This window comes from Aquila chrysaetos, chromosome 7 (assembly GCF_900496995.4).
Source record: "Aquila chrysaetos chrysaetos chromosome 7, bAquChr1.4, whole genome shotgun sequence".
Lineage (NCBI taxonomy): Eukaryota > Metazoa > Chordata > Aves > Accipitriformes > Accipitridae > Aquila > Aquila chrysaetos.
In genome coordinates, this window is record NC_044010.1 from 44,817,130 (window position 1) to 45,081,400 (window position 264,271).

General features: G+C 42.2%; 9 protein-coding genes and 3 long non-coding RNA genes across 46 annotated transcripts; 6 read left to right on the plus strand and 6 right to left on the minus strand.

Annotated features, from left to right (window-relative positions):
* Positions 1-27,578: 27,578 nt before the first annotated feature.
* LOC115344038 (organic solute transporter subunit alpha-like) lies at positions 27,579-37,798 on the minus strand. 2 transcript variants are annotated; one of them, XM_030020797.2, is made up of 8 exons: positions 37,486-37,798; positions 36,250-36,401; positions 36,067-36,140; positions 34,386-34,544; positions 31,256-31,367; positions 30,209-30,355; positions 28,709-28,814; positions 27,579-28,222 (listed from the first exon to the last, which is right to left on the minus strand). In XM_030020797.2, the coding sequence occupies exons 1-8, from the start codon at positions 37,565-37,567 to the stop codon at positions 28,035-28,037; spliced, it is 1,020 nt and encodes a 339-aa protein (XP_029876657.1). In that variant the 5' UTR covers positions 37,568-37,798; the 3' UTR covers positions 27,579-28,034. The 2 variants fall into 2 exon arrangements, with proteins under 2 accessions (XP_029876657.1, XP_029876658.1); XM_030020798.2 differs by lacking the exon at positions 30,209-30,355.
* A 21,901-nt stretch (positions 37,799-59,699) lies between these two features.
* Positions 59,700-84,966, minus strand: ZFX (zinc finger protein X-linked). 3 transcript variants are annotated; one of them, XM_030019416.2, is made up of 8 exons: positions 84,325-84,964; positions 78,238-78,326; positions 77,222-77,788; positions 68,274-68,423; positions 67,931-68,074; positions 67,704-67,838; positions 64,989-65,129; positions 59,700-63,516 (listed from the first exon to the last, which is right to left on the minus strand). In XM_030019416.2, exons 2-8 carry the CDS (start codon positions 78,296-78,298, stop codon positions 62,330-62,332), a joined length of 2,385 nt encoding a protein of 794 aa, XP_029875276.1. In that variant the 5' UTR covers positions 78,299-78,326; positions 84,325-84,964; the 3' UTR covers positions 59,700-62,329. The 3 variants fall into 3 exon arrangements, with proteins under 3 accessions (XP_029875276.1, XP_029875278.1, XP_040980869.1); XM_030019418.2 differs by lacking the exons at positions 78,238-78,326; positions 84,325-84,964 and adding an exon at positions 76,029-76,106 and having other exon boundaries at positions 77,222-77,346; XM_041124935.1 differs by lacking the exons at positions 67,704-67,838; positions 67,931-68,074; positions 68,274-68,423 and having other exon boundaries at positions 84,325-84,966.
* On the minus strand, positions 83,197-84,974 carry LOC121233419 (translation initiation factor IF-2-like). Its single transcript, XM_041124745.1, has 3 exons — positions 84,958-84,974; positions 83,610-84,352; positions 83,197-83,420 (listed from the first exon to the last, which is right to left on the minus strand). Exons 1-3 carry the CDS (start codon positions 84,972-84,974, stop codon positions 83,212-83,214), a joined length of 969 nt encoding a protein of 322 aa, XP_040980679.1. The 3' UTR covers positions 83,197-83,211.
* A 121-nt stretch (positions 84,975-85,095) lies between these two features.
* On the plus strand, positions 85,096-112,244 carry LOC115343494. The gene is made up of 3 exons (XR_005932879.1): positions 85,096-85,516; positions 100,243-100,383; positions 111,927-112,244. It is a non-coding gene; the product is annotated as an uncharacterized LOC115343494 (long non-coding RNA).
* Positions 85,523-90,677, plus strand: LOC121233444. The gene is made up of 2 exons (XR_005932880.1): positions 85,523-88,122; positions 88,205-90,677. It is a non-coding gene; the product is annotated as an uncharacterized LOC121233444 (long non-coding RNA).
* LOC121233443 lies at positions 94,144-98,163 on the plus strand. 2 transcript variants are annotated; one of them, XR_005932878.1, is made up of 2 exons: positions 94,144-95,079; positions 95,539-98,163. It is a non-coding gene; the product is annotated as an uncharacterized LOC121233443 (long non-coding RNA). The 2 variants fall into 2 exon arrangements; XR_005932877.1 differs by having other exon boundaries at positions 94,144-94,273.
* EIF2S3 (eukaryotic translation initiation factor 2 subunit gamma) lies at positions 103,576-119,148 on the minus strand. The gene is made up of 12 exons (XM_030019430.1): positions 119,017-119,148; positions 116,619-116,682; positions 115,993-116,120; positions 115,749-115,870; positions 113,661-113,755; positions 112,251-112,409; positions 111,145-111,279; positions 110,092-110,186; positions 109,014-109,158; positions 108,419-108,588; positions 107,256-107,428; positions 103,576-104,329 (listed from the first exon to the last, which is right to left on the minus strand). The coding sequence occupies exons 1-12, from the start codon at positions 119,083-119,085 to the stop codon at positions 104,266-104,268; spliced, it is 1,419 nt and encodes a 472-aa protein (XP_029875290.1). The 5' UTR covers positions 119,086-119,148; the 3' UTR covers positions 103,576-104,265.
* A 27-nt stretch (positions 119,149-119,175) lies between these two features.
* Positions 119,176-154,335, plus strand: KLHL15 (kelch like family member 15). Of its 20 annotated transcripts, none has more exons than XR_005932871.1 (8): positions 123,467-123,562; positions 123,830-123,940; positions 132,593-133,304; positions 142,183-142,939; positions 144,676-144,767; positions 146,193-146,285; positions 149,335-149,464; positions 154,269-154,335. XR_005932871.1 is itself a non-coding variant. In XM_030019424.2 (5 exons), exons 4-5 carry the CDS (start codon positions 132,600-132,602, stop codon positions 143,290-143,292), a joined length of 1,815 nt encoding a protein of 604 aa, XP_029875284.1. In that variant the 5' UTR covers positions 119,176-119,447; positions 120,048-120,368; positions 121,751-121,847; positions 132,593-132,599; the 3' UTR covers positions 143,293-149,100. The 20 variants fall into 20 exon arrangements, 12 of the variants coding, with proteins under 12 accessions (XP_029875284.1, XP_029875281.1, XP_040980871.1 ...); XR_005932872.1 differs by lacking the exon at positions 154,269-154,335 and adding an exon at positions 154,007-154,161; XR_005932870.1 differs by lacking the exon at positions 154,269-154,335 and adding an exon at positions 153,737-153,770.
* Positions 154,153-190,264, plus strand: APOO (apolipoprotein O). Of its 2 annotated transcripts, XM_030019432.2 has the most exons (11): positions 154,153-154,335; positions 155,326-155,469; positions 156,055-156,263; positions 160,649-160,759; positions 163,161-163,280; positions 166,057-166,111; positions 167,172-167,267; positions 170,691-170,782; positions 176,251-176,358; positions 186,621-186,716; positions 189,765-190,264. In XM_030019432.2, exons 1-10 carry the CDS (start codon positions 154,260-154,262, stop codon positions 186,687-186,689), a joined length of 1,080 nt encoding a protein of 359 aa, XP_029875292.2. In that variant the 5' UTR covers positions 154,153-154,259; the 3' UTR covers positions 186,690-186,716; positions 189,765-190,264. The 2 variants fall into 2 exon arrangements, with proteins under 2 accessions (XP_029875292.2, XP_029875291.2); XM_030019431.2 differs by lacking the exons at positions 154,153-154,335; positions 156,055-156,263 and having other exon boundaries at positions 155,389-155,469.
* Positions 190,265-207,501: 17,237 nt separating this feature from the next.
* Positions 207,502-210,591, minus strand: SAT1 (spermidine/spermine N1-acetyltransferase 1). Of its 2 annotated transcripts, XM_030020298.2 has the most exons (6): positions 210,307-210,590; positions 209,950-210,001; positions 209,782-209,865; positions 208,476-208,577; positions 208,337-208,377; positions 207,502-208,016 (listed from the first exon to the last, which is right to left on the minus strand). In XM_030020298.2, the coding sequence occupies exons 1-6, from the start codon at positions 210,370-210,372 to the stop codon at positions 207,846-207,848; spliced, it is 516 nt and encodes a 171-aa protein (XP_029876158.1). In that variant the 5' UTR covers positions 210,373-210,590; the 3' UTR covers positions 207,502-207,845. The 2 variants fall into 2 exon arrangements, with proteins under 2 accessions (XP_029876158.1, XP_029876157.1); XM_030020297.2 differs by having other exon boundaries at positions 209,782-210,001; positions 210,307-210,591.
* Positions 210,592-215,930: 5,339 nt separating this feature from the next.
* Positions 215,931-244,581, plus strand: ACOT9 (acyl-CoA thioesterase 9). Of its 9 annotated transcripts, none has more exons than XM_030019623.1 (16): positions 215,931-216,064; positions 217,558-217,649; positions 219,232-219,258; positions 222,204-222,249; positions 225,942-226,112; positions 226,206-226,243; positions 228,385-228,468; positions 229,064-229,167; positions 230,287-230,360; positions 232,507-232,574; positions 233,549-233,660; positions 234,799-234,889; positions 235,376-235,461; positions 237,356-237,443; positions 237,624-237,774; positions 238,017-241,088. In XM_030019623.1, exons 1-16 carry the CDS (start codon positions 216,051-216,053, stop codon positions 238,073-238,075), a joined length of 1,305 nt encoding a protein of 434 aa, XP_029875483.1. In that variant the 5' UTR covers positions 215,931-216,050; the 3' UTR covers positions 238,076-241,088. The 9 variants fall into 9 exon arrangements, 7 of the variants coding, with proteins under 7 accessions (XP_029875483.1, XP_029875486.1, XP_040980875.1 ...); XM_041124941.1 differs by lacking the exon at positions 215,931-216,064 and adding an exon at positions 216,080-216,174; XM_041124942.1 differs by lacking the exon at positions 215,931-216,064 and adding an exon at positions 216,826-216,844.
* Positions 244,582-245,407: 826 nt separating this feature from the next.
* PRDX4 (peroxiredoxin 4) lies at positions 245,408-253,413 on the minus strand. Of its 2 annotated transcripts, XM_030019633.2 has the most exons (8): positions 252,876-253,413; positions 250,571-250,688; positions 250,047-250,163; positions 249,356-249,478; positions 248,795-248,925; positions 247,123-247,157; positions 245,879-245,925; positions 245,408-245,531 (listed from the first exon to the last, which is right to left on the minus strand). In XM_030019633.2, exons 1-8 carry the CDS (start codon positions 253,081-253,083, stop codon positions 245,528-245,530), a joined length of 783 nt encoding a protein of 260 aa, XP_029875493.1. In that variant the 5' UTR covers positions 253,084-253,413; the 3' UTR covers positions 245,408-245,527. The 2 variants fall into 2 exon arrangements, with proteins under 2 accessions (XP_029875493.1, XP_029875492.1); XM_030019632.2 differs by lacking the exon at positions 245,879-245,925 and having other exon boundaries at positions 252,876-253,124.
* Positions 253,414-264,271: the final 10,858 nt, after the last annotated feature.

Genomic DNA, 264,271 nt, shown 5'->3' on the forward strand with positions numbered 1-264,271 from the left:
GAGTTAAGTAAAGGCGGCCCGTCCACCTGTGTCAAATCCGGTGAGGTGGTCCAAACCGGTAAAAATTCTGACATTTCCAATTAGTATTTTGTCCAAATTTAGATCAGTGTGACGCGTCATGATTACGAGTTCCAATTTACCATCTTGACCTTTCCAGTGCCAGGGTAACAGGGCAGGAGTACCAGGGGTAGTTTTATTAAAGAATTATGTAATAATACAGCAAAGCAATAAGTAGTAATACAGCAAAGACAATATAAAACAGAACAGCAAATACAGCAAAAGCAATAAGTAGTAATACAGCAAAAACGATAGAACAGTAACAGATGACTAAATTCTTACAATAGATCTCAAATGACTCGCAAACATATGTACAATATCAACCGATGTAAATAAAGCTTTTCTTGAAATACATCTCACAATTTTTTCTTGTCAGGGATTTGAGATTCCTAATGCTTTTAACACTCGTAATTGCCGGAACACCATTTACCTCGTGCACCCACAGGGAATCCCTTAAATTTAATATTTTTAGCATTCGTTAATTCCTGACTTTGACTTTTAAGATGACAGTATTTCTTTACTTTTTTCAGGCGCCGCGTCCGCCAATGATGACAGTTTCTTTCATATCGAATTGTTACATCAATAACCATCGCCTGGTCTCCTTTCACAAATACAAGATCAGGCTTGTATATTTCATTTCATTCATCCTTTAGTATAGGCTCTTGGAATACAATCCAGTCCTTCTTTTTAACTTCAGTTATAATTAAATCACACGGTTGTGTCTCTTAATTCTGGCCGCTTGCACCGTGGGGTCCATGGGTGGGAAGGAGGGAGAGTCAGGCTAAACGATAAGGAACGGGGTCTTGTCCCCACGTGGCGGAGTGCCGTCGGCCTCCTCTCGGCACAGGCTGTTTCCACCCTGTGACATTCATTCAGCTGAGGGCGTTGGGATAGCATTTAGAATCAGTTAATCAACCTCAGCCAGCCCATAAAATGGTGTACGCACAACCGGCTTCAGCCTGAAATTCAGCCTTCGCGGTATCGGTATTCAGCTGGCGGCAGGAGAAAGGCCGCCTTCGTTTTACGTGATGAAGCGAGTTTTGAGGAATGGAGAGAACGAGGTTTAAAGGTGGAAGGCTCCACCGTATCGTAAGACGAGGCCTGCCGTGGCTGTAGGGCGGGCCCGATGGAATCTCTTCCAACCCTCTACTCCCTGTCCGTGTCCAGCGTCTGTCAAGGTTCAACTCTTGATGATACTTAACATCTCCTGAAAAGTCCCATCTTTATCTGAGAAAGCACCTGAACACAATTAAAATCAATTTTGATTGCTAAAATCAAAAGTGAAGCCAGGTATTTGAGAGCTAAAATGTACCACTGAACGAAATCAGTGTCTTTACTTTTTCCTGCTTTGCTATGACGTGGCTTAGGTACATTTATGACAAACGCATCTGATGACAAATAACTGGTCACAAATTCCTTTATTTTTTCTCCAATGAATTCAATACAAACTCAGCACGTACAAGATAATTTTATAACTGACTCACAAAAGAAACAGGTACTCTTCAGTTACTGAAAGTCTCTCTTCATCCTTCCTATCATGATTGTCATAGAATTTGAGATTGAGAAATTCTGACCTAATGTACAAAATGACTTCTAATAGCTGGAAAAAATTTTAAAATCACTTCAATTGCAGGTTATAGAAATGACCACCTTGAAGAGGCATGTCATGTAATCAAGGCTGACAACAGGAAACACCTCCTGTAATTCTGAAGCTTTTTTCGAAGATGAGGAAAAGTGTTTTAAAACTTTTGTTATATACTTTTCAGGATTTGATTTTGATTTATCTGTAGCATAACTCTGAAATGAGTTGCAGAATTATCTGGCAGAAAATAATACCGTTTTGTGTTAGACAGAACAATCTTTCCCCAAATTAAGATGAAATTATCAACTTCAAAGGATGATACATTGTCAAAATTTAAGCCACTTGATTTTATATACCTTTCATATTTTTAAATAGTCCTAGCATGATTTCACTTCAGCCTCAAAAAAGAGCAAGACAACGGTTAACTACTGAGTTTTCTTTCTGAACGCAAAGCCTTTTTTTGCAGTATAAACAGTGTCACAGCATCGCTTTGTTGGGAATTTTTTAAACCTATATTGACCAGCCCCTGTGAAAATTGGAATTGTTTTGTCTATGCTGATACAGACTAAAACCATAATGAAGATTGGGCAAAGTCACTGGAAAAGAGAGTTGTGCTCTTCTCATCAAACGGACTCTTGATAGCTTCTCTTGACACTGGAGAAGCTGATTACATAATCAATAGGTAGAATTTTCTGAAAACTGTTCATACACGCACTGAAGACAAATACGAATCCCAGACTCACCCAACAACCCTGCCTAACCTTGTGCATAAGACTGCCAGACTTGCTTGAGAGAACACAAAGTGCACGTAGGTATATCTATGGTCATTTTACCAATGCAAGGCAGCAAAAAGCACACGTGTAAACCTAGTTCTTAAACAATCTGCCTAAATAAAGAGAAGTTATAAACCATGCTAAATAGAAAATGTCACTGGGATCAACAAACTTAAAGCATAAGCTCAGTTTTGCTAAGAGCTGGTTTATGGGACCATTTGGATTTCTCGTACCTCATACCCGCCTCCTTTATGTATTTCAGCACACATCTGGTGCAGAAATGCTTCCTGCAGCCCATCCTGCGAGTGCCTCCCTGAATTTTTGTTTATATGATAAAGAGCCTCTACAGGTGTGAGGGGAAGAAAGGATTTTCCTCTTAGGAAAAGTTAATTTTAACATCAATAACACAGCTGACGCTGCTGAATTTCTTGGGTGCTTAGCATCTCCCTTTTATCAAGGCTATTATTTTCGTATTTTCCAGTTGAATTCAAAGCCGGAATAACTAAAAGTAGGCTAGGCGTCAAAGATGCCCCAGTTTTACATGGCCCTTTAGTAGCCAGAATACCTTAGTCCCCGTTCAGTGAAAAATGCTGGGGGTGCAGGCAATCGGAAACCTCAGCACCTGTAAGTGAATTAGGGTCTTGGTATGGACACTTGCCAGAACCCTACGCTGAGGACGAGACGGCCGTGGTGTCCCGGCCCCGTGGGCACCACCCGGCCCCACGCCCCTGCCTGCCCCCTCCCCGGGGAGCCACAGCCTTTGCGGCACCCTGACACATCAGATCAGTTTTTCTTGGGTCATCACTGTGACAAGGGAGACGGATAATTTAATCTGAGTAGCCAGTCTTGCCTTAATTGTTTTCCCTGGTTTTCTGTATTGGAGTTGTTGTAAAATCAATGCTTATGACTCACAAACCACAGAAACTTTGAGAGGGAAAAGTAGCAACATCAGGTTTTGCTGCAGAGTGATTCCCTAAAACAGGGGAAGTGATGTAGAGCACATTTACATAGCCAAAAGCTTTTTGGTGTTTCCTACCCTCAGAAATTTTAAGTGCTGACTGCTTCCCACTGAATTCAGTGCCAGTGTTTAAAAAGAGCCCTCCCCTAGTTTTGTGTTTTGGCTGGGGGGGAGGCGTGTACCCTAATGGCAGAGTGTACGTGGAAGAGCCTTTGCTGCCCTATGTATGGAACTAGTCTTTATGCATTAATTTAGTGGAGCCACAGGGATAAATAGGGAACACCTATATGACTAGTAGTCAGAAAATTAAGTTACTGGAAAAGAAAGGTCTCCGCAAGTTTGAGTTTTCATAGCGCTTAGTTATGATTAGGGATTGACTCCTACAGAAATTTGTAACAAAACTTCGTCTGGACAATTTAAAAGACACATTTTTTGTTACATTTTTAGACCTTGTTCTTTCCAGACCTTTCTATTACATGCACTTCTGCTTTCAGAGATCAAAGCTTTTGCATTAAATGTTTTGTCCAATTAAGATTTATTCACAGTGAAAATTTCAGATTGTTAAAACACCAGAGCCATAATCTCCTTAACAAAGCTTGTTTTTCTTCACTGCAGAGTACTCGGTAGGTCTATAAACTAGCTGCAGGGGATTCAGCATAATGAACTTCTTTGTATGGATGTCAGAGGAGGGGAAAAGGAATGTTAAAACGTAAACCAAGACAACATGGTTATTAGTGTTTTCTAGACACATTGACTTTCTGGAATTCATAGTAATTTTTTTAACCAAAAAAACCCTTATATTGAAGTTATTGTAACGCCTGTATCTTAAAGTTCAGAAGCACTCGCTGAGAATGGGTATAATACAATTGAAACACTAACAATAACAGTAACCAATAACAGTTATTTGGGGGAAATTCACACAGAGAATTATAGTCCCGAAGTACCTTTTACAAGATGACAGAAAAAAACAGCACAGAACAGGAAAAACTGGTATAGGGTGGTGTGATGTTTCATATAAATTCCTTCTGTTCATAGTACTAATTTTTCTCAATAACACCACTGTATTTTCCCACCTGCCGTTATATGCTTTCAAGGGCAGATTCAAGTAGTGGATTGTGTAAAGCCACCCTGGGAACACATGGAGTTAGAGAGGGGTAAGGTTTCTTAATGAAGCTTTCCTAACCTTCAAACCAGATCTGGGTTTATTTTTAATAATTTATCTCATCCTAGTGTTTATGCACTCAGGTGGGCAAGTTTGGATGGGTTGTTACCCATAATGGTCAGAAGATTGATAGCACTCAAAGGCATGAGTTTGAAGTAAATATGGTCACTATTTGGGAATGCACATGTAGGATTACATTCTGTTACTATCATAGTCTACATTTTCAGCCATTCTTGTCTATTACCCAAGAAAACAAAGCTTCTTTACCAAGTTTTTTCGCCAGCAAAAGCTGGTAGTCATTGCATTTAGTGCTCCTCATCCTAGTTAGCTGACCAGCAAAGTTCAGCAGTCTTTCTCAAGGAACCATCAGGGACTATCAAAAACTATGTTCAGCAAATCTAAGAGTTAGGAAGCTAAAGAAATTCTTGACTTTCTTTGTAAATTAAAATACCATGGCTTGTCAAAGTGTTTATAATTAGCTGGCTTAGATGTGTTAGGGTTTTTTAGAGTATGCACTCCACGACTCCTTCAATTACATAGCTATCCTCAGTAATTGGCTTTAGAGTAAGTAGAGCTGGTGCCACCATGGTGGTGATGTCATCTCTCTATCAGATGACACCACCTGTGTGTCCAATATTAATGGACAGAGCTACGTTATTCTTTAACAGACCATAAAAATTTCATCTCTAAGGAAAAACAAATAGGTGATTTCCTTTTGAAATTGTTAAGGCATGCAGGAAAGAAAATCCTTGCCACTGAGATAACTGAGAGTAAATGCAGAGAAAAAGAGTTTGCCCACTTCTTTCAGCAGTGAGGAAAACTCACTTCAAGTTTATGAGTTTGCCCACTCTTATTTAACACCACACCATTAGCCACGCTTTTTCCTTTTGTTCCGTGCGTGTTCCTCTCTCTTTCTTTCCCCAACAGAGTTTCACATCTGCCCCTTCCTCAAATGCACTTTAGGGGAAGGAGGACAAGTCTTTGTGGCCCCCGGGCAGGAGCCAGTCTTTGTGGTTGTCCAAGTGCCCTGCCAGCGCCCCAAAGGCACGAGCAGAGTTCTGAACCCAACGCTCCTCTGGCAGGAGGCTGTTCTCCTAGCAGGCAGGTAAAAATGTCGGTGAGGTGGAAAGTCCCATTTTAACCTAACAGACAGGGTAAAGCAAAGTAACAGTTGTCAGAAAGAAACAAGGAAACTGTCTGGGAGGAGTATTCTTATTGCCATGGTATTTTGTCCTACTTGTGCCATAAGAGCAACCATTGGAACAAGTGAGTTAGACCTATGACTGGGTGGCACAGAACCATACCAGAACAAGCCCTTCCCTGTAACACTACATCCTGGTGCTCCTTTTACCATTCAAATGTACAAAAAACCCACAGCCAGGTCCTAACTCGCATCTAAAATGTGCAAAACTGAATCTAACCAGCAGTCAGTACACTTATGCCAAGGATTTACTTTTAATCTTCTCTTCCAGAAACAGCTTGCAAGAACACCATCTGAGGAAGAGTCACTAGATATATGTAAGAAATAGATCTTTGGATTTTGTACTAGATCCTTTAAAATGGGATTGTCAGCCTACTTCGAGGAGGAGGAGGATAGCACTAGTTTGGCATTAGTAGCAGGAGAGTGCCCCTGAAAGAAATTCCATCTCTTGAATTTTTTTTCTTCCCTTGCTAGGGAGTCTCCTAGGGGAAAATTCAAAACTTTATTTCAGTTTGAGTTGCTGTAGCCACACGCTGGCATATCTTTATCTTTGGGGAAAATAATCTCAGCACATTTTTGTTTGCAGAATTGAAGCCTGCAGGGGCCTTGTGAGGAAGAAGCTGAAAAGGAGTTAGATCTTGCTACATGGAATTTACCATGCAGCAGGAGAAGTTCTTGTAACCTCAGATAAATGGAATAAAATCTGCCATTTAGGGGAGTAGATTTGAGTCGTCTTGGCTCTGAAAGTTCTCACCTGGAGAGAAATGCACTTTTCGTTCATTTTGTGTAGAACATTTGTTTTCCTTGCACTCAGATCTTCCAGAAGAAAATGACAGTTTTGTCTGAAAATCACCATAATGTCACAGGAAGTTGTTCCCATCTATGCTGGTACTTGACACCCTATCGAGCAGGCTGGAGAGCTGGAGAAGCACGTTTCCCAAGGCTTTCATCCCCCAGCCTCCACAGCTCTGCCGTACGGATTGTCCCGAAACTGCGGATTTTGGGTTTCACTGCAAGCCATGAGGTGAGAACTAAAGATTCCAGGAAACATCATAGTTTTTAATAGAAACATCAAAACATTCTTCTTTGAGAATCCACCCATTTCATGGGATTCTTTAAACAAAATAGAAGTTCAACTCCAGAAACAACTGGGAAGAAGAGCTGTCATGCTTGTCATTGTGGAGCTTTCTGAAAGTTAAAAATCTTTCAGAGAAGAATTCCTGCTCCTGAGCTGCACTTTCCAGAGGTATCTGTGTGCCAAGAGACAAACAAACTAATAAAAAATTCTGAGTCCAAATACACCCTTTGTAATGAATTCTCAGCCATTTTCCTCTCTCAAACAAAAGAAGACATTTTAGGGAAGCACAAATGCATTTTCTGATTGCCTTCTCTCCCAGATCTTGGCAGTAGAAAGTGAGATGAGAGAACAGCCTCTGTTCCAATAGCAGCTCTGCCCTCTGAGGATGCAGTGATAAAACACTTTGTCCCTCCACATCGATCAGTCTCCTTTTCACCCCATTATGATATTTCCTTGTATCTCATGCACCAAATGCTAAAAGTTTTATAATTCAGTATCATATCAAGTGCTTTTCTGAAATCAATAAGCATTACACGCACTAGAATGCCTTTATATAACACACATGCAATTACAGTGGGTTTGGGTATCAAGTTTATCTGGCCTGATATGTTTTATTAACCCGTGGTTCTTACTGTTCATTGGGCTTTTTCACTCTATGAATTTACACATGAATTGATGGGGTTTTGAATCTTAACTTGACCCCATGGAAAGTTTAAACTAATGATTGTAGTTTCTCCAGTTTCTCTGTTAAAAACACTTTTCTTCATTTATTCAACCAATAAGCTTTTATTGTTCCCATTTTCATATATTTACTCAGTTTATTACAGATTTGGAAGCACACAGTAAAGAAACTGAACTGGTTTACATAGCACAAGTTAAACATCATCTTTAACCTTTCTGTGACGTCCTGGACTTCAAATATACTTTTTCACCTTTTGCTGATACTGCTTTTTGCCAGATTCTGGAGCTCCTCTTCACTGTAGAGTAAACAGCAAGACACGTTTTGCTCGATTTTCTGTAATAGTTTGCAAACTGTAGCTTGTAGACTGGTCTAGATGAGAAACTAGGCAAACACAGTGGTGATGTCTATGTACAGTGACTTAACAAATTAGCCCTAAGCATAACTTCCAGCAGATAAAGTTCTGCAAGGAGAAAGAAAAGAACTACTAAAGAAAGACTGTGTCGCCTCACTAATACAAGAAACCTTTGTCGGGGTTATAATAGCACTATTTTTTGGTTAGAGATAAGCTTTTCTGGTAGGTATTGTACGGCCGTTCTTGCATCATGATCTTAGGTTCCAGTTCCTCTTAACAGTGGGGAGTCTCATCAGGATGCAAGCGTGGTTGCTCAGATCCGTGCCTATAACGGGGCTCAAGACCAATGCCAAATAACAATCCCACAACATTTTGATTTGTCTTTATATACGTAGTCCAAGGAGAAGACAATGCATCACGTTCATTTGGCATATCCATGCGTATCATCCTGGTAAATATAGTAGGCCTCAATTCAGGCTTGAAGGCCTGCTGCCAACAGCTGGTGGCTTTTCCAGGAGTAACATTTGGCAAAATATGCTGGGCTCTATACAGAGCCTCCTGGAAGAAGATGACTGGAAAATACTGTAATTTAGCAAGAGAAACAAACAAATATTTTTTGAACTGTTCTGCCTACTAAACATAATATGCAGCTTGTTTTGCAAATTATTCTGATGATCAGTGGGAAAGCATAGCCCAGGAGCTTCATAGGTGGGGAGAAAACTTCTGCTTCAGTGTTTGCTTGTAGAAGTGCGCTTTGAGATAACAGAAGTAATAAAATGCCATTCTTCAGGTGAAAAATGGATTCTGTGCAGAGACCTGGCTACCTGGAAGTCTTACTTTCTCCATGTTGCACCATCACTCAGGTCTACAGGTTTGTTGTAGGATGGATTAGCTTCGAAAGATTAGATATGGATATGGATGTGGACATGGATAAGAATGGAATTACTGATGGTCCAAAGTTATCTTTGCACTTCATTAAGCAACTGAAGACTAAACATGAGGGTGTCACACTCAAATGATTAACAAAGTTTCCCCATCTGTGTAGTTCTAATGCTTTTCTTTTCAGCTGAAGCCAGGAGTGGTGTGTGATAGGCACACCGAAAAGCAGAATGAGGAGCACAGACCGTTTTTATTATTATGGTTGCTGAATGCTTGCTTTTAGAAGCCATTTTCAGTTGTGTTCAGCAGATGTTCACCAACCCTTAACAACAGCGTGAGATCTGTTCAGCCATGTTATAGTATCTCATCTTCAAGCACAGCCTGACTGTAACTATAGCAGTACCTTTCTGATTCTCTGATGCAGGCATCAGGTGGGAGTTCATTGAAATCAGCAAACTGTAAAGCAGATTTAGGAACATGACACCGGTTACTGCTTTCGAAGGACAATCAGGGTGACTTGAACCGAAAAATGGCTTGTTCTCTCCCACCAGCTGCCACCTAAATTACCTTCTCTTGAGAAGATTACAGGTGTCTTATGATAAATCCTTTTGGGAGACAGTACATCTCATTACAAAGCAGCACCAACACCGGTCCTGTACCGATCAAGATTTTCACTGAACTGATTAGAAAACATTTATTGCCCAGCAGGGCAATCAAGACAAGTACACATCCATTTTAAAAACAAACAAAAACAAACCACCTTTGTATTCTTACTATGGTAAACACTTGTTTTACTGAGTGACTTACATTCCCCCTATGAAGCAAAGCAGCTATTGCATCAAAGAGTCAGTCATTTTGTCAGAAAGGCAAACATTGGCATTGCCAGGAGAAAGAAGAGCTTTATAACCTTTAAAGCAGCATAATATAACTGCACGTCCTGCTACCTTTCCAACTGGCAGTGCAGCAGAAGTCGATTTTAGCCACCGCGCTCTGGTATTGCAGTGGGAACATCCAGCTGCTACGGAGCTCAGACTAGTGTTACTTCATAAGAAGTCTACTGCAATTACCCCGAACGAGTAAGAGGACTAAAACTGAAAAATCCCCATGTTATTGTCAAATAAAACGTTGTTTTCAAAACCGTGTGAATGTATTTGCAGATAAAAAGCAGGCTGCACGGGGCAGAGCGCGTCAAGTCGTATTTGCAGGACTCAGCTCGAGGGCAGCCCAGAGCGGCCCAGCTCTGGTGCTGGCAGAGGCAGGAGTAGTCGTGCCACCACAGCAGACTTATCGCAAGCTCCGTTCTCTGCTAAAGCAGGCACTTAAAAACAGCTACAGCGGTTTTGTTTTGCTTTAGTCATTAATCAAAGGCAAATAAAATACGATGAAGGAAAGCAAACACGCACGCCATTGCACAAATGCAAGCGTTTGAAATGCGGGGCAGGTTACCATGGCTAATTCGGGGGAATGGAGGTGGGGCAGAGGGAGGATTGGAGCTCGGAAGGCAAAAATTTGCTTTCATTGGGGAACTGCATTCACAGCAGAGATTCCTGAGTTTTTACTTCACATGAGAAAAGAACGTCATAGTCTCTGCTGAAGGGGGCTTGACACGTTACAGTATGGGACGAGGTTGTTTGAGCTGTGCGGTTTTAGGTATGTGGATGGCCGCTTGTGCTGGAAACATTCCTGAAACTACATCCACAAGTCTTTTCCCTTCAGTAGGCACTAATTCTCCTGTGTCACTGCAATCTAGCTTACTCAGCAACATACTGCTGCAAGCTTGTTTTGTTCGCAAGGAATACATCAGCACTGAAGGCAGAGCTTTCTGGCGAGGCTGACAATGCAGTCCTCTGAAAAAAAAGGATTTGACGAGGAAGGAGGGAGTCCAGGCTGGTCTCCCAGTCGATTCTTACTTTGCAAGTATTTTTGTAACCATCAGTCCTGAAAACCGAAACTGAGATCCAAAAGAAGAATTAGAAAGGACGAGAGAAAACAAGTTGGTTCATTGATCGTTAGATCTGCAGATTATGGCTATTAGTTAAAATGACAGCAGCTGTAGCCTGATGGGGTACAGGCTCAAAGGCTGTTAATGCACTACAAGTAACATGATCTGGGGATATGAAAAGAGAAGAATGACAGTGTGAGATTTAAATCCTAGTTTCTACTTTGAAAGCTGCCTTTTCAAGAGGGAGAAGTCCAATACTCCCCATTCACATGCTAATTCCCTTGTTTCAACAAACTGGTATTCTCCTTCACCTATTCACATTAGCATAAAACAAGGAGCATGAATCTGCATTTTTCATAGGCTTCAAAACACAAAAAATGCAACTACTCAGGGATGGTTCACACATGCTAAATGCCAAAGTATTGTAAATGCAATACTCATTTGCCTCCTGCATCCAGAATGTAATTTCCATTTTTATTTTAATCACTAGTGATGCATTGTTCCAAATTTCTTTAAATAAATGTACCCCACTGCTGCCCATAGCTTCTGCAGAAACAATTTTGAATATTTTGCAGGCAAAAATAGCAGGAGTGTTGAAATTCATGCCATTCCTCTCCAGAGTAGCAGACTGATGAAATGCATATTTCTAAGCCTGTGAAAATATGAGCCAGAAATAAATAGCAAATGAGATTATCCTTATATTGATTTCTCTGCAGTACATTCTGATTAACCAGCAAATCAAAGAGGTTTTTTCCAGCTGCCCCACCAAGATCACATTCTTCATTCTCCATATGTGTGGCTTCTGATAAGTAAGTGCTTCTTTCAGTTATCAGATACCTGGGGGCTTTTCTGCTCTGCTACCCCAAAAGTTTGGTCTTCTTCCTGTATGTCTGAGCTCTCAAAAGTGGATTCTAATATTCTCTTTGTTCTTTACAAAAGACTCTACCACAAAATTTGTTGTTCAGATCTTTTACAGCCTCTTTCAAAACCAGCACGTCTTGCTGAAAACGTTCTGGTGCACTTGGTCCTTCCTATGGTGTTACAGCACCACCTGGACAATCTATCTGAGCCTGTGGGACATTTTCTATCACCAGAAGATTTTTTTCAGAAATCGAAACCAGTGTGTTCATCTGAAAGACTTTCTGTGATATAATCAATGGTTAGTTCAAGGACTCTGTTGCTGGTGTTAGGAGGAGCTGTCTGGTCTGAACTTCATGACGGTACCAAAATATCCAAAGAGCTAGTAGTCTAACCTGCCCTAATCTTAATTAAAAAACCCCAGTGTTAATGATCAGTATGACACCACAGAGAGCAATATTACGCCTTTACCCTTGTTCTGGTGGGAATGTGCAGCTAACTTTCAAACGCTAAACAGCAGCCCACATGTTCAGCTGCCCGTGACCCAAGGCTTGCTTTTGTGGTGGCACAGCTGTGACGCCTTGGCTGAGTTTTGCTTAGAAAGTTGTTGTCCAGCTGCAAGAAAGAACGTAAGCTAAAAGCCACATGAAAGTAAGTACACAGGCAGAAGTGAAATTGTGGAGGCAGTAACAGTTGGCTGGAAAATACTGGGGAGGGGGCAAAAGACGCAACACCCTCAGAAAGAAGGCAGAGACTCAGCAGACAGCAACTTGGCCGGACGAGGGATCACGATCCTCTCCAAAGAGCCATGGAAATTAAAACTTCCCCTCCAGACCAACAGCTGCCTGCCTGCCCGGTAATACTTGTAATACTTACCCGAGTAACCTGTTAGTTGTACCTATGTACTCTATGCATTAGCCGATACAAATAGTTGCTGTATGTTTTTAAACCTTGCAGTCTTTTGGCACAGTAGAAGGTGCCCAAGGAAAAATGACACATTGAGAAAAGGTTGCAGGTGTGAACGCTAGTCCTGGCTCTCTTCCTCCTCTCCCTTTGTCCCTGCTTCATTTCTTCTTGCCGCACAGTAAGACTTCAAGGCCTGAAGTTACCAGATACCACCAACTAAAATGGAGATGGATAACATGCATCGCTAGATAGTATTGCTGTCTAACAGAAGGGGTTGCTGTGAAGAATTTTTTTCCGCTGGTAAGTGGTATCAGCAGGCTTTCCCTAGCTGTATTTAAACAGAGAATAAACTAGGACATTAAATTCTGACAGTGCCTCTTTAACCAGAAGAAGGAAGGAATAAGCTCTCACTAGAGGGCACATTGAGCTTGGATTTTATACAGCCTGTTCCAAACCAGAACGATAAGGTGAAAACTAGCAAGGCTGAAAACAGCCACCCTGTATGACTGTATGACCTCCTAGATGGCAAATCGCAGCATGCCTTTAAAATGCTCCGACCCCCAGGCACCACAGACTGTGGGGTGGGGCGGTGGGTTACGTTACTTCTCTGTGTGAAATGGAATTGTTCCTGTGTCAACAATGACGAAGAACAAATCCTGGGGGTAGTCACGACTGGTACTTCATACAGGGGCAAGGAGAAAGGAGGAAAGAAAAACATCACACAGTAGGCAAGTTCTCACTAATTGATGGTAAAATTCTCTAAAAGCTTTAATTTGAAGGAAACAACATAAAGTATAGAGACTGGCGATGGACAAATTCAAGGATTGCTCCCAAATGAAGTCTGGGGAAACTTCACATAAGTGTCAGGAACAGTATCTCCGCGTATATTTGGCAGGTAGCGTGGCACCACAGGGCTATATCTGTACAGTGCAATGGTTTGTTCTGAGGACTTGGTATCTCCATTATTCACATTTTGGCCTAGCTCTGGGCTGGTCCCGTGGGCCGAAAGCCCGCTGGCAGCTGAGGAGCACTCGTGCACTCCTGAAGCACATCTCCCCCCTTGAGCTTCCCCCAAAAGGTATCCCCCCCCCCCCCCCCCCCCCCCCCCCCCCCCACCCCCCCCCCACCCCCACCCCCCCCCCCCCCCCCCCCCCCCCCCCCCCCCCCCCCCCCCCCGAGCTCAGAGATCAGCCCCATGGGCAGCCCAAGGCATCCTTTGAAACACGATGAGGAGATTTGCTTCACAAATGCTAATCCAATTTAAAACCCTACTGAAGACACATCCAGTCTGGCAAGCTGTAAAACTGCATCTCCGAGGAGTTGTTTGCTTTGTACCAGGCAGGGGGTGGACTTCGACACAAGCTGGAGAACCAGCCCAAGGTCCCCGCACCGGTGCCTCCACTTGGAGGGCAGGGTTCAAGAGCTGTAGGTGTATATAGCTTCAGGTCCCATAAACGGTCTTGTGTTGGCAAGGCTAAAGGTCAGAGCAAAAGGTGCGATAGGAGTAACTTCACTGCATTTGTGATTTTTGCAACACAAAGGCGTACTGTGCGGTAAAGAAGTAATGCCCGCCTGGCAGGACTAATACAGTAGGATCTGAGCAAGAACGACTGAAACTGCCGTCCATCCCTGGTTTGATTTACGTTTTTCATCTACAGGGATGGTTAGAAGGTAAACCAGTTTTGCTTCTTACTGCTTATGCTGTCAGTAGCAGTGATAACAACAGTAACTCCTAGTAAATATTTTGGGGAGTGTAAGTAAAAGGATGGAAGGGATACAAATACTCTGTAAACATTGTTCTTTCAAAACAGTATCCAGGAGGGGCTGCACCACACATTATTTCCCCCCAGATAAATCACAGATCCCCCTAACCTTGCAGCTGTGCGACTGCTGCTGGGGTGACAAGCCAGGTTCCTATCACTTTTTGCAGACACCCCTCAAAACAGCCGAAATGAGCCGTCCTCCCAAATTAAAGATGGCAAGACTAACTTTATAACTGAAGGCAAAGAAACAGAGCTTTGCGTGCTAATAATACATTGTAAGCTTACCGATGAAGGCAGGAAACTGCAGTAAAAACACAATATCCACAGAACGGGACTGTGCATCAAAGAATCCCTTGTCTCCCGTGGGAAAAGCTCTCTGCTGCACCCTAGCACCTGTAGAGCAAGGTAAGAAAGAGCAGTGAGTTGTTTAAGTGTGCCATCTAGTGACTATCATATGCTTGGCTGAGGGCTGCCTATGGATAAGTCACGACTTGCAGCAGCTACATATAGGAATTCCTCGCGTTTCTGTTTTTCAGAACATCTGTATGTCCCAGATGTTACGCTGAATGCTTCAAACTGCAGTTGCTGGTAATCTGGTTACTGGAGAAGGTGAGAGGGAGGGGGTTCAGCCTTTAGAGGCTACTTATTCTTAGGTGTAGTCACTGAGCATTCGACAGAGATAGTCGCTCTGTAATCTGGGAAATAACTGCCTTACCCTGTGGGCACTACATTCAATTCCTCATCTGTGAAGAAATGTGGAAATGGGAAGGGGAGAAGGGGAGGTGACATACAATTATCTTATCATATTCCTTTTTTTTTTTTTTTTTTTCTTCCTTTCTAACCAGAGTGGGGACATTATCTCAAATACAGTGATTTTTGACTTCGTGAGCGGAATGCAGCTCCTTCTCAAGGTGTAGTACTAAAGCCCCTGGAGAGACTGTAGAATAAAAAATAAATTAAATGGGGTTGAACTGTATTTCCCATCATGGCACAAATATAAACTCCAGCCTCTTTTGCTATCCCAGTGATGGTGGGCTGGAACCTCTGAGACTGAGGCTGTTGGGGAATTACAGCTGTTATCCATGGTGACTGGCCCTCCTTCACCGACACTTCTCTGGGTAGCTCCCCTTCTCATGCCCTGTTAGCCACTTCTGCACATGCAAGTTGAAAAGCTAAACATGTTAGCTGCAAAAAATTATCCAGTTAACTTGATTTAGCTCTTACTAATGTATAGAACCAACAAAGAATAGACCAAACAGGCTTTTCTTGGGGACACGCACAATGCCGCATCTGGGAAAAAAAATGAGGCATTTTGCTCATTGAGAGCATCATGGGGGATGCTTAACATTTTTTTGCATGAGAAACATTTTACTTTTCTGATAATTATTTTCACAATTTAAAAAATTCACATCTGTCATAATAACGTCCTTCGATGTGTCTTAGAAAAGCAAAGTGGGTATCAGTTCTCTGCTAAAACATATTTGAAAGACAAGACAGTGTAGAATACAAACCCAGGTGTTCTACCTGCAATACAGGACAAACAGAAAGAGATGCAAGAGGCAGGGGGAACACCACATTGCACATGCTTGCCATTTTCAACCATTACCAATAGCTGGAAAAGACAGAAAACCCTGCAAAAGTACCTCAGGGATGGGGCTAGCTGTTGCACATTGCCAGGCAGTCCGCCTGTAGCTTCCTGGGAATACAGGAATTCAGACAGGGGGAAGATGGTAGGTCAAATTTTTACTAATCATCTCTTGCTGCAAATTTTGCAGTGTGACACAATTACAGGGTTTCTTCACCCAGCTTCAGGTGGCAGAAGATAAGAAAATTTGGAATTAATCACACGATTTTAAAGAAAAAGCAAACAGCCAGCTGGGACTTAGTCACAGCAGTCTCACCACTCCTTAGGAGAGGGTTTCAACAGAGATTGCTTACTCACGTGGAGGGAAAGCACTGGTAGCAAGTCTCGTCTCAGGCAGCTACAACTGTTTACAGAGAGGCTTTGCCTTAGTGTCAGGGAAATCTGTTTAGACTATCGGTGGAAATCCAGCTTGAGGATGGGATAAGGTCAGTAATATTAGCGAAATCCTATTAAACTAATAAAGGATTCAGATTGCTTCTTCGAAAAGAGCCATTTAAAGGGTGGGTTTAAGTCTAGAAAATTGAGAATGATAAATCCAAATTAAATCCTTTTAATCTCTCTCCTTTATCAACATTCTTTTCCTTGAGGGAGAGACAGGCTAAAAATGACGACGAGGGTGTTGATATGATACTAGCATTGTCTCTGCTTTAACGTTACAAAAGCAATTCAAAATCCCATTACGATCGTTACAAGAAAAAATTTAATTCATTCCTTTGCAAGGGATTCACGAACACAGTTTTACTGAAGGAGCCGCAGCGAGGGCACCATATGGCAGAAGCAAGGCTAACCTGAGGCCAGCTGCATGAGGTTCAACGAGGCCAAGTGCCGGGTCCTGCACTTGGGTCACAACAACCCCACGCGGCGCTACGGGCTTGGGGAAGAGCGGCTGGAAAGATGCCCGGCAGAGAAAGACCTGGGGCTGAATATGAGCCAGCAGTGTGCCCAGGTGGCCAAGAAGGCCAACGGCATCCTGGCTTGTATCAGAAATAGTGTGGCCAGCAGGAGCAGGGAGGTGATTGTTCCCCTGAACTCGGCACTGGTGAGGCCGCACCTCGAGTCCTGTGTTCAGTTTTGGGCCCCTCACTACAGGAAAGACCTTGAGGTGCTGGAGCGTGTCCAGAGAAGGGCAACCAAGCTGGTGAGGGGCCTGGAGCACAAGTCTTATGAGGAGCGGCTGAGGGAACTGGGGTTGTTCAGTCTGGAGAAAAGGAGGCTGAGGGGAAACCTCATCGCTCTCTACAACTACCTGGAAGGAGGTTGTAGCCAGGTGGGTGCTGGTCTCTTCTCCCAAGTAACAAGCGATAGGACAAGAGAAAATGGCCTCAAGTTGCGCCAGGGGAGGTTTAGATTGGATGTTAGGAACAATTTCTTCACTGAAAGGGCTGTCAGGCATTGGAACAGGCTGTCCAGGGAAGTGGTGGAGTCACCATCCCTGGGGGTATTTAAAAGCCGCATAGAAATGGCACTTAGGGCCATGGTTTAGTGGTGGACTTGGCAGCGATGGGCTTACGGTTGGACTCGATGATCTGAAAGGTCCCTTCTATCCTAAACGATTCGATGATTCTTACAGCACGCAGCCGCTGCTGGTTGCTGCCTTGTGACATGAGGAGCTGCGGTGGCTCCTCAGGAGTTGGAGGAGCTGAACAAAGCAGGCGCCTGGCTGCTCCCTTCGAAGGGATGCTGTCTGCTGGGCCAATGCTTAACAGATCAATTTACATTAAAAACAGAGAATGGCTTGATGGTCCCGATGGTGATTTGGAAATATAAAGGTGTAAGAATTACAGTCAAATAGTTTTTATGTTGGATCAGACATAAATAACTGCCAAAAGCCTTCATTTGGCACACTCAGCTTAGTGTACTTACATTACTTCATACGGCTTTGATACCAGTTTTGCATGTCACTCAGTTAAATCTGTGCAAGTGGTTAAAAATAGAGAAATTATAGGAGGGATTTGTGTGTGTGTGTGTGCACACTGGGAGGATCACAAAGAGTTAATTTTTTTTTCCCCCCAGTACTCCTGGGTAGCAAAGTAATTTACATTTGACATCCACAATTTGCTGGTAAGAGACCAACTAACATTTAACTCATTACTATTTTTAAAAGACTACTATTAGCTTCCAGAAGCTGGCTGGAATTTTCTGACGCATAATTATACTGACAGCAAAGACCATCGTAACCTCACAGCTGCTTACCTGAGGGCTCAGAGCTGCCTGGGGTCCTCAGCAGGCAGCCAAACAAGGTAGGATCTCACCAGGGGACTCCGTCAGACATCTCCCATTTCGGTGGTAGGGGCCCTGCTCCCCAGGTGGTCTGCGGGTGGGAGGCTGCGATCTTTAGGCCTCCAAGAAGAGAATTTCAAAGGGAGGAGAAAGCACGAAAAAAGAGGTTGCCTAGTAGAAAGCAGCGCAGAACCGAAAGGATATGAGAGGAAGAAAGAAACAGCTGGTTGAGCTTTATCTCCTTAACGTTATCCACAGGCAGACAACAGGCAGGGCTGGGTCTGGCAGATGACCCGACGGCTTTGATCTTCCTTGCTCATGCAGTGTGGGTTCTTCAGCAACTCCCACGGCAGCTGGCACTGCAGAAAAAATTATCCCCCAAGTTGCCAGGTGTGTCTTTTGTAACACGATAGCTGCTCAGTAAGAACCGGAGTGAAACGGCCAATGTATTTTTTGTGAAATAAGGGTTACTTGACCAGAGCTTGAGATATGATCCTTTTGGGAAGTACAAGATAAGGTACATAGGGAAAATAAAATAGCTTCAGAAAAACAAGCAATCATCTCCAATCAAAACCATGAATTTTAATGTATTAGCCCTTCAGACTCACTTGCTCATGCTCTCTTTTTCACATTACATATGAGCTGTGAGGAGGGACGCTCCATACAGGAGAGAGAAAAGAAGATGCTCTCACAGCTCAGGGGATTTGACGTGGGAAATATTGCCTACAACCAAACCAGCCAGTTCAGATGTGAACAATTTCTCCTGAAGCACAGAAGCAGCAGCAGCTGATGTCATGAACAAGAGTAGGCAGGTGAACAGAAACAGAGCAACAGAAAAATGGATATGAGAATTGCAGTCCAGAATTTCAGAAGCAACAGTAATCCATAAGCAACGAGCTATAAAAAGCAAAGCTGACCGAGAAAGGGAGTCGTCGTCAGCTTGCATGAATATGCAAATCCCTACCACCTGTGTGTAGCATTTCTGGCAGCGTGAATGCTACTTGATGGGCATGGACACAAATCACAAACGCTTCTTCTGTGAGAGAAGAAAGGCAAGCTCTATTTACATTCATCCAAAAATGCACTGAGAAGAGAAAGCTCCGAACAATTAAGATACTGTCAGTGTTCAAAACAGGTTACCTAAGTCAGAGATATTAATCCAGTAATAGAATTCCCAAGCGCTGACTCATGTGTACCTGAAACACAATTTCTATTGCAATGCCAACAGTTGCCAGAAATATCCGTGGACATGGGAGAAGACAGGGCTGTGCAGAAAAAGCCCCGTGTCCCTCCCAGGGCTTCGCGGGGTAGCCTTTTTGCCTACGAGATGCTGCTTGACAAAGCCTTGGTAGGTAAGAGGCTGTTTAAAGCTGCCCTACCCTTGCTAGCTTGCTTTTTTGTGGGAGGCTCTTCTCAGAGGTCTTAGGGGTTTAAAGGCAATGCGGTGACAAATGCAATGAAAAGCCCCACGTGCTAATCACGGGCAAGCAGAGCTCGCGGACCGTGCTCTGTATCACTGCACCAAAACTAGACTGCTTCTAGACTAGACGTTAGTCCAGAGACTATACCTGTGCTCTGCTGCATGCTCACGTGGAACCAGCTCTTTTGTCTGTAGCTGTCAAGTCACACCCTTCTTGTCAATAAACCGCAGTATACTTACACCAGCAGGACTAACGACACCCTTGGGTGGAGTTGACTCAGCTGCCGGAGATTAAATCGCTCCTCTCCCTTGCAAGCTTCGTGGTGAGAGGTCGCTAATGCACCGAGCTGTACCAGTGCCATGCTCTAAGGGTAGCATCATTTACCAGAAGTAGTATCTGATTTAGACCAGCTAATATTATCTGATGATACATAGAAATGGTGATCAGGGTTGTATCAATAGCTGAAACTTCAAGGTAGAAAATCCGTTTGTGTTTTCCAACTACATCTGTTTCTCCCATGTACACATCTGCTTTCCTAATTAATTGTCCTACCCGGACATCCTTTCTAAATACTACAGGGCATTCGCATTCTTAGGAATGCCCTTAAGGATCAGAATGTGGCTCTCCTGGGAGCATGCGTTTTAAAGGTTGCAGAACTCAGGCCAAAGCCCTAGTCTAAAATGACAGTTTATGATCTCCTTTTAGAGACGATAGAAGCCAGTAATTCTGGGAAAGTCTGTATTGACAGGAACAAGAAGAAACCAATACAGCACCTTTCAAAAAAAAAAAAAATTACTCATAGCCCTGGAAAGTAATGGTTCAATTTTTCAAAATTAACATTAAGAAGTACAAGTCTGCAGAGAATCAATCTCAATAAATACTAGAACACCCTCCACAGCAGATACCAATACTGAAAGGACAGTAATAGAGCTCTGGAGAAACCAAGCACACCATTTTCATGCCAAGGAAATTAGTCCTTCTACCATTAGCCTTTACATAGGTTTTGATGTTATACCATGTGTTAATTATTTCCAAATCACAAGTGCAAACACTCACCCTGATTGGAAAATTAGCAGATTTTAAACTCAGGTAATTTCCCCCTAATGAGGAACTTGTTGAACTGAATTTAACAATTAGCTCACACCCTTTGCTGGCTGGATATGGCAAGGCTACAAGGAGACACAGAAACTCACTTTTTTCAGTAATTTGCAATAAAGAATGAATATAAATTCAGAAGTTGTTTTCATGTTATTTCTAACTCCTCCTTTGGTTCTTAAGGCAGTGCTTCCCAAAGGGTGATAGAGGAGGAGGTGCTGCCTGTACTGAATAGTTCTCCCTTGTTTTGTAACGTTCCCCCTCTGGGTCTCTTCATTTGGGTGCCTTTTGCTACGTACCAAGCCTCTGAAAAAAGGATTTCACAGCTTAAGAGAGTAAAACTTATGATTTATTGGTCAATATACACAATGTGAAGGTAGAGCTAACAAGCTAACGTGCTCGCCAGCCCTGATAAGGCACCCGAGGAGTCACTGCTGGCTGGCAGCCTTCAGTCAAGAAGGGAAAGGTTGGCTTCTGCTGCCCCTTGGAACAGGCTGATCATTGACATTGCTAAACTGCCATCCTCGGGCTACTTGGCTTTGTTTCTGTAGGATTTTGTACGTTTTTTTGTGTTGTTTTTCCTCTTCAAGAACCCTTGAGTTGCTGATTTATCCCTGTGTCAATACTCCCACCTTTGCCAGCAACATTACCTCTCTTCTCACGGCTCTGCTCTGCACAACATCTTGCAGCACTTTCTCACAGCTTAGCAGTTCTCCAAGAGGTCTGAACCAATTTCAGCCTGTACCAAAACTACGCCTTAGATGCCAGAAGGCATCTGTGATCCAATGCCTGAATCTCTGGAGGGGAAACTGACACTTGTCAGCTGCTAAATTGCGTTAAAGGAAACAAAAGTCATTTTATCCTACCATTAGTTTTCTACATATGCTGTGACCTTATCTGCATAATGGATGCTGGGCAGTCAGGTCTTAAAGAAGGTGGCCTATCTGTAGTTGTGAAGGGAAGAGACATCCACAAATGAAAGGGAAATTGCCTTCGGACAATTCTTCTCTCTTCCTAGAACTGACCAAAAACATCCAAAATATTGCCAAAATGTAAGTCTGATTTCTCACACAAAAATGTAAAAATCATTCAATAAAATCTTCTTCCTGTTTTTCAATGCACTTTCTGCAGTAGGATCTTCTTTGCCTTGTTTGAAGAACAATAAAGAATATTCTGAGACTTCAAGCTGCCTTAGGTATGTTATAAGGCACCTGTGCCTTGAAGTGCTATGCTGGCACACCAACTGCTTGGTTATTTGGCAGTAAGTGCCATCACTATAGGTGTAACAAGCTTTTTTTGAATGTAAAGAAAGGGTAACGAATCGAGAAATGGCAGAAAAAGAATATTCTGCAAAAATAGAGGTCTGAGCTCTTTAAATGTGCTGCTTTCTCTTTATGTAGAGACATTTTAATAGGAACTAGGATTCTGAGAAGTAAAGAATGAAGTTTGTAGATATCTACTAATAAGGCTGCAGAATGATTTGTGGGGAGTTACACTAAGGTGTGACTTAGCAGAGAAAAATAGCCTAAGATATTCTGCCTACCTTCTCTTGCAAGCCAACAATACAAAGGTCTGTTCTTCACACCAATTCCACAACCGACAAAGAGATGCTCTGACCTGTAGCTCTTAGTGGAATGAGGTTATGGAAGCTGAGAGCAACACATTTCATTGTTCTGGTGGACACCTTATCTAACCATGATCTAACTCACCTAACCATTACTTAACTCAGAAACTCTTAGCTGAATTTGTGATCTTACCACATTTAAGAGGCAGTATTTTCAGAGCAGGGAGGTGAGACTGGGTCACTTCTGCAGCCTGATCCTAGCTAATGCAAAATTCCCCTGTGGGGCTTTGGGCAAGTTCTCTAGATTTCTCTGCCTCAGTTCCCCTTTGCTAGAAAAAGATGATCATGCTGAGTTCAGACAACTGTTAGAATCACCTAGTTAACACTTTTAAAGGGATCGAAAGCAGTAAAAAGGTCAGTATGTTATCTAGCCCCCCCCCAAATTGTGTCTTAAAAATAGTGATCCATTTTACCTGGGAGCTCAGGAGATGCGAGCAGATTCAGGAACTGTCCTGAGGGAACACGTGAATGGCTGTCAGTAAAAGCATTAGCATTCCAGCTGTCAGCAGCAGTCAGACCTTGGTTAAAAGGGTAAGGAAGCCAAGTGACAATGTATTGAATAGGTATTGATTATTCTACCATTTTCATTAGCTGTGTAGCATATGGCTGCTATCTCCCTGTTATCCATGAGTCTTCTTCTGGGCTTCTCTACTGCTTACACTAAATCTACCTATTCCCTAACTTGTTCAATTTACCACTGTTTGTATCCTTATTGTGTTACCTAACTTCTTCTCCCGCTCCAGCTCTGGGAACCACGGGATCACAATCCAGCTCTTGTACTGTTTCTTTTTTTTTTTTTTTTTTTCTCTTGGCCTTTCTTTGGAAACAGACGCTGCATAGAAAGTATGCTCTGTCGTCTGGCTGCCCTGGGTCTGGAGGAGTGAGCCTACACCCTTGGCACTCTTCCCTGAGGAGCAATCCATGGTTCTTTTTTCCCTTGGGCAGGGAGAATGAGGCAGGGGCAAGTGCGAGGCTGGGGAACAGGACAATTGGAGGGGGGATGTAGGGCTAGAAAGGCCTATCATCAGCAGAGCACCCTCTTAACGCCTGAAACAAATCCTTTGGGTATCAAGTCATGAGGCCTTTGCTGCCGAGAGAGATGAAACACAAAGGCGTGCACTTAAATACACTCTTTGCTGTCCCCATAGCTAGCCCTGCCTGGGGAACCCCAGCTTGCCACTGCAAGGCTGGGGGGGGGACAGACCTCGTCAAGGTTCCAGCGCTGCCCGTGCCGCAGCCAACAGGAGCCCACACCATGGTCTTGCCGAACAGGAGGCACTCAGTTAGTGTTGTTTTAAAAATAATACCTTGAATGACAGACGGAAAAGAAGAGCGCTGCGCAGCTTTTGTTTGCCAACCCGCTCCTGCAACACGACAAGGTGCTCGCGTTCGTTCTCCCCGTCTCGTGTGTGTGCTGTTCACGCTGCGTACCCCTGGGTCACACTGCAGGAGGCTTTGTGGTCAGGGTCCACCTTCACACCTGCATCTTTAGCACACGGCCACCCAAAATATGTAATGCATCTTTTCCCCTGTGTTCTCATGAATTGCTTCCAAATGCCTAAACTCTCTTAACCTTCGACCACACGTCTCTGTGTATGCTTACCTTTCTATTTAATGATGTTGGTGCCATTTATCATCACAAAAGACACCGATAAAATTACCTTTACCCTTCCTCACACGATAATCCCAAGCAAACATAACATAAAGATTATGCGCTCACCTTAACACTTATTACTTTACAGCAGCTGTATAAAATGAGTTGTGAAATTTATCTGCTAGCTTTCGTTAAATGTTTTCAAATGCTTTAATCACAAACATGTAATTGAAAGCGAATTTTTTTTCACCGACCTGAAAGGGATCCTTATCAGAACTGAAACTGGAGGAATTTCCGGCTTTCTGATTTGTGTTTTCATACTCAGATTGCCTAAAGTCCAACCGGGAGGTTGTGATTTACAATGTTTTAATTTCAAGAGTGCCTGAATGAACACACTGCAATGCAGGGACCTGCTGCCCCTGGCTGCTAGCTCCCAGGCACCTACCTGGACACCGCACCTAGATTAGGCAGGCTACAGCTATTGGTCTGAGGCAGAGGTGGGGAAGAAATTCTTAATTTAAAAAGCTAAAAAAAAAAAAAAAAAAAGGAAATTTGTAACAATAAGACCCATACATTCTGCTGCATTCACATAAGCTGTAACTCAGGAAAGCTCTTACACACATATTTAAGTATGTCCAATTTTGCTCTGAAAAGGGTTTTGTGTAAGCAAGTGGTTTTTGGAATGAGCCCTCCATGACTGTACCTAGTAAAAAGAAATGTCTTCACTCCCAGATCTGAAGTCTGCTTGACAATCACCACAGTACATTTTATTGCTGAAATGTGTCAGATGAAGATCACAACAAATATTAAATATCTATCCAAAAGCATAACAGCTAGCGATACCTGTGGCTAAATCAGGCCCACACTGATGTTTACAAGATATATTTAACAGGCGCTTCAGAGACACGGCAGATACCAGACCAACAGCGATAGGTGAAGACTCTTGCTGTGCCCCAGCAGCTGCCTTTGCTGGACCTAGAGAAACCACCACTTCTCTATACACTCCATCTGTTTTCGAACGCATGTCCATGCATCTGCTCTTCCATGCCACAGATCCCACCCACCAAGGCATGCCCCTCGCAGAACCACTACAGAAAACATTTTCCAGTAATGCTCATTTGTCTCATTTGCTCTAGTAATTAAAGTCTTTTCCACAGCAATTCACAAGATTCCTTACCAACTTAAAATATTTTCTTTTCCAACTCTGAAGCTGCTTGAACTCACAGCCAACCATTCCCAATGCCATTATGGAATAAGTACTGCTCTGCAAGTCTACATATGTATGTGTGGCCTCGACTACGCTGACATAAAGCAACATTAGGAATATGCTAATAGCCATAATGATAAAATACATTAAGACGATTTCTCATGTTAAGAATATATTAGCTGATCCCAGTTAATTCTACTGACACACTCCAATGCAGAGCGAAAATTTTCGCCTAAATTATTTTTCAAGGGAAAAGTGCAGATTCTCTCACATTAATGCAGTTCATGAATCTGTATTAATTTCCCAGACTGCCTGCTTAGAAAAAAGATGAGAAATAAAATTTGTTTCAACCACTTCAAAAGAAAAATACTTCCATTTTTCTACCATAATGGAATCCTTCTATTGTTAAAGAAAATATTATTTCTGATCTCAATCAGAAAGAAGAAAACATTTTGTTTAATTCAGCCTCCTTTTCTACTTCCAGATGGTTCACTAGCTGTTTTCAGAATATTTCATTTTCCACGAACTCCCAAACTGAAAGCATTTTTTAATTCAAGGTATACTAAAAATAAAGCCCTGGTATCTGTTGGAGCGGGTCCAGAGAGGAGCCACAAAAATGATCAGAGAGCAGGAGCACCTCTCCTATGAAGACAGGCTGAGAGTTGGGTTGTTCAGCCTGGAGAAGAGAAGGCTCCGGGGAGACCTTACAGCAGCCTGCCAGTACTTAAAGGGGGCTTATAGGAAAGATGGGGACAAACTTTTTAGCAGGGCCTGTTGCAATAGGACAAGGGGTAATGGTTTTAAACTAAAAGAGGGCAGATTCAGACTAGATCTAAGGAAGAAGTTTTTTACGGTGAGGGTGGTGAAACCCTGGCCCAGGTTCCCCAGAGAGGAGGTCGATGCCCCATCCCTGGAAACATTCAAGGTCAGGCTGGACGGGGCTCTGAGCAACCTGATCTGGTTGGAGATGTCCCTGCTCGTGACAGGGGGGTTGGACTAGATGACCTTTAAAGGTCCCTTCCTTTAAAGGGTCATATTATCCAAACTATTCTATGATTCTACCTGCCTAACTTTGCTCTGATGATAAGTTATATTTGATACAATATAGGTAAAAGATGTTACTAACATCTTTTCCAACATGAAACATTTTCCTAACCTACATATGGAATAAGAAATCTTGCTGCGCGGATTGGGTGTTTACTTCTAGGGATTAGACTAGATGAGGATAGCCAAGTGCTGCACCTCCAGTCCCAGCAGAATATCCAAATGGTTACTAAACACAGTATCATTTAATAAATTATAGTAAGCTAAACCAAAGAGATTAGGTTCATCCAAGAACATCAGGATCATCTGCAAAAAGTGAAAAAAAAGTTTTATGCAAAACAGGACAATGGGTGTGAATTGAAAAGATTCTGTAATACCTGAAGCCCTACTGGACACCTGGGGAGGTTCAGATTTGGGGTGAAGAAGCTGGGGAGGTAAGAATTTTTTGAAAGAGATTCCACAGAATCATAGAATCATAGAATCATTTAGGTAGGAAAAGACCTTTCAGATCATCGAGTCCAACCGTAAGCCCATCACTGCCAAGTCCACCACTAAACCATGGCCCTAAGTGCCACGTCTACATGGCTTTTAAATACCCCCAGGGATGGTGACTCCACCACTTCCCTGGACAGCCTGTTCCAATGCCTGACAGCCCTTTCAGTGAAGAAATTGTTCCTAACATCCAATCTAAACCTCCCCCGGAGCAACTTGAGGCCATTTTCTCTTGTCCTATCGCTTGTTACTTGGGAGAAGAAACCAACCCCCACCTGGCTACAACCTCCTTCCAGGTAGTTGTAGAGAGCGATGAGGTCTCCCCTCAGCCTCCTTTTCTCCAGACTGAACAACCCCAGTTCCCTCAGCCGCTCCTCATAGCACTTGTGCTCCAGGCCCCTCACCAGCTTCGTTGCCCTTCTCTGGACACGCTCCAGCACCTCCATGTCTTTCCTGTAGTGAGGGACCCAAAACTGAACACAGGACTCGAGGTGCAGCCTCACCAGTGCCGAGTACAGGGGGACAGTCACTGCCCTGCTCCTGCTGGCCACACTATTTCTGATACAGGCCAGGATGCCGTTGGCCTTCTTGGCCACCTGGGCACACTGCGGGCTCATGTTCAGCCGGCTGTTGACCAACACCCCCAATATTCCTTTCAATCGCTCTTATCCCCACAGACACCATTAGCGCAAGGATCCTGAGTATCATTATTCCCATTTCCCAAGCAGAGAACCAAAGCACCATGTAACGTCACAGCTCAGTGGCAGAAGACATCTCAGACTCGAACTCCTACTTTCTTTTTCCAGGCCAGTGACAGAATCTGCCGTCCCTAGGAAGAACATCTGCCAGTGCCATATTTACAAACAGCAACTGTGTATTTACCAAGTTAGGAGGTGAATTGCCAAGGAATGTAAAAAGTCTTGCCCTAAAGAGATCATAATTTCTGTAGGTGGAGAGCCCAGACAGGTTTGGGGATTTCAGAACAAACATATGCAAATGTATTTACTGATCAGAATTAGCTATGGTGAGCTCGTGGCACAGAATGAGAGCTGATAAAGTTTAATGGCGGAAGAATGGGAAAATGCTGTGTTGGACATATGACAGCAATCCAGGGTGAAATAAGATTTTTAAAAGTCAAAAGAGATGAACAAGAATGACTCTGCGTTAACTCTAAACCATAGCCATTCTAATAGCTAAAAAATAAAAATAAAATAAAATCACATTGTGAGAGAGCTTGGCTACCATCAAGTGCTCAGTAACAGCAGAAAAGTACATGGTATGAAATCTTACTAAATTACATGGTATGAAAACGCTCACACCATGTATATATCACTGGAGAATAAACAGGGTTATCGTTCCACTAGTGGTCCTTTCAGTACTACAGCTCACAGGCATTTATGTCAGAAATTGTTCTGACATGGACAGTGGCTATTTATGGTGCAAGAATATACACGCTCCTGAAGCTTCCAGCTCCGGCAGAACAGGAGCACAGAGGGCTTCTAAAACCTTGGCAATCCATCTTCATTAACTGCGCCGTTCAGGATAATCTTAGGAGTTTGCTTGTTGGCCTCAGATTCTTCAGCCATACGCTCTGGAGGCTCTAGCTCACGGTACCTTCTCCGATAGACAACCCTTGAGATTAGGGTTATCAAAAACATTTCCATGATGAGGAGCTGCTGGGTCATATCTGCCAAAAAAACCCGGGAGGCAAAGAAAAGCCCCCAAAAGGGGGAAATGACTATCAGACACAAAATGAATACCTGGGTTATCAATTTTCATCTGTGCAAAAGGAACAAGCTTTACCACCCTGTCCCCATAACAGAGCGTCTCTCACACTTGGCAATAAAATCAGTCACAGAATTACAGTATTGCCCATCAATAAGCATGCAATAAGTTATGCATCCAAAACGCAAGAGATTTAACAGTAACTATGCACGTTGGTTTCTTTTCTTCTCATTTCTGATTCCAACTCTTCTCATTATCAAGTTTTTCTCTGCAGCTATGACAACTATGAAACTCTTGTTATTGTTTGTTAAGTAAAAGCTGAGATTCTGCAAAAGCTACGTGATCCCAGGAAATTAGTATTTTGGGAAAACACCAGATATTGCAGTTAGCAACACTGAGCTGGCACCTTTGTAAGTAAATGAAGAAGATCTTTCCCGGAAGAACTTACATGCTCCTCTTGCTGAAGAGGAAAGTGGTGGAGCACAGGGAATGATTCGTTGCATGGCCAAGATATTGATAATAGCTGCCTGCAAGTGGTTCAGGATGAGAATAAACTGCACCAGAAAGAGAAAACAGATGCCTTAGCTACCAGAAAAAGGTTTATAGTTCACACAACAATTCTGCTTTTGTAACGGACCCTTTTTTGCCGCATTCCTCCTTTCTTGCCCTCCCTCTCCTCCCATCTACGAGCAGGCTGCCTGCCATTCTGCAGAATTCATCTTTAGCTCAGGATGATATTGCTCTGAATGTGAGTATCATATCAAACCTCTGCTTGGAAAGTCTTTCTTCTCTGCCCTTCATTTGGTAGGTGCAATATACGTAGACCTCCCAGCCGGGATTTTAAACAGTACTGAGCTCTGAATAATAGGTAATGATGTTTTAAAAACTTCCTGTTAATTTGACCTATGAGCTTACGTTCTCCCTTAGTGGAGGAAGGACTCACAAAGAATGTTTTTTCTGTTGTCTCCTCTCTTTGCCACAGCAGGGAGATGTGGTGCTCCTCAAGTTATATGAGACTGGTTTCTTTGCCAGAAGGGATGAAGGAGTCTTCGCAGCTTGGGTTCAGCAGCAATCACTTATGCACGATATTACGTGCTATTCGCTGAGCTAGGCCTTTGCTACCTCAGAGATATCAAAAGTGTCTCTCTAGCTGCTGGTGCAACTGTTTGAGTATAAACCCTCGCATTAACAGAGTTTGCCATCCTAAACCTGGATTCACCCTAATGCAGCTTTGCAGGTGTGACTATCCTGTTTATTGCATTTGTAAGTGCTTAATAACTTATTTAACAGAAACCTTAGCGCACCGGCCTTTCTACAGGTCCTGTTCAAGAAGGATGCATATCCAAGGGTTCTGCTGTACTCTCTTCAGGTTGATACGGAAGAGGGTGGCCCGGTCCCTGGGCTTTTTTGGTCTAACCTATCTGGTTCTGTTCCTTACTATTTAATGATTCCCAGTCAGTATTTTCATTATTATCTAACTCTGAAGTGCAGAATGGCCAAGAAAAATGTTGTCAAAGGAGAACATTGTGATATGCTGAAACAGTTTGAACAACAGCCACCCACACAATGCTCCACATCCTCTCCTAGTCTGTAAAAGTACACACCAGCATTTTAAGATTGTGTTTCACGATACTGCATCTACAAAGCTTCCTTCAGGCCCCGCAGAAGGTGCTGTTTTGATTTCAGTTGCCTAAAGATAAATGGATTTTACGCAGCTTTCACATCTCCAGCACTCCTGAGAGACCAGAGGTAAATTGGCTCAAGCTGAAACTGAACAGCAGCCAAGGAGAGTGCTTCAAAGGGATGCAGCTTTAATCAGGTAAAAATATGCCTTTGCACAGGGAAAAAAAAAAATACTGTAACTTTTCAACAAAGAACCAAGAACCAGAAAGACGGTGTTATATTAGCCGTTAAGAGAAATTCTTATCAGAAATATTAAACTTCTCACCTGATAAAGAGCAAACTTTGGGATGATCTTCTTACAGTTAAGGAGAGTCCTAACTTGTTGAAACATGATTCCAACTGGCCACAGAGCAATAATGGTGAGGACACCAACGAAGCAGCTAATCCATATTGCAGCTCCTTTGGGAGATAACTAAGAAGCAGATCAAACAAGCGTACCTACAAAACTTTACGGTGCATTTTACTATTTCCAGGAAGAAGTTGTGAACTGGATGATGCAGATGTTAAAATGCTTGTTTCTATCTCCGTGAAAGCTGATGGCAGCAGCAGCTGCTGGGGTTTGCATGGGGAAACTGCACAGTACCAACTGGAGTGTTAGCACAGTGCTCTCACCCAGCAGGCAGGGACATGTAAATCTGTTCATCCTGGGAAGGTAACAAGTGACACAACCCCTCAGTCCGACCCCAGCAGCACCTGGGAACGCTCAGCAGCTCATGAGAGCTTATTCAGCATGACATCTCAGAGGGGTAATTTATTTTATACCATAAAACAACAAAAAAATTTATTAATTTCAATCTGAGTTATCCAGGAGGTGCAAAATTATTAGCAGATACAGACTTCTGCATCATCTTGCAGCATACATGGTACAAAGCAGAAGTACAGTGCTATCTTTTCTACTTTGCACAGATATAAAAATCACCATGATTTGCAGAAAAAACATAGAATTAGGCTTCCTGTTTAGATGCCAGTACATAAACTTGTTTCTTAAGGCTGTACCTTACAAAACACAGGGCCAGTACATCCCCCAGCGCAACTTGCAGTCCCGCTATATTCTAATCATACAAGCTGAGAAACATATTGGAGCATAATCTGATGCCCAACCCACCCTGATGCCCAGTTTCTTTCCAAGGGAAGCCAGGAAATGGAGAGTCTGGGGGAAGGCAGAAATTATATGCTTCAGGGTCTCAAAAGAATACAGTAAGGACTTGGAAGTGCTCCCACATTTCACAGTTTAGCTGTAGGCTAAGATACTAACATCAACCCTAAAACCTATGGATTTTGTGGACCAGGTCTGATTAAAATATTTACTTACATTGTAAAGGGTGTAATTGCCATTAGTCCAAAGCACTATTGATAAAAACATGAGCACGGGTCGAAGGAAAGCAAACTGAAAGGTGCCCAGCTTCAGCCAAAAGAGAGTTCGTCTGGAAAAAAACAAAACAAAACAAAACACATAGGCCAAGATCTTATTAGCAACCTCAATAACAATCTTTGGATACCATCAGCTGCAAAACTTTCCCACTCCTATAGCATGCACCTAAAATCTGGGGAGGAACAGCTTCAAGATAAGAAAATCCTTCCAAGAATTACCCAGTGTTTATTTAGTAAAGTCTCTACAAAGATAGTACTTTTCTTGTTCTGCAGCAATTGCATACTAACCAAAGCTGGGCAAAACGTGATGTCTTTCTCTGCCCTGAAGCTAACCAGAGAGCCAGTAGCAACATAACCGGTTTCTGAACAATAATGCCACTTGCTCTTGCCTTGTTCCCTTACTATTTCAGTTCTCCGATGAAATTGGACAATTCAGCCTTTCTGTTCAGACACTTCCTAGTCCTGTGGCAGATCAAGAAAGGGAATCATACAGACCTAGGTGAAAGGACTGACAGTTTTTCAGTGCATCTTGAATACTACCACATAAGCATCTGGTTTTGCTCCTCTGTACTCCAACAGAAGAAAGGAACTGTCTTTCACTTGGCAAACTGCACGAGGCCAGCAGAACAGCTCAGGATTTCCTCACTTCTGTCAGTATAAACTGGAACCAGAACACAGCCCATACACAGTAAGCTGGCCAGCCAGCATTAAAGGCCGCCAGGAAAGGGGCAGATGCAGTTTCTAACAGAGGGCATGAAAGCTGACTGACCTGAACTCTGCTTCAGCCTTCACAGGACAAGCTGTCACTGCTATGGCTGGCTCACGTTTTAGTCTATTAATGTGTATTATTTCCCATAGTGTCAATGTTGTCTTCACTGTAGCTCCTTGGACCCTTGGGACTGCCATCAGAGATGCCTCAGCAGACAACAGGCTGCCATTTAGCATGCTACAGGATATAGCCATGAATGAGTAATTATAGGAATTGCTCAATGAATATAACTAATAACCACAGGATTATGAGCAGCACAAACACATTTGGAAAGGCCTGCAACTGGCCAGCCATTTAGTGTGTGTGCCTTTTCATAGATTTATTATTCCCAAAGGGCTTTAAAGAATAATATGACAAACAGTGCAGTCACTGCAACACCCCGAGTTGTTTCCCTTGTCAATGCAGGTCTATCTTTCTTGACCATCAGACTTCTTCTGTCACACCTCTCCCCATTGTATGGCTTGTTACTTTGCCTCATCTGTCTACTGTACCTTGTTAGTTTTCTCAGGACTTCTCAATAGTATATGGTTTTTTAAAAGAATGAATCCCTCCCTTGGAGTAGCTCCCTGTTTCCCCATAAGATACCTACGGGAGGAATATGAGACTGACCTTTCTCTGGTATAGATTGCTCATATTTCAAAAAAATTGTACCCTGTAATGGGAAAAGGCTAGAATTCAGAGGCAGAGACAGCAGATGGGCTTCCCAGTGCTACAGACACCAGAGAAGGAGCCCTAAGCCCTCTGTAAAGCAAAAAGCCTTTTTTTTTTTGAACAGGCAGCTGTCCTTCCCCCCAGCAGTAGTAGGCAATATCTAGCTCCTGAAAGGAGTTATGATTAGCTAATATCATTCTGCATAAGCTGTCACCGGACTGACCAACAGGACCGCATAGTAGAGGATCCTCTCCCAAGCTCCCAGCCACCACAACCTATACAGAGGGTGACAGAGACGGAAAGAAAAACAAATATACTGCTGACATGTTAGATCTATAGCACAGCTCTGTCCCATGGCATTTCTTCAGCTCTGACTGCTGAAATGAGCCTGAACCAATGCCCACGAAAATTAGTCGGAGTCATTATCGGTAGTTGCTGATTTTACATCATTGTATTACATCCATTTTTGGAGGTACATTTTTTGGTTGATTTACTACCTATTCTTCTCGGTGCTCCCTCCATGTAAATAACTAGTGTTATTCCATTAAAATAAAATGATGGAAACAAGACTTTAAATTCTAATACCGAATGAGGCAGTTTAAGGAAGAATTATTACAATAAAAAATAAGAATGTTTTTGCAAATGCATCACAAACCGCTATGCTGCTTTCTGTTTGCCGCTTTCATTTAACCAGACAAAGTCCCTAAGGACCCTCTGACACCGATGTCTGGGCCCTCATAGAAAACTCTCTGTCTTGCACATTCAATCCGTCAGCTTTTGCTCTTACTGAGAGAAACATTCTCATACTCTGTGCCAGTAGGAAAGCCCTGGGAAATACATGAGGCTTCCAGGCTGTGGAGCAGCGTGTAAATGACAGGGTGACACTAGCCGGAGGAGGAGCCCCACCAGACAGTGCTCAAAGGAGGCAGAGTTTATGTTACAGTATACAGCCTCCCATCGGTGCAGCTCTCCATCCTCACCCCGCTTCTCAAAGACGCATTAATACTAACTTTAGTAGAAGAAAATATTTGCTTTTGCCTCACAAGACAATGCCACTTCATTGAGATCAAAGCTTTCCAGGAATTACAGCTATTCTTTGTTCTAAAAATTCTTTTAATCTGAAGTAGTTTTAAAGTCAAAATCAGAATGAAACATTTCAATTTCATCGAAGTAAGAGAAATTTTCTTTCCAGACAGCCTCAATTTGACAATTCTGCTTGTGAAAAGTACCCAATTTGGAGACATTTGTTCCCTTCTGGAATGAAAAGAAACTGAAATCTCAATTACTAGGTTTTCTACGGTAGAAATTCCTCCTCCCACACACCACTGCTTACTACAGAAATGGTTTCTTGGAAGAGAATGGGATTAGTTGGGGAGATACCACAGTGCACAACATTACTATGAGTGGGAACACTGCACTGGGTTAAACTGAGAGAGCTCATACTCTCGACTCTTATGCAAAATTCTGCACTATAAAAATGAAATAAATTAGTGGTGGTGTACAGCCCCGAAGCGATGGCACTGTTTAAAAGAGACGGCTTGAGACTGACTTTCGGGAAGCGGGGAGGCCCTTTGCTGTAAACTTGGCCTTGCCAAGTTGGCTCAATCCCAGCAGCCGTTTTGCAGCTGGGAAAACTTAAAGGACAACTCACCTAGTGATGCGCACACGAGGGAGGCAAAGGCAGCAGCAGCAGCAGGGACCGGTGCTGATCTTGAAGTGACCATTTTCAAAACGCTTGAGGAGCAGCTTTTGACCTCCGCACTCTTTAATCATCATCATCAGGAACTTGTGGATAACTATGGCAAAAAATCTAGGAGAGGAAGAAAATGCCAGCTTGAACATGCCTGCGCAGGCCAGTGCTGCCTTCTGTCCAGGGTTTTTACAGCTTATGCTTTGCAATCAACAAAAATTCTAGCACTAGCTGTAAAAAAACTTCTGCTTTCCATCACCTTGGAGGACCAGAACTGCCCTAACCTCACCGAAAGAGGAATAAACTGAGGCACAGAGCAGCTGTGGAATTTCCCAAAGCTGCACTGGTGGCTGGTTGGCAGAGTCAGTATTAAAGCACAGGTTTTTCTGGCCCAAGTCATTACAGCCATATTTTTCCATCAGTTATCTAGTCCTGACTGGTCCAAACTCTTTAGAACAAGTCCTCTTCCTCCTCTAAAATAAAAAACAGCCCAGCAAACATGGCTAGGTTCATGTATATATATATAGCTATCATCAAATGTGCTGGCCCAGTCAGGGTGCGGTTCCTCTGCAGCCAAAGCTGATCCCCACCTCTCCCTCCTTCACCGCCTGCACATTCTCAACCCTTCCCAGGAGCTACAGATTGTGCAACTGCCCTTTCCTCCCTGTCCCTAACCGATTTAGGGAACGGCTTCACTGAAATCCAACCTCACCAAATAAAAGAGGTCCTCTTCAGCTGCACTGCCTCCTTGAAGGAGCTTTCTGTGCAGCTGGAGACTGAGTGGTAGTAGATGCAAGTGAGGGGACAGGAACCTGCAGCTTGGGCAAGGGAGGAGCCGGGGGGGGGGGGTTCAGACAGGCTTGAAGTGCCACAGGACTGGATTCCTGGAAGTTGCTGGCAATCTGCACTCCCTGCACAAATTGCTGCATGCTCCCTGCTACTGTGTTTTCCCTCCTTTTTTACTCTACTCTCTTAGTAAATGCAGTGTGACGCGGGGTGAGGCTATTCATGAGAGTCTGTGACACTGTCCTGCAGTGGGTTCCAAAATCATCCCAAAATCAACTGCGGAGTGCCCAAGGCCACGGCATCCCCCCACCTGGCTCTGCCTACCAGGGCTGCGCCATCACCTCCAGAAAGCAAGGACCACATTTCTCCCTTCTTCTCTGTGCATGTCAGAGCTGTCATGCTCGTACAGAAAGCGCTTTTATCAGGAGAACTGTGGAACATTTTTACATTGATATACTCATCGGAGGTTCACTTGCCACCATTAATAATAGACCTCCATGGCTCATCATTAGTAAAAGCGCAGAGAAGAAGTCACAGGTCAGAATCTCATTCCACATGACACGCAGAGAGAGGAAAGAAAGAGTACTGCTTCAAAGCTACTGTCAATCCGAGGGATCAATTACATGCGAGTCACAGATCTTTCATACTGAGGTTCCCACACTAGGGGACTGTAGCACTGGGAACTGCTTCAGCATTTTCCACCTCAAGAAAAGAGCTGCCAAGAGATTTCAACTCAAACCAAAAATTACTAAATTGTTAAATTTACAAAATGACTGTGTTTACCAAGAGCAGCAGATGTTTAAAGGGAAGAAATTCAGGGTTTGGGGCAACGTCTAGAAACAAGCAGGATACTCACACTGCTGCTGTGAAATCTGTAAACATTGTCGAGCGAGGAATCCACATGCCAATGCATGAAGTAGTAGCAATCACCTACAGAGAAAGGGAGGAGGGTTGTACCAAGGGCAGAGATAAAGCCGGTTCATGTGGATTTTCAGCGAAACCCTACTTTCAATTTCATCACTTTTCCATGGTAACTTACTGGAGCTGCAGCATTAATCCAAATTATGACTGATCTTTTGAAGGAGGGAATTCTCCTGTAGATGTAGACCGCTTCCTCTATAAACACCAGATTGGCAATTAGTGTCATCAGAGTCAAGACTGCAAAGAGAAATCTCCCTGGTAGGTCAAGGCCTGCAGAGAGAGAAAAGAAAACAGACAGTTCTGATTTATTTCGTAAGCATTCCAAACATTTAATGTAAAGACACCATCTCTGAGGGGCTTCTTAGCTCTATTTCTGCAACGACTTGCACTCATCCTTAGCTACATAGACAGACCACTGACTTCACAGGATGATTCAAATACTTAAACTTAAGTTCATGACTAAATCTTTCCAGGATCCACAGACAGCATATGGGAAGAATATGCCTCCGTGTTCTCAAAGCATTATGCAAAAGTCCCCTTCAGAAAGGTGGAGTTCCAGGACAAATGTCCTTAGATGGATGTAAATACGTAACAGAATATAAATAAATACATAATATAAATAAATAAACACATATTCTGGGAACTTTTTCCAGGCAGACAACAAGCAAAAATGTATTTACTCAGTATTAGTGCTTTGCTTCCACTGTATGTTCATAGGCATGTTTGTGCTTAACTTCCTCGGGCACGCAAACTTTTTAGAGGCCCGGTGGAAGTTTCTGAGGCAGAGGAACAATGCGAGGATAAGCCCCTGACGTATCTAGCCTGAAATGACACTTGACGCCTTCGCCAAATTCTTTTTTACTTCTCCCTTAATGCTGGGTGCGGGTATCAACATTTACCCACGGCTGATGGGTTTCACTCTCCGTTGACACCGGGTGTGGGTATCGACTTTTACCCACAGCTGATGGCTGAGGTGTGTTTTCTCCCAAGAAAGCTGCTTCTGGGGACAGAGGAGAGCACTGCTGTGGAGCCACGCTTAATTTAGGAGAAGTCCACGCTCACCTCCGGTACCCACTCCCGCCATGGCCGTAGCCTATCTAAAGGCGCACCGAGCAGCGCCTTGCAAAGCTCAGCCTTTGCCTCAGCCTCTTGAACCCGCTCCAGAAGACCCCAACCCTTCCAGACCACCTCTCCGGGGCCATCTCCCCATCTTGGATCTCCTCACGGGGGGAAGCCTGAGCCCCGGCCGGCGAGCAGCCGGGCTAGCGGGCAGCCCCCCCTCGCCCTCCTCCCCGCCGCCATCTCCCTCACGCCTCCCTCCCTCGCCTCAGCCCGGCCGGGCTGCCGCACTTACTCTGGAGAAGCTCCCGCGAGTAGGGCGGCTGGCCGGAGCCGCAGGACTCCGGGTGGAGGGTCCCGTTCGTCTCACCCTCCATGGCGGCCAGACCGCCGGCTCCCCGCCGCGGTGTGGCCGGTAGCACCGAGGCGGCGGCGGCGGCGGGACGGGGGAGACGGGGAGGGGGGGGGGAGAGGTCGGTGCCCGCCCGCTGGTCCCTAACGAGGGCGGGAGACCGCGGTGCAGGGTCCGGCTGTTCGGGGCTCGGCCGAGGGGACGGTTAATAATTAGCCCGGGAGCCGGGGCCGGGCGGGCGGCGGGCAGGGCCCGGTCTCGGCGCTGTCCTGCCTCTTGGCGCCCGGCGGGGCCCGGCCACCGGCGGGTCGGTGTCTGTGGAGGTTCTCGTGTGGAAAGCACCGAGCCCCCCCCCCGCCCCACGTCCCCTCAGCCCCGTCCCCTCAGCCCCGTCCCCTTCCTTCACAGGCCCGGGGTGTGAGGGAACCTGCGGTCGGGTCTCCACAGGAGCGCGGGCTGCCAGCCGAGGACGGGGGCTGGATTGCCCGGCGCCATGTCCGCCTTCGCCCCGACCCGGTTAGAGCAGCGTGCGAGGGGCTCTGCGGAGGAGGAAGGTTGCTTGGTCAATGTAGGAGACCTTCAAAGGGCTTTCCATGGAGCCCACCGCCAAAGACTCGCTGACCATCTTGGCTGCCGTGAGGTGAAAAGCTGCGCCGTCTTCTCTCCGCCGGCTGAAGGCGAGCACCTCGAGGGGAGGAACGCGCCGAGGGACTCTCCGCTTTCCCGCGTGTTTCACCTGCTGGAAGGATCCTTTGGGCAGCCTGAGCCTTTTCAGGCTGTTTGCAGGAAAAGGGAATGGGCAACGAAATCGTAGAACCGTTTAGGTTGGAAAAGACCTTTAAGAGCATCAAGTCCAACCGTCAACCCAACACCACCATGCCCGCTAATCATGTCCTGAAGTGCCACGTCTACGCATTTTTTGAACGCCTCCAGGGATAGTGACTCCACCGCTTTCCCTGGGCAGCCTGTTCCAACACCTGACAACCCCTTCAGTAAAGAACTTGTTCCTAATATCCAATCTAAACCTCCCCTGGTGCAACTGGAGGCCGTTTCCTCTCGTCCTAAATGATGGAGTTTGGTGACCCACCGAGTTGTTCTGGGTGATCAGACTGAAAGCTGGCTGGAAGAAGCAGCAGAGGGATGGTTTCAGCAGGCGACAGGCTGTATCAATAAACGCGGTGTTCAGGGGGAGGGGGACAGCCCAAACTACCTATGCGATGATGAGCTATTGCCACTCAGGAAAAAGATCTTGGGGCCACGGTGGATAGTCCTCAGAAATGCCAGGTGAGGAATCAGCGTGGGAGAAAATGCAAAGGAATGCCAGGAATTAGTGGATAAAGAAGGGAAGACACAGAACAGCTGAAATACATAGGGAGGCCTCCCTTCATCAAGGTTTACTCATCCGGAAGAAACGGTTGCTAGCAGAGGGGGAGATAGCCCTAATACACCATGCAGTTTCTACCCAGTTTGCTTGACTTTTTATCAAACTGTTTGAAGGTGATCACATATTCCAAAATGTGACTGAAAGCTCAAGTAAGGATTTGCTGAGATGGAAAGATGGCCCAAGGGCTTTGAAGGTTCTTCCTTTGCAGAGACAACAGGATTCCCATCTGCTGCTATTTTGGTTGCCAGCTCCTTGTATTCCCTGAAAGCTAAAAATAAAAATCCCTTTCCTGTGAATCCCTTTTTTGAACGAGGCAGGTTTGTCAATTGCTTTTGTTGAAGAAATTCACACGTTAGGTATAGGAGTGAAGAAATTCACACGTTGGGTATAGGAGGTATATCCGTTTCTTCCAGATGAGTAAACAGACTTCCAAATAGAAAACAAGCTGGAATGACATTTCAGGAATTTTGCCTGTATCTTTCTGCAGCTGGGCAGCAGAAGATGTGCTGGATGGAGGATGCTCTGGGCAGCCTGTGAAGGCTGGGCAGATACCACTATTCTAACAGCCAGTTACTGCCGCATTCCTCCTGGTGAAACTGTAAAGCTCTCCTCTTCACCTTCATGGTGAATTCATGACAATTTTACTGTATTTAAAAGAAACCCAGAGTCTGCTTTGACTTAAGAATTCCTTGAAGAATCCACACAGTAACAACTTTGGAATTGACAGTCTTTCTTCAGTCATTCAGCAATACCAGCTTGGAGCAAACACTGCAGCATACACTGGAAATAGCGTTAGAGAATTTCCTGTCTCAAACCCATAGAAAATTAACAGGTTGAAGTTTAGAGGTTAAGGATTACTTCTCAGCTGCTGTTGTAGAGATCCATCCTACTCTCTCTTCTACTGGAGTCTCTTGCACAGAATAGAGCCTAAAAACAAAGCCACAAACCTACTGCGATTCCTTTTTGTTAGAAGCGCCATTTGCCATCTTTGGGTCAAACCTTGGATCCACTTCCTTAGAAGCTGCCATATGTTTCGGGAAGCATGCATCACCTCTTCCTCACATTCCGGGCTATTTCCTGGCAACAATATTTGCCTGACAGTCCTTAAATTTAATAAATCAAACTGAAGAACACGCCATGACCCCTCAGCTACCACAGTTGGAGGTCTGCTGCTCCGTGCACACTTTCTTAGCCCAGGCTTATCAGCAGTGCCCTCTCCGCACTGGCCTCTAAGCCAAATGCCAGGTCTCTACACCAACAGCAAACCCTTTAAATCCCCAGGAGCCCAAGTACCTTCTCCCACCAGCTTCACTATTACAGTTTTTGGTTTAACCTTTTAGTTTAATACATGGTATTTGCCACCTTCAGCAGTAGAAAAGTATTTATAAATGGATCACCTATCTGTTTAGATGCATCAAGAGATGTTCCTCAGAATAAAACCCACCTGTGAACGCAGTTCCCTGCCTCTGTTTACCAGGGGCTTTCGAGTACTTTGTGGTTTAGCCCCCACCTATCGATGGGCCAAGCCTATAGACAGAAATCCTGATGTCAGCCCTAGCTCAGAAGCTGAACAGCAGGGGATCCTGCAGGCTATCTCACAGGACAAACTCAAAGCTCCATCGCACGGGATATATAAGATAGGCTAACATATTTTGGTTGTAGGCAAGTCTAGCAGACATCATCATCATCAGTGCAGATGGGAAATAACAGTCAAAGACCTTTCCTGGGGGGAAAATTATGTTCAGCTGAGTTCAAGCTAACAAGAAAAGTTTGTATTAGAAAAATAAATCGATTTTCAGTGCCGCAGATTTCTCCCAAGTTCGGATACCCAACCAGCTAAGAAAAGTCAGCTAAAATTGTCCAGCTTCCAAAGGCATGTACAGGTTTAATAATGAAATTAAATCCTGTTTTTCTCAGCTATAGCATATTATACAGATGAACTTAGATGCAATGGCCTTTTCCACTATAAAGCCATTGACTTTTCACCTACTGCCTGCAATAAACTACCCATTTCAGAAAAGGTGGCTCATTAATATAAGAGAGGGAACATCTATATCACTGTTAGAGAAATTAATAATGGAATTTGCTTGTTATTTGGATCCTGGCAGCAACTATAAAAATAAAGAAATACAGTGACAACAATGAAATAAATTAAGATAACAAAACTAAATTGTAATTTCCTTGCCTATTCAGATGGACAAATTTTTACATGAAGAAGAATATCTGGTGTGCCAGAAGCTTTACATCTGTGCTTTTAGGAGGAAAGCTTAGACAAAGACTCTTATCAGTAGAGAAGCAATAAAAGAGAAAAGAGAGAGGCTTTCATTAAATCTGAAGCTAACAAGTTTGATTTTTTCTCACTCCCAAAGTAGCAAATCAGTTTCTGGCAGTCAATATAGGGGAGAAATACAAAGAGGCAGAATCAAACTATTATTTTTGTAATATATTGTTACACTTTCATCCAGATGCAAGTAATTATTTGCCTTGTCTTACCTTTTTAAAGTAACTTACGAGCAATTGGATGCGGCAGTAGAACAACAGAAAGGAAATTCGCAGTACTTCATAGTAGAACAAAGAGCTGAAAGAACTTTATAAAATTAGGACCCCAAATTGGTGGTAAGGGGGGGTAGCCAACAATCAGCATCCTGAGGGAGAATAGGGGCAGGTAGTGCTTTTTCTCTGCCATTGCTGTGATAAAGTACACATATGTGATTGCAGAGCTTTTCAGCAATGGAAGAAGTTTTTCCCCAAAGGGGTGTTGATGAGCGGTAAGACAAATATGTCTTAAGGACCAAGTAAATGCCACTTTGTGAGCATCTCATATGTGTCCAAGGGCACTGATGGGCAAAGACAAACCTCACAGATCTTCAGCATCAAAAAGAATAAATTAGGATTAAGAAGTTCTTTGCCTAGGGTGAATTTCTGTAGATTTTTCCTTCCCAGTCTTGATTCATAATCCCCAACTTCTAGAGGAGGGCTGTCAAGAATTTTGAGAAGTTTTTGTGTCAAAAATGCCAGTTCATCCGAACCGATGCTTCTGCTAAGAGGGGTGATTTTTAAAAGGTTTATTGAAAGGAAACAATTTTTAAAATTTGGTTTATGTGGAAACATTTCAGTTTGACATTTCCTTCATGAACTGTTGTGCATCTGCTGTTCAAAGCAAATTTTGAAATCTGAAACATTTTGAAACTCATTAAAACAAAAAATAAAGGTGATGGAAATCAAAATGCGATATTTCAAAATTAGGAAATTACGCACAAAATTGATTTGTTTATTGTTTGTTTATAGAAGTTTCTGCTTTTCGGCTTAATTCAGGGCACCAGACCTTAAGAAAAGCTAAGGACCTCTTTATGGAATAGGATAAAAAAAAGCCAAGGACTGCTTTATGGAATAGGGTATGTAGAGTCAAGACAACTAACTATGCTTGAGATCATGTTTTACAGCTGTTTCCTGGAGGGGAAAGCAGGAGTCTCTTTAGAAGTTACTGATGTTATTCTGACTGGGAGACGGCATCTCAGGCACACTGCCGTTAGTGTCTAAGTCTGCTTCTTCCACAACAGTCAGGTGCTGGGCAAGACAGATCATGCATTTCTTCCCACAGGTCGTAACATGACAGAAATGTTTTTTGCTCCTTCTGCATTGTTATTACAGGGAAGGGGAAAAAAAAAAAAAAAAAAAACCAAACCAGAACATGCACACACAACAGTAAAACTGTAATATAATAATGTAGTAATATAGTAAAAAACTAAATCAAAACACCCTCCAAAACTAGAGGTATGTTGTTTTGTGTAGCAAGCAGACCACCCGCTAGCAAGCAAGCAGAAAAGAGGATACATGTATGAATGCAAAAAGTTGTCAGCGTGGGTTTTAGTCACCATAGCAGTGAGACTGCCTGCGCCAGCAGCCTGGGCACGGGCGAAATCCTGGACTGTCTACCTACAAAATCAGTGCTACAGCCTGAAACTGTACTTTTTGCCTTTATACAGACACAGCTTGTGAAATTCTGGAGCTCAGCTTGCAAGCAGTGTTACAAGTAAAGGCTGGGGAGGTTAGGTTGTGTGTTTATATTATCTGTTTCTTCTTCCTCCAAAATGAACCTTATTTCTGCCTGGACATGCACTCCTGAGGTTTTTTTCCTGTAAGTATTTAATAGAAATTAGGTTAAGAAAGTAACAGTCAGAAAAAAAAAATGTTGTTTTCAGTTTGGTATTATTTGAAAGCGACCTCAATTCTACAGCTCTCCCTACATGCATGGGAAATCCACGGTTTTAAAAACATATTGAAAAGCCATAGGCAATGTCTGAGTTTGCACTGAGCTGTGAAGATGAAAGAAGAGCACAAACATCCTGCAAAGGGCATTCAATTACTTATTTCTGTTCTGCAGTTTGTACGCAAACAGAGCCAACAGGAGCAGTGAAGAGATTTTGGTAGAGAAGCAAGGCTGGAGCACAGTTTGGCTGGAAAGGAAAAGCAAAACCCTTCAAATGAACATTAGGCACTCATTTGCAATAGCTGAAAGATACATCCTCTGCGGGTGAAAGCTGGAAGTTAGGCTTCAGACAAATACCAAAACAGGGCAGGAATAACTGGATGGTACGAGATGTTATAAAATAATATACAGGGCACAGTAAACCAGAAAAAAAAACCCCCAATGAAACTGTTAGCAAGAGTCAGAGACTGCATGGCTGTCTCTAGCACATCTCCCTTTCTTTGTGCAAATGGGGTTGGTACCCCAGATCTGTGTGTGTGTTGGACAAATGTGCTCCCGACATAAACCTGCTAAGCCAGGCACAGCTCTTCTTTGGAGACCGGGGGTGTCCATCCCCTCCAGGACATACAAACCTTGCTAAAATATCTGTGGTTCTGCAGAACAGAAAAAAATAACCCGAAACGCTAACTTGCAAAAGACCCCATATCTTTCTTCTGTGCACCCCTGGATGTTTTTACAACAGCTGGCAACTTGTTGCAACCCGTGATGGGTTTCACCTTAGGGAGTTGGTGTGTTTGGTGTGCCTGCACTGTCCCCCCCCGGGGGGTTTCCCTGACTCTCCCCCAGCTCGCAGAGACGGGCAGGGGCAGCTCGGGCTGCCAGAAGGAAGGGGACTTCGGAGAAAGCTGTAAGGTCCTTCCCAAGGGGATGGCCACGTTTTGTGTTTTCCAGTACATAACAGCTAAATATTCATTCACATCGTGTTAGTAGTGCCTTGATAATGAATAACCTGGACCATTCTTGGGTTTTATGATATTGTTCCCTTAAAAGTCCCAATGTTTTGTTTCCATCGTATCTGCATTTGGACAGAAATAGGGATCTTGTGACTACAGTGAAGAAGAGTCACAGTAGCTGTGGTATCTTTTTGGTTTTGGCAAGGATTTCGTTCATCCTACTGTGGAAGTCAAGCAGCCTGTCTGAGTCTCAGCTTTTCTGTCTGTGCAATGGCAAAACTGCCCTTGCCGGCAGAGCGGAGCGGCGGAAGCGTCCCTCCGGTGATGGTTGCAGAAGGACAAGAAACATGAAAGTCCTTCTTGATCAGCTGTGGCGGTGCATTTCTTTTCCCCTCTCGAGGCTGATTTACGGATTTGGGAAGGCTCATTAGGCCTTCGCATAAGTGTAACGATTCAGGCAGTTAAGCGACCCTTGGCTGTGCCAAGAACTCTTACGCAGCTAGGACAGGGAGATACGCTCTGCGTCTCAAGGACTCCTGCTGCCCGGCGGAGGTGGGGGGACGGGAGTAGAGATAGCCCGTTCTCATAACAACCTGCAGCCTGTTCTTTCTCATAACAACCTTGAGACACGACAATCCTCCCCTGACAATCTTGGAGCACCCCGTATCTATGTTTTGAGTTATTCTCCAACCGTCGCGGAATTTTCCAGCGCAGCTGGGATTCTAGCAGTTTGTTAATGATGAAAGCCAATCATCTCCTGAACCTATCAACAGCGGTACTGAGTGAGGCTCTTTGAGCTCTCCCGGACCGCAGCGGGCTGCGGCCAGCATCTCCCTCTGCGTGGGACGCCTCTCAGAGCTCGCAAACCAGACGGTTTGCGAAAATCGGAGCTCTGTTGCCGAAAGCCAACGCGACCCGTGCTGATTCTCTCCGCTCCTTGAGGCTCGACCCTTCACCCGTTGAGACAAATGCCGAAGCATTCGACGTGGATATTTTCACTGACCTCGAGGGGAATTTTTAACAGGTATACCTCTTTTCCTCTCTCTTTACTCTCTTCTATTCTCTTTTACTCTCTTTTATGTATTTATCTTAGGGCCTTTATGCATGTGTGTGTACTAACCTGAATAGTCTATAGTAAGTAAGTTATAGCAAGTGTATTATAAGTTAGTATGTTATAACAAGTATATTATAAGATATATTATAAGTTAATACTTTCAAATTTTTACTTAAAGTACTGTCATGATTTTTATTCAACTGTGAATGAATTTTAGGCTGCTGTTGTACTCATAATCCGTTTAGATATAAACCGTTGACCAAGTCTGGGACTAGGAGTCGATCCAGCCGCACCTAGACTCCGACAGGAGTTTAGAAAGCAAGGGGGTCTTCTCTGAACCTCGTGACTCAACGGGAGGATCTTCTTTACCCTTTGCCACATTTCCTTTTACCCTATTACATTTTCGGTCCCTGTATACATAAGTTTAGTTTGATACTGATTTAATTTTCCTGTGTGCATTTTATACGCGTACTAAGTAATAGAGTGAACCTTGTCGACAAATTCTGTGAAGTCACACTTTTACACAAATTTCTATTACATCATTTTTCTATTGCTAACACAGTTGGAGGTGATTCTTGAAGCGATCTGAACCTCTCTGTCTCATTTTTTTAATTCCCCCCCGCGACATCACCATACAAGTAGACAAGTGAATTCTTCTGATACTTTTCATATTTGGGAACGTATCATCTTTCAGTGATTCTGTAAAAAGTCGTCACCAAATTCAATTGTTTAGTTTTGCAGGGCAGAACTGTTATGATTTATTCCAAAGGTCTCATTTCCAGAGAGAGAGAGAGAGGGAGACACTGCGTAATTGTATTAGCTGGTATTTGTATTAGCCAAAATGCAGGTTCAGATCAGCTTACTCCTTGAGCATAATGAACCATGAATGACTATAAATAATCACATGCTATCAGCAGCTGTCCACATCATCTTAGCAGCCGTCAGGGGGTACAGCTAGAAATCTGTGGCCATCCAAAAAGCAAAATGGAGTCTGAAGTAATATAAAAAATCATCACCAAATAATTGAAAGAACAGGTTCATACCAGCCTTAAAAAGTGAACAAACAGCATCACTGTAGTGAGCATATGTTTATATTTAGAAGTTCCATTTTCTGTGCACTTCTGCCCTCTCAAGCCTTTGAATGGAATCTGATAGCCATGATTTCATTTCTGGTGCTTTAAACAAATGTGCTACAAAAATGCCACCTTCTCCTAATGCAGCTCTGCCTAAGCAACACCGACATACTCCTGACAGCTTTAACTCTCGTGATCCACCGACAGGGAAGATAGATTACGCATTAAGCAAATTTGCAAAGACCTGCCAGAGATGAAAAGCGATTTGAAGTGGAATAGGTGTAATGAGTATTGTCATCTGCTATGTACGTATCTGGATTTTATCTGAATGCAGTTTTCTTCCACTCCTCGCACACGTTCATCCTACTTAGCTCAAAGTGTTAATTTGTCATCCTTTACCATCTGGAGTAAATGCACACATAGGACGTAGGCACACACCATAGTCATCCTGAACTGAGACACAGGCTCCTGAGTGATTGTGAGTGAGAGCTCCGGTTTGCGGAGCCAAAAGACCGCAGAGCGGGACTTTCAGGACATCGTACCTGGCTTAACTCAGGAGGGCTTGCTCTGGCAAAGGGTCAGTACCTGTTTTCATTAGGTGAAACTCGGAGCCTGTCTTTCCGCAGGGAAGCAAAAGTAGCATCTGCCAGCAGACAGCTTGGAAGTTCCTGATTGTCTCTTTCAAGCTAAGGTAGAAACTCCTGCTCCAAATGTCAGAGTTTTCCGCATTTCCAGAAGGTCCACCTCTGACCCGGTGGCACAAAACGTACACTGAGGCGACTCACCTTTGGGTAGGGTACACCTTGCACGTTCCACTGCAGCAGCTTGCGTACGGGTGGGCAGATCCTCCCCAGACACAGCCCAGCCCGGTCCCACCGCCCGCGCTACGCGCGGCAGCCGGGACAGCAAAGCGGCATCGGCTGGCCACCGGCGGGCTCGTAACCCGAGGGGAGGACGTCACCCCCACGCCACGCAGCACCCCGTGCTTAGAATTGCGTGAACGGTTACGCTGGCGCTTTGGCAGCAAACTCCGGAGGGATGGGAAGGCCGGGGCTGAAGAGCAGGAGGAGAGATGTGTGCGGTGGTTTTGGTGAGGGCTGGGACCTTGAGGGTGCAGGACTTGCTTTGGGCTCTCACCCAACAGCCAGCGGCTGAGATTTAGTAGAAGACTAGCCACGTCTCTCCACGGTTTCCCCGCCGTCAGGCTGCTCTGAAGTTAGCAAGCTGTTTTCCGTGGCATTTCTGCATGACCGAGGGTAGCTGCAGCAGCGTATCCCAGATGTCCACCTTGTTTTAGTATCAGCAAAGCCTCTTTTAATGCCTGTCCTGGGACACTATCGTCCCAGACAAATCTGTCAATGTAAATGCACACACTTTATCAAGGTGAATTTCATCAGCATCTGTTTCAGGAAGGAAGGAGATGCTTTAGAGCAACTAGGAACTGTACTGCTGGCTGCTTCCTTTTTATTTCTTGAAGCATTTTCAAAACAGCTGTTATATATTCCTCTCCCATTTCATCGTCTCATCTCAGGACATGCGATAGATATATTCCAGAGTTCCTGAGGGGACAGAGATCATTATAAAGAGATTGTTAAAGAAAAAAAATCATAGGAAAGAGAAAGAAAACCAGATGTTTTGCATGCTAGTGAGGCAGATCTGTGGGAAGAGATAATTTTATTAGCCTGACGTGAGTAAGCTGGGAAAAAACAGGACAACTTTCAGATGTGAGCAATCATCAGAGACAGCAGTGTGTCAGTGACATTTTAAAAGATATATTTGCTTCCCAAGAAAATTTGTGTCTCAAATACAGTCACCTCAGGCAGCTTTTTGACTGCAACTATGCTCAAAAGGCAGAAGCAATTTTAACGTACTATGAGCTAGCCCCTAGAGAGACCTTTTCTGCACAGCTTTCTCTTGGGTTGATGAATTCACTAAATATTTTCAGATACTGCTTACATTCCTGATAGCCTCCCTCTCTCTTCCGCTCATCATTTTGTTAGAACAACTTTTTGTTTTACAGGATAAATTGTTCGTGTTAATGTGTAAGTTGCAGGGCGTGTGGTCTATCTGCGACCCAGGCAAGCTTTCCTACTCTTTCTTGGCAGTTCCCATGGCAGCATCTGTTAGCTCTCCCTTAGTCTAACATCTTTCTGATTTCCCTCCACTTGCCTCTTTATTATCTCCTCTTGCCACCAATTTCCTCTTTCCTAGCATCTGACAAGTTGACTAGCACCTTCATATAGCAACTATCACAGCTCCCCCAGCATCTTTCAGCCCTTGCTGACAGCTGAATAATATGGTATCTATCTGTCCTGTTTCAGAACTGTCGTTCCCACACAATAATTTTCAGAGAATAATTTCTCTGATGCCCTTTGTTTCTTTTTCCTGTGTCTCCCAATTCTACATAGTCAGTTTATGGTTTCTCCAATATTTACTCCCCAGCAATTCGTTCTGACTTTGTAAGCAGAAGCAAGAAGCTGAATAAGTTCCACCTGGAACACTGAGCTGTGTATTTTGGGGAGGGGGAGGTGTTCAAGTCTCACAATAGAAAATTATTTTCTTCTCTCACTGACAGGTAATACTTAGGGTCCAATTTCTGCAGTGCAAACATTTGCATGGCCTGAAAGTAATTTATGTAAACATTTGACAAACATTGCTTGGAATTTACTATGGCTGAAAATATTCATGTCAGTAAAACTAATTCGGTGAAATGCTTGCAAAAAGCCACATTGTTATCTCTCTAGAAAGAATGGGAACTTCATAATACTTTTTTTTTCTTGAAGTCTCATTTTCTGCAAGAATCTCAGCTTTTGTTCAAAATAAAAGTCAATTTTTTGGAAGGTATTTTTATCAGAAAAAAATATTGAAAATGTGATCTATATCCTAAAGTTAAAAAAAAAAAACAAAAAACAACAAAAACCAAAACCAAAAACCCCCAACAGAATACAATAAAAGATATATATCTCTTTAAATCTCATCATTCTGTGAACCAGGCTTGTAACAACTTAGTCCAATAAGCTAGAATACTGAAGAAAATGTATTCAAACCAAAAGCATACTTTTAGTGATTCTTGGGCTATTTTTGCAACACTTGACAAACCTGTTCCCTTTTTAAAAGTCACGTATAATGCCTCTGGTGTTTAAAAATAGATAGACATAAAGCACAGCATTATTATATACTCAGTATGGTTCCCAAATGCATTCATGTGCTTCTGGTTCTTGCAGTTTTGGAAGAAGGGGTGTTTCCTTGCCTTTACTTGCTTTCTGCCTGCGCTTCCCACTGCCTGTAGTGGCATATATATATATATATATACACACACACACACGCCACCACCACCATATATAAAGACTATCAGGTATTTGTATACACGGAGAAGATGCCACTGAGTCTTCTCCAGGCTGAACAGCCCCAGCTCTCTCAGGCTCTCCGTGTATATGTGCTTTAATGTGTGCTCACCAACCATTTGATGTGCTCAGCTGCATCCTTGGAATATTCTGGTTTATAGATGCTTGTTTATACTTCTCTGATTTATGAATGTACCTGTGTATGTTCCGTATGCTTAAATAATTTTATAATGCCATTACGTTCTTACCTCTGCATCTGTAGCAGATAGATAGCAGTCAACAAGAAGTAAACTACACGAGCAGGGCCTTCCTATATACCTGAAAAAGTCAGGAAAAACGACTCACCTTATATTTTGTGTATTCGATACAACCTCAGTGGCAAAGCTCTAAAGCAAAAGTGAACCATTACCTCTCCCCACTCCCTGCAAGGGTTTCAGAGGGGAAGGGAAGCCTAAAAAAGGAGGGAAACCCTATTGATATCTCATGGGAAAGAGGGGAGATTGGAAGAAAAGACTGGTGAGCAGGCCTGAAACGTGTGAGTGTGGCTGATGCTGCTTCATTAGTCTAAGAAGTGTTTCTGTTAAGAGTCATCCCTTAAAGTGAAGCAAAGCTTTTGATGGCAGCAGAGCCCAGGAGCTGGGGCTGCTCTGGAGGGCATGGCGATGGTTACCCCACCAGAGGCCAGAAGAGGACAAAAAAGCTGTAGATAAACTTGGCTATCTTATGTTGTCCTTTATGTTGGCCTCGCAAATGTTTTCTTTTTTTATCCTCAGCTAAAATAATGTTGTGAAGGCAATTGATTTATTTCTGAGAATGAGTTGGGAAGATGAACTCCCTGAGCACGAGGATGGTTAGGTGTCATTTTCTCACGGGGGATGAGAAGCGGAGGAAGGGACCCAGGTGACCCCCTTTAAATACAGCCCTTCGTCCTCCCAGCCAAGCCCTGGCAGAAGGGCTAGGCGGGGAAAAGAGGCACCTTTAGATTGCCTATTTGCAGCTATTGACTTGGTTTAATTTTGGCAGGTTCCTTAGGTATTACAGGACAGAACCACTCCCTGCAGTCAGGGTTGTTCTGACAAAAATCATCGTAAAACCATTAATTGTACAATCCTGTCTAGCTGCTTCTTTGGGAGTGTTATTCCACTGCACTAAGAGCCCATGAACAAATATTTCCTCTTGCTTGTGTAACCTGGGTCAAGTCCCAAAACGAAAGGTGCTCCGTAAAGGGCGGAGAGCCTCAAAACCGGAGCGAGCTCCTTGCCAGGGACCTCTGCCTGCCCCAGTGGGATTAAACCTGGGCGAAGGGGAAGCCCCTCCAGAGGAACCTGGCTGAGCCGGGATGGAGTTATGTGGACCCTTAAGCCCGTGGCCAAGCTGTACGGCTCTGCCGTGACCCCGCCGCTGAAGGAGACGTTACACCCGGAGGCCAAGGCCGTGCCGTAGGGAGTTTTGTGCCATAGCAGAGGCAGCACGGGGAAAAACTCCGCGCCGGGGGCCGTACGACGTGCCGGCCACCGCGGGCGTGCAGGCAAGGCTGGTCTGCCTCCCGCAAAATCCGCGGTGGCGATCATCACCCTCGACGCGGGGATCGTCATCCACCGGCAGCAGGAATGGGGTGGGGAGGGACGGAGCCCCCGGGGAGTTCGGCACCCCGCCATTCCCGGCTCGTCGCGTGCACGCACGTGAACCGCCAGGAAGCCCCTTCTCCTCCTCTCCTTCCTAACCGCCGGCATTCGGCTCCGAGGGGTCGACGTCGGGGACCTCGCTGACTTTTTGGCGATGGAATGGCCCCGGGGGCTCTTCTGGGGAGCAGAAATGCGGAGGGAGGAGGCTCTCGCTCCACCTAACCTCAGAGGAGCCCAAGAAATAGCCCCACGCGACTCGTCACTAGAAGATCTCCTTGGGAAACCCGGGTCCAGTTTTCACGTTTACTACCACGTCTGTGAAAACGGGAGCACCCTTCAACCCGCCCCGGGCTTGGGTGAAGCCGTGCTCCCCACTAAAGGGGTAACGCCTGGGGCTGTTGAGGTGCTATCAAAGGTAGCAGCATCCTGCTTTACCATACAGCGTGATCACACGCTGCCTCCGAGTTTCAGAACCCGTGTGGGTATTTGCAGAACGAAGAGGGTAGCTTATTTGTCTGCAAATTTCTTTCATTTCCCCTCACCTGCTTTGACTAGTATTTGAGCGTGTTGGCATCTCGCATCCCCATAGCCGTCCTGCATAGACTATTTGTCCTCGAAGAGTGCTTCTGTCTGATCACATTTCCCGGATCTCTTTCTTTTCTAATCCAGAATCAGACCTGGACAGTAAATGATTTCTTCTGCCTCATAAAAGTATTTTGATATTAAAAAGAAAGAAGTTTTTTTTTTTAAGCTTTGGGAAATGGAGGTCTTTGAAAATAAGGTTGAAGACAGAAAAACTAGCTAGAAGACAAATGTTGGGGAGAGGCAGCGTGCAGGCTATGCACACAGTGAAAGCTCCACTGAAACTGGAAAACAGTGCTGTTCTCATGAAAAGTTTTCATTGCAACAAATATGACACTTTTATGATGACAAAATTATTAAGTAAAAAGTCCTAACCACATGTACCCCTGATTCCCTTCTTCTACAACTATGCGATACCTTTCTTTCATTTCTCCTGAGAATACCCATATATTTTTCATCTTGTTCTCCCTTTCTTATAGAGAAATGAAGCAGAATAATATTCATAATTCTGTAAAGAAAATGACTTTCGATACTATTCCCTTGCATATTATTTTTGTAAGGGTTAGCCATAAATCAATCTCTCTTGCTGCATTTTTTCTTTTCAGTGAAGTGGTAAAAAGTGGAGTGCTCTGTAGCTAGAAATGTAATTGTGTAGACATAAAAATCATATCCATAACTGTCCTATGGATACTTATCTCAAGATGTGTGTCTGTGTCCTTCAGAGCAATAACTGTAGCAACTGAGAATGGGACAGGGAGAGCTTAAATATTATGACTCATTTATTTCCAGCAGATGTAATATACTTCAGAGAAACCATAGTGGTCATAACATAAGGGACACTCTCATGTACTGGAGAAGCTTTAAAGCCATTAAAATAAAATACAAACCATTAAAGCTGTTCAGGTATTTTTCAACTTCTTATTTGAGGCACAGACACCGAAGATTGCAGTTGTGTTATTCTGTCTGATGTCTAGTAACAGTTTTAAAAAACTACAAGGGCCGTGCTGTCAGGCTGCCTCTTCCATAGGAATAAGGAAAATCAACCCAAGTTGAGCAAACATATTTTTGTGATGCTGTGATTTATAATATTCGTGCTAGGTAGTTCAGGTAGGATGTTAAACGCTTTCTACATGTGAAACAGCAGCACATTCCTCCCTCTTGGAGCAAAAGGATTTGTATTTGATGCCAAAAGATAAACAGCGTAAGGTGCGGGGTAGAGTTGAAGATCGGGAGCCCAGGGGTGTTTGCTAAAGGAGGACCAGCCTGCGCCCGGCGCAGGAGGAAAGGGCCAGACCCAGAGGGAAGGCGGCGTTGAGGCAGAGCAGGTGGGGAAGGAGGAGTTGGCCGGCCGGCCTGGCACGGGCACTGCAGCTGCTGCACAGAGCTTGCAAAAAAGTGGGTTTTTTTTCTGAGGAACTGGATGTGATTTTTACAGGTGAGCTACAACACAGATGGGGTCTTTTTTCCCGCAGAACAATACGGTTTATAAATGACTTAAGAGCTGTAGATAAAAGGAACGTGAGATATGCAAAGTGCGCCATACGTGGTACGTTTCTGAAAGATAACTGGTATAGCTAGAGACAAAGAATGAGATGGATGCCCAGTAAAGCGATTTGTTCTTACAAACTGTCTGGAGGAAAGCAAGACTGTAAATCAGAGTCCTTTAGGAGCATGGTGAATATCTTTTCATGGGTGTCTGCTGAGAAATGATGGCTTTTGCTTATGAAGCGCTGCCCGTGTTTATCGTGAAGAGAAGAGGTTTTCAAAGGCTGCTGGACTCCTTTGGCGCATCACTCCTTCAAGTGTCTTACAATGACAATGAAAACTGTCACACAGCATGGAAAAAGTCCCTGCATCAGGTATTATTCTTCACTAGAAAGCTATACTGTAGTTTAAATTAGCAAGGTGCTTCTGAACCCTTATTTAAAATGTGTTTGCGCTGACATCCCAAGAAAAGAGTTTCTTTATTTAATTGCACTGTCAGTGCCGATGCTTTCAGCTAAAACCATTTGGAGTTAGACCTTTTAATAGAAAGTGACAATTTAAATTGCCACGATAGCAGCATAAATGGTGCTTAAAGTCATTACTAACCTGATGCTGCAGTTGGCTCCAGACCAGTTTATTAAAGCAAAAGAAAGGTGGAGAGAGTAGGGGAAGAGGAAATTAAGTGGTGAATCATTAATTCCTTTTGTACTTGCTGGAACAACAATAGCTGCGATGAACGTATTTGCCTGTGTGACGGAGACAGCGTATAATCCCATCCTCGCTTTGCATTAAGCAACGTCCCTCGCTGGCGAATCGGCGGCACTGATTTGAGCTTGCTTTCCCACAGGACGGGGTCCTGGTCTCCTCGCTCCCTGCCATGGCCCTTAGGGTGGGCATCTTTGTTTCATCCCGCTCGTGGGGGCTCGGCAGGGCACCTCTTGCCTGAGCAAGAGGTTTGGGGTAAGGTCCACCTCCCTTCATTGCCAGCGCAGAGCCACGTGTTTGTTTAACTTCTTCCTGGGACTAAAGCAGCCGATGCCCATAGGGTCCGATGCTCCTATGCCCCGCGGGGCGATGCCTCTGCAGGGAGGTCTCTCTCATCCACCGAGATGCCCTCGGGTCTGACACCCCTGGGAAAAACAACTTTGCTGATAGGGTTCCCCAAGCGACTGGGTGAAATCGGATTTAACAACCCCCCTTGCAGCATTCTTCTTGTCCCCCGCGGGGCCGAGAGGGCTCCTGGAGCGGAGCGAGGGCAGGGAGCGTGGCACCGGGCTGAAAGCCGAGGTGGGAAGACCTCGGGACCTCGAGACCCAGCACTGCAACCACAGGGCATCCCAGCGAGACTGCCCTCGTCCCTGGCGATGCAAACGGCCGCTCGTTGTGCCCGGGTGCAGCAGTCCCTCTGCAGATCGTTTTGGCGTTGGCAAGCTGGTGACTGCGGGGCTTTCGCCACGGGAAAGACGGTGCTATCGCAGAGGGGCTGCTGCCCGTAAGTCAGTGAGAGGTGCAGAAGTTAGGGCAAGCTTTCCAGCTCCACCAGAGAAATTCCCGCTTCTCACCCCTTCTGCCTCTTGCTCGTAATGGCTCCAAACAGAAAAGCTCCCAGCAGCGGGACCCTGGCAGGTCAGAAGCAGCACAAGCTCCCACAGGAAAGCTGAAAGTTTGGAGACATCCCTCACCACCTCTCCCCAAAGCTCTCAAAGTGTTGGATTTGCTTTGGTTGTTCAAACCCAATCTCTGCAGCCGGGAGCATCACGCGCTGATGGAGCCTCCTCTGTGGTGACGGAGGAAAACCTGTGCACTCCTGAACCATCATTTGGTCGGTCAGCAGGGTTTAATTTGAACTTGGCCAAGCCAACTGAAAACTCAAAAAAAAACCCCTGTGATTTCTGTCCCTTGGACTGGGCAGCCCCAAGAGGGAACAGGACTCCTACAGGTTCCGATCGCTGGTCCCACTGACGGGATCACTGATTTAAGGCTCACAAGCCTCTTAGGGCTAACGAGCTAAGCACCAGCAGGTCTGATGAGGCTTTGGATATAAGAATTTACTTAATCCTGTGATGGGAAAGAAAAACCCGCCTGCGGGGAAGCAAGGTGCCGGCACAGGGCACACCGTGATGCTCGGGGGTTGAAATGGTGTCCCCAGCACTGCAGGGGTGATCTTGCAGCCCAGGAGCAGCCCTGGGCATCCGAACCATACAAAACCCACCAAGATGACTAAAGGATGAACATGGTACCCTCAGAATTGACCCTCTACAGGTCCTCTTCTAGCGATCCAGCCTGCTGGTTAATGTAGGCAGAGCCTTCGGGACTAGTTCTGTGTTACCTGCCATTTGCATTACAGCTTGTTGTATGTTCTTCCAAAAAATACAAATAAATAAATAGAAAGGCGGGGGGGAAATGCTATTTTTAGGCACTTGAAGCTCAATTCTAAGAGGCTCCTCTGTAATCTGGAATTGCTTTCACGTTTCAGAGTCAAGATCAAGTTACTTCGGTTTTCTTTTAAATAAGACCTGTGACACAGTGAACAGCCATCACTTGCCAAATATTTTTACCTCTCGAGCACTGATGTATTTCACGGGTGGGTGTATGTTCTGGGGGGCATCTCTTACCTTCTCCCACTTGTATTTATTTGAACAGAGATGGTAAATCAAGTCCTTCCCCGCCCCCAAGAAGCTGGGGATGGTCCTTCAAGTACAGGGGGGTTTCTCTTTCCTGGGAATGGGTCTTCTGCACCGGGAAACTGCTGGTGCCCATTTCTCAGCCTCCGTGTCTCCCTGCAGCAGGAAGGAAATCTCTTTTTAGCCAGTCCTTTCTGTAACCGACCCCCCCTCCAGCTGGAGCCAGAGGAGGAGAGGGGGGGTAGCTCCTTCCCGACACGCAGCCCCCACGACCCAGCACAAGCGATTTGGACTCCCGGGAAGGTGGCCAAACAGGGATCGCCGGAGCGGGTGCTTCGCACCCACGTTACGGGGCAGGTTTTGGTCTGCGTTTGCAGGTAAAAGCTACCTGGCCTCAGCGGTACGGCTCCGTCGTCCCTCCTGCAGCGGCAGGAGCCGATCCTGCCCTCCTCCGGTGGTTCTCTTTAGGCTTGCGTGGAAATCCTGGCACGGGGCACTTGGAGCGCAGGCTGTTTGCCTTTCTGCAGCGGCCAGCTTTTCCTGACGCTTCCCAGGCTGTGTGCCTGCACGAAGGGGTGAGAATTTGTGGTAGCAGCCCCAGAACTGCTCTAAAAAGAGGAGGGACGGGGCTCCCCTTGCTCTGCAGCTACCATGAGGCGGTATCGCCATCCTTGCTTGCTGGTGTCTTTTTGCAAGGTGTATGTTGTGCTATAGAAAAGTCTGCCGTATGGCAATATAGGGTTGTGGGGTTGGTTTTTTTTTTTTTCCTGCATCCGTGTTAGGTTTATTGTGATACCGGCCAACTGTCCGGTGAGGTGCCAGCTTTGGGTACTGCTGCAAAGGAGCTCCGTGGGTCTGGTCAAGTGTCAGCATCGCTCCGGCTGCCCACAGAGAATTCACACTGCTCCTTGGCAGAGGCTTCCTAGCAAAACCGCTGCGTCGAAAGTCTAACAAGTAAGGAAACTAAAGTGCTCTCTTAGTAGGTCCGTGATCGATAGGCAAAATTATATTAATGGTATCATAATTACATTTAAAAATATAGTAAATATAAAAAGTATGTATTAATTTTCTCAGTTTCAAGTACTTTATTCTTAGCGCACTCTGCTTCTGCCAGTTGTTTGCCCTGCTGTAACATCCCAGCTCCCATACCTGTGAGTGCTTGTTAGCTGTGATTCATCCTTCCAAATGGATACAATCCTGGCATTCCTTGTTTTCCTGGGCTGTGTCAGACAAAACATGTCCTAGTCTTAAAGCTGACTTTACAGTATCAGCATAACAAGACTCTTGATTCATGCCAGTGCAAGAGAAAACATCAGGTCTGTGTTACCGCCTTTTTTGCACATCACAAAAGTGTCGTTTCATTCCTATTTGTTTCAAAGGACTCATCCTGTCCGTTGGATGCAAGTAGGAAGCATCCCTGGAGGATGTCGCTACCCCTCCATGGGCTCCAAGCGCCGCGGGAGATGCTCTGGGCACCAGCCCACAGGGTGCGGGTCCCCCCCGGTGCCTGCCTAGCACCTGGCAATCCCAAAATGATCACAAGTGACTTTTGATGCCTACATGTGAGCAACTGAGCCGAGATCAAGAAGTCTAAATAGGATGAGGCAGGACTTTCGGACCCGTGCCGCTGTACTCGTAGGTTATTCTCCGAGCTTCTAGCCAACCTGCTAGACTTTGGTTTAAAAAATCTCAAAATCAGGAGTTTGTGTGGCTTTCTGTTTCCTAAGGCATGAACATCTCTGCGGTCCCTCTTGGAAATGCCCTCGTTGGGGCCGGTGCTCTCCGGTGACCCGTTTTGGGCTTCGATTATGGAGTGTAAGTTTTCCAATCAAAAACCTGATTTCAAGCACTTGGCTCCTCAACACCGACTCCGGAATGCTCGGTCAGGCACCTTAGGCCCGGCCAGCACGAGGGCTTTGGCATCTCGGGGCGGTGGGACAGACAGACATCCCTCGGGCACGGCGGGGGGGGTTGCGCTTTCATGCCAGGGACAGCTCGGCGTAGGGGCTCTGCGCTACCAAGGTGTTGAACGAGCTTGTTCAAAGCTAGGGGATATATACGTGCCCTGTATCTATAGCATAGGATGCCTTCGTCGCGTTTACCTCTTTTTCTGTTCCCTTCAGGTTCTTTATACTTGGTCCCAACGGCAGCAATTCTTTATCCCGGTATTTTGCCTGGGCTCGTGCCGTTATGACCCGCTAAGTGTTGTCTTCAATAGAATAGTAACATTTTTGCAGATTTGTGGAGTTTGGGTAAATATTACAGAAGTCTGTATGCTACGTGGCTTCTGAACCACCTGTGCTTGCAGTTTTTAAAGTGCTCATAGCCTATAGAAATCAATAGCATTCTTGATTGCCACAAGTCCAGGAAAAAAGGTCCCCCGTCTCATTTGTTAGTTCTGCTCCTTTTAGAAAAGAAACAAATATCGAAATGCTTGGCTTTTCTGCATCAGCGTTTCAAGGAAACCGAAACAACTTCAAACTTCTCCACCTAGTGAAAGGTTTTTGGTGTGCCTGCCTTTTATCTATATCGACAACTACGTCTTTGCTCCTGAGCACTCCGCTGACCTGCTTATTGGTTCCAGTCAGCCACTCCTTGGTCGGTTTTCTACCCGTCACAATTGTTAACATACTAGTTATGTTTCCTATTAATGATATATTCTTTAATTACTACCTTTAATAAGCCAGCGAACCGCAGCGAGCTTGTTAGCCAGCTGCTTCTTTCCCTAATTAGCGACACAGCCTTTCGGCTCGCAAATAAGGCTGTCGGAGAACTCTTAGGTGGGCATCCAGGCTCTGGGTGCCTTTGCTGCCGCGCCGTGTCCCAGCGAGGGGGACGTCACCGGCGCGGGCTGCCGGCGCCTGGGCGAGCCGGGGAGCCTTCGGCAGAGCCCGGCAGCGAAGCAGGGCGGCTTTCCCATAAGGAAATCCGGGAGGAAGGGGGGGTAGATCCAAGGGGAGGGTGGGATTTGCTAGTCTGCACGAGCTAGAGCTGGTAACTGCTCCCGGCTCCTCCTCGCAGCGGCCAGAAACGGGCGTATTTATTCTCCAGCGCCCTCCACGGCTCTGGTACCCAGCGTACGGTCTCACGATGAGCGGTTGAGGAACATCGGGTAGATGGAGGAGACAAGAAAACAAATCAAATCAAAAGCAGATTGCCGGCAACTCGGCGCGGCAGCTTCTTGCCATGAAGAGTTGCCCAGCGCCAGCCCGGCCGCGCGATGAACCAAGGTGAGGAGCGAGTGAGTCAGCATTTCCTAAAGGTATCCAGCGAGAGTAAACTAATTGGACTAAATTCCCTGACGATGCCTGGGCCAGCAGACAAGCCACCTCCACGTTTCACCTCCTCCCTTCTCGGGCAGGGACAGAGGGCAGCGACAATTCTGTCCCGAGGGCAGCGGTGGCAGCGGGTTGGCATCAGGTCACACGCACCGTTAAAAGCGCGATATAAAATATATAATATAAAATACTTCCCGCATGCGCCGTTTAATTTAACGGGGACAGCGTCGTAGCGCTTAGTAGGTAACCACCTTGCCGAAAAACGTGAAGGCGTTGTAAGAAGTTTAACAGATGTGAATCCTTTAATAGAAAAACAGGCATTAAAATGGATTTCGAAGACCCGCCGTCCCTGCCTTTCACTTTTGCGGACTTTCTCGTAAAGGTACTTTTCAACCCAATGAGGGATTGAATCCCCCGCGCCCCAGTACTACACAAAATGAGCTGCAAAGTGGGGAGCAGAAAAATAAGCACCAGAGCTGCACATGACCGTGTCCCTCAGAACAACGCCTGATCCCAGTACTGGCATCAAATAGACTAAACGTTCATTAACAGGAAAATATTTTGAATTTTATTTTTTCACGTTATTATCAAGTACACAATTACAATAATGTCACACATCCCTATATGATTCTATGTATTTTGTTTTTTTCTTTTGTCTTTTTTACAAAGTGTACAGAGGGAAGGACGTATACAATATTTAACAGGGTATTTTCTACAGAACAATAATTTATATTATGTCCTTGTAAAAATCTGTACCTTTTTTAAACATTAAACTGAAACATCCATTTTATAGCATTTGCTAAGCAAATTATTTAAGAATTAAAACTAACCTGTAACTAATGTCAGTACATTAACAATAACTATAATTTCATTTTCTCTTTATACAGACAAATACATTTTACAAAATCCACTTGACCAAACCCTTAATTATTAAAAAAAAAAAAAAAAAAAAGTTCCAACATTGTGCTTTAAAAAAAAAAGTGTGTATGATTCCAGGCTACGTAAGAGAAAGCAAATGTGTAAAATTGTGTTCTTTGTCTTTCAGCTTATTTAAAAAAATAAAGTTCAAAATGGCTAAAATCCTCAGCAATGCTATGGGAATTTACGCAGATTTTGTACACTTTTCAGGTTTCCAGTTAGAAAATGCTTGAACGTAAGGGGGGGCGGGGGGGAAAGTCACAGGAGTGCACTCTGCGAGACGCGAATGGAAAATCTCTACTGGGTTTTACTGCGTCTGATTTGGCAATCAGTAGGCAACAGACAGAGCTACGGCCATGTAGAAAATCCACTGACTTCACCGGGGATTTCAACGAAGGCACAGTGCAGCACATCTGGGTATTACACACTAAGGGTTCACGGCCCGTTAGTAGCAATATTATACAAGAGCACGTCGGACAAGTCTGGGGGCACCGTCACGCAGGCGTCAAAAGAAAAAAACATTACACAATAAAGGTAGTGACATGGCATTCGACTCTCCTGAACTGCAAACTACACACAAGTATTTCGGCTTACAGTGAAACAGGAGGGCTGAGAAGTAGGAGCGGGGCTTGGTAACAAAACAAAATACAAAAGGCTTAGCAGATGCACATCTGAAAGGAAACCTTTGTCCCTTTATCACCCCAAACCTGAAATCATTCCTAACTTCACCTGCCTAGAAACAAGAGTCAACCCTGGGCCAGGCTCTGAACCCTTTCCGCTAGCGAACTGCTGGTTCCAAATCTATCCTAATCCGGCAGGCAGCCGGGTCGGAATTCTGCAATCCATCGTCAACCAGCGGCTTTGGCGGGAATTTGAGCAAGGGGAGCGGGGCCGGGTCCTAAAATCTGGCATGTTATTAAATGGTTTGGGTTTTTTGCTCCACAGTTGTTGTTAAGGTACATGACTTCATGCTTGGTACATTTATGCTGTAATTAGCAAATGCTATGGCGCTATTTTATAATAGTCTTCAGGTGGCAAAATTGCATATAATAATTGTAATGTTCTCCCAGCTGTTTATAAACAGATTAAAAGAACTGGGTTAATTCTGGATACTGCACTAATTAATAAACAGCAGCTTAATGCAGCTGCTAATGGCTCAGGAAAAACATTCAATTTAGGAACAGTTCTATCGTAAGTTACTTTTCTTATTGAGGATATCTACATTAAAACATCTCTACTCCTTATGAACACATCTGCTCCACTCCATCCCCCTCTGAAGCCCTCACTGTAAATATCTCCGTTTCCAAAATGGAGGCACCTCTTGGTCTTAAATTTTATTCTAAAACAACTCACAATAAAAATGTGACTTGAACCAGAAACTGTTCTTTCAAAGAAATACCAATATACATAAAAGCATTAAGTTTGAGGTACTTTTACCGGCACATACAGACAGTTGTGATCTATTAACTCTGTAAATGGAACAACAGTATTTTACGTTTCCAACATTAAGACAGCTGTAAATTGAAAAAAAAACCCAACTCATTTGTAACACGCAAAACCTTTCAAAGACAAAGAAGCACAGAACAATAAACATGTTTGAGCATACTTTTAAATTCGCCAAAGAAAGGTAACAAATGCCCCAAACCAGCTTTTAAAATATTTTTCTCTCTGAAACCTGAATTGAAACGCAGAATAGCTTTCCGCAATAAAGTTAGATGTGTAACTCCTCAAATGGAAAATAGTTAACCTGCCACAAAGTCTGTATAGTCAAAACAAGACAATCAGGTGGGCCCTAGTGACTTTATCTTCAACATCACAATTCCCCATTTTATACACACCCCTGACAATTTTAATCAAGAGAAATTTCCTATTTTTAAAATTCACGACAAAACTGCATTAACATGGACACTGTGAGTATCAACGAGGTCAGTAAGATAAATATACTTAAATAAACTATTACGGTTGAAAAATTCAGTAAGAGACAGGGTTTACTTTATTAAATGCAACTTTATTGTTGCCATCTTTTCTTCATTTATTAAACAAACTGAATAGAATTCAGAACACGCTATTGAACAAAAGGTATAAAAGTCAACTAGAAGCAATAATCCTATTTTTATACAGCAACAAATCAAATGCACAGTATGTTTTTTTTGTTGTTTTTTTGTGTGTGATCGCAGGTGATTGGCTTTAAAATAAGCTAACTGCCTGAAAGGCAAAATTCCTTTCTAATTCCAGCCGTAAGTCTGTGAAAGAGACTTTAAGGCAGCCCAACATCTTTATGATGCCGCATAATGTGCTGGTTCTTCTCTGAAGGCCTTCGGAAACCTTTCTTGCAATACTCACAACGGTGAGGGTAGTCTTTTGTATGAATGGAAATAACATGCCGTTTGAAGCCTGAGGCGTCTGTAGTGCTATACTCACAGTACTCACATTGATAAACTTTCCTGCCACTGTGTGTTTTCATGTGCTTTTTCAGCTCGTTTTGTTGCCTAAAGCCCTTTCTACATCTCTTGCACCTGAATGGAAGATCCTTTGTGTGAACTGAGAGTATGTGGCGACTCAGAATGAACGGATCTGCAATCTTAAAGTCACAATGTCTGCATTGGTGCAATTTTTTACCCTTGTGAGCCGCCACGTGTTTTTTCAGTTCCGAAGGCCTGTGAAAGCCTTTATCACACATATCACACTTATGAGGATAGTCTTTTGTGTGGACTGAAATTATGTGTCGTTTCAGATCACTCGAGTTTGAGCTCTTGTGGTCACAATGCAAACACTGATGTGTTTTACTTTCTTGATGCATAAGCGTATGCTGCTGTAGCTCTTTGGTATCTGAAAAAGTCTGGAAACAAATATCGCACTTGAATGGCGTTTCCTTACTGTGTTTAGTCTTTACGTGAGTTTTCAAGTTAGAAGAGTCGGCAGATCGGTATTCACAATATTGGCACTGGTACGGTTTTTCACCAGTGTGGATTCGCATGTGCTTCTTGAGCTCTGACGGATGGCGAAATCCTTTGCCACACTCCACGCAAATATGAGGAAAGTTCTTGCTGTGGACAGCTAAGAGGTGATGATTCAGTAATCCTTGTTCTGCTGTCTCATAATCGCAGAATTTGCACTTGTGCATTTTATTAACTCCTTTGTCCCTGTGCACCATCTTGTGAGTAAATAAAGTTCCTGCATGAGAGAAGCTTTTCCCACACTCATCGCACTCAATAAGCTTTTCTGTTTTGTTGGTCAGCTTATGACTCTCCAAGTGGTTATGTAAACTTATTTTTTTATTCGTAGTGTAATCACAGTCTGTGCATCTGTATTTCTTCTTAGTAAGAAGGTGCTCTGGGTGGTTTTTCATGTGCCTTTTCAAGAAACCTCTAGATTTAAATTTCTTTCCACAAATCATGCAGGGGTAGACTGTCAACGGATGACCATCAGGGCCAATGATTATTGCTGAAAAACAGTAAAAACCCCTTCATTAATATTATACAACAATATTACACTTCAATAAATGTCCTATTTCAACCTTAACAATAAGACGAATTGTTAAATAAGATCACACACACACTTTACTATATAACAAACAAGCTTGTTACTGGGTTAGGTAGAAGAAATTGAGGGAATTACTACTTTCATTCATTTTTATTATCAGGAGAAAGGAAATACTGGTTTTTGATGGAGACAACCAAAGCATCACCCAGCTGTTCTTCACCTCAAATAATTCTACTTTGAAGAACTCTGACCGAGTTCACACGTTAAATACACGCAGAAACCGACGCTGGTGCAAAGAACAGCAGCCAACTTGTTAAACTGAGTACTGCATAGTAAGCGTAGCACACGATCTTCTTTGACTTTCCACGCATCTGTAGATAAAGTTTAATCTGGCAGTTTAATCACCTACCGCTGACTACCATTCACATGTCCCCAAACTAACACCTCCTTCTTGTGCCATCTGTCACAGTTACTATCTGAAGAGGTATCAAGCAGGAATCAGCGAGAACACATTTCACATACGGACACACCTCAAAGCTTTGGAACTTATTTGGACTCATCCATCAGGCTGATTTGTTTACCCTGAATTTGTCTAGGCATGCTAAAAAGCTCTCTTTTCCAAAAATGTTTTAGAAGGAGAACTGACTAGGTAGCTGGAAATAGAAAAAGCAAACTTTAAGATTAAAATTTGCCTGGTTTACTGATTCAGTGCTAGACAAACCAGAACTCCTACAGTTAAGTCACAATTTGGAAAGAAACTTTTAGTATCATTTAAGGCAAAGCTACTAAAGAAAAGAGTTGTGTGCTTTTTCAAATTTATCAGACCAAATAAATCATTCACACCATAACACAGCAACAGCAGAAACCAAACAATGCCAAAGCAGTGCATCTGTTCTTACAGATGCAAGTAAGAACATTGGCATGAACTTCAAGGCAATTTATTTCACAATTAAAACAGAAAAGGGTATAGAAGTATATATTACATTTGGTAGTGTAAATGTTCAGATTTTCCAGTTACTTATTGAGCAGATACAATGAAATTTATTGTTCAATACATTTTCAATAAAGACAAAAAGGGGTTTTAAAAAGCATTATTGCAGAACACTGTTTATCGAACATCACCTTTAAAAAAGTTACATTAAACATTAAAAATGGTGTGGCAAGTTAAGTATATAAGTTTTTAACCTTTTACTATGATACTGATTTTTTTCTGTGTCAGTGACGGTTTCCTTTAAAACAACCCCCACAATCCAAACCAACTATGTATTTAAATTTAAAGTAAAATATGCACTCATTTATGATGTAGAAGTGTTGTCAACAAAATAATCACTGTTTTTTACAAGACATTGCACATGCTATCAGCAAGGTACATCTGTTCATGGATAAGTGCCTAGAGGAATGAGAGTACAGCCAGCCAGCAGATACTCACTCACCTGTTTGATACTGCCTAGACTCAGGTCTCCTTTTTTTCTTTGGTTTTTGCTTAGCCAGTCTCCCAAGTCCAGCTGACTCATCTATGTGCAAAAGAGCACTTGCAGTGCCATTCCGACTTTCAATGCCATCGTTGTTATTACCTAACAAGATAAGTTAAAAAGTTACCTACCGTCATCACTCTACAGATTATTCGAGCAACAAACTCCACGATGGTAATAAAAGAAATGATAAACTATTATCTGGACATTTAATCAAACCATAATAATGTACAGGATGAGCTGCAAAACTTCTCTGTATGTAAATTATGAATTATGTTTGGTATTATGAACCTGGAAGCATTGACTTTGTTAACCTAATTTTACAGGAGTACACAATTTACAGGAATTAATGGTTTTCCATTTTGCAAAGAGTTCTCCTTTAAATGCAGTTTTTGTTGCAAATTATGCCCCAAATGCTTAACATCAGTAAACAATAGCATGTCACAATATTTACTGTGCCCGATTTTCTTCTCAGTCCTGAAATAAATTCATGTGTGAGCTCCCATTCACTTCTGGACATCTGAATTCACCTGACTGAAGTTTCTCACATACCAAGTTTTAGAACTGGAACTGCAATCAAAGAATCGTTCTGAACAGCCCATAAACTTGCACACAAAGTACACTTCTTACTATTTGCACACCTGATGCTTTAACACTTACAAATTCTTTCTACTGGCAACAAAGAGCATGCTCAGTATTGTAAAATAGAAAGAAGGAAACAATCTTTGCCTCACAGAACTTCCTGTTTAATACAGAAACGGTATCACTGGATGTAAAACAAACATGAAAATTTCAAGTAAATATATCTATATATTCGGGAAGGTATTTATTGGCAATCAGTTTAACCTTGGTGATTTAAGGGCACAAGTAAATTTTAATAACAGATTTTGTGGTTAAGTAGTTACTTGATCAATAGAAGGCAACAGTTCCTAGTGAAACCAAAGCACACAAATAAGACAGGAAGACTGAAGTGGAAGAAAGTGCAAGATGCTCAATAGCTCTTCCCTTTGTAGAGTGCCGAGAATGAATATTCGTGGTTAACGTAAGAAGACTCAAGAGCCAGGAACAGGCATGTGCGCAGCCTGAAGGTTCTGATCTATATGCTAGCTCAAGTGTTGAACAGCAAACGTGGCAAGTGACAAACGTTGAAAGCAAAAACCCATTTCACATCTTATGTGTGGAAAGTACAGTTTGCAACAGGTGCATGATGACTCCTTCTAGAGTAAAACACAAAACAGGCCTCAAACATTTTCTAATACTAGAATAAAATTGCAAAAACTTGCTGCAATATAAAGCACAGTGGGACTGGGCTTTGCTACAGTACAGCAGCAAAACAAATTTAACATTTTAAGATGCCACTGTTATCAGCTCTTAAACCCTCTTTCAGTGGAGAAGAGTTCCGAGAAGTGCAGATAACAAACTTCTGCAATTTTCATGCCTGCATGCTTCATTATTTCTTCCCTTTCCCCCCACTTCTCACCTTGCACGCTAGGTTGCTTACTGCTGACAATGCAATCAGTTCACTGTTTCCCACATCCTCAAATTCTCCTTTCAATTCTATCTCTCTGTTCTTAACACACTCTGCTCCACTTTCTCCTCCTTCTCCAAAATCACTGAATGTTCATTCAGTCTACAACTGTTGTTTCAAGTGAACTTAATTTCACTTTTAATTCCCACTCAACCTGGCTTCTGTCCTTCCCTCTCCACTGAAACTGTGCTCACCAGTATATGGCCAAAGATAAGGCTCTGGGTGCACTGCCGCCCATCTCCTAAACAACTTTTAACACACACTGCTCCCTGAAATCTTGGCCTCCCTTGACTTATGTCCGTGATTCTAGCCCCCACTGCATTCTCAGCACTTCCCCACCATTTGTCTGCTGTCACCATCACCACAATCCACTCATGCAGACATATAACCTAAGTTCTGTCCTCTCCTCCACTATTTCTTCTGCTTCATTTAGAAGGAGAAAGGGACAATATGGAAACATTTCTAAGATGAGATTTTGGTCTACCAGTTTACGTAAGTTGTGGATATCAGTTTGTGCACCAGTTGGTGCTCAGATACTAACGATCAAGAAAAATGGTTCTGCATGCTGGAAATATTCTCAAGGTTCTGCTGTAATTTTAAGATGTCTCCCTCCAGCTTCTTTTTTGTTAATCAATTAATTATTTCCATTAGTGAAATCACATATTTATATGTTCCTTCTAGAAAGCACTTAAAGCAAGCTAGAGGTCAGTGTTGCTTTTCACTGTTACACTGAATCTTACATATTCCCATCTGCTTCCTTCCTTCCCGTGCGCCACCCCCCCCCCCCCCCCCCCCCCCCCCCCCACAATAGAAATATTCAGTTCTATTCCCAAGCCAGCTCTTAACTGTGTCCTAAAACTGTGAAGGACAGATGTACACGAGATGCAATTTTTCAGCTGAAAGCTCGTGTACTTCCCCTTCTACATCATGAAAATATGAAGGAAAATGCCTGTTAAAATAGGAGTAAGAAGCCTGCCTTACAGCTTCTCCCTTCTTCTCTTTTTAAGGCTCATTATGCCAAGAAACCATTCTTAAACTAAAACTTTAAAAACAAATACAAAAGCACAAATACTCCACTACCCTCCAAAAAACAATCCCTGACATTTTGCTATAGACAGTGTCACCAGGAAGAATTGAGTATTACCTACCATAAGCTGCTGCCCAAGCTATGGGCATGAAAGTTTTAATTTCAGTGTCATCAATTTGCTGTTCATGGGCCACTGCTGCATCCTCCTCTCCTACAATCACTTCCATGTAAACCTCATCAGCTATTTCTGCAACATCTAAGAGAAAAAGAAGTCAAGAAAAAATTAATAGGAACACTGCACTGCTGAAAGTGAAAATCCCTGTTCCCAAATGAAAGCCACCTACTTACTTAAGTCTTCATCTTCATGCTGAGAATCATTTACAGTCATGTAAACCATTTTCTCCCTTGGAATACGAATACTGCTATTTTGATCAAGTAATCCAACTGCGTGGTCATTCTCTGGCTCGCTCTCCACAATGTCTACTGTGCCCCCTAATTAGGAAGACCAGAACAAAATATTTTAAATACGCTTTGTTCAAATTCTACGCTAAACTGCAGAAAATTGAAAGTTTGTCACTCTTTTAACATCAGACCCACAGCTCTTTACAGATGACTTGAGAGAAACCACAGCCTCTAATTATGCAAAATTTCAAATGTCAGGTTGGAGTATTCTAAAATGAGCATATTTTACCTAAGTCATCTTCTCCAGGATCTGCTTTGAATATATAGACCTTGATGACTTCTGGACAAATGCCATCCACTTTACAAGAGCCACTTTCTGACTCTGCTTCCATGGTAATTTCAGCAGAACCTTCGTGTTCTATCTTACCAGCATCATCCACTACAAAAACAAGTTATTACAATTACCCAGTCATATACAGACAGACATACATGAAAGACTTTATTACTTTATTACTCAAATTTGGAAGCAGTTTAAAATTAAAAAGTTGTGATAAAGAACATTCCCATAAATATTTTTTTCATATCCTTGAAAACAATGACAATAAACACCAAAATAAATTCAAGCCGTATCTTCTACTTAAGGGGGAAGTGCAAGAGTGCTGCAGTGATATGACTAGAAGCATGAGCACCACACCAGGCAATGCTAATAGGGAAACAGTGATCTGCAGCAAGATGGTGGTAGGAAGAAACTGCACGTTAGTACTTACTCTGTGGCATAGTTTCACTTATTCTCAGTTTTAATTGCTTTCTCCCTCACAACTAATAACCCATTAACTGTTTTTTTTCAAAAGCATTATCTGTTGCCCAACCCTGCCTCTAATGCAAGCGGTACTATTGCTGCCAGTCAGACGTGGTTCCTTGCAAAGCAGTGTTATTGATGCTTCTTCAGCTAACTAGAGAGGAAACCTAAATGAAAACTACAGGAAGAAAACCCTCCACTTTTCTCATCCACTCAATAGCCGAGGGATCAAGCACAGTGTCAAAGTGCTGTCCTGACGCTACAGCACTGGTGAACCTATTCAAGTGATTGTTCATGGTGCCCTTACTGCAAGGGACTTGCACGGGATTTTATGCTGTAGCCCTATATACTCTCCTTACTATCATCTCAAATTTTGTTCTCTTGCTTTCAGAACTGTACCGACACCACGCTTCAGTTTGAATTGCCGTAACTTCCGAGGCCTCCCACATAAACATGGCTAACAGCCAGCTTTATGAGGAACACATTTCTGATTCTTAAGACATACTCTACACAGGCACGCACACACACACACACACACACCATCTACTTTACCCAGCATGGGTTTTCAAGAAAAAAATACTAAATACGTGTTCACAAAAATCAAACCCAGCATCTCAAGACCTACAGAGAATCTCCCAATTTCAGAAGCCCCAGAAGTTTGAGGGTTGAGATTATTTAAGAATTCCTAACATGACGGCATACTTTTGTAATCTGTGTCTTTATTGTTCATAAAGTCACTTTTGGAGGCTAATATGGCTCCCTCAGAGCCATGCATAACTTCAATTCATGACAAGATGACATGAAAGTTATACTAAAGGAAGTGTAAGAACCGTCCCATAAATGCTGTAGAATTTTTAACTACCATGCCTAGCACATACAAAATACTTAATGAAGTATGCTCATTTTACTGGCACTCATTAAACTACCCTCATAACTAAATCACAGCTTTACTACTCAGTAACTGCAACTCTTCCATTTCATTTAAGACTTAAAAAAAAAAACCAGCTCAAAATGTCATGACTATATTTTCCTGCCATGAAGTCAATAAATTAGCCTTTAAATTAGATAAACTAGCACGTGTTCTGCCTCATGTATCAAACACAACTGTATTTAAGTACAGTTTCTCAATCAGGCAATGTTATTCACACAAAAAAATTAATAACATTAAATTATGAAGCACTAAAATAAATTAGTCTATCTCCCTCCTCACCAAAAAAGCAGCAGAACATTAAATAGTCTTATGCCATGTTCATGATCAATGGCCACCATACAGAATACTTCAAGCAGTAAGATGTATAAAAAATTACTTCGTGTCACGGGACAACATAACATCCTGTAGCTGAAACCCCAAAGCATTTCAAAAGTAAAAACCTTAAGATGTTCTTTTGAATCATGTTAACAACGTAGCTCCACAGCACGTATATTCAGTTACTGAGCAGACTTTCATAAATTCTTTGGCATATGCATGAAACACTAAACGTCACTGGAACTCTAACAAAAAAAAAAAACCAACTTGCTTTCGTTCCTACACTAGATTTATGTAGTTGTTCTCCTTTAACTTGGCTGTTTCCAGTGTCACGCACGTGTACTTGGAAGGCTTTCAAATCAGCGTAGACCGATTTTACACCGCTGAAGCCAAAGGGGAAGTCTGCCACCAAGCTCAACTGATGCTGGAACATACTCAAGGAAGGAAAATTATGTCTGAAGCAATCAGAGAGAAAACAAACCTACATGCACCATGTGAAACAGGCTGATTTCTTTTAACCAAAACAGAGTTTTTTACTTCCATACATATATGGAAGTATCCATTGATAACATTCACACAACAGAAGAATACTAGATCTTAAAAATATTCTCCATTTACTCTTTGAAATAAGTTCTCCAAGGTTCAAAGTCATCTTTTAAACAACATGATTAAAAAAATTCATTCCACCGTTTAGAGTTTGTTTGTTTATCCCTGATTTCCCTCTATATTCAACAATGTTTTAAAAATGTAACAACTGGTTTAAATATTTTTTTAACAGTGCCATTAAACTGTAAAGAAATTGACGTGTAGGGATATTAGGCCAACTTTTCTCATCCAAAAGGAAAAAATTTCACTCTTGATAGATGGTAATACTTGCAAAACTAAAGTCCCTGAAGGCCTTGAAAAGTAATAGCATTTGCAGTATAGTAGCAAACAGGTAACAGGAAAAGTAGGGTGGAAAGAAAAAGGTTGAAAAAAAGATAAAAATCAGAAGAGACAAACAAGATGAAAGAGAACGGGTATCTATCACACAAAGTACCATTTCCATGGTATTTTGTCCTATGGCTACATAAGCATTTATCTACACTTGATTCATTGATGCTCTGGCAGCATTTATGAAATTTGATTTCTATTTAACACTTTCCCTATGTTTCTGCATTCTCCACGTATCTCAGTCTCACAATCAGAGAAAATTATATTCATAAATACTTGACTGATCAATGTTTGAAGTTGGAACTCTGACGATGTTTGAATTTTTCATTTGAATTCACAGCCCATCAAGGGATCCCACAAATACTGTGCATGACTGATCTTCTCTCACACTGTTCCTCTTTGAAATTACAAAAAAAAACCCCAACCCCAAAGGACTTAAAAGTATTAGTTAAGCTTTTAAGACACCACTTCCTTTCCAGTAGAGATGCTGGGCAGTTACTACACTCATCACAAGTCACATGCTAGAAAAAATGCTGTCGTTCCTTGTGCCTCCATTTAACTACATATTAACTGAACACTAAAAAATTTACATGTATGATTTTTTTTTTTCCTTTCTACTAGCTGGTAGCTTTCTTTCAGTAAGCAAGTAGATTCAGATTCTCCAAGTTAAAAAAAAAGAAAAAAGGAGAAATTTTTAGACACAACATTATTTTACACAAATTGCAAGAATGCATTCTATGGTTAGTTTCCTGACATTCTTCATAGACTTCACTGATTAGAGCAGACTGCTCTCTGCATACTATGAGCTGCAAGAAACAACTAAAAAACCTGTGCGCTTCTCCAATGTTGCAATAATTGCTTCCATACAAAGATAATGCTTGAATTTTTATTAAAAGCACAAACAGATGAGAAGGTGTCACACAACATGAAAGACATGGCATATTCAAAGCCTATCTAGTTACCACAGGAAAACAACAAAAGGAGAGCAACAGATTAAAAAAAGGAGTAGAGAGTAAAACAAAGAAATAAAAGATGCAGGCAACATTAACAACAGACTGATTGTTTAATGTGTGTTCTATCACGATGACAGCATTGGTCTCCCAGAAAACATTACATCTAATAAAAAAATCATATAATGTCATAAACTATAATGTCCAATGAATAATTATCTCCTATATCTTTACCCTCCTATTAAAATATATCCAATGGCATTTCTGGGACAGGAACAAGCTCCTGTGTATTGATAATAAAAACAATATTTAAAACCCAGCTGAAGCCAGTTTCCCCATATAGTAGCATAAATGCTAGCCCAAGATCCTGCATACTGCATTTGCTTAAATGGTATCTCTTTTGTTTAACCATGACACATACACTTTCCCCAAGAAGTTGGTTTCAGTTTCTTATATCCAGTTTTTACTGGATCAGCAGATACAGACTTTGTAGCCTTGCAGTCTTTTACTCCTACCTAGAAAAATGCAAATATCTGTAACTGTCTTTATTTTTTTAATGGTTTCCATAAGCTTTTACATTTATTCCTTCCTACCATTTCTCCTCTACATGGGATTAATGAGGAAAATAAAGGGATTGTAAAAGATAAAATTCACTCAAGCACTAAGAAACCTTCCATCTTTTTCAAGTACATGCTGCTCATTGCTAAATAACACACCAAAACAATTCTTACAAACATTCTAAGAAAAAGTCTGTCTCTGCACCAGTTTAACAGATCTTGAAATCTGTCTATGGAGCAATTAGACGAGAATCATCTACTTTGTCAGCCTTTATGTTCCCAAATGATTCTCTTTGCTGCTAAAAAAATGCATATCATGGGATACTTGTCTGCTTACAAAATAAACAACCCTATTTAACCATCCTTAATGAAAAAGGCCACTGCTAACTATTCTGTTTTCTCTAAAATAGATTAAAAGCATGCTGTATTCCCCAGACAGGCTTTGTTCAGTTATCTGTGATAGAAACATTTTACTTGTACTTCACTTGCTAGCAGAGAATTCCAAGTCCACTGAAGAAGTTATTTTTACTGTCCAGTCATTTCTTAAACGGCAAAGCAGGTTTCCTAACCTGTGACAAAACAGAAATCTGTTCTATTTTGATTTTAATGCCATTGCCATTACACAAGAGCAACAGTATACCCTATGCATCTGAAGCTCCCCTCAGGGCAGCAATCTAGCAGAGGAGAACTTCCTGAGCTCCAAACTGGTATCTAACACTTGTCCTTCTCATCCTGCTCTCCCCAGCAGCAAATCAGACTAAGCTCTGAGGCATCACTCAGCCCGAGGGAACTCTCATCTCCATCACCTCTCACGGTGACCTCCTGAGCAGCCTCGTCTGCAACAACTGTTGGTGCATTCCAGTGGTCAGGCAGAAGCATGGCAGCAAGTTCTATCTCACAGGAAGAAAAACGTGATTCCCTGCATCTTCAAGAACCTCCGGGGGAAAAGAGGTAGGTATTTATTTATGCAATCATTATTCTCTCTCTTACAGTACCCTGGGTTCTGACTCCTGTAATGAAAAGTGTAAATTGAGATACAACAAAAAAAAGACACATCTAACTCAGAGCAAAGTAAGGGTATGGATGGACATAACATAGCCCCTGTATTTGCAAACATCGTCTAACTTCCTAGAACTGAAGCTTAAACTTTGTGAGGCTACCCTTCACTCTCTCCAGACTCCCCTTGTCAAACCTCCTTTGTGCCTCACCATTTTTACTGCAATTAAATATGACTATATTGGAATACAACTTTTTGTCTTATGGAACTGGTTCATGCCAGAGGACGTGTCTTACTTGGCCAAACTGAGTAAAATCAGACAAGCAAAAATCTTCATTTCTATCTTATGGCCAGGTATAAGGCACTACTTTCCTTGGTTAGTAAACGCAGGGGTTTTTTTGTTGTTGTTTTGACAAACACTAGCTAATCTCACCATTATTATTTAACTTATGGAGAAATGATTTTCCAAGCCTTAAAAGTTGCTACCAAATAATTAGTACCAGTGGGAGCCAGCACACAATTTATCCGTTCCTGACCAAACTCATGAACTGGCTTGTTATGGCGTACATGAAAGAAAAACTGATTTATCAAACCTTCTTGAATCCTTTTCAAGCTACTAACTAGTAGCAGTTTGGATTCTTTGTTGAATGAATATCTGATTCTGCTCTGCTGTAAGTGCCCCGGAATCTACCATGGACCAAAAATAAAGCTTGAGGGCAAAGGCAAAGTATCCAAGAAAAAAGGTGAGTACATCAAAAGTTAAGTGATAATATAAGCTGTGCCAAGAAACATTATCTTGGAAATGAAAAAAGCAAAGGCGTATCAATGCAGAAGCTAAATTAAATCTAAATGGGAAAAGAAATATTAAAATACTGAGCTTATTGAAGCAAAGTCACAGAATGAAACCCACAGGGGCTGTACTCTTTGAAAAGACAAACCAGTTTGAAACGAGGAAAGAAGCTAAAAGCACAACATTAAAAAAAGTACACATAGATTAGTCATTTCAAAACAGGTATTTTCAGGATAAAGCTAAGAAAATTATCTTATTTTAAGAAAATCTATGTAGACTCAGTTCATTAGGAACAAAAATGGAAGTGCTTAAAGAGAGCCACAAGATAGGAGGAAGATCGCAAAAAGATTTTTCCAATAACTTCCACTGAAGAATACAGACTGAGAAACCTACGACAGAAAGAACACAAAGTGTCACCCCCTGCTTTGCAAGTGATTAGCTAAAAGAAGACAGGCAAAAGCATCCTGAAGAACACAGTCTAGCTCCCAGATCTGGGAAGCAGCTACATTTGGCTACCGTAATGGCAGACAAAATTACATTCCAACATCTGCCCCAGCAGTTCAGGGAAGTTTGCCAGAATCAAGCTCGAATTTACAGGTTAGGATGAAAAAAAATCAGAAACTAGGCTGATGTTACTACCTTTTAAAAACCACCTAATACTAAGTTCAACTAAAGCACTGAGACAGTCAAACAGATCAATAAACACATATACTGCCAAGGCAACAAAAAAAAAAAAGGAAATTAATTCAAATAATGTTTTCCATACAACGAAGAGACTATTTGGCAAGATAGTCTTTACTTGAAGGAAAAGCACTAGACTCTGACTTCACAACCAGAAGAACTTGTTATGCAGGCTTTAAACACAGTAGGTGGTAATAGGGAACTTCCCTTTAAAATGAACTGTAGAACATACTTAACGTTTTAAAGACAAACAGAAAGGATGCGTGTTTTGTAGCATAACGATTGTTTTAAATGCTGGCTTTTTTAAGGCTCTGAATCTAAACAAAGTATACTGCAAGACTATCAAGAGGCATTTAATGTTAAATAATGAAACTGCAGAAATAGATGACTGAAAAAGGAGAATATCCCAGCAAAACCAAACAATTAAATTCCTTTGTTTTCTGCCAGTTACCACCCACTGACGACTGGTACATCTAAGACGACTTCCTAGCTGGGTGGGTATTTTAGGGATCATGCAATGGCATCTACCAAGGCATTCTGTCCTCATTCAGCCACTGGCAATGGTTGAATGGGACACGTATCTACCCACCCCTCTCACGTGAATTTACACAGACACAGTTTGCAAAGTATTCCTGCGACAGCAGCCCCGGAGGCCTCACTGCTGCTCATGCTGCAGGATGACAACCTGCAGGGGAAGGGTGAGCAGACAGACAGGAGCAACCGCATCTTAAAGAGCTACAGTCAGGGATAAGAAACAGGTAAGGATCACCACCAGAGTCTTGACACAGTCAGGCCTCAATTACCCACAGGTGGGTTGTCCACTTTGTTGCCTAACTATGCTGCAGGTGCAGAAGCATTTGAGCTGCTTTCACGTGATCTAACTCGGGTCCAGAATCAGAAAGTTTTATCCGTACCATACTGTACAGACTGCATTTTTATTAGTTTGGATAAATACTATTTCAGAGAGCAGCATCCCTGGCCTATTTCACCTCAGTATGATCTTGCAGCTTAATTTTACAATATTTTGTGTTATCCATATTTTGCATTATCCCATTTCATTGTTTTCCCAGATAATAGAGAATTAACTGTACCTCATATAAACTCAAAACATGGCTGCACAAGGTTACTCAAGGAACTCAAGAGATGATAAATTAAGAAATGCAGTGATCCTAGGTAAGGAGAAGCAACATTAAAATCCATAAGTACAGAATATAAAATTAAAACAAGTTATTATACATTTCAAAAAAGTGTCCAAAGGTTAAAAAAAAAAAAAAAAGGAAAAAAAAAGAAAAAAAGAAAAGGGAAAAAAAAGGTAACTGAAGCAGAGCATGAAGTATACCTCATCAATGGAGTCATTTAATGCTAGACAAAATTGAAGTGCCTGAAATGGCAATTAAACAAACCAGCCTAACACAGCTTTTCTATTTCTACGACACTCAGTTGACACTCTGAAGTTCCTAGGTGCTGCATTGAGTACTCATTATAATAAGTAACATACTTAGAGCAAGCTCTAGTTCACACAAATGGATATCCTCAGTAGAAGAAGTATTGATGATATGCTTTGTTTTTCTCCACCCTTTACTTTAAGTCTTTTGAAACACGATTCAAATGGATTGTGCCACTGTTCCTAAGGGAGATTAAGATATTCACAGTTGCTTCTCAGCTACCAGCAGCAATAGCCACTCTTTCTGTTAGCAGCATACCTCCGTCCTTTGCTTCATCAAGAGAAGAAAACACATCCCAACAGCAAAGAAAACCACATTCTTGCCTGTATCTAACTATAAATGGGGTGGAAAGGGTGGGGGCTGAGCAAAAAACAAGACAAGGATAACAAATTGTCATTTGGACTTCTGAAAAATAGGGGTTTTTTTATTTTTCCTTTTCCATGAAATAATTTTGTTTTCTTAATGTCTTGGCAGTAATCTTAATAACCTGCACATACATGTGTTTTCAAACAAGGTCACATTTCGTTCTGTTCTCACCAAGTATATGGCATTAGTTCACTGGAATTCTTACTCTTTGTTCATATGCTATAAAATGCTACAGAAATAATTTATAATCAGACATGCATTTGCCAGTATTTCTCTCCATTAGCTTCACCAGAATTTTTAGCTGGTACACGTTCCTAAAAATACCCCCATTTGAGTACATTTGTGTGATCTGCGTTTCATTAAATAACACAGAAAATCTGGTTTTGGTACTGTCGTAAGCCCTCCCTCAGATATTTCAAGCACCACCCAAGCCCGTATCATAAGAATTTCGACGGCTTTACTCAGACACTTACAGGAAATCATAAGGTAATCTTCACAGTTGCCCTTTTCATCTTGATGTTCCACAGGGATTCCATTGGCATCGATGACTGCCTCTGATGCACAGTCTGCCACCAAGACTTCCTCAGAAACAACATCTGTTCCCAGAGTATCAGTGACAATATCTGCTTCTTCAACATTATCATGAACTACATGTTCTACATGTCCAACTTCAGGTACATGCATTGACTCACTTGTCAGTACATGTTCTGGTATAGACATTGCTTCTGCTGTTATGTCAGAAGCTAAAACGTCATCTGGGACGGTGCAATGAGCCAAAGAAACCTCTTCGGCTACGTCTGTGTCCAGCACTTGTTCAGGAATAATGACAGTTTCAGATACGTCTGGCTCCTCCATAATATCTGGGCACTGAACATCCTCGATAACAACATCCTCAATGACATCTTGGATTACTACAGAATCTGGATCATCAGGAACAAAATTATGCACGGTTATATCTGAGTCGACTACATCTGAAACAAACACTGTTTCCTGTACTTCCACAACAATCTGATCTCCATCCATATGTGCTGCATCAGCTCCTGAAAAACATAATTATAACAGCAGTTAAATTGTAAAACTAACTCAGATGAGGTGGTTAATAATTGAAATTACTTCTATTTTACTTCAACTTTTACACTATGCTGCAATTTAGTAAAACAGGCATAACAGCCTATAAGCAATAAAGATAGGCAGATATACGGGGAGCAAGTCCTCCGTAGATGCTAACATAACTAAGATGAACAATATTTTCTCTCCTGGAAAAGATTACCAATTTTTAGACTCTCCCCCAACATTCAAACAACTATTACTTGACAGAACAGTAGCTCATTCATATTGCTCTGAGTAATAAAAACAAACAAAAATCGAAAGCAACTACTCTATACAAAAGCAATGATGCAGCACACCACTTTTAAGCAAAGACAAAATAAATGACAGTCAGTTGCATCTAATGCAAACACTCTTATCTACATACTACCTCCTGACAGACCTGTTGGGTCAAAAAATGCATTTGGCTCATGTGGCTGCAATTCAAGCCCATCTTCATCCATGGCCTTTAACTCTCATCAGTCACAGTGTCTGTAGAAGGTAAAGATGAAAGGTTATTTAACTTGTATTAGGCTATGAAGGTTGTCTCTGCCTGTGCACTGAAAAGCAGAAATTTTGGGTGCATGGAAGTTAACAGGAAGTTAACACCTCTTGACTTTGAGATGGACCAGATTTCACTCAGGGTACCTCTGTTTGGGATTCCAGAAATACTACTCTAGAACACCTAACACCCAGGGTCTGAGTAAGAGCAGTGTGAGCCCAAACACTCCCGGTCCATTTCTCAAAACCCCACAGCTCCACAAACATGGAAGCAGCTGATAAAGGGATATGAAAATATGATTTACTTATAACCTTACAAAGAAAAAAAAAATTAAGGCAAAGCCTAGACAAGTTCACACTCGAGTCTTTTTTGGATGGTGGGGAATACAGTGTTGTCAAATCAATAAAGCTCTAAGGTAAGTTAAAGGTAGACAGCCAGTAATCTGAAACGCACGCCGCTTTTGATGCCCCCTGTGTTCATACTTGGGCAGTCAGGAGGAAGTGACTCTTATGTCATTTCAGGAATTGAAACTGCTTCCAGAACATAACATCCTATGTTTTCAAACCTCAGATGCATGAATATTTAAAAAAATCCTGCCCCGAGACAAAGCACCGATTTGCTTTTGTATTAAAAAACATCACCAGTTCTCAAAAATTACCAAATGTCATATTCTGCCAAATTTCTTTGCACAGAATGTCAACATTTCTTCAATGCATAATAACAACTTAAGATGTCAATCTTCGTAACAAAATAACCAAACAAGATCACAAAGTTAAAATACTTACTAAAATCTGAAACGGCAATCTAAATTTTGCTGCTTACATATATGCATTATAATTAGGATCAGGCAAACCTAGTTGGGTAAAATGTGATCTAACATAAACTTGTACTACTCCCTTGCACTTAATCCAACTAGTTTCCTAAATGCAGAACCAGCAAGAGGCAACAGAGCGTTGCTATGTGTTTCTGCTCGTGTTTCTGTACAAATGGAAGATGCGATTCTCCTTCCTCCAAACATTTTTCACAGTAACAGGCAGAAATCTCTCCATTCCTGTGATACTTTGACAAAAGACCTGGAGAAAACATTAAGATTCTGCCCAAGGTTTCCGTAAGAATCATAACCTTTCCGAATTACGTCAACTAACATTTACATTAATTAAGTCTTCATGGGGGAAACTGCTATACAAAAGAAAAAATTTAACCACCACTCCGAAACAAAACCTACAACCATAATCTGTAGCAAGCATTTTCTAGAATTCACCATTTTTCTAGCTCAACTTTTCTCAAATCTTTGCAGCTAACCACCTGATTTATATATCAGAAAATGTATTTTTACACGTTGAGGGAGAAATACAGCCAGAAGGAGGAAAAGCAGCAGCAGTCTAATAAGTTTTCCTAAAGGGTCCCGTATTTGTGTGACGTTCAGTTGGAAGGCCCCTATATTTTAAAGACAGCTGCGCTAACAAATCATTGTAGTGTCCAGCTGGACATAAATCACCTCACAATTATTCTGACCGTCAACTGTTTCTGTCAGAAGCACCCACTATTAACAGGAACAGCTCTTCACACAGATACTTTTTTCAGAATCAAGAGCAGAAGAAAAGCATTTCTCAGCCTCAGAGACAAGACACAGCTTGAGTGACAGCAATCAACTCCGGCCATGCCACAGAAACAAGAACAGAACAACAAGGTTTCATAGTCATTTAAGCAAGAATTACTCATACCCAAATTGGTTTACTTCCATCTGTTCAGTATATACCTAGCCAGTCTATTACAAATGCCTTTCCTATTCATCTTGTCATCTTTTCTGTGTTGTCTCCAGCGTTTACCTGCTTCTCTTCTGTTGCTTCTTCTCCAACTTCTTGTGTGCCTGTACCTGTATTATGTTCCTCACCTCCTCACCCGCTCATTTCATCTCCCCAGCTCACAACTACAGCACACTCCCATCGTTCACACAAAACCATGCTACTCATCAATTTGTAGCAAAGACTGTATCAGCAATTCACAGATTTTTTTTTTTTTTTTTTTTTTTTCTGGAGGAGGCAGGGGGGATTAAGGTTTGGCAGAAATAAACTGCCTCTCTCCTCTGGCAACACAAACGTAAGAAGATAGCACTCGCTGTCCAGCTGTCTGGGAAAAGTCAGGATGCTGTTTCTGCCTGAGCTTTTGAGGATTGTATTATCATACATATTAGCCTCTGATCGGCTGGGACCCAGCCAGCTTGAAGTGTCAGTTCACCACTAGCTACTGGAAGAACTGGCATTCGTTTTCTCCACTTCCTGCTTTCATCACTCAACCATCACGCCACCACAAATTCCTACCTCTTATGATTCACGCATGTACTTTCTCTATCCTATCCTCTCCCCAAATTCCTCACTGTCTCTATGAGTGAGGGTCTCCATCGTCCTTCCGTCTATCCTCTTCACCCACGCGACCCGGAGGCTGCCGCCACTACTTCTCGTCTTCCAAAACACACCCGCTGACGCCATCTCTCCACTGCTCCTCTCACTGCTGCCCAGATTCCAGGTGACAGACGCTAAAACCAATGAGTCTCAGTGGTGTTCACGACAGTGCAGTTTCAAAAAGACACTGCCACCAGCAGTGACAGCCCAGCAGACCTTCAACTGCACGCTCTGCATAACAGCGTGGCCTCTTGTGTATCGGCAAGGTCGTTTCACCTACAGGGGCATACTATGCTGCAAAACAAAGTCTCAGGTTCTACACAAACTGAAGAAGTTTCCGGGGCACATGGGTTTTCAAGACTGAGTCTTAAAAAAGCCACAGATTTATGCTTTGGTACTTGTTCCAAAGAAGAAGAAAAAAAACCCCAACCCTTTCACCGAATGAGTTTCTTTCTAGATAAGGTTTCCCATAACGCGCTTTTGCACCCGGACCCAGCCAACAAATTCACGTACACAAATTCCTACCCCTGTGCAGGACCAGGAAGACTTTAGAAGTGCTCCACGAGGGCACAGACCCCACCTCCACAGAAAGTTGCTGCAGAAAGAGGACCAGAAGAGGATGCGGGCATTTAAGACAGGATTTAACTGAACTGTTTAAAATGATAAAGGTGCCTTAATCAAAATCTGCAGTCCAAAAAGGCATCCAGGCATTTGTCCGTGGATGGGGGAAAAAAAACCCAACAACCCTAAAAATTTCCTGAAATCATTTCAGGTTTTAAGCATTCTAACCAGTAGATGAGAAAATACTGTGTTTCTTCCCGCTTCCTCCTCTTCGAAGCAGTAGGCCAGCACAGGGGCCCAAGATTCAGCCACACAAAGGAAGGTATGCCACATGGTTCTGTACCAACCGGCGGCTCCATGATGAAGGCACTGTTCTGCAACACGAGAAATACCAGAGCTTCTTGTTGGGAGCACCGCACCGAACACCTTCAAATTCCTTGGCAAGCTCCCTAAGCTCTGTGGTACCATAAGGCTAAGAAGCAATTCCAGTAGTTCATTTTCCTGCAAGATTTCAAGAAGGGCAGAAACTTCTCTCATTTTTTTTCACAATATTCCAGCCGACACTTACCTCGGGAGCAGGTTCTGGCACTGAAGCAGACAGAATCAATTTTCAGTTCCAGTCTGGGAACCTAAACTCTCAAGGAGAAGCAGGTGCCCAGCCATATCCCTACACTTACTCCTTCTCAACGCCCAAATCTACGTGGCTCTTTGTTCAAATCTCGGTAATTCGGGAACTGCTCTTCTACCACTACGACAGAAAAGGCCTAGGCACCTAAAACCAGGTTTTATACCTCTGAAAAGAGCTAAACATCTATATCTTTCACTTGGCTTGGGTCTGTGCCAGCTTCACATGTATTGAGAGTTAATACAACTCTGAAATACACCTAATTCCGTGTGTAAAGTTAGTTCTTACAAATTGATTTTTACCTATTTATTCAGAGACTTGGCTGGTTTTGGTTTTATGAAAGTCAAGGCAGTATTTTCAAGTGGAAGGACAGATAGAAAATTATATATTAATGGAAGAAATGGTATTAAGCTATTAGCAACAAAATAACCTCCCAAAATGAAAACGGGTATTTTCTGTAACGCTGATCTTGAGTACCATCAGTCAAGAGAAGCAACGCAGGCAGCGCACTAGTCTTGCCACATTACAAATCCTTGACTCAATAGGCCTTGCGAGGTAATCAAGATGAAATAAAAAGAAACAGACGAACTGTCACGTTTTAAAGAGAGAGCAACTTTAAAAATAGAGTTCCTTAGAAGGAAGAGCTTTAATATGCACAGAAACTGTCAGTTCCTCTGCTCTCATCAAAGAAAGGGAAAATGGGAAAAAAGGCAACAGAGAAAAAGGAGAAACTTCAGAAAAGCCATCTTTACGAAAAAGAAATACGTAAGACAGTCCTTTGCCTGCTCCTAAGGAAAGAACAGTACTTCTGCTTATTTGCGGTAAGGGCATAAACCAAATACCCACGCAGCAAAACTCTGACCCTTCCCAGAAAAATCAAGGCATAAACAGCAAGAATTCCAAGCCCTGGCCCCTACCTATGCTGAGATGACTTAAGTGTACAACCATAACCAGGTTCCCGTCGTGCCTTGCTACACCACATTAAAAATTGCAGCATGCCTTGCATGTCCCAATTGGGTTAGAGCCCCGAGCTACCCGAAGCTTCGCTGTGGTTATGAGACGACTGTGGGTTCAGTCTACACTATTGCTGCAGTGTCACAACTCTCCCTACGTGACCCACTTACGGGGAATGCGATGTACACAAGCTCTCCCTCACACGCACATGAAAGGTAGAAAAAAATTATACTCCTATGGCATCCAATTCTTATCTTGGAAATAACCCCCATTATTACTAGGTGAATAAATGGAAGAATAAAAACGATGTTACAAACGTGACGGTGTAATCATTTAGTTGTTTATTTCTTGATGCATCTCCCTCAGTTTTGGCAGGAGAATCAGGACTGCTGCTTTCAGTGCGATTTCGTAAGAAATCTCAAGTCTTTTCCTCTTTGTTGTAGTTCGGTATTTGCAAAAACTGGTTAAAGAAACGGGTTTTGTCCAGATTTCACGGGGATGTTGCGAGCCGGGCGACACCCAAGCTAATTCTTTAACGAAACCTAAATTAGGGAAATAACCAGTACCGGGTGCCCCTTTGAAACTACTTTCCACTCAGCTGGGGGGCCTCTGCAGGAGAGGGGATAGCCAGAGGGGAGGAGAAGCCAGCACCAAGGCCGGGGGGGGGGGCTCTGCGCCTCCACAGCCGGCTCCCCTGCGGGGCGGCTGGGCGAAGGAGGCCGGGGACGAACCTCTCACCGCTGCTCGAATTCCCGGCCGGGAGAAGAGAAGGGGAGAGGAGAGGAGGCCGCGGCAGGAGCGTGGGGGGGGGGCCGCGGCTGGCAGCCCTGGCGCGGCCGCACAGGAAGCCGCCATGGGCCGGAAAGCGCCGAGCTCCCCTGCGACTCGCTGGCTGGCAGGCGGGGAGGAGGGAGAAGCGGCGGAGGGGGGTGGGGAGGCTACGGGCTCTCCCTCTTCGGAGCTTGCGGCCCGCAGCTGCGATGAGCGGGGCCAGGGGCTCCCCCCTCCGGCCCGGCCTGCGCTGAGGCACGGGCTCTGGCGAGCGATTAATTCAAGATGGCGCCCGGCGCCCTCCGCCTCCCTCCCTCCCTCCCTCTCGTCCCCCCCCCCCGCACGCCGCCATTTTGTCTCCTCCTCCAGACGCTCTCCGAACCCCCCCCCCCCCCCCTTACACCCTCGGCCGGGCCCGGGGCCTGGCACCGACCTCGCCCGCCTTCCCCCCCCCCGGGTCCGCAACCTCCCCGCTTCCGCTCCCCTCACGCCGCCGCCCCCGTTGCCCAAGGCCGCGCCGAACCCGCCGTCCCGGTCCCCGCGGCCCGCTCTTTTGCCGGAGCCCTGGCGCGGCCTAGCTGCGGCCTCCTCGGGGCCTGCGCCGCGGCCTGGTGCGGGCAGGGGAAGGCCCGGGCCGGGCCGAGCAAGGCGGGACCCAGCCCCGGGGCTGCTTACCGTGCGGGTGGCGGGCGGCGGCGCTCGCCTCGGCGCGGCCTCTTCTCAGCGCGACTGGGCCGAGCGCGGCGGCGGCGGTGGTGGCGGCGGCGGCGGCGGCTGCGGCGGGGCGGGCGGGCGGGAGGGGAGGGAGGGGCCGAGCTCGGAGCTGAGTGGAAGCGGCCAAGCTCCCCGGGCCGGGCCCGCCGTCAGCACGTCACGTCACTGCCCGAGAGAGACCCAGGAAAAGGGCGGAAGGGAGCGCGCCGCCGCCGCCGCTGCCGCCGTTGCCCGGTCGCTTCGGGCCAGACGCCCGCCGCCGGGGCCTGTGGTGGGGAGGTGGCGGGGCGGGGGGGGGGGGGGGGGGAAGCCGCTGCCCGGGCGAGGCCGAGGCCGAGCCGGCGCGGGTAGGGGAGGGAGGATGGCGGTAGGGGAGGCGCGGCGGCGGCGCTCGGCTCGTCGCGGCTCCTCCTGCCGCCGCCTCCGCCGCAGCTCGGGCCGTGAAGCGCCCGCTTCGGGGCTCGGTGTGCGCCCCCCGAAACGGAGCGGCTGCCCCGGGGCCCCCCCCCCCCCTCCACCGCCACCCTCCTCCTTCTCCTCCTCCTCCTCTCCCGGCCCCTCCATGCTGGCGCCGCCCGGGCGAGCCTCCCCCGCCCTCCCGCGGTCGCCATCCCCCCCCCCCCCGCGCCCCGGCCCGGTCCACGGTGTGTGTGTGTGGGTCGGCGGGCTCCGCGCTCCCGCCGCCGTGTTTTAAGTCGCGGCTGCGCGCCGGGGGACCCGGGCGGGGGGGGGGGGGGGGGGTCTGTGTGGTGTTGGGGGGGGGGGGGGGATTTTTAGGGTGCGGGAGCTCCACGCTGGGCCTTGGGCCGCGGGTTGCGTGGCCTGGTGTCACCCCGGCGCGGGGGGGCGGCCGCCAGTGGGAGTTATTGCCAATAATAACAATAATAATAATAATAATTAACGACAACAGGGCTCGGTGCCGGGGGGGGGGGGGCAGCGGGCACAGCCGGAGCCCCGGCTTTCCAGGGGGAAGGCGGCCGCTGGTGCTCGTGTAAGGGGCTGTGGGAACAGCGTTTTCTTCTCCTGAATGTGAATCTGAATTTAAATTTTTTTTTTTTTTTAAAGAGTTGCTGTTGATCCATGAAAGACGCGCCCGAAAGTTTTCGAGGCGTCAGAAATGAGGTGCCATGAGTAACCTCGTGGAGACGAGGAGGTACACTCAGTTTGGCCAGAGTTCTTGCGTAATTGGGGGGCCGGGGCTTGAGGAGGCTACTCCGTGTGCTGTTCTTACCGGTTAAGTAAACTGGAAGGAAATTGGCTGTTGCGCTTATCAAATGATGCAAACGTGACTTATCTGGCCATGAACAGCCTACGTGCAGTGTTTACGTTGCAAATGAGCCTTTGGGTTTGGCTTTAATTTCATACACTAGTCTTTTCTATTTTAACACACAGCCTTAAAAAGTAATTTGGACAGTGCTGGTAGTTTATTTCAGTATAGCCTATAGTAAACATGTACTCTGCACCATGCAAATTTTAACCATGATACTGAGAACGGAAGAGGAACCACAACATTTCAAAAATTAATTCCTTTTATTTAATTCCATGAAGGTCGTAGTTAAACTTTTTTGTAGAATCAGCCCTGGCCTGTATTCAGGAGAGGGTCCTAAAATACTTACCTTAAAAAGAATTGCTGAGCTTGACCATACATGTGATAGTAATGTACAACAGACTTAAGTAAATGTTCTTGTCGGGACGGAAAAGGCCAAAAGAACAAGAGAAAAGAGAAGGATGATGGTAGATTCATAATCAACAGCAAGGTAGATCTAATGTAGAAAAGTAAACCACCGTCAAAATATTTGTTGGTTTTATTTACACATTAGGAAGATTCTTGGTTGGAACATGTCTGTAATAGCTTGTATTATACAATGCTTTCATGGGAGCTGGGCCATTAAAATGATTAAGGGTCTGGAACATCTGACATACGAGGAGAGGCTGAGGGAGCTGGGACTGCTCAGCCTGGAGAAGAGAAGGCTCGGGGCGGATCTTACCCACGTGTGTAAATACCTGATGGGGCAAGTAAAGATGGCAGAGCCAGGTTCTTCTCAGCGGTGTTGAGTGAAAGGACAAGAGGTGATGGCACAAACACAGGCAATTCAGTTCAAACGTAAGAAAGAAAAAAAAATTCCTGTGAATTCATTCAAACAGTGGAACAGGTTTCCCAGAGAGACTGAGAAGTCTCCGTCTTTGGAGATGCTCAAAACCCAACTGGACGCAGCCTTGAGCAACCTGCTGTAGCTGACTCTGAGCAGGAGGGTTGGACTAGACAATCTACAGAGGTGCTTTCCAACTTGAATGATTCTATGATTTTTACGCTAGTTTTTTCAACAAATGTAAAGTGCATAGAAAATTATAATGAACAGCAGGATATCCTGTAAGGTCTTTGGTTCCAAGGACATTTTAATCAGTCTGTCATTCACGTAGGGAATGGAAGTCCAGAATACAGGGCTTATTACCCTTAGAGTCAGTGTATCCAAATGTTAGGTCATTGCAGGGGGAGGCCTCAGAAAAGATGGGATGCCATTGAAGGGCAAATGGCAAGATGTTTTGTGAAGACCTGAATTTTAACTTCTTGACTAGTTGGCCATTCACCCTGTCTGCGTGTAACCGTTTCACGTTTATCCCCTTGTTCTTTACTACTCGGGAGCCAGAGAGCAGCAGCTTTTGACTCATTGGAGAGACATTTTGTTCTGATGCAGCCATCACCTAAACGTTGTCCCCAGCCACCATGGTTTCCAGTAGGCAACAAACACCCTGGTATGATCAGAAACAGGGTAACTCCCATCAGGGGAGCTGCCAGAAAGGAAGCCATGTTTACAACTGATATTCACAGCCGTTCCTGCTCTCGCAGCTAACGGAGCAGTCCCAAGGGCAGAACGCACTTGAAAACTGCAGATACGATAAGTATGCTTGCACCACCTTGGAACAGCATAGGTTAACTTATTTGCACAAATGTTTTTGTAACCTGCGCTTTTTGGAGTGGAGCAGGCAAATGATAAAAATACATTGTAAGCAATAGGATTTCTGACCTTAATTAATGATTAGGTTGGGTCAGATTTGATACACCAGAGACAGAATATAGCTTGTATATGAAAGTTTATAGCGCTCGGTTGTTCACAGTCCTCTGAACAGAGCCCTTACCTTCCAACTCTAATTTTGCCTGTGATCCCGTGTTTCTTTATATTTTTCCCTAGAGCTTGTTTTAGTGTCACTCAGCAGTAGGTACCATGCTGTATCTGACTTTGCCCTCACAAAAGCAAACGAGGCTGGTGGCTTTTGCTGAATGTCCTCTTAAAATTATACTCGTACTTAGCAGTCATGGAGTTAGTTCTGAAGGTGCATGCTGGTAATTTCTTACTTGGACGCTTAATGATCACATTGGCTGTTAACGATGTTCCCATCAGGTTCTATCTAGGCAATCTTAAAAAGAGTTAGCGTGTCCTTCAAGTCATGAAAAATTGGTACGGCTGCAAGTCAGTATGGCCAGTAATGTTTGCATACATCTCACTGCTGATAATTTACCTGTGAATAAATTGTAAAAGTCAGTAAAGAGCCATTTTCAGTCACAGTGCCTTCCTGTTTATCTTCTGTCTTATTTAGGTCCCTTTCCAGCTATTGGCAACATGCTTAGCAAACACCAGTGTGCTGAGTAACACTGCTAGATTTCTCAAGCTCTGGCTCCTCAATTAATAACAACCCTAGGTTATAAGATGCTAAATTGAGGGTCGTCAGCTTTGTGTTGACTGGTTTGAAGGCCTTTAGGTAAAGATGTGTTTGCTTCCTGGTCTACAATGAAATTGAGTTATTTTATCATCCAGTTACATTATCATGTTTCCTTTAACAGTAGCAATTTTTTCAACCTTGATGAACCCGTCAGCTGGTGATGAGTGGTCATCTTGAGTTGAATCAAGGTCACTTCAATGCACAGTAAACATACTGCACCTGCTGAAGTGATCCATTCATGGTTCTCCTATGCAGCCGCAGTGACGGAGGGAAATTAGAGGCTGGGTAGGAAAGAAAGTGTGTGGGGGGGTTGTTCTCATTTCTCCCAGAATAGTCTTCTGTTAATATATTTTAATGGAAATTCTACGAATAATTTTTCTGTCTTCCAGCTTCTGTTTGAAACTTGTCTATAAAGAAGAATTACTGTCATCCAAGGATCTAAAGTCCTCCATAACCTTTTCTGGTTTAGCTGTTAATAATATTGCGCATGCACCAATATTTACCTGCAATCATTTGACTAAAAAGGAATGACTAAGGAGGATTGAGATTGTTCGTAACTGGTAAAAAGGTTTACTTCGTAACTGTAGTAGCTGCTGACTTACTGTAAAGAAGAGTTGGAAAAAACATCTTTTTGTTTTAGCGGCCTGTGGTCCACCTTTGAAACTAACTACACGAGAAACAGAAGTTTGATGTAGTTAAATACAAACACTTGCACATGTGATTCTGAGGCAGTGCTTGTAATACTATTGTCCACTAAACCATTTGTGATGTCCAGGAAAAATGAATTACCTCTACTAGTAACATCTCAGCTATTCATCCAAGCAACCCATGATATGTATCAAAGGCTGCATGCATTTGAAACAAATGAGGATTTCAAAAGAACCCAAACACCCGAGTATTTAGTATTCTTGTTTTCATACAGCTTGTATCATCGCCACTAAAACTGCCCCTGACAAGGATTGTCGAGGACAAAGAGCTTTTTAGTGGTTTAGCAAATGCATATTTCCATCAGTAGATGGAAGAAGGGTGGTGGAGTATGTGTTTCTGTTTTCCGTGTGACAAAACCAGCAAAATGTGTTTGTAGTTCATGAAGGTTAAATAAAGTGGTTTTCAGTCTACAAGCAACTCTGCAAGGTTTAAATTGTGAACTTTTGCTGGGATAGGTTTGCCAGCAAGGTCAGTTCCTTTATTAGAATTAATTTACTCAGGAAGAAAGGAGTGTCACATAGAGCATCTCAACTAAAGTGGTGGTTTTGTAGTATAAGCTACAACTGTACTAGGAGCATTTTTTCATGCATTTGAAATTGAAATATTTGGGGCAGTTACACTGAAAAGGAAACCTTGTAAAAATACTTTCCAAAGTGAAGGAAGCACGAGGGATAAGCGGTCATTCTATTGATACTATTTAATCTGCAGGTCCAGATAACCCTGGAGTCTTAAAAGTAAACATAGCAAAGGAAAGGCTGTCAGACCGAAAGTCTGCTAGACCTCATAAGCTGTTTCTCGACAGCAATCAGTAGAAAAAGCCTAGTGAGAAGTACAAGTAATAGGGAGAATGTAGAGTGGTACGTGCCTCAAAATACACTCCTTCCTGCCTTTGTCAGCAGAGGAGGTGGCTGGTCCATTTGCAGTAATAAATCTGAAAAGGTTCGAGCCATTTCAGAAAGAGTGGTATCAGGGCCAGTTCCCATTTGTCTGAGCAGGATGAGTCAGGTACTAATAAGCCAGCCCATCATGTCAGTCCTCAGCAAAATAATGGAAAAGAAAACACAAGATTTCTTTAATAAAGAATAAAAGGAAAAGAATATAACTAATACCAGTAAGTGTGGCTCAAGGAGAAAAAGGTCTTGGCAAACACACCGAGCTTCCTTACTGGAGTAGGTGAGAAGCTTCAGCACAAAATTAATGGTGTAGGTGGAGTAGATTTTGGTAATGTGCTTCATACTACACAGCAGCGAGTCTCACTTTAATACGCTAAATGGCTTAAAAGCTGATGGACTGACGGATCCGAAGAAATAAGTAACATTACAAAAATAACCAAACAGTTGGACTGTTCACAGAGGTGGAGCCTTAGTTACGGCCCAACACTTCCATCGCGGTCTAGAAGTCATCATAGTATTGCCACTGATTTTATTTGTGGCTGTGACAAAGATGCTGGAGCAAGTAAGTACAGATGATGAGGAAAAGACAATAACACAGAACAATCACACAGACTGGATTACTCTGTAAATGAAACCACTTCAATTGAAGTTCTGTCTTAATGTGTCCAAAACGCAGGATTATGTATCTAGGATTAATGAATGCAAATCATGTACCTAGAAGATATTACTGATTCCTGGAAAGCGGAGGCTTTAGAAAAGATTAAAGGGACACAATCACAAGACACCTCAAAAAGAGTCTACTATACACGTGGGACAAAAAAGGCTAGTGCTGTTTAGGGATGCTAACAGCAGAGTAGATAGTAGAAATAAGGTGAGTTTATATCTGCTGGATCCGCTTTTTTAAATAGACCAAAAACCGGAGAGGCCACAAAGAATCATAAAAGGATTTGGAGGCTTAAAAGGTCTTTAGCTGTTTAATAACAATAGGAACAAGAAAATAGAGATACATGAATTACATAGTGCTTTCCTGGTAATGGGAAGTCGCTTTAGCCTAGAGAAGGACGTAACTGACGTCGATAGCCAGAAGTTTAAACAAGATGCATTCAATTTAAAAACTTAGACTTGACTTTCTAAATGGTCAAAGGTGATGAACCACCAACGAAACATACGGGACAGGATGGGTTCTCCCCACCTTGATGCCTTCAGCTCAAGACTGGATGGCTTTCTGGCATTTTTGCCTGAGTCAAAGTCCTGTGGTTCACAAAGGAGTGAGTGAAATTTAACGGCTTATACCATAGAGAGATTCATATTAGGCCATCTGTGGCAATTCAGAAGGGGAAGGAAGTACAGGTATCTAGAAGAAAGTAATTTCTTGAAGTCATATTTTTTAGTATGCTGATGTTTTCTATTTAAGAATAGTTTCAAATCATTCCTTTTGCTCTGTCAAGACATGCCCAGGCCTAGTTGCTGTGTAGTAGACAGTAAAATCTTCTTGTCCCTTTTTGTAGTCTCCGTAGGGCTGATCAGAATTACTAAAGAATTGTCCAGACGTTAATTTGCATTTGTAAGTTAAACTAATGTAATTATCTAATACAAACCCATGGAGACACTTAATTCTGTAGAATCCTCCAGTGTCCATGCTTGGGTGCTTGCACTCAGCCAGCAGTGCCTGTTTCTCCCCTCTCTCTGGTCTCAGATATTAGAGGATTGATATTTGTAAATATTGCCGAGCCTTTTACTGGCAGACTGAGGCCCTATTCCTGTTTTTCTTTGCTGACTGCTTTAGGAAAGGGTCTTTTTATGGCCATCACAAGAAAAGATTGCCACCAGGTTGCCATCACCAGCCCTTCATTGCCTCCTGGCAACCACTTAGTCCTTCACCAAAAATGTCCCAGGCTAGATGGTCTCAAGGGTTTCCATGCAGGACCTGGAAACATGCGGTGAAAAATGGGCTGTGACCCACAGAAGGAAATGCATCAGAGATTATTTGATCCCAGCCACTGTGCCCAAAATGGGTCTGAAAAGGGGTTTCTCTAAATCGTTTCAGTTGGGGCAAAAATCCTGGCAAGAGAGCAGTTGCTGGAACCTCCCAAAGCAGTGCTGGTTATTGCTGCCTGCTGTGACAGAGGCGTGTGGCCATGCACAAAATCTCAGTGGATTAAGTAAAGTCCTTTGAAACCACCTACAGAAAAGCAAAGGCAGCTCAAGTCATCGGGAACTGACAGGATGCTTTATCCACAGTGTGAAGCATTGAATCGTATTGTGGCCAAGGAACCAACATCATCAAATTCAGTGAAATCACAGCATAGGGCAGGTGCCGTCAGACAAAAAGGACACAAGGTTCTCCAAGGCGCAAAGCGATGTTAGGGCTCGGCATTCCTGCTGGACAGGGGAATGAGAGGTGTATATGATTAATCTTTTTTGTGGGCAGGAGATCACAACCCTGTAAAATGCCCAGATCTCACCACGCATATGTGATCCATAGGCACCAAAGGACAAGTGCTTTATAACTGAGCATTCCTCTCCCAAGGCACGGTTCAAATGGTTTAACTTTGTCGGGCACTAAATTGGTCACAAGCCGCTCACAAGTAGAGGCTTTCCTGTTCTCCAGGTGGCTCTGTTAGTTACCTGCCTCATTAAAGACAGGATAAAATCAGCACAGAACTCCGGGACAGTTACCTGCCGCATCCCCTCGCTTCAGCAACTAGCATTCCTCCTGGATTTTGCTGCGTGAGCTGCTCCCACGAGGCAGGATCCTCACCACGGAGCTCGAGCAGCAGCTGAACGCTGCGGCTTGGTGTGCTGCCCATCACCCTCCCCGGGAGGCTGCGAAAGGCCTTTGACCCATCCATCTGCACTTTCCCAATCGCCACTGGTCTTCGGGATGCTCCCCGAGAGACTCGAACAGGGAACGGGCTTGGCGTTGGCGGGGAAGCTTCACGCAGCTTCTGGGAAACGAGGCTTGGAAAGCCCAACCTGGGCTGGAAAGGTGCCCAGGCTGCCGCAGCGCCTGGGTTTCGGGTACATCTGGGCTGATGTTTGTCAGAGCAAACGGCTGGGCCACCGAGGTGGGCACGTGACGGCTCATACCAACACGTGCAGCGCAAAGCCGCCAACTCGCTTCAACCCGCGGAGCAAAAGTGCCATACGCGCTCAGGGATGCTCAGCCACCCCGTGGTACAGCTCGATAATCGCCTCTACGACCAGAACTACCCTCCTGTTTTGTTTAGCAGCGTGGTTGAATTTGACTGTCTTAGCAGTCTCCAAATTTAGGACAAATTTAGACAACCAAAGTTGCCATGCTTACTGAACTGCCTGTGCATACAGGCAGCCAAAATGCTTGGGAGCCAAAGGCTTGAGTGCCAAGGAAGATGAATGAAGCTGTAAGAAATACTTTCTTTTGATGATGAAACTGGTTGCAACGAGTGAAGTAATGAAACAAAGATTGACCTGAACAGTCATGTATTAGTACAGAAAATAGGCTCGTGTTTGGCCTGCCTGTGCTGTGCTACCCAAGATAGTTGTAGAGAAAGATCAGAAGAGAGTCCAGGTATATACAGTCTTATGGTGGTGGTATACAAAGTCCATAGGTTTGAGCTGACCTAATAAGTTTAAATCGGTGAAAGTGTTGTAGGGCCAATATGAAATCTCTACAGCTGTGTATCTCTCCCAGATAACCTCTCTGTTTAGGATCATAGAATGGTTTGGGTTGGAAGGGACCTTTAAAGGTCATCTAGTCCAACCCCCCTGCCATGAGCAGGGACATCTCCAACCAGATCAGGTTGCTCAGAGCCACGTCCAGCCTGACCTGGAATGTTTCCAGGGATGGGGCATTGACCTCCTCTCTGGGGAACCTGGGCCAGGGTTTCACCACCCTCAGCATAAAAAATTTCTTCCTTGTATCTAGTCTGAATCTGCCCTCTTTTAGTTTGAAATCATTACCCCTTGTTCTATCATAACAGGCCCTATTAAAAAGTCTGTCCCCATCTTTCTTATAAGCCCCCTTTAAGTACTGGCAGGCTGCTGTAAGGTCTCCCCGGAGCCTTCTCTTCTCCAGGCTGAACAACCCAACTCTCTCAGCCTTTCCTACAGCAGAGGTGTTCCCTCCCTCTGGTCATTTTCGTGTCCCTGCTCTGGACCCGCTCCAACAGGTCCCTGTCTCTCCTGCGCCGAGGACCCCAGACTCACAGGACTGCAGGTGGGCTCTCACCCGATCGGAGCAGAGGGGCAGAATCGCCTGACCCGTGTCCCCTCGGACCGCGAACTCCACCAGTGCGTGATCACTGCTGCCTCCGATCTTGACGTCACCGATCAGCTCACTTGCGTTGGCGACCATCAGGCCCAGCATCGCATCCCCTCTGGAAGGGCTGTCTATTACCTGGCGTAAGAAGTTCTCCTCCACGCGCTCCGGGAGTCTCCTGGATTGCCTACAGCTCTCCGCGCTGCTTTTGCGGGAGGTGTCGGGGGGGTCGAAGTCCCCCCAGCAGGACGAGAGCCGGCGAGCGCGATGCCTGCTGTCGCTGGGGTAAGGCGGCTTCGTCAGCGGGCTCCCCGCGATCGGGCGACCTGTAGTAGACACCAACCACGAGGTTGGTCGGTTCCCCTTTTTGAGATTTTTATATTAGCAACGCGCAGCGTAGCGTCACTTATTTTGAAGCTGACATTTTGCATTATACAGGTTTTTAGTTGCTCATAAAACTTTTGCCGGCTTGCACGAGTCTGAAATTTTCCATAAGGGGTGTTGGCCTCAAACTGAATTTTTTTGGGAAGATTCCAGACAGTTTTTTCAGCTGCCTGAGATCAAAATGCAGATTATTTGCCCTTGCTAAAAAAAACAAACCAAACCAAACCCAAATCGAAAGAAAAAAAATTTACATTTAAACAGCAGGATGGTCCTTGTGTTGAGCAGGGGTCCCTGGCATTCTCTGGAGAACTGCCAAGTTATTTGGCTGCATAAAAGTCTTTGAAATATCTTGGTTTACAAATATTCAGTAGACTTCTAAATACTTAGTTGTTAAAGGTAGGGTTTCACAGGCAATTTTATTTCTAGCGCTTCCTTATTAAGTGCTGTGCAAGCTTAAAGGAATTTTTAATTGGGTAGGGCGGTTAATTATTTATTCTACCATTTCAAATAACATCCTCTTAGTTTAAACTCTCATTGGCTTAGGGGGAGAAAGGTTAAAAAAAAAATCCAAGATTTACCTTATAACTCTCTAAGCTCACATTTCATTTGCCTTATTTGTCCATGAATCAAAGATATCGCCTCCAGAGTTGTTGGCGAGTACACGTAATAAAGGTAAAAGGACTAGTAAATATTCAGCCCGATACGTTGCTGGAAGTCAGCACTGACAGATCTTGAAAAAGAAAAGCTAGAGAGGATTCAAAGAGTTAAAAGGTATTTCTCTTTTCTCTTTTTGGCTAATAAAGTTGTAGATGGCCCTGAGGGCTATCTACTTCAGTGGCTACATAAGCATTGCATTTTGAAATAGGACTGCAGCAGCCCCTCCCTGTTTCTCCAATAAATAGTTTAACAAGACAGCAGGGCATTACAAAACAAACCAGTACACACAAACCCTCTTTTCAGTGAGACTTTAATAGAAACAAAATTTGCTGCTAGAGTAGCAGTAAAAACAACACTGATTTTTAGGGTTGTATTTTTCGATTCAAGGCTGTGTTATTTGCCCTCTCTCCAGCAAAACTCTTCCGTAGCTGCGTTACTGGTGCTCTGGGTGAGCCACAAGGCTACTTTGAAACCCTTTGGTGAAAGATCCTATGTAAAACTGAAAATTGAGTTCCTCTGGCACAGATATGAGCAGCTTCTTTTCTCATCTTTACATAAAAACACATCATATAGGATTGGACCAACAGGACTCCAACTGAATGGAGCAAAAGGAAGAAGCAAAGCACAAATTAAACTTCTAAAAGTCAGGGGTTCTCTGAAGAAGCCCCTCGTCTCTCCCTGTCCTCACCTGACTTGAGGTGCAGAATCTATGCTCTACTTTAATTGATAGGAGTTTGTGATCTGCTTATATGTGAAGCAGCTTTTCAGCACTCCGTAAGCTGCCAGGTTGCACAGGCAAGTACTGAGAATCCACTTTTCTGTGACATGACGTGTCAAAAGAGACCTTTCGATAAACCTCAAAATCCTTTCAAAGACAAATGTGAAGTTTTAACCCCAAAAGTAAATTCCCAGCATGAACATACAAATCGGTAGAATTGCAACAGCGTGTAGTAGCCAGTAACGTACAGGAAGAATTAGGCCTTCAGGAAAATGGAAATCATTTCAGATCAGAGTTTCCAAAACACTTAAAGCACAAGCTTACCTCTAAGCGCACAATGGTCCCACCGGTGTTAACAGGACAATTTATGTGCCTAAAGCGTACAGGTACATGGATTGCAGGGCTGTCCCGGCGTTCGCTGGCTCAGCACGTTTAACACGCGCGTTACCAGACAACTAGGCGAGAAACCAAAACCATATGGAGAATACGGGAATGCTTGCGATCGCTGCGGAAGGACTAATTATGTTCTCATAGCTTTTTTTTTGTGAAAAGTATGGCTCCACATCAGATTTATAAAGGATTAAGTTGCATACAGTTACTGCCAAAGGAATAAATGGGAGACAATTTAAAGAAAAATACCTGTTGCTAAACTTTGTTATCAACAGCATTTTGGTTGTAGCCAGGAAAAAGTACAAAAGAAAAAGTGTCCTTCTGTACACCCAGTGCTAAGTCACCAAGGTAAAAAATGCTTCTTTACTGAAAACCTGCAAAAGCTGCAACTTAATTCTGTATGTGTAATAGTTAGGACTATGTTGCAAATGAAATATTTTGAGATTCATAATAGGTTACATAGTCAAATAAATGATAAGCAAAAACAGGAAGAAAAATGAATCGGAGAACCTTAAGGCACATTTGCAGGAGAAAATGCTTTTCGGATCTTCACCATAAACTAAATAAACTGAAATAACTAGACATAGAATTGTGTAATGTTTGGCAGGGGAAGAGGCTTTCTAAATAACATAATGAATCCTGTCTAGTACATTAGATTTCTTTACAAACGTCCACAGAGAGGCAACAAAGAAGAGCTGGTGCCCTGATTCGTTAGAATCCTTAGGATTGTGGTACATGAGACTTAATTTGTGAATCTTTTTTTGCAAATGTACTGAAATATTAAAAAAAGGTATACTAGGCTTTAGAAAGCAACTGCTTGAACTGAAAAGTTGGTGTTTTATAAATGCATACCCTGCAATTTCTTAATGAAGCCTTCCTCAATGCAAGTAAATATCATATAAACATTATTTCAACTAAAATATTTCAACAGTTTTCATCCATGCTTGAACATGGTGTTCTGGTTCCTTGTATTTTATAAAAGACATTGAAGAATATGTATTTATTTGAATATTTGAGGTAATTCCTTCAGCAAGATGCCTGTTCCTTGGCACCAAAAGTCTCTTGCCTATTCCTTCTTCGTTGCACAGTACCCATGTTAGGAGACTTGTTTGTTTGGTTTTTTGTTTGGGTTTTAATCCTTTCAAGGTAAGAAAGGAGGAGAACTTATTTATGTACTTGTAACAGTTACGTACAGTTTTTGACTGTCACAGCTGGTATGTTATTCACCACATACCAAAGCCTCTGTAAAAATGTTTATTCTACCTGGTTTAGTCTGGAAAGGCATGAAACAAGCACTTCTGCTATGCCAGGAGGATGGACTGGAGTCGCGCTGGAAATTAGATGCGCAAGTATAGATGTAGCTTTACAGAAACAAGAGCAGCAACACAAAGCCAGAGCGCGTTCGTCATTTTAGCGTCATGGTAAATGAACATCAGCTATTAAGCCAACTGTGCCAAAAGAATTATGGCAATGGAGGAACTGATGAATGACAAGCAGTGTATGCAGCGAGTGGGGATTGCAGTAAAAAGGCAACTGAACGTATCCTGCATGCACAAGCACCATCGTATGGTCAGGAGGTGACAGGGTCTGGAAACCAGCAGTTTGTGCAATGCTGCTGCTGTTATTAAAGGCAGGGCAGCTGTTTGAAGCTTTGTCAATGTTTAGCCCCGGCCTTGCAGCAAGAAGTGACCCGGAACGGCTCATGGAAAAACAGCAGAAACTCCTTTTCCAGCAGCGAGCTAGAAGGAACTTTTGAAAGGGCTACAAAACTAATGCAACAAAAACATAATTTTAAAATGCTTTTGGATTTTGTATATACTAGAACAAAATCAGCAAAGATGTTAATTGAAAATTCATGCTTCACCCCTCCAGAACAAAATCTGAGATTTGGCTGGAAACGGCATTTCCCAAATGCATACTGAAGTCTCAGAAATAATTTCCAACACAGCGCTTTAACTGTGCACCATTGCACAAGATATCTACTTATTTGTATTGAAGAAGCATGATGTATTACATCATGCTGCCTTCTTAAATATTGAAGTAATGCAGCCTGGCACAGCAATGTCTTCAGTCAGCATTGTATCCTTTAACAATGCTTTAGTTCAACTTGAGCCAATACAAAATACTGTATGAGAGGTCAAACCTCCTTCCCTGTTACACTGTTCAAAACCACTCGGTGCCTCAACCAGGAAAACAGAGCGAGACAGAAGCTAACGTAACGACTGTTGAACTAGCAGAACCGCTAATCACCCTCGTTTTTTCCCCCACCGCATTTTATTTTGGCTAGTTTAAGTGAGTTCCCTGTGAGACAGTGGGAGAGCACTCTGAAAAATTATCTATGAAACCGTTTTGTCACCTGAATAGTTACCTGCTCCACCATTACATATATTTAACTCCTGCAACAACAAACTTTATACATCAGTATATAACCACAGGGCTCTGGTGACTATGTAGAGCTTAAACTTTTAGGAACTAGGCCTGCATGTTAGAGCCAAGGTGGTTAAAGCAGCAATGTCTTTTTGCCTTTATAGGTATGAATACAAATCAACTTTTCCTAAAACCTCTTCTTTTTAAGATATACAATGCAACAAAATAAAACATCTTCCTACATTTTTGCCGAGTCCAAGTCTACCCGTGCTTTGGAGACTTTCTATTTTTCTCAGTGTTCTATAGCTGTTTCTTTATACAATGAACCTCAATAAGCATCATGCAGAAGTACAAGCTCTTAGCTTTATTTCTTTCCTGCATCACAGAATTACTCTAGTTTCTGCACAGCCATTCATTGATCTTTTTCTAGAGAGGTGTTATTTATATGCAACAGTATAAGTAGAGTAAGTATATATGCACTAATGCCTTAGAGAAAACTTCACTATGAAATTAAGATAATGACTCTTTCTCTCCACATTTTCGTGAAACCAGGGCTTTGAAAGCCAACCTAAGGTGTTAACAGCAGCAGCACCGCAACTCTGGGAAATGCTCTCTTCGTATAACCTTCCTCGTTATACACCCAACCAAAATGCAGATACTCCACCCGTCCTCTCAGCTGTGCCTCCTTCCTTTAATCAGCTCACCTGAATAACTCCTAAAAATAATGAAGCAGGGGAGACTGCCAGAATTTGGGGGCAGGAAAACCAGAGATGTTTTGGGTTTATTTCATCCATCATTCACTTGCATTTTTACTGCTTGGAATTGCAATATTACAGTTATAATATCCTGGCTCGAACTGCGTTATCAGCGTGAATTAATAGATCTATAGAACTGATACATGCACACAGGCTGGGATATAGTATTAGTTTAATGGAGATAGAGTGCAAAGTCATACATATAAAGTCTTAAGTTACATTAGGTTATCTGAGAAAACATAAAGGTTATTTTCTACCTGGGGAAAGCAAAATAGAATTTCCCATATTCCCCGTCACCTGAAACCTTATGACAGAAATTTCATTTTAAATCCAAGCTGCCAACAGAAAAGACTGTCTCTCATCTACATCTCTCCTTTCATTTCTAAAAAAAATTAAAAAAAAAAAAAAATCGAGTTTTTCAAACCTGTTCCCTCATCTGATTCACTGCACATCTGTACAAGCACTAGAGCTGAAACAACATGTATGGGGAGCAAGCACCCAGGAGCAGGATAGGTCTAAGCTTCAACAGCAACCCAGGCTTCTGCTCCTTTAAAGCAGCTGTATGACCACCACTGTCATTAATCTGACATTTCCCTATTTTAGCAGGTTCATGCTTCTACGGAAGTTATGAAGGTGACTGACCTTCATTTTAAAGATTCCAGTAAATGCATTTTTCCTACATTTTTCTTTATGGCAAATTTAAGGTAGCAGGTGATTTTCTTCCCTGTTACGCAGCAAGATCTGAATGGAAGAGAACTTGGAACAGGGCACTAGGGAGACGCTTCTATGTCTTTTGTCACTGTTAGTAACTCAATGCTAGTCTATAAGACAATGAGACCTTCTGTACAAATAGGGATGGGCAGTAAAGGGATCACTTCTACCTTTCATTTTCGCAGAGAGAACTGGTGGGAGAAAGGGTAGGGAGAAAAGAGGAATAAACCGAAGAAGCTCTCCTGTGGGTGTTATTCCACTTTGGAGTAAGTTGAGTTTCCACCTGGAGTTAACTACAATCACAGTTCTGAACGCTGGCCCTCCAAATCCCCGTAGTATCCTGACAGTTGTTGCAAGTCTCATGCCGTGAAGAGCGTACACACAGAGGATTCAAATCCACCCGTGGTACCCTGAGTGACGAGGACTTCAGCATTCTACGCTGATGCGGATGAGGTGCGAGTCCTCGCTGTGAATGAGGTATGTGACCCTTGATAGCGGGAATAGGGCGTTTCTGCTCTCTTAAAAAATGTTTTGCTCCATTAATAAGGTTTTCACACTTACCTGGATGGGAAGCAGAAACACTAAAAAAAAAAACCCCCAAAACCAAAACAAAACCCCAGAAGACTGTTCAAAAGCAGTTTTTCCACTGAAGATAATCTCTAGCCATGAAGGCTCGGATATACAGCGTAGTGCTGGAGAGCTACTCGAGGTCACGGGTTGCACACACACCTTGGGGAGCAACCACTCCTTCCTCCTTTAGTTTCTATTCAGTTTTAAACTTGACTTCAGTTCCATCAGAAACAACAGGAAACTAGCATCCACTTTTCTTAAGAATAACCTCATTTCCATGCATAAAATCAAGTGAAGCAGCAGTCACCCCAGTGGCATTTACAAAAAGCTGAAGTAAAGAACTACTTGCAGTTTTGTCCACCTTTGGTTCCTTAAAATCTAATTCCTTAAACTAGGTAACTAATCTGAATTTTAACAGGGCAGTACAGTATTTGTGATACAGATAAACATAATGGAGAACTCAGTTTCTTAAGTAGCTTGTTTAATTTGAGCGAACCAGCAAAAACTCCCTGGAATGACAGCCAGCCAGCATCTCTTGCTAGTTTTAATACAAAACCAATCACAGGTCAATCAAAACAAACCAAACCCAAACCAGGTAGTAGTTAACTTACACTGGTCTGGTAGGTTTCTTAGATACCAGAAGTCTTTTGCAAAGTGTTTGTTGAGGTAAAATACTTTCCTCCCCACAGTGAAGAGGTACCGCTATACTAGTGCCCTCCTAAAACCAATTACCAAGATCGGACAGATGACTGGAAGAGTCAGTTACCTCTGTGTCGAGGTACAAGATGCTCTGCTCTATCCAGCTACTGCTCCAGAATGCGGCAAGCGTGTGGAATGGGCAGCTGTCAACGCTTGCCCTGGCTAGCCAAGCCCTTTGAAATGCAACTGCACACCTACGTTCAGGGAGCTAAATCTGACCAATGAAGGGTTAAAAAAAAAAAAATTACTCTGAAACAAATCAGAGCGCTCACAAGTCATCTGTTACTATTTTCATCCTGGCCAAAAAATTGAAGTAATTTTCAACTTCCTTAGTTTTACACAGTATTTTTTTCTCTCGTCATTCATCTGAATCTCAGCATCACAATTCAGTGAATGTAGAGTGGGCGGACACAGACACATCAGCACATAATTTATTTACACTTACACTGTTCGTACTTGGCTCTCCGATGCTGCAGAGTCATGTGCTTCACGTGTTCATCGAAGTCTCAAAATGTTCCCGTTATTCTTCACTCATGCCAGCAGAGTCAAAGCTTTCCAGTTAGAGGAAATGTAACATCTTGGCAGTAAAAAAGAACTTGGCATGTTATCTGTCCCCCAGCCCCTACCCTGGTGTGATAAGATATATAGCACACTGTTGATGTCATACGTAAATCATAGCTGACACCTCAGACTACCTGTATGTGCTCCTAACCTCCCTTTTTCTCTTGGGAAGGATCAGGAATAGACTTTGGGCCAGACACACTATTCCGTAACAACCGTCCCACTCTTAAGCAACTCTTTTCTGCACAACACAGCACACGTGCACAAATAACAAACCTAAGCCCACCATCAGAAAGAAGTGGAGAACAGTTCAAAATACAAGAAACTGCCTTGGGAGACGGCTGCAGCTGCTAAAAAACCCTAGCCCAGCCTGGAAGAGCCACCGTGAAAGCAGGGTGATACAAGAATGGGCCAGAAGCAAAATTCGCTACCCTGGCACTTCACTGCCTCTGTTCTCTCTCTAGTTCCCACCAGTTCCTGTGCGTGCCATCAGAAAAACAAAACATGACTTAACATTTCAGAGGGAACAAGACACTTTCATAAAGCATTTCTTAATGTTACTGATAACATACACCTACCTAATAAATCTGGTATCAACTACAGCAGTATCAAATCATGTTTTAGACCTAAATTAAGTAACGACCTATGGCTACTAATCCTAGCACTAAGACAATACTAGTACTTCGCATTTATTACCTACCCAAGTGAAGGAGTACATGACGTATTTTGGAACGATTATGGCACTTATTTTTTAAACTGCAGATCAAGAGATTAAGCCCCAATCTCCAAAATATCTGGATGCCTAAAAAAAGCCTATGGGTGCTTAACCAATTTCTCAGAAGCATTTCAGCATTTCTTTATCATTAAACCCACACATTCAGTGCATTTCAAAAGAACTCTTTGGACTAGATTTCACCCTGGTGGTGGTGTCATCCTAGCACTCTGCGGTAGCTTACTTTCTCTTCTGTGCTCACCCTCATTATCCCAAACTAGGTAAGGCATAAGTTTATCCAAGTTCCTAAAATTACAAAAATGAGCTTCCAAAGCACGGAAGATGCAGTCTTTGAAACACACCTTGAAGACTATACTGGTGATGTGCTAGGAGAATCAGGAAGAACTACAGCTGACTCCCTTTCTTTTAAGAAGGAGAAGCAGTATACAAAAATTAACGTATTTACTCTCAACACTACACGAGGTAGAAGTACTTTACAAATGGAGAAACTGAGTACAGGAATGTAGATGGAATAAGGGAACACAAAATACAATGCAGAATCAGGAACAAAACTCAAGCTGCTTCACCAAGGTCCATTTTGATGAGTGAAACGGTATTTACCTTTAGAATGCCCTTGAAGATATGAAATACAACAGAAACCAGGGTTTGAAAATAAACACAGTACTTTGTATAAAAAATATGGAAAGTAACATGACTTGGTAGTCTAGTATCTAAAATATCTAGAACTATGTACATTAGTACAAATGAAGAAGTAAAACCTAAATGGATGAAAGTATTAGCACCCTACAGTAAGTTTATTACATTATGTTTTCTCCTAAGGAGTGTGATTCAGGCTAGAAAAGCAAAGATGGTTTTACACCTTTTTCCTCATCTCATTCCAAATTCCACCCCCCCCATCATTCCCTTCTATAGCCTTTTCCAGATACTTTATAGTTCAAGATCATAGCTAATATTTGCTCAATTTAACTTTGAAATAAACAGTTTACTCCTACTGTATAAAGAGCTCCCAGGTCACCCACAGAGTTCCATGATGACAAACAGCTATGTTTCAAATTAAATCACATTCTTTTCATAAATCCATTCTAAAATAAGGTCAGAAACAGTACTGCCAGTTCAGATGCAGTTTACTTGTAGTTTTTCTTTGGGGGATTAACCAAAACTTGTTGTTATACTGGAAGTTACAAATTTAAGTCAGTCAACATTGCCATCCTAATTACAAGTGTAATACAGCTAGAATCCTAAAGTCGGAACCATACAAACTAAGGAAGAAAGTTTTTGCTGTCAACAGCTATCTAAACAAAACAAGATGTTGTCAGAAAGGGTACTAGTCTTCAAGAAGAGTTTGGTTTTTTGCTTTTAATTCCTGTACTGGTTGAACAATCACTGCAGTCTTTTGTTACTCAGAAAAATTGTATGGATTAATGAAAATAAGCAATATTTTATTTCAATACCAGATTTATGGTTTGTGTGTTACACTGGGGCTGGCTTGACTGATATTAAACAGGTATGTCTGAAACACAAAATGACATAAATTAGACATGCCATGAGACATGTACAATTAATTTCTACTAAAATGTGGATAATTAAACCCACTTCTACACCAATTCTTTTACACTTTTAATGGCAATAGTGACTAGTATTTTAGTAAGAGGGTAAAATTCAGTAACATGTACAAGGACAGCCATACAACTCAAAGATACTGTTTGCACAGCTTCCAATTCCACTGTGAAAATATACCCCCTCCAAAATAGAAATAGGCACTTCATCCTTAAAAATGAAGCACTCTCTTTTGTTCTTCAGTCATCATCAACAGTTGGCTTGATTGTCACTCCTCTTCTGATTTGACCCCAACCAATTAAACTGCAAAAAGAAAAAGAGTTTATGTTACTTTTAATAGTAGACAGAAATATCCTGGATAAATCAACAGCCTCCTGTCATTCTTACGCCTTCAGTTCCCACAATTTGAATTTTCTCCACTTGTCTCCTACCCAAAACATCCTACAAGATCTAAGACTGGTTAGTGGAAACACAGAATAAAAAAGGATGAGGGACAGAGAGCAGTCGTAGGTTTGTTATCAGCTAAGGATGTACCTTTGAACAGTAAACTAAAAATCTGAAAATGTTGTAACTTATGTTGTACTGGTGGACTGTAAATCTATTCACAGCTTGATCTCTTTCACCTATGCCTGAAGTGCTGCATTACTTTCAAATAGAAATGAAAATGTGAAAATTCAGACAAGATGATAATAAGATTATAAAGAGAGCTGTTACTCTCACTGAACATGTAACCTATAAAGGTAATGTTTGAGTTATGGCCTAACTGTGGTGATACTGCTCAATTTAGTGTTAAACACAATGCATTGTCCTTTAAGGATGACCATTACTCAATAGTTTCACTCTGTAGGCCTCCTTACTTTATATAAACAATGCAGACTTTGCCAACTATGAAAAAGGAACTAAAGACTGATCAAAAGGAAACATCCTGCTCCAGAAGGCACCAGCTGACTGCCAAAGAAACATGAACTAGGGGAAAAGTAAAGGCAGCAGGGGAGATCGTGACCACTGACTCAATTCAAGACCCAAACAACTTACCCCCCACACGGTCCTTGAGCGTGCACTGTAGAATAAAACAACACTGCACTTCTAACTCAAAGCGGAAAAAACCTTAGCCCAGTAGAAATGGTAGCAGATAAGCGACTACCAATAAAGATTTTGGGGAAGGACTTCGGAAACTAAGTAGGTGAATCTAAAACTGTATAAATTGCTTGCTTGCTTAACTGCAGGGTGTGCTAGCTTTGTGGAATTACCACCTAGCACCCATCTTTGTGCAAAAATGAAATAATGTCTCTGCCGAGTGTGTGATTATTGGCTTGTTGCACACCAGGTAATGAATCCACTTCACAGACAACTCAACTCTCAAGTAAGTTCTATTATTTATATTCAGTAAAATTAAGGCCCCTTTTACAGGCCACTGTTGCCTCAGAAAAATAAGTTTTTGTAAAGGAATTTAGATTATGTCCATTTCCACAGTCAGCAGGCAGTCCATGTCATTAATACCACCTTTAAAACATTCCCAGTTTCTGGCAAGGAGATACACAGAAACCCCATGTGCATCTCAATTTAATTTGCTAAGCAGTAGAGCCTGTCTCTGGACACCAGAAAAGGAACTGAGGCGTATAAGCCCAGCACTTCCCACTTTTTAGGACCACATCCATAGCTTACAACTAGTCCACTTTCAAATTCACCATTCCCTGGAATCACTAGTGTATCCTGTTTGCTTGGCCATTTGCTGTTTAATCTCTATGCCTCTATGTATTTACTTTCTATACCTGCTTTTCATCTCTTGTGTTCTCACTTTCTTCCATCTTTTCCGTACCCCATTGCCTCAGGCTACAAGTTCCTTTTCACAGTACCAATCGTGCATTATCTTTACTCCAACTGGATTTTATTATGCTGCTCTTCCCAGTTTGCCTCCTTTCCCTTTTCTCAACTTTGTTTCCTTATGTTGTCTCTCTATCCTTTTAATACAGCACAGAATGCAACTGTTTAATAACAGGATCTTTATACCAGGCTGCCACTACTCGCCCACCCCATAATCCAGAGTCAAGCAGGCTTTCCAGAAAAATTTGGTCATGTTTTTCAAGTGGGAAGTAATCTACAGAAGCAACAAAACTCACATTAAAATTTACATTGGCTAGCAGTCTATAGCTGAAAAAAAAAGCATCATTTCCAATATAAATAGTTTCTCCTCTTCCTTCTGCTTTCCCTGACTTAATTTGGGTCCTGCCTTTCCCCCCCCCCCGCCACTGTTCGAGACATGTTATCTTTTTCCTTGTTATTTGTTTTTTTGGGTTTGTTTTTGTTTTTTTTTTTTTCTTTTTTTTTTTTCAGGGAGTAATCTCTTCCATAATTTTTGTCAGCTAGCTCTGAAACAGCAGGCACTAAATTCCCATCTATTTTTCAGATCAACAAGAAAGCAGAAACATGCATCCATGGATATTTAAAGCTTAGTTCTTTTTCATACAGTAGAGACTTCTTGTAGTATAAGGGAACACGGCCATTTTTACAAGAGCTGTGCAGGGTCAACGCATCTAAATACCCCTAAGTTCTTATGATACTCACGTAGTCTTATGGAACATGTAACATGTACAGTATGCATAATCATCTAAAAAGAAGTACGGCACTAAGATTAAAATGAATCATCAACCAATTCTGCTCATCGCTTTCAGCCTCCAGACACTTCTGTGCAGTCAGACATTTTATATTTGTAATTTGAATGGGTCAATCCAGTTGATACCTTTTTCTTTCCTCTCTGCTCATAGTACATAAACTACTTGAACCTTAGAATGTCCCTCCTCCATTCCCCTGCTATTACTTCAAGGTTGCACTAGGAATCATATACAGCTCCACAGGTAGAACACCATTGACTTAGGTGTGTATAAAGACAGGCTTTGACTTAACATTACCAGAATTTCCAAACCGCTCTGCCAAGATTGCCTGCTATTAGCTCAATTTACAGCATGGCCGTTTTGGCAACAAAACGTGAACCTCAGATGTTTCTTGGTCTGTTAACTAATAGGTATCTACCAAATTATAGTGCTTCTCTAAAAAAATAGGCTAGTAATGAAATGAAGCATTCCACAATAATGGTGTCAATGTGTTAGAGAATCCAGAAGAATTTTTAAAACAGACATACACTTACCTATTCTAGGACAAAATCAGATCCATGTATTTTTTTGTTAACAATATAACAACCAGGTACTCTACCAATTTAACACCAACTTACCGCCAGTGTTTCTCAACTCTTCGACTCAGGGCAATTTTTTCTCCCACTTCTGTGCATACTGGGTTAGTTAGCACAATCTTCCCCAAATCAGCCTTTACTGCACTGACTCTCCCTCCAGTAGATAAGGATCCTATGTTTACCATCAAAACTTCATTCTTCGATAATTTTTGCACCTGAAGACAGACATACAAAACTCTGAAACATAAGCTTTAGTATTTAAAAAAACCAAACCAAAACACAGACAATATCAAGTATCTTCTGTTACCACATGCCACAAAAAAAGATATAGCTGAGAAATGCAAAAACTATAAATATCCCCCTACACAAACCATGCACAGTAGTGTCAGTGGATGAAGTTTGTATGTGAAAGGACAAATGCATAAATATGTTGTGCATGTAGTACTGTAGGTTCTTGGTACGATATACTTTCTTGGGATTTCTCTACATTTTCTAGAAAACATACTGATGATTGCACATACTGTATTAAAAGTGTAAACAGTCTCAGATATTGCTACAAACTGGAATGTTATACCACTCTAAGATAATCTGGATATTCTCATTTCCCTTATGCCTACATACATCAAAATGATTTTTCAAAAAATAATTCATTTCACAGGATAAAGAGAGCACTGATGCACTTAACGTACTGTTGCATGAAGCAGTTTAAATATTTTAATGCTAACGGGGAAAACTATGATCTTCTAGTTTGATTTGTGTAAAATGGACTATGGAACACAAGACTGTGCCATGCATCAAGTTAAGTTTCTTTTCAATTACAGTCTTTCAAAAATACTGAGCTTTAAGAAGTTCTTCAGAGAGATAATCTACAAAACACATGGAAGTAGGAAGTAGATCAGTATGTGTATAAAACTAATTATTGTACAAAGGAATAGGCTGACAACAAAGGAAAATAACTACCAATGTGTTTGGAAGAATACCTAGCTTCAGGACACTTAAATACTTTATGCTACGTTAAACTACTCTGATACGAATTCCTACTCCTCTGAAAAGCATTATTCTGTAATATTAAATAAGCAGGTAAGTTTAGTGACAAGCATATATGAAGAGGGAGACAAAATTACTACTTAAGATCAAAAAATGTATATACTAATAAAACTTAGCACAAGAAGAGAAATCAGGAAAACCAAAAAAGGGGTACAGACCTTCGCAGCTTTCTTGTCTCCTTCAGTGCGCACACCTAATAGTCGTCTCAGCAAGAAATAGGAAATTTCTAGCTCTGTAAATATTTCTGGCAGTGCTCCAACTGCACCAAGAACTTGGCCTACCATTCGGTCAGCCCGACACAAAGTTGGATCAATCTTAGTCCCAACACCTACAACACAACAAGGAAAGTCACAAAGAGTAACTGAAAGGTAGCTGTCACATTTACATATTAAAATATTTGAAGGAGATTTAAAAACAGCAAACTGAGAATGTACTGGCAATTCCCTATTACCTGGACAACACTTTCAGAACGTCAGCAAGACTGTGAGCTCTGTCTAAACAGGTGAAGAAATATTCTACTGTTAAAGCTGGTACAATTAACAATGCAAGTTGATCTGCATTGGCCGGTGACATTCAGGAAAATTATTTATTTATTAAATATCTAATTTTCACACCCATGTTGTCTCTCTACATATATGAATTATTTGAAATCACTCATAGCCTTTTCGTTTACTACACTGAAATGCACTGTTGAATGATAACAAGTGTTTTCAATAAGCATAAAGAAATCTTTTCATAAGAGAATATTCTTACCTATAAGACCTCCTGGAGCAGCATATTGTAGATCATTGTGTTCGGCAAAGAGTGACACAATTTTGGAAAAAATTGGCTTGCACATGAGTTTTCCTTCACTGTCCTTGGACACAATACCAGGCCGGACCTCAATTTCCTGGCCCACCTAATTACAGAAGTGAAAAAGTGATTAACTGGTTGTTTCACAGGAACATAAAGCTAACTCCTAGTCACAGATAAGACTTACTTATCCCAAGATCTACTATTTATAAAAGTCCTTAGTTCTTGGCTACTGTAGGACTTCTAGAACTTCTGTTGCACTGTTTACTGCTAACTGAACAATACTGAAAGCTCTGTATCTTATAGCCAATGTAAGAATTGATTTTCTTTTCAATACAATTCTTAAAACTGCTTTAGCAAAGGATCTTTATCATCAGCAATAGTTCCAACATTTAAATTTTAGTTTAGTTTTTAAAAATGACATTTCATTTAGAAATGTTACAGCACTGAGAAAAATTGAGCTAATTTGATCGGTGTAACTGATCAGCATCAATAAACCACAAGACAAAGAAAAAACAAGTTGTATAAATGTTCAGAGATGTAGTCTGCTTTCCAGTCTAGCAGAGCAACTTTTAAAGTTTCTATGTATTGACAGTATCCCACAAGCGAAATAAAAAATAAAAATATACAGAATACTTAAATGGGGAAGTGGCACCTGTGGGAACCCACACCCATTTCCGATGTACTTTTAAAGTTCTGTTGCTCCCCTCTTCCCCATAATAATTCAGCAAGTAAAAGTAGTAGGACAGAAAAAAATAGCTCCCTCAGTTTTTGTAAGCAATGAAATCAGTATCATAGTTAGCAAAAGTTAAGACTACAGTACCAAAAATATATTTAAAAAATAAAAATCAGTGTTTCTTGTTCTGGTATTTTAAAACAGGAAGTAAAACCAAGACATAGACAGAAAGGGTAAGTGCCACCTGACTGTATTCTAGTTTAAAGAGAAATTGATTATATAGATCCATTTTGTGCTAAGCATGGAAAAACTCTACTCAATATTGTCATTACAAACCTCCAGACAAGAAAGGGAGAAGGTTACCTTTAAAACACCCTTTAGAATACTGCCACCAGCTACACCTCCCTTAAGGTCATCAACTTCACAGCCAGGCTTGTTGACATCAAAAGATCTAATTACTGAAAAGAATAGACCATAATCAGGTTTATATTTAAGATCAGGTTTTTAAAGAATTAGTGTCTGTCTTCAGCAACTTTGACTCCTTCCCTATACTTCTGAAGGTATACACATTTATAAATATTATAAAAACGTAATTCAGGAAGAACACTAAAACGTGATGAATATTTTATTCTGAATTTATAACTATATAGCTGATTTTGTTCTCAAAACCATTTAAGCTGCTCATATACCCGAGTGTTTTTTAAAACTGTTTCTGAATAGCAGAAATTAAGTTATCAAGTGCAGTATTTGAAAAAGAACGCAACGATCAACTATATTACAAAACGCCTTCAATATTCACAATGTCAATTGTGAAGACTGGAACCTTCTTTTAATGTAGTCATAGTGAATACTGGAACCTTGTTTTAATGTGGTCAATTTTTATGCATTCTGAACATGTTTTGTAGGTCTCCAATGTTTTATGTGGAAAAAAGGGCAAACAAATGGATTCATCACAGTGGAACTGAATTTTGTAATATGCTGGACAAGAACTGAGACTTTGACAATCATATCCAGGAGACAGGAGACTAACACAGAAAATCTAACCAGGCTACCTATAAGAGTTTCATGGAAATAATTTAATTTTCAAATTCAACAGTTCGTCAGTACTTTGTTAAATCAAATTTAAATTCACAGCAACTAAAGGAAATAAATTTCTTGTCTTTATTGCATTTTAGTGCTGTCATACGCATAGAATATACACAAAAACCAGCAAGTACCTCAAATAGATTTAACTATAGCAATTAACTATGAACAAACAATACAGCTCAGAAAATATGCAAGTTTTAAAATAAAAGCACACTAAACGCTCCTTTTAAACCTACCTCTTTTTAAAGCATTCAGCAACATGCTATTCTAACTGTAGATACCCGTAGTAAATGGTTAGCCACAAAAGCCCAGACCTAAGCATTTACATACCAATAAGCCTTGGTTCAGATGTGAAGTCTCGCAAAGGGACTGGGATTTTCTTCACTATATACTCGCAAACTACCTCAATGTTGTATTTCAACTGTGCTGAGATTGGAATTATTGGAGCTCCTTCTGCAACTGTACCTAAAACAAAATCAAGTTCAACATCAAGCTTTAATATAGTATTTACAGCAACATGACCAAGTGTTCTGTCACTGTTAACAATACTAATGAATTTCAAGGCACATTTTATGCGTATTTCCCAAAGCAGTAACTATCAGAGTATTTACCCTTCGCTTCAACAAAAATCCTAATTTTATGGAAGGATGCATTTAGTTATCAAGGCTTATTAAATATTATTAGTTTTAATTATATTCATGTTTCTTGTGATAACTCTGGTTCTCAAACTCCAAATTTACACATCAAGCCACTCTGAAAGAGCTGTTAGGAACAGCGTATGCAAGACAACAGTTCTGAACTAATTAAAAAAAAAAAAAAAAAGACCCATTGGCTACTTTTGATGGTGACAATCTAGCTCTGCAGCTTTTCACATACCCCAGCTAAAACAGATAAGCAGAGAAGACAGTGGAACCTCCTGGGAAAGATGAAACTCAAAGCACTAGATTGAAGTTGAACAGAACTTCATGGACAGAGTAGGATAACACTGCCTGAACTGGACTTACAGAGGGAGATAAAAGACCAATCTTTTGTGATTCGGTAAGAGAAACGAACACTTTTATACCTACAAGGTGCCCCTAACAAGCACTGCTTCATTCTCTCCTGTACTACAGTAAAATCTCTACCAAAGAAACAATCTAAGAAACAATACCAAGAAGAAACCACAAATTCAGTGAAAGCTACTAGAGAAGAGCTATTGCTATTAGTTTTACATCAAGAGCTCTGACCAACAGCCTTAACACTATTGTACATAAGCAGTCTGAAACGGGTAAGAAGCAAAACGCCAATGGTCTGGTTTTTTAGATTAACAGACCATGTACACAAGCATCGCCTAGGTAAGAGAAGCTTTTCTATAAAAATATAGAAAACCATAATGTCCATGTTCCAACACTGAAGTATTTCCACCCCTAACTGGATTTCTGCTGTTGAAAACTTACCTTGTACAAATGCAAGAATCTGTTCATACTGTTCTTTAGCCTGGCTCTCCTTCACCAAATCAATCTTATTCTGTAGAATCAAAATGTGTTTCAGTTTCATGATTTCTATAGCAGCTAGATGTTCTGAGGTCTGGGGTTGAGGGCACGACTCATTACCAGCTGAAAGAAGAAAAGTGACTGCAATATAGAAACTATAAAAATAGACAAAACTCCTACAGTTAGGACATCTACTTTCCATTGTATCTTTATAAAAAAAAAAAAGACAGTCACCTCTCAGTAAGCTACCTGTGAAGCATCCAAGTTAATAAGCACCTACTCTTCCCCAGAACAGTAGCATCCACACAATATATGATAGATGAGAGGTTGCCAGAGTGGTTCCCCTATTCTACTTGCTCCAGGGAGAAACACACATCTAAAATTTTCAAAGATACTGACAGCTAACTTGTGTCTACTTGACTTATTCCATCCTTTAGGTCTCTAGACATCTCAATACTGACTGCAGCATAATGGACATTTCACCTTTCAAGAAGTATCTTAAAATTCTATGGCATTTTCTTATCACTAGAGCCATAAAAATGCCAAGATCCCCAAACTCTGTAATGCACTATAAATATATCGAGTACGTGAATAGGGCAGTTATCAGCATGGTTTGGATTTCAGCCATCCAAGAAGCCAACTTTGCCCTGATTTGCCATTATGGTGGTTAATCTCACTTGAAGTTTCGTCTATCACGCTTTCTAGATCTAAACAGGCAGAAGGAATGACAGCTCATCATCTCTCTCAGACTATTTGAACTACTATATCTGAAGCTGTTTTTCTTGTTTGTTGACATGCCCTATCCTAGGTAAGATAATTACTATTTATCACTGCACAACACTGAATTGTTCTATAGACATATAAAAATCAGTTTTACTCTCTTCCTGTTGGTTGCAAATCAGAACAAAAATTGTCTGAATCAAGATAAATCACCTGTACCTTGATTTTGCCCATATTCATCTGGGTTTACTGTTTGTACTGATGTTTGTGGACTCTCCTGTATTGCAAAGGCTACATACTTACTTAAAGCAAACTGAAGCTTCAGAGAAGCTCAAAATGGACCTGTAGCTAATCTATTTCCATAAAACGGTGTAAATTTTACAGTACTATACCACTAAAAGGTTTCCTCTTACCTAACTAATCTTCTATCAATTGGGCCAGCTACCAGACTAATGAATATGTATAGTGATGTTTAAAAACCCCCAGCTTGTTAGGGTACATTTTCTTTGTACCATCACTTTATTTTCTTAAACACATCTCAAAAGCATTCACTTGTTTTAATTACTCACCCCGCCCCACTAAATTTTAAAACCCATATAAAGTTGCTTCATGATATTAAAAAATAGAGCTCTGCTTTTGTGTAGCAATCATTACCTATCAACAGTAAAGCTGCATCCATTACTGCTGCACCGTTCAACATAGTAGCCATCAAAATATCATGGCCAGGACAATCCACAAAAGAGACATGCCTGTTGTAGAAGAAGGTTAAAAAGAAGTCCAAAAGCTAAATTATCAACAGTTTCTCTGACTGATTGATGTGAGTGGCTAGGCAGACACAAAAGTTAAAAGCATCCTTAAAACAGATAGATAAACAAAACATTTCAAGACAGATGCTGAGAAGTAATACCTTAAAAGTATTTTCCAAAAAGTTCTAAAAGAACACAAAGACTACTGAATGGTTACTGAATAGTTGTTCTGAGTTTTAAGATTTGATACCATATATCCATATTAGGTACTGCTTTAATATTTCCCAAATTTACTTGTGAATTAGACCAGATTTAAATGCACCAGAATAAAAAAAAAAACCCAAAACCAAACAACACAGACACCACACAGGATTTCTCTTATCTCTTTTAAAAGATGTCTCCCATTCTCCAATTTTAGAAAATTATGCATTTTTAATCACACGGTTATAATTGCACTTCAAAGATTTCTCTACAGTGTTACAGCTCTTAGTTCCAACCTTATGATTTTATTGTGCAGACCATAATAGTCAATTCACTACATTTTTGCCTGAACCTGTTCAGTGAAGAATCCTTGTTTTCTGGTAGCATGCCACCAAAAAGCAAGGGACTAATTTGCTGCTTCGCTAACAATGTTAAAAATCTACTATAAGCAAATAAACGGTAAGACAAAGAATCCAAAGCTTTTAACCAATCGTTTAACAATGGCTGCACGACTGTCACACTTCAACAGAAGTTTTTGTTAGAACAAGTGCTCTACTGGGAGTCTGAGGAAAGGAAGGAAATACGTGATTACAGCACTACGTGTGTTTTATACATAACCATGAACTAGGAATCTTGTCATACAACAGCCTTCGTGACTACTCTCATTTGAGCGATCATTGTAAAGACCCATGTAACAACTGTTGTGGTTACTAAACTTGCATAGTGACCATGCTATGCTTTATTAGAAATGAAGTCCTGGTTTCGGCTGGAATAAAGTTAATTTTCTTCTTAGCAGCTGATATAGTGCTGTGTTCTGGATTTAGGATGAGAGTGTTATAACACACTGATGTTTTAGCTGTTGCTAAGCAGTGTTTATACTAAGTCAAGGACTTTCCAGCTTCTCATACTGCCCTGCCAGCAGAGGCTGGGAGTGCACAAGAAGCTGGGAGGGGACACAGCAAGGACAGCTGACCCAAATGAGCCAAAGGGGTAGTCCATACTGTATGATGTCATGCCCAGTATATAAACTGGGGGGAGTTGGCCAGGGGGCACCGTGGCTCGGGGACTGGCTGGGCATCAGTCAGTGGGTGGTGAGCAACTGTATTGTGTATCACTTGTATATTCTATTATTATTATTTTCCCTTCCTTTTCTGTTTTATTAAACTGCTTTATCTCAACCCAGGAGTTTTACTCCCCCCCCCCCCCCCCCCCCCCCCCCAATTCTCTCCCCCATCCCACTGCAGGGCAAGGGGGGAGAGTGATCAACCAGCTGTGTGGTGCTTAATTGCCAGCTGGGGTTAAACCACAAAAAGTTAATAAAGAATACCTGGCCTCCAGTTAGAGGCCTGATGTCACATTAAGCATCAGGCTTTCAGATTCATTTTAGGAACTTTGAAAAGTTTTCTGCCTCTAGGAAGAAAGAGTTTTTCTAGGAAGAAAAAGTTTCACAAAGGGCACCCTCCAGAGAGGAATTTTAAAGATGCATTTGAGAGGTCCACATTAGTTCTCATTTTAGTGGCTTTAAAATGTACTTGTACTAATACCAGAAAAATTTCACTTCAGAGTCCTGCAAATGCCCAAGGACAGAAGACACAGCTGTGCTCTACCATGGACTGTGCATCACGACTAATAAAAACAAGGCAGTTTGGATGATACCTTAGATCAGGGGTGCCCAGCATCTAAGAACACGTGGTCTGCCATAACAATTCATTCAGCTTACAGCTCAATCCTGACTATTTTCAGTTATGTAAAAGGAAGGAAACACAATTTATACCATTCATTCTACAGCAGTTACCTGACTAGTTTAAAGTTCCCTTTGGTGCCAGGAATATCCGTAGGGAACTCGTCTGGGGTGCTACTTCCACAGGATCGGTAACACTCTGGCCGGGAACAGCTTGGGTCATCCAGCTTGTAAATCTGTATGTAATTTTTAAAAATTGAGAAAAAGTTTAATTCGTCAAGGGTTAGTTACCTATAAGTGTACATCCATCCTGAAATATATTAGCAACATATCTGCTAGATTTATAGTAATGACTCACCTTTGCATTAGCATAACCCAGCTTGATTGTAATATTTCTTTCCAGTTCATTTTTAAATCTGACAGTATGAACTCCAGATATAGCTTTGACTACTGTCGACTTTCCATGGGCTACATGACCAATTGTACCTATGTGTTAAAAGCAAATGTTTGTCAATAAACCATTGTTTAATTTTGTGCAATGTTCCATTATGATCAACACATAATTACCCCAAACTCTCTGTAGCCAGTAAGTCCAGAGCTCCCATCAGAAGCACGTATGGGTTTCGTAATAATTTTTGTTTAAGCAAACAAGATCCTAAATTGAGCTCCCAATGGACAGATCTTTGCATTTTCATGGAACTCATTTCAATGCTTAATTTTAAGGTAAAATAAACTTTGCTTTAGCAACTATACCCCGCTTCATTCAACAGTGTTTACAGTGAAGTAAAATCGGTGCTTTTCAAGTTAAAAGGGTTTGACAAGTCTCTTCCTGCACCTTGATAAAATTTATTATGAAAACACTGTATTTATATTACTGTTTCAGTAAGAATTTCTTAAAAATGTTCTCACATAGGTACCATATGCTACTGTATGAGCACCAGAGTCACATTAATGCACCCCTCTTTTTCAGAAGTTTGTTTTTACCTATATTAATCGTTGCTTGTCTGCTGATGACTTCTGGTGAAAGAGGCGTCAACTTGGTAACATCCTGTATGAGGGAGATTTTAGAATTTATTCATCTTTTATCTAAATGTTTAGAGAGTACTATAGGTATTTTCTTAAAAATTATCCAGTAGTTCTATTCAGAAAAATCCAACCAAGCTCATTAAAATAATTCTAGATATGCATTCCAGTCTTTCCAGTATCTGAAATAGGACAAAAAGTGAACAAAATCCTGACTATAAATCAGCATAGGTTGCAAATCAAAACACTGGTTGTAAAATGGTATAGGCTGCAAGGTGTTAAGGATGGAAGTAAACAAAACAAAACAAACTCAAAAGAAGCTCTAACACACAAAATTCCCCTTACCTACCCCTAAACTTTAAATTACACGTAACAAGCAAATTTAAATTAACTTTCCAGGGGCTATATGGTGAACTGCACCTATGTTTTAAAAAACAAAGGTTTGTCAATAAACTGTTGTTTAATCTGCATAAGGTTCCATTAGAGTCAATATATAATTACAACTAACACTTTGGAGTCAGGAGGTCCAGAGATTTCGTTAGTGCCATGGATTTAATTTTGGGTTTTTTAAATGGCTACTTTTTCCTCAAATACTGTTATTGCTACTTTAGGTACCAGACAAAAATTCTGCTGTCTTAAATAGCCTGTTGCATGAACCTACTGGTAGCACCTGGCAAATCAAAACACTTACAGATACATTTCGTATAGTTCAAAAGCCAACTATGAAAGAGATGTTTTGGTTTTTTTAAAGCTGTTTGTCCAAATATTGGAATCCACTGTAATGTTCCACTGTACTATTTTTGAAACTGTTTACAGTTCATTTCCATCTTGCACTGAATTCATATGGATGAGCTGCTCAGTTCAAGCAAAGATTCACAATGCCAAGAGTCCTCAGTGCAGGACAGGATATAAAGATTTTGCTAAGATACAAATAACGCACACACACTACTTTACATTAAACCATATCTGGTTTAAACTGTTACATGCAGGTTCTGTGCATAACAAGCAAACAAACTTAAAACTCATCTGTGCAAAAATGTAAGCTCACTCATTCTATTCCCAAGTATTACATGAATAAAACATTCGCGTTCAATACAAAACAAGTTTTGTCCACCTAACACAGGCAATTGCATTTATAGTTCTTGTATATCTAACTTAAAATGACTGTGCGCACCGAAGTCAACGATGGGAACATGACCTGCAGATGGCACCATCTAGAAGGGTGACTAGCACGTAAGCGTGATGCAAATCCTGTCATCAAGAGAATTGTTCCTGGTGCACACAATTATGCATGCATGCAATTTTTTCCTCAAGACTGGTATAAGGCTAAGTTAGCTATAAGCTCCAGTCAATTGTAAGCATTCCAGGGCCAACTGAAAACGTACAAAATAGGCCTTAACGGTAATAATTCTCACTGACCTCCTAACTAGGTCTATCTCTGCTCTTTCCGACTGACAAATGCCATGGTCAACAACGAAAGGAAGTAAAGAAACTTTCTGAAATTACTAACGTGCTTCATTGATGAATATGAACATGCTTAGCTATAACACAAAAAGAATTCTTGTGCTCAAACCCCAAGAGTATCAAATGTTATTGCTGTAAAGACAAATAAGCTCTGCTAGTTTGCTGAACACCAGGGAAGCAGCAATAGGATTTTTGACTGGTTTTGTCTGCATACACGAGTCTGGTTTTGTCTGCATACACGTGTGGTAAGTGGGACAGCCCAGGCGAGACATTTAAGTGGCGAGACTGCCACAGCAAGAGACCACTGCAACTGGTTTTCTTGGGAGTCAAGAAAACTTTCTTAGTAGAGCAACCAATACAGGCCTGGCAACCACTTCATCTAGCCTGCTGGGGAAAGGGAATGCCAGTTTACGGTTCTGCTTCGGAGAGGGAAGAGCTTTTAACTTCACTAAGCAGACCAGCCCTTACAAGGAGGAAACTGCACGTCTCCGCCACCGTCACACAACGGCTTCCCTCGCGAAGCCGGCCCGCCAGCCCGCCGAGCCCGGGACTCGCCCCACCGGCAAAGCCAAGCGCTTCATCCCGGCAACCCAAACCCGCTGCGACCGGCCTGACCAGCTCCCGGCGCCGCCGCTCAGGCCCCGCGCCTCCCTCCCTCCCTCCTTCCCTCAGCCCCGACGTGCCGCAGTTCGCCCCCCCCTCACACCTCACCGGCCCCAAGCGCCGCGGCGGGGCCCGGAGGGAGGCCCGGATCCCCCTCAGCCTCCGGCCGCCTCTCCCCCACCGCCACAACGGCCCTCCCGGCCGCCCCGCTGCCCGCAACCGCCCCTCCTCGGCGCCCCCGCCCGCGGCCACTCGCCCCCGTCCCCTGGTCGCCCCCTCGGGCGAGTCTCACCAAGGTGGCGAGGTCCTGCCGGCTGAGGTGCGGCTGCCCCAGAGTCACTCCCGCCTCATCCCCCGCCATCTTGGCCCGAAGAGGAAGCGAGGACGCCCGAGCGCCCGCCTGACCCCCGGCTCAACCCGTCCACCGCCACCACCGCGGTACCCGGCGCCCACCGACCGCGGTGCGGACGCCCGTCTCGGGGATCCGCCGCGGTGAACGGTTGCGGGACCGCCGTCAGCCCCGCCGCGGAGCGGGAGCGGCTCAGGCGCGCCGCGGGGCAGCCCCGAGAAGGACTTCCCCCCCGCCGGCCCTCTCCCTCACGGCCGGATGATGCAACCGGGCCTGCCGCTCCGCGTAGCGTCGGCGCCGCCAGCCAGGGAAGGGAGGGCCGTGCGCATGCGCGGGGCGGCGGCGGCGGGAGCGCGCCTCGCGCCTGCCGCCGGGTAACGGTCGTGGGCTGAGGGCGGTGAGGGGCGGCCCTGAGGCGGCGGGGGGGGGTATAAAAGGGACCCCCGGGGAGCACGAGTGGGTGGTCTTACTTGCGGCTTTCGGTTACTGCTGTGGGGACGAAGGTCAGGGGAATCTGCGCTTCGAAGTATTTCTGTGGGAAACGGGCTGTCTTTTGACAGGCCGCGGTCTTTTGACAGGCCGCGGTTACTCGGTGCTGCGTGTAGTACGGGCGTCAAGCACCGCCACTGCTTCGGTAGGGTGATCGGGGTGGGGACCTAGTTCGGTTGAAAGATACACCGAAAAAAGGAGGTTCATCCGGTGTTTGGGGTTTATGCATCAGTGTTTGTCTCACAGCGTGGCGGTGTAGGTTTGTTTGGGGCAGCGAGTGGGTGTGATGCAGAAAGGAAGATGGGGGCAAAACTGGAACAAGATATGCTTGTATGTACAGGAAATGAGCATATTTAATTTGATGTCTGATCAGCTTATCTGCTTGAACAGTAAAATCTCACTGTACATATGTTAGTAATCTCTGCTGGCCATCAGCCTGATAAGATTTTGAATTTCAACCTTTCTCTTGTTACTGTCTTTTGTAGGCTGAGTGCTTGGTGTTAGGGAGACTGTATGGACATAAGACCCTGCCCCAAGATCTGAACAGCTTGAATCTTTTGTGCCAACAGCTAAAAACCCTGCCAAATGTGTGCTATTTTCAGAGTTGGGTACGACATCAACGCTTTAAAAATCAAGTAGAATCCCTGATCCAGTGATGCGAGCAAGCTTAGAGGTTCAACAGAGACTAAAGGCCAAATTCACAACCCTCCCTGTGGGAAATTGAACTGACTTCTCTTTCATGGAAACTTCTTAAAGTTGAGGTTGCTACTCATAGGACTTCTATGATCAGAGAAACAGGTTTCAGTGTAAGTAACGAGTTATGTAAAATACATGTACGTTCATAAACAGTGGCTTTGCCGGCTGGAAAACGTGATGGTTCTCAGATTTTGCCTGGCTAACTGCTTGGGTCAAAAAAACAGGTTTGGAGCAGACAACCATGTGATTGAAATGTGATGATAGAAATCTGTGTGAAACTGGTATACCTGGTTTAACAATCCTTGTAACCTCCCACTTTCGCAAATACTACTATTTCCATTCTTTCCTGATACAAGAGTTAGGAGTGCGTTCTGCTGGAGATACCTAGAGCAAATACATTGCCAGCATTCTTGTTTTGAAGAAATGAATATGAACATGTGGTGAGAAACCTTACAGTACGTATAATGATGTTACCAATGACAAAATGTGTTTTGTCTTGCAACCCAATAATTTTGCACATGAGGCTGGAAGATAACTTTTCATCCCTAATCTTTCATCAGGCAACATGATGTTTTCAGTTTTCTATAAAATATCTCACTTCTGGGAAAAACAATAAATGCCTATGACCGACATACACAAAGTATAGTGGGAACATGATGCAATACTTGCTTGTAGTTGCCTCGACATCCAGGCGTGTATAATCATTCTTTTATGAAAATGAACTGAAAATACTAGACTCTGTAGTTACTTAGCTGTTTAAATTATGCAATAATGCAGTGCAGTGTAAAATTACGGAAACAGTTTTTGTCACATTTGCAGCAGCCTTTAGAAAGGATTTAATCCTTGCCAAGAACCCTGTCAGGAATCTGAAAAAAATACACAAACTGTTGCTCCTGTTTTAACAATGAGATTATACATTTTACATATTCTGAGATACTCTTGTTACTTTGATTCACTGTATTCGGAAATATTTGTAGTATGAAGAAAAACCAGAGAAGTCTAAAGACTGCAAATGTCTAAGTAGGTAAAAGCATTTCTAGGAGTTGGCAAGTATATTATACATATAAATTAAATAAAGTTTAAAATTGTTCAAATTAAATGGTAAATAGCGTATCAATATAACTCAAAAATGTATGTCTGGAATTTTATTCATTGCAATAGTCTCATTTAAGCCAGTGGGAACTAGTTAGTAACCAACTTTGTACAGATGCCTAAATCAGAGGGGTCAGCGCAAATCTCTACGTAAATTATTATTAACTGTGGTAGTGTTGATACTGCTGGTCATTGTCGAGGGCCCAGATTTAACAGTCTCACCTTTTTATTTAGGAGATTAGAATTGAGGCATTATTAATGTATTTTGATTTTTTGGTAGGGGCACATTGTCCAATGTGAATGAAAAGGGAATGGCGGGGGGGGGTGTTGTGCTTTTAAATCTTGAGAATAAGTGTGTCAAAGCTGTTGGGCTTTTTTTTTTTTTTTTTTTTTTGGCTAGGATTGAGGTCCTCTTCTGTGGCAGTGTGTAGGAGAGACCTGAAGATCATCTTACGCCTCAGCTTGCCACAAACTGCAAACAGCAAAATGACAGTCAGGTAAACTGAAAACAGCCCTGTTTAGCTTTTTCCACCCTCACTGACCTAGGAAGGTCAGAAGTCTGAAGAGGGCAGAAGGATGCATGAAGTTTTGGTTGTATCATTTCTGTGTATGAGAAACTTACTTTCTACTCCAGTTTTTCTTTGCTGAAGCACGAGATGTGAGCGGGTATGTGCTTGGTGCAGCGGAAGACATGTCCTATGAATAAGGGAGAGAATGTCTTTCCTTTGAGACTTAGGTGGCAGGAACGGTAGCTGTCTTGGCAGAGTCAGTACGTAAAGTCAGTTGTTTCGCCGTAAGTGCACAAGTAACGGGTTTTAAAACAGTGACTGGGGAGATGGGGCAAACTTACCGCATGAGTAAGCGGATGAGGTGGAATACTATGAAGTTTGCTGAGTGGAGAGAGGTCAGGCCGTTGGGATGGAGGAGTGAATGGGAGCAGGTTGATTGTAGTGTGGAATAAGTAGGCCGTGAGGGAGCAGTAGGAGGGCAGTTGAACAGAGTGGGAATAGCGGTGGGAAGTCTTTTGTGAAGCAGCGCATGGAATAGCGGGTTCATTGTGTGAAGCTGTGAAAGGTGGGAAAGACATTCAGCTCGGGGGTGGCAGCTATAGAGGAGGTACGCTCTTGTTTTATAAATCAAGAATGGGGTGGGGGTGGTAACGAGAGACTGAAAATAGGCAGTGAAGGGGCTGGGAACAGCCATAAACAGGGAGAGGATGGCAGCCTGTGGCCCGCTATTTAAAGTGGGGAGTGCGACAGAAGGTGACGGGGAGGTACTTAGCAGGTAGCGAATGGTTTGGGGGTGGCAGTGGCAAACCAAAGGTCCACCTCTTACAATAAAGTCGGAGTTCGCCAGGCAAAGGCAAGACAGAGAAAGCAAGGAGGCGATGTTTGTGCTAAGGCAAAGCCCTGTTCATCCCACGCTGGGCTGCATTTCCCCACGAGCTGCTTGCGGTTTGTTGCTCGAGGACGGCTACACGGAGCGCCTGTGGCCCGGCGGCCCTGACCCGTCATCGGGCTCCGGTGACCCGGTTCTCACGCCGGCTGGCAAGGCTGCCCGTGGCGAGAAGGGAGCCGGGATCAGCCCGCAGCACCTGCGGCCGGCCGGCTGGCTGTCAGGGGTGCAGGAGCTCAGCAAGCTCCGAACGGGGATTGCTATTTGCCCCGGGGTGGGTTGCAGCAGTCCATCCCCGTGGGGCTGCTCCCCCGAGAAAAACGGCCAAAGCCTTGAGGAAAAAAGGGGCCGCGCATTTGCGGCGGGACCCGGCCCGGAGGCAGAGGGGTGGAGGAGAACAACGCGAGCTTGAGCCGCCAAAAGCGGACGCCTGCGGATGAGCGTCCTTAAAAGCCGGATGCAGACGATGCTGGTCGGTGCCGCTTTCCCAAGACCGCGGCCCGAGCTAGCCTCCGGTAAGGGACTCCTCTCCCAGGGGGACGTGCCCGGTCTCTCCCCGCGGCTGCCGGTGCGAGCCGGCGGCGGCAGGGCCGGGAAGACGCCGGTGGGACGGGGCACGGGGCACGCCGACCGGGCGGCGGGTCACCGGGCCGGGGCCGAGGCGGGAGCGCGGCGGCGGCGGTTTCCCCCCCCCCCCGGTCCTCCCTCCCCGGCCCGCCTCCGCCGGGCCCGCAGGTGGCGGCGGAAGTGACGGCCGGCGCGGGGTGCCTGTCGCGGGGGAAGATGGCGCCTGCGGCCGTGCTAGGCAGCGCAGAAGGTAAACAAGTGTGAGACGGTGCAGGGGAGGCGGGCGGGCGGGCGGGAGCGGCAGGGACCCCGGGGAGCAGGCCAGGCAGGGCCGGGAGCGCCGGTGCCCGGGCGGCGCGGAGCGGCACGGCGCGGCGGGGGGCGGCTCCCCACCTCCCCCTGAGCACGGACCGCGGGGAGGAGGGAGCCCAGGATCCCCCCTTCCTCCTCCTCCTCCTCTGCCGCCGCCTCCTCCTCCTCCTCCCGGCTTTGCCTCAGCCATTGCCCCTCTCTTCAGCCCCCCGGCGCCTCCCTCCACCGCCGCCCCCGGCTTTATGTTACACAGAGGCCCCCCTCGCCGCCGGTCCAGCGGGAGGAGCCGCGTCTTCAGCGCCGCCGCTGCCGAGAGGTAGGTGAAGCCGCCGCCGGGCTCCCCGGGGCCCTCCCGCCGCTGCCCGACCTACCGAGGGCGGCCCGGCCCCCCACCCCGTCTCCTGGCTTTCAGGGACCTTCCTCCCCCGGCCGAGAGCAGGCGGGGGCGGCGGGCATGGCCCGGCCGGGTGCCGTGAAGGGCTTGGGCGGCCTCCGAGGGGGGGCCGGGGGTCTCTAACTCGGAGCCCGCCAGCCCCCCCCCCCCCCCCTTCGTCGGGCAGCTGGGCCTGTGAGCTTGGGCTGGCGGGAGGGGTGCTAAACGTGTCAGGCAGAGGAGCTGAAGTAGGTCATCTGAGTTCCTACCCCGAAAATGGCCCTTTGGCCATCAGCGACGTTGGGGGAGATAAAAAAAAAAAGTATCTGTGAGCTGAACGAGCAGACTGCCCACCAGGTTTGGTACCGGAGCTTTGAGCTATTTGGTAAATACGGACGCATCGCTTAAAAAAAGTTCTTGGGTTTTTGTTGTTTGGGGTTTGTTCCCCCCCCCCCCCCCTTTAGAAGAAGAATAGGGGAACCATCAAGCTGTTACTGGATAAAAGGGCAGAACTACTGCCTTCCTGTTGAGTTCTTTGTTGTGTATACTTGTCCCTAAGATAACAACCCAGCTCTTTGACCACCATTGCCCCAGTTCACATGCAGATCCCCTCAGCATACCAACGTGCGCCAACATCCTTTCTGTCTTTTTCCTTCCAACACCTAGCCAACCTGTTTAATTTCTACCATATGTCCTATAAACTTTCCCACTGTCACTCATCTCCTTTCACTTTCCTTAATTATACCCTATGGCTGGTTTGGATCTACGCATGTGTTGATTTGCCTTTCAGCAAGCAAAGCAGAACAGATAACTGTTGAGCACACACTGGAGACACCAGGTCTTTTTCATTTATCTAGCTGACAATTTGGGGGAAATCTGTAGAAATTTAATATGTTTGAGACTTCTGTCTTTCTGACAAATGAGGTTGACATTTGGCAATGAGGTCAAAAGCTGTGTGTCTTGAACAAAAGGCACAATCTCATTAATCTCATTTTCTCAAAAGATGCTAAAAGTATTAACTAAGTGAGGAATAAATATACAGATAATAAACAATTGTAAGGGGTAGTTCAACTATCTCAATTTAGATTAAAATTTTTTTTGCTAATAGAGTTTAAATACTACATGTAGCTCGTTACCTTTTTATTATGCTAAAAATTTATGACGAGTCCAAAAAAGTAGGATTAGATTTTTGCTACTAAGAAATACTTAACTTGCTCCTTTTCTGTATAAAATACGCCTTGATTTTCTTGATAAATATCTTTGCAATGAGAAAATCACTCTTTATTAATATTTTTTTCTTACATGTGGAAAAGTTAATCATTATAGAAGCCACGAATACATATATATATATATATATATATAAAAAAAAGGAATGTTGGCACTCAGGATAGAGCAGTCCTGTCCACTTTGAGAGCAGTGGCAAATCCGTAGTTTTCAACACTACCACCATATAACTCTTAGGTATTAGTGATACAAGTTTTTCTAGTTAAAGACAATTGTCATTCTTACGGATATAATAAAAATATTTTATACTTGGCGCCTGTTCTGGTATCAGTAAATGTAGTTGGAAGAGCACTGAGCTGAGCTTGCTCTACGTTCAGGAGCATGTTTTTCTATACAGGTGTAGTGATGCAATGATCTTTTATCCAAATGGTTTAAACTATCTTAATGTTTGTGAAGTGCAGTTACATCATCCGCATAATGGACTAATACGATGAGAAACTAATGTATGTCTCATTGATGTTAATTCATGAGACAGAAGCTGAATTTAGATTCAGTTAGGTGAAGTTAAACTGGTCAAGTAACTACAGCTGAGGTGTATGTCTGGCAGTCTTAAAATGCTTGTCAAGCATGTACTTTCATCAGAATCCTTTTGATAGTCATCCTAAAGCTCGATTTAAGGGCTGAGCTGGGGACCATATTTTATTCTCTGGTGGCTAGTGTTGTAAAATGGGAAGTTTCTGACATATAATTGATTAGCATTCATCTAAATTAAATATGTGAAAATTATACTCTTCAGCAGTATTTTAAAACAAACTGGTTCTGATCTTTTTTGTGTGTGCTTTTAACATCTGGCTCTTTCTGTGCAGAAAGACTAAATTGGGTTATGGTATAAGTTTTGAGGAGTAGAGAGTAATATGAGCTGAGAAACCTATCCATTATGAATACGTGCATATGAGAGCACCAACACATCTGCTTGAGTTAGAGGTTTCTGAAAAAGAAAAAGGAACAAAACACTCTCTCCTAGTACTGTAGTCTATGAAGATAGCTAAAGACTACTCAGCAGGGTTCTAGCATACTTACAGAATGACGTATAACCGTATCAAGCTGAGACGCAATCCATACCAAGTTTTAGTATGTTTGGTTATAACTAGTTCTGATAATGCTTCTAGCATTACCACAATGACCTCAGAGACAATGAGGTGTTAAAAAAGTGCCACTGTTGTTACGAACTGATGCAGATCGCTTCAAGAGAGCAACACGGGTAGAGATTGTTAGAGGAGCTGTCATGGTCAGATGCGTGCCCCTAAGAAATTCTTCATGCAGTGTGGACAGTTTTCAGGAGTACCCAAGTTTTAACTTCTAGATTTCTGGCAGTCTGGTTCATCCGACTGGCAGCGATTGGTAAGCTCCTAACTTCTCACTTCTAAAGTAATCCAGTGTTTTTGGAATTCTCCGCACGAATTGGATCAAGTCTTTAGTGTGAACCTACCCATGCATTTAAGATAAATTGTTTCCCAAACTTAGCATATTAATTATAAAGGATTTTAGATAAAACACCTATGAACTTGATGTGTTTCTTTGTTTCCTACTTTTGCAATTGTAGCAATGGAAAGTTTCAGCATCTGCTGGTTATTGATCTAGCTCACTTTCACGTCATTCCTTCTGTTGCTGTTAGTGGAGAATTGTGATGAAAGATGGTGGTTCGGACAAGGTTTAATGGTTTTAGTGTCAAACCATGTAAACAAAGGTTTAATTTGGGGGATAGATTATTTATACTGTGTAAATGTGTATTTATACACTCATTACATTCTCGCTCATTGCAGTACGCTGCATTCAAAGGCCCCGTTTTTAGTGATGAATGTGTGCAGTTGTGAATGTTTTGCTTGTATGTGCAAATGCCAGTGTGTATTGTATTTTCATACATGTGTATAACATTTGACTGTAGAGAAACATTCTATTTGTGCAGGAAAATGTTTGTTTTAACAAACTTAGGGTCAAAGAATTCTGTTCAAAGCAGTCTTCATTATGCACCTCACGAAATAAAGCATATGTAATGGCTTTAAAATTGGCTTTAAAATTTGCATTTAAATGCACACATTTGATGGATGAAAGGAATGGGATAGGTGGAACAGATTTTTGGATTTTAAGTTTTACTTTAGTACTTTGTGTAACCAAAGTATGGTTCTGTATGTCTGGTGAAATATCTTTTTGTGTAACTCATAGATACAGTGTTTTATTATGTGAAAATTTGTTGTTAGCTATGCTCACAGAGGTGGTTTCTCAGAATTTCTATGAGGTAGGTAGAATGAACAATTACTTCATAATCTGTAAACAAAGGAACTTCCTAGTTCTGTCTCAGCATCTCAAGTGAGTTGTTAAGGAACAGCAGTAAAGGAAAGCAGAAACCTGCCTTTCAGCTGGTGTGCTACAGTTGGTATTGTCAATACTTGCCCAGAACAATACATTTCTATCCCTAGAAAGTGCATATAAGCTTACATATCACATAAACACACTTATTTAAAAGGGTACTTTTTTGGGAAGTAGTGCCTGGATAGATTTTTTTAATGAAGCAGGGCATGAGCCAAAAGCGGGTATTCCATAACTTCCTTCTCAATAGCCTGTGCCTTTAGACTCCATTTCTTCTGCCTGTGACTAAGAGCCTCAGACACCCTGAGGAAAGAAGGTTCTCCTTGTTTAGCAAGAAAAAGCAGTCTGGAACAGGGTTTTCAGACTTTTATTACAGCTGCGGAATAGAGATGAGAAATCAGTGTTCCAAGTAAGTGCTTTTACAGTCACAGCAGAGTAGACTCTGTAATGCATTATGTGCTAAAAGAGGAAGAAATGTCAGGAAAAGCTAATAAGGTTAAGCGTATTTCTCTTTTGGCTTTTCAGCAGAGACTCTTATGTCCTGTGCTGCATTATACTGATCAGCTCTAGTATGCGCAGAACAATGCAGAACGTCAACTTTGATTATTTTTTTTCCCCCTTTATTGTTTATACATTGGAATTTTTTGTTCCTGTTTTCTTACAGACCACTGTAGGCTACATGTCTTCCTTAGGATTAAGTGTGCTGTTGTGATTTGCATGTGTGAAGAAAATTTAACTCTGAATTTTGCATTTTTATTGAAAATATGAAAAAAAAATCGTTATGTTATTGTCCTCTGGGAAATAAGCCGCAGCATTTGAATAGTGCATAGAATTACATCTAAGATTGCAAGTGTGTGTGTGGGAGGAATGGCATAGCTATGCTTTAGAAAAATGACTTCATTTGAGAGTATTTTGTATTGCTTTTTTAATATTTGAACTACCACATTGCTGTTTGCTTTTGGCTGAGGATATTAGCTGTAGAAATGAAGATTTTTACCAGTTGATCATAATAAGCATTTAACTATCTAGTTTCCCAGTTTCTGTGCTGTTTTAACCCCCTTGTGTATTTGCACTGGCCAGTATATTTTTGTGTTGTAAAGCAAAATATATCTGCTGATACTGTGTATGGCTTTATGCCAAAAAAGGGTATTTACTCCTTTTATTTAATGGAGGAAGACAAGTAGTCTTTTGCTTTTCACTCATAGAATTCTGAAGCTTCTTTAGATGGTGTTATGGAGAAGTCTTACTGGTTTTGTCTCTACTTAAATAATCCATTAAATGCTGTTTGATGTTTGGGAGGAAAAATATTTTGAGATTGAAACTGTAGATTTACTAAAAATAATATAAGCAGGGATGTGAAAAGGAGGATTAAGTGCCTTAACCCCCCACATTTTTAAAACCTTCTGAAGTAATAATTTCAGAGCGTTGACCACTTTGTTACCATTGTAGCCTTTTGCAGCTGACTTCTGGTTTTAATATATTTTTACGGAATAGCCAGTTTTAGTGAGATGTGAAAATTGGAACCCTAAAAGATGTTCCCTAAATGCAGGGGTTTTAAAATTTATTTTGGTGATTCCTACCACCTTATTTTTTGATAGTTTTAAAATTTGAAGGGTAGTAGCTTATATCTAATTTTTGTGTGTGTGTGTGTCTTATTTCTACTTAATCAGAATTAAAAGGATGGTCGCAAAAAAAAAAAAAAATCCCACAAGCAACTTGATCACAAGTGTAGCTGAGGTTGGAAGGGACCTCTGGAGGTCATCTGGTCCACTGCCCCTGCTCAGCAGGGCCACCTAGAGCTGCTTGCCCAGGACTCTCTCTGATGCTGGTTTTGTGTATTATTTATTTGGTTTGATCCTTAAAAGGCACACTGGAGGTGCTTGTCTGGATTTGGCGCATTTACCCTCTACCATTTGTGTCTGCTTACCTTCACTTGCCAACTTTTCCTTTTTGCTTCTTTGAGGGTGGTGAAAGGGGCCTTTTAAAGCAGTCCGATGTAAAAGTTAATTTCTCCCCTTATATTTGCGGATCTGTAATGTAATTATCTTTCTCAAGTTAAGGAGAAAGACCCTAGTATGTATTTGGAGCTTACTGGTGTGGTTCTTCTGTGTTGTTCATGTACGCAGTAATGTATGTACTGTTCTGAAGAAATCCCTTCCATGAGATTGCTGCCTGGATGAGCCTGTGTGATGGGAGATCCTGTTATTTTCAGGTTAATTTATGTTGCTTCAGTCACCTGGGGTATGTTGCTTCATTTCTGACTTTTTTTTCCCAATATATTGTTGTGTTACTCTGTTCATGTCTCACATTTGCAAATTCCAACTGTCCTGTCCTGTTTTTTCCATTGATCTTGGAATTGAAGCTGAGCCATATGTCTTAGTTGGTCTCCTAAAGAAATGTAACTTACACAGTTGTACTATCTGAGAATCCTAATAACCTCTGAACCTCTTGGCCAATTTCAAACCAAATTGGGAGATAGTTGTTTCAAGTTGCTATATATTTTATGAAAACGGGTGGCCCACTTAAAGGCAAGTGACCATTAAATCTCTTATACAGGAAAGACTGAAGGATGAGCTCAACTATTATTAAAGATCAGAGAACTGGGGGCTGGAGGGGGGGAGTTACAAGTGCTCTAGTGAAAGAAGAAAAAAAGCTAGTATTAGTGTTTACCTTTTTATTTGATACCAGAAATCCAGTTAGAAGGCAAAATGCTGTAAAGTCAGGCTTTATGGCGTCCTCTTCAGTTTGTTGCTGCTTTTTGAGGTGGTAAGAGTTAGTAAAGTAATTCTTTGCTTGTCTGCTTTTGTGTAAGAATTGGCAACAACTAAGAATAATATATGATGGTAATTTTTCCTTCTGGTAGGCATGTGCTGTGTTCAGGAATAAGGGACTCACTATATGAAGCTCGAGAGCAGTTTGTATTTTCTCTCTGTCTTTATTGAGGGGAGTGTGCTATCACGGGTACTGGCAAGAAAGGCATTGGATTGTCAGCATTGTTCTCCTGCTGTTGGTCTTACTTTCAGGAATCTGGATTTTTTCATAAGGCCTTAACTGTCATGAACACTCCCAGCATTGACTCTATTGTGCACAGAACCTGTCAGCAGGCTTCAACAGTGTGGGAGCGGTGCTAATTCCATGAGGTGTGCCTACAAACCCCGACTCACCATTTTGGTTTTGCATAGACAAAGAGTCCCTCCAGTTTTGTTTTCCAGGATGTGTGCTGATAAATTAAGGAGAGGAGATGATTATCTGTTGATGGAGTCTAATAAAATACATTCCAGTTACAGTGGCAGCAGTCAGGATGTGGCGCTTGAGGAAATGGGAGTAACATGATAACTGCTCCCTGAAGTTGTGAAACCTGGGCCAACCTAGAGTCACTTTGGGGTCCATATACTGCTGTAAAGTTCTATAACCTTGAAAATCAGCAGTTTTTTAAATGTGTTGGTGTTATTTAGCTTTTCATGTAGGTCACCAGTACCAAAACATTATTGACTTTAATTGTTATAGGAAATTTGGTGTTAAATGCACAAATAACCCAGTGAATGCTGCAATGTAATTTAGGGTGGGATAAAGTGAAACAAAAATGGTTGAACCAATTCCAGTAGCTGATTAATGCCAAAAGGGGACAACGTTACTCTTTTTCCCTGTTCCTGCTCAAGTGTGATGTCCTGCCCTTTGCATCAGGTTGGTTCTTGTGCCATACCCCCTGCAGTGTCAAGTCAGAAGTCAGCTCACCGATGATCAGAAGGCTCTCTGGTTTTGAGGTTTTGAATATGCTGGGGGGGGTGGTGTTTGTGCCATTGTTGCCGCCCCCACCCTTCGTTTAGTCTTCTGTCAGGTTTATGAGTTGACTTGGCTTTCTAGAGCAGTCCAGTGAGTCCCACTCGTTTCCCAGAAATGGCTCAAAGTAGGCAGCAGGAGCTCAGACCCCAGAATAAGGACAGAGAGGGAGAATGGAGTGTGCCATTGCCCTTCAGCTAGAGATGAATTGTTAGATTGGTTCAAGCTGCCTTGTGCAACTTTGCCCTACCTAAACCCAAGGAAGTTGAGCAAGATTTTGAGAAATTTCTGGATTTTGAATAGGTTTTGGTATAGATTTTCATTGAATATTTATCTTCCTTAACTTTAACAGGGTAGGATCCTGCTAGTCTATAATTTTTTTGGCTTATTTACAGTTTGACTATAGCTTGCATGTAAGTAACACTGCATCTGCAAGTGTTCAAACGCTTAATAAGCAATTAAACTTCACTAAACCCAGTAGACAGAATATTATTTATTGTGACCTAATCTTGTCAGTGCTTCCTATTGCCTTAGTATTTTGCAGTTTATAAATCTCATCACCTAATTAATCCCTATAGTAAGAAACAGGGGGGGATAAAGGGAGGGAGATGAAGGGAGAATGACTGTGTTGTTACAGGAGAAGTGAAACACACAAACTTAAATAGTATCTCTGAAAATGTTCAATTTCCTAGAAATAACTTTTGAGTAAATTGACATATGTTTTTAAAGAGACTAAAATTTTTTTAGGCTATACCTTGTACAGATCAACTGGAGCTTGTTTCTGAAGTTAAGGAAGTTTGGCTTCCTTTCTGAAACCTTTGATATTCAAGAGTGGGTGTTTTATTGCTCCCCCGAGATAAATTCTTTAGAAAGATTGAGGGGGGGCAGGGGGAGAAAACCACGACGAGCATTTTATTATTGCATATTCATTTTCTGACCACTAAGTAGCTTGGAGTGAGGAATTGCTTCAGCAGTATTGCATAGTTATTCTTGTTCGTTACCCTTTCTTTAAAATGAGGGTCTTTTGGGGGGAGAAATATTTAAAGTTTGTGTTTTAAGTTGTTTCTTAAGTCGATTTTTCAGCTGAAGAGAAAACAAAAAGGATGGTGAAGACTTTTAAGTCTTAATAAAAGCAAGCTCAGTTAGGATTTATCAGGAAGGGCTTGTGATATGTTATTAGAAATAACAATTTATTTTTATTTATTTATTTTTTCTTCCCCCCAGGTGATTCATGGCAGGGGACGTGGAAGGGTTTAGCTCCTCCATCCATGACACCAGTGTCTCTGCTGGATTCAGAGCACTGTATGAGGAGGGATTGCTTCTTGATGTCACACTTGTCATTGAAGACCACCAATTTCAGGCCCATAAAGCACTGCTTGCCACCCAGAGTGATTACTTCAGGATTATGTTCACAGCTGATATGCGAGAACGAGATCAGGACAAAATCCATTTGAAAGGTCTGACAGCTACAGGCTTCAGTCATGTCCTCCAATTCATGTACTATGGAACTATTGAACTGAGTATGAGCACTGTTCATGAAATCCTTCAGGCTGCCATGTATGTCCAGCTTATAGAGGTGGTAAAATTTTGCTGCTCTTTCCTCTTAGCTAAAATCTGCTTAGAAAACTGTGCAGAAATTATGAGACTTCTGGATGATTTTGGTGTAAACATCGAAGGAGTCAGGGAAAAATTGGACTCCTTTCTGCTAGAGAATTTTGTGCCACTCATGTCCAGACCTGACTTCCTTTCATATCTGAGCTTTGAGAAGCTCATGTCTTACTTGGATAATGATCATCTGAGCAGGTTTCCAGAGATAGAGCTGTATGAAGCTGTTCAGGCCTGGCTGCGCCACGATAGAAGACGCTGGAGGCATACGGACACCATTATTCAGAACATCAGGTTTTGCTTGATGACACCATCCAGTGTTTTTGAGAAGGTTGGTGCATTTGAAAAGCAATAGACAGGATTCATCATTTAGCTAGGGCAGCATGCCATTAAATAGGTAAGATTCCCAAACCTATTAGGAGGAACAAAAAGATAGCATTTATTTTTCTAATAAACCTGTGGAAGACAAAGATCCAAGAGTATTGTCATCTGATTATTAGACAATAGTATGTACAGTGACTGGAGAACAGGTAGGTTTACAATACATGTTTTTAAGTGACCTCATATGGAAAGGACATTTTAAAACAAGGTCACTTGTATCAAGTTTTATTTCAATTGTTCTTACTGTTTTCCACAAGTTGCTTCTTGCTTTCCAGGGATTTTAGAGCTGCATACAGTATGTAGGGCATATGTCATGATAATTGTTATCAGTGTAATCAAAACATAGTGACTGTAGATTTACGTGTTTTAAGTGCAGAATTTTTTATTTACAAATGAAAACCAGTACCTGCTGTTAAATCTGCAGGGTGTTTTTGTTGTCATATCTTCAGCGCTTGCGCTGTTACACAGCGGTTGGAAGTAAGCCCTGATCCTGCAAAGTTGCACATACATTTGGCTCTACACAAGGCACATAATGCAACCGAAGTTATTGAGGGTGTGAAAGTAATGATTTACTTTAAATATCAGAGGAATCTTTGTTGATCTAAAATTCACCTGATCATTGTATGTTTTAAGAGGATGAAAGAGAACTTGCTTTTTCTACTGTTTTGTTGAAGAATAGACAAAAAATGTTGTTTTCTAATTCCTGGGAATCTCTTAAATATTTGTCAACAGTAGAGAATTACAAAACTTTGTAAGCGGCTCTCTCGCAGGCTAGTAACAGTAAGGGTATTCAGGTTAGGAATTACTTAAACTGTGCTGATTTCTTTTAACAATGTTAATTTTGTATGATAAGATACAACTTTAACTTGTGTATTTTCCACCTCTCAGTGAATTAATAGGATTTAACACCCTGTGTTTTTGTTGGGATTCTTACAAATTAATTTACAAATTAATTTGGTATCTAGTGAATATACAGATAAGGTTGCCTTGTTCTTGGTGGTTTTAAGGGCTACTGGATCATTTAAGCAGTAATATTTACACTTATTTGTATTTTAAATTATAAAAGCTATTAATTACTTCAGAGACTAGTGAGTTTTTATATTTTGGATTGTTTTTGTCTGTGTGAATTGAGTAGAGGAAGTAATAGTACATAAAATGTATTTATGATCCTATATTAGCCTATAGACATAAACAAAATAAATACATAAACATATTTTAGAACAGTAATGTAATGTTTATATTGGGTTAAAACATTTCCAACTAGTAAGAGCTGAACTCTGCCAGATACTGTGTAGTGTTTTGTTTTTAATAATGCTTTTACCTTATTATTACGTCATTTAAGCCCTTCAGTAGGAAAACTGATAGGATTCACAGAGTATTCTTAACGTCAGTCTAATAGGGTAAGACTTGTCTGAAAAAGTCTGCTTCAGCTCTTTCAGTTTTTGGGATGCAAGTTCAAGCATCAAGCTGTCTCCAGTTAAATTTCTGTAAGCGCAAGTGAAAAGTATATGTTGGTCTTCAGCATTATATTTAGGTCTAACTTCTGGAGCTGGTTTTGGTATCAGTGGTATAAATCCTGCATACAGTGCTTCTCATGTTTTAACTTGACAGCTACCAAATGGCCAGATAGGTACCACTTAAGGAGAGAAGTAATTTTCAGCATCCCAGTTTATATACCCACCTGTGAAAGCTTTATCTGTGAATACCCTTTCCATTAATTGTATGCAGGAACAGAGAGAAGCCAGTGCAGATTCTGGAGTGGGACAGCTCAGCAGAGGGAAGCACAGCTAAATAAGTATGTCATTTGTTGCTGCAGCTAGGAGTGTATTTGTGTTTTGCCCTGGCTAGAGAGCGTTGAGTAATCCAGCATGACAAGTGACAAAGAGCAAGTGCAGTTGGAGCTAACGTCAAAATATAGACCACGCTTTTTTTTAAGTATAAGAGCATGTATGTTGACTGTCCTGGAAGTAACCTGAGGAGAACTCTCTTCTGTGCCTAGAAGGGGGAAAATATTGGTAAAACTGCCCCCCCTTTTTTTTTTTCTTTTTCTTTTTTTTTTTTTTGAGATCCACAAACAGAATTCACCGTTTTCCTGAAGCCAGCACATACTAAACGCCTGTGTGAATGTACCAAATGCAATCTGAGGTTGAGTCTTACGGTTCAACGAACTCTGTATTTGCTATACAGTGGCTGGCTTGTCATATGTACTCTTATGTAATCTTTCTAATACACTTTTCTAAGATGCCTGTCATTGTACTATATAAATAACTTCTATAACTTAACTTTGCAAGTCACAGTAAGGATGCTTTTGGCCTCTTAAGCCATTCTATTTCTTGCATCATTTTGAAAAGATTTGCAATCTGAGTGGGATGGCTTGTCCTTTTAAAAATGAAATTATGAGTGACTCTAGATTTATACCTTGAGGCTGATGTGCATTTGGAGTGCACAAGTGAAGGTGCAACCTGTTTGATTGATTACTCTATACTGTCCTGGAAGAACTGCTTCTGAACTATGGATAGATGCTCCTTTTGTTCCTCAGCCCTTAAAATAGATGTACATGTATGAGGGAAAATGGAAAGATAAATGAAGTAAGGATTTGGGAAATAGAAAATAAAGGCAAAGTGTGTGGGGAGAAGCACAAGTTCCACTACCCATGTTACACTTTCCTTTATCTGAAACATATCCATGGCTCTGTAAGTCTTGAGGAAGGTTGGAGATAAAAGTTAGAGGGCATTTCTCCTAGATCATTGAGTTCATCTCTGTGTTACTGGAGGCAACCATGTCATGATTTCCCTTCATATACTGTTTAAGCTCCATTTAGTTTCTGTGTACTACTCAGATTGAAATGTTGTCAAAACCTCTGTCCTTGAAATCAAAAGGGGTTTTTTGATGGCCAGTCTGGTTTGTTATGACTAGCCCATGCTGATTTATAAATTCCCAGCTTAAATCGGAAACTTACTAATCACTAGGTCCATCAGCTTATGCTGTAGAGGTAGGATGAATAGCACATTATCTTTGAGAATGTGCTTTCCTGTGCCTAGAAAATGGTAACATTTGAGAAGTCGTCATTGTAATTTTATGTCATTGTGACTTTACCTTTGATAAATGTGTTGAACTTGTCTTTTTTTTTTCTCATTTCCCTCTATGTCTAGTAATTCATATATATCTACTTCTGCAACTTCGTACTCTGAAGCTTAGAATAAGAAGTGTCTAGTGGATGAGGTTAGTGGGTCCCTCTTATCTTAAACAGGTGCTGCACTTGATATTTTTATGTCTAAAGGTTATTGCTGACTTGGATAGATTTTCTAGCAGTATTTATTAAGTGCTGAGCATCTCTATTCTGGCACATAGATTGGCTCCACTCTGATTTGAGAGGTTAGATTTGAGTTAGATTCCAGCTTGATTGTGATAATTTCTCTTGCCGGTTTCTAAAAAGGAACAGCAAAATACTCAGTTTGAGGGCATTGTCCTTGCTGCACAGAGGCTATGTCATCTTGTCTTTCTATGGTTAGGCTGAAAAATGTTAAGTGATTTGTAGCGCTTCCAGAATAGTCCTTCAAAGCCCTATACTGGTACTGACTAGTTTTCATACTAGCCATGGGATGTAACTAAGTAATGATCAATGCTAGAAAAAGGGAAAAAGTTAAGTACAGCAGTTTGTGCAATTGTATGTATACTGATGTTTGGTTGCAAAGTAATTGTGGTTGTGCTGTTTTAGAGACATATGTGTGACTTGTTCTATTTGACTGAATTTTGATTTGGAGTAAGCGTGTTAACGTTTTGATAATGTTTGTTGACAGGCTTATAATTGTACTTAGAATATGCCCAGAGATAAGTAGATGTGAAAATAGTAAGGATCCTAGTTAGTAGAATTGATGGATCTTTAGTTTTGATTCAGCTTAATCTCTAGGAAAATAACAATTTTTTTTGCAAGTAAAAGGAAGGATTGCTCTCTAGAAGTCTGATACGGATGCCATCATTATTCATTGAAAAGGTGTAGCATAGCTTCTGTATTCCTATTAGTTGAGTTTGAGTTGTATCACTTACACATTCAGAATTGGCAGTTTTAGAAAACTTAAGTAAGCACAATTTTATAACGTTTGAAATAGTTCTCTGCTTATGTGGCTAGACATGATAGAGTCATGTTATGAGCCATACAGATTTTTCTGTGGTCTTTTTACTAGTTCTACAGAAGGAATCAAGCTAATATCTACCCCATATAATAACATGTTAAGATTTAGTTACCAGGTATACAAATAATAGATGTTTAGTTTGGGCACTTCAAAAGTAGCCTTTCTTTATGGTTTTGAAAGTTTTTTCCTAAAAGCCCAAGTAACAAAGATACAAATAGAGCAATATGGGGGAAAAAAAAGGAAGAAAGCTATATACTGAAGTCAAACTTGTGTTACAGAACATTTACCTTGCATTTCATTGCTCTTCTGCAGCTTATTAATTTGCTTAATTGTTTTAAGGCAGGGGGGAAGATGATAAGCTTAACATGGGATACACCTGGTCTTTTGTGTGGATCACACTTCAGATTAGAAACTAATGGCTTACATTTTTGGCTTTTTCATAGAATAGAGATGGAAAATTCTGAAACTTGCATAGCTGCTGCAACTAGAAAAGCATGCATTGCAATACAGCAGAAAAATAGGCAATGATTAATAGCTGCATTAATTTTGGAAAGCCAGCAGTTTTTACTGAGTGTTTCACTGGTTCAGAATGAAAAAGAGAAAATGCATTCAAGCTCCACTTTACTATGGCTGGAGGGACGACAGTGATTTTGGTGAAGTCTTGATGCTTTTGGTATTGACTACCTAGGGGGTCAGTAGAGAGGTGGATGTTTTTAATTATTTTCTTAATCATCTTTTTTTATGGAGTGACACGTTTGATTTTTGTTTATGCTGTTCCCTGTCTGTGTAGCTAAAAGTCGAACTGTGAACCACTGTGACTGGTAGATGATGCAGTGAGGTAGTTCTCATTAAGAGTTCTTCAGGGAGCTCTTACACTAGTGCTATGTCCCTGCAGAACCAATGTAAAAAAAATCACATGAGCAAAGCTTTAGCACTTGGATTAAATTCCTTTTTTACAGTAAAACTGGGGTTGGTAAGGAAGTTCCAACTTGAACTTTGAGATGCTTCAGCAAGGTAACAGAATAGTCTTTTTACTTTGAAAATTCTGTGAAGCATTTGTATTTTTCTTACCAATTCAGAGTTGATGATGTACTCTTAAGAATGCACATTTGTTTTACTTCAAGGTTCGTCAGGGTTAGTGTACATTTCCATCTGGTTTGGATGTTTTGCAGAAACTTGTGAGCATTGTCTCTAATTGAGTATGTTGTTAATTAGGGGCATGTTCCTTCTAGAGCTTTTCCATTTGAACTTAAACAGGAAAATCGGTCTGTTGGTAAGCACTTAGATATTTGTTGATCAACTACTTGTTGCTACTTAAAGGTAATGGCAGGAGCATACTTCTGAATGCTGAGGGATTTCCTTCAGCGTATTTTGTGTGTCAGACAGCAGTTCCCACAAAAGGCTTGCTGAAGGCCGTGTTCTTTAATCTACTAAAACTGAAACATATGCACAACTTACAGTTGTGTTTTAATACCTAAACACCTGAATTTTAATGCTTCTCTTTTTTGATTATACACATAAGTAATTAAAAGTTTTGTAAATTTATTCAGAAGTGTAGGTGTTTGGAGGGTTTTCCTTACTATGAGCTGAATAGGACTTTCAAATAATTCTGGAAGATTTCATGCAGACAGTGTGTGAATGTGAAAGTGGGCAAAGTGACCTATATTCACTTTGTTTTCATTTGCATCGAGCAAGTGTGAGCAGTCTGTACTTTCATATAGGCGTATCCTAACATTCATCTTAGACATCATTTGAGCCTCACGAGAGGTACCGCTCCTGTATGGCAGAGGTTGTGCTGGTGAAAGGTGGAAGGCTAGAAACACTAATATTTTTCCTCAACAGCAAAGTCTAGGAAGCTTCCAACTACCTTTGCTTACCAGAGTTTAGATAGACCATCGCTCTGTTTTGTTTTGTGGGGGTTTTTTTTGAATATTGTAAGAATTGCTAGTTCTTATGTATTTTCATGTTCATCTCTTCAATATTGTGCTTGTAGATAGCTTCCCCATGAACTTCAGTCTGAAAGAGTTGTTGATAACTGGTAGTTGCATTTGCTTCTTGATGTCTTTCTGGTGTAAGGTAAGAGATTGAGGTTTTGCTTTGATGTTAGTGCCTTTGTCAAGATAAGTAGTAGTAAACTACTAATAGATTGATTCCCTGGTCTTGAGATTTTGTCTCTGGAATTAGAGATATTCCTTGTTTCCTTTTGCATGCTCTCATGGTGTGAGATTTAGGCTATATGAAGGAGTAGAGTGGTAAGGATATATGAGGCTTATTTTAATTCCAGTTTCTGGCTGACATTTCAATTTCTAGATCTAAAGACAGAGTTGTAAATGTTGAGGGGGAAAGAAAAAAAACCCAACATTTTCCATCTCTGCCAGGTTTTGCTGGCATGCTTCACGTTGCATGTTGATCCTGTTGTCTTCCATAATCATCCAAGAAAACTTGAAATGCATATAGGTGGAACAAAAATCACTTGTCTTTTTGTTTGATTCCAAAAATGACAGCTGCAGTTTGGGAATGCGTGAAATAGTTGTGGTGTTTTAGAATTTGAAAGTTACTTTTAAGGATAAAGTAACTCACCCACAATTCTTTGATTTTAATTTCCTGTTTTGTTTTTTGTAACCTTTAAGGCTTTCTATATTTTACCATTTTTCTGTGCTGTGGTTTTCCCTGCCACCCCTCCCCCAGCATATTTTCTGGAATTTATGTTCAGTCTTTTCAGTCAGGCGAGGTATATGGTTTATTTTAACAAATGCCATGAGCAGATCTCCTGTGTTTATATGATATATTCTTTATTTGCAATAAGAAAATAGATCTGTTGTTCCCCAGAAGAGTTGGGCTCACTGTGGGTGTTTTATAAGCACTATACCTAAGTAAATCTTTTTGCTCCATAATCACCCCTGGTAAAAACGGTAGAAAGAAGTTGGATATTGCCCCGAGAATAATATATATAATCTGCATGTGTCCATCCTCTTCTTGCAAGCTAAGATAAGTTGAACTTGTCAAAATAAAGTGAGGGGAAGAAAAAGTGTAAATAAAAACATCAAATCACTATAACCCTTGAGCTATACAGTGCTTTGCAATGGTAGGTTAGTATTCAGTGTTTTTTGAAAATCTGGTGTGTAAAACAATCTCAAAATGCATGTAAATCATGTCCAATAATAACAGTTCAAAAGATTTTTTTAAAAAATGTTTATCTGACAGCAGAATGTCTTTAATTACTATAGAAGGAAGAGAAATGATTAACAGAAAGCTAACAGAATTTTAATAGTGTGTGTTTATGGAACGAGCAACTACCTGATTCACAAGGTGTAAAGAACATTAGTTTCCAAATTGCTTTTCATATACATGAAAACTCATACCACCAGCTCTTAGGTAAGTGGTGGTATAGGCTTTTGTCACTTGGGACAGGGAATAGGAGGAGGTGGGGGAACAGATACTGAAAAATAGTAGCTTCTGGTGTTATCTTGTGGTCGCTTTGAAATTTCAGAGTGGCCTCACATTTTTTCAGAGCATTGCTTCTCTTTTTGGAGCTAGTGAGAACTACAGGCATGTGAAATGTTTGAAAGCAATCCAGTTTTATGTGAAAGAAACTGGGAACTTAGGATCAAATATGATAGAGGATTTGTGGATTTGGCAATATCTAGTGGGTTTTTATTTGTTTTAGAAGTGTAAATCAGAATGCTGTGTTAGACCAGACTGTACAGGAAGAGTTAAGCCGCCTTGAAGAGAATCACAGGGTGACCTGAGGGCTGCCTGGAGCTAGATTAGTTAAAATGTTCAAGACTGGGATGTGTTTTGGAATTGTCTCAGGAACTTAAATTGGCTTAGATGGCAGGAAGGGTCCTGGAAAGGTAAATTCTTAAAATCTTCCCCCCACCCCCAACTCCAATAAAACTGAGCAGGGATAGCTGTTTTCAAATTGAAATGGTACAGAAAAGAAGCACTTCACTGTTATGTGGTAATTCAAAGATTGTAACTCTCGCCTGGGAAGTGGAAGTTCAAACCTGCCTCCGCAATTTACCACATAACTGCACAACCAAAGGATTGTAGGTGAGATGTTTTCCTCTTGTGTTAAAGGCATTTGTTAACATGTGGAGACTCACAGAGGGGAAACCATAAGGTAACCATCATGCCGAGGGGTTAGTGCAATCACGTGTTCTGAAAGAAGGGGTTTGGGTACCTTCCCTTCTCACCCCACCCCAATTAAATAGCCCTGTGAGCAGAGCCTAGCATTTGGGAATACCTGATTGGGCTTGGTTGTGAGAATTCACCAGAAATCAGACTAGAGTAGACCTTGGTAAACACAGAATGGGCTTGTAGAATATTTTTCAAAACCAGGAAAATAATGCATTTTTAGTTTAGGTGCCTCACGGATTAAGCAGAAGATGGACAGAGGCTTTTTGGGGGAGAAACAATAATGATTTTTAGACTTGGGGATTTCAGTTGTGCCTAATTCTGGCTTAAATTCTGTATTCTGCTGAAAATGTTAGTCACTGCTGTTAATCACTAAATTGCCTTCTGGATTTTGGATAACAGTGTGTTAGCTTAAGCCTCCATGCGCAAATGCAATTACTGTCAAGATTGCCTGAATGAAACTAAGTAAAATAATCTTCTAATGACACATAGTCATTTAGGTTTTCTGGATTGTTTTCTCTTGGTGAGAATTTTAATATCTTTTAAATGTATTCATAGGTAAAAACATCAGAGTTTTATCGATACTCCCGGCAGCTGCGACATGAGGTTGACCAAGCCATGAATTACTTTCATAGCGTTCACCAACAGCCTTTGATGGAAATGAAATCGAACAAAATTCGTTCTGCCAAACCCCAGACTGCAGTATTTAGAGGAATGATAGGACACAGTATGGTAAACAGTAAAATTCTTCTCTTGCACAAACCAAGGGTCTGGTGGGAACTAGAGGGTCCTCAAGTACCTTTACGACCAGACTGCCTTGCCATTGTGAATAACTTTGTGTTCCTATTAGGTGGGGAAGAACTGGGGCCAGATGGTGAGTTTCATGCTTCATCCAAAGTGTTTAGATATGACCCAAGACAGAACACTTGGTTACGAATGGCAGACATGTCTGTTCCACGTTCTGAGTTTGCTGTTGGAGTTATTGGGAGGTATGTTTATGCAGTGGCTGGGAGAACCAGGGATGAAACGTTTTACTCAACTGAACGGTATGATATTACTGAAGATAAATGGGAATTTGTGGATCCCTATCCAGTCAATAAATACGGACATGAAGGGACTGTGCTTGGTAACAAGTTGTATATCACTGGTGGAATTACATCATCTTCAACTTCTAAGCAAGTATGTGTGTTTGATCCCAGTAAAGAAGGGACAGTAGAGCAGCGAACAAGGAGAACTCAAGTGGTCACTAACTGTTGGGAGAACAAATGCAAAATGAATTATGCAAGATGCTTTCACAAAATGATTTCTTATAATGGTAAGCTTTATGTCTTTGGTGGTGTCTGTGTGATCCTGAGGGCCTCCTTTGAATCCCAAGGATGTCCTTCTACAGAGGTTTATGACCCAGATACGGATCAATGGACTATATTGGCTTCTATGCCAATTGGTAGGAGTGGTCATGGTGTAGCTGTTCTGGACAAACAGATAATGGTTCTTGGAGGCCTTTGTTACAATGGCCATTACAGTGATTCGATTCTCACCTTTGATCCAGAGGAAAACAAATGGAAAGAAGATGAATATCCAAGGATGCCGTGCAAGCTGGATGGCTTACAAGTCTGCAGCTTGCACTTCCCTGAATATGTTTTGGAGCATGTTAGACGCTGCAGCTAAAACAGAATGAACAACCCAATGAAATACAAAAAGCTGTACCTAATTTGTCAAAAAATACAAACCAGATGAATTCCTTCGGAGGTAGTTCCTTGTGTGTAAGAACAACTGCTAAATGCTTAAGAGAAATAGGATGTACAGGGAGTGTACTTAGCAAGTTTATTGGAAAAGCCAGTGGTTGGTCTGATATTGTAAAAGCTTTGGTTTTTTTTTTTTAAGAAACATAATTGTAAGTAGGGGAAAGAAAAATATATTTTTGAGTGTGCTTATTTTTTTGGAAACATTTATGTCCATAATACTTTTTTTTTTTTTTTTTTTTAATGGCCATTATACCACTATGCTTCTGAAATCAGTTGAGTTTAATGAAATATTTGTGGAAGGAAGAAGGACTTTATTTTCAGTTTTTATTGAGCATCAAAATAAAACTCATCATCTGTACTAGGGTACAACCAGCTATAAAATAACAAAACTAAACCATTTCTGTGTTTTATGTTGTCTTTTGGATGCTTTTCCCATTAATTGCAAAGTATTCTCAAATCTACTAGGTGTTTTTGTTTTCCCTTATATACATTGAAGAATAATCTTAACCCCTTTGCATGACCTTTTTCCTGGTTTTGTATAGTAGTACCAGTAAGTCTGCCAAAATGCAAATTGAACATTTTCTACTAAATTGAAAACAAAACATTTTTATATTCAAAACACTATTTCTATGCTGCCTTCTATTGTCTGCATTGTGTTTGTTGGTGAGTAAAAAATATATACATACACATGCATACACTGTAAAAACTATATATAAATACATCCTTTTATGTGCAGTTACAATATTATATTTTAACTAGTGCACAGATTCAGCCATATCTGTTGAATTCAATGTATAGTACTATCCTTCAATGAGCTAAATAATTTGAAGTTCTTAAGTAACTGGAGGCCTCGTTTGGTATCGAAGTATCTTATCTTTAGTATATACTGATTGATTCAGTAACTTTAAACTCTTTATATTGATGCTACATAATGAACTGTTGATAATTTGTTACTTTATAGATTATTTTTTAAAAAGTAAACACATCTTACCTGAGTTTCTTTTAAGTTTGAATGTGCTGCCCAGTTTTCTTTTTTATGAAAATGGAAAATGTCAATAAGCAAATGCTCAGCACTGCTTTGACCCACAGTTATTTTCGGAACTGGATATACTACAGTTTATTCTCAGTACTTTGCTTGTACTCATACTTCGAGTACTTTGTTTGTACTCATGTTGAAGTGGTATAATCTTTTTTTATTATTATTAACATTATTTTAATTATCAACTGCTATGAACTACTGTGTTTTGAAAATGTGGAGTTAGGTGGTTGGGTGTTTAGTACCATTTATCTTTCTTTTACAAAAAAACCTACACAACTATAGCTACTGACCTCGGAGTGCCTGAATCGAGATGTGCGGTCCAAGAGGGCTTTGAATAACTCCATTGTGTTAACTTGCAGGTATTACTGACAGTAGATTGGTAAGAATTATCTGCCAAGACATAAATAATAACAGTAATTACATTCTGGTTATCTTTAATGATGTGAAATTAGCCACTTCTAGAGTTTAAGGAGAGAAGTTGAAGGCTCATACTTAGTTCAGATGTGTAGGCGCAAAATGCTGAAACATGCACCTGCATATTTTGTAAAATCTTATGCTGCTGTGTTTTGCTTTAAGCAACAGACTTTACTTTATATGCAGCAATGCAAACCCACTTTATTCAGCATCTTCCAGTCAGAAATCACTGTAGAAAAGGAATGTACAGTACTCAGGGAGTTCAAAAGAATGCACTTACAAAGGGACCAAAATCACCCTAAATTTCCTATGTTAAAAATAACACCTACTTGCCTAAACTACGTTTGAAATAATTGATAGAAGTTAAAACAACGTGTAAAACTCCTCATACTTGTGTATTTTAATATTTTTCTAGTAATTATGTTCTGGGTTGAGATGTGAGGATTTGGACCTATATGGCAAGTCAGCAGACTTTTTTTTTTTTTTTTTAATTAGAAATGATTTATTGATAGAGTATTTTCTTTCCATATCTTTTAACAGAAAGAGAGAATGTATGCCATCATAGCTGTAGTGATAAGTTACTTACACCAGTAGTGACTGGACCAAATATTGATATTGAGCTTTCTGATGCAGACTAGTTTGTGGTTAAATTTAGGTCTTTTTTTAATCAAAATTCAGTTTACTGAATGAGAAATCTGATTTGCTTTCTTAATAGCTTAAATTAAAGCCAGTATGGCTTACACTAAAACCTCAGTTTCACTGTGAGACTTGTGTGTACATTACCCTGCATGGATGGAGAGATAAACTGACTCCAGTAGGTGCTGGCTGTGTGCAAGGAAAAAGGTTCTGCTGTACATAGTTCATGGAATATTGGGGCACAAGAAGAAAACAAAGGTTTTTTTACTGTTTTTATTCTTTTTGTCACCAGCTCATTTCTCAATAAGTATATGGGGCAGCAAAAACTAATCCTGCTTGAGTAGGCTTTCGTGGGCATGTTACATATAGTACGGAGTACTTCACTTTTATCTAGGGACAGTCTGGGGAATGGATGTGGTTCTGGATATCTGGTCTTCCATGATTCAAGTGTAGTAAAGAGACATGGCCAAGACTTTATTAAAAATAATGGTAAGGATGGGGGTGTCTCAAGTTACATTTTTGAGTCTGCATTTAAGCACCTTCTTAAGTTCTGTGTGCTAAGCAACTGCTGCTAAAGTTATTGGTGAGTATTGACACTTGAAACATCAAGAACCAGATCACTTTTAGGTGCTGTAAGTTCATATTCATCTTCAGGCGCACAGTTCTGAAAGATCTTGTTCAGGATTGTAATAGTAATTATTCTGTGAAATTCTAACTTGAACTGTTGGTTTCAGCTTCCCTGAAGTTGTGTCTCCATTGAGAAGCTGGCTGTAACCTTTCGAGCATTAGGAGTGATTGGAATTTGCTTGGGTTTAGAACGCGTGGGGGTATGTGAGAATGTTTTGTTAATTTACATTTCTACTGTGCTTTTATTGTTTCAAACATGAAATAGAAAATTGGCTTATGTTCTCTTTTCCATTGCAGTGGAACTTTTGAGGCAGTTGGTTTTGTTACTTTATATATCAGAGGGATATTTTCTTCTTTTTTTAATTGAAAGTTTCTGTCTGTGTTTGCTTTTAGTATTTAGCTGCAGATAATTTAGTGTTTAAAAAAACCCCAAAACTAAGCTGGCTAATAAGAATTGCCTTTTGCTATCAAATTTTTAGCATTATGATCAGATTTAAATGTTTTTAAAACTCATCTTAATGCCTCTCATTTTTCAAGGAAAAGGTAAGTTACGTTCTTTGACTATTAAGTTGGGGGGGCTTTCTTGTTCTATTCCCACCCCAACCGTAATGGAATACCAGCAAATCTAATCTCACCCACATATTTAAAATTTAACACTACCTGCTTTCAAACAGTAAGGGTACTTGCCTTTTCTTAAAAAGGTGGACATCGTGAGTTACAGTCTAGGGGTTTTTTTCACATTTATAGCAAAAGTGTATCAGCGTCATGTCTTAATTTAGCGGATAGGTCCAGGAGGAAATTTTATTTTCAAATGAGCCAGAATGGACAAAAAGCATAGTGCTCCTGTAAAGGGGTTCGACACTGCCAGTTCCCATTACGCATGCTGCTATATCTCTTTTTAGGGGACAGATAATTTATTTCAAAGTACTGCATAAGGGAAAAACAACTGCTTTTTCCCAACAAAAGTGTTGGTAGTAGTTCTGTAGTGGGAGGTATTAGGCGGCAAAAAAACCTTTTGAAATGTTTTTCCTCATTGATTCAGCTGGAGGAAGGCAGTACTTGATTTTACAAAGGCTCTGCTATTTCAGAAAGCGCTGCCAGCAAGAGGGGCTACTGGCAGCATATGAGCTACCTGGCAACCTGCTTTTACGTTACTTTCTTTTGAAAAGTGCGGATGCCCTACTTTCCGCAGTATGATAGCAGACCTGTTAGAACTAGCTCTAAGGGTTTGTGACTTCAATATTTCTCTGGTTTCTTAGATTTGCAGCCTTTTTTTCTTGAGGACCTCCTGCCTTACAAACCCAAGTGCTGTGTTTTTTTCATGCTGATAATACGGTAACTACTTGCATCAGGGAGGAAGCTTCACTTGACACTCAGGAAGCAAAGGATAAAATTCAGCAGGTGCAAATTCAGATTGGTTTAAAAAGAAGAACATTGCGTAACTCATTGTGTCCATTCTTTTGCAAAAGAAGGATAAGCAGGATGGGGAGATGCTAATGGCTCTTTAAAATTAAACTTCAAGCTTGTGTTAGCATTTATATGACAAAGTCTTTTTAGAAATAGTGGCATTTTTAGAGGTATTTTGCCTTTTAAATATATTTTTTCTTACAAAAAAAAAAAAAAATAGTAGTGAACTGGGCCCCTGATTCTTTTAACACTTCAAATGTGTACTTCACACATGTGAACAGTCCAATATAAAGAAAATGGAAAACTGTAAGATCCTTAAAAGAAAACATAAAAGCGCAAATGATGTTAAACCTGTGCATAAGTGTTTATAGGGTTGGGGGCATCAAAGAAAACATCCGTCCTGCTCTCCTTCCGTTAATAAAAATATAGCTGGTGAAGTTACTTGAATAAGCGTGGGCCATCACATGTGGCAGGGCTCACTGAAGGAGAGTGGGAAAGAACAAAACTGGAAAGCACGTGTAGTCTATTTAAAACAAAGCTTGCTGGTGTCCTGTAGCTAACATTTTGAGATTTTAATGTTTGTAAAACAATCTGAAGCTGCTTAAAATAAATACTAATGACTACTTTTGCATCTGTATTCTATTTTTGAAAGTTGGTGAGTAACTTCAAAATTTCCATTTGTGTGGGTAAGCTTCATAAAACATAGTTGTATGTGGCAGATGGCAGAAAAACTGACTTTTGAGCACCGCTTTCCTGGATTTCCCTCTACTCTTTTTTTTTTTTTTTTTTTTAATCACTTCCCAAATTTCAACTAATGTTTATATAGTCTTTTAAGAGTAACTGTCAAAGGTCAATTTCAAATACCTTTGGATTAATATTAAGTTGGTAGCTAGGGGAAAACCACTTCTATTTGCAGATGGTAGTTTTTATTTACGGCTCTGGTAGAAAACTTTATTTTAAGTCTAGAAAAGACAGTGCTATGTAGGACTGTAAAGCTGACTATACTTAGGGGGCTTTTATTACTTCGGTGGGACCCACCTAACTTTTATGTCAGTTCTGGGAACAGGTGAAGGGAAGAGTGAGCTATGTTTTTATTTTAAATATTTTTCCCTATATATTGTTATTTTTGTAGATCTTTTTAAAATAAATTATTATATACTGGAGATTGCAATTCCACTATAGTATCCCACTTGATTCCAGTGTACAATATCAGATTGTTTGTATTGAAAAGAATGTATTTGATAAGTATTTGATAAGTTAACAGGAAAAGTTTATTTTCAAACTGTGCTGTGTTTGTGTCTAGCAGTTGGAAATACTTTTCCTATAGAAAATGAAAAATATATATATGACCTCATATGTACATTTGGATTAACTGTCTAATGATTACCCCAGGGCTGCTATAAACTTCTCTGAATAATTTAATAATTGCCTCTTTTTAACTGTTTTAAAGCCTTTTTTCTTGTCTTTTTTTTGGCAGAAAGTAATTTTCCCTAGCTATGGATACAGTATGCTCAGACTTGCATATGCGCTCTGTTCAGGTTTTAAACTGAAAAAATGTATAAAATGTGTATAAAGAAAAGTGTAAATAAAATATTTTTAATCTTTAAATACTCTTGTGTAAATTTTGTAATACTGAAAGTGTAGTGGACCTGGATTACTTTCTACAGGACTTCAGGGTTTACTTGGTTAAGCAACTCTTCCGTCAATGTTGTGTTGCTGTAATTCATAACAAGAAAAGTTGGATGTCCTTATATAGCATCAAGCTCATATCTTTAGCTGTATTTTACAGTCTTCCCAACTTTAATTGTTGTAGTGTATTCATGTGTCTACTCTGCATTTCAGGCTTGACATGATGTTCGGAGTTGACTTCATTGTTACGTTTGTAACTCAGTGTCGAGTTTAAACTCTAAGACTGAAAACCAAAGGCAGCTTTTGGTGTTAGCCAGGAGAAGAGATTGTTCCCTGCTCTCAGGTACACGGAATCGAGGGCTCTCAGACAACATGCGTTCATCACCCTTGGACCTCTAAGTGCCAGAACTCCAAGTCATACTGCTTAATGTTTCCCGTAACAGGAAGGGGAAGCTTCATTTCAGGATTAAAGTGTCAGATTAGAACAACATTCAATACCAAGAAACGGGGATGGGGAGGTGGGGCAGGGAAAACAGGAGGTTATGATCTTATTTTCTCAAGCAGTCCGATGAAAGCCTTCCTTGTCACTCACTTGCCACGCTTTTCTCTGCCACTGTTTTTCAGCAGCTCTCTTGCTGTCAGATCAAAGCCCCTGGTTTAAAAATCTGCTATCAAGAATGTTTGAAAATAACTCTGCACTCTCTCTCTCTTTTTTTTTTTTTTTTAAATACTGAGTTCTAAAATAGCATTTTCATTTTATTTTAGTACTTTAAATGATTTAAAACTTTATTTGCATGAATTTAACTCCCTCCCTCCCCTTTGGCAACTTGACTTCATCCTATGCTAAGTAGTACTGTTTAATGGGAAAATGCTGTTGATGAATTTGTGCTGGTCCCAGGGGGATGCGTCGTGGGAGGAAAGGCCTCTCTTAATTGTGATGTGTCCCCATATTTTAGTTCAAAAGGAGACCAAATGTATTAGATCGATACAGCGGAAGAGAAGATGACAGCAGTCTTTTTCACATTGTAAATGTTATTTACAATTATTTTTGTTCACTTTTTTAATTTCCCTTCTCTGTGAGCCAGGTTGTATTTTTGGCAATACCTTTCTTCCATGATGCTACACTGGCCGACTGGACTTACTTGTTAGCACCTCTGTAGTTGATTAGGAATCTCCAATAATGGTTCCATTATTTCTCTAAGGAAAGTGCACGTTTTAACTGGTTCATAGTTGCTCATACCGAATTCTTCACTTTTTTAGAATATGCGACCTTATTTTTTTGGCAGTAGTTCAGTCATCTGTGTTCACTTGTTTTGTGCAATAGGAAATTAGTGTTGGTTTAGTAAAGGTTTTTTTCAGTTAATTCCTTCCAGATTCTTTGGTATGTTATCCATCCTTGTTGACGTGAAATTCTTAATTTCAACTGTTTTCCCCCCTTTGTACAGTTGGGGTTTGGGGGGGTTTGGTTTTGTGGTTGGTTTTTTGTTTGGTTTTTTGGTTGTGTGTGGTTTTTTTTTTTTTTTTTTTTTTTTTTTTTCTGATTCCATCAGCTTCATGATATGGAAAGGAAAACTGTTGCTTTGGGTGTTGCACAGATTCTGCATTAGTTCTGTACCTTCCAAGTTCAAAACGTTCTTGTGGACATGTGATTCCCCCACCCAGCCTTTAGCTTGTTGAGTCTTGCTGATGTTTCAATGTCGTTTTTTCATCAGAGTGCCCTCTTGTCCATGGCAACTTCCTTGGCACGTGCAAAATTTTCATCCTTTCAAGGGAGAGGGTAGGGAATATGCGTTAAAGACGGTTTTAATTTGTTGTTTTCATTAACACTTTCCACTTTTCCATTTGATGCTTTAGTTGCACTGACAGGTGCTTTAGGCGATGTTTACAGGTGAAAATAAACCTCATTGTGATCTCTAGGTACCCCGTGACTCTTCAGTCATCTATCCATTGGAATGAACGCCAGCATTAAGCATCACATGCTGAGCACCAGGCCTTCTAGGTTGATGTGATGTACTACTTGAGGAACTAAAAAAAATATGCGTTTTGCCATGTATCTGATGTCTGTTAGATGCGTCTCCTGGTGATATCACCCTTGGTAGCAGTTCTCCTGCATTAAGGATAAATGTTGCTCAATAAGTGGTGCTGAAAAAAATACTTGTTTTCTAATGAGATAGATGGCTTTAATGGTTAACCCTTTTATTGCACTATTTAATTTTAACAGACAGATACGTCTTTGACCTAAACTGGCAGCCTCCCTTCCCATACCCATTTCAGTATGTCCTCAGGCATGCTGTAAGCATTGGTTGGTTTGCTTTTTTTTTTTGTGTGGTTCATCTTACAAGTTTGTATTACACTAACCATATAATTCTTTTTCTATGTGAGAATCTTTATCTCCTGTGGCGAATTGTGCATGTTATGGGTCTGTTTGTGTGTTTGAGTACTACTGATGAGACGCTCTGACTTTACCATCCCTTCTTTCTCAAAAGAATTGCATAACGCTAACTGAAACCAAGTATTTCCCCATGTTTAACTTCTGTAGTCTCGGGAGAAATTCCAAGGTGGTCAGTGTATTCCTCTTGTGTTTGCCTTCCCAGATTGCCCAAGTCACACAAAATGCATGGGGTTGTGCTTGTGGTGGTGACACTGGTGTCAATGCAAGGCATGGCCTAAGCGTTTTCTCCTCTGTTGGTGTAGCGATGGCCTTCATTTTCATTCCTGCAAAGCCCTCTTGGGTAATTTATTCCCAGGATGGAGTCCTAGTCACTTGGGTGTCCTTGGTCGGCTGAGGATGTTCCATGGGATTTGCCTCGTCTCACACGGGCTCTCACTTCTTCCTCTGGCTCTTACAGGCAGTTCTGCAAGGATTTTTTTTTTTTTTTACCTAACACAAGTGGCAACTTGATACCGAGAACTTATTTTAACATCATAATGAAACCCAAAACATCAAAAATTAAAGTTTCAGAAGGAGGCATTTCAGAACGCAAAACCTTTTATATATATCTGTATTTCTTCTCCTCCTGATTCTCAGTTCATTTATTGCAATTGGGAAGACTTACTGTCAAGTAGTAGTTTTTCCTTCACTGTTTCTCCTGACAGGTTATCCAAAACACTGAAGAGAATTATGTAGTCAGAAAAAAACTAGGTGATGATAATTAACTGAACTATAGCTTTTAATTTAATGACTTTTCATGGTCTTAAAGTTGGGAGCTGATCCAGTTAACAACTTTATTGGAAGTGTTTCCGCTGATTGCTGAAAGAGCTGGATTTTTGGCTCAGTACTGTTCTCTGAAAATAAGGGGAGTGAGGCAGACCTCTATGTAAGTTAAATAAACTAAGTACTCCAGCCAAATAAATCTCAGTACAAAATTGTTAACACCCAAATAATCCACCAGCTGTACTTTGCAGAAGTTATGAACCTTACAAAATGATCACAGTTGCTCAGTTTTAGTTTTGTCATAGCTTTATGGTGCAGAGATTTTTATTTTTCCCATGGTAAAAATTAATTGCAAGAATGTATGTTTTGCTGAACTTGTTAAACCGATGTAGGAAGCCATGCTTTCAGATTTGCAGCCTTGTTCAAAGCGGGGCAGAATGCATTAAAGTAACTAGAAGGGTTAGCAATTTTCCAGTGCCTTAACTTTTGAAGATTTATGCATCTGCTGTGGATGGAAATCGTCCAGTATCCTCCAGAGATAATACCTGGGGCCAGGCATACAGTTTGCCTGCTTCATATTCCCATTCTTCTGTAGCAAAAGATTGATCCCTCAGGCTTTTCAATTTGTGAAATCGCCATCCCTTGATGTTCAGCGAAGTCGCTCCTCTTTGTAACGTCCCGTTTCTGTACCTGTGTAATACCATGCATTGTTACACATGTACAAGAGTAAGAACCTATTCAGTCACACTTGAGAAATGTGACGTTTTTCTCATCTATAAAACTGCCAAAGCAAGCTAAATCATTGTTTTTCACCTGCGCCAGCACCATATTGTACTAATTGACGAGACCGAAGGGGTACTTCCAAATGCTGTGCCAGAAAGAAACAGTTAAAAGTAAAGACAGTGTCAGTCTGTGCACCAGCACCCTGTGCCCCTTCAGTTCCTACGCCGAAGGTGCAACTCTGCCAGCCGTAGCCCTCCTCCGTAGGGTGTGGGGGCAAAACCATAAATGACTTGACGTTGTGAGAAGTAGTAGGTGATAACACATGTTAAACATATGAGGAATCACTGGGGGAAACGATCTAAATAAGAGTTTTCATTAGTGATTATGGAAGACCCCTGAAACATGTCCTGGAGTTTCCTAATCGCACTTCAGGATTCAGCATCTGTAAGGTCAGGTGTTGCTCCTTGGTGGAAAATGCTCCCAGAATGGAAGCAGTAGTTGACGATACCAAACATGATGGTTTTTGATGAACGTGAGGCAAAGGAATGGAAAGTTGCAAAACCAGCCTGAACAAATGCCGTGGTACCAAAGAGCAAGGAACTGGAGTCGGAATTCCTGGCTAAGGAGTACTCACCACGGAAACATAGGATTATGTCCTGAAAAGGGCATCTTGCTTCCAGTTTTGCCTCATATCTGTCATTCTCTCGCAATCAAATACGCCCCCTTAATTTTTGCTAGCTTCTGTTGAGCTTGAGAAGAGCAACGTGTTGGCTGCATGGACACTGTACTGGGCCAGTAAGATTAAAATGAAGAGCTGATGAATTGTATGGAAATGAAGATCTAGAAAAGAAAAATATTTAAAAGCCAAATACAGCCTTTTCTTCTCAAAAAGGGTGTTACTCTAGGCTGAACAAATAAAGCCATGAAACCAAATTCTGCCTTCTAGAAATGGAATAATAAAGGTTTTGCCTTACGCTTTTCTCCTATTACCTCAAATGATGGTGGCAGCATCAGTGAAGAAGAAATATGGATGATTCTTCATGTGCCGCTGAGCTCTCTCTCCTTGTTCAAGCTGCACAACAAACCTCTGCAGATCAGTCTGCTGCTCTTCTGCTCCCTGGAATCCTGTAAGGCTTCAAGCCCCAGCCTAGGGGCTTCATGGGGAAGCAAACCAAAGCTTAAGCCCAGAGTTAACTAACAACCTAAGTATAGGCTTCACTACTCAAGTACACAAACCTTGGCGGATTTCTCAATAACGTGTATGGTGCAGGATGTCGCACAGCAGGTCGTGGTACGTGCTGCATTCTCCAGCTGCTCTCCGTGTGTGCACATGAGTGGTAAGTCCCATGGACCTCACGGTAACTCCTCTCGCTCTTGCAAGTGTGTGTGGATACTGTTAGAAACGTTAAAATGCATTTCATAACAGCAAAAATGAAGACACTAGAACACTTTCAGTATTAGACTGTAATAATCATGTAATGGTATATGTATATAGTAAGCATATAATACATTCTACTTCTCATTCATAATGTGCCCTGGTAGAAAGTAAAATAGAAATTAAAACCCTTCAAAAATGATCATCCTAAAAGTCATTTTTAAGTAAGAAAGTAAGCTCAGCATGTCACTGTTAATTGTTAAAGAGGCAGCCAGTAAAAGAAGGAACGTGTGCCTTTAATTGGAAATTATTTAGTAGACCCAGAAAGTGTCATTCAGGTAAATAAGGTACTACAGTTAATATGTATGTTTATGAAGTTTCTGATGTCAATACATTTATAGGTAAATGAGGTAAAGATATTCACGTCATCTTGCTAAGGAAGTAAGGATTACTGTGAAAATAATTTTTAAGGTAGAAAGATTTGATGCGCTAAATACCTAAAGAGACTGGCATCAGATGCAAGACCTTTCACCTTTTAGCCTCAGTTAATGTCCAAAACGTATCCTGCTGGACTGAAATCCGGGACACATTTGAATTTTGAAAGGAGTTGGACTTTGTTGTGATGGGTGCTCAAGAGCATCAAAAAGGTGTTTGTGTCCTCACTGCTACTTGTAGCACATACCTGTGCTTTAGAAGACGATTGCTAATCTCTGTTGGTAGTATCAACAACCTGTTAACGGAAGAATTAATTCGGTGGTGCTGGAAGGGAGTAATTGGGAAAACATGGAACTAGAGCTACTGATGGCTGCAGTGAGAAGGCAAAGATTTGAATTAGGGAAGGAATGTTTGGGTGTTTAACCATGGTGATATCAAAAGTGAAACTATATGCAGTTAGATTATACTGCTTTTTTTGCATGATATGTTTCTCTTTTCTATCTGTCCCCTGTCTTAGAATATAGGATCTTTATTTGGAAAGCACTGAGTGTACTTTGGATGCTGTCAGAACGTGACAAAGCTGATGAGACAGCACGCGCTGAAATTCAAGTACTGGTTTACCCCAGATGTGAATGCAGTAATGCCTTTGCTGCAATTAAAGGTAGGTCAGTGGGAAAGCACAAAGAGCTCTGTGATGGCATCTGTCTTTAACATTCAATTTACTTTCTGAACGTATGACTTCACACCTCATAGCTGCCAAAATTGCACCTCTGGCAAACGTTGAAAAACGACCCACCTTAAGTACGAAAAGCAAAAGCACAAGGTTTAGTTTCGCTCCAAATAAAACAGTATTGTTAAATACAAAAAACTGTTCAACCCCCCTTTTTTTTTTTCCAAGTTAGGAAGTGAATGAAGGAGAAATAATGGAAGTATTCTTAGGAATATGTGAGCTATGCTCCCTTCATAAAGACACTGGGAAAGGTCCATCATCACACACCCCCATAAAAGCCGGTTCAATTAGCCGTTTAACAAATACGTGTTAAAAGCGATGGGGACGTGAGAAACGGATTATGTGCTTTGGAGACCAACCTGGTAAAGCTGCGCATTTAGAAAGCCAGGCTCACGGTGTTGGAACAACTGAAAGCCGAGTTTGCCGAGCCCTTGTGGTTGTGCGTTTTCTGTTAACTACGTCTTTTCAAAAGAACTTGAAGAGAGACCTGCCAAACGGCATTCTTTTAACTTAAAGCACGACGTGAAAAAGCTGGAAGAGGCAGAAAAAGCCGTTTACTGCGCGGTGACCGCCACGCCGGTGGGCGGGGCCCGGCCCACCGCCGCGGGGGAGGGGGTGTGGCCTGTTTCAAACGGCCCCGCCTCCTCGGTGGGCTGGGGGGCGTGACGTCAGAGCGCAGCGACGCGGTCGGTGCTTCCCGCCCGTTCGGCAGCGCCATGTTGAAGGTGAGGTAAAGCGCTGCCCCCCCCCCCCCCCCCGGCTCCAGCCCCCGGTTCGTCGCCGTTGTCGTTCGCCTCTTGGTTGACAGGGTTACCCGCTCCTCCGGTCCGCGTCCCGGGGGAGCCGGCGGAACGGCAAGGCGGCGAAGACCTTTCCCTTCTGGCTCTCCCGCCGCCGTTCCCGGTCCGGGGCCTTGAGAGGCGGGACGCGCCGGTTCCCCCGCGGAGGCGGGCAGGGCGGCGGGCCAGGCCGGCAGGGGGCGGCCCGGGAGCGCGGCCCCGCGCTGAGGCGACCGGCCCGGCCCGGGAGCGCGGCCCCGGTTTCCCCCGCTTCCCCTTTGAAAGCAGGGTTTTGTCGCTCGGTTGACGGTAGCGAAGTTGTTACCCATGACTGATTTTCGATTATTTATATTATTATTTTTTTTTTCCCTCCACGCTTCAGCTAAAACCATTCTCAAACCCGTGGCCGCCGTACGTACCCCGGGCGTTTTGTCTTTGACCCTCACAAGCTGTTCGTTTTACTCGTGTTGCAGCTGCGTAATGTCTTCTCTTTTTTTTTTTTTTTTTTTTTTTTTTTTGAAAAAAAATCGCTTCAAAATCGCGTGCCGGCTCCGTGCTGCACTAAAAAACCCCGCACAAACACCGCGTTCGTAATTTAGAATGATTTCTTGGGTACAGCAGCGCGGAGCTGCGAGTTAGCGGTGTGTCGGAGTTTGGATTCCCACCGTCGTGACTGTCCTCTCGATCGTCTCCCTTTATTGCATGTAGGTTTTCAGCGAAATCGGTGAAAAGGAGTGAACGTGCGTGATCTGGGCTTAAGTCAGGTAATTCTCTCAAAGGTCTTTGCCTCTGATAAGAAGAGCCCCGGGTCCCTTCAGGCTAAAAGCAAGTTCTGTGTTTCAGTCACATCGTTGTCATGACTACTGGGGAAGCAGGAGGTTTGCTTTTTTTTTTTTTTTAAAAACTGGTGACGCTTGATTCTTGACATGCATTCCCTTTTGTACCTTTTTTGTTTGTCAAATATTGATAATGTATTGATATGCTGAGCAGCCTATGCTTGCTGTACTCGTCGCAACATTTTTTGGTTTTTTTTGTAATTTCATGTTGGGACAATTGCTGGAATTCTTATGTAGGGATTTTACCTCAGAATTGTTGAGAATTCCATAAGTGATACTGAATTGTCATTAAAGGTGTTATGTATGAGCCTGTGGGTTTAGGTGCTGTGCATAATATTACTACTTCTATACAACCGTTGAGGTTAGGCAGGTATCAGTGCTTCAGGCCAACCTGACTTTTTGCCCCTAAGAGCAAAAGGGCGAGGTGGCTTCTTGTCCTTGATATTTGTGCTTCAGGGAACAGGAGTGCTCAAGAGTTTGGTTTTGGGGGTTTTTTTTAGTTGGGGTTGAGAGATAGGAGGAAGAATGGAAAAAGGAGAGAAAAATGAAGCAGCTTCATATGTTAGGACAAATATCAGCCTTCACAAAAGTATGAGTATAGACTTTTTTTCCTTTTGTTCTTCCTTTCCCCAGTTGTGATAGGGTGACAATAACAGTAACAAGTGAACTGAGAAACCACAGACAAGAGGAAAAAAAGACAAAAGTTCTAGTTAATCTTCAGCTCTTTGTTCCCTGGGTTGTACTGAGAACTAATATGGGATTTATTCATCCCAGGGGCATTTTTTAGTTAAGAATTTTGAGAAAGACAGTAAAGCAAGACAATAGAAGATGAAGTATGATGGTCTTTTCCCCTCCAACTTCCAGGTAGAATTTGCTTATGAGTGATCTGGTGTCTACAGATCAAGTTGAAGTCTTCGGCTAGAGAAAGGAATAAACTTGGTATCTTTTTTTACTTAAATGCAGAGCATTGCCTAGAGAAAAGAATGTCAGCTCTACTCTTTTGGTTATCAACTGAATAGCTGTAAGACGGGCAGACTGAAGGCACGGCTCAATGAAACTGTTTCACTAAACCTGTTGGTTTAGTAATGGGTGGTTAATATGGAATTAAGAACTGAGATCCTAAAGTGGATTTTGGAAACAAAAAGTAGGACGGATAATCTTTCATACTACAAAATAAACTTTTAGTATGCCTGTATATACGTTGCTTTAGTACCGGTTGTATCTGTCCCGTAAACTTAGCTGATGTAGAGGACCATTGCGGCATAGCTTTAACAGCGCATTTAAGGAGAGATTCATCGTGCACTTTTAGTTGTTAATTTCATTTTATTTAAAATGTAAATACGAAACCTTTGGAAAATGTCTGAACTTCAGTATTTTGATAATATGAACAGTTGACGTTTTCAGTCTGAGTAGTTCTGTGATCGCTGATAACTGTGAAACCAAGGTGCTTCCATTCTTGTGCTCAGCTGTTTGCGTCTGTATATAAAAATCTCAAATATTTAAAGTATTTGGATTTACTATTTCTGCTGGTCACATTTAGCATCGTTTACACTGTTTGGAAATATTTTTCAGAATGAAAATGCATTTAGATTTTTGCCTTTTCAGTGACAGAACAGTTTTGCAGTGAAAACAGGAAAGATTGAGGAAATAGATTCTACAGCTATTAATGGTTAGTGGTGTTCATGTTTTTATCTTGGCTAATGAAAGTATGTGAAAAGTCTTTGTTTAAGCAAACGCTATTAAAGATTATTTATGTCTTTCCTTGGCTGTGAAACAGCTGATCCAGTCATTGTGGTGTTTCATTATAGTGCTGTGATAACGAGTCCATAAATTCAAATAAGGAAAAACTTCCATTTTAAGCAAGTTTTTCCATACCTTGTGATCCATCAGATCCCTTACCTTTTCTGAAAAGCAATCCTATGACCTAGTTCTTGTGTGCTGTTCCTCTACATGTAAATGAACATTTTCAGGAAGTTTGACAACTATCTAGTCTAATTTTGAGTTTGAGGCGTCTTGGTTACATTTAATAAATATTCCATCTGCAAAGCAGTGGAAGAAATTTAAGCTGCAAAGGCTGCTCTGTATACGATAAGCATGTAGTCTGGATAATTTTAAAGCTATTTTTTAGCAGTTCTGCAATGGACAGAAACAAAGCTTCAGAGTAATTGTCCTGTGGCTAAGTCAGTTGTCATCATAACAGGGTGAAGGATGTATTGGTTTGACCAAGGCTTCAGTTTCACAAGCAGCTAGGTCGGTGTAATGTACCCTTACTATTTCTGAAAAGGAAGAGGGCTTGCTGCCTTCTCCTTTTTCATCCTCTCTTCCCTGGCCACACAGTTCCTCTGGTGCTTGTCAGGCTGTTTCATGGATGGGTTCAGCTTACTAAGCCCGTACAAAGCTCTCCACTTCTTTTTCAGGATTAATCTTTTGCCAGATTGGCGAGGTGAATTGCCTCGTGGTGGAAGCATCCGGCCACCAAAGCTAGGGCAAGGTGAGCAGCAGGACTTCTGGGAACCGATGGCGCGAGCAGAGCCAGCCCTCTCCAGTTTGGTGGCCGCAGGCTGTTAGATCCACTCATGCTGTAACCTGATACAACAAAACACAGGCTGTTGTAACTCTGCACATGTTTATCTGGGCAGTAAATGTGAGACGCTGAAAGGTTTCCCATCTGAACTGCCGTTTCTTGAGTTAAACGTTGCTGTTTGTAAGGATGTGCACTTGTTGGAAAATGCTTTCTGTGCATTCTTGATTTGCTATGCATCTAAGATTTTTATCTTCTGGTTTTTAAGTTAAAGAAGTCTCTCCTGTTAAGAAACACAATTTAGCGTAGGTCCTGAATATATGAAGAGTTATATCCGCCTTACTCGTGGTGGTTGTGTTGTGTGACTGGATTGAATCTGAAGTATTCAAAAACAGTCAAGTATCTGTCACAATGCACTGTAATTCATGTTTCTCACAGAAAAGTAGGAGACATTCCTAAAATTCTTAGAAAGCAGTGATTATGTTCTGATACTTTGAACTGTAGGTCTCTTCCCCGCCCTAAATCTAGGTGCAGACACTAACTAGAAATAAAACACTGAACTTCTGGGTACTAACTATGGAAAAATGGACATGTTGCGTACATTCACAAAGTTGTTTAAAATACGAATATAATGTTGTTAGTATCTATACTGAGAAAGCTAATGAAAATTATGTTTCAAGTGAGAGAAAACAGATCTTTTTGTGAGATGAAAACTGATGCGATTAGCATTTGTCTACTGTCTCCTTTAGCCTTAGGCTTTTCCAAATACCATCTGAATAATTTAGGTGTTGGCATTTATGAGTGTCTGAGAGCATTAGCTTGTGTACCACTGACTCCCTTTTCCCCTAACTTCTAAGCATCTTAATATATCACTTATATACCGGGACATAAACATTGTCTACATGGATGTGTTCAAACATGTTGCCATTTTGTTTGTACTTAATGATTTACATGTCTCCCTATAATGTTTCTAGGTAATTCGGCTAGGGGCCACCCCTGTTAGCCTGAGCTTGCTCTCTATCCAGGTTTATGCTTCCTCTTCAGAGAAGGACACTTCCAAAAAGGAGTTGCTGAAAATTGAGGAGGTAAGTGTGGTTAGAGCCCTGGTGCTCTTCTATCTGTATGGAAATACCTACAGAATTCTGAAAGACATTGTGTTTTGATGTGTGAAAGCATTTAGGTACATCTCTTCACCTTTTGTATTCTTGCCTTTAAACTTCTCAATTTTTAGTAACAGAGATATCGATATGGTTTTGCTTCTTTTACGTGAGGGTTGCATTTGATGCCCTCCGCTTGATAGCGTCAGGCTTGCTTGTGTGTAAGATCCTTTTCCTACATCAAAGCCTACTTTTCTTCATTTGGAAATTACCTTTTCATGTTTGTAGATTTACTTGTGGTCATATTTCAAATCCACAGGAATATTTTCTTTGCTTTTTATCTAGGTAACACCACCTATTTTTTATTACAAGTCCTGTTGGCAAATTCTAATTAAATTTCATTTATGTTCTCCAGTAAAATGGAAATAAAAACTTTTGATTTGCTAAAAATATTCTCTTTTTTACAGGCAAAATTCTTGTCTGGCACTGCTTTGAATCCAATGTAGTAGCCTACAGAATTTTATCAGTTTTCCTTTCTTTAAAGCATTCCGACCTAAGCAACAACAAGTACAATAAGTAGTGATAATAAAACCCTGTTACTTTATTGTTTCTCTAAGATGTTACAGTTGTCTTGGTTATATCACAAGTAGAGCTTTAAAACACGCTGTCAAACTGTAGACTCACCAGCATTGTTGCATAGGCTTTTAACAGTCTCCAACATTAAAAAAAAAAAAAAAAAAAATTGTAGTTCATAACTCAATACAGCTTTATATCCATGTGAGTTTGTAGTTGTTTAAAACTTTTAAGTACTTCAGCTCAAGCTAAAGTGGTGTTGCACCGGCAGTGAAACTGAATGAAACTTACTTGTTTGTATACTTAAGTCTTTTGGATGTATCTGCATGGGCAGTTTACTTGCATAGTATGAGAGGATCAATAGTTGAAGCAGTTTCCTGGCTTCACCCCAGTGAAGTAACCTTAGCTTGGGCCATCGCGTGCCCTGTACCACCACTGGCATGAGTCAGTAATGAGGCAGCAGTTTGAAGTTACACATGTGCTGAATAATTGGCTTGCCCATCAGCTTCAGCAAAGCAGAATGTGCAAGCTGTGGAGTTTTGGTTGCCTTTCTTACCATTCACAGAGTATGTTAGTTTGGATATCTACTCTGTCAGCTGTATAGTTTCATAAAATGTATGGGAATTTCCTTATCTCTGAGACTTCTGTCCATGTGCCAGATGTGGCTGTTGGGTTGTCTAACAGGATCAAAGTTAAAATGATTGTGACTGTGATTGCCAGAAATGACCGGATTTCCTAGGGAAATCAGACTTAAAATGCTTGTCTTCCAAAGTATTATGGGAAATCCAGCTGCAAGAGTTATCGAATCATTTGACAAACTCTATGTCATTATAGATTTTGTTACGGTTAGCAGCTTTTTTTATTATGAGAGAGATACAGTTGTTTTCCAACTTATCTTGAAAAGAGGGCTAGCTACACTTTGATGCAACAACATATGTAAACATCAGTTTATAATAACTACAAAATGTAGTATAAATGCGGTATAAAATACAAGGTCTTTATACTGAACATCGGTGTAGCATATAAAGTGCTAGGAATTTTAATAGGTTTTGTTTTGATCTAAACTTTGCTGTTCATCTTCAACAGTATAGACTTTGGTCTTTTTTTTGGAATAAGAATGGAATTTAATGAAATACAATTTTAAATATGTTTAGGTAATTGTAATAAATACGTTGTGATGCTAGACCCTAAATACGGTGTTTTAGTATTTATTGTGTGAAGATGCCCATTGCTCTTCAGGTGGATGTTACAGTTCCTATTTGCTAAGCCCCATGGTGCTATTAATGCTGTCAGTTGCTGATGTGGTTAATGACTGCAACATTGGGATGTCATACCATTTTCCTGCTCAGTAACAAACAGACAAATTTGTATTGGATGTTACCTTTGTTAGAAGCTACTTAGACTCTTTAATGATGGCTTGTGCAAATATAGAAAATGATCGATTGTGATTTCAGAGTTCTAGTACATTTAGTATGTTAACTGGGAACCAGAAGTGCTGATTAAGACCAGAAACATTTTTCACAATTAATGTTTTGTGTTCTTATTGAACTAGTTTAATATTAATTTATAACCTGTGACTTGGATCGTATAGCAGCTATGAATGAATTGCACAGCAATTAGAAGTCATCTTCATCATAGTATATAATTAAACTTTGCTCATAATGGTTGTCTCACAGCTGTGCCTGAATTTTTATTATGCATTGTTTATGCAGTAAGCACCATGTTAGGTATTCTCTGGTTAGACTGTTCATGCCCTGAAGACCTACTTACACAATTACACCTTTGTTTTTAACCTCTTGTTTGCTAATATTCACAGCTGTCACTCTACTCCTCTCCAGCTCGTGAGACTAAATATGTGGAGAATCCACAAACCCAATTGGAAGAGGGGGTTTCGCATTTACGGCATGTTATGGAGCCATATACAGCCTGGTGTCAGGTATAATGGTTTTACATCACATCTGGTTGTGGTTCAGTGATAAGGGTTGAGCTAGGATATTTTTTTTTTTGGAGTCAGAATTAATAGATAGCAGCAAAGTAAAAGTTGATAGCTGTACAAGCATTTTTCCAAAATGCTGCATTACTTAAAATTTTCCACAGTTCTGGTCATAATATTTACCCCCTCCTCACACAAAATCAGTTGTTTATTTCTACTAATTTGCTGAACTAAACCCCTGCTTCTTTGCATTTTGTATCCCTCCAAAAGAATTAAAAGAAAATGAACTAAAGCTTAGAATTGTTATCTGAAATAAACTTTAAGTTTAAAGATACCTAGGGATACCTTGATGTGGTACTGTCCTGTCACTGAGGAAGACAGGAGAGTGATTAAATTTGTCTTCTCCATGCTCAAGGAGGCCTTAAATTATCAAGCAGTGCATTTTGGAGCAGCAATACCAAATTGTCCACACAACTGTGACAAAACACAGCTTTGCAGAAAATAAATCCGTATTTGCTGAACTGGAATGTTGAGGGAAGGAATGCGGCTCTCTGGAAGGGATAAAATCCCAGGCCACTAGTAGTGGCAAACCTTGTCCCCAAACCTTACCCCGAAACTTTCTTAGATATTTTATTAGGTAGCATGTTTATACTAAATAGTCATTAAATACAAAAATAGTCTTTAGAGCATAGAGGAGAACCAAGATCTTTGTAATCAAGCCCTAAATTATTGATAGTAGATTGCAGAGTTATATGATAGTTTTCTTGCTCCTTCCTGACCCAGCAAACGTTGAGGCTTACTTTTGAAGCAAGGGCATCCTTGTCATCTGGTTGCCTCTTGGCAACTTTAGGTGATTCTCTGCTTTGCCCTCTGGCTGTTGTGAATCCTTTTGTTAAGCTGCAGGCTGGTTTTCCAGTTCTCCATAGAAAGCCAGGCTGTTCAGATCAGAGCGTCCTTTCTGCCTAGAAGTTCTGTGTTGTGGTACTAACCTTTAACAGTACTGAAGCATTTTTTCAGAAATACTGAGGGTTACTCAGTCTAGTGATGTGTTTCTAAAGTGCCACCAGCAGGAGTACTGACTTCAGTTTTGAAGGAGAAGGGGGATTTTCCACAGTATAGTTAGAGCTCTGACCTCCTAAATGCATGGGTTCTGTTTAGTTGCCTGCAGTAACTGTAAATTTGAGATGAGGTTAGTTGCCCAGTTGGACTGACTGCAGGTAAGCCTTGAACAGTGCTTTATGTCTCACTGGCCTGTTGTCTTCGTATTTGCTTTATTTTTTTTGTCTGTGTGATGATCATTTAAATAAGATGTGCTTTTCTGCTCACACACAACAAGCCATTTCCTGGCAGTGGTTTACTGACTCATTTTATGAAGTGGGCATGTAAACTTTATGGGTTTGGGGTCATCTTGCTTGCTAAACTGTAGTCAGAGATGGTTTTGGTTTTACACTGCCCCTACGCCCTGCTATGTTAAAGAAGATAACAATTTAGGCGCATCTCAGTTGTCTTTAAAATTAAAAACATAACCCAGGATAATGAGAATAAAATTGGTTAAGTTCGTATATCCATTTTACTTTTTCAAAATTGCTTGCTTAACTGTAGTGGAAAGTCAGTTCAAAACACAGATGTAGAAATGAGTCAGTTATGTGTGAGCTGTGACAGCAGATCAGACTTAGTCTCTGGGGTCTTTAGAGCATGTGCTTTGTGCTTTTTCCTTGACTTTTAATAAGACCAACATCCATTTAGAGTTATGTTGTGTGTCACATGCTAACACTTTTTTTTTTCATGACAAGTTTTTTTGTTTGTTTGGTTTTGGGTTTTGTTTTTTTTTTTTTGAAGTCAGTCTTGCCATTGAGGAAATGAAAGTTCTAAAGATATTATCCCCCATGCAGTATCCTAAACAAATAGTTTCACTTCTGCACAGATACAGCTCAAGTGGTATTGCGAGACCATTCTCTGCTTTAGCTTTGGGCTTACATGTTTATGAATTTGTTCCCTAATTGATAGACAGCCTTACACTGTCTCTCTGAAGGATTATTAGCATAATAACAATTAGCAGGATTGCTCTTTACTGAGATTTTTTTTTTTCTACTTTGATAAAAGGCAGTGTGAATTCTTTTACTTCCTGCATATTTTCAGTCTGAGAAAAAAATATAGAACTAGTTTGTGGGGTTGATGCAGTGCTCTTTGATGATTTATTTTGGCCATTGTATGGACATCTCATTTTCCAAGTCACTTCAAAAATGCAGTTTTGTTAGCCTGAGATAGTCTCTTGGAAAGTGGAATTTATCACCTTGCAGAATGAGTCATATGCCCCTGTGAAGTGCTAGGAAGGAGTTTATTGCAGTGTTGTACTTCCTTTCTTTGCATAAACTCAAATATTTTTGCAATACCTACCTACACTGAGAAACCTGAGATAATCCTGAGTTTCAGCTACCTGATCAGGAACTCAATGAAATACTGAAGTTCACTTCTGTGTGTTGAGGTATTATATTTCATCTGTGTCCAATGACTGCTTTGAGAAAAAGCTGTACGTTACGCCAAACATAAGGTTGAGCAAGCATAGCCCTGTAATTGAAGGGTGGAAATAGGAATAAAAAAGTTATTTCTAGGGACCCAACACTGGTTTTTTTAATTTTTTTTTTCCCCAATTCCCCCCCCCCCCCCCCCCCCCCCCCCCCCCCCCCCCCCTTTTCTTCATCAGGTCAGTTACAGTCTGTAGTTAATGTTTTACTTACTTGGTATCTATTTACTGTTTTCTTTTTTTTTTTTTTTTTAGGATCTTTATGCCAAAGCTATACCCAAATTAGAAAAAGCTGTTGAGCATGGTAGAGGTAAATCAGTTTAGTTTTCTTTAACTAGCAATTTAAAATGCAGGACTGTACTATATCTTCTGTTAAAAGGGAATTCCATTAAGCATCATTATATATATAATTTCTAATGCATTTAAGACTACTTTATTTGCACTGTATATCTGTTTACATTTCCTTTGTAGGTCATAATGACACTACATTTCTAAACAATTAAAATACAAGACCTGCATTTATGTTGACCAATGTCACTAAAAATGACAGTTACGCAGGAAAAGAAGGAAAAAAAGCCTCACAATTTATTCTCAGTTGGTAGTATTTGCTTGATCCAGCCTAGTAACTGAAACTTCCTGCAATGTTTATTATTTGTTGCAAATGTTAGGTCTTTTGTTTGTAATGTTTAGCCTTTTCATTTTGGTTTGCTTCCTTGGATCTCCTAAGAATTTTGAATTAATCCAAAATAATTTGTATTTATTTTTGGTTTTGGAAGCATCCTTTCATACTTAGGCTCATAAGGACTGAGCATGGATGCTATCTAGAGCTCATTTCAGATATTTGCCTCTTTTCCTTAAACTTAACAGTCTCAGTCTTTTGAACTCCTCTGTATGGAAGGTTTTTCATAGTTTTCCATTCCCCCATTGGATTCCCGTCTTTGAGTGAGCTTTGTTTATGCTGTGTCTTTCCTTTGTTCTGTGATTTGTTTTTTGTACAGTGTTTCACTGAAACTAATTCTTGTTAACGTGTAAATGTAAGGATTAATTTTGCAAAGGTTTTTATCAGTAATTTGAAAAAGATGTAATCGAGATGCAAAAGAGCAAAACAAAACAGATGGCCCAGGAGCAAAGGCAAAAGCTTCTATGAAAATTGGTAAATACAATACGATGTTCAGTTTCATTCATGTGTTACTAGAGAAGATCTCAAAGGCTTTGAATTTTATGCCAGCAAATCTAAAATGTGCATGATAGTTAAATGTGTTTTGATAACTCTTTATGTTTTGTAACAATTGCCAGCATGTATTGATGATTCCTTATCACAAAACCACTTTCACATTACATGAAAGCACTTTGCTCTGACTTCTTTTCAGAGGGCTGTGAATTTCTCCAAAACCCCCCTGCTGGATTTTACCCAAGGCTTGGTGTGATAGGCTTCGCTGGAATTGTTGGATTGTTTCTTGCTAGAGGTAAGTGGGAACCTTTTGAACTGCTGATGTTATGATTTGGGATAAGTAATTTATTTGTGGTTTTTTGGATACTAATTTTTAATTGTGATGCGTGAGATCTGACTTAACAGTACAAGCATGTTTTCTACAACGTTTCTCCAATTAAAAGGTGTGTAAGAACCATCAGTTATTGTTTATCAATACTGTATTTGTTACTGGAATCTAGTCTTTGATCTTTTCCAGTTCTAGCTTATTATAGCAAAAGTAGGAAGTTGGTTTTTTTGTTTTTTTTTTTTTGTTTGTTTGTTTGTTTTTTTTTTTTTAGCCTGCCGTGGTTTAACTCTAGCTGGCAACTGAGCACCACACAGCTGCTTGCTCATTCCCCCCTGCAGTGGGACAGGGGAGAGAACTGGGGGGAAAAAAAAAAAAGTATAATTTGTGGGTTGAGATAAAGACAACTTAATAGCTAAAGCAAAAACCATGCACACAAGCAAAGCAAAACAAGGAATCTGTTCACCACTTCCCATGGGCTGGCAGGTTTTCAGCCATCTCCAGGAAAGCAGGGCTCCAGCACGCGCAGTGCTTACTTGGGAAGACAAAACGCCATCACTCCGAACATCCCTCCTTCCTCCTTCTTCCCCCAGCTTTATATGCTGAGCATGACGTCCTATGGTCTGGAATATCTCTCGTGGGTCAGCTGTCCCGGCTGTGTCCCCTCCCAACTCCTTGTGCCCCCCCAGCCTCCTCGCTGGTGGGGTGAGAAGCAGAAAAGGTCTGGACTGTGTGTAAGCACTGCTCAGCCCAACACTGTTTCCAGCACAAATCCAAAACAGCCCCATACCAGCTACTGTGAAGAAAATTAACTCTATCCCAGCCAAAACCAGCACATGGCCTAAAAATCTTTTTGATTGCTTAAGTTCTTGATCATGTGTCACTGTAGAAAACTACAGAGGAATAAATTACGGTAAAATACAGAGCTTCCTGAACTATGATACATGTACAATTAGTTGTATATTCAAGTTCCTTCGAAGTATTGTGTGTCCAGGCACAGAGCTGCTGCAGATGGTGACATTCAGCAAAAAATACTTGTGAACTCTGGGTGTACTATAAATACATACACGTTTTGTGCTATTGGAAGGTGATACAGTTAATTTCATCACACTAGTTGAAGAAGCTAATATGTTTATGCTTTCATAGAAATAAATGTTATTTTAAGAAATGTTAAGCATGAAAAAGTATTTTGTGTTTGTATTGAGATATTCTTAATACAGTGAAACGAAATACCACAAGAATAAAACTTGTAGGTAATGGAACTGTAAAGTTTTAGAATTTAAATACTAGTAAGGACTTGCTTTGGATAAAAATAGACTTTTGGGGGACCTCTACAGGTTGAACAAGCTGGAAGTGTGTGCTTGGCTATGTAGAAATGGAAAGCATTCTGTGAATATATGCACTCCTCAAAATATTTGATTTTCCAGTGAAGATGATGAAAGCAGTATTTTTTTTTTTCCTAGCATTTTTCTTTTTTTTAAATGAAAATCAAGGTCTCCAACTTCACCCATTCAAAGTTCTTTCTCTTCAAATTCCTGCTGCTTGAGTTACGTGATTATGAATGAGAGAGGTTTCCAGCCTTTATGACTGTAGCAAAATGGGGCGGGGTGGAAGTGCAGTCTTGGGGCTGGATCTGAAAGGACAAGAGGGTCCTAAGTTTCATAAAAATAAAAATCCCTCATAATACAAATGTCTGATTTGTGAATCTTCTAGGATGGGAGCCATAATTTGGAAACTTTCTGTCTAGTTATAATTTACAACACTGGCTGTTGTTTTTAGAAAGTATTCAAACTGTAGGAGGAAGTGCCCCTTAACTTTGATGCTACAGAAAGTTAGAACTAAATATCTTTTTTTTTTTTTTTTTTTTTAATCCCTTCCCCACTTGGTCTCGCTGGAAAAATTGCTCCCTTGGAAGGTACAGATAAAATCTTCCAGGTCTAACCATAACACTTGAAGATACAGCTGCCCACCAAGTAGAAAGTACGGTATTTGGAGTTTAATCATGTGAATATTGTGTGGTCATCCAGCTTGGTTTAAAACGCCTTTGGAGATAATTTGTTCTAACCTTGTTGAGTAGTACTGGAATGGATATGGGAGTATTCCTAAACTTCCCTTTAATAGGTATCTCCAGCAGGTAGCAGCCTCTGGAAGGCATTAATACCTTCAACTATTACATTTATTCCTAAGGTGATATTGTAGGCACACTGATAAGCTGTCAGTAAGGAGGGTTTCCTCATTCCCAGAAATTACAACAAACATGTAATTTTTCTGGTGGTAAAGATGCAGTGAAGCTTGCCTTTTCTGTGCTTTCTTAGAGCTAATTAGTACCAAGTTCCCTCTTCCCAAGACTAGCAACATCACGCTATGAATGTCTCTTGTTTACTGCTGAGTTTCTCATCTCATCATGAGCATATGTTAGTGGAAACACTAAACGCTTCTAATATTTATTTCCTCTTCAAAATTCATTCTTCTTCTATTAGAAGCACGTGTGGCTTCAGATATAGACAGGCTGTTCTGTGAGGAACAGAACTACTGCATCCTGACTCCTGTACGTCTGTTCTATGACCTTTTTTCTCCTGTACTGCTTGCTTTTCTCCTTTACCTGTTCCCTTCTGTGTTCCTTTCTGACTGGATAAACTGCAGCATGCCCTGTAACTGATTGAGTGATGCATATTGTCACTGGCCAGCCAGGATACACAACCTGTGGCCAGCTGTGCTAAGAGGATAAACTTTTAAGGCAGTTAAATTATTTTAGACTTGTATAATTGAATGGAGAGTTCAAATTGATTAAAATGTTCAAAATGGGTTGGGCACTGAGCAATAGGCATATAGCATAACTGTAAGTACTTTAATTTAAAAGTACTTCCAAATGCTTTGCAAATTGCTACAGTGAATCAAGAAAAATTATTCTTAAGAGCAGTTGTGGAAGAATCAAGATTTGTGAGTCAGGGTAACTTATAAAGTTTGTATTGGAATGTCTCTCGTTCTGCTTGCTGTATCAAAAGAATGCTATCCTAACCTTTCTTTGCCTTTTTCCTTTTAGTTTAGAAAAGAGTATAAGTTGGTTTACTTCTCTTAAATATGTCTTAACTGTGGGTTTTACTTCATTATTCAGTACTGAAAGAAATTATGTATTACTACAGTAAATATAGTTGTAATTTTCACTATGGAAAGATGTTAATAAAAATATTCTCTTAAAAAGGTTAAAAGAATAATAATTGATCAGAGTAATCATGTTTCTTAAGAAACCAGTAGGTCTGAACAGAAAATATGCTAAACTGTATTTGATAAAATTGTTTTGATTACAAGTAAAAGGTTAGGGCCATTCAGCTGTCTTGGTTAACATAGACGCTAACAATGTTTTGGGTTTTTTGTTTTTTTGTTATGAAACAGGCTCAAAAATAAAGAAGTTAGTGTATCCTGTGGGTCTCATGGGTATTGGTGCCTCCATGTATTACCCTCAGCAAGCGGTTGCTATTGCAAAGGTCAGTGATGATACCTTTCTTTGGAGAAGTGTCTTACTTTGATTTTTGCCTCCTACCTTCAAATTAACTGGTAATGCATTTTTAAAAGCCATGTCAGTGTGCTTGGCACTTAACAAAATGATAGTCGTTTTGCCAAAGAACATGCAATCTACGCTCAAAGACGGTCATACATTCTGTTTCTTTTAGTGACTTTTTTTTTTTCCTAGCATCTGGAGCTGTGTCTTCAGTTAGAGGAACATAATTTTCTTTCTGAATCTCTAACCTCAAGTAATAATAAATTAATGTAAATATGCTTAGTAAGTACAGTGTGCATGTTTACTTACAATACTAAGGAAGCCTGAAATATCTTGAAAGCAAATGAAAACGGGGTTTGAAAGAAAAAAAAAAAGGGGGGGGGGGGCGGGGAGGTTCTGTAGAGAAATCATAGGAACAACATTTGGAGATAAACATTATTGCTGAAGTTTTCTGGGTTTTGTTGGATAGCGTTTTAAGAAAGATAGCATGCACATTCTGGAATGAGGTAAGAATTTTGCTGAAAGAAAAGTTGAGAAAGAACTGAAGAGACCAGACAATTGCTCATAGCCGCTACTGATGTCAGTTCATGTGCCTTGCTGTCCATGCTTAGTTGTACTGGCAGATTCTTCAGTTCTCCACCACATTCTTTTTCAAATCCAGCTTTTAACCACTCACAGTGCACATGTTTTAGTGTCAGAAATTCTTTGTATTTCGGGCTTTGGTAAATTAGCTATCCAGTTATTGGTGACTTGTGAATAACATTGAGATGTCAGGATGAAAATAGATATTCTCAAGAACATATGATGTTCTTTGAAAACTGAAAGGTCATTGTCTTAGGGAGAGTCAAAACGCTGTGTTTGAACTCTGCCAGCATGGTGGTACCCTGATCTTTGATGGAATCTTTTTTTAGTGCCTCCAGGATTCAGGTGCTCTGAATACAGATAGTTCTGTTGACTTATTCTCAGGGAGTGAAAATTATACAAGTGGCAGGAAAGAAAAACATAACAATTTAAGAAGCTTAGACATTTCTGTTGGAAACTGTGTGTTAAAATTCTAGTTGCCTTCTGAACAGTGAAGTGGGAAGTGATTGAATGGTGTTCAAACTCATGTTATTGTTTTTAAAGAAGCTCAGTTCAGTCTTAACTATGGATTTGCTACTAACAGCTTCACAATACCGTGTTTATTTTATGAAAACTTTGAAGTGCATGATTACCCTTTGATTAATTCACAGTTCTTAGTTTGACTGTAATGAAAAATCTGATATGGGACCATGAGCCTGAAACTTGATTGGAATAGGTTTAGCTTTGTTGACTTGGTCAGGACACTAGACATATGAGTTTGGAAACCTCTGTGGAGAGAGTGATATCCTAGATACTGTTTTGGTTCCTCTGATCTCTTTCGCACTTTTCTTTTCTGAAAGAAGGAAAGTTTTAAGTGTATCAGATCTTACTATCCATAATTTTTATGCTTTAATCTGAAACTGGAAGCACCTTCCTCTCTAGTAATTATTTTGAAATGTTTCATAGGCCTTTCAAAAAATTTCTGTAAGCGTAGAAGGGGATTCCTGCAGTACAAAGCTCACTTGCCAAGTTAATAGAACATTATAGGAAATATTCTGTATCATAAATTTTAGCTATTTTATTTATTCTTTATATTATGTTCTTTTTATTTTTCTTCCACATTTGAGTACTTCATCACTGCTTTTTCATTTACAGTTGTATAGTTCCCTTCATTTGGTAAACTTTCAGATTTGACCATACTTTAAAAGACTAAAAAAGTTTTGGGTGTGTTTGTTTGTTTTCCTTCCCACCTTTATTAAAGACTTTCCATTGAAGAGTTGGAAATAAACACAGCAAGATATATTTGCAGTTGAAGTACAACACTTGATGCATCTGTCTGGAAGAAAACTTTTTTCATTAATTAAAATGTATGAGTTGCTAAGTGAAGTTATGGCAACAGAGTTCATCATTGGTAATAGGTAGTTTTCAGACAGTATTCATCTAACTGGAGACGGAAGAAATGCACAGACTAATTTTTTTTTCCTGCTTTAGTAATCATTCTAATAAATCACAAATTTGTAAGGGATTTATTGCCTCACTGCTAGTTTTACTTTAATTTGTATAACTTTGAACAAATGGTCAGACTGTATATGTGGTAATGGAACTGAATTTAATATTAAAGTTTATTTTGTTCTGCTGGAACTTTTAACTAGTGTTTTGGAACTGTATTGCTTTCCAGCTAATCATAATACATTCAAAATATTTTGAAATTCACTGTGGCTTATCTTCCATCTGGAAAAAACATTCCATTATGAAGTTACTTAAATCAGTCTCTTTATCATTAGAATTAATTTTTGTTCCTTGTTATTAGAACTTCTCAAATTTCCTAAAGTAGTGTGAGTTACGCTTATCTTCTTGAAAGAAGGAAAAGCTTCCTAATATATAAGTTTGTTTATTTCACAACAAACTAAATTGTCTTTTGAACCTATACCTCGTCCCTTGCCCAGTTCAGTTCATAAGGCATAAGCAGTTGTACTGGCACAACTGAAAGCCTGACATGATTACAGGAACTGTGGATTGGAAAGAAGGAGTTGGGGTTCCTTGATCCATGTTTACTGCAGAATGAAATGCTTGTGAAATTGCACTAGGACTACTTTCTCAACAATATAAATGTAGAAGAGCCAGCAGATTCTCAGTTTAGTTTCTCAGCATGCAATGTAGATAAAGAATTGCTAACCATAATTCTGCTCGATAATCTTGACATATAACATATGGTGTAGTCAATATTATACACTTATGGTGTGGAATTAAAATATGGAAGCTTGTTTACATGCACATTAGGCCTTAGAGACTGCTGATGCTACCCCAGTAGTGCCTAGTACGGGTGTTTGGGGCCAAAGGTCACTTTCAAACTATTTCAGAGTCCCTGTTGAGAACCACTCAATCTGACTTTTGAACTTGTTTGTTCAAATTTTAGCATACAAACTTACTTACAGTGTTGCATTGAACAGAGGTGGTATTTTAGCATGTTGTAATTTAACACAAACAAGCTGGAAATTGTTATCTTCCAGAAATCAAGAATTCCAGATGACTGAATGGAAAAAACTTGTCCCTCTTTGAAAGGAACTCTTTGTATGAATGTTTGAACAATTGAATGAACTGTTTGTATTATTGTTCCTTTTACTTTTCCTGGTTGGAACTGCCACTCCCAAGAATAGTGGTGGCAACTGCAGTACTCACCTGCTTCTTCTTCATCTGCTCCATGAGAAAGAGAGGTATAAAACACAAGCCTAACGTACGACTCTAGTGTTGTGCTCATGAGAGGATGCATTGGGTGGTTATAAAAATTGCTTGGCTATGTTCCTGTAGACCCTGTAATTTGCAGTTTACAGTCTATCTAGAACTGTATTTTTCAACCCATGTGAATGTGTGCATGGGTCCCAGCGCTTGGGAGGTGTGTACGGTGTTGAAACATGGTTTGACTGTGGCAGACTAAACTATCTGGGTTGCTGTACCTTGTGATGTAGCTACTTTCTTCCAGCAACATGAATGACCAGTTTCTCATCTAGTGCAACTCATAATTCACTTGATCGTATGACTCCTATAGTAAGAATATTCTTAAGTTTGTACTGTTAGGTATTTAGAGTGTGTTTTAAGTATTTTAATGGAGTATTTTTAAGCAGGAACAAGAAATGGCTTATGGATAGCTGTTGTTTCTCATTTTATGTTGATGGCTGTGTCCTCAGTAACATTGCAGACAAAAACCTCTCTGTTTGTTTGTTTATTGTGGTTATTTTTCAGTCCTGGTAGGTTTGTACTGCTTGCACAACTGATCACGCTATCTGTCCAGGTGAGCCATAGGCTCCTCTGACTTTCAGAAGTAGTTTGTTGAAGTATTTGAGAATGAACACTCCTGATACTAAAAAAGATAACTGTCTATACCTGTAAAGTTTGAATTGAGGGATTTTGGAGATTTAACACATTCATCCCGGGAACAGTTGGTGTGCTTTTTTCTGATGTCCTTTATCACCTTCAAATATAGAGGAAACTCAGTGCATCATACCAACTTGTTTAAAACCAAAGTACAACTGTAATTGTCATATGTGGTGACAAATATGCTGGATCTTTGCATTTAAAACAGCCTACATTTTGGATTTAGTTGTGACTTGGAAATGTAGTTGCTGATTTGGGTTTGTTTTCTTTTAATCCTAATTATTAAATAGCCTCTTCCGTAAGGTAGTAACGTGATCTCTGCCCAGAAGCATGTCCGTTACCATTGTGGTACGTAACTGGTGTACTTAATTCTGTTCAGACAAACAAAGGGAAGTGGTTCTTTGCACCATGTGTGCCCAGCGGTAGAACTCCTTGGCACAGGATGTTGTGGATGCTAAAAATTTGTGTGGGGTTCAAGGGGAAGTGCAACAACTTCATAAAAGGGAAATTCCTTGGGCATTGTTATACACATGGAAATCACCTCTGGCTCAGGAAATCTCTGAGCAGTGAATTGTTGGAGACTGCAAGAGACTCAAAAATTTCATTCAGAAACTTTTTCAGAAACATCAGAAAATTCTTTCACAAACATCATTTATGCTTGCCCTGTTCTTATAGTTTTGGTTTTCCAGCTTTGCCTGCTGTGGAAGATAGGGTGATACCTTCTTATTTCTTGATTTCATAAGTCTTTTAGTTTAATAGCTGTCTAGCTGGGCAGATTGTCCATTTTTGCTGTTCTTTATTTGTAAGAAAACTGATAGTGATATGAAAGTGAGTACTGACCTGCGCCTGGAGCTGTAAAAACCTAAGACTCTTGAGTTTTAAACAACGCTATGAATATTACAGTTCCATATCATGTAAGGGGCAGGAGATAGTCTTTTATTAGACTTAGGGATTTTTCCTGTCATAAAATTACCTGTTGGTATAATATAGCAAGCACTGTCTTTCCTAGCTGTCTTCTGTTTTGAGAGTTGACAGCTGGTTATTCATTACAGCCATCTATCGGCAAATTAGGTCTTCTAAATAGCAAATAAAAAAGAAACAAAGGGGTACTCTTACTATTCTGTCAAAGCAGTGAAAATGTAAAATTGCAAAATAGTGACTAAGTAGGGGGGGTGTTTTGTCTTTAAAATGGGTATGGCCAAATTAAGAAATAAGTTGCATATGTTAAATCTGTTAAACATCGAATACAAAGAAAACCAGAATTGTTTCTGTGCAGCATCATTCCACCCCTTTGTATACAGATATATTTTCAGGTGGTCTTCAAATAGTTTTTTAGCAAGTTGGCTTTTCTTATTCTTCATGTGTCATTTTCTTTCAAGATGTTTATTAATGGTGTACACCCTGAGCTTGAACAGGAAGATGTTAAAGATCTTGTGTTTTGAGACTTTTTCCACTTAAACAAGAAGCAAAATAATATTTCCCAGGTTAAGCTCATACTTTCTGATATCTTTTGTTTCAAAGGTTGCTGGTACACACCTGTATGACTGGAGTCTTCAGGGATATATTGCTGTAGAGTCTCTTTGGAAGGATAATCCTAAGAAGAAGAAATCTGTGGAAAAAAGTGATAAGGTAAGAAGTCTGAGGAACCTGATTTCTGAATTTACCACGGCGTTTTCAGACAAAGAATATACAAACCATAGTGGTTTTTTTTCTACTCTGACTCAGCTTTTATTTCTGAAGACAAAGATTTCATTCTATCTTTCTAAGCTGTGGAAAAATATTAAGCTTATTTCAAGTTAAACTTTCAGAAATGCTGTTTGGAAGTTTTCTTTAGCGTAATCTACTAAGTGTTTAATAGGAAAGTTGAGAGTATTGTGATTGGGATGCTAGGGATCAAGGCTCTTACAGTCTTGATTATTTTAAAAGGCTAACTTTCTTTTTTTAAAGTAATTTAATTTGACAAGTTCCATCTTGAAAATCTGAATAACTTTTTTTTTCATTACATATCTCCTCTTTGTAAGAGAGAAGATAGAATCTTGTTTCCAATTTATTCCCTTTTTGTTTTTTTCCTTTGAATGTTCATGAATATTTGCTCTAGCATGATGATGTCAGTGTGCTGCTCTATTAAATGTTACTATCTAGTCATAAAACCAGCAGCTTATAGAGATGCAGTTCTTGGGGATTTACTCATAGATAACTAGCTGTGTGGTTTAATACTTACAGCCCTATTTTAGGAAACTATGGTTTAATCGGTTCTCATTCAGAAGACTGCCAATAAAAATTGAGTTTATTTTGAATCTGCTTTGAACTAGGCATCCTGGTGAGGTACCAAGCGTAGTCATTGCTGAAAGTTTCTGCTTTCTAGATTTCCAATTGTTAACACTGTACAAGCAGTGAGACTAACTTTCACATATGTGAATTTATCTGTTTAATTTTTTTTCTAGTTAGAATATCATTCATCTTTATTTTCTGTTCTACAGGTCACTTTTTTTTTTCTTTTTGGTCTGGCATTACTGTTCTGTGTTATGTTAAGCAGACTGATGTCTTGCCTTAGAGATGCCTGCATCTGATGACAGAGCTTTGTTTTCCTGAGTTTGGCAAGCACTGAGGTTTCTTTAAAACAGCATTTTTGAATTAACATGCTAATACAATTAAGTGAATGTCTGCATGCTTATTTTGAGTTTTAGAATGGAGCAGCTTTCCCTAATCCCCCTATAGAGCATCAGTGATACAGTAGGATTTCCTCGTGTACTTCACTAGAGAAGGGAAGCCTTTTTTTCCAGCACTCCTGTGGTCCATGCTTATACAGTACCACCATTTTAAGGCATGTGTGGCTTTAGTTACTTTAAATCTCAGTATCTCAGCAAGCGTGCTCTTCCATAGTTGATTTATAGTCCTCAAAGTAGTTGCACTATATTTAAGTCATATTATTCAGTGTACATGAATGATTTTATCCTTGGTTTTGAGTTAGTGTTTGTATTGGTATCCAACTATTTGCTTATATGTTTGTGTGTGTTAAAGCAGTGTATATTAAGACTTTATATTAGGCTTTTTATAGAGAGATATATATATAAATAAATATATATATATATAAAAATGTGTATTATATTTCTGTGTAAAACCACAGACTGGTTGAGGTTGGAAGGGACCTCTGGAGGTCATCTGGTCCAGTCCCCTGCTCAAGCAGGACCACCTAGAGCTGGTTGTCCAGGACTGTGTCCAGACAGCTTTTGAATATCTCCAAGGTCAGAGCCTCCACAACCTCCCTGGGCAACCTGTGCCAGGGCTTGGTCACCCTCACAGTGAAAGAGTGGTTCCTGATGTTCAGAGGGAAACTCCTGTGTTTCAGTTTGTGCCTGTTGTCTCTGGTCCTGCCACTGGGCACCACTGAAAAGAGCCTGGCTCCATCCTTGCACCCTCTCTGCAGGTCTTCATGTACATTAAGATCCCTCTGAGCCTTCTCTTCTCCAGGCTGAGCAGTCCCAGCTCTCTCAGCCTTTCCTCATAGGAGAGATGCTTCAGTCCCTTCATCATGTCCATGTCTCTCTTGTACTGGGGAACCCAGAACTGGACACAGTACTCTACTTTAACTTTGTCTGTAGAGTTGATCAAACACAATATACAACTGTAGTGAATTGTAGGATTTTAGTTTTGTATATCTGTAATTGTTTGCTTCTACAAATTGCTAGATGTTATGACTGGATAATAATGTCTAATAGAGCAGTATGCAGTGACATCATTATGTTAGAGCAAATATTTATGAATACTCCTCCCAAAGAAATCGGAAATAGGATTCTATTTTGCTGCTTCAAATGCATTATCCATTCTACAAAACGCTACCAAGTTTCAAAATAAGTGCAGTGTGATTGATTAATGATATTAGTTGAAGATTAGTACCGACTTGTGAAGAAATAGGAACTTGTTTTAATGAATCGTTACATTATGTAATGTCTTGATCATAATTTAGAACCTGCCTTGAAGCTTCTCTTAATAATGGTTTTGGTATTTATCTACTAGACACTTCTGTTACCCCAGAGGAGCAAGCTGTCTCTGTAGTTGTACCTCTCTGATATAGATAAGCAAACTGACTTCTAGGAAATACGTGTAGATGGCTCAGTGCGGCAGAGTGTAAGAGACCAGAGAATGGTGCGAGTTGATTGAATGTGTGCCAAGGAGAGCCTGTTAGGTTTTTAGGGAATTTTTGTAACTGCTACTTAACGAAATAAAAGTTCAAGTGTGTAACATAAATCTTCTGTAGTTTTGAATTCACTTCTAAACTCACTGTATCTTTAATTCCTGATTTCTGAGCAACTATGCTTGTTCTGTTGATAGAAACTGCTGCCCTAGCTGCAGACTGCTTCCCATCTCTTATTTTAGTTGTTTAATGTAGCCTGGCAAAACGAACAGGTGATTTGAAAACAACTTTGAACCAGCAGAAAGTCTTGGTCTTTTGCTGTGGACCTCCGGATTGAGCCATAGCTCACACCTGGTAACAGGTCATACTAGGATGACAGTGACGTATAGCTTCTTGGGTTATTGTAAACCAGAAGTCCTGTCTGACCAGAACATGGTATTTTCAACCCAGAGGCCTAAGACGTAAGGGGGATGGCCACTGAGAGAGAGATGTTTTGGAGAGGCAATTGCACTTGAATAGACTGCAGGTACGGGACTGAGTTCCCTAGGTAGGTGTAGGTGTGGGACTAGTTCCAAACAAGCTGGGTTGGAGAAATGCTCACGTCTCCTGTCAGTTGCTGAGTCTTATGGGAGTGGAGACTTTCTTCAGTGGATAATCGTCCTGTTTTGGCCCTAGGCGCTTCAGTAAATGCACTTGTATAGGTCTTTGAATAAACAAACGTTAGTTAATTGTACTGTACCTTTCCCAAAATCTAGGCTGTCAAAAATTATCTCAAAAAAATAGGCAACATTAAAATATTTCAGAAAGACAACTGACAGCATCAGTAAAAATTAGCTGAGCTTTTTATTTTATTGTGTTCCAGGCTTTCAAAAGGAAACACGTGGTTGTTATTGGAAGGCAAAAACTTTTGAAGCTTTCATCTTATTATAAGGCTTATTCAAGCACTTGCTACTTCAGCAGAAAAACAAACGACATGCAAAATTGCAGAGACCACTAAGTAAACACACTTCTTTCTCTTCCTCCTTGCAGAATCTTTAAATCACACCCCTTACTTGCCAAAATGTTATTTGCACAAAGGAGCAAAGTGCCATTGAATGGTTTCCTCCTAAAGTTCATCTAATTGTTCGGATACTGTTAGTGTTAACTGTTGCCATTAGCTTGATGGATTAGGCAAGATACAAAAATCCTGTGACTCAAATGAAGAAGCACTACGCACTTGATGAAATTGCTTGCATTTCAGATGTTCAGTGATCTCTTACCACTGGAGCATACAGCCTCATTGTTTTCTTGTCCTCTGAAGTTGTTGAAGGGAGGGTATTGTGTCCCTGGTGTCTAGAGAAGCTGAACAGCAGTTGTAAAAAGTCACATGCTTTCAAAGTCACTAGAATGTGGACTGAAAAGTATTTCTAATGGAAGAAGTCTGCTCTGAAACTTCTTTTCGTCTGCGCTGGTGAAGCTGTATAAAATACATAGTTGAGAATTTGGGGGGGTATGGGTGGGTTTGGGTTTTTTTTTTTGTGGGTTTGATTTAATTGTTTTGGGTTTTTCTTTAAGATAGCATTGTGGTGTTCTATCATGATGTGGTCAGTCACAGTTAATAATGAAAACTTCTACCTTTTTTAATACATATAAGCACTGGTATGTCCCTAACATGAGATGTGAGAGGTGAAGTCTACCCTAGAAAAACTTTTTCAGTCTATCTCTGATGCTGTGTGGTTATACCAGTGCAAAAAAGTACTTTTTGTTCATAGAGATAATTAGAGTCACCAAATCAGTATCAACTTTTCTAGCAAAAGAGTTTCTGTTTAAGTTGCATTTTTATTGGAGCTTTTAATGATACAGAAATGTCATGGAAGAAGATAAATACTTCTAACTATCATGTACTAAAATTGGCAGAGCATTCTAGGATAGATTCTGGGACTTCTGTCTTAATTTGACAGCCCTGTGAAAGAATTGGGTTGGCTTTGTATATTTGTTTTTTATTGTTGTACTAGGCAGCTAGATTCCTTAACTAGTGAAGGCAAATATAAATGTTATTCTTGAGGAGTTGTTACAGCAGATGTAACCCATTTTGTGAAACCATGCCAGAGCAAAAGATGTTATTTTTTGTTTTTGTGACATTCACTCTAGCGTTTTTCTGTTGCTACACAAAGGATTCTTGCAAATAGTCAAGCAATATATGGGTGGCTCTTCTTGGCTTGTGTTTATTTGTTATGTTGCTCATAATTTGTTTGATAGTCATAGGTACCACAGCTGTGCATAACTTCATGTTTGTGCAGCAATATGTCATTAAAATAGATGTGGTATGTTAATTTTCTGAAGGTTTTATGAAACAAAAACCTGTGCCAAACTGAGGTCGTATCAGCTGAAATCTAAGTTCTGCCAAGAAAGATGAATTCCAGGACCTTCTGCTGCTACATTTCAAAACACTGTGGCTGGAGCCCCTCCATACAGCAAGTCTGTCTGATCAGGTTTTGAATACAGTGTTTACAGTATAGCATTCTGCTATCCTGAAGCTGACTTGTTGAAGGAGACAGCTCTTCAGGATGTCAGGATGAAAGCCCTCTGCTAAAACTACGCAAGTACCATAAGTAAAAATCAGTGTTCATATTTTTTATTTCCAGAAGGATGAAACATTTTCATAATAAGGGACAGCAGGAGTAGTTATGCAGCTTCTGTATACATTATCTCAATATAAAGTGGACAACTTTTCTACTTCTTCCCCCAGGTAGAGGAGATGGTAGAAGAAACGTAACTGGCTTGTTGGGAGGCCAGGTATATTTTAAGGGTTTTATCTTCTGAAAATGTTTTGCTTACTTGAGTGATCTTTACTCACAAGAAGTAATTCCACAAAAATGAGCAGAATTAGTATTAACATTTATGTTACCGGGTTGTAAATCTTCAGAGGAAGTGATAGTGAAATGGAAGATGTCTCTCAAACGTTTTTATCTTAAACTTAGTGTGCAAAACCTGTAGAGAATCATACCAACTTAGGCCTTTATGCAGTTTTTTAGAATGATGTGTTTGAAACCCTTTTAAGTAGCCCTAAGTGGCATCACACTTTCATCACTGGGGTTTTGCAATTATGAAGGCTAATGCCCTGCGTTGCCTTCAGTTAGTCTTTGTGAGTAACTGGTCCCTCTGCTCTGCCCAATAATATAGTTCATGCAAGATTATCTTTTTCTACATTTCTTTTTTTCTACACTTTTTGCCTTCCAGTGCCTACAAAAGTGTTGAACTAGCTGAACTGTTAAACCAGTGAATTACAGCTCCCTTTTGTTTTTTTTTTTCCACATCAATCTCTGTTTAATAGTGGCTGAGTTTATCGGCTTTAATACCTGTCCTTAGGTCAGAGGGATGGACAAACCATAGCAGCTTGAGGATTTTGTGCAACAGCAGCATAAACTTAAGGACTGTGGTTTTCTATACAAAGGGTTACAACTTATTTACAGAAAACTGCTTAAAGATCAGTATTTCAGAACCACAGTTCAATACATACCACGTGTAAGTTTCTAACAATTGGGTCCTGGCTGGCAGTCAGCTCACTTTATTTTCATGAAATGTAACCCTTTTGCCCTTCCTCTTCTGCCTTTGGTTTCGATGCTTCCATAATTTGTACTGTTGTATTGTGCTGTAGGGTTGTTAGCTCTCATACTATAATGACTTTGTCCTTAAGTGACAAGGGCATGTGTTAATGGCACCGAGTTGCTTAAACCCAGGTTTTGTTCCAGCCAGTAAGTTAATACGTACTGAAACACATAGGAAAACAATTTTCTTCAGTTAGGTCTTACTTTCCCTTGTCTTTATACCACTCAAAGACTTTTGCTGTTTTTTCAGCTATTCTGGATTCTCTCTATTCTCCCAACACTGAATTGGGCACCCATTGTTTTTACTGAAGTGGCCAAAATGTGAAAAACCAGAACAACACTAGAGCTTTAAGAACACCCTCCTTTTCAGGTCTTGTTCCTTTCTTCATGTGTGTACTCTTTCCCACTTTGGTCCAATCTGTAGTAAGATCTTACAGAAAACTGATTTTTAAAAAAAATTTTTTTTTTCTGTCTGTCATTTCATTGTTTCAACAGCTTCAGAGATTGAGAGAAACTCTTGTGGCTTATTGTTTGGTTTTCATTCCTGCCTGGTCTGTTGATAGACAACATCTGTGACTTACCAATACTAATATTTATTTTTTTTTACCTATAGATATCTATTTATTACACATATAAATATGTAAATATTAAAAATCTATGTATATGGCTATCTCTGGGTATTTTATTAAGCGCTAGCTGGTGACGGAGTGTTTCCAAGTGCAAAGACTGCTCAGCTTTGGGTGCTGGTTTTCTGCGCTTGCTCAGAACAAGCATAAAGGAAATTGTGGACCTAAACTTTCCTCACCTGAAAGCTCTAGTGGAAGTTGTGGTGTCAGCGTGTTGGCTGGGGAGCTTTACTGTCAGCATCATAGATTGTGACTGTAGCAGACCTTAAACTGTGTTTTAAGAGGAGAGTTTTTAAGTCCCTTGTGTTTTGAGCATCCTTTAAAACACAATATAAGCAGATGAGAGAGCTTCTTTCTGCAGGAGATGCTTGTGAGACTTGAATGAACTAAAAGATAAACATCTACTGATAGAAAATACTGTTCACTGTCATATGCTCTCCTTTTATTGTTTGGTAGTAAGAACAACAGAGTAAAACTTGTAAAAGTTATTACTTCTTTTGGATTGGGTCCTTACTAGGGGCAGTGGAGATTTTAAATGTGTTAGAGGTTGGAAAGACAGAATCTACTCTGCAAAAAGTTGGGCTTTTAAAGGGCAACTTAGAGTCACATTTTAAAAAGTGCTTCATATTTCTGAGTTAAGTTCAAGTTCAACGAAAAATAAAGAAGGAGAATAAGTTACTGACTGACAGGGGGAGGATGAATAAGGTAAACCAGTGACGTTCTCTTTATTGTAAGCAATACATTGCAAACGAAAGAGGACAGAAGAAAAGGTAAGTTACTAATCTGAGAGCCCAGAGGAGCCTTTGTTTTTCTTTTGCAACTGTTGTTTCTTTTCTGGTGGTCAGACTCTACCTTTCAAGAGTTTTCCATAAGCATAAGAGAGATGTATACCTACCTTTGGAGTTATAATTTCTAAGGGTAGATGCCAGAGCAAAACGGCCTGGCAATCTGCAAGACTTTTTCCAGAGGTAGCAACAGAAACCAACTTCTGCATCTGGCTAGGCTGTAATGCGAGAAAAAAGCCACCACACATTTGGGGTTTTTTGACATTAGGCTAGGTTGCTTTGGGGTATCTTCTCTATGGAATGAAAATTTTCAGAGAAATCATTGCGGATTTTTAAGTTCTTTAAAATTTAGTTCTCAATGTATCTCTGTTAGATACTGTGAGCTAAGTTGGGTTGTTTTTTAATCACTCATGTACTGAAACCTTACGAAAAGCGTTGTGCATGGTCGCCTTAGTTCCAATATTATTTTCAATTTCAAATAATGATTTTTTTATTCTTTTTTTTTGATCCCATGGAATCCCGATGTATTGAACACTTCACTAATGAATGTGTTATGGAGATTTCTTATTAGTCACCTTTTGGTTCAAACTGTCAGAAGCATAAGAATGCAAAATATTTCCCCTTCTGCTGTGGGATAGAGCTCTGATGCGTGAACTCCTCGGGCCACCCGGATATATCATGGAGTGGTTGTGTTGAGCCAGAAAGTAGAAAAGACAGTCTTGAATATGTGCCTGCTTGTAATTATGAGAGGGCATCATGGCACAGAGGAGGTCTGTCTTCTGGGTCATTGATCTAAACACATCTTTTGCTTCTGATCTGGTTTTGAGTGTGGCTAGAGGGCTTTGACACTTTGTTGGAAAATTAGGTGTGTTTAATTCTTCTGCCAGCTCAAAGGACGTGCTTTTCTGGCTACCCGTATTACTGCTTGATCAGTCTCACTCAAGCTCACTATTTACATAGTGGGCACATACAGGGATGGAGTTTAAAGAACTTCTTAATTGCTAATTCAGCAAATGAGTTTGTGTGAGGAATGACAGTTTAGCAGTAGATTGGCTTGAATTAAATAACTTCACAGATCTAGTGAAGACAAGCCCAGTGATGAGATCTATTGAGCTCACAGAAACAAAGGAATTGAGCAAGACCCCTGTTTTTCTATACATTCGTGTGTGTGTGTGTGTGTGTGTGTGTGTGTTGCTTTGGGGTTTTTTCCTCTTTCAGGACAAACAACAACAAAAAAAAGCTTACCTAGATGGTATTTGCTTTTTACAAGTTAAAACAAGCAAGTGGAAAAACAGAACTCTCTGTGAACAATTTATTTCTAGTTCATTTGTTCAGAATTGAGTAATCCCTGAGATGAGGCATCATGAGTCAGATTATTCATTATAAATTGTAGTAAAATGTTGTAACTTACAAGTTCCTGTACAGGAAAATCACAGAGTAGATCATTATTTTGAAGTGGGTGTGGTTTGTGGATGTGATTTCCTGTACTATGACATATCCAGGGTAGTGATCAAAATGGGTTTTTGAAAGAAAGAATTACCTTTTAAAGGCCTTGCTAGGCATATTTTGAATAAGAAACTGAAGAATTATCTTCATAATTGAATCTTGATGTATTGAGTCCATATCTCCAGCGCAGCATATGCAGGGTCTCATAAACTAGGTGCCTTATTCATAGTGTTTAACTTGTGCTGGGACATAAACATTTCACAGGATGGGTCAAATTTATGTTTTCCAGGCTCTTCTGGCTTCTTTTGTTACATTTTCCATCACATTTAAGGCATATTGGTAAAAATATATTTTTAGAATAAAAAGAAAATGCCATTTAATCTTTACGTGTAGAATTTAAGAATAATTGAGGCAGGGTGCGACCTGTGATCATTTCATCCAACCCCCTGTTCAAAGCAGAGACAGCTTCGCAGTTAGATTTGGTGGCTAAGGCCTTGTGCAGTCGAGTGCTGAATATTTCCAAGGATGGAGATTCAAAAAGTTCTCTGGAAAACCTGCTCCAGTGCTTGATCGATGGTGTGATACATTTATTCCCCCCCCCCTCCTTAGATCTAATAGAAATTTGCCTAGCTCTTCCAAATATGTACATGCCCATTAAGGAACTGTGGATAGCAATTAGGTTCTCCCTTTGTCTGGTCTTCTCCAGGCTGAACAGACCCACGCGTCTCAGCCTGTCCTTGTATGTCATGTGCTCCAGTCCCCTAGCCATCTGTGTGCCCCTTTAAGTATTTTTTTTTTATTGATATCTATTTAAAACTATAATCAAATGCCTGTTCATTACAGCATACTTGGCAAATACATAGACCAGACGCTCTAACAAGCCTCTCTTTGTTCTTTGATTTCTATCATTTATTTCGGGGAAAGTGTGAAAACACTCTCTCAAAGGATATGTACTAAAAGAGACCTATTGTATAAATCGACGCAGAATTCAGAGAATGCAAAATAGCAACTACTCTGTGGGAATTTATCCTCTGTTATTAGTGCAGGCAAAATGAGTCAATTAAAGCATTTCTGTTGAACTACTTGTTCTCTCAAATCCTTTAATTGCTCAGCTAACTACAGGAAGATTAAAATCTAGAAACCGTTTGGGAGAAGATCATATTTGAGTATATTATACTGAATTAGTCTCATCAACCACTTGATTTTGCAAGAAGTTTTTCTTTCAGCTTTTGAAGAGTGTTTCTGTTCTGGCAAAAACATTAATCGTGGATTGCCTCAATTGAAGTTTTGTGCATATTTTTCCTTCCTCAAGGGTGATGCAGAGGGTGACAAGTCCCTGGAAATCCATGCTGCTTCAAATGAAGAGCGAGCCCGGAAGTAAAACACCAGATCACTTGGCATCAAACAGGTAAAGGATAAAGACTGATAATAGTATGTTGCTACAGCAGCAAAATAATCTGGAAAAGCTGAACATTTGCAAGTTTGACTTCTAGTTCTCTTCATATTGGTGAAGAAAGAGAGGAAGACAGCTGATAATTTTATTTGTCTTGACATTTGTCAAGAATATGCATGCTCCTTAACACTAAGTTAACTGATCTAAATTCTTCATCCTTAGAGCATAGCAAGTAAATGCATGTTTTCTCCAAGGGTTCCGAGTTAATTTAGCAAGGCCTTATTAATGTGGTGATGGTTGTGTTTGGGGGTTTGGGGTTTTTTTTTATCTTCTTCCCTTCCCATTTCTGCCTCCCATACCAAAAACCTCTTTGCTGCCTTTGTCACACCTGTGCAGGTATGAAGGAGGGGAAGGAAACCCCTTCCCTGCTGATAACATTTTCTCTAAAGAATCGTCAGTGCTAGGGTATAGCCTTATCTTACAGCCTGTAACAGTCCACGATGTGCCTGAGCTTTCATGATGATGTACCTCCCTAATGAGATGTGCTTCATCAGTCGGGAACGAATGCTGGAGGAAGTGGAGGCAGCGTTTCCCAGGTCTCTGAGCCAGAAGCTCGAGTTGAGACACCAGTTCTGTTTCTGACTTGGCCACTGAGCTGCTTTCTAAAGTCCAGCCAGTCCTGTGGTTGTTACAGTTTCTAGAAAAGCAAAACAAAAACACTCCCTCCGCTGTTTTTTAAGGTGGTTCAATTTCATAGGGCAAAAATTGCTCTGTATTTGAGGCTTGTTATTACTAACGGTAATGTAATTGGGCATCTTTTAGTACAAAATATCAGATAATGTCTGCTCTGTTATCAGTTGATAAAGGATGTCTTTTCTGAACGTGCTTTCTAGTTGCTTGTCTTTTCCCTATATTATTTTCATGTCATGTTAAAGACTTATTTTTCATCAGAAAGTGATCCTAGCATTGTAGGGACTCCCTACTATTTTTGTATGCAGTGTTCCATTTACCAGAAAAATTATTTTTTTTCCTAACTGCCAACTGTGTAAATAGAGTCCAGATTTAGAAAACTGCACCATTTTTTTTCTTCTATGCATCATCACCAGTCACAAATGTTTGCAGATGTGATGGAATGCACACATCTGCTGAGCAGCAGCATTCCACTGTTACACGGTCAGCTTTAAAAGCAAAACTAGTTTCTAATGTTGTTTCCCTTAATGTATATTTAATTGCTATAGCTAATTCTTACAAGGGCAAAAAGGTGTATTGACTGGGCTGATTTACTGAGTACTTTAGTTTTTCATTCAGACATATGAATATAAAGTGTTTAAGAGTACATGTTTTCCAAGTATTTTATAAAATAGCCACATAAAATAAAAATAAAAATAAAAAAAAGGAAGAACAGGTTTTGTTTTGAGTAAAGATACCCAGGAGAACCAAGAGGAAGAACAGCTTCTCTAAAATTCACTAAAATGTTCTGCTTATTGTGAACTAGGACAGAGCTACTAAATGATAAAAAGCCAGGAAAATTGAACTTTTATTTACATATGTTCGACACTGTACAAATATCAAGGTTCATTACAAACACAAACCCGTAAATAGCTTTGATTTTCTTCTAGCATTTCTTACTGTGTGAATATAGTTTCTGGTAGGTCGTTATTCACTTTTTGAAATACTAGTGCGTTTTGCTTAAGGCACATTTTCTTTTGGTGGGGGGTGGCGGTGAAAGGAAAGGAACAAAAGCTGTCAGGAAGACTTACACTAAAGTTGTTATCTAGATCCTTTGTCCTGAGGATTTTAATCATAAATATAGTCATGCTGTAAGTAAGTTTTGAGGAAAACCTCACTAACAGCTGCTGTCTCAGATGTTCTACTGTCTTTCTTTTTAAAGAGTGAAGATAATTGCTCAGGTGCTTAAAGTACCTGGGTGCTGCTGGTTTTGAAATTTGCTTGCTTTACAAAGTGTTCTTTCTGGAGGAGATACATAAATGGAACTGCTAGATTTTTGACCTAGAGCAACCAGATGGTGAAAGTTCAATTCAGTATCAATTTTCAGCTGTTCAGCGGGGGTGGCGATTTGTTACTTCTGCTTGAAATAAAATCCAGTTATTTAACTCTGTACCCAACTCCAGATGTGTTGTTGGATTTGGGTGATCCCAAAGGTTAGAGAATGCTGCTGTGGTCTTTGAAAAGACATATTTGTTTATTCTGAATGAGATCAGTCCTGAAAGTCTCACTGTATTTTCAACTGTTGGCAATATTCCTCGTTGAATCTGGTTACTGAAATAAATACAACCTCATTTTCCTCATAAAGAATTGCCGCAGCATGGGTCTCTGAATTGTGAATGGTCAGCCAAGGACAAAATCACTTCGAGTTAAGAGACAGTGACATATTTCTCCATTGCAAAAACCAGCAGCATTGCACCTCCTTTATTGTAGTATGTTTGTCATCAATAATTTTATGCAAACTACAGCTCAAACCACATCCCATTGTGGGAGAAGCAAGCTTTAATTTTATCCAGCTGTTGTGCTGAATCGTTGCATGGAAGTGGCATGGCTTTTGTTTTTCCATGGAGACAGCATATCTCATTTTCACTCTGTTCAGGTTCTATATTGATGTAATTCCATTTCTTTGAGTTAAATTACCCTAACTTTACACTAGAGTAAGTGACATTAGGAAGAAAGGCATTTGATGGGAATTAAAAAGAATTCTTTTTGAGAAAGTTGGTTTATTACACAAAATTTCAGTTGGTGTTCTGTTGGCTGTGAAGTGTTCTTCCTCTTTTGTATTTCCATACAGTTCAGCTGTAGGAATCGGTTCTCAAGAGCAGACATAATCACTAGTGCTCTAATGTCAGTAGTATGAAGAGTTAAATATCTTTACTAGAAGTAAATTGGTATTGAGAATGTTCCTCAAAGAGATTTTTATCAACTTGCTACATCAAAGGAAAAAAATTTTAATTGTACTTTGACAATGGAAAGAAAAGGTCTATGATATTTAATTCTGCTTTCTCCCTTCTTCCCTCTCCCTTCTTCCCCTCTGTTCCCTTTCTTTGGTTATAGGTGAATAAAAAATATAGATATGAGCAACAATTTCCCAAGAAAAAGAGGAAAACCAACTGATGAATCCATTTTGATTTTGAACGTGACTAACCTGCCTCAGGAAAGACTGACGGTGTGCTGCTTGGGCTTCTGGTATGGAATCTGTGAAAGGACACTACGTATTTTGGGTCAGTCTTGAGACCTTGTCCTCAGTTCTGCAGTGGGACTCAAGTCCGCCCGTGCTTGTCCCATTGCAGCATCAGCATTGCAAGTGGCAAGTCTCTAAATTACTCAGTCTCTTGTTATTATTTGTATATAAAATAAAATTCCAGTTAGACAAAATGGTCCTGGTTTTTTCCCCTCCTGTTTCATTAAACCCATGTATGTGACATTTGCACAGTCTGTGAACGGTTCTCGAGATGCTGTTTACAATGGTGTATTTTTTAGCAGTGAGGAAAAGCTTAAAGTAGCATGATGTTTTGGCTAACATTAGCTAATAGAATTACGAATGAGAACAATTACAATGACTCTTGTGTTTTGTCTGAGTCTCCCCCTCCTTCCTATACAAATCTTCTGCCTCATCAGTGCCAGCGGGAGGTATATAATGAAGCGTCTGTGAGTTCCTGTCTAGTAGATGGATGGGAATGGAGCTGTTAATGTTTGTTCTTGTTTTTGCTTGAATGCACAGCTCAATGGGAACCAGAACGTTACAGTGGTGGGAACCAGCTATAGAATAACTTGGCTGTTTCCTTATTCCCAGCCAGGGGAGGGGAGGGAAAAGTGAAGCGAAGGGAAATACAAAAGGATTTCCAGCATTTTGAAATCTTTGCACAATAAGACCCTTTCATCATTTGTTGCCATTTCCATGAGTCTCTCTTCTGGGGCATGATGCTTCACAAGTTACTGTAATCCAAGTAGCTTGGAGCATTTAAAGCTGTGTTGGTGAGTCTTAAATGTTCCTAAATTAATCAGTGAATATGAGGAATGGGGGAAGGATGGAATTAAATGTGTGCTTGTACGATACACTAACTTTCTAAAAGGAACAGGGAAGAAAATACAGAGTAAATCGGATTCAAAATGCTTTTAAAAATTTTTGTTATTACTTGGTTAGGTATTCCAGCTGAGCGTATTCCACAAACTTTTAGAGAAAAACAAACAGACCTTGGCAATGCGAATACCAGTCTGTGTGGGCATTATAAAACGGGCCAACTCTTTCTTAATTACAGGCATGAGGCATGTGGTTGCCTCAGGCAGGAAAACAGTATCTCCCAACATGTTCAGTGCGTGTTTTTATGATCGCTTTAGGCTGGTAAAGATGGATGTTGACTTAGCAAAGAGAGCAGAGTTCTTATGTGGGGTTTGGGGGGGTGTGTTTGTGTTCTTTACTTTAAATTGGCCAACGTGGCTCAAACAGGCTTGGGAGGATCAAAGCAGTGTTTTTGTCAATAGTAGAAAGGAAACTTGGGATGCGTCGGTCACAGCTGTAACTGCTCTGTTACACCACTCTTGCAGTACGAGCATAGATGTGTTTCTTCCCTTGAAGATAGCCCTTCCCTTTTGCATTCTCATGTCCTAGAGAAAATTATTACCATTGAGTTAGGAATACAGATTTAGATGCCTGTATTTTTTTCAGTAATATTTGGCATATGCCACATTGGCATTTAAGAACATAATTGCTTGATAATTTATGTATTTTCACCCCTAGACTCCACCAAGATGTGCTTTCCTCATTCTCCTTTTTGATGCAGTTGTTAGCCGTTCTGTTTCTTTTTGCTGCCTGGGAGAGCAAAGTGAACCTTTTCGTGTCCACTCTGTTTCATTAGTTAATCCTCATCAAACACAACAGCTTTTAATCTTTAGTTTACATAGGTATGTGTGTGCATGTTTAAAAAATCGTGGGTTAAATAAGTATCGCTTGACTTAAATGCTTTTTACTTGATCACATCTTCATACTGCGTATTTATACTGCTCCTTAAAAACATCGCAAATGATAGACATCAAAACAGAATGCTTTTATCTAGCAGGAAATGACTGCGTCGAGCACCTGCAAACACACATGACGAGGAGATGGTTCCAAAATGTGAGCAACATAGCCTTCACTGAAATCCTTCCCTTATGTCCTCGGTTTGTTACAAGTACAGGAAATAAAAAAAAGTTTCATGCTGGTAAGAGCGCAAGAGATTGTAAACATTCAACTGGCTTGGCACAGACTTTCCTAATGAGGAACAGGAGAGCAGTTGATCACTGTTCACGTATATGTGTACGTCTGTACACACACAGATGCATGGAACTAATTTGTGCACGTGTGTGTTATCTTTTGCCTGACTTTGCCTGTAGGTATTACAACAGAGGCTAAAACTGGTATATTCCCCATGCAAGTTTCATGTTAACGGTTTGGTCATCCTTCCCCTCGAAGCCTTTTGGCTTGGTAACCAGAGTCCGTGCATCTGGGGAAACAGTGTTCTCATCTCGACATCCTCGGCCATAGTGGCCGTTAGCAGGTATGTTGGGGCCAGGTTGCAGTGTTCTCTCTTAAAAACACAATCTTTAATTTCTGCAGCATGTGAAAATCGTAGAACTGGAGATCATCAGGCTGGCCTATGCAGCCCTCAGTGCTGGGATGACAATTCCTGGAGGTAGTATGTAAGTTGTCTGAGTAAAAGTGGACAGTGTAGCCTCTCCTCTTGCTAGAAACAGCATCACCAACCTGGAATAATCCTGCTAGCCCAGGTAAATATGCACAATCTTGCAGCCTTGAAGAAAAACACAGTATTTTGCCACAAGTGTTCATTGCAAAAAATCTGGTTTAGACGCAACGCTCCAACAGCAGAAGGCCCCAGACACGTGCTTATTAGCAGAGGTTGTAACTGCAGTGTTTTGGAGCATTCCTCCTTGCATCTGTCGCCTTTGAAGAGAGCTGTAACTGCCGTGCAATAAAGAGCAAGGTTGATATGGAGAGAACTGTATTTTTAAACCTAGAGAAAAGAATTCCCTGGGAGTTGAAGGAAGTTGCTCTGCTCTGTTTATTAGCCCTGGCAGAGAAACGTCAGTGCGAGCATATTTGCTTCAGAACAAATACGAGCTGCTGTGTGCGTTTCTTTTTCCCTTCTTTTTTCTTTTGTAAAGGTTACTTCCGTACCTTCCCATAAATCCCAAGCTCCTTGTAAAGCCAGTTTTATCATAATAAACTGCCATTGACAAAGAACGTTTTGGCTCCTCAGGCGTGCTGGGGAGGCCTGCACAACTTCCCGCTGGACCTTCCTGGATGCAGCGTCTCAAAGCAGGACCGGCTGTTGCACCTGGATGGCCTGGCAGCTGGCTAGGTCAGCCCCACTGCGGAGTGGTTTTGCCAGGTACAAAAGTTTCTTGTTTACAAGGAAAATGTTTGATAACAATATCTTAACTACAAAGCAGAAGTTGCCTTAGCAGAAAAAAGATGTTTCTAGTTGTGTAACAACCCCCTGTCCTCTTAAGTCTGGACCGTTAGCTGATTCTGATATTTTTTGACTTCTTAAATTGACCGGAGCTGACAGCTTTCTCAAGGTCTCTCTGGATGCAGTTGGTATATTGATGCAATTGTGGTGGTGTCTCCTGTTTCGTGTCAGTGAAGTTCATTACTGGCTGTCTCTGGTTAAAGACCAAAGTCTGATCTGGACTTTCATCTTGTCTTGAAGTTTGTGGATTCCACCGGAATGCTGCTCTCATGGCCACGTTTTCAAACTGGTGTTACTGGTAGCCATTGCATTGGTGTTGAAAGCTGGAGAAATCAAAGGTGGGCTCAGGGTGTCTCACAGCTGGTTACCAATCTTCCTCCTCTAAAAATAACTTTCTGCATGGGAAATGGAGCTACAATTGCTGCACCAGACTAAGCTGTCGGGCTCCCTTGACTCCTCCTGGCCTTTCCTTTTGGGTGCTTTAAAGGTCTAAATCTCCCAACTAACACGCAAAGCCAGACAGTCATGTGGGCAGCGTCCAGCTGTGGCAGGTAAGCTGGATGCGACGCTCCATCACCAGGCCCAGTTACATGATCTTGTTATTGGTAACCTTTGCTGGATCTTTGGGAGAGAGGAAGATCAATCCCGAGTGACTTGCTGCTGTGTGCCCGGGAATAGAATAGCCGTGCAGCGTGCTCTGGCTCGCGATCCCAGAGTCTTTGTGCCCACCGTGAAAACAGCAGTGGGGGCAATGGGACAGCTTGGTCAGGGAACTTCTCTTTTTGTTTGTAGTGTGAATATAAACCTGCACAAGGCTCAAGAATTTAATTCAATAGAGACTAAAGCTAAAGGATGTGCTTTACATGTAGTCTGAGTGTCCAGGTCTTGTTCAGCAATACTAACCTGCCCCATGACTAACAAGATGGGTCACTTGCTACACGCTTTTTGGCAGCGAGGGCAGATGCTGTGTCGGGAAGGCTGTTGCTGCTGTCCTTTACCCCTTGGGTTCGTCAGTCCTTCTACCCGGGGAAGGTGGCCAGCAGCCCTGAGACCGCTGTGCCGACAAGTGCTGTGTGTGAGCACCTCGTCTTCCTGCCGGGGCTTGCTCAGCGTGCATTTTAAGGTAGCAGTGAGCTCAGCAACCGTATGCCAAGAGGTGAACCTTATTTATTCTTTCTATAGTTGTTACTGTGCAAAGGCCACAGGACCGTACCACCTCCCGTACTGAAATCTTTCAAAATCCGGTGTTCTGTGTCCCACTGCATCCAAATCTTTCAAGTCTTAACCTGAAGTACCTTCCCTCAACTCCAGGGCGCAGCACCGGTGCCTTTGAAGAAGTAATCTGTTTCTTTGAACTGAAAATGAGCCACATCCAGCACTTGGCCAGGAGTGCTGAGGCACCGTGCGAGGCTGCTGTGCCTGGGCTCCGCAGGCACCCGGCTTGCAGGGCAGAGGAGGACAGAAGGAAGGAAGGAAGGATGGACGGACGGACAGACAGATGGACGGACACCCTGAGCAGAGGTCTGCGGCGATGCTCCCTCCGTGCCAACTCATGGCTTTACCTCAGGGACGTGGACAAGCTCTCGTTTTCCCAGCGATGGGGGGGACGCTGAAGCACGAAGCCAGAAGAGTCTTGGTGGCTAAGGGTCGTAGGCAGGCAGCTGTGGAGGCAGCTCTCGCCACCACGGTTTCAGCCCCTTTACTTTCTTTTTTTGTTGTTAAAAATTGTATAGAGAAACATGCAGAGTTAGCGTATCAATCCACAGTGAAAGAAAAGGGATTCTTCCCTTCCCCCCAGCCCCTGCCCTAGATTAAGTTCACTAATGTCCTCTCTGTAAATTTAGCAAGCTTCAGACTCACTTCCTTTTGTAAGGAGACCTGAAAGAGCCATTTCCTGATTCGTACAGCGCTCTTGTATGCACCCACTAAGTGCTCATTCATGCCGTGAATCATAAAGGTAACCTCCGTTCAAATGATACTTTGGCATTGGACAAAAAAAAAGAGCGTTGTTATTCAACGCAGCACGCTGAAGTCATCTTTGCGTTTATTGAGGAGCTGCACCAAGCATCGTTTACAAACTGCCCGAACTAAAACAGGGCTGGTAAAAGCACCAAAGCCAGCCCAAAGGAATATGTTTACCGTCGTGTGCCGGGCTTGACACATTTTCCATATCCTGCCAGAGATGAGGAATGGCATCAGGAGCCGCGAGTGAGTCAGCCTCGGCCGCGGTGCGGTGCCAGGCACCGTGCTTACGCAGCAGCCTCGCCGGCGAGCCCAGGCAAGCTCGGGGTTCGGCGCGACCCTTCGTACGCTAAACTGAATGAAGATGCTAGAGAAAACTCAGCTGCTGCCAGCAGCAAAGGACGTATTTTCCTCTCTGGGGTTCGGTGGGAGATCAGCGAGGCACAGTCTGTTGTGTTTCTGCCTCCTGTGCTCGCCTCCGGGTTCGTCTGACAATAAAAAAGATGAGCTGTTACTGGCTGATGGAAGAAGGAAATGTGCATCTGCGCAGCTCTCCCCCATCTCTGCCAAAAGAGAGAGCGAACCAATTCATACGTAAAGTTGGAGTCCTCTGCCACTTAGCAGCTTTTGCACAGCATCCAACTGTACAAGGACATGTCCCTGGGGCCAAACAACCTTTGGCTGTACTTTTGCCTTGATGGAGTAAGATCAGTATGATCTATCCTTGTACAAGAGAGCAAAACACACAGATGCTAAAATCAGCAACTGTGTTTTGACCAAGAAGAAAACAGTAAAGGGGAAGAAGTCTTTGCTTGTGGAAAAAAGAGGTAACAACATAAATGTGAGCGCATCCTCTTTTGCTACCACGACCCTTCACAAATTCTTTAAAAAGCCAGATATTTACCGGTTGCTTTTTAGCATTATAGTTTTCACGCTATTCTACTATTTGTAAATGAGGTTAGCCTGCCAAGGAGACTCTCCTGTTTGAGGAATGTTAGAGGAGCAGTGGTGTAAAAACACCCTCAGCCCTGGGCTGTCCAGTGACTCACACCCAAAAGTGACAGAACTATGGGAGCAAAAAAACCCAAGTGATTTTTAGGTTCCTGGTGGGTGAGCTAAGGCGTAGCACAGATGTGCAGAACTTGCTACACACCACAGGGCACAAGTCTCTGAGCTCAGAACATGCTGTGCTTGGAGCTTGATTTTTGTCCTGGAAGGCTACAGGGTTAACTACCATGAATAAACTCATAGCCATCAGTCCTAAGTAAACTGCTGTAAATAAAATCATAACTGTTAAGGAGTGGTAGCTTTAATTAGTAATCCTGCGGGATTTCCTATATGTTTCTTTTTTTCCTTGCGGAGTGAAAGGCATGAGGGGAGCAGTTTTATTGGCACACAAGTTCTCCCCTCTTCCCTTGCAGCTGAAAAACTGCTTTGCTGGTGGGAAGGCTGAGGAGCATCGTGTGAACCTGCCAGCCCCGGAGGGATGCTCCTGGAGCACGGGAGAGCTCAACATCGTACCTCCCAACTGGAAAAGAGGGACCCTTTCTGCCCACGTCTGCAGGAACTCAAGGCTGGGCTCCCTAGGCAGAAGATCCTGTAATGTTTCCATACTTGATCGTTGACTTAATTCTCTGCACCAACTTGGTTCCCCTCACCTTTCTCCTCTCACTGTGTTTGTGACCCCTCTCTCTGGTGGATTTTCCCGGCTTTGCCCGGAGCACCTCCCTGGCCCGGGGGTCCTGTTGAGGTCTTCCCAACATTTTTGTCTCGCCTCAGTAATTTTCTTGAGGAATTCCGACACCTCATTGCCCCTGCTTTCAAGGTTTCTTATTTATGGATTCCTCAAGCTCCTTCTCATGTATGGTTACCGCTAGCAGCTTTTATCACCAATTTTGAGACAGTGTTTCCTTAAAACCTGGTCTATTTTGAGGTTAAATTACTATTTAAGTTAAATTACTATTTATTACTATGAGGTCAAAATTACTATTTTGAGAGCTGGAGAACAATAAGCTCACTCTCTGTTTAAATATAATTTATTTTAAATGTCAGGGGTTTGAGCCAGGTGAATTTGTGGTGGTGATAGCTGTGCTGGCCCCACGGCCCCATCTGACCCCATACGGGGAGGGCCTCGGCTCTACGCCGACGCGTCCGGAGGAATCCCGGTGCCCCCGGAGCCGTTATTCCTAGACACGTGGTGCGTGGGGCCGTGGCACATCACCCAGTGCTGACGTGGGTGCGTGCGGGTTGTCTCCCCACACTGGCACAGCAGCAGCCTCTTCTCCTTTATGGGAGAAGCTGCAGATCCGGGCGGCTGTCCCTAAAAACCTGGCAAGGGCGGCTTTGCAGTGCTTTTGGCACCCTGCAGCCAAAACCATCTGAAAGGGTGTTACGGCATGCCTTCCATAAAAGGGACGGGTTTGAAGGACTTGAGTGTTTATTTATGGAGAGATTGGCATTGCATTTGTTTTTCTAATGCTCCCTTTCCTGCTCTTGTGAAGGCAGTTATGGGGGACAGCCGTCCTGACCGGTGGGACGTGGGGGTACCCTTGGGCAGGTGAGCTCCTCCGACCTGACCTTCCCTCTGTGCTGAGGGCAGGGACAATGGCAAAACCAGAGAAAAAAAGAAACATCAGAGCAAGAGAGAGCTAAAGTATGTGCTGTGATCAGAAAGGATGCAGTGAAAGCATGCCAAGAAAGTATGGTAGATTTTTTTTTGTGTGTGTGCTCTCCATTATTGAGTTTCTATCCCCACTGGTAAGGATTAGTTTCCTACCTTTCCCTTCTCCCTTTTCCTATTCCCAGCTCAGCAGTACAGCTGGAGGGGGGCCACACTCCTCCCCAGGTTAAAGCTTAAGGGATATTTTTGTGGGTGACTTCCAGCCATATAAGAGGAAAACTTGTTGTTTTTCCAGGATGCACAAGGCTGGAGACAGGCAGGTACCCAATGACGCAGCCCTCCCAGCCCTGATTTCGCTCAAGGTGCTACAGTAGCCCCGTAAGTCTTGTTAGAATCACTTTTTCCTGATGTACCCTTGTAGTTGCAAAGGATCTTTACATTATTTATTTTGTGTTAGGGAACTGCAGAGGCTGAGTGCGAATTTGTGTGCAGAGGAGAAACCCTGCCTACTAATAAATCTCCTAGTAGAGTTTTCTCCCCTTCTTAGGTAGGATTTTATTTTTTTTCAACAGTATGTTCATAACAAATGTGAGAATTAGATTAGATCAGATCATTAGATTAGATTGAAAGGTAATGCTCAAATGCATATTTCATAACGAGTTTTCTTTTGATTGCGCTAGGTAATATATTCTTTAAACGTTTTGATGTTTAAACATTTTGACTTTAGGAAAAGGAAATTAAAATGACATTTAAAAAAAATTCATAGAGAACAACTTACTTGCGGCAAGGCTTACAGAAGAGCTGCTTGCTTCTCCTGGGATGGAGTTTTAGCCATTGATTTATTCATCTGATCTATTTAATTTGTCCTAAAAAAAAGGGAAAAAAAAAAAAAAGGAAGAGACAAGCAAAATTGTGCTTTGAACAAAGAAGAAGCTATCTGGGCCTCTCCAAGCATGCCTGTGCAATTACAGTGCCCTCATTCTCTTTATAGATTAACAAAAGCCTAAGCCATCGATTATTGTACTGAAAACAAAAGTTAGACACCCTGAAGTAATATATCATATGATAATCCCAGTCCAGTGGTGGTTTTGGATTAATACATGTTGTTAAGAGCTTTGCTGAAAAGTGCGCCAGATGTTTTTCTTGGTGCATGCTGCATCTTGTCACCTTTTAGCAGCCGCAGCAGAGGCGAGGATTTCCTGCTGAGCGTCGAGTTACCTGGGCATTATTTACATTCGTGAGTCAGTGAAATGAGGGGTTGTCGCAGGGTGGGAAAGGACAGATAAAACTGAGTGTCGCCGAGCCTCTGACTAAAAAGAAACTGGCAAGTGTCGGATGCCCAACCAGTATTTTCGGGGCTGGCTCGCAGGACGCTGGTATTGCAGGCAGCGCTGGTGCGAACGCGTGGTGTCCCTCTCGCAAGGTGATGGCCCAAGGATGGTGGTCCTGAGGCGATGCTGAGACCCCGCACGCCGCATGCCAGGGCAATACGGGTGGCCCAGGGGCTGGCGGCAGGTCCCCCTGCCCTTTTTCCAAAAGGAAAGGCAAGAAAAAAAGCCCGAATGGTGCCCAGCCACCCCCTGCCCTCCAGGAAAAGAGGGGAGATGGGCTCGCTGGAAGAAAACAGGATTTCCCTGGAGACGTGGCTCAGCCGTTAGTCATCCCCGCCGCGGGGCTCAGCGGGATGTGGGCTCTCCTCCCATGCCAAAAAACCCTGTAGTCCATCCAGGGAGGCAGCCGGCAGGTACCGCCTGGGGCTTGGGCTCTTCCCGGGGCTGCTGGTCCTTGCTGCGGGGACCAGCTCCTCGTCCTGCTGGGACGTGCGTGGGGACACGCTGGGGCTGCCCGGTGGAGCATGTCTTTCTCGGCCGGGCAAAGGACACACAAAACACGGCACTTCATTGCGATAGGCAGCAGTTCCCAAAAGAGAGGGTATAGTACGCACTTGTTACTGGTGGTTGTAAAAGTCTCTTATTAAATGCTCTAATAGTACAGTTGCTTGTCTCAAGAGTAAAACACTTAGAATAAATTACTTTATACATAAACGCAGCATTTAGTGTCTCCAACACACTTTTTGTAGTCTTCCTTGCAGAATGGAATGGAATAGAATAGAATAGCTCAGTTGGAGGGGACCTACAATGACCATTTAGTCCAACTGCCTGACCAATTTAGGGCTGACCAAAAGTTAAAGCACGTTATTAAGGGCTTCGTCCAAATGTCTCTTAAACACTGACAGGCTTGGGGCGCTGACCACATCTCCAGGAAGCCTGTTCCAGTGTCTGACCACCCTCTCGGTAAAGAAATGCTTCCTCATGTCCAGTCTGAACCTCCCCTGGCGCGGCTTTGAACCGTTCCCTCGCATCCTGTCACTGGATCCCAGGGAGAAGAGCTCAGCACCCTCCTCTCCGCGTCTCCTCCTCAGGAAGCTGCAGAGCGCCACGAGGTCAAGCCCTTCTCTCAGAGTCCTTCTCTCCAAACTGTGACGTAAAATGGCTGCCGAGGGGGCCCAGCAGCGGAGCGGGCCCACCGCCGGCCTTCCCCTCGGCATGGCGGGGCCTCCCCGCCGCCCGCTCAGGTCCCCAAATGCCTGAGGAGAAAGGAACCCACGCCAGCTCCCCACGTCTTCCCGTGTTTACCTCAGCGGGTTTCTCCTCCGTCGTGCTCCCGCCACGGACCGCGGCGAGCCCACGGCCGTGACTCTGGCTTTCGCGTCCCCACAGGCACTAAATCTCGTCCTCCACGCTGCAGAAAAGCCGTCTCGGACGAAACCGGGCTCTTCCCAAATCCCGTTTGCCGTGTCATGAGATTGCCGGGGCTCAGCCTCGCTGGAAAGGGACGTTGTTTCGGCTTCGCCTCGGCGCCGTCGTGCGTCCGCGTGGCGCGTCGGCAGGGGCCGAGCCTGCAGAAGATGTCCCCCGCGCCGCGGCCGGGCAGGTTTTGCCGTCTGCGGTAGCACCAGAGACGACGTTGCGAGGCTTTGACGCTCGGAGTTGTCCGTGATCGTTTCCCCAGGCTGCCGGCTCTCCCATGGAGTACTCGGCGGGACCTTCGGCGAGCGCTTGTCCACCAAAGGGTTGAGGGCTTCCACCTCCATCCTGCGCCCGCAGAAGCTCCTCGGAAACACGTACCCCAGCGCCTGTGACGGGTTTGGAGGGGAGATGCGGGCGCTGTTTGGAGCCGCGACAAAGTAAGACCACTGTGGCTGAACTTAGAAAAGATCACGAAACAGAAGGACCAGCAACAAGTGCCACTGTCCCCATAACGCTGGGGCTATGAAGCGCGCGGGGCAGCCCAGCACAGCCCACGGCATACTTGTCTTTCCGACCCTTTTGTTGCAAGCCGCATGTGGCTTTAGGCGGATTTATATTTGTTCTACGTCCTTTACACCTGTTGCTTTGTATTTTACATGAAAGGACCATCAAGTCTTGCACCCCAAAGGCTCAACGGCTTCTCTAAGAAGGAACGGGAGATAACGTCACGTCCTCCTCTACACCTCACAGAAACCTTCGTGCTTTTAGACCTGCGTTAAGAGGACCTTTGGCTTTCGCAGTCCTGTGCTTATTCCGGAAAATACCCCAGCTGGGAAACCAGACGTAAGTAAGCGTAAGGGAAGCCCCAGCTGCCCGAACTGCGCTGGAGAGGCACGTGGCTATGGGTGCGTAGCGGCAAACCTGGTCCTGCCTGGGAATGAAGCAGGGATGTCCGAGTACATTGAACTGCAGGGGTGAAAAGTGCTTTGGCTTTTAACAGCAGAAAATACTAGCTTGCTGATGCCAAGCCCAAATGGCAAGAAAAGGAGCTCTGAGGCTCTGATTCCCTGCAGGACTTCTGTAATCAAATTTCAGTCAAATCTTGGTGACGGCAAAGCCAGCATGGAAATGCAGGATCATTTTATTACTTCCCTGTGCCGAGACGGTAGTCAACCAATGCCTAGAAACCCTGAGTATTTGCTTATGAAAAGTTTATTTTTTCCTCTGGTATTCTTTAACCTTGTCCTCACTTCACCATCATTTGGACCAGCTGTACTTTGTAATGCAGTGGACTTTATCAGCCTTTTTTACAGTCTGCCAGCTTTCAGAGATATGTAGTTACATGACATGGGTGTGCTTCCTTGCCTGGCTAAGAACAGCATACACTGACTGCCACTATCCCTTGAATTTTCAGCTAGTTTTGTTTTTGTTTAAAACTGGATTAATATAGTGTTATTTCTTTGATGCTAGCGCTTGTTGCTGCCTCTATCTGCCCGTTCTGCCTGTTGTTCTTTAGCAATAAATAATTCCTGCTCCTACACCAGTGAATTCCATGCTTGCTAATCCACTGCATTATGGCTAATGAGATCAAGCTGAGGTAAAAATAATCCAGAAATTATTCACATATCCCAGGAATTCACCTCTGAGACTTCTGTTCTTGCAAAATAAGAGTCTTCTATTTTCTTCTGATTACATTTACCTGGAAAGAATGAAGCCTAAAGGAGTTCCCTTGATGCCGTTGCCTCCACGGGGCGCATAGCTTCCCGTGGCAGGCTACGTGGTCAGCCCCTGCACATGGCATCCCTTCATCGCTGCAGACCTCTCCTCCTGCTTCTTTTTTTCTTTATGTTTTCTGCCCCAATGGCAAAGCTACAGCTCTGTACAGAGGTTATTACCTCTAGGAGTGGTGAACAGAGATTTTGATCTCTGCAGCTGTAGCTTAAACATATTCAGGCTGTGTGGTGGGAAATGTTCTTGTACATTTGTGTTAGCCCATGGTAGGAAGTTGACTGGGGAAAAAAAACCCAACCCAAATTCTACCATATGAACTGATTGCAAAAGGCGTGAGCCTATAGACCCAAGCTATGAGTTCTTTTCTTTCCTCCTGTACAAGCTGTGCGGTGGTGTTTCTATGTCGGTGACTGAAATGTGAAAGTTCAGGGAGATTGTGAAGAGCCCAGGCTGAAGTTCGCTCATCATGAGAGCAATTAGAGGAAGACTGTTTAAAGGTACCTTTGCCGTGGTATCTGGGTGCCTAATTATAGTAACCAGCTTTGAAAAATCTCACCCTGCACATTTACCAGTGTGTTTTGAAAACACCACTGCAATATCCAGGTTACTTGGAAACACCGATGGGCTTTCATGTGGAAAGCTACCGTCTCTCTCATGCTTTTTTCCCCAGGTGGAGGAAGGTTTCTAGTAGGCATTTTAGGGGTTCGTGTCTTTTCCCCACATGGTAGGCTCCTGGGAGGTGATTTGGAAAACATGAAGCCAGCTCAGCATACTGTACAGCAAACCTTCAGGGGGGACGGACACCTGGTTTTGTCTTCCCAAAGCACGGTCTTTTTAACGTGTTTTGGTGGAGAAGGGAAACAGAGCTCAAGAAAATGGAGATGCCTTTTCCCTTTGAGTGAACTGACCAGCTCACACCTGCTGTGTGAATAATAGAAATACACAAAGGTCCAAATGCAAATAAACAAAACTATTTAACTTAGAGGTGTTTCTGCAAACCGGTGTTTGTTCTTCATCCTCCTGAGCTAATTATCCCCTGGGGCTTTTTATCTCTTGCTTTGGTGGCCAGTAAATCTGTGAAATGAAACCGAAACTGGTTTGAAGATGGAATTTTCCCCCCCTCCCTCCCTGTTTTCGGTAGAGGTGTGTACCTGTGCTTTATTCTGTTACCACCCATGGCGAGCGTTTCCGATCGCAGAAAAATTCAGAGCGCGGTAGGGCGAGGCCTGAGGGACAGGAGAAATGCACCGGGCTGTGCTCCTACCCCAGAGCCCACGTCCACCATCTGCAGCCTTCCACCCTCTCCTCCACCAGTTCCCTACGGGCACTGGTCTGGGCTCTAAAGCCCTTCACCAAGGTTGCACTTAGCAAAAACCTGCTCGACAGCAAAAAAACTTAGCCAGGTCTTGGGGGGGAAAAAGGAAAAAAGCCGTGGGAGGGAGTCGCGTCTGCTTTGAGTTTGCTTTGAGTGAGATTAAACATTAGCGGCGGGCACACTAGTCATGTGTTGTTTTGTTTCAGATAGCAGCTAATGCCTTTATTTAAATTGCAGCCACTTCTCTGAAACCCGAGTTCCAAAAAAAAGCACGTTTAAGCAATCCTGCCCAGGCAAGCAGAGCAACCGGGCAAAGCCGACTCTGTTACGTGAGGTGAGTTATTTAAACCGAGGCAAACGGCTGCGTGCTGCAGGTTTCATCGGCGTCAGTCGGCGCGTGTGCGTGCACGGCTGCGTGTGCGCGGCTGTGCGTGCGTGGTTGTGCGTGCATTCCTTCAGCTCAGCTTTGGTTTCCCCAAGGAAATAAACCGCCCGGTCAACTGAAAGGAAGGGAAGCGTGAAGCACATCTCTGTGCTAGCCTCCAGCCCGGGGTAACGCTGCGCGGCGGTGAGTTACGCAGCGGTTTCCTGAGTCCCTGCTCAATACGTAGCTGGTGTTTTCCCTGCAGCTGCGTCAGCGAGACCTCCGCCTTCGGCTGGCCAGGCTCCAGGGTGGCAAGGCTCCCAAAACAAAACACCATGTGCAAGAATGCATTAAAGCACCTGCGTGTTCTTTGGGGGGAAAAGTTTGCGCTGGCTTTTTGAATTACGTTGAGAGCAAAGGCTCTTCAAAAGAAGAGGGGAGGGGGAAGGGTTGTTTTTCTCACCTATGTTATGTTTTAACTCAAATGATGTAGACAGAAAAAACCAAAACAACCCTTCCATGCTGTCGCTATGGCTACGGCTCGGATCATTGTGCGGGAGCCTGCAAGCAGGAAAATGCCAAGCGGAGAGGGGGCGGCGAGCCCGGCGCTCCTTCTTCTTGCAGCCGGGTACAGTCCTCCGCCGTGTCCTCCAGCCACAAGTTTGTCCGAGGCCACCTTTCCATCCCCACCTGATAGGAAAGTGGAAACGCTGCAATTGCAAAATCTTCTGCTGGCTGGCTCGGCATGAGGAGAACTTCCCGGGTCATGAGCTCGAGAACAAGAAGGATCTTTGCACCTCACCTCCGCGGAGATGTTATCAGCGCTGTCATAACACCCGCTCTCTAACTCTTCCCCAGAGGCTGGCACGCTGCAGCGCGGAAATAGGGTAGCGCAGAAAGCTGACATACCTGCAGGCCCCACGCAAGCCCTGCGCCTGTGCTGTGATGGATTCCCACTGGCGCGATACCAGTGACCAGCTCAAAGCCTACTGGTATTGCTTAGCCCCCGTCATAACGCTCGCACTGCAGCTTGGCGGTGTGATTGTGATCCTGGAAACGAAGAAAGTCGAGCCAGGTGAGGTTTCTGCCGTGCCTAAACCCACAGAAAATACTCTGCTGTACGTCTCGATTGTAGTCACAGAGTCACGTTGGTCCCCCAGTAGATTGAGAAAAAGTTATTGAGGGAATTTCCTGAGGCATGGCATTACCACATCGCTCTGTTGGAGACTCTGTTACCATAACTGTGAGAGTATTTCCACTGGTTTTAAAAACCCTGCCTCTTAGTAGGATCCCGGTGAAAGTCACATCTGAAAGGTTAGTCCTTGTCTTTACTTGTGTGAATGTTTAAAATTATCACAGTTGGCTAGAAAAAGGCTTCTCATTTAGCGCTGCCTTGCTTGTTTTCTGTGACTCCCTGAGAATCTATTTATTTCAGTGGAATTTGTTTAGAGAACGGCATGGTAAACTGCATTGGCAGAAGATGATGAACAAGGTATGATAAACACTTCTAAATTGATTGAAAATTTGACTAAGCTGCTTACTTTCCTAATTATAATGCCTAATTAGTTAGCTTGTTCCAGTCAGTCATGCAGCTTTGATAGCCTTATTGTGCTCCAGAAGTCTGGGGCCTGAGATTTAAGCAGGTCTGTCCTAGATACCTAATGAACTGTTAATTTGAAAATAAAAACATTCTTAAACTGCTCCACTAGTAATCACCTTCTGGACTGATACACGGAGCCAAAAGCACCAGCTTAAAATAGCTTCAAACCAGATTCCACGAGGACCGAGATGCACGAGTAGGTGACCGTAGCTCAGAGAGTTACCAGTGAAGTTACCGCAGCTACACCGGTGAGAAGCTACAACACCCTGACGCTCACTGAGAGCTGCTGGAGACCATCTCGTCCTTCCCAAACTGCCTCCAGAGATAGTTCCCGGGCTGGTTCATCGGGTGGGCTTACTCCCACCTCCTCCGGCCCACTGAATTGCAGAAGAGGACAGGCTCAGCAAGAGCGAGTAGGGAGGTTTGTAGCCTAGCATTTAATCCGCTGTCAAGCGATAAACAGAGATTTCTGTTCCTCTCAGGCAGGAGAGGGATTTGAGCCTGAGGCTCCTGCACATGGTCGAAGCTCTAACAGCTGAGGTGCTGCACAGACACGGGGAGTGTCTGGAAATGACTGTTTCTTATGCAGAACCTGATCTGCTAAATCAGGGTAATTTACGTGACAGATTCTGGGCTCAGCCCAGCCTGTGTTTGTCCAGACAACCACTTGGACATATGCTACCTTCTGCTCTCTTCCTGAGCTCCTCTATTTCTTATTGCCCTTCTCATTCCTGAGGCAACAGCTGACAAATGTATCTCACACCTGGGCAAGCTGGCACACTCCTGCCTACGCCTTAGTTAAAAACAAAAACAAAACAGAAACCAAGCTCAGTTTCATGCTAAATGCCTTGCACAGCCTGCTGCTGGCACTAGCCAGAGGGACATCTTATTCTTAAAATTAGTTTAACATTACCCACGGTGGAAGCAGTCGCTCCCCACTGCTCCCTAAGATGAGGAGACATCTTCTAGATGACACATGATACATGCAATGAACAAAATCTGTTTAAAAATTTGATTTAAACCAGTGCACGTTACAAGGCAGGTAAGCCTCTTCCCTTGCTTTGAAGTGAAAGCAGTGCTGGCCAAAATTGAAGCCTTTTATTGGAGGGTTACCACAAAGCAAGAGGAAAGCAGTGTAAAACTTGCACGCATCCACTTTCACCATCAACTTACCAGAAGGGCAGACACAGTATTGCAAATTTGATAAGTTTGTTTCAAAGCCGATGAAAAAAATTGATGAGCAGCATTGTTTTCACTTACTGCTGTACATAGGCTTGGAACACAGAGGATCTGCTTTCCACTGCTTAATACAGCAGTTAATTTCAGGCAGCTCACCACTGCCACGCACTACACACCACTGAGGCACATGCAAAAATTGTGCACAGCATCTGAAATCACATACATAAACCCAGATTACCAGAAGCATTCAAGTTTGATGTTTTAAGAGTCACGTAAGGGAGTTTTGTGGTTTGTAAAGATACTTTCTCCTACTCCTGACCAGTCAAACCTACTTTTGTGATTTAGGCTTTGAAACTACAGCTGGATCCACCTTCCCCCTCAAGGTTACACGCTCCTGACCGAGGTGCTCTGCAGTTAACTGAAAGTCCCAAGGAGGCAATGCCACAAGCTCTGGATTTTCTGGAGCTGCTTTCCAGCGAGCAGAGACCTGTAGCCACATTTAGGGGCTCCAACCACACCAGCTGCAACCCCAGTGTAGTGCACTTGCGCAGAATGCTCTCTGGACAGGGTGCTCTGCACCACACAGCAAGTAGAGGTTGATCTCAAACCCCTCCGAGCACCCAGCTTCAGCACAACCGCTCAGAACCCCATCACCAGGTCCTGCGCACCTTTGATCTCTCTGGGACAGGGGTAAAATCAGGCTTCACTCCTGAAAATGTGTGGTTGAACAAGAGTCTTTTTATTAATTTGCATGTTATCTAACTGAAAACTGTATGTGAGAATTAAAGTCAAAACTACTGCCATGAAGTGAAAACACTATTTATTTTTATAAAAGGCAATAATTAAAACAAACCCTACCAGTGTGTACATTGTACACATTTGAATGACACTTACAAGAATGAAGTTTCCATATACAAAGATTACAAGCCCACACTGGTAAAGGATGCACAAAGCACATACACAACTTCAGAGATGCCTCAACTCCAGATCACAGTACCAATTACTCTATGACCACACCTGCATAGCATTTTCATTATTAGCATCCATACTACTTTATTCCACTACAAACTGTACACAGAAAGCAAGAAGGAGTTTATTCAGAGAGCATACATATTCGCAGAAAGAATTTATTTGCTGGAATAATCTCTCACTCTTCTGTTGCCATCTTCAAGAGATATTCTTTGTCAATTTTGAAGAGCCTCCACCCCTCCTCAGTGGACAGATCAGAGGCACCCCTTCTCTTATAGAACCTGATGGACGGTTCGTTCCACTCTGCAACAAGGAAGTGCATACTGCTGCAGCGGCACTTCACAGCAACCTGCAAAAGCGTGCAACATGGCATGTTTCAAACAACAGCCCCAGATGATAAGCCTAGTGAGAACTGGCGAGACTACTCAGCAACTAACTGTATCACCATAAGTCATCAAGTTCATTCCGTCAGCCACTTCGGTACTTGTCACTGTTTAACAGACTCTAGACAATGTTTTAAGCTGTCTAGTGTCCCATGACCTCCTTTAATTTAACTCTTGAGTAGTGCCGAAGGAGCAGCTCGCTCTCATGCAGTTAGCAGAAAAGCAAGAATACTGCCTTGCCATGTGTCCTCAGTTCTGCTAGTTTAGACTTATCACTTGGACATACCTGACTCAAGTTCTTCAGAATTTCTGACCCAATGCCCAGTCCTAAAAAAAAACCACAAACAAACCACACAACAAAAAAATAAGTTTTAATTTTAAAGAAGCACTGTAGGAAGCAACTCATCTAATTCTGTAATACATACCTCTATACTCTGCCATCACATAAAAATCTTCAAGATACAGCAGTTTTCCAATCCACGGATCGTAAGTGAAGTAATACATGGCAAAGCCCACAATGCAGTGTTCTGAAACAAAGGGTGTAACTTCAGCTAGTCTGAATTTAAAAGGCAAGAATATCAAGTCTTACATGCATATTTAAACATACAGATTCTCTTTCTGTGACATGCAGACATTTGCTACTAGGTTAGAATTAAGAATGAAGTTTGCAAGTAAGCACACAACTGAAAATACAGGTTCTGACAAACTTGTGTCAACCTAACAGAATGAAGATTGCTCTTGCCATACCCTGAAATCCTCAGAAGCACTAGCATGGTAAGTGCTAACACAAGGCTTTTTTCTACAAACAAATGCATACCCTACCAATCTATCGGTATTTCCACTCTGGAATACAAGCAGAAACTTTACACAGCAGTTCACAGTCTAGATGATTGCCCCAACTCTGCTTCCTCAGCAACCAAAACAGTCGGTCAAACTCTAAAGAACACTGATCTTTCAATGTATATTCCTCAGTAACTACACTATGTGAGAAGGCATGCTCACAGGCCACCTTTACAGCAGCTTTTCCAGCACCTCAACTTATGTTTCCACTGAGAGCATCATGCCGGTTTCTTTACCTTCAGCACCATAAAGTCAAGGTAAGTAAAGCTGCAGCTTCAATTATAATTCTGTGGCTCAGCAGGGAAGAGAAACCAACTCTTCCAACTGCAGCCCACTGAAACCTAAGCCTTGAGTATTTTAACTACATCTGCCACAACACTCTGCACATACTCTAAGAGAAGCGTGCAAACAAATTTCTGATCTACTGTGTCTTTGGTAAAGGTTTGGGAATAGCACTTGTCCCTGTAGACCTTACCTCATATTATGATCATCTACTTTATTGTGTAACGGATCTTTTAGTTACCTCCCCGCCCATCCATGTACACGGAAGGGCCATGTACATGGCGAAGCTAGAGACTGTAACCTGAAGATTGGGGACAAATTAAAGAAAAAAATGTGATTCAACAGGATTACATAAAGGTAAGTCAGGGTCAAACAAGAAAAGCCATTTAATTAACTGGAGTCAAGTACATTACGTTATACCTGATCTTCCCACGCCTCCAGGATTAGCAACTACTTCAGCAGAGCATCACTATATGTTACTGCATTTAACAGTTAACCTACTCCTCCTACCCCAACTCACTGGCGGAACCTTACGTATAATCGATAACTTTAAGTATAAGATGCCTCTCGTATATTTAGCATCTAAAAACAAGTATCAGGAAGCCTCACCTTCAGACGACCACTGTTCTTTTGGCACTTCTGCAACCAGACAGTGGTAGAAAGGGTGCTCGCCAAAACCATCCTCAAGCAGTTCTAGAAAAGCAGAATAAATCGGCACCTGAGCTACAGACTCTGCCACTAGGCTACCAACCCGGCGAGCAGACGCCTCCCTTATACCTTTCTCAGTTAGCACCACTTGATCCTCCATGTCCTCGTACTTCGCTAGTTCCTGGAAGAGAAGGAGATGTGAGCGGACTCTCCCCGCTGCCGCTCCCCTATTGGCCGCTCCCCGCCCCCCCGCAGCCTTGCGCAAGAGCTTGTTTTTCCTCACACACAAGGGCAAGAGTCCCCCCCCGCCTTCCCCTACCCCAGACGGCTGCGGATCTGCCCCAAAACCCGGCCGCCCAGCACGGGGAGACCGTCGCCTGAGGAGACGACCGTCGCCTGAGGAGACGACCGTCGCCTGAGGAGACGACCGTCGCCTGAGGAGACGACCGTCGCCTGAGGAGACCTCCGCCCGCCTCGCCCCCCCACCTTGATCAGTCGCAGCAGGTCGGGGCAGTCCTCAGGACGCGCGGCGCGGATGCTGAACGAGGCCATTTTCGACGGCGCTTCCCCCTGCGGCCCCCTCGGCTGACGAGTCCCCGATGTGTGAACAGGAGGAGCAACTGCTTCTTCATTCGTGTCCCGGGCGCGGCGGCCACCTGCGGTCAGTCAGGCTGCGAGCATGTCCCGCCGGCGTTGAGCAGATCGGCGACCCTCCTCCGGCTCCCGCTCCCTCCCCGGCTCCGACTGTGCCGCCCGCCCAGCCCGCCTTCCCTATTTATGGACGAGGGCGCTCCGCCTCTCCCCGCACGCAAGCCAATGGGAACGCCTGCGCCGCTCGCCCTCAGCCAATGGTAGCGCCCCTCGCCTCAGTCTTGCCTCAGCCCGCCAGCAACAGCTGGTGCGGGGTGGCTCGTGACTCGCCCCCCCCCCCCGCCTCCGCCGGCGCGCTGTGGCGCCCCCTAGCGGAGCCGGGTGGCGCTGCAGGGTGCCCGGGTCAGACCCCCCCCCCCCCCCCCTCCCCGCTCCGCTTCTCCCTCAGCGGCCCGGGACGGGCGGGACCCCCCCAGCCCCTCCCGGGGAACCCGTCCTGGCGTCCCTCGGGGCTGCGGGCTTCTCCCGGCACCGGTTTCCAGGCTTCCACGAAAAGTGAGCCCGTCGTTGCCCCGGCGAGCGCGACTGCGCCTGACTCGGAGCTCTCCCCCCCCCCCCCGCCATCTTGGGGGTCGTGGCGCCGGCTGGGCCGCAGGCTGCGCGCTGAGGGCGGCTTTCAGCGGGGGGGGGGTGTGGAGAAAAGCAAAAAAAAGGCTCTCAACTTGCTTGAAATACTAAGTAATGATCCCTATCAAACCCTGCGGGGGGGGGGGGCGGGTCTCTAGTACCATGTTACGCCCCTGATGGAAAAGAGTTCAAAACATTGAAGTGTCACTTTGGGCTTGGGACGTTTTCGCGCACCGTGACCGAGCCGGTTTACCAGCCTGACTGGGGAGGAAGGGGTAGCGCTGGGAGAAGCACAAAGGGCAGGAGTGTTTCAAAACAGGAGGGATCTGCCAGCAGTCTGCCATAAGGGAGGCCGAGACTCCCTCCCGATGGAGGTACGGATGTCCCTGAGGAGAGAGGTGGGTGTGATGTAGAAATTCAGTTGGGGTAAACTCCCCAAAACGGCTTTGGAGTATGAAAGGATGGAGGAATTGCCCCCGGCCCAGCTCTTCCTCTGAGCATTACCTACAGACGTAGCTCTACTCCGCAGAGTGAGAGCTGGATCCTGATCCAGGTGACCATGCGTGTCTATAGACCTAGCAGCTAGGCCACCCCCAGGAGAAGCGTAATTCTCTGGCATACGCGTGGTTTTCTTTCCACCCTCTTCTATAAACTCCACAACTATCATGTCCATCCTTATATACTGTAAAGCAGCTCTTTATTTTACGTTTAGCTTAATCTGACTTGTTTTAACAGCCATTTGGGATATGGGAAGACCCTAAGTCACGCTACTGCTGCAGAGTAACAATCCTGAAAACCCGGATTCCCAAACACTCTCACAACACTCGCACCCTGTTTTTCAGTATATCCAACAATGATTTAGACAGAGGGGCCAGCACAGAACATAATACAAGAGAATTGTATAAAGAAGTGTGTATTCTGGTGGCTGGTGTCAGCCAAGAAAATCCTCTGGGAGACAGTGGAAAGTGCCTAGAGTCCTGGAAGAGTAATTTAGGATTTATACCCTAGGATTTTACACCCTAACTGGCTCTCAGTTTACCCTCTATTGGAGCAAAAATGGAGGTACCCAAAGAACACAAGTGTTTCCAAAACACAAAGCAACAGCCAATGGCTAGTAGTGGAAAAGTTAAGATTGTTTCATGAATTATGGATCTGGAAATCCTTCAGGACAGGGCTTTTGGTAGGGAAACTGAATCTGAATAAACTAGCAAAGAATAGACTCAGCCTAACTACACGCATTTAATGGATATACATTTTTTCAATCCCTAGAAATGACCTGACTGGGATCAGAAATGGGCAATACTGTCCCTGTGAAAGACTTAACAATGTTTGTGTTGTGTCAACGCTTTTTGTTTTGCATTTCAGAATGAGGAAGTCGTGCTGTCAGGAAACCTGTTGTGCAAGAGCACAGAGTGCCTGGTTTTTGTCATTCTCAAGTCAGAAAAATCATATGATTTTAGAAGCTGAAGTTTCAGGAAAAAAAAAAAGCATTTTCCACCTTGACTGTTTTTCAAAGTCCTGCTTTAACTTGCTCAGAAATATACTGATACAGTGTTACCCCAGTGAATACAGTTCACTGGAGTTAGTGTTCAAATTCACAAGGCAGAAGAAAAAACTATTAAAAAATTTCCTAAAGTATCAAAAATAGTTTCATGAAACAATAGGGAACGTAGAGAATTAAAAAAAAAGGAAAATTAAAAATACATAATTAAGATATCTAGATCTCAGAGACTATGCTGCAATTATTTAGTGATATGTTACTAGAGGTATTTTTTCAGAATAAGTAAGATTAGTAAGAAGGGTAAGAATATTTTACAAAAAGGTTCCAAAAGAACTCGGTAGTGTGAATGAATCAGATTGACGGGCCTTATACTTTACAGCTTCTTCCTTTTGTCTCAGGCCGGTTTGTCTTTCAGCAGGTTTCGTGCCATCTTGACGCAGCTGAGGTTAGTGGTGAAATCTCTAATGACTTGCATAGGGCTTGGATTTTATCCTTGAGTGGTCAGCCTGGTTAGTTGCATTTCTCTCCAAGGGAATGAGTAGCGGTAAGTCTCCTGAAAAGGATCAAGTTTTTCTCAAATTACGCAAACAGGTATGCTGGAAAGTGGTTAGCAAACGTGTTTAAGGTAAACCAACGTTGAAATAACCTGTTATAATGAAATACGCTCTGAAGTCTGGATTAGCTTGCTTTTCCGTTACCAGCCAGCAGCTTCTTCCACGCAGAACCTGCTGACTGTGAATCCATCTGCATTTCCACCAGGAGGGTTGGTACTTTGGTGTTTGAGGGGTAGAATGGTTAGAATTGTCTAAAAAGATCACGCGCCTTGTTTATCTTATTCTCATCCTATCTCCTCCCTAAATCTTACTTGTAAGGGGAGAAACAGAAAATTCTGCGCAAAACAGCAAGCACCACTTTCTTTTTTAGCATGCAACAGGAACTGGTATTAATGAAAGCACACACTGTGCTATGTATCTGACTGAGGCAAGTTTTCCCCACATCCTCTCCGGAGATGGAGGTCTTGTCTAGTCTCAAGCTACAGGAAACAGCCATGCTAGCTCCCCAAGATCCTTCCACGGCGATGCAACTGAGCAATTTATTCAGGGAGTTGTGGGACCTTAGCTGGACTTGTACTGATAGCATGTTTTTATTTGCATCTGAATGTCTGAATATCCTCTCTCCTTGGAGGCTGGACAGAAAGGCTCAAAGTGGGCACCACTCTTTACTGTTCAACTAATCAAACTCTCTTTACTTCTCGTATTTTAATTTTTGATTTCCTCCTTCGCTGGGAAGATTCCTTGAATTCCTGTATGAATGCCTCCCTCATGCCTCAAAGGTTCTCTGTTTATAATAAATAAAAGATGGAAGGAGAAGAACTGCTTATTCCACATTAAAATGCAGTGAGTATTTGAATCCAAATTGTATCTCCAAATTATATCTCCTGTCACATCTCTGGAGCAAAATACAGAAAATGCAATTAATATTCAGTATTGACCTGTAATTTTTCCAGATTAGTCTTTGGACAACATTCAGGACGCTCTTAGCATTTTCAACTAAATAATTTCTTCCCAATACTTAGAACTTGCATTGATATTTATGAGTTCACAGTTGCTTCCAGATTATTTTTTTCAAGCAACTTACAATTACAGTTTATCAACACTAGGCCGTGTTGAATTGTTGAATTCTGCTCAGAATTTGGGGCAAACACAAAATTAACAGTTTCAAATAATAAAACTACATTAATTTCCATATGCTGGAAATAAAAGGACAGTGATTTTCCATTATTATCTTTGAAGACATATTTTAGGTCATTAGAACCCTATTCCTGTAAGCTAATACATCTCATCTGTCATTTGTCATTATGCAATTTGATGAATTTGGGATTTAGACATAACTAATTATCTGCCTGCATCCACAAATCATCTATATCATGCATGCAAATAATTTGGGGTATAAAAGTTATAGAAATAAATGTTGGGAATAAATCCAGCCAGGCCTCAATTTTATAACTTTGTGTTTTGGGTACAGTAGAAGTCCCTTTGACGCTGATCCTGCACTATACTTAAATCAGTGTTCTTGGGTGCAGTATCTGAGGCTCTAAAAAGAAACCTGGGGAATTTAAATTTTTCTTTAAAACTAATGGGGGTTTGCACGATGAGCAGGCGTTTTTCTTACATGTCACAATCACAGTTTTGTCTTTTGGCACAGTCTTTTGCACTGTCCAGAGGCGATTCTTTTCATGGCATCTTGGTTTCTGAACCTTCAGCACACACCCATGCCAGATTTCCACATTTTTTCCCACGACCCGATGAACGAGAAGCTTTGCAATTAGCGCTCTCGACTTTTTCCTCTGTAGACACGCAGAGCTGCTCTACGGGCGGTCACGTAGCGAGAGGCGTGTGACTGTGTCAGCTGGCATATATACCAGGGCTGTAGCTGCGGACGGGACTTGTGACTGAGATGGTTGGGGCTGTGGCCCAGCTGAGAGGAGCTTTTCCTCCGTCGTGCCGCGCCTGCCGCTCTGCCCGCTCTCTGCCTCCTCCGCCGACGAGGATCACCCGCCGGGCCCCTCGCTTGCGCCTGGTTACACGTCCACGGAACAGGAGGGAAGCGCTCGCACCGCATCCGTGACAGAAAAACCGTGTTAGTGGCAAGAGTCGGTTCCGGGCGGGTTTCGCTCGGTGTGCGGGGCACACTTCAGTCTCTCGGTCTTTCAAAACAGAAATCTGCGATCTATCACAAGTCTCTTACGAAGAAGTCACGAATCCCATTTTTGAATTCACATAGCCTTAGTTTGTTTGGATGCAGTTTATCGAAACGAAGGTGACAGAGGAAAAGAAGACTGGTCAGGTGTTACTCTTGCAAATAATGGAATAACCTGCTTAATGGACTTTCACTGTGCGCTAGAACATCTGTTTGCTCATATCCTCGTACAATCTCAGTGGCGTCTTCGTTAAGCCCCTAGCAAGCTATGTTTAACAACTTCGTTGCCAACTCGTGCCTCCTCCTGCAAGCACCATTTCGCTGCCAAGTTGAACTGACCGGTGAGAACGACCACATACACTCCGGTCGGTGGGAAAGCCACGGCCTGCGCCCACGTACAAGCCCCTGGGGGCTGCCGACGCGGTTAGCGGCTAGTTCTCCGAGTTATATTCCTTACCGGCTCTACGGCGTCTGCGTGCGGACCCCGGCGCAGGCCGCTTGTCCTCTCTGCCCTGAGGTTCCTCAGTTCCCAGTAATAAAGGTAATTCTGGAGCATCCCATCTGCTGACTACCCCGCCTGCGGAAAGCGCACAGCTTATTTAACAGGGCCGCCTTTTCTTTAAACCTCCCCAGAGAACCCCAAAGGCTCTCAATTACCTTCCCTAAGAGTGCCACCAAGTGACCGGCCGGAGGAGGAGGCGGCGGCCGTGTCCCGTCCCCGCTTGCGCACAGCCCTGCGGAGACCCGCGCTCGCCGTGCTGGGGGAACGGCTCCGGTCCCGGTCCCGGTCCCGGTCCCGGTGGCGAGCACCATGCTGGCCACCCGGTAAGGCTGCCCGCTCCCCGCGCCGCTTAGCCCGCGGCCTGACGAGGGAGGAGGAGGAGGAGGAGGAGGTAGCGGTTCCCCCGCGGCCGGGGCCCCGCGGTACGGCGGAGGTGGGGCCGGGCCCTAGGCCGCCCTGACCCGGGGGGGTGCCGTGCCGTCCCCCGTGAAGGGGCTGTCGCGGTGCGTGTGTGTGTGCGTGTGTGTGTGTGCGCGCTCGGTGCGTGGGTTGGCGGGACGCCGTCAGGGCGCGGCGGCCGAAAACTGACAGGGCGGCTTCGAGCGATGGCGGCCGGCCTTGTCGGCCCCGTCCCGCCTGCGTGGGGAGCGGGCGGCGCCTCAGGCGGGCGGCGGGCTCGGTCGGACCCGGCGGGGGGACAGGGCGTTGGGCGGGAAGGGGTTCGCTGGCCGTGCGGGGGGACGCGAGGCCGGCAGCTGCGGGAGTCGAGGGGGGGGGGTTCACCGTTGCTGTTCGTGTCCTCCCTGGTGCATACGAGAGCCTGCTGGCTTCTGAGGGCCCTTTTTTTTTCGTGTGTGTGTGCGTGCGTGTTCCTTTTTACTCTCTTAAGTAGTACTGGTGTGTCCGCAGACAGAGGAAGCTTGTGTGTACGTGATAGGCATGTGTAGATACGTACACGAGAGAGAGATATATATAGAGAGATGAGTACATGGCCCTCCTTTTCCGCTGGTGCCTGAGGACTTGCCTCTCTTTCTTTTTTGAGGTGAAAGCCCAGCCTCAGCTGAAGAAAATTAAGGGACAGGCAACCCGTGTTCCTCGTCAGGGTAACGCCATGAACTATCACGAGGGGTTTTACTCCTGCTGACCCTCTGTGTACTTTTGTGTTACCGCAGTTTTGCTCGCCCGGAGGAGTCGCGCTGGCTACTGCCTGGTTGAACGCTTACTGAATTGTGGGGTGGATTACGTTCTCTGAAGGGTTTCGTAGTTGTCCCTTCTTGCCAAACAGCTAAGACGATTATATCCTGCACTTTAGGCTTGTTCTGAGTTGCGGCAGTACTAAGCCGCGGAGGAGGAGACCGGTCTTAGCTGAATGGGACCATGTGGCAGGCCTTGTGATATCCTTCTTGGGACACTCCACCTTCTCCTGCTATGCACACCAGCCAAGTGCAGGAGAAGTGTATGGTCAGGGTCACGGATGATTTCCTAGATGCACACAGACCCTGTCTGTGTTAGGATGTCCACAGCGTAGAAGTTGGTGTTCGGTCTAAGCTGGTTGTCCCAGGGCACCTGAATAGTCAGTGAAGAGAACAGTTGCGGCCAGCGAATCATTCTTCCTTTCTGTTTTCGGATAAGGACAGGTATCAGCTGGAATTTCAGCTGGCTTGAACTGTTGTACTGACTGAATCTGGTTCTAAAAGTCAGGCTAAGAATAAGGAGTGGGGTTTCTGAAGTAATCGGCGCCATTCCAAAAATAAATCCTGAATCATTTTCATGGCATTAGTTTTAATGACACTGAGTTCTTCCACTCTGCCTATAGGTTGTGCACCATGAGGAAGCTTCCTTCTGTTCTGGCTAGGAAACTCACTTCTGGGACCAGTGGCTCCCCAGTGCTTCCTGACATGTCTGAAGGTAAAGTAATTGGCTGTACGTCAGAAGATTTAGCAACGTTGCTAAGGAGTTTATTCTTTCAGGTGGTTGCCCTTCATGTGTTAATATGGTTTGGATAATGGGCATGCCCTTGACTGTTAGCTCCTAGTTTAAGTGTTTAAGAAGTAGCAGAAAATCACTTCATGTGTTTGGAGATTAATGGCAACAATTATGCATAATCATTGAAGTTGCAGATTTTGGCTCGTCTGCTTCTTCAGTCTTGGAAGAGCATGTGATTCTTTTCTGGAGGGACAACTGCTTCTCAAGTTGGCCCTCGATAGAAAGACAGCGTAGTATGGACAGGTACTATGGCGACTAGAGAGAATGGCCAAGAAATGGAGAAACTGAGTGGAAATAATGTCTTACAGAACTTTTAATGTGTCAATACCGTTAATTTCGTAAACTTAGAGAAATCTTTTAATCAGATCAGCAGGATTGCCTCGTGAAAATGCTCTTGTGAATAGAGCTTTGTGTTGAAAGATTGTTTTAGCACTCTAATAGTAATAAACCATAATGTTCCTGTTTTAGAAGCTTTTAAAAAAAATTTCTTGCATTCTAATCCCATGTACTGAGAAAAGGGGAGGAGGAAAAGGGCTGGAGCCAGGCACAAATAATTCCTTCATGGAATTCTGCTTGTTTCTGAGGTCATCATTTCCCCTTTGTTCTCTAAACAGAAACCACAGGTTATCCAGTAAAAGAGAAAATGAGGGTTATTTGTTGTTAGAGAACTTTTTTTCATTATTGTTAATAAATAGTAATGTGGGAGGTTAAAGGAGAGAAGCAAGGATACACAACATTGCATACTTGCAAATATTAGCCTGCTCTTTTATTTGGATATTTGATAATGATATCACCTAGAAGGCCAGTAAAAATAGTGAAGCAGTGAGGCCATCCTGGCCTTGCCTCTGATTTGTTTCCAAGGAATACTAGTATTTTTTGGCCTATAATAACTGTAAATATTTGACATTCTGTTCCAAAATTGTAACATTGAAATAACGTTATACAAACTTTTGCTGACATGTAAACTAGTTTCCTTTAATCTGGTATCTGTGCTTCACAAAATACCAAAAACTTATTCTTACTAGCTTTTCACATGCTTACTCCCAACTTTGGGTCCCAGTTGTGAATTCCCTCACTTCTTCCATGGTTCTCCTAAAGGCTACACGAAGCAGGACTTTGGAAATTTCCTCTGAGATAACTCTCATCCCACTTGATGAAAAATGCTCCAGATATTCTTTCCAAAGTTCATAGTGTTTGTCAACAGTATATGGTAGCACCAAGTTTGAAAAACTGATTGGAGTTACACTGCAAGCAGATACTACACAGAGCCAGTAGACAAAGGAACCGGAAAGCGGGCTTTGAAGGAAAGGACAAACTCGGTTGAAAACACAAAGATACTGACTGTAAATCAGGCAAGGACGTTGCCTACAGTTGCTTACTAAAATCAAGGAACATGTGTGTAAGTGGAACTCAAGCAGGTAGAATAATCAGATAATTCCTTACTAGATGTAATTTGCATTGTTTCTTTTAATTGTTAATCTAACCTATGTTTTCCACTCCACAGGACACTTACCCATTCATGTGAATAATGGTGTGTTGTGGTAATCTGTACATATTTTAATATTTGCTATAACACTAAAGTTACTCAGCTACTGTTTTTCCTTACTTTAGCGTTCATGAAAAATGAAATGCTATTATTCTTCTCTGTCGACTTGCTTAAAGCCTCTTTGCCTTCAGTGAATGGCTCTGGTCTTATTTGTGGCAATATTGTTGTACTAGATCTCTGTCAGCACACTGTGTTTTTGGTGGTGTGCTGGATAACACGTTTATTAGAGGCTTGTGGGATACAAAATCTCTTACACAGCAACTCCTGCAGTACTTAGCTTCAGTTTAGACATCTGAATCTGCATCTTTCACTGAATTCCAGACCAAGCTCTATAGCAAAACTGGTGGCAAAAGACATCGTAGCGGTCTACCTGAACCCGGATACAGCCTGGGGAGGCACCAGCACGATGGGGCATGGATCTTACCGGCAGGGATGAATGCAGTGATCTTGTCCAGCTGCCCTCGTGTCCTTTGTCACAGCACAGTGCAAATGAACTCAGACGCCGCTGCTCTGGCATTAATGATCCACTGGTCACAGTTTAGGAGATACTGTGAAATACACAACATGATAACGATGGATAAACCCCATTTGCTGTAATTGTTTTGCACATTTAAGACATTTGCCAAATAAGAGAAAGAGTTTATGGATTTTTATGGTTAATTACTTACTTAAATTTCTGTTGTAAGATAACTAATATCTAGAAGAGCAATATAGTCTTCGGGGGGGGGGGTGGGTGGGAGGAGAAAAACTATGTACTTAGGAGCCTGTAAAATGGACTAGATTTAGCTTGGCAACATTTTTGAAACACTTTTACACTTTGTCCATTTTACTGTTAGAATAAAAATTATGTGGTCTCAGCCTGGCAGATGTTTACTTGTATGCCTAAAATTGAAATCAGAAGTATTAACAGCGTGTATCCATGTTTGCAGGTTTGGACCCGAGATTTTTTTGGGGGCTTTTTACCTCTTTAGAGTTGAAAAGGAAGATGAACTTAGTTTAAACAAAGAGAAGGTGCTGTTTATTCCCCCTCCATCCCAGCACAGTCTGCACACTGTTAGAAAATTGAGGTTTTGTGTTCTAGAAGCTGTAACAGTGTTTCTGCTAACACTGTATTGATCCAATGCATGCTATGGCAGCTTCACAGGTGGAGTATGAGTAACAGGAAAGTAGTACCTATTCTGTAAACAAGCCTCCTGCTTCTTAAGAAAAAAAGAATCAAACCTGCCCACCTTCCAAAAAAAGTCAACTCAAGATTTTCAGTCAGTTCCTTTCATTGAAGATTTTTTTGTTCTTAGAATTAGTAGTGGAGCTCTTCTAATTTCAAAACCTGTTTTTAGCCTAACTTCCTAAAGAAATGAGGCCTAAGCAATCTATTTTGTCTTTGTCTGCTTATCTTCTTGTCCCCCTCTTCTTCCAGAACCTTTTGTTGCTTGATGTCAGCCAAACTAGACAAGCACAAATCTCGGAGAGAAACATGTTTCCACAAGCTTTGTGAAAACTGGCTTTCAGATCAGAGCTTCGTTAGGGTGCCAGAGCTAGTGTTGGGGTCAGCCACGGACCATGGTGTTTGCTGGCAGTTGGTGAGTGACTGGGATCTGTGTGCTGGCTGGCAGTCAGCCCCTTGCCTTCCTCTGGGCTCACCACAGCTCATGCTGGCGCCTGTCTAGAGGGCAGGCAAAGCAGAAGCAGGCTGGGGGTGTTGCAGGGAAGGAACAAGAAAGGGGAGTTTAGGGATATTGAAGTGGTGGTGGCGTGGGGGACTTGGGCAGGAAAGCAGCAGAAGCTGAAGTGGCTGTATGGGGAGGAGGGGGCAGAGCCGGGTGGATCTGGCTGAGAGAGAGGTATGTGATTTAAATACCTAGGAAAGCAGGCTCTGCTTGCTCCATGGTTCACAGGACAGCTTGCTGATCGCTGTGAATGCTCTGACCGGGCATTTAGCCTGAAAAGTGCCAAGCCTGATGATGTCTAATAACCTAAAAGTATAAAGGATCAGCTCGTGAGTCACCAGCAGCCCTCTTTCTGTTTCACCATGAAGTTTTGGCTTTTTTTTTGGTAGCCCTTCCTTGATGTGTCCATAACTATTTTGTCCTAATATATGAACCCTCTTGTATAGAAATCTTTGTAAATAAGCCAGGGATCCATACTACACAATTCTCAACTTCTTTTCTGAGCTTGGGAATTGTTGCTGCTTGTTTTCAGGTGTTTCCAAATAGCATACATTCACCTGCCTAACAGTGGTGGAGTAGTTTGATAGATTTGATGGGATCTTAGCACACTTAACAGCCTCATCCGAGGAAAGAGTAGAAAAACTGCTTATGCAGAACTAGTATTAACTCAGTGCAAACAGTGCCGGAATCAATTTTACAGGCCTGTCTTCAGTGTCTTAATACTGTGTTCTTTGAGACTGCTAGAAATCTAGGCTATGAAACCCTGCTGGCAATAGCCTGTCTGCTGACATTACCTGCCTTCATGGGTGGCATTATTTAAATAGTACTCTCCTCATTCCCTATCTCCCAGCTGCACTGTTCCTTTTTATGTTCTTTTATGACTTTCTGATTTCTGTTATCTCCACAGTTTGTTTGTGTTTAGGCTGAAATATTTTCACATCAAAATTCCTCAATCTGATCTTGATCCGCTGTCTCCTTCAGCTGTTAATTAGCACTGCAGGTGTTTGATTGCATTAACAAACACTCTTTGTTGGCTATACACAATAAGCTCATGTTACTCAACCCATTATTGTGATATGCCTACTAACAGCATCAGTGTATTTGGCCAGACTTTTGTTTCTGGGCTGCTATTTGCATGAATTTGCTTAATTTTCCTGTATTGGGATGAGGATTGTGCCTTTTAGCACCAGGCAACCTCGTGTTCATCACTTGCAGAACCAAGCTTGATTTGCTTTGATTTTTTTTTTTTTTTTTTTTTTCCAGTGCGGAGCAGATTGAGGGATATAGTGGGAGCATCTACCAACTGGAGGTACAGTGTACATTAAATGTATTTTACTCTATTTGTGAAACCCAGGTAGAACTCAGGGTTGTGATAGTGGAAGTTAACAATGTTAGCTTGCTGACTGAGGAAGAAAAAGGATCCAGCTAAAAAGTAATGCAAACAAGGTTTCTGAATTGTTGCTTTGTGGATCACAAACTTCTGACATTCCTCTGGCAGAGGATCTTTAGCACCAAAGGAACAAAATATGTCATCTTGATACTTACAAGATTCTCCAATTAACTTTGAATCTGATGGAAGTTTAAGAGCTGTAGAGTCTGGCTGGAAATGTTATGCTGCTGTTACCTCTTGAGTTATCTGCTGGTGGATTACCCACATGGTGGATTTATCCTGCACTGGATTCAGAGGCAATTGAGCTGGTTCAGCGTGAAGCAGGCCGCATTACGAATGGCCTGGCAGCACCCATGTCACTTTGGAAAATTGTCAACTTGGGATTGGCTGTCTCCTTAGTCAGGAGCATCTCGGGCATTTCTTTTCCCTGCCGTAACTTAATTTTAGATTAATTTACATATCGTTTAAGTCATTGATGTTTTGGCTTTATTCAGGTTACCTTCCTCCCTGTCCATTACGCTGAATAAGCCAGAGTCGACTGTAATCCTCTACTGTTAACAGTTCTGAAAAAGACAGTATAGTAGTCTGGGGGAATTAGGTATTGCAGTTTGGTTGGTCCCATATTTATTGTATTGATTGTTAATTTTCTTATGGCTCTGTTTGTTGAGCTCTTCTTTCACACTTTGTGCATTGATACGGAAACGAAGAGAGCCTTGCCTGGGTGGAGTGTCTGATATGTCCAGGCCTTTTGACTAGGTTTATCTAAACAGGATTATAGGCATGCTAAAGAAAATGCCTGAATCGGGGAAGCTGATTTTTGCTTAGTATCTAAGCATGAGGGGGCTTGAAATTTTCAGTAGGTCAGATGAAAAGGGCTCTAGAAGTTGATTTTTAAAAAAGCCTTTCCTGCAGCCCTGAATGGCTGGGGAGTAACCACACCATATGGAAATACCATCTGAGGATTGAGATTTTAGAGGGCTCTGGTCAAATCTGTTCTTCCATCCATTTCTTTTCCCCCACTGCTCCCACACTGGAAGGAGAGCAGACTGATGCCAAGATCACCGCAGCGGTGTTTTTCTTAGATAGGTACGTTTCTTGTGCTGTACAAAATGCAGCAGAAATGGTTTGCAGAGTACTGTATGCTTCGACTACCACGAAGAAGTAAAGCCGGGGAGCCCATAGCTGGGAGTGCTTGAGGATGACAGGTTTAATATGAAGAGGTTTGGAGGACATGGATGATGTAGCCTTTGAGATCCCAGTTTTAAAATGGAGTGACAAAGAGTTGATACATGTGGAGACTGAACAGCCGGTGCGTTAATTGAGTTAGGCCACAGAATGACTAAAGAGGACAAACCTAAGAGAATAGCTTGATAGGGGTCCCGAAATGGGAACTACGGAAGGACTGACGCACATACATCTGGATTGCTGGGATTGAGGTGAGGTGAATGTTGGAGGAACGCCTTCGGCCATTAATTTTGCTAAAAGGAAACTTTGGTTCATGATTTCTCTTGTAAAGGCCAGTGGCATTTTGTATTAGAAAGAAATATCTTGCTTATATATTTATTCTGGTTTTGTACTTAAATTGCAATTAAAACTACTAATCTGTACATTGGTACTTATAGTCTAGATAGAGTTGTGGCCATTTCAGAAATAATGTCATTTCTCAGAATGTTCAGGGCAGGTATTAGTTATTACTTAGATGACATATTGTTACTGTATGACTGGTACTGCAGTGTGTAACAGTATTTTTCTGTTGAAAAATGTTACTGCCTTGAGCCCAATACTTCTGTATATTGAAGAGTACATTCTGAAGCTGAAGTCAAGAAGAGTTGTGCTGCTGACCTCAGAGGAGCCAGGATGGTACTTGTGAAAACAGAATATAGTTCAATTTTTATTGTTTGGTTTCTCTGTGTTTGTAGACAAATTTCTGATTTACTCTCTGATTAATTTCTCTTAAACCTTTCACTGAAAGACCTTGGAAACAAATCTTTTAAAAAGCATAAAGGTGCATCATCTTGGACATTGCATCTTTCCTTAGTCATCTAGTATATTCTATTTCTATGTAGTGGTACAACTTCAAACATTAACCTTCTGGAGTACGTTGTTACCTTTCTATTTTCTCTGAACTCCGCAGTAGTCATGTTGCCCAGATGAGGTAAACCATATTTCATATTTAAAACAAACAAACAAACCTAACTGAAATTTTCTGCTAGACTTTTACTCTCTTTGATCATGGATTATTCATATTTCCCCCAAAATTATTAAAACAGAAAAGAGGGAATATAAATACGTTTGAAGCGTGACTGCTTTGCACCTACCTCTCCTCTTCCAAAAATAAAACTCAAGCCAAAAAAGTCTTTGTCTTAAATGGCTAATACCCAGAATTCATCCAAAGTCAAAACTTAAGATAAATTTTCTTTTTTGGTGAAAAGGTTCTTTCTGTTGTTTTCTTTCAGTTTTGTGTGTGGTTTTTTTTTTTTTTTTTTTTTTTTTAAATTGCTTTTGTTAAACACAATGGCACTCAGATCTCAGCAATGCAGCATGCACAACTGAATGAATGGCACATATCTACAAGTTTAAAATTAAGTTTGGTTACATAGCATTTTATGCCTTCTCTTGCTCTATGAAATGGATTCATAGTTTTGCATACTCCTTGGCTTTATACTGGAACTGTTGCATGTTCAACCCGTAGGTTTTTAATGCTTTGTTGTTGATTCTAGGGATGTTATGAAATACTTGCTTTATTCAGTCAGGATGCACTTTTAAGGGGAGGGAACTTTGGAGGAACAGGTAAGAGAGAGTGTTGGGCAAGATTGTTATATCTCATAGATACCTGTGCAAGGAATCAATTTGGTAGATTGGGAAGAAGCGACAGTAAGTTGGCCCTTACTCCCTTGTGAGAGTTGCAACCCCTCTGACTTGGTGGTGCTGGAAAAGCAGCTCTGAAAGGGTAGTGCTCCCTTTTCTGTATTGTTTCTTTCTATAACTTTCCTCTATAGTCGTAAGACGACTGAGTAGGAGGAGAGAGAGAGAAATAGATTAATTTTCCGTTTCTTTTAGCTTGCTGGTCAAGTGTATGCTGTGTGAACTGATGCTTATAAAGGGAGAACTCACCTGTGTAGACAGGAAGTCTTAGCAGATGAGTTCTCTTTGTTGTTAGTACTAACCAACACTGTACATCTGTTTTACTTCTTGGGAGAGGTTGCAAGTTGACAGTCCTTTAAAATTGTCAGTGTAGGAAGAGTTGTGATACAGTAGCTATGGAAGACATGAATATGCACAAAACCTCATAGGTTAAATTATGTCTGATTTGTTCTTTTCAAAGTGAACCATTTTGGTAGCATTCAGAATTAGATAAATTTTGTTCATCTCGTTAGTGCAAAGTATGTGCTTGCCAGTTGTACACAAAACTATTTAAAAGTTTTCTGCAGGAGACTTGCTTAGCATATCTCATTATGTGCATTTCACTTTCTTCTCAAGGCACGCTTACTGTGTCTTGCTATTTTTACTACTTTTTTGTTTTCGTTTCGATAATCTTCAATGTGACATCTTTTAGCTAGTGTTGCAGTTCTGTTGTCGTACTCCGGACGGAGTGTTTTTTTTCTTACCAGGGATCATGTGCAAGCAATGCAAGAAAGAAAAGCGCTTCATACTTTACTGGCAAAACGGCAGGAAGATCTCCCTCCTAGGAGAATGAAGGATAGCTACTTGGAAGTTATTCTACCTCTAGGAAGTCAACCTGAAATAAGAGAAAAGTACCTGAATGTACACAACAGTGTAAGGTAACAAAGCAACCATGTTACACATACAGGAAAGTGTTAACTTTCATTTACTATGTATGTAGGTATTTAATTGTCAAAAAATGTGTCTTACAGGTTTGGAAGGATACTTGAAGATCTTGACAGTTTAGGAGGTATGTATCTATGCTCTTGTAAAGAATGCACAAGTAATGCAGACAAAGTGAGTTTGAGTACTGTTGAGCACTGCTTGGTGTGATACAGTATGACCTCAAGGAGGGAATCACATCGATGCGCTATCTCAAAGGGGAAGGAAAAAAAAGATACTGATGCTGAAAGAGAAGGAAGGATGATAAAGAACAGATGGAAGCAAAATTACTCAGCTTCAGCTTCTTGCCTGTGCCAATTTTGTAAAGGACCAACTACAAGGATAATTTACTGAGAAATGATCCTAGATTATGAATCTGCATTGAGTGTTAAATCAGAGAAAATTTGCAGAGCGCACTATTTAAAATTAAAACATATGATTTTTCTCTTAAAAACCCCCCAAACCAACAACAACACAAAACCCAACAGATAGTGAGGTGCAAATATTTTAATCTTCCCTTTGGGGAGAAGAGAGTATAATCTGGAAAGCACAGAATGTATCCATTGAGAACAAATGAAAAACACTCGGTATAAATTCCTGGTTTCTGTCTCCAAATTGATGTTAAGGGTGAAAACAACTCAGTTGTTTCATGAGTTAGCTTTCTTAATTTATTTTCTCCTTTTCATTTATTCATGGTCTTTAAAAGTTCAAGATCTTTGACTTTTGTTTTGCAGCTAAAATAAGCGCTAGGTTGTTAATATAACTTGGAGATACTTTTCTCTTAAAATGGCACCAGGTGACTTCCTTCTTCATTCAAGTCCTGTAGCTGGTTGGGAGCATTTTGGTGGAGGTTTTTGACAAAGAATAAGTGCTTATTAAGGGAAAGTTCTGAATGGACCAGGTATTTTTGGCAGGAAAGAAAGACCTTCTGTGGGTCCAGATGGGCAAAATTGAGGAAGGCAGAGAAACAAGTGAATGCGTGTCACCTATCTAGCAAGGATAGACGAAATAGCTAGATGATTTATATTTCTTTCTGTGATGTAGAAGATACTGGCTTCAGTACCTGTCCTGAACTAGAAAAGGAGACTTGAAACTATTGGCTGCCCTCCATTGGTAGATGAGATGAGCCAGTTTTTCATTCTGTGCTTTGCTTATTTTCTCTGGAAATCTGTGAAGATCTTAGTTTTTTCCTGTTGCAGCACAGAATGCCTTTGCCTTGTTTGTAGTCATACTGGGGTTCAGTCAGTTGCACTGGTGGTGTATCGTTTTGGGTTAATCAAGATTCTGTCCCAATTACACAATATTCAGGATGGTGGTCAGCAGTTTTCACAGGAAAATCTGCTGTTTCATCTACCCCTCCCTCCCCCCGGTATATTCTGTGATCTCGGCAGATGTCCTGCATAAAGGTCTGATTGACTTCTAGTTTTTTGTCTTTGGCAATAGGATTCTGATAAATCCCATTCATGTTGATGGCATGATAGGCACAACAGTTTTTAGAATTGTGACTTCCGTAATTTTAGGGAAAAAAAATAATCTTGGATTGCCTGGAAGGACAGAGATCTCCCTTTATCTCATTAAGTACAAAGAGATACTTTCAATTTTGGAAGTCTGTGTTGCGTGAAAATCACATGAGTACTAGAAAAAAAAAAGATCTTTGCAGCCTTGTATTACTCTAAGGAGTCTGTTTACTTGGATGTGCTTTTATGAGCAGAGCTAATTAATTTAAATAGTGGTTTGGCTAGTAATAATTACAGTGTGATAAATACCTCTGCCTATGCTTTCATGCCTGTAAGGCATAGTTTGTCTAATCTGCATCTCTTTAAAGGAACCAGTATTTGAAAATAAGTCCTCAGATAGCATGTATCCTTGGATAACCTGCATGAAATCAAAATATAAGGCAGGAAGGATCTGTGAGAGTGGGCTGCAGGGGTAGAGGGAAAAGATTACATGGGACTGGAAGTGGAGTGCTGGGTTGATTTAAAGCATTCAGTTATATTTCTCTTTGTAGTAAGTAAATATGCATATAACTGAGACAGCTGCTGAATCACTGTTTTCTTTATAGCAGTCCTGTGAGTTACATAGACAAAAAATGTGGAAGTCGTGCACTCCTACAGTATGATACTTTAGTTTGTGTTTTGTAGGTACTTTTTACACTTCACAAAGATGGCTTTGATCTGCTCCACTGAAGTTTTTGTTAAAGAGCTGACTCTATTTTTGGTCTCTCCATAGTTCTTATTTGCTACACTCACACCAAGCAGGAAACGCAGCCAAGGTCTCCCTTATCAATAGTTACAGCTCTGGTGGATAAAATCAGTAAGTGGCAATTTGGTCAGTAGAAATGGTTTCATCTGTTTGTCTTACTCTTTCAGAAGCTACTGCCTTCCTATAGTTGTTACTGAGGATAACTTCTCTGCTGTTTAGTTCACTTCGTCTTGTTTTCGCTTTGAACTCTGAGTACTGTGGCTTTTGTTGAAAGGAGGAGGGAAGAGGGTTTTGTAGATGCTTTTCACCATTTCATATTTCCCTTCCCTTCAAAATACAACTTTCGTGCTTCCTGCACTTCTGTGTTTGTTTTTATTTTGGCACATGAGTTTCTTAGCTTCATTCTTGAACAGTGTTCTGGTGGAGCTGGACCTTGCTTGTGTCACATGTTCTGCTGAACATCTCTGTGGGTCTGCCATCCATCTGCCACCTGTGTGCCTACTTCTTCCTCCTGTTCTGGCTTTAGAAGTCTGATAAGGCAGAAACTGCTGGCTAGCAGTGTGGTCCCTTGCAACAACTGTAATTTCTGGGTTGTCTTTGCATGTACTGCCACTTGCAGAACACGAAAAGGTCTTAGAGAATCCAGTCTTTCTAATATTAGATGTGAGGGACCTGTCTCCAGTAACCTCTAATGTTTGTCTTGTAGATTTGTGCAAGAAGATTATATATCCAGACTGTGACATCAAATTCACAGGCAATGTTTCTTGGGTTGGGAGGACGTCCATGGAAGTGAAGATGCACATGCTGCAGGTTAGTTCCTGTGACTTCTCTCCATCTTATGACAGGCTTGAGGTGCTTCAGGGGGAATTCTGGGTGATGGCATTAGCAATCTAAATTATATTTTCTAGAATAACTGTTTTTGAAGGGCTTGAGACAGCCCTAGTGCTTCAAGACCAAGTCGACTTCCCATAGTCTGGGTGCAGCAAGATACTCTGTTGCTCATCTTTCTAGACATGCGTTTTCTTAACCAGTGTTTTGTAATTAAACTGCAACGCAGTACTCCTACAGAAGAAATAGGTGGCTGTGTTCTTCATGTTCTTAAATAAGTTTCTCCCTGCTTTTGAAAAACCTTTATTTTCCTTATACCTTTGCATTTTATAGAGTTGTAAATTTCGATGTCGGTATTCAGATTCAGTATTAAATTGTATCTCTTGTGTTCATTGTATCTACTGTGTAGCATAATTTTTGTAATAAGTTATTAAATACTGAATAATAGAAAATAAATGAAGGGTGTAACTAGGCTACACTGTGCAGGAAGCAAAAGCAATATTAATAATTAAATTAAAAAATCCTTAACATTTCTATTGAATATTTACTGTCAGTTCATTAGTTAACTGAAACATTAATTCAGTTATTTAGTTATTTAGAATAACAAAAATATGCAATGAACACTTAAGTGGTATTAGTGGCTATAATTCAGATAAGGAGACCAACTGAATAAAAAAATACTTACCTGTTTAAGTGTCTGATGTAGAAGATAATGTTATACCTTTATTGTCTGAACTCCTCACAGTGCTGGCATTAATGGCAATTTAGTATTGACAAAAAAATGTTTTGGCATTTCTTGGAATAAAGGGTAAGTAGGTCCTTTTACAATGCCTGTGTTGATTTTCTCCCCTCCCAGCTGAAAGTAGTAGTTAGTAAGTATTCCCTGCTTAATGTTTACATTGCAGAATTCCTGAACTAGAGTTTTAATTTGTGTTATTTCCTTCTCTGCGACCTATTGTGAGAGATCTTGGAAGGAATGACAGAACGTGAAAGTAAACAACATTAACAGTGTGATGGCATAGTTGATGTCAACTGAATAGCTTGCTAAGCACATTTACAATTTTAGAGTTTAAAAATATAATTGTTTCCTTTCTGTCTTAGCTGCATGGTGGTGATTACAGCCCAGTGTTAGATGCAACCTTTGTCATGGTGGCCCGGGATCCAGAGAATAAACGGTAATTTGTAGGACAGGAAAATAATTTTCAGACTCCTACTGTGGTCCTACTGTGAAAATAGCAAACATGGCAGCTTGCTATGTGTGTGTAGAAGCCATATAGCACAGGTGATACATAGTCGATGTTTTCTGCTGGCACGTGTTAGTTTTCTGCGGCAAGCTTCAGAGCAATGATCTCAGCAGTCAGGTGATACCAGGAATTGCTGTTAAGTCTTGGGATCTGACCCTTTTCTTTAACAGATTTCCCCTGTGTTTGAATGACTGGCCTGATGAACACAGAAGTGAATGAGTCTGCTAGAAACCCACCCACATTCCAGTAGTTGTTAGAATTAATTGCCTTCTTGCCATAAAAACAGAAGAGATTGAGTTTCAATGGTTAAATAGTCTTTGAGTGAATAATGCCATTAATTCCCTAATAGACACATGATAGGTGTCATCAGAATAATTCAGCCTAAAAATTGCTTATGTAAATAACATGCAACTGATAAGTATTCCCACAGAACTTAAAAAAACCAAACCACCCAACTTTCTTATTTTTCTGATTTTACCCTCGCTAATTCCTTAGTCATTACACTAACAAGCTTCTCAGTTTCAGTTTTGGTTTATGACTCCAGCACCAGAAAAATCAGTTGTATTTCTTACCTCTTTCTTGTATAGCCTGCAACAGTAATAAACAATTTTCTGTTTCTAACTAGTTTAAATAATTGCCTGTATTTAATGAAGAGGGATATGTTTAATGAAGGGGTTTTGCTTGACATAATTATTTAGTCCTGATAATGTTAGAAGTAGTTACTAGTTTGGTTTCCTTCAGATTTATGAGATTTTTTTTTTTTTTTAGAACCCATTTACTTACTATACATTAAAAAAAATTTATTTATGTTTCTCATTTTAAGGACTTATTTTGCAAAAGAATTACATCAAATCTGATGTAATTATACACTAGCAGATTGACTGAGGACAAGCCTACTATGGACTTGTGCAGATAGATACAAACTTCAGTGGCTGTTCTTCGAGCCAGCTGGCCACAAGCCAGCTGTGTTTTGGAAGCATTCTGTCCATATAAGGAGGGTACTTACTCTATGTGAGGTAAAAACCTTTCAGAGAGGGACAGGGTATGTTAGGTTGGTTATAGTGCCACAGAAACATGGTTGTGTGGCTTTTGGACCATAGCAAACTTGCATCTCAGCAGCTTGGGGCTTGGACAGGAGAGCTTGCGTAGATACGTCCTGAGCTGAGGAGGGGGAGAATGAGCTCTGTGATGGAGAAGGAGCTGGTGTGTCTCCAAAATCCAGAGGTGTAGCAAACCAAGACAGAGCAGTTTGTTCCAAGCAAAAAGATCCTCTCTGCAAGCCTCTTGTCACTAGCTCAAGTAAAGGCTTGGGGTAGAGGTGAATTGTTCAGCAGATATTTGTGCGTGTGTATGTGTATATATATATATATATATATATATATATTGTTCTGAGCATTTGTATAGATGTTGAAAACAGAAAAATAATAATTAGAAATTATGGGGAAGAATGGCTCTTGAAAATAAGCATTTGCCTTTCCTTGTGAAAAGAAATAATTATGTTAAAGTTATTTGTGCAGTAAAATAAACATACAAATTGGAGCTCGAGGGAGCCTCATCTTCTTTGATAAGTGGTACATGTGGTAAACAGCTTTTGGCTGTTGATAAGGCTGTCATGGGAACATGTAGATTATAAGAACACTTGCTAGCTATGGCACTGTGCTCTTTCTATTCCAGGAGGAATGATACCATTCAAGTTTTGTGTATCTGTTTTAGAATATCCTAGATCATCACATCTTCATTTGCTGAGTTTCTAGATAGCTTTCTGCTTGAATAATCTTCATTATAATCTATGGGTTCAGTGTCAGCTCTTTAAGAAGCATAGATGCATCACTTACTCTTTCTTAATTATACTAGATAGTGGTTGGATCACTTAACTGCCCCTTCAGAGTTAAAGCTAAAGTGATATTCTGTTGGCAGCTGCACATTATGAAATAATGTATTTATTTCTATGATGTAACCCGAAGTATGTCTTTTTCATCATGTACTGTGCATGTAAGCAAAAATGGAAGACTGTTATAATGTATTTACAGGACAAATTCTTGTAAAGTTTGTAACTTAAAAAAATTCCTGTTCATAGGCCAGCATTTGTTAATCCACTCATTCCTGAGAGCCCTGAGGAAGAAGAAATCTTCAAGCAAGGGGAATGTATGTCATATTTCCTGGTAGTATGCACATCTGCCTCAGGTTCAACTTAATAGCTGGAAGGAAGTAAACTTCAGAAGTTCTGCTACTTAGAAATGCTCCTAATTTGTTTAAAACCAGATTTTCGTGCTGTCTCGTGTCAGTAGTGTAAGAGAGTTTAAAAGCCTACTATCACATTCTTGGAAACTCTTTGGCTAAACTGACAGACAAGGGCACTCCTGATGTGATCTGCACCCTTCCTAGACCTCTGTGTTTCCAGGGTGCTCCCTCCACTTCAGATCTGAGTGCAGCACAGGCTTTACTAATGCTCTGGCTGGTTGATTGCCTCCGTGGTGGGTCTGCTAGGTGCATCACAGCTCCTTACCTGTCTGGGTGCCCATGTTCCTTTTGGAAAGAAACCTGGAAAAAGAAAGGGGCAGAGCAGGGGAAGGAGTGTGTAGCTCCATCTTCTTTTGTTTCAAGCTGGAATTTTAAAGCAGAGAATTAGAGAAACATTAAAGACTGAATAAACTGAACAGAAGACCTTTTAAGCTAAAATTTCAATCATTATGGCCTATGGTAATGAGTTCTGTCACAAATTTGCATTCTTGTACCATTGGCAAAACCTAAAGAAGATGTTTGTTCTGTAGGGTTTCTTGTTTGATACGTTTTTCTCTACTTTGAGGGGAGTACTTAAGCTTTCTTCTGTAGGAGTGGTGGGTGGGTATCATAGTCTATGTATAAAAGGTCTTCATCACATTGGTGAGGTAACAGTGAACTTCTGCCTTATTTTTTCTTTGGTGCAGTCAATTCTAAAGGCCAAATTTCTGTTTGAATCTATGGGACTGTGAAGTTACAGCTTTTAACTTACAGGGGGGAAAAAGAAAAAAGAAAAGAGTCAGCTGATTCCAGTTAAAATCTTCAAAGCCAAGCCAAATGTTTGTTGTTTTTTTTTTCTTTGAACTGTAATATGACTTTTTTTTTTTTTTAATGTTTAGTGAACAAGCTGAAGAGGATTGATTTCAGCACTGCTTCCTTACTGAAAATGGCTCCCACTGCAGAAGAAAGAAACATTGTTCATGACATATTCCTTAATACATTGGACACAAGGCAAGAAGGGGAGAGGTGGAGGAGAACTGAGGTCTTATGAAAGAGAAAAGTAATGTGCCTTTTGAGTGGGTGCTCGTAAGAGGATAGTCTGGAATAAACGCACGCATTTTGTTTTCCCATTTCACCACTTAAATTCTGTGGCATTTTATTTGAAACACAGGTACAAACTTTAATCTGATGTCTGCATCTCTTAAAAGAGTCTTCTGTTGTTAAAGAGTGTTAGAAAGTGACAGTGTAAGCACAAAGAGCCTTTGAGCAAGCTGTTAGGAATAATCTTGAGGAAAAAGGTTGATGACGTTTAACCAAATAAGGGAATGGAATGGTTTTGCAGCTGTGTGACTTGCACAATCTAAGAGTTTTCTGCCATGATATCTAGGCAAAAAACTGAGGGCAGGAATTGGCCGTATTTTGACCAGGTAACCTTGCAATGTGTTTTAAATATACCTGACAACATTATTTGAGGGGGACTGTTGTTGGTGTACTTCTCTTATACGTGAGATTTGTGTGAAATCGTTCAGTGCCAATGGTGATAGAACAATGCCTAATGACATTAGTGCAATGTTGTATTTGTGGATAATTTATAATTTCTTTAACTGACTAACATTATTAAATTGTTATTTTCAAAGCTGTTTACCAAAGTGAGACATGCTTTCCCTTAAAATTAGCAGATGTATTTTGTACACATTCTGTCTGGATTTGAAAACCTCAAACTGTCTGCTTGTTTGATGTTAAATTACTCTGTTAGCTCATTGTGTGCTTTTAATTCATATTATGACTTAAAAAACAGAGTAAGGCTTTTCTGACAAAGTGTGTGCTTTGTGGTTGTGATTCATCTTTTCTTTCATGTACCTTTCTTGAGCTTGTTCATTCACATAAGCTTGAACATTAGCAGAAGTTTTTGAAAGATCAGGAGTGTAGGCTTACTGCAGTAAGAAATCAAAGTATCATTTTAGATAAGTCTTCAAGGTCAGTTGGAACAGCTTTTAGTGATAGTGTATCTGTTTTTGGGGAGGGTTTTTTGGTGTTTTTTAAATATTTTTTTTTTTTATTTAGTGTGTGTCTGCATTTGCTATTTGTGCATTTTTGACTTGCTGAATTCTGCTAATGTGGGCTATAAAGTTTATTGTCTCTTCCAAAGGACGGTAAGTTTCCGGAGTCGTAAATTACCACCCAATTCAGTGTGGATGGAAGATGCAAAGCTAAAAGGCCTACAGATTTGCCATCCTCAGGTATTTTGAAAAATATTAATGAATTACAGAAACGGTTACTTATGAACTGTCTTGTAAGACTAGTCAGTCCATTATTTTGTTTCAGTTCTGCAGTCCTTGCAATGTATTTAGATTTTAGTTTCTTTTGCCACTTTTCTATTATCTATATGTCACTGCAAAATAGAATATTTTTAATTACTTTGGTTTTTTTACCAGATTTCATTTTGCTTAAAGAAATTCCTTTGCAAAGTGTTTAAGTTGGGCTTCTGGTTGCTGACACAATTTTGAGTTTTTACCTTAGGTTGTCAAATGAGTTGAATGAGCTCCTATTAAGTAAAGTTTCCTCAGGCATTTGGACTTTTGCATATATATTTCGGTAGTGCTTTTTATAGATTCAGATGCTGGGAGTTCTGTTAAATACTGTGAACTGAAGTACAGACTTCAACACAATGCTTTGAAAAGAATATATGTGATATAGCAGTTTGATTTTTTTGTTTCTACACACAGGAACGGAACATCTTCAATAGGATCTTTGGGGGTTTTCTCATGAGAAAGGCATTTGAACTAGGATGGGCAACTGCTTGCAGCTATGGGTGAGTTGTAGACCTGCAGTATTTATATAATCCAGAGCACTGTGCACATAGACATAGGTCGGGAAGCCAAGCTAACCATCCTAATGACAATCTGAGTAGAAGAGACGGAGGTGTCTAGTAGAATCTTGCACTATTAGTGTACACCACTGTTTCTCTTGGAGCATCTGTTTGTATTTACGAAGAGATTTGCCTCTTGCTCCTTGGAGCTTGGTTTTGAAGCAGTACATGTCAAGGTAGAAAATACATCCTTTTTCTGTTTTCTTTTATCTTGCCAAGCTATTGAAGTTGACTTTTTGGAGATACGTTTTTGTGGTGGGTTGACCCTGGGTGGACACCAGGTGCCCACCAAAGCTGCTCTATCACTCCCCTCCTCAGCTGGACAGGCGAGAGAAAATAGAATGAAAGGCTCGTGGGTTGAGATAAGGGAGAGATAATTCACCAATTACTGTCATGGGCAAACCAGACTTGACTTGGGGAAATTAGTTTCATTTATTACCAATCAAATCAGAGTAGGATAAGGAGAAATAAAACCTAACTCTTAAAAACACCTTTCCCACACCCCTCCCTTCTTCCCAGGCTCAACTCCACTCTGAATTTCCTCTACCTCCTCCCCCCAAGCAGCGCAGGGGGACAGGGAATGTGGGTTGGGGTCAGTTCATCACACCTTGTCTCTGCTGCTCCTTCCTCCTCAGGGACAGGACTCCTCACTCTTCCCTTGCTCCAGTGTGGGGTCCCTCCCACGGGAGACAGTCCTCCATGAACTTCTCCAACGTGGGTCCTTCCCATGGGCTGCAGTTCTTCACGAACTGCTCCAGCGTGGGTCCCTTCCCCGGGCTGCAGTCCTTCAGGCACAGCCTGCTCCAGCGTGGGTCCCCCACGGGGTCACAAGTCCTGCCAGCAAACCTGCTCCAGCGCGGGCTTCCCACGGGGTCACAGCCTCCTTCAGGCATCCCCCTGCTCTGGCGTGGGGTCCTCCCGGGGCTGCAGGTGGAGATCTGCTCCACGGTGGACCTCCCTGGGCTGCAGGGGGACAGCCTGCCTCACCATGGTCTTCATCACCACGGGCTGCAGGGGAATCTCTGCTCTGGCGCCTGGAGCATCTCCTCCCCTCCTTCTGCACTGACCTGGGGGTCTGCAGGGCTGGTGCTCTCACATGTTCTCACTCCTCTCTCTGGCTGCGGTTGCCCAGCAGTCTTTTTCCCCTTCTTAAATCTATTCTCCCAGAGGCGCTACCACCATTGCTGATGGGGCTGGCCTTGGCCAGCAGTGGGTCCGTGTTGGAGCTGGCTGGCATTGGCTCTGTCGGACATGGGAGAAGCTTCTGGCAGCTTCTCACAGAAGCCACCCCTGTAGCCCCCCCGCCACCAAAACCTTCCCATGCAAGCTTGATACAGTTTTCTAACAATATAAACCAGACATCCTATCAAATAAATACTACATCTTTTCATTCCGTACACAAGAGGAATAGTTTCTGAACTTCTTGTAACTGTGCTTAGAAAGTGTGACTGAGGTCATCACCCAGCAAAGATCTGTACATAAATTTAATGGAGCATGTATAGCCTGATAGAAAGTGAAGTGTTTTATGTCAGTGCTTGGAAAAATGAGGCCTAAGCAATGGTGGCATGAAGATTGCCTAGCAAGTGTAAGTCGTAAGATACAGTAACGATGCAATAATGTATCCTTAGAGAGTGTGTATTTTTATGCACGTGAGAGGTTTCCTCCAGTTATTTTTGTCTTGGGTGATGACAATTCTTTAGCACTTCCTGTGGCCTGTGTTTAAGAGAGAGATCTATTTTCTAGTAACCCTTCATTAAAATGCTGACAATGAAATATTTTAAACTTCTCCAAACACTCTCGTTTTTCTTGAGAAGAAGTTTCTCTTTTCCTTGCTCAGGAGTTCCAGACCTTTTATTGTATCCGTTGACGATATCATGTTTCAGAGGCCAGTTGAGGTTGGGTCCTTATTACTGCTTTCTGCACAGGTAGGAATTGATTTCTTTTTAAAAAGGATTAAAACTTACCTTTGCTGTAGTCACTGTTAATCACTGATAATGAACAGGGCATTATGAGGGTGTGTGACTTTTCTTGTTAAACAGTGCAATGAAGTCTGTTACAGTTTTTCAGCACTATTACGAGCTATAACTCTTATCTTAACTGTGTAGGTCTGTTACACAGAAAAAAACTACATCCAGGTTCGAGTACACAGTGAGGTTTATGATGCAGATACCAGGGAGCACCATACAACCAATATCTTCCATTTTACATTTATATCAGAAAATGAGGTCCCACGGGTCATCCCCAAAACTTATGGAGGCAAGTATCCAATTAATGCATTGTCGTCGTAACTCTGTAGACAAGACAGCTTGCTTTCTGTTGGAACATTTGTCATTTTAGTAAGTGAACTATTGGCATTTGAATAATTTAACAGGATTTCATGGCAAAGCACATTTATGCTTTGATGACAGTGTGGATTGCTTCTTAATCTTCCCATTCTGTGTGGTTGCTGTAGTACTAAGTTACTAATGTCGTTCTCTCTTTTCTCCACTTTATTTCAGAGTCCATGTTGTATTTAGATGGAAAGCGACACTTTGCTGCCATCATGAAAGACATCTGACACACATTGAACACTGCATCAGCAGTGTAGCAGCATGCTGTCTTGGAAGGAGTTGTCACCAGAGGTGGCTGACAGACAGGTGCTTACAATACTAAAAAAACCCAGCCCAGAACAAAACACCAAACCCCGCAACAAAAAAACCCTTTTAAGTGCTATTTATGTATTTGCATATATTTGGATTTTTATTCTCTGCTACTAGGATTTGTTGAAATCTACTTTTACACACCGATGCTAGGAAAAAAGGCTGAAAAGATGCAATCTTAAGCATTAGATAGCTTCTCTTTGTCTGCTTTGAGAGATCTCGTTACAACCTTTGCTGTCTTGTCACCATCTACCTTCTTTCCCTTAGTAGCTCTCCTTTGTGTTTCCCTGATAAGGGATAGAAGTTCTATCAGAAAAATGTGTGCAATAAGTAGATACACACAGATGAAGCCATTTGACCTACATTCTTGTGTAAATTAGGCTTAGGGTCATCTTTTTTTTTTTTTTAACAAGGACAGATGCATCTGGGCAGCAGCATAAGCTCAGGAGTTACTAGTGTATGCACAATGTAAAGCAGGTGTTTCCCATTAGCTGGGATTTTACAAGGTGTTTGCAGCTTCTGTTTTGGATGGTTTCATGTTCCCATGGGAAGAAACTGATTTTTGCAATGAAATGAGGTGGCCAGATGGTCTCTTCTGGCATTCTGTTTGTGTACAGCCAGTCCTTGCCAGCCTCTTCTAACTTTTTTTTTTATATATAACCGTGAGTTCCTTAATGAATTATTTCTCATGGCCTGTAGAGTAGAGATCTGATTGGTGAGATTGGGTGGGACTGGGAAATGGCACTGTAGAACAGAATGTTTTGGTTTGTTAGGGATTGGGAGCAGAAAAGGTAAAATGCTGCTAAAATGGTAATGGTTATGTTTGGTGCTGGAGTTAGGGGTCCAGACAATCTGTGTTGAGCTGCTCCCAAATCAGCTGCTGAATGGTGGGAGGATTTTTATCCTACTGAGGGGTGGTACAGCTAGAGGACAGCCTCCTCAGCTGGATTATTTGTCTGGTTCCTTGGTAGACTGTAATGAAATGCGAGTATTGCACAGCTTTAAAGGTTGTCAAGTTTACCTGTGAAGGACAGTAATTCCCCCCCCCCAGAGGGGACACCATGGTGGATGTAACTATGGCATATAAGTAACAGGAAGAAAGTACTTGATACTGAAGTGCTTCTGATGTAGTGGAAAAAGTTTTAATAATCTCCAATATCTGGCAGATAAAGCCCAACATCCTGAAATTAGGAAGGTGAGTGGATGGGAGGCATCAACTTTTAGCAGTGAGGGTGATTAGTCATAAGCACAAAATGGGACCTCTGATACCTTCAGATCAAGACCGATATCCTGTCTGATCAAGACACCCAAAGAGGAGTAATGGTGGGTTAAATGGATTGAATATGTCTTATAATACATGAGAATAGACTCTGGCTTCCCTGCTAGGTTTAAAATCTTTTGAAATCAGGAAGCAGCGAGTAGAAATTATGTGAATCAGCACAGATGCACAAAACAGGTTGATAAAATAAAGCAACATGTTGCAGTTTTATTTCTGAGTAAGAAAGTTTGAGAAATTCACAACTAGGACCAGCTTCCTTTGGTGCTAGGATAGCATGAAGTTCATGGCTCCTAACAGCTGACTGCTATTCACCTGAGGAGAGTAAGCATTGTAATAACCAGCGTGTTATATATCAGCCTTTCCTTTCTAAGATTTGGCTGCCTTTATTTGTAAGTTAGATAGCTTTCCAGTGGAGGCACAGGGGTGTTGCCTGTTACAATCTTTAATGGTTATGACACTGTGGATATATATTGTATTTTCTGGTTTTCTTCTTTTTAAAACTCTTTGGAGGCTGAATATACTTGACTGACCACACAAATAAAGAACTGAAACTCTATCCCAGCTTCTTCCCCCCTTGCTGCGTGGATCACTGTTGGCTGTTAAAAAATCAGTAGGAAGGCAGGAAGTGGAGGGATCTAGCTCAGAACTATCTACTACTCCTGACTACCTGCAGGTTTTTATCATTGACTCAGTGGTCCTACCTGGGTCGCTTTTGTATAATGCTTGTAAGTTAAGGGAATACCAAGTTCTTCCTCTACTGCCTTTTCAGCTGTATTTAAAGATGAATTTATCATAATTTCTAAATTCAGCCTTTGGGAAGGGATTGGAGAGGAGAAAAAGAGGTAATAGAGTAGGGAACAAGGCATGACATCAGAACAGTGCAGAAAACAGTGCAGGGCACAGTGAAGAAAATGAATACCGCAAATGACAATGCTTAGAAGAGTTAGTGTGTTTTCAAAGTTCATGATAACTTAATCACGTACCACAATCACACTAGTTATAGAAATGTATGTACAGTCATACAGAATGTGTGTGTGTGTATAAATATATACACATATGTAAAAGATATAAAATATATATAGTAGTAAACAGAAAGACAGAATATGTGCTGACATTTTTAACTGCGAGAAGGTAACTCCAAGTTGTCGCCCTCTCTGATAACAGGCTAAATGTATCTTTGTTCAAGGGTATTATTTATGTACGTCGCTGTATACCTTTGTGTGTGAGATAAAATTGTTCTTGGATCTCACATTCAGAATTAAAATATTTTAACATAGTAATTAATGTTGAGTTTATGTTGCAACTTAATGACCAACCCGGCACTGCTATAAGTGACGAACCATTACCACGCAAGCCTAAAGGTATTGGTAGAAAATCTTTTTATTTATGGTGAACCTATCTATGTGATTGGCTGTGGCTCTGTAGTGGAAAGTAAATGTTTCTGTGCCCATCGCGTCTTGGAATACAACGAGGAGGAGGAAGTCTGCGGTAGCGGGATTGCCTCCCATAACCCTCTAACTTAATGGTGTTACAAAAGGAGATTTCTGTGGGACTGGCTGAGCTCAGTGCCTGGAAAAGCGCTTTGTTTTAAATATTTTTATTTTTCTGTGGTTTTAAAAAAATATATAATTAAAATTACTTACTCAAACTTACTGTAACAGCTTCCCGTAGCCCTTCTTCAAATACACGTGATTCCTTTGCAGCCACATCGTGGTATACAGCATTCTGGGAAGAAGCTTGCTGGAGCTGGTGCAGCATGGGCCACTGAGTGAGCGTTTAGTTCAGAAACCCACTCTAAACTTACTGCATGCTTAACTCATTTTACTGCACGTTCAGTCCAGCCTTTGTCTGCTGACAGACGTGTTTGATTGCTGGTCCTCCTCTCAATGCATTTTTAACTAGGTGTGAGAGAGATTACTTCTTCACGGGCTAGGCACTAGCTAACAGGAAAATAAAAGGGTAAATACTCAGCTTTCATGAAAGAGAAGCTGGGGACTCCTTTTGTGGAAGGTGTAGCTGGATGACGATACCTGCATAGAAAATACACTGGAGCACTTGCCCTGACAGCGGGGGATCCTCGTCCCCGCAGGGCTCCTGTCCACGAGGCTGGAGGCACTTCTGGGCACTGGCTGCTCCTTACTCTTTTGTCTTCTGTTACGTTGCAGAAGTGGGAGGTTTCTGGCAGAGGGGAGCATGGCTCTGGGGAATGGTGCTTGGGGCACTCGGAAGGGACAGTGGTACGGGTTCTGGTCCCTACTCATGGCATCTTCTTTATCTGGTAACTGTTCAGCAGAAAATTCAGGTGCAGTCCTGCAGCAGGGAGCAGTCCCCTGGGCCCTCTGTGTCCGCCAGGCCGGTGGGGAGCCTACGAGGGGGTCATCTCCAGAATTAAATGCTGCTAAAAGGGAGTTTCTTCTTCAGGCATCGCAGGTAGGCTGGCGCCAGGGCTCTGCACCCCAGGAGAGGCAGGGCTGGCTGCCTGGGGAGGCAGAACTTTCTCAGAGCATCCCAGGGCGGTGGGGCAGCATCCGCGGGGGTTGTTCGGTGAGGTAGGCTTGCTGGAGTACCCGTCCCAAAGGCGGGGAGGTCACAAAGGTTCCTACCCCAGCTAGATCCATCCTGCTTGGAGAGGTGGCTTTCACCTGCAGCCCTCACCACCGTGTAAAATTTCTCTTTAACAGCCGAGAGAGCAGTCGAGGCGTGCAGGAGGCTTGCCTGAAATAGCAGTGGAAGTTGAAGGCAGTGTCTCATTACTAGTTATTATTTGTTCTGCAGGAGCTCTTTGTTTTTTCTGTCCAAAAGACGAGTTCACAGTGGCAGCTCTGAGCACCTGCACTTCATGCACTTCCAAGAGAGGCCCATAAATACATCCCATGATGTGAGTCAGCATTTTCAAACCAGCGGCTGGAAATCAGGTTCTTAACCTCAACTCTCTGCACCGACATTCCGAAGGGTCGCGTTTCAAGCAGTGCTAAGGACATACAGCGCAATGTGGACTTCCGTGAAGTTTGCTGGTGGATCTTCTTTCTTTCAGAAGATGACATCACCTTTATTTGTTGCCTAAAAAATAATTAGGATTTTAATTTTTGTCCTGCTTGTGCTTATCTGAAGATTAGCACTACACATGTGCTTAAGACATTTCCAGGTATGCCAACGAGGCCTCGGCAACCCCTAATCCAAGCACTAGGCAAGAATTAGCGATGTGCACATGGAAGAGGAGTGGGTTTCTGTACTGCCTCAGCATTTCATTATCACTAAGGAGTCAGAAGCAACTTCAGCTGTTTAACTGAAGCTACCTGTATTTTATCTTTGTCAGCTGCAGACCGTATGTGATACTAAAGTACTCGAGTATTGCTTAGCCTCCCAGTAACCATCCTTCAGCTCAGAAATATTTTATATGTGCTTACTGTCAGAGGCAGACTTTGAGGCCAGAACTAGAAGGACGATTGCAGCAGTCTGTTAATCGAAACACAAAAGGGCAAGGCAAACCTTTAAACTCCTCTGCCTGCTGGATAATCCTGTCTGATAATGGTACTACTAGACAATGATTTTGAAATTAATTTTTCTTGGTGGTTTTGCTGGAAGATCTCAAACCCTCCACATGCTGATTATATGCTATCACAGCATCATCCTCAAAGTTATGTTATCAATTCATTACTATTTCATTGCATTTATCAGGTGTATATGTAGTATGCATATGAAGGTCAAAGAACACTGGTTCTTCCAGGAAATGTTGTTTCAGAATAGGGCCTTATTCTTTCAAGAGCTTTATTTGCTCTGTTCATGTATTGTTACGTTCTAGTCCTGCTTTCTGTCATTCCTTCCTTGACTTTTCCCTTGCTTGGGGGGAACAACAACCCAAGGAAGCTCTGTACTGCTTAGAGCTGCTCATGAAGCTGTTACGTGATGAGGGTAGTACAAAAACAGGCTGATGCTGTTAAATGGTACGTGGTATCCCAGGGTACGCTGAAACAAAGTTTTCAAGAGTAGAGCAAGAAAAGTGCAGTAGCTTTAATAGGTAACATCCTAAGCTTGCCACTTGTTTTGCACCTCTGCAAATCCTAATGATCCCAAACCCACAGGCTTCAGTCCCCCCCCAGTTTCCACTATTCTTTCATTCAGGGATCTCGTCTTCCCTCCTTTGGTTTCCCTTTTTCCTGGAGGCAGTGTGTAACTGAGGATCTGCCTTGGTTTCCACCCTGTCCCCCCCTAGTCAGCCCTCCCCTCTCCCCCTCAAACACCAGCATTTTTGCATTTTTTTTCCCCCAGTCTTTTCCTTCCTAAACTTCCCCACCAGCATATCCAAATCTCTGTGAGACCCCATTCTCTTCTTTCATATAAATGATCTTTCATTTCAAATATGTAATGTCACATAGCAACTGGGGTCTTTCCTTAAGGTCTATTTCCCTCAGACTTCTTATCCCCACTGAACTGCTTTTTAAAAAAACCAATTCCTTAGCCCATTCCTTTGCGCATGCGTTTAGAGGGTTGGGGCCTTCAAGTTTGCCAGAACTATGCTGCCGTTGACTTAAATCTGCAGCATTCAAAGCGTGCAGATGGCCTCAGTTTTCTTCAGAGCTAAGTGTTCTCAGTCCTATTTTCTTGGCTTAGGGTTTGTACAGCTTTTGACATCTGCTTTTGTTTGATGCTCTTGCTGCTGTGTGTGCTACAGCGATACGACCTGCGGTTTTGTTCCTGTAACTCGCTACTTGCCTGGCTCCGCGAGGAGCCGTGGGCTGGCTGGAGTGGGTTCAACACGCGGGTGAGAACTCATCTCTGTCTTTATCGTGTCTCGTTTGCTGGCTTAGTGCCACAGAGGTTTTCGCTGCTGGGAGAGCGTTAGGTGTGAAGGAGAGCGATGCGGCTGGAGAGGCAGGCAACGCCACTGAAGAAGAGGGCACGAGCGCCATTTCTAAGGCAGGCACGAGTGTTTGTTTTGTGCCTGGGGCTGCTTATCCATCTAATAGCTGGGCCTGCATTCATCACGCTGCAGTTGCTTGGAGTTATTTGAACATTCTCTGTGTTGATGTCTTTGGTGTTCCAGGGTTGATAAAGACCGCAAACAAAATCCTGAGTAAAATTCAAGCAGCTGACGTACAGCGTAGTAACATGAGAAGCCGCCTCTCCGCGTGCTGCCCTCTGGTCTTCGAGATCCCGTGGGCTGGAGCAGTACGTTACCAGCCTTTGGTGCTTGGCGTTGGTCCCGCTGTGCCTCCGTTACCCTCTGGACGGGATCAGGAACTCCTCCTTTCCCCCGGCCTCGCGGGGACGGGGAGGCTGGGCCTCGGCGGAGTTCTGCTTGCTCTGGCCGTGGTTCCCCTCTGTCACGTTTAACGAGTGGATCAGCACAGGACACTAACCGCTACGTACAGCTCTTAAGAGCGTAGGGCCAGGGAAAAAAATTCAGACCGTGTGAAACGGAATCGATCTTATCAGCATATACACTATAAATACAAGCATGGAAAAAATTACTGGTTCAGCTCTTGAACTGGCATAGCTGTATTTTTTTCAGTGCAGTTGTACTGATTTATGTAGTGTAGGGTATGTTCTTAGTAGTTTAAAAATGTTTTCCAGCTTTGGACAGACTGGAAATGTAATTCAGCAACTGTAACATTTCTGGCTTTTGGGTTAGTTGCTATTGCCTCTGGATTACAGACTAATGTACCATAGCCAAGTGGCTCTTTTCTAGCTGTAGCGCCTAGAATGTGACCAAGCAGACACAATTTTTGCAGAAATTAAGTAATCTATCAATAGCAAAAGTCAGGAATCTAAGCCTGAGATGCTAAGAGAAGTAAATTTTTGGAAAACCAAGCATATAAGCAAGACTTACAGGGAAAACATGTATTCCATAGGAATATTCTGTGATAACTAATGAGGCACCCATGCTTCACATAGGTTAGACTCCTGTTTCAGCAACAAGACCTTTAATGGTCTACTGCACTCACTTACATATTAGTCAAACTCCTGAAAGTAACAAAATTAATGAAATTTTATTGGCAAAAATCAAGCTGAATGTGACCTATGTAATTCAACAGAAGTGAGCCTCAGTTCAGTTTATCGAAATACTTCAGTTTTCCAGCGGGATCTGGAATTATCTGTGAAAGAAAGAAAATGAAAATGTTAGTCAAAAAACAAAACCACACAAACACAACAAACTCTAAAACCAGAACAGCATAGTATTCCATAATATGATGCTAAGGCCAACCCACAAGCAACAGTGAAGAGTAATTTATCAGTTGACTTGATACTAGATTACTGTTTATCTCTAAAGGTACCTAACAACAGTAGCAGAAAGATTTAACTGATTGGGGGAAGAGAGAGTGCAGCCTACCAAAGGAAGAATTTTGACAGTTGGGAGCACATACATCTATGTTGCTTGCCCCAAAAGCAAGATATTTTAATAAATTAACATCTGTAATCAAGAGTCTTAAAATTTACTTACAGTTCTTCCCTTGGCCACCACACTCTCATGGCTTCCTCTGGTTTGATCTAATTAAATCAAGCACATTTAGAAAGCATGGCTACATCTTCGAGAAAGGCTTTTGAACTACTCTGCTATGTATATTATCTGCATCTTTTGCACAGAGGAGAATGCTTATGTATTGTTTTAGATCTTTAAATTGGTAATATCGGAGCTGTTAATCTTAGCATTCTAAGACTGTTTTTTAGAAAACACATTAATGTTGTATTATTTAGGTGATCCGCAGTTATGGAGGGCAGAACTTTTCTGTGCCAAAATACATCTGTTAGGCCAGCCAGCCCTCTTTCATTCTACAGTCTTAATATCAGCTTCCCCCACTAAGACGCTCCTCTGCTAGCTTGAAAGAGGCGACTCAGCCTCCAGTCATCCTGGGAAGTTTTCACATCCAGCAAAGAAATATGGTTTAACATTCCACTGCTTTTACCGTCAATTACAATGCTCACTACTCTGCTCAGAGGCCACTGGGACCTGCTTTTTGTTGAGACAGCTCTTAAACAACAACGCCGTCATCACCAGATGGTTCAGAAGGAAGCCACATGCTCAAATAAATGACAGTGATCTCATCTGAACTAGGCAGCTCAGACCTCTAGTGAAAGTTTCATTATTCTGCTGAGGCTTGATCCAAGCCAGAGAACACAAGTCCAATGGGTGTTTATCTGAACCCTAGCTCTTCTGCTTGTAGTCACATGTAAGCGAGTAGTAACAAAGGAGGAATAGCTATTGCGCAGCAAAGCAGTGCTCTCTGCTGGAGTTCTGACAGTGGCACACTGGCTCTGTCTGATACTACAGCAGCCTGGGAACTTGTATCTTTCTTTTTCCGGGTAGTGCCTAGGATCCACAGTAAGACTCGACAGAACCAAGAGTTTATACGGACAAATAACCGAGAAGATAGGACAGACTCAAGAGTTTCCAACTTCCTCTCATCAGGTGTTAACAGGAAAAAAAGCTCTTGATCACAAACTCGTTGCTGCTCAAGAAGAGTTTTGTTCATACACAGGGAATTTGAAACAACTAGAATAAGCCTAGTGTGAGGGAAATGAGCTCCTAATGAAATCAGCAGTAATCCAAAAGCTGCAGCTATAGTAATGTGAATTTATGCATATCATCTCATTGAAAGTTTCTAAGACTTTGGATTTGGCTTTAGTGCAAATGATAATTGAGTGTTTTTTAGTAGTACATGCATTTAAATTTAAACAGTGACTTACTGTTTCACTGCCCGGTTTCCAACCAGCAGGGCAAACTGGAAAAAAAACAAGACGAAGTTAGCAAAAGTATTTTTAGACATACTTTTGTGCACTTAATAGTCTCTTTCTGAAATTGAAGTAAAACAGCACACAAGTGTCACCTGTAAATATCTGCAACTGTTAAATACGCAGTTTTCTTTATACATGGGATGGTGTCGTAACGGTTTATACCTGATACCACCTACCACTTCTGTTAACTGGAAACTGTGTATCTCTGGATGGATGTCTATGCCTTGGTTTAATTCTCATGCCCTTCTAGACAAAGTACTGGCAAAGCAGTATCTGAGAATGAACACCTATTCTAGTAGAAAGAAAAGTTTCATGATAAAATTCAGGTGACTGCACAGAGACCTACCCTTCTTTCTTGAAAACTAAGGCTAGGGGAAATTTTTTAGCAAAGAAATCAGTTCAAAGTTTCCACAAGAGACCGAGTGATATTATTGGAAGCCTTGCTCAGGAGTAAAGGGATTATAGCATGCAGTTAACACGCACTGTGGCTGGGAGCCCTGTGACCACCTGGACAGTTGCCCATTCTGGAGCAAAGCTCTTATCTCTTCAGAGCTCTCCCTCTGAGGCTTTAGCCCAATGAGTGATGCCGTATTACACTGCGTTAAGGCATGCTGTCAGACAAAACATCACAAATGCAATTAGGAATTGTGGAGAACTTTTTTTCCTATTCTGTGCAAAGAATCCAATAAGGCATCAAGGGAGGCTCTCCTCAGCGTTCATGCAAAAGCTGGAAAAAAATGTTGTACTCCAGAAACACACTGCAGATCAATATTCTGTAAGACAGCTTTGTAACTAAATAAGAGAGGCTAAATTTCCTTAGTCAAACGTGCGTAGCCTAACTATCAGCATTTATCTTTTAAAATCTGGTCAGCGAAGCATAATAATGATTTGTACTTTCAGCTAAAGGTACTTTCAAATGCCAGGTGAAATTGACTTGAAATGGAAGTTAAGCTGCTTAACATGTGTATTAATATTTTAAAAAATCTTTAATAAATGAATGTGTTTATTTAAACACATCTAAAGAAACGTGCAAAGTTCACCCTATGCTTGAACTGGGGGAACATGAATTCTTGAGACAAAGTAATGATCTGATGCCAGTGAAAACTTCTTTGTCAGGGGAAGATGATCACATAGCACTTGTAAAGAAAACACAAGTAATGGTGGTCTAGCTTTCACAGTATCAGCACGTTATCTTGACATGAAGCACTCTCAATTACTTGTCACAGGTCCTCAATGAATGACACAGGACAAGGATGGCTCGCATCTCAATTATTTTAGTATGCCAAAATGTACTGAGATATTGGGCCTGATTCTTCATGGCCTCATTATTTTGTACAGATTTACGCTTGTGACAGATGGTACATAATGCCTTAATTCAGACCAAGGAATGCTTTATGCTCTGCATTCTCATGGATGTGAAGCAAAATGTGAACTACTATTCTACAAACAACCCATGGTGGTACCGGGACCACAGAATCTTGTAGCAGGGCAATCAAACTCCTTCATTCACTGCATGAGGTTAGTCTCTAACGCTACTGAGTACCTTTCTTCCAAAAAGCTACAAATACAGCTCCCAGTCTAAGTAAAACAATCATCTTCAACATGAAAGTATTTAAAAGAGCACCTTCTCCATGTTTGTCTGTGTATTGGAATGCTTGTACTAAACGAAGCGTTTCATCCACTGATCTCCCAACAGGAAGGTCATTCATCGTGATCTGTCGAAGGATCCTCTTCTCATCAATAATGAAAAGGCCTCTGTGAAAACATTTTGTGTGTGTGTGCGTGTGTTAGGAAACAGAACTAATTACAGTGTTGTGTTTACACACTATTTTATGTCTGCTGGATGGGAGGAATTTGATCTCTGCAAACACCATACAATACCCACGACCTTAGAATACTAGTAACCTACTATTCTTTACCTGGGGTATCAGATGACATGAGCTGAGGGTAAGTTAAAAACAAAAAGGATAGTTCTCTGCAGGACATAAAACTAGGCTTTGACAGGCTTTGTCAGGGGATGTTGCAGATGCTATGATGTTACAGGGATCCCAAAAGCAACTAATGAAGTTTATGAAAGATGTATCTCTTGAGGCCATTAGTTACCCTTAGTCTTGACTCTGCTTGGACTTGGGGCGTCCCACCCCCGCAAAAAAAAAGAAAAAGGAACTGTAACCAAGTGAAATACCTAAGTGTATGCCCTTGATCTTCCAGATACACTCCGTAATCCTTTGAAATTTGGTGTGTCAAATCTGAAAGAAGTGGAATCTTCATAGGTCCAAGTCCTCCTTGTTTTCGAGGAGTATTAATCCTTTGAAAGAAATGAGATACAGATGTATTTCTCAAAGATTTATGTTCCCTATACAAAGCTAAAGGTCACAAACCAGAACAGTACAGACAGGAGGATTTAGTGCAAGTGAATTTTTTTTGTTCTGCACACAAGGGAGATGAATACGATTTATGGTTCAAGCAAAATAGTCAGTAGATCTTTTGCAGTTTTTGGCCACATCTATTAATAATGACCTCTTTCTTATCAGTCTTATTTGCTTTATACCAATGTGCTCGTGAATTGGGACACTGTGATGCATTTACAAATACTTGCATCCTTATTGCTTTTTTTTTTTTAAAGTATTTTTTGGACTGAGACATGATATATTTCAAGCAATACATATTAAACAAGCTTCAAAGATAAAGGTACTTTCATGCACTAGATTTAAAAATTTTTACCACTGAAAAATATTTTAAACATTTGTATCAATAGCATCACACTTTTACACATTATGATATACCTACACAGGCTAAAAATCTGGGGATACAGTTCTTCAGCTAAGATGGACCCATGAATAATTTTTAGTGAAAGGCAAGGGTAAGATACATACCATGCTAAGTGAGTGAACTTTGAGTCCACAGAACATGCTACTACTTCGGTATTTATTGCTCTGAATTCTTCAATTCTGTCACTGAAGGCGATTATCTCAGTTGGACATACAAATGTACTAGATAAGAAAAGATAAAGTCAAAATTTCATGAAACATCCAGTAAGTTCTCTGTTTAACTTCAAATTGTGGATTTATCATAAATTATTGCAGCTTTTACTTATTTTTTATTGCTCCTTCAAGTATTTAACCGAAATGCTGCCTGACAAATCTTCTGAAAATTATTTTTTTGTGTGGAGACACTAATTAATGGAAACGCTTATTAGGACAAAGACTGTGTTACGATTTTACCAATGCATGATGAAAACACAAACGCAAAGAACGTATTTTCTGTTGTCACTCCTTTCTTCTCCCTCAAACCCTCACCAAACAAAAAACCAAGAGCTCAGAAAAGGAGAAAAATTAATGAATTACGAGTCTAGTGTAGCAGCATTCAGTCTTGATATGTCTACAGTGGTCTTACTTACAAGTCGAGAGGGTAGAAGAAGAAGACAAGATATTTTCCTTCATAATCTGTTAATTTCAGCTCTTTAAACTCTCCATTAATGACTGCTGTTCCTTCCCAGTAAGGTGCTGGCTTGGAGACTGAAACACAAAGGACGTTCAATTAAAAGTCAGAATACGAAGCACATGTTCAAACAAAGCTGTTCATTAGTCAGCCGGTGTGCAAGGACCACTGTTCTTCCTTTTGCTTGAAAAACAACCTACTGCACACAGTTACAAAATGAAACTTTCTTACCACTTTAAAAAGTTCACAGCTGGCAGAGGTTACAGGGTGATGAAGAAATGTAGGTTTCAGTACACATGGAAAGTAATTTGACCAATCTGGGCTTATACAGGAGCCCTCTGAACCACTGATAACCAAGGCCACACAAACCTTATCTGGGCATATCAAAGAAACCACATGTGCACCACCAGTTCATGGCCGAACATCTATTAGGCTGAAAGAGAAACTGTTTTAAGATTTCAGGAACCCTCAGTATTTTGTTATGAATAGCTCTTGTGAACCAGAAGCATAAGATGGTTCAAATTCATATTGCTACTTTTTAGCCATGAAAAACTACTTGGAATTCAAGGCCACAAAAAATACATGCTACAACATGTTTACAGACAAATGCCCAAAAATGTAGTGTATATTTATTAAATTACAACTGCTAAGCAAATTGTAATGTGAAGACACTTGTGTTTTTTTTTAAAAAAAATCCAATTAAAATGCATGAAATATCTTTACTATTCCTACCAAAAGGGATTAACACTGAATTTAAAATATTAAAAATGATTCTGCCCGGTCCTATTTTCATAGTAATGTGAATTCTGAGACAAAGGATAGGGTATGCTGGAGACAACAAGGTGATCTGAATACACTTGTGACGTCAAGGACATTGACACACAGCTCCAGGAAATTAGGGAAATGCTGCTGAGAAAAATATATGGAATCTTCATTATTATCTGGATGATGAGTGCGTTGTTGGGCTCTCCTTTTCTTAGGACAACCCAGAGCTGTAGAATATAGTTAAGTGAGGATGTATAACAAGGACTGCAAAAAATACCCCAAATCATCAGGCAGACCGTGCCCCTGAGTGGGAGGGCAGTCATCTTTGGTTTCACTTGATATAACCCACAAGGGATGCAGCAATACAAGTACAGAGAATCAGTAGGTATGACTGATAATTTCAGTTTACGTTTTTTGAAGAAACATTCTTCCTCCTCTCAAGTCTTCTGCAGAATTCTTTCTGGTCAGATTTCAAGCCCAGGACTTGCAACGTTTTTTTTTATTGAGTCTTTGCAGGTATGGGACTATTTTGAAGTGAAAGCAAGAATTAATCCCCAAGTTATTTTGAGCTCTCAAAAAAATGTTTCAAATATGTTGCTTTTTACGAGATAAGGACACCCCAAATCTAATCTCTTTGTAGCAAAACATTCTCTTCAACCAACCTTCAAATTAGGAGGGAGAAGGAAAAGAAATTGAATAAAATACGTTGTACCTTGACCCCTTTCTACACCGAGGTGATTTTTGGGGGGTTAAAAACACTTGTCTGAAATGCTGTGCTATCTGACATTACAAAGGGAGGAAAACCCAAACAGTATTGGTTACAAATATCTCGGCTGTTTTTCCCTTGGTTTTTTTTTTTTTCCCTTTTTTTTGCAGCAGCATCTGTTTGCAAACGTTTAAAACAGCCCCGGCTCGGTGGAGGAAAAGGACGTAAAAGCCGTCAACCCTCACAGCCAAGGTCGCTTCTACCCTTTCTCCTCTCCGTTCTGCAGGACGGGGGCTTGAACGGGTGCCCCCCCCGAAACACCCCGCTGCCGCTCGCTTACACCCAGGCCCGCTATAAAGTTATTTGAACCGCGGGAGAGCGCAGGCCGCGGCAGCAAAGCCACAAACCCGAGCCCAGGGAGAAGCGGCGGCGGTGAGGAGAGAGGTGACCGCGGGGACGGCGGGCCCGCCTTCCCTCCCGAGGCCTCTCCGGCGGGCAGCGCGGACGCTGCCCGGGCCGCAAAAGCCGCTTCGGCCGGAGGGAAGGCGTTCGGGGGTGGCGGGTGGCCGCTTCGGCAGGGACGCCCGCCGCCGAACCGCGGCGGGGAGGGCCGGGGGCCGGCGAACGGCCTCCCCGCCGCCCCGCTCTCCCCTCCGCCGGGGATGCCGGGCGGGAGGGCCGCCATCCCGCCGCCGAGGGCCGAGGCGCTCCGCCTGACGCGGCGCAGCCCCGTCGCCGGTGTCCGCGACACAAGGGGTCCCGTACCCGCTCCCTCGGGAGCCCCGGCACCTACTCTTGGCCTGACTGAGGTGCAGCGAGTGGTCGGAGACGGGCACCCCAGCCGCCTCCCCGGGGTAGACCTGGCCTCCCGCGTAGTAATGGCACTGCTCGTCCCCCCGCTGCCTCGCCGACCGCGGCTCCTCCGCCTCGCCTCCCAGCCCGGCCACCACCAGCACCAGCAGCGCCAGCGCCGAGCCCCGAGCCCCGCCGGCCGCCTCCATGGCCCGCCGAGCGAGTGCACGTCCCGGCGGCGGGGCGGAGCTGGGCCCGGGCCTCGCCTCACGGGGCCGGCGGGGCGGGCTCCCGCCGCGGCCGTTGCTCTGAGGAGAAGCGGGGCCCGGGCGGGGCTGCGGCCTCCGGGCGAGGCCCCGGGGGAAGCGGTGAATGTACGTACGGGTCTGCGGAGGGGAGAGCGCGGCTGCAGAAGGGAACTCTCTGCCCGTGCCCGAGGTTTCCCGCCCGGTGTCTCTCGTACGTGTGGCAGCGTGGTTTCTGTGGGCATTTCGTCGCCGGCGGTCGTAGCGGTCCGCGCCGAGTGCGGCTTGTGCGTCCTGGCCTAAAGAAGACACAAAATGCGAAAAAGCGTGCTGCCCTTAGGTCAGAAATCTCGAACTGCTGCCAGCCGGGCAGCGGTTCCCGAGTGACCTCCGCGTGGTGCTCGGGGCGGCTGCGTTAAGTGCGTTACCAGTGTGGTTAAACAGAAACGGGACTGCTAAGTGCCTTTTAATTCATCGAATCGCACCGTGGTTTGGGTTGGAAGGGACCTTTAAAGGTCATCTAGTCCAACCCCCCTGCCATGAGCAGGGACATCTCCAACCAGATCAGGCTGCTCAGAGCCCCGTCCAGCCTGACCTGGAATGTTTCCAGGGATGGGGCATCGACCTCCTCTCTGGGGAACCTGGGCCAGGGTTTCACCACCCTCACCGTAAAAAACTTCTTCCTTAGATCTAGTCTGAATCCGCCCTCTCTCAGTTTAAAGCCATTACCCCATGTCCTATCACTACAACCCCTTGTAAAAACTCTTTCTCCATCTTTATTATAAGCCCTCTTTATATATCGAAAGGCCGCAATAAGGTCTCCCCGGCGCCTTCTCTTCTCCAGGCTGAACAACCCCAACTCTCTCAGCCTGTCCTCACAGGAGAGGTGTTCCCGTCCTCTGATCATCTTTGTGGCCCAGATGTCTTGGTTCAAGTTTGCCTCCTGAGAGGTCATTTTGCTCAGTGCCGAGTAGATTGTGGTTCATATCACAAAATAGTTACATATTTGTCACACCTAAGTGTAGCTAGAAGGTAATTCAGCAGCGCAGTCAATAAGATTTTGAAGACGATAGGTAGGCTGCCACAAGCAGTAGGTAAGGCTTTGCAGCACAATGTCTGGTTGAACTGAGTTACGCTAGGCATACTTATTTGACTGGGACAGTACAAGTCGTCTGTCAAGTGTATCAGTTAAACTGTAACCAGGATCCTTAAAAATTAAGATGTAAGAGAGCTGGAGCTATCCCTTACCAAAAGTGGGGACACCATTGACTTTTGCACTTGGAGCACTGTGGATGCCATCCTCTGCGAAAACTGGTGGTTCAGTAAAAAGGCTACTCCAGACTGACGATGTCAGGCTCTTAACAGAGGAACATCTGCATTGCATCCTGTCTCTGCAGATGATTTGTGATAAATGTACCTTCAGGATGGTACCGTACCCATGCCAGAATGGACAGTACAATTTCTCTCTTTTAAAAATGATACAGAACAGGCACGTAAAGAGCAGAGCCAAAAGAAAATGCTGAGGGCCGTTTTCAAAGAATACAGGCTCTGTAAAAGAAGAAAGGGATTAGCAAGGCACCTATCATCATATACTGTGTCTTGAACAAATCCTACTGTTTTTCTGGTTTCCTACAACAGAATCCACCCTTTCAAAATGTATTTCACAAAAGTAAATTCACAGAAGTGGGAGACACATGACCTTGCAGGCAAACTTGCACTTCTTAACCTGTGATTTTAGTGTTCCTTTCTCCTGAGGCTCTGACTCCTCTCCAGAAGGAGCTCCTTTCCTTTCCCATCTCTTGGCATGTTTACGTTCCAGTCTAGGTTCTACAAGTTAGGGATCATGCTTGTAAAACGCCATTCATAGTTACTGTCACAGTAATAATCTTACTCAAGCGTATTTGCCCACCTGAACAGATTGAAGATTACTGAGGATCAGAAGGGTAAGGCTCTGGAACAGTCATTTGACAGCTACAGAGGCAAAATACATACCTAGCTATCAGGCTTGGTCAGCGTGTGTGAAATTATAAAAAATTGTATTAAATGTCTGCCTAGAGGGGAAATGGACTTGATGGCACATGAGATCCCCTTGTCCTGTTTTTTCACAGCGTGTTGATGGCGGCCAGTCTCTGATTATACATCCTAAAATGTTGGAAGCAGGATGAAATCTGACCTTCTTTTTCAGTGCTGCTGTTTAAGTTTGATTTCCCTCCCCTATCAAGGGCAAATCATTAAAGGGAGGATGAACAAACCCCATTTGCTCATGTTAAGCACTCTGGCTCTGGTGCAAAAAAGCACTTCAACAATCTTTGTACTCCCACTGATTTCAGATTCAGGCATGCCTTACATTTAAGCTTGCTAAAATGTGTTGATAGATAATTACTGTCTTACATGATCCAGCTCTAGTAGTACTGAATTTAATATCAGGCTTTCCTCAGTCTCGCTGCTTGTAAGGAAAGTGACAGTCATGGCCTCCGTGAGTTCACAGAGAAAGTTATTTCGGTTGTCCTTGCTCTTCTCTTTTTGCTGGTGTTTTGAGCCATAGGAAATCGCAGTGATTTGAAAAGTAGTCATATAGTAAAGTTGAAAAAAATGAATAGTGAGAGGTATGCCCTTTGCATAATGTTAACATCCCTCAGTCGAAAGACATTCCCAAATAACTATAAATGAGAGAGAAAACCAGTAAAATCAATGCAGTAAAACCAGAAAAGAATCAGGCCTCTTGTGAGTGGAGAAAATGCTGAAGGACAAAAATGGGGTTTATCTGCAGAATATAATGTTAGTTAAATAGCATTAATTTGAGGTTCATACATGATTAAGTATATATAGGCCTGGAACAGAGTTCAAAAGAGCAACAACAAAGACTTTCTGGCTGCTGCTGTACTATCAAGACTTCTGCAAGTGATTAAAAAATGAAAAAAATTCATAAATGAAATCCAAGATGAAATCCAAATATATATCACTCTTCAGTGTCCACACAGAGAACACGGGCAGCCTTCTTTCTTTGCTCAGTGAAGAAATACTTGAACCGAATGCTGATTTTTGTGTTTAAATTGATGAAATTAAGTGATGCTGTTAATAAGTAGTAAGAGAAACACTGTGCTACATTCATCCAGTTGTACAGCTCTTCTGAAGTTGATAGGGTTTACCACATGCAAAGGGAAAGCTCTTAAATCTTTCCTCCACTGCCTTCAGGCTGTGTTCCTGCATGTCATGCCATATTCAGGCCCGCAGGGATGGTTCAGTTTTGGCAAAGGTCTGGATTGTGGCAGGGTGTCATTGCCACGGTGGCACTAAAGTCACGGAAGCAGGGAGCTATTTAGGCTACTAAAGCAGTTTAGAAATGGTTATGGAGGTTCTGTCTGTTCTTGCTTGTAATAAAATACCTCACTATCATTTAAATGACCTAATATAAAAATACCTTGGCAAAATTAGCATAGTATCTTGTAGCAAGATGCCTGTCGCCTTTTCATGGAACAGATGGAGCAGATGTTCAATATTGCGCTGGTGAAACTAGCAGTTGGTTTTATCCTCCTCATGGTTTACAGGGACATTTTAACAAATATATGGCATTGCTTGTCATGCATGACAGAAAATCTGTAGTGTAGAAAACTTTGCTGGCGAAAGGAGGGTAGAAAACATCAGTTTTGTAAGTGGTGTTGGATCGGAATGACCAAAATTAAAATTACCAGTTAGAGAAGTGTTCTCCTTTTTGGCTCCTGATAAGGCTGGACTGGTGGGATCAGCTGTGTGTGCGCTGACCCCCAAGGGTCCTTGACGAAAAACTGTATCAGGCTGAGAAGGGCTAGATGGTGTCATTTGCTTTGACGGGAACTTCATCCTGACTTCTAACTGCTGCTAATATTGTCAGCTAGCCGAAGTGGTATGGCTGAGTAAACCTAAACATAAACTTCTCAAAATCTGCCACTCAGTAGTGTAGAGGGATCACAGATATATTTGTTCCCGTAACCTACCTTTGGGGAATATGCTAGCGTTTGGAGGTGAATTTATGTTTTTCCTCTGCAAACACACCTGCCATAGAAAAGTTCTGCTTCATTTCTTTCCCTTTCCCCTCCAGCCAGCTCTGCTTCTTGCGGCATCAGTGTCAGAAATCCTGCGGGGCCTGTGTGATAGGAACAGGACCGAGCATGTTATTAATGTGTTTGACTGAGCGTGGCAAAAAAAGGCAATCAATAACTGCTAGTCGCTGGGCGATGGGGGAGTATGGTTCTTAAAGCACCACCAGTTCCAAGCTGTCTTCTGCCTCTGTAAGTGCTGACAGAATCTACCAGTTTGTGAATATAAACAAATAATGTGAAACCACCTTCTTGATCTAATAAATAATGTAGTCCTTGCGGGCATCTGTCAGTTTTCTTTTGGCTGTCACCTGGGGGGTGGGTTACAAGTATGTTTATGCTCTATTGCATTTTTTCTTCCTTTAACAAGCACGTATTCAAGGAAAGTGGCCAAAATGTCTCTGAGCATTAGCACAATTTTTGGACAGTTGCACTGACGAGTGAGGAAAGAGAAAGTCAAAGCTGGACACCACCTGTTAGACATATGCTGTCCGCTACAAGTCAGCGGACTATGAAGGATAGTTGAGGCATTGCACCAGAAAACCCACGCTGGACGTCTGGACCTGCCCTTGGCAGCATGCTGCTGACATGCCCTGAGACCATCACAGCTAGAAGCTTGATAGCCAAAATAACCTAGCTAGCTTTGTCTGGTGTTGCTGACCAAGAGGGACCTTCACCCACAGAGCAGTAACCGCACCGCGTCAAGCGTAGCGGTCTCCATCGGTGCCGTTTGTGGGGGTTCACAGGCTCCTGCCCTCGGGGTCCCACCCTTGGTTCTGCTTTCTTGGGTCTGAACCGAGACTAGCGCACTCTGGTCTAAGTCTCGAGCTCAGTCAGCCTTTGTGAAAAGGTGGAAAATTTGTCACCTCAGCTCAGATAAAAAGCGAAGCTGCGTCCTGCCCTCGCAGGTGCCTGCACCGCAGCCTCGTGGATGGGAAGAAACCCCTGGTGACCCAATTTCATACACTCTCAGACCAGAACAGGGACAGATGTTGCTGATGGTTGTTGATGACACCTGGGTATGCCTCTTCAGTGGGTAGTCAGTAAAGCCTTGCTCAAGCTTATGGGTGTGCTAGCTGCCTTGCATTTGGGCTAAGCGGAGGAAAATGAAACGTTTAGCTGTTGTTGAAAAAAAGAGACCCTACTGCCTGAAGCATGGGTGATCACGTCAAGATCTGGGGAGGAGAGGAGGCTGCATTCCAATCATACCGGGATAACATGGTCTTAAAAAATTCCCAGCTTCTCTCCTTATGCCTGCCTGCCTGCCCCTCTTCAGTCTTCTCTTGCAAAGCTTTTTGTATTATCTATTTTCTAGCACTGTTTCATATCTAAATTTGCCTTTGTCTTCTATTTGGACTTGTGAAAGAGAAAAATGGCTTTTGACCAGAAATATTCCTGCACCTTGATGTGTTAGTGGCTTTTACATTGCTCACTAGGTGGCAGTAAGATGCTGTTATACCGATTAAAAAAATTGAAGTCATGTATTTTCCAAGCGCCTGAAATTTCCTCAGATCTGAGAATCTGGTATCAGAAGCACTTCTTCTTTTTTAATTTTTTTGATGTTTCCTAAAATACAAGGTCCACAGGTGTAGGGAATGCAAAATGAAATCTATATTCAATACTCATAAACAACCCCGGTTCCTGTGAACTTGTTACAACAATAAAGGTAATTGATCTTGCATAATTTTTCAGTAAGTTTTCTCTATTGTGCCTCTGAGAGTGAAGATGCTGGGGATACTAAAGCAGTCTCTTAAAAAGGAGGACAAAATAAGAAAAAAACAATCATAAAACATAGTGAAAGAGGTGGAAATTTGTAACAGAAGATAAGTTTTAACCCGGTCATGAGGGAGTACTGAAATCAATATTGGATTTTTGTTTCTTCTTCCTTTTTTGCTAGCTACACACAGTTTTCTGGGAGTTTAAATAGCGGTCCAGAAAGCTATAATCTCTACTTTAACTAAGCTGAGAGGGGGTGCGCAGGCCCTCGTTCTTCTCTGCTGCTTCAGAAATGAAGCAACCTGATCTAGTTGAAGATGTCCCTGCTTATTGCAGGGGTGTTTGGACTAGATGACCTTTAAAGGTCCCTTCCAACCCAAACCATTCTGTGATTCTACAATTCTATGATTAAATCTCCGTGCTCTGTTTAGAATTGCTGTAAATAAATGAAGACTTTACCATTTTTTATGGTAACATCTTCCTCTGTTCCAATTCAGTTTTGCATACATTTCAGAGGTTTAACTAATTCCAGCTTGTCTGCTTGGTCTAATGCAAGGACTGAGAGGTTTCTTTGCAAAGCAAAATTTTTTAGTCATTGGAAGTGACATAGATCTAATATTTGTGTTCCCCGTACCATAGGTATATGTCTTGAATCTCCTTCAGTTAGGTCCTATAGTCTAATTTAGCATATAATTTGTGCTGGTAGTAAACTGGACATTAATTTAGGTCAATACTAACATAACCCCTGTTTGAGTCAAAGCTCCTTCTCTGCTTTAGATTGTCAACTTTGCGAGGGGCCTTGGGAAGCCATGCCTCTGTGCAAGAGCCAACATTTGATCTACCACATTTGAACTTGAAATCCAGTGCTGCTGTTTTCCCGTAATTGAAGGGAAAAAAGCCCATCATTTATAGCTAGGAGTTTTATTTGTTATTGTGCGCTTACTTTTTCTTGAGAAAGGCATCATTCTTCGAAGTTTAGAAAATTTGCAAGTTTACAAACTCTTAAGTGAAAGCATAGGGATTTCAAGATACTATATGTATTCAAGACAGTACACTTACAAGTATACTACCTATGTGCAAAACATTTATATGTTTATACCCTACAATCTCATTCACCATTACAGAATCAAAATATGGAGGAAGATGTTTAGAAGATACTAATGCATGCTATGGTTGAGTGCAGCTGATTTTCTTCTATCTGCTGCTCTTGAAGCCAAAAATAAAGCATGATATGCAACTTACGCACTTAAATCACAATACAAGAGTGAAAACTGAATTACTATAACTGTTTTCTTCAGTATGGAGTCTAAAGTGATAAAAAAGGGAATGGGTTGGTTCATGCCGTCGGGTAATCTGAAAATAAAATAGCAGTTTTGCACATGCACTGTTGAGGGCTGCTCGCCGTGCGGTTCGAGGCAGCAAAGCCTGTCCCTGGGCATGGGGACAGGTAGGTACGTCTGAACCGCTCCGGAGCTGCAGCCGTCTTGTCAAAATTTGTATCTGCCATTCACTGGGTGGGACGTGAATGCTAAAGAATTTCCCCTATTTTTAAAAAGATTTAAAAACTTTTCAAGATTTTGAAGATGGTAAGTTATGCTGAGATAAATAAAATAATGTGTTGACCTGCTGCACAGCTAGCTGTTACATGGAAATATTCCTCAGGCCTACGCTTTGAAATAGTTGTTAGGAAAAGTTGGCTGAGCGAGCTGAAGTTCCCAGTTAAGAAAGCTGATAACACAGAATAGTTTGTGGGGCAGAGTTCCTCTCTTAGACCCGGGTGTTGATTTCTGAGATAAGATTTCTGCCAGATGGTATTTTTAATGGAAATGAAACAAGCAGTGCTTTAAAAAAAAGGAAAAGTCAGATTCCCTATCTCCTGATCATCCTGTAGGAAAGCAGACTTCAAGGTCATTTGCAACATTTGCTGCCACGTCGCAGAGGGCTGACGTGACGCTTCTCATCTTGGTGAGTCTGCAGCCACGTTACCAACAGGCTGGAGCCTCTTGCTGTTTAGCAAGGAATAATTAATTTTAAAAGCACCTCATTAAAAATGCCTGACATCATCTCTTCGGTGATATCATTTTTATTACCCGTAAGGTCAGTTTCCTTACTGGAAAACCCTGGATACAGCCAGAAACAGCTGTGGCAAGTTGGCAGCGATACTGAACAGGCTTGGCTGTGCCACGGGCTTTGTGCTCGGTTCCTCCCCAGGCAGCGGCAGCACGCCTTGCAAATCACCCGCTCGCTGCGCCTGGGCATGTTTGAATAGGTCACTGTAGGTAACTGCTGTTTATATTTCCCAAATTATTTGTTAAGGGTCAGTAGCTCATTAAAATCCCACGCCGCTTCATGCCTCAGTGCACCCACGTTCCCCTCTCGGTGCTCCTGGGCGCTTCTGATAATGGCAGGAGAGCCGCTGCGGAGTTGTTATTGTGGGAGGGAGGGAAAAGACTGTCACCAGCAACCCAGGGTACGTCCTTCCTCACCAAGGAGTTTTTCTGAAAAATTACAAATAACGAGCAAGCAGAAGGCTCCAGATGACAGAATGTATAGCCTGGCTAAATCGTTCTGCACCCACTCAAAGAAAATGTGAGTCTGCCCCATCTGTAGCTACAGGGGCTGGCTGTTTTTCGGAAGCTGTAAAGATTTTGCTTTCAGCCTGAACGTCTCCGGTGTGAAGCCTGCTGTCGGTGATGGCAGTGGTCCCATAACTGAAGAGCGTGAGCTTTGCTGGGCAGCAGTGATCTTCTTCTCGGCTGAGCTGCGGGGGAAGACACTGGACCGAAACTGCCCCCTTTCCTCACCCCCAGTGGGACATAGCAGCCCCAAGCCTGGAAGAAAGGAAATGATGAGCCCCATGCCTTGACCTTTTGTGCAGTGTTGCCAAATCCAGATGCTAAAAGGTCGGGAGATGGGAAGCAGTAACAGTAATAGACTTGGAGACCTTTGGACCTGCCTGGTTCTTCGTGTGCGTGTGGGGTTCACATGTCTGGGCTTCCACGGAGGCCCCAAACTGTTGTTTTTTTTAAATGAAGGATGAGTTTCCATGTAATTGTGAGGCTTTCGAAGGAGGGACTTTGCAAAATAAGCAACTATTGTGATGCTCCTGAAGAACCGTGCCCAGCCTTTGGGCAGCTGAAGGCAGAAGAGCCTGGAGGAGTCTTCCTCCTTCTGCCGTGGGGTCAGGTTTGGTCTTGGCTCTTAGGCAGGGTGGCTCTCAGGGCAGAGCGCGAGGGGGTCCGTGCAGCCGCTTAGCCTCTGCTGTGCCTGCAGGCTTGTCCAGGCAACTGCTGCTGGGAGACGGAGCAGGGTCAGGGCCGTTTTCAGAGGCCGGTTGGAGAAAAGGGGATTACAGGCATCGCCGGGAGGAGTCCGGCGTTACTCTGCCCACTGGACCCCACCGCCCTGCTTAAATACCTCCGAAGAGCCGGGCCAGGTCTGCGTCTGGAGGAATGTCACCTCTGAGAGGTTGACTCAGGCGACCGAGGGAATTGGCGTGGAATAAAGACTTGAACTGAGTCTGGGCATCAGCAATGTATCGAGATACAAATATCGCTAAAATATTATATAAAATGAACGTTAATGGTAAAAATGAAACACTGGTGAAGCATGCAGAGCTGGAAACATTGCTATGGTTTTTAGGTTTTAATTAGTTGGAAACTGTTCTTTCAAACTCTGCTTCTGTGCTGTGATTGTCCTAATGTGGTCGGGTTTGGGATCTAACGCTGCTGGATTTTCCTTTCTTTATGAGTGCTAAGTACTGAAATATTAATTATACATGTGTCCTCCTGGCTTCCGGAGTGCTGCAGAGGGAGATTTTTTTGTACGCTAAATTTTGCAGCAAATGATACCAGTTACTGCCTAGTGGTACTTACAGTAGCCCCAGTGACATAAATGATCCTGTCCAAAAGATGTTTCATCTGAAATGTTCGAGGGTGTTGCACAACAGGAAAGTAGTGCCACCTTACCTGTTTCTCCTTTCAAGTTTAAAAATACCATGAAGGTCAAAGCATGTGTTTTCACAATGCTCCGCGAGCTCACGTGGCCATCTTTATGTACGTGTACACACACAGACACATATGTGTGTCGATGAGAAAACTCAAATTAATTATTTTTCTTCCACTGGAAGGTTTTACCTCTTCCATGGAGAATACTTCATTAATATTAACGTACTTCATAATATCTGTTTTCAGAGACAGGAACATTTTTAATCCCCAGTCTTGCTTCACATGAGTGGATACAGATCTACCTGTTAACTAGAGCGTTGGTATCTTGAATTATAATGGCATATTTTGGGGCATCACTGTGTGGTCTGTTTTCCGATTTCTTGTCTGGAAGTCTTTATCTTTGCTATCTTACCTGTCTGATGCCTTCTGGAAACAATTTCCCCTTTATACCACTTCATAAACTTCTGCATACACTAGTCTGGAGGTTCTGGGCCATTTCTCACATTGTGTAATGAATTTTCTGATTGAATTATTTTACAGATAGCACCTCATACATGCAAAGCAGCGCCTAAGATCCAGGTGGATTTTTTACTGATTGATTGTATAAAGCTCTGAGAACTTGTGACGTATTCTGAAAAGCTAAGTTACCACTGAAACCTTGCACATTTATATTTTTCAAGGCATTGAACGAAAAATCTGAAAAGGGATAAGAATAAGATAAGAATGAGCTTGTTAACATAAAAATAAGTAAAATTAGAAAGAACCAAGTATGTTTGCATAGTTAAATTTTATTTGGAATAACCACAACAATTTGGAATAACCACAACAACTTGGAATAACTACCAGATCTGTTGACAAATAGCTGGATGTTATTAGAGGAACTCTGTCACTGGCATTAATTTAATTATTATCTCAGGCTTTAGATGAGTAGCCATAACACTAAGATGGTTAACCTAGAATCGTAAAGGGAAGGGCCAGTATGGTTGTGTGCGTTGAAAATTTTCATCACTGGGCAGCCCGTAGGAATTGTAAATTGGGCTTTGGTTAACCCTTCTTAAAAGACAGCTTTATCGTGTAGTGTTCATCAGGGGTGGCTGAAGGCAGGGGAGAAAGGTGGGGGTCTCACCCCCCGAAAGCAGATCCCTGGCCCTCCAGGTGAGCTCCAGAAGGGCTGGAGCTCGCAGCCTGGCTGCAGGAGAGGTCTGGCTGCTGAGGGGAAGGTTATTCTGCAGGGGCATTAAAGGAGTGGAAGCGATCCACAGAACCGAGCAGCTGAAGAAAAAAAAAAATAGGAGTGTTAGTGGGGAAAGCGTCGTGATGGGGAGGGAGGCTGCCGCTGTAAGCAGCATGGGGGACTGCTTGTTGAAGCCGTTAAACAGGGAATCTTCGCAAGAAGAAACGGTGCTCGGCGTC

Coding starts and splice junctions, on each gene's coding strand:
- LOC115344038 (XM_030020797.2), bottom strand. CDS start 37,567: ATGGAGGGTGAGACGAACGGGACCCTCCACCCGGAGTCCTGCGGCTCC. Junction 36,402..37,485: donor CTCGCGGGAGCTTCTCCAGA/GTAAGTGCGGCA, acceptor CTCTCTCTGCAG/GCCTTGACCTACCAGGGAGA. Junction 30,356..31,255: donor GCAATTACACCCTTTACAAT/GTAAGTAAATAT, acceptor TCTGCTTCTTAG/TTATCTCCCAAAGGAGCTGC.
- ZFX (XM_030019416.2), bottom strand. CDS start 78,298: ATGGATGAAGATGGGCTTGAATTGCAGCCACATGAGCCAAATGCATTT. Junction 77,789..78,237: donor TGCATTTTTTGACCCAACAG/GTCTGTCAGGAG, acceptor TATGTTTTTCAG/GAGCTGATGCAGCACATATG. Junction 68,075..68,273: donor TCCTGGAGAAGATGACTTAG/GTAAAATATGCT, acceptor CTTCCTAATTAG/GGGGCACAGTAGACATTGTG.
- LOC121233419 (XM_041124745.1), bottom strand. Junction 83,421..83,609: donor AATTCGAGCAGCGGTGAGAG/GTTCGTCCCCGG, acceptor TCCCTAATTTAG/GTTTCGTTAAAGAATTAGCT.
- EIF2S3 (XM_030019430.1), bottom strand. CDS start 119,085: ATGGCGGGGGATGAGGCGGGAGTGACTCTGGGGCAGCCGCACCTCAGC. Junction 116,683..119,016: donor GGCAGGACCTCGCCACCTTG/GTGAGACTCGCC, acceptor TCCCTCATACAG/GATGTTACCAAGTTGACGCC. Junction 110,187..111,144: donor ATCTGAACCAAGGCTTATTG/GTATGTAAATGC, acceptor TATTCTTTTCAG/TAATTAGATCTTTTGATGTC.
- KLHL15 (XM_030019424.2), top strand. CDS start 132,600: ATGGCAGGGGACGTGGAAGGGTTTAGCTCCTCCATCCATGACACCAGT. Junction 133,305..142,182: donor CATCCAGTGTTTTTGAGAAG/GTTGGTGCATTT, acceptor ATGTATTCATAG/GTAAAAACATCAGAGTTTTA.
- APOO (XM_030019432.2), top strand. CDS start 154,260: ATGGTGCAGGATGTCGCACAGCAGGTCGTGGTACGTGCTGCATTCTCC. Junction 155,470..156,054: donor TGCCTTTGCTGCAATTAAAG/GTAGGTCAGTGG, acceptor TTTAACTTAAAG/CACGACGTGAAAAAGCTGGA. Junction 156,264..160,648: donor TCGGCAGCGCCATGTTGAAG/GTGAGGTAAAGC, acceptor TAATGTTTCTAG/GTAATTCGGCTAGGGGCCAC.
- SAT1 (XM_030020297.2), bottom strand. CDS start 210,372: ATGGCCTCGTTCAGCATCCGCGCCGCGCGTCCTGAGGACTGCCCCGAC. Junction 210,002..210,306: donor ACCTGCTGCGACTGATCAAG/GTGGGGGGGCGA, acceptor CTTCTCTTCCAG/GAACTAGCGAAGTACGAGGA. Junction 208,017..208,336: donor TTCTGAAGAACTTGAGTCAG/GTATGTCCAAGT, acceptor ACGCTTTTGCAG/GTTGCTGTGAAGTGCCGCTG.
- ACOT9 (XM_030019623.1), top strand. Junction 219,259..222,203: donor ACCCATTCATGTGAATAATG/GTGTGTTGTGGT, acceptor TTTTTTTTCCAG/TGCGGAGCAGATTGAGGGAT. Junction 229,168..230,286: donor TGAAGATGCACATGCTGCAG/GTTAGTTCCTGT, acceptor TTTCTGTCTTAG/CTGCATGGTGGTGATTACAG.
- PRDX4 (XM_030019633.2), bottom strand. CDS start 253,083: ATGGAGGCGGCCGGCGGGGCTCGGGGCTCGGCGCTGGCGCTGCTGGTG. Junction 250,164..250,570: donor TTCTTCTACCCTCTCGACTT/GTAAGTAAGACC, acceptor TTTCTTATCTAG/TACATTTGTATGTCCAACTG. Junction 249,479..250,046: donor AAGTTCACTCACTTAGCATG/GTATGTATCTTA, acceptor TTTCTTTCAAAG/GATTAATACTCCTCGAAAAC.